A 288,358-nucleotide genomic window follows, 5' to 3' on the forward strand; every position below is an offset into this window, starting at 1 on the left:
CCCCAAACTGGGGAAGGAAGCAGTGGGTTGTTGGGACCAAGTGCTGAGGTCCAGGGGTGTTAGGGACAGTCCCACCAAGTATAAGGCATCTTGCCTGACATGTATTCCTGCAGTTTGGCCTGTATGTCATGTCTTGCTCAGCTGCGAGCAGCAGCTGCACTTACTCCTGTAGCTGCTAGAGCTTGCTGAGGAGCCTGATTCAAATCAGTCAGGCTGTGTTTCTACTTTCCCAATAGCCTGTGTGCATTCAGCCCTGTTTTTAGACTGACAACGAGTGCTAAAATAGAGGCCTGTGAAATACGCACAAAGTGACGGGAAACAGCGCAAAATGTGAGTTTATTTGCATTTTGCTACAAATGCAGAAATGGCCGTGTTTTGGTTTTGCTCAAAGAAAGGCCCCATTTCCACTAAAAATGAACCAGTTCCCCAGAGAAAATGGGCGCACACAAAATGAAATTGGCTTTGGAATTTGGTTGTATTTTTAAAAAAAAATTAAACTGCTGTTGGACCAATTGCTAAAATACTAGTGTTTTATTGAGATCAGTGAAATGCCATTACATAGTAAAAAGTCGCAACTTGCTTGAACAGTAAACGGATCTTTCTCCAGTCTAAGTGGACCAATGAACACAAGAGGGTTAAAAAGTCGACATGAACTGTGGAGAACTGCTTCTTGTCTAGTTTATATTTATTCACTACTTATAAAGTGATAAGAATCTCCTGGCTTCTGTTGCCTCTACTCTTCCCTTTAAATCCTCTTTAGTCAGTTTGCTGAATCACCGTGTCTGTTGGCTCTAAGTAAACGTGAGTGGCGATGATGACGATGATGATCGGGGTGGCACACCCTCCTGAGACTGGTTAGGGATATTAGACTAGGAAATATAGTGCAAACTAGTTTCCTCTCTTATTGGAGATCAATTCTCCGAGGGAGCTGCCAGCGTAACTGTTACTTTTAGCCATGACATCGCTCTGAACCCAACAACACTGCACCACGGGGAGTGCCCTGCTGCAGAACGGGAACCGGCTCAGCAGCAGTTGTGCTGTCACCTGTGCCTCCCTTTGCCCTGAGGTTTCTCTGCTTATTCAAGGCCATTCTGGAATTTGCTGCTGTTTTGTTGTTGTTGTTGTTGTGGGGTTTTGTTTTTGTTTTTATCTCCTTGCAGTAAAGTTCATGCAAGTGGTCTCTCATTGTTCACCTTGCCTTTTCATTCCTCCCCTCCCCTTCTTCACTTGACACCTGTTGCTGTCTTCAGTGGGTGAGATGCCCAGGGAATTCTGTCATCGGTTAGAGAAGGGGAGCAGAGCATGTATGTGAAAGAGGGACAGAAGAAGACGACTGCAAATCTCCCCCAGGCAGGCAGCCGTTGGGAGAGTTCTCTTGGTTTGGGTTGCTTTGTGGAGTGTTGCAGGTGCGATTTTTGGGGGCTGTTGTGAGTGCTGTGGGGGGTTTTGTGAGTCGCCATGCTGCAACAAATTTTGCGTGATATGTACATTGACCCTGAGCTCCTGGCAGAACTGAATGAAGAGCAGAAGCACATCCTGTTCTACAAAATGAGGGAAGAGCAGCTGAGGCGCTGGAGGGAAAGGGAGGACAAAGAACAAAGAGAGGAAGCTGCACTGAAAAGGACCATGAGACTCAAGCAAGGTAAACTTTTGTGGACGTGGGCTGAGACGGTCCTATGTGATATAGAGGAACAAGGTAGACTGTAAGGCACTCTATAAATGGAAGAGACCGCTTGGGGTAGTGTTGCCAAGTGGCTAGAACAGGGGAATGGGTGGAAACTTGGCTCCACCTCTCTGCCCTCCATTCACTGGCCAGAGAACCAGCCAGGGTGGGTAGTCCTATTGCTGCGACAGACCAGCAGTAATTTATTATTTGAAAAAGGCGGAACCAAGGGAGGAAATTTCCATTCATTTATTGCCCTGAAGCACAATGCCTCCCAGTGCTATTGCTGTGGCAGAGCAGTTTAAGCACTACCTGCTGCTCAGGGGGGTGCCGATGGTCATAACCTAGCCTTTAATCTGTCTGTCCAAAATTTTCAAAAGTGCGTAATGATGATTGGGTGTCTGGTTTCCAGAAACGGATGGGTGTTGAGAGAATTCATGTTTGTAACCTTAGATGGAAACTTCTGTAGGATTGCAGAATCCTGGACTTACCCCCAAAAGTTCTTGTGTGTCAAGACAAAGGATACAGTATTGTCATTTCTGTGCAAAGGTGTGATCGTGGGTTACATGTAACTTTTTCAATGTGCATGAACAGTGATCTTTGGCTGAGCTCAATCTTTTTCTCCACAACCCATCACCCCTTGCCAGTATGGAAGGTTTATCCATCATTGTAGGGATTCAGAAAATATGTTAAGGCTCACAATTAATTGGACAAAGCCAAAGCTCAGAATAAGTCTTTTCTTCAGTCACTAATTAGCCAGCTCTGTGCTTAACTATTGCAGAATTCCAAGATGAGCATATATGAGCTGCTTACGTTAAGACACAACTGAGGTACAAGTCTTGGTTCTGGGTACTAGACATAAGTGTAGGTTTCAGGGCTTACCCGAGCGCTTACTTTGTGCTTTAAGTAGCTTATGGCTTGTTCTTGCATGGTGCTGAGTATATCCCTATGGATGCTTTATACCTTTCAGGCTGGGTCTTTACCCTGATTGTATCCTTTACTCATAACTGATCCTGTAGACTCACTGGAACAATTGCAGGATCAGGCCCTCTAAAAATGACAAGATGTTAACGTACAAAGGTATTATTAAAGCAAAATCCAGTGGGGAGTGCAGATACACTAATATCCTATGGATTAGCAGCAAATGGGCTAAAATTGTCCCTACACTGTTATTAACATGAGGGCTTGGAGGATGCTATTTTACTTAATTTGCTATTTGCCTCCTGATCACGTTCTTAAACACACTGTAAAGGGGCTTCTCCTACAAAAGATCACCTCCATACTGCTTCTTTCATATAGCACACAAAGCTTGTTTACTTTGATTTGTAGCTGAGGAAAATATTATAAATGCAATTCAGACCCACAGACCAAAACAATATTATAGTGTCAAGATAATCTGCATTACACTCATTCTCTGAGGAAGACTGATGCAGGAAAATCTAACGGCAAAACTATTTATATGACAATTTGTCATGCTGACATCTAAATTTCCATATATAAATTATATATTAAACCTATTCAGCATTGTAGTGCAGGAGACTATTTTCTAGGTAACTAATTTTCTGATTTACAAAGAATAAGAAAAAAAGAGGGAGAAAAGCAAAAAAGGAACCTACAGATCATGTCTGTGCATGGATGTGCACATGCATATGCAGAGTAAAGCTACACAGTGACCCAGCTCCAGTTTACACTCCTTGTCCCAAATCACCAGCATAAGATATCTTGATGGTTTTCCAGAAAATGTTCTTTCACCTTTTGCTCAAGACTTATTCCACTGGGCAACCAGTTTTGCTGGTTCCTTGAGTATTGTAATAAATGTCAGGCATGTAGGAGTGCTGGACTTTCAAAAGGAAGGAAGGGGAATGGGACTGAATGGGAGGTAGGAGCCTAACTCCCTTAAATTCCTCTGAAAATGTGGGGGGTGTTTCATTTTTCTATTTTTGTCTCAGTCAGCTGACATAGGTAAGGGTGTAGTCCTTTAATATGCTAGTCCCTTTGTTAACTGTTCAAACTCACATGAATTGGGTTTATTTGATTTAGTTGGGGATTGGTACTGCTTTGAGCAGGGGGTTGGACTAGATGACCTCCTGAGGTCCCTTCCAGCCCTGATATTCTGTGATTCTGTTAGGAGGCAATGCAGACTAGAGTCTAGGGCTCTGGAGACCTGGGTTCTATTCCTGGCTTTGCTGCTGGTTGACCTTGGGCAGGTCGTTTTCTCTGAGCCTCACTTTCCCCATCTGTAAAATGGGGATAATGATACAGACATGCTTGGCGATTTTTGGATTAAAAAGTGCTAAGTAGTATTATTATGCAGATCTGTAATATAATGTCAATGGTCTCCCCTAGAAGCTGGCTTCTTGCAGTTCAACCAGAAATGATGGGCCTGATGCAGGAATTACTGGGTGGAATTCTATAGTCTGTGTTTATGCAGGAGCTCAGACTAGATGATCTAGTGGTCCTTTCTGGCCTTAAAATCTATGAGTGTATGACTCTTTCCCAACACACATTCTGGAACGTATTGAATTCTTTGGATCACATTGTGTAGCAATTTGAAGTCCTCTTCATGCTCTCAATGGAATGTAAAGGAGGATTCCTATACTTGGGACCTGCTCTATATAGTAGTATGGGGGATTTCTTCCTCTTCGATCAGCTTCTAGGAAACTTGGAAGCGCCACAACCACCTCCTTCAGTTCCCTGTCAGACTGAACAATTTGGGTTGCTTCATCTGCTTCCTTTGCCAAAAGTCTGATTCTCTATCCCAGGACACTGGTTTTATGCTAGTGTTAATCTCTTGAAGTCAGTGGAACTATACTGGTATAAAGCCAGTGTAACAGAGTTGAGAATCAGGCCCTAGCTTTTCTCGGATGCCATGTAGTTAGTTTGACACCTAGAAGAGCCGTGAGAAATGGGTCTTGAATTCCCTGGCCTTTTGGCCTGACATGAGTCAGGATTACAAAGGTTTACACTGCACACACATTAAAAGCACGTAGGGAGAAAATTAGAAAGGCCAAGGCACAAAACAAGATTAAACTAGCTAGGGACCTAAAGGGTAACAAGAAAACTTTTTAGATACAGTAGAAGCAAGAGGAAGACCAGTGACAAGGTTGGTCCATAGCTCAATAAGGAGGGAAAGACAATAACAGAAAATATAGAAATGGATGAAGTATTTTTGTTTCAGTTTTTAATTTGTTTTCACCAAAAAGGTTAGCAGTGACTGGGGGACTAACCCAGTGAACATCAGTGTAAATGGGTAGGATCTGAGGCAAAAATAGGGAAAGAACAAGTTAATAATTACTTAGGCAAGTTAGATATTTTCAAGTTGGCAGGGCCTGACCTAAATACAGCTTAGAATTCTTAAGGAGCTGGCTGAAGAGATCTGTGAGCCATTAGCGATTATCTTTGAGATCTCATAAAGCACAGGAGAGATCACAGAGGACTGGAAAAGGGCAAATATAGTACCTGCCTATAAAAAGGGGAATAAAGACAACCCAGGGAATTATAGACTAGTCAGTTTAATTTTGGTACCCAAAAAAGATAATGGAGCATATAATCAAACAATCAATTTGTAAGCAACTTTGAATTAGAATTCAAAATGATCTTGATCAACTGGAGAAATGGTCTGAAATAAATACCCTGGGAGGTTGAGGCATCTCCATTATTCAAAGTTTTTAAGAACAGTTAGTTGGACGAATTTCTGTCAGGGATGGTCTAGATAATACTTAGGTCTGCCTCAGTTTGGAGAACTGGACTAGATGATTTATCAAGATCCCTTCCAGGCCTACGTTTCTATGCTTTCTGTTAGTATTTTTAGCTATATTACCAATACAGAAGCTAATCCTGGCAGTTTTCTACAATTTGGATTGTTATTTAGGAACTCTGTTTCTTGATAACTGTCTAATGGTGGGGGAAGGGAGGGGAAGATGAAATATATAAACACAAGCTAGCCTTAGCTAGCAGCCTTACCTTTTTGGGCTGGAATGTTGTAAGAGATTGTAGAACAAACAAGTTTGGGCCTATTAGTCGGTGCCGGTACAGAAAGCAGTTCTCCAGGAGGTGCTCTTAGTGACTGTGAGCTTGTACCTTCTAAACTAAGCCAACCAGACACTTGGGAAATAATTCACTGTAATAATTCAGAGCCCTCCCCACCTAGTGTCCCTTCTCTGGCCATTGGAGATATTTGCTAATAGCAGTTGCAGATGGGCCATATGCTATTGTAGGCAACCTCTTCATACCATCCCCTCCATAAACTTATCAAGCGCAGTCTTAAAATAAGATAAGGTGGTGTTTTGTTTTTTGTTTTTTTGCCCCTACTACTCCTCTGGAAACCTGTTCCAGAGCTTCGCTCCCCTGTGGTTAGAAATCTTTATGTAATTTCAAGTCTAAACTTATTGAAGACCAGTTTATAGCCATTTGTTCTTTTGCCAACATTGGCCCTTAACTTAAATAACTCCCTCCCTCTCTGATGTTTATCGCTCTGATCCTGTAGTGGGGTGGCTGCCCCACTCCTGCAGGCAGGGATTAAAAGCGGCCAAGGTAGGCTGATTGGGGAAGTAGCCACAACTGGGGCAGGCGAGACACCAGCCAGGAGGAGGCGCTCCGTATGCTGGAGAGCTAATTCCCAAGACGACCAGCAGGAGGCACCACACCGGTGAGTCATCGCTTCGCTACACGTGGGGGAGAATGTGGGCATAGACAGTCACCCCTGATACAAGGGGCAGGGCAAGGAGTGTGGACTATTGCCCAGATCTGAGAGTTGAGAAGGAGAAGGCTGGAGAAAACGGAGGACTACTACTGGAGGGCCTGAGTGGCCCGGCTCCCCGAGCAGCAAAGGGGACTGCTTCAGCTGCTGCGGGGGAGGGCACATGGACCTCATCGGGGGCCAGGCATCTGGGTCTGGAGGCTGGTGCCAGGGCCTAAAAACTGTTTTGCCTGTGGGTGACCGGGACACTATAAGCAGGAGTGCTCCTACCAGAATGGATAAAAGAGGCTCCATTTGGGGAAATGGGGAGCGGCCAGAGTTCCCCCTGTGAAGTCAACATGGGGGCTCCAAACTTGTTGGGCCTGTGGGGAGCCTGGGAACAGGAAGAGGGAGTGCTCCTACAGGACTCACCAGGGCCCAGGCTAGTCCTGAGGTGGCCAAAGGAAGGCACTGGATGTGCTTCCTGTGCCGCATGGGGGGCCAGGTAAGATTGTCTTGCCCCCAGAGAAAGAGAGGGAGGCCGAAAGATCGGGCTGGGTCTGAAACTGCCCCAAAGGAGGGGGTCGTAAAGACCAAGGCCCCAGAAGGGAGAGGATCTGGGACAGAGGGGCCCCAGATCAAGAAGGGAATCCACGCGGGGGTGAGACAGGCCACAGTGGAGATCTAAACATCAAGGGAAACCCACATGGGAGCTGAGCAGGCTACAGTGGGCACCTAAACCCTTCAGGAGGGAAGCAGGCTGCTCCAGAGAAGAGAGAGCCTGCAGCAAGAGAGAGACCTCCTGCGGGCCCAGCTAAGAGGGAAGCTGGGGAGATAGAGACACCCCCCCGGTGAGCAGTCTTAAGGGGGAGGGTGTGTAATGGAGCAGCTGCCCCACTCCTGCAGGCAGGGGTTAAAAGCGGCCAAGCTAGGCTGATTGGGGAAGCAACCACAGCTGGGGCCATGCCCAGTAATGCCACAGCTGGCCCTATAAAAGGGCTGTGAGCCAGAAGCTGGGGGGAAATCTCATTCTAGCCTTAGAGGGAGAAGGGTTAGCCACCTGAGAGAAGGTACCTGAAGGGGTACAGTGCTGGGGAAGGGCAAAGGGAGCTGGGGAGCTCCAGCCTGGTAAACCCCTAGGCTGCAGGCCTTGTTAAGAGCCCAGAAGGTACAGGGGCTGCAGAGGGAAAGCCTGAGGATAGGCAAAGGCAGCAGGTCCTAATCCCTTGCCAATGATGAGTGGCCATTGCAGTCTGTCCCAGTGAGTGGGGGCTAGATGATGACTGGCAGTAGCCACTGAGGCAAGGTAGGGATAGAGGGTTGAGGGTTCCCCTGGGAGGGGGGACCCAGATTGTGGGTTACTGCTGGGGGCAGAACCCTGAGGTAAAGGGGCACCGGGGTCTGGGAGGGACACGGGGGCCAGTGACAGGTGAGACAGCAGCCAGGAGGAGGTGCTCCATATTCTGGAGAGCTAATTCCTGAGATAACCAGCAGGAGGTGCCACACTGGTGAGTCATTGCTTTGCTACAGACCTATTTTTCTAGAGAGCAATTGTATCCCCCTGCAGCCTTAGTTTGATTGGTTGAAACAAGTCAAGCTCTTTAAGTCTCTTCTCGTAAGGTAGGTTCTCTATTCCTCTGATCATCCTAGTAGCCCTTCTTGGCACCTATTCCAGTTTGAATTCATCTTTCTTAACCATGGGAGATCAGAATTGCATGAAGTAATTCCAAATAAGGTCTTACCAATGCCTTGAATAATGGTAATAATACTTCATTACCTGTACTGGAAATACCTCACCTGATGCATCCTAGGATTGCATTAGACTTTTTCATGGTTGCATCACTTTGGCAACTCATCATCCTCCTGTGATTGACCAATACACTGAGGTCTTTCTCCTCTTCTGTTTCCAACTGATATGTCCCCAGCTTATAGTAAACATTCTTGTGGTTAATCCTGAAGTTCATGACTTTTCACTATTAGATTTCATCCCATTGCTGTTGCTGTACTTCTCAAGGTTGTCCAAATTTTCTTGTATGATATCAAATCACCAACTAAGAAACCCAGGTTTTATGCAGTTCACTCAAAGCCTGAAAGAAACTGTATCCACATCTAGGAACCATGATTACAAAAGAGAAATACATTCATATATCAAGGAATAAGAAATGATTTATCTCTGAAAACATCCACAGGTGTAAGGAAAATGGCTGAGTTATAGCTTTTAAACAACAAACTATGTTGAATTTGTTAGAGAATCAGTGTGGCTTTTTCTTAAGGTTTTAGCGTGGTGTTGAATGCAGATTAGGCCATCTGATCTCCACTTTGTACAATGGACAAAGTCAACTGGATGTTCTGTTAAATTATGTTTTTAAAGGGGGTTACAATGCTCAGGCCGTCAAGCAAGCTGACTGAGTGGTTTAATAGTCTTATGTGCTTTCTAATGAATGTTCTAGGATTTTTTGTAGGGCTGGAGGAGATTATATTCTATTAGTAATCTCTAGTAGTTGTAACAGGACTACTCTAATACTCTGACTTCCCTATTAGCAGTTCTTGCTCAAGGAAGTAGCAAGACTGCAATATCAGGGCACATATTACAGTGCAGGATTGCGATGGTCTAACTGTGTGACTGAAGCTTGCACTATGCTAGTCACAACTGTGCATGACACAGGTCAGCAGTATTAGTCCTTTCCTTTCACGGGCACTACATTAATGAACTAGTTCACATTTATTTATATGTATAATTCGATATAATATGTATTTTATTAGGTGAGTGGATGGCATAGACTTCTAGTAAGATGTCTTCTAATAAGAATGTAGCCAATTTCTGAGAGGTTAATGTTCTGGATCCAATTTATTTACAAACTCTTCCTAGGGTGGTTCTTGCAGGAGCATATTTCCTTCCATTGCAATACACAAAGCGTACAGTGCCAGGTTTCCTTTTTGTTGAGTGCTAATAGCACTAAAGGAAGTCACCTTGAAACTTCAAGATCCCTTTGGGCTTTGCTCAGGTTGACTGACAGCTTTGCCATTTGCACAGAAACATATTTATTTGATTAGGCAGCAGTCCTTTAACCATCTTGTCTGAATTGGGACTAAGTGAAGGACCCTGCCACTTTCGATGTAGACTTGGTGCTGTCTGAATACCAGCAATGAGATTTCAAAAACTCTTGAATTCAGCAGCTGAAGCTTTTGGGAGAGGAGAGAATATTGGTTTGCTGCTACTTTATTCTGACATTTATTTGTTGTGAGCTACAATTCATGAGGTTCAGTCAAGAATGGTTTGTACAGCTGCATTACTATTCTCTTATCCTTAACTAGCATAGCTGAGAATAGATTAGCTGGGCTTATTACAGTATGGCTGGAAATAACTCCTTTATCTAAAGGCTATTAATGTTAGAAAGTCACTGGATGAAAGCACTTCATGGTAAACAAATCCCTAGTATTGCAAGCTGGTAGTTGGAGGATACAACATCATAACTGTGTGTGCAAGAAAGTGTCAGCTGTTCTCCCTTCTACTTCCCCATGGTTGCTATAGAACAGGGGTGGGCAAACTTTTTGGCCTAAGGGCCACATCGGGTTTCGGAAATTGTATGGAGGGCTGGTTAGGGGATGGGGTCATGGCCCGGTCCCCACCTCTTATCTGCACCCCCCCGCGCTCCCTGTCCCCCACTGCCCCATCCAACCCCTCCTCTCATTCCTGACTACCCCCTTGGGACCCCTCCCTCCATTCAACCCCCTGTTCTTGTCCTGACCCCATCCACACTCCTGCCCTCTAACCACCACCCTGGACTCCCCTGCCCTCTATCCAACCCCCTCCACCCCCCTCTCCATACCCCCTTACTGTGCTGCCTGATGCACCGGTGGCTGGGGGTGCTACAGCCACCACGCAGCACAGAGCACCAGGTCAGGCCAGGCTCTGCCGTGGCACAGCCCCAGGAGCTCGCAGCCCAGAGCATTGCGCCGGTGGCAGAGCAAGCTGAGGCTGCGGGGGAGGGGAACAGCAGGGGAGGGGCTGGGGGCTAGCCTCCAGGGCCAGGAGCTTAGGGGCTGGGCAGGAGAGTCCCGTGGGCCAGATGTGGCCCACGGGCCATAGTTTGCCCACCTCTGCTATAGAAAATACCTTGGACACTATATTATGCACTGAACTCTCATTTGTCTGTATGCACCTAACTCCCATTGACTTCCCCGGGGGCCAGGCGCCTAAACATCTTTGAGGATCCTAGCTGAAGAGCCTGTTTTGGGTTTTTTGTGTGTGTTTTTTCCGCTTAGTAAGGCTGCTTTATATACTTTGGCTGCCTTGGAAGTGTAAAGGGGCTTGAAAGTGTCATAGAATCATAGAATATCAGGGTTGGAAGGGACCCCAGAAGGTCATCTAAACCAACCCCCTGCTTGAAGCAGGACCAATTCCCAGTTAAATCATCCCAGCCAGGGCTTTGTCAAGCCTGACCTTAAAAACCTCTAAGGAAGGAGATTCTACCACCTCCCTAGGTAACGCATTCCAGTGTTTCACCACCCTCTTAGTGAAAAAGTTTTTCCTAATATCCAATCTAAACCTCCCGCACTGCAACTTGAGACCATTACTCCTCGTTCTGTCATCTGCTACCATTGAGAACAGTCTAGAGCCATCCTCTTTGGAACCCCCTTTCAGGTAGTTGAAAGCAGCTATCAAATCCCCCCTCATTCTTCTCTTCTGCAGGCTAAACAATCCCAGCTCCCTCAGCCTCTCCTCATAAGTCATGTGTTCCAGACCCCTAATCATTTTTGTTGCCCTTCGCTGGACTCTTTCCAATTTATCCACATCCTTCTTGTAGTGTGGGGCCCAAAACTGGACACAGTACTCCAGATGACGCCTCACCAATGTCGAATAGAGGGGAAAGATCACGTCCCTCGATCTGCTCGCTATGCCCCTACTTATACATCCCAAAATGCTATTGGCCTTCTTGGCAACAAGGGCACACTGCTGACTCATATCCAGCTTCTTGTCCACTGTCACCCCTAGGTCCTTTTCCGCAGAACTGCTGCCTAGCCATTCGGTCCCTAGTCTGTAGCTGTGCATTGGGTTCTTCCGTCCTAAGTGCAGGACCCTGCACTTATCCTTATTGAATCTCATCAGATTTCTTTTGGCCCAATCCTCCAATTTGTCTAGGTCCTTCTGTATCCTATCCCTGCCCTCCAGCGTATCTACCACTCCTCCCAGTTTAGTATCATCCGCAAATTTGCTGAGAGTGCAATCCACACCATCCTCCAGATCATTTATGAAGATATTGAACAAAACCGGCCCCAGGACCGACCCTTGGGGCACTCCACTTGATACCGGCTGCCAACTAGACATCATAAATGTAATGATCTAAGATCTGATCTACCCATAAGGCAACTGCTTTGAATTCAAGATCAGACCAGAGCCCCTTTAAAAATTTTTAGCAGCATTCAGAACCAAAATCAGCTGAGAACTATTTCAATTTCCAGTTGAGATTTCTCAATAGGAACTTGATCCAACACGCATTGAAGTCAATGGCAAGATTTCCTTTGGCTTCAATGGAAGTTGGATCAGCCCTTAGATTTCCATAATAAAGGGTTGAAATCTCATGAGGCTAGTTTGAGATTTTGCTGCAGTAAGATTTTAACCTGCACACTTATTCATCCTTAAATTCAAACCCTTGTCTGAACCTAACTCCTATCTTGAACTAAACCAAAATGTCTTAGCATGTATTTAATACATGCATGCCATAGATACTAACTTGTTGCAAAACACACAAGAAATAAAATTCAGCTATCTTCAGCAATGCCAAAAACAAAACCTGTTGAGGTCACACTTGCATTAGTAAGAAATAATCCCATTGGATTTCACAGTACTACTGAATTATTGGGTTGCTAATTGATGTTCAGTGATTGCTGGGTATTTGTCATGCATTTAACATAAGGCATTTCTAGAGCTGGAAGTTTAAATCTAGCCTTTAACCCCAAAAGGTTGGCTGCCATTCATGGGATAAATGTATCCTTGGATATTTACCAGCATGTGATATTATGAATTTTTGTACTTTGGAGACATTATCTCAATGCAGCTGTGGGTCGGAGGAATTAAACAGAGGCTTTTTAAACTATCTTTTTGCTTCTCTGATCCTGGGGTCACCAGGATCCATAATAGCCTCCACTAGAACCTAGATATGTGTCAGCTGGATCAGCCAAAATGCTGCGCTCCTTGGTCTCAACCCTTCCTTCCCAACATGTCCACAGCACAGAGTGGGAGTGACCTAGTGCCAACTATGTTACACTAATAAAAATGATACCAACAGGATCTTGTAAGAGGGACAAGGCAAATTGCCACATTTATTGTAAATACAACAAAATATTCCTATATGCAATTTCTATATAGATCCATTCACGCACAGGTTCTACATAAAGGTTGTTATAGTTACCAGCCTAGATGTTGCTCGTGCCCAGTCACTGGCCAGGACACAAGAGTGGAGCCGAGTTGTTGTCAGATGTGCATCCGATGCTCCTGGAGGGTGGTCGTAGAACTAGACTCAAAGAACACAGTCCCTGGATCCAATTTTTATGTCTCCGGTTCAATACGAGTCTATGGAAATTGTAAATTCAGCATGATGAAGCAACTGAGATGACCATCAATCAGCAGGTGGTACATCCATGACGGCTCCATGATGGCTAGGTGTTATCATCTTGTTCTTCCTTGATGCGTTTTTGGATGGATTCCAGTTGCCCTCCGGGGGTCATCCAGTTATCTCCACTTTGCATAGTCTTCAGCCCATCGATATCCAGGTTGAAATTCTTAGGATTAGGCTGGCACCATTTACTAACCAATTATTTCCCTGCTTCAGGCTCTCAATTCCATGCACTTATCATTCATTCTTTTACTTAACAACACAATCTCTGACTCTTGATTTATTTAACAAGTTTTATCCCACTATCTATTTTTCCCTCTTTGGATACCAAGATTTACATAGGCATGACCAGGGGCCCTCGTGGGGGAAGAGCATCAGGGTGTTTTAAATAACAGCATTGTTTCCTCAAAGTTCTTATCACTTTCCAGCACAGACTTTGTCCTGTACCGGCCTGAAATAATTAGCACTTTGGCCTTGCATTTGTTACAGAGTGAAATTCAACAGCATGGAACTGATGTTTATACCTTTTTACAATACCTATATACTCTTTTGTCTATCTTTATTTCTACTACATAATTATAATTCTATCATACTTTGAGGGCGACCCAACAACTATGCTGCTTTTATTCCACCAGAGGATTCTCCTACATCTGGGGAATCCTCAGTTGTCCCCTTCTCTGAAGCATCTGACACTGGCTGCTGTCAAACAGGATTTTGCACTAGATGAACCACGGTTATGTTTATGGAAATTGCTATGTACCTGTGTCTCTGTTTGCTGCAGTCTGTTGCTAGGACTAACTGGACACTGCAATGTGCAGGCAGGCTTTCTTATAAATGTGAACAGTCTGGCTATTAACCCTCTGGAAACAAGATGAGGCTGTAACTGTCTGTAAGCTCATGAATACTTGATGTGGAAAGAGAACAATACTGCAGCAAAGCACAGAATGGTATTTACCAAAGCAAATTCAATATTTCTCCCCAATCTCTCCTTTTCTTACATAAATGACAGACTATTTATGGCCTGAAAGGGACTGCATTTTGTTACACAGGGATTCTAGGGGTTGGGAGGTACAGAGAAGTTCTGTTTGTTAGTGTACATTATCTGGCATCAAATAGGATAGGTAAGATCTTTGATACCTTCTGATTGCTCCAAGTCACAAACTGCCTCCTTCTGTCATTCATTTTCCATAGGGTAACATCTGCTCACCTTCAAAGAAGGGTGGAACTGGCACCAGAAACTGCATTGGTTTGTTTTTTCTTTTAAGAAGATGAAAGTGAAGGATCAACTGGATAATACTTGACATGGATGAATTCAAAACATTCCACTTTGTACTTTCAAATATTCTTAAATGATTTGTACAGACAGTTCCAAGTATAGTGGATGGGCTTTCTAAAGCACAGGTGTTACAGGTGGACAATATGCCTGTGTAAATCCTGGATATAATCTCCCAGTAGAAAGTATGTGTATCTAATATGAAAGTGATATTACAATGAACCATAGCCAGAGGGCGAGTAAGATGTCTGAGTCATGTTGGAGACCAAATTAAAAATACTATGCACTTTTTTGTGTTTCCTTAAGGGAGTATATTTGTAGTGTGGAAAACATGAAAATGTATCATGTGAACAACCTTCCTCACCCCTTTTTTTGCCTTTTTGTGTGCATTCTATACCTATTTGACAGTAAAGGAGCAAACACTCCACCTCCTCTTATTTCATCCTGCAGGGATATACCACAGCATAATTATTTCCATGGTAACAGGCAGTAATTCCATAAATAAAGGATTGAGTTCACTGCATGATCAGGACACAGCAGAAAAATCTGAGCTATAAAGATCTGATGCTCAGAGGTGCTGAGACACAATAATTCCCATTGATGTATTAATACAATGCATTTAAATTCCCTCCTTTTTTAAAAAGGAAGCAAAACTGCAAACACTGAATGGGAGTTAGAATTTTTTCTCTCTCAAATTGATTTTTAAAAAAGCATGTGTTTGAAGCTGCGCCAAGCTTTGGAATGTAATCTTGGCAGAGATGGATTAATGGTCAGTGCAGGTGTGGAAGACAAATGGAATTTATCCCAGTGGCTCCATAACTTATTGCATGGCTGTTTTTTCACAAGAATATTGCAATCAGATAATTGAGCTGTGTATTTTAACAGAAGCAACCACTGAAATTCTTGTTGCAAAAGTGTTTCTATATCACCCGCAGTCACTCAGAACTGTCTGTCTAAAAGTGAATGTTGCTGACAATATTTTCTAGGTGTATTTCCCCCTTTAGAGTTTGCCAGCTCCTGAGATGCCGGACTGAGCCTACAAGAGCTGCAACAGTAATGGCTCGAGAGCCTCTGGAGAGCATTTCCCAGCCTGCTTAGAACCTGGGCTGGGACAGAATAGAGGGAAACTCCTTCCTATTGACTTTTGCAGGCTTCTGGTGAGGTGATTTATACAGATAGTTTGCTGGCCCAGTGATGAGTCAGAACTGTTAACACGCTTTCTCACTTGCACACAAACACCAGTGGGAGGGGACAGCCTGACCCATTTAGAAAGGGTCTTGGTTTAGTTTCACTTTTGCCTCTTCTGAGTTTGGGAGGCAAAAGCATAGGTGTACAGCCCAGGGAGTCTCTGCTTAGCTCACAATTTCCACAAAAGGAGACTTTTAGAACTGCTGTGGGGTCTAACACCTGGGTCAGGTAGCTCCAGCTCTGCAGGCACCAGTGGTCAGAAAACCAACCTGGTGCCAGCTACCTAAAGCCAGCCAATACCTCCACAGGACTCTAGACCAGGAGGCCAGGAAAGGACTCTGTCCCACCCATTGGTGAAAACTCTCTAAGGGAGTCTGTTATGGGTTTTTTTTCAAGCCAGTGAATGTTTGCAGTGTTGCTATACTCATCTCTAGACTCCTCCTCAGCAATCCATCTTCCTGGGAAAGTGCCAGGGAGCAAGCTGGGGACAGGGGTTTACTTATGAATATTGGGAGGTGGGGAATTTGTTGTTAGCTTTTTAGTTATGCTTCACCCTTTCCTTCTCTACTGGGGACAGGAAAAAGAAAAGGCTCTAAAGTCCCCCTTTGTATACTATTGTTTTTGGGTGTGACATTTCATTTGCTGGGGTTTGTATTGTATTCCATTTCTTGAATACTGGGTTATACTCCTTGGGGGAAAAATAGCTAATACCACTAATTTTAAGAAGGGACAGCACCCCTTGTATCCCAGGCACAAGGAAGAATCACCTTAGGTGGAGGCACCAGGCATCACAACCCAGGACCCAACACATGTGAGGAGCGGGGAGAAGCCACTCTGATTAGTAGGAGGAGGCTTGAGCCATGCTTTGGGAGAGGGAGCTACATAGGCTTGGTACAAAGAAAGATGATTGTGTATTGGGAGTGTGGGTGGATGTATGTGTCTTCTCATTTTCTTTAGTTGTTAAAGCTTAGGGGGAAATAGTTCGGCCAATTTTAAAAACAAGAACAGTAGAAAAAATATAAACTCTTCCTATTATAACAAAACGGTAGGGCCAACAAGTTCAGAGTTGGTAGAGGAAATCTCCCTACCATCTATGAATGTGCTGGTGAATTTATTTTTTAATTTGGCCAAATGATGACTTGTAAATTCAGTTTATGCTGTATTTTGACCTAGCTTTTTTCACTAAGTTAGGAAAGTGTACAGCTAAGGATGTCTCTAACTAAGCTTTTGACTGCTTAATGCTGGGAGTTGGACAACAGGGGATGGATCACTTGCTAGTTGCCCTGTTCTTTTCATTCCCTTTGACGTGTCTGGCATTGGCCACTGGGCTAGACTAACTGTTGGTCTGATGCCATATGGCCGTTATGTTATGTTAAGACCATGTTGCATGTGTCTGAGGGGAAAACTTAGTTGTGTCCTTCAAAGAGTACTGATATTTATTGGCCATAAAACAAAAAAAGGCAGCTCTGGAGTCACTAAGGTACATGGCACCTTCCAGTGGTAAATGGCCAAATTGGTTCACATTGAATTTAATTCAGTTGCATGTACAACTTCAATTCTGTCCCCTTGTGCACAAGTATTGTAATAAAGCCTTCAATTATAGATCACATTTTGTTGTCTGTCTTGAGATGCATGAGCTATTTTCCCCCCACCCCATGTTAGAAACACACTTATACGTAGAGGTGGGTGAATAATATTCACTGAATTCCTTGTTTCATATCCAAAAAACCAAAGTCTAATAATGTAGATCTGCTCAGGGCTAGTTATAAGCCCTAGTATGGCACAGGACTAAGAGAATGAAAAACAACCTGGCTAGCAAAAATACTTTCACTCTTGGACAGATTTGTGAAAATATAGGAACCCCATATTTACTTGATTAAAATAAGCAAGGAAACGAAAAGTAAGAATTCTTTACTCATTCTCTGTGTTCCACTTGCATCTTCCCAACCTTTGTGGACAAACCATGCCTATTCGGTTGTGTTTATAATGTTATTGGAAGTTGTCAGATGATGCTATGGCAGATGGTGTTGCTAGCTCTGTTAATCTGAATGTATAAGCAGTTAAGAAAAATGCTTATCAGCTGTGTTGCAGTTCTTTGTGGAAGCTGAGTATCTCTTTTTCTATCTGTCTTTCTGTCTCTTTCTTTCTCCAACTGGAATAAATACTTTGAGTTGTGGTCTATAGATTAAACCCACGCTATTAAACAAAACATTACACGGTGCCAATAGATTAGAGCACTTGAGGCTAAATCTATGCTACACCCCACCAATGGAGGCAGGTAGAATATGTGTAGCTACATGCCTAAGCACAGAGCAGGCTGCAGCCATGTTGTGGCATGTAGCTATATGTGTCAGTGACAGGCTCTGGCAGTGGGGAAAGGATTCAGTAGCAGGGAGCTGTCAGAGGCTTTTCCTGTAGCAGGAGCCTTTCCATGCTGTGGGGGAAGGACTCCAGCAGCAGGACACTACACTGTTACTTTTAGCAGTGTAGGTAGGGAGGCATACCTTGGGTAAGTAGAGAGCCATGTAGGTGTAACCCCCCCCCTTTCCTTCCTGGGTTACTTGGGAGCAGGCAACACTCACCTGTGTGCCTGGGCACCTGATGATGTTGACATTAAAGGGGATCCTGGGGATCCCAGTAGTGGTGATGGATAGGTGGGAATCCTGTCTACTCCTCTGATGCAGTCCCTTTACTCCCAAAGGAATTTAAAATTGGTAGTGCCTCCACCTAGCGGGCTCCTGTACCCACTCAATGGCATCTCCGGGGAACCTCCAGGAATAGACCTATTCTAATAATAATCTGTGGCATGGGATCTAACTCAAAAATACCAGTTATAAATAGTATACATCCAATATGCTTAAATTAAGTTAGTTAACACCTTTACTTAACAAGTTAAAGAAACAGGGTAGAGCAGACTAAGATTAAATGTCACTACTAATTTAATTCCACAGGGGCAGCTGAATAAAATCAATTAACAAATATAGTACACAGGAATAAATGAAACTCATCTAACTGGCATTTACACTGCCACCATTTACTCCAGCTCAGAGTGTACACTTCTCTGGATTTCAGAGTCCTAGATACTTGCTTGTGTGGGCATGCTTGAAGATGTGACACTGGAGAGAGCAATCTGTTGGTTTTGGGAGAGGCATAGTCCTTAGTTTGATTTTCATGAGCCGACTGCGAGTTAGTGCAGACGCAGCATTGTGTAATTCAACTTAATTGGCCTCCAGGTGATGGATGTCCCACAAAGCTCATCTGTGACCGCTCCAGAGACCATTCTCAACTCTGCTGCACTGCACCCAGGTACACAGGAAATAGCCCCTCCCTTGCTAAGCCCTGGGAAGTTTTGAATTCCCATTTTTCGTTTGATCAGCACTGGGAGCATGCCAGCTTGAGCACAGCTGATCATGGAGGCTACACACCCCTAACACACTCCAGCCTGGCCTGTGCAGGAAGTGGTGGATCTCATTGTTGTGTGGGGAGAAGAGTCTGTGCGGACAGAGTTCCGATCCAGCAGAAGAAACACTGACCTCTATGCAAAGATTGCTCGTGCAATGGGGGAGAAGGGCTACACGAGGGGGAGACAGCAGTGCCGTGTGAAAATAAAAACTTCACCAAACATACCAGAAGGCAACAGAGGCAAACAGTCATTCTGGTGCTGAACCCCACACATGCTGGTTCTACAACGAGCTACATGCAATTCTCAAGGGGTGAGCCTACCAGCACCCCCACAAGCAATGTGGACATCTCACAGGGGTGTGTGTGTCTAGAGACAACAAGGAGGATTATATGGAGGAGGATAATGGGAAAACTGGCAAGCAGTGGATCCATTCTCCCCAAGAGCCAGGAAATATTTTTAACCCTGGAGCCCTGTGGGTCGCAGAACATCATGGTGGCTGCCTGTGATGCCAGGGAAGGCACCTCTGGTGAGAATACAGTTAAAATGAAAGTCCAGTTAAACTTTAGCGGGCACACACATTCAGTGGTATTGCATGTTTACTGGGAAGAAAAAGCGAGGTGCTGTGGCTCTCTGCTTACAAGAGGCCACTCCAGCTATGCAGAGGTGGCCCCCAGAAAAGACTGTTTCGGTGGACTGGGATAGCCTGGGAATCCTCCATGGATATCACTAGGAAACTTTCATGGAGGTACTCTGCAATCCTTTGCAGAAGGTTCTGGGCAGGGCAGTCTTATTTCTTCCACCATGGTAGGACACTTTCCCACGCAACTCCTGAATTAATTCTGCTGGCAACATTGCAGTACACAGCATAGCAGCATAAGGACTAGGTCTATTCCCAGATGTTTGCAGCATCTCCTTTCTTTCCGCCTCTCTTACCCTCAGGAGACTGATATCACATAGGGCCGCCTAGGGGAAATGGGGGAATTTCTCATTTAAAAGTGTTCTTACATTGGGGGGGGGAGGGCATGTAGACCCTCCCAGCTCCCCACATTCCAGATTGCCAAACCACGCGGCCACTAATGTGCCTTTACTATGCTTGGCATGGGTCAGCAAGTAGTTTAAAGTGGCTGATAAGTAACTGGGGCCCCCCATGAGAGATTCTGCAATTTGGGAGTAAAAACATTCCCTCCTCCGCCCCCTTCGTAAACAGCTTCCCGTGGTGCTATGGGGAAGGGCCATTCTTCAACTAGTTACCTGTGCTCCCGACATGAGCCTGCCATAAACTTCATTAAAAGTGCAGTCACCCATGACCTGGAGGGGCCTACTCACCATGGAGCAGCAAAACAGCACAGTGAACGGTTATGGATTCTGATTGTTGTTGCACCTTGCTTGCACCTAATGTAATGTAATACCTTTCATAAGGTATTTTATGAAAATGGCCTTGCTCTGGAAATGTTTTATTCACGTACAATGGCTCCTTTATTTTTCCCCAACTGACAGCTGGAAATGTGTCCTTTGGTGGGTCATCAATACCTGAAAGCATCCTTTTGGTGATTAGGAGGAGAAGAGAGGACATGTTCACCGAGATAATGAATGCCTTCGGGACAACTGATGCAGAGCTGAGAGCGTGGAGGTTTTCACTGTCCGAGAAGTTTGACATGGACATGGAGAGCAGGAAAGCTTCCAATGAGCAAGAGCGTACGGTGCAGGATGAGATGCTTCAGATTATGAGGGACCAAGCAGACATGTTTGGGCAGCTGGTTGAACTGCAGGAACAGAAGCAGGAAGATAGACTCCCTCTGCAGAACCCGGTGGACAGCTAGCCGCACAGAATCCTCCCACAAATGTTCTATTAGGCATGGGCGAAAAGTCCCTTATCCCTTTCACTTAACGGGGATGGGTGTGGGGAGGGTACAAGCAACAGAAGGTGCCCATTCACAGACCTTTAATGGTCTGGAATGCAGTCTTATGTTACACAGTTGAAAATGTTTCTCCCGTTCCAACTTTACAGCCCCTTTTCCCTAAGGTTACCTTTTCTTTCCATTCTCCCTCCCTTAGATTTTGTTTTTTTAAAAAAAGTAAATGGATTTGAGAAATAAATCTTCTTTATTGAGTAGAAGCAGTGGTCTTCGGGGTGCGGGTTGGCTTTACAGGGATAGTGATACAAGCCAGGTGAAGGTTTGGGAAAGCACAATGCAGACAAGCAGTTCACATTACTGTGACTCATTACTGAAATGGGTTTTCAGAGCCTTGGGGATATGCAGTGCCCCTTGCTGTGCACTTCTTATTGCCCTGCTGTCTGGCTGCTCGAAAATGGCTGCCACACTATCTGTTTCAACTGCCCACCCCTGCAGAAAATATTCTCCCTTTTTTCCCCCACAGATATTATGGAACAGGCAGTTATAACCATGGGGATGTTCTCCTCACTAAGCCCCAACCTTGTTATTCAACTTCTCCAGCACTCTTTCAAATGACCAATGGCACATTCAATCACCATTCTGCTCTTGCTGAGCCTTTAGTTGAACCGTTCCTTATTGCTGTCCAGTTGGCCGGTGTATGGCTTCATGAACCATAGGAGCAAGGGGTAGGCTGGGTCCCCCAGGATAACTCTAGGCATCTCAACATTGTCAATATTAATTTTGTGGTCTTGAAAGAAAGTCCTGGATTGCACCTTTCTGAACAGACCCAAGTTCCTAAAGATGTGTGTGTCATGAACTTTTCCCAACCATCCTACATTTATGTTGGTGAATGACCCCTGTGATCCACCAGTGCTTGCAACACCATTGAAAAGTATCCCTTTTGGTTTATGTATGCTTTAGCAAGGTGGCCCGGTGCCAACATGGAGATATGCTTTCCATCTATCGCCCCATCACAATTAGGAAATCCCATCGCAGCAAAACCATCCACTATGTCCTGCACATTTCTCAGACTCACTACCCTTCATAGCAGAAGTCAATTAATGGCCCTGCACACTTGGAGCACAACCACTCCCACAGTTAATTTACCTACTCAAAATTGATTCCCCACTGACCGGTAATTGTCTGGTGTTGCATGCTTCCAAATAGTGATTGCCACTCACTTCTCCATTGTCACAGCAGCTCTCCTTTTTGTGTTGCTGAAGTGCGGGGGAGGGGAAAGCTCTGCACAAAATTCCTGGAAGGTGGCCTTCCACATTCTAAAGCCACTGCTCATCATCCCATACCTGGAAAATGACGTGGTCCCACCAGTCAGTGCTTATTTCACAGGACCAGAAGCAGTGCTCAACAGAGTGCAGCTGCTCTGTGACTGCCATCAGTAACTGTGAATTGTCTTTTTTTTAAATGGCTTGCAGCAGGGCTGCTTACAGGACATTGCTATGTTCTGTGTGGCAGACCCTACTTTGGCTCTGGAAATATTGCAGGAGAAGGTGCGAGGTGTTTGAGATGCTCACAGCAAGAGTGCACAGCTGAGCAGGCTCCATGCTTCTGGGGTTATGGTGTATGCACGGTGGTTTTAAGGCGTGAAAACCACAGGGGTTTGCCGTTGATGGGAGGGAGCACAGGGCATCATGGGATGCCAACAGAATGTTCCTATTCTCCCCTGAGACAATGTTTTGTTCCCACAAGGCACTGCACAAACTTCCCAAAATGCACTGCAGCAAGTTGCACTTTGGGATAGCTACCCACGATGCACTGCTTTGCATCAATGCAGGCACTGCTAGTAAGGATGCACTCAGACAATGAGCAGGGTGTGGCCATGCACAATTGACTTCATTAATTTGGGGGCTCGAGGTCAAATTAAAGTCAATTTAATTTTGTAGTGTACATAAATCCTCAGACTCTCTGCTGTGCCCCTTTCCTTGCAAGTACTTTCCCTAACAACAGTGTGTGTGTGTGTGTGTGGGGCGGGGGTTACTCACACTTCCTTCACCGTGGGCCCAGTCAGCTCTAGGCACAGCAATAGTATCTGCCCTGGTTCCAGTGAATCCCCCAACAGCCTCTGAGGCTTCCTAGCAGCAGCTTCTGGTATGGGCAGAGCTCCACACCAGCCATCTCACTCCTTTTCCCAAAATGGAGCCCACTGCCTCTCTCCTGCACTGCCTGGAAGAGCAGGTCTCTCACTCTTCCCCAAGGCCTCATGGGAGTTGTAGTCTCTAAGGCTAGATTGCCACACACAGGATCTTCCCAACTGGAACACTCCCAATTAAGTTCGGAGGCCCCTTTAGTAAAGGGTGCGTACACAGGGTATGTACTCTGGTGTACATACCCACACCCTTCAGGGGTGACTTTACTCGCCTAAGCCATGGGCCACCATCTTCATTGCTATCCATACCCATGCAAAGGGGGGCTATGCATGTATGTATGTAACCCTTCTGCCCGTCAGAGTTGGCAGCAACAAGGGCCGGGTTCAGTATCTAGGGCTTCCCTTCCAATAACACAATGCAAAACTGGCTCAAGCCCCCACCCAGTGACCTGGGACAAATATATACCACCCCCGCTGGGCGCCTCTAAGAGGCAATACTTGCCCGCTCACAAGCACAGAGTCCGAGTGTAGCAAAAGCCTTTTAATAACAGAGAGAAACAACGTGGCATTATGTAGAGGAACCACCACCAACAGGATTCATAACACAACCCATGAGCAAAAACCCACCCCAAGCAAATTGGAGCATGTCCTTTCCCTTTGGTTCTTGATTCCAGCAACACAAGAGTCACCCAAAGTCCCACAACCCAAAAGTCTCTGTCCCTGGTCAGTGCAGCATCAGAGTTCAAAAGTTTATCTGCAGAGTTTTACCTCCCAACCTGGGTGGAGATGAGGGGTTAAGGGGCACCTTACATGGTCTGAAGCCAATTGCCCCACCTCCCTGTGGGTCTCTGCTCTGCTCCACTCCACTCCACTCCACCAGCTGCTCTGCCCTGCCCTGCCAGCCATCCCATGAGCCACTCCAGCCAGCCCACAAACTACTCTACAATGTATCTTCAGGGCCCCCCCTACTTAACCCAACACTCAGTGATCTCAGCTTGTAGTAGAGAAGCCTCAGTGCTAGTAGACCATAGACCCAAAGTGAATTCAGCTTAGCAGCCCGTAACTAGACTTCTAATAGAATCAAAATTATCTCCGATATTTCACAGCAGAGAGAGAAGGCAGTGCAATCACTATGTAAGGCCCATACCACCAGGTACTAATACCTGTCCCCAGCCTCTCTTAATTCACTGAGTTTTGGAACCCCTGTCCCTTGTCTAGCGAGTGCTACTTTGTTGATGGCGAGTCCCTCCATCATAACAAAAGGCCAAATACAGTTCCACTGTCCTTGAGTCACATAATCAGGATAATAACAGTTTCTTCTTCTTGCCCAATAACAGAGAAACTGGGGATCCCACAGCAGCCAAAGTGACCATTTGGGCAGCTATGGGCTCATGCTAGGTGGGGAGGGTGTGCCTATGCAAATGAGATCGACCCCTGAAGTTCTTTTCCACAACTTGCTACAACTCACCCCCAGATGTCAGGGTGGAGCTCATCCTGACTCTGCTTACATCTATATACTGCCAAAAGAAGCATGTAGCCTGGGGTGTGAGTGGCAGCTCATGTAAATGTAACAGTGTTAGCTGTACTCCAGCTAGCTTGCTAAAAATAGAAGTAAGAATGGGTGTGACAGGGTGCTCAGCAGGAATGGCTGAGCCAGCCCTCTGTCACTCCAGCTTCAATTAAAGGAGGTAAATTGGGGCTGGTTGGGGGAACCTGTGCCTGATTGGCAAAGGAGAAACAGCTGCCAGCCTGATTAGCCTGGAGCTATATACAGGCCCAGAGGGACAACAGAAGGGAAGGGAGTGTGGCCCTCCTGGGTCCTGAGGCTAAGGAGTTCTCAAGGCTAGAATCCCCCAAGCTGTATGTGGTGAGAACGGCACGGCACTATACAAATAAACTGCACTGCTGACTGCTGAGCCAGAAGGTCTTGGAGTGGTTTTTGGAGCAGAGGCAGGACTAAAGAGGGGCTGCTATGCCCTATTACAATGGGCTTCAGTGCTGGCTGTTTAAGCCCACCTGACCTCCCTGGGTACATACATACTCATGCAGCCTATGCCACAGTGTACCTGTCATGGTTCTCAGGGCAACCTGGATTGTGAGTCAACTTGGTTTTCCCCTCCCCCTACCTCCTTGCTTGCAGCAAGAGGGATTCTTTCTTGTGGTAGCTGGGTATCAGCTCCTTGATACCACCAACCCTTCAGCTACTCAAGCACTCTTCTCCTCACTTTACCTTGCTATTTCACTATAGGCACACCCCAGTCTCCAAGTCCCTGACACTGGTGCAGCGTACTCCAATTTACCAGTTTTACCTTAAACCATTGGGCCTGTAAACTACACAACCCTTGTAAGTACTCAGTGTAACATAAGTAGGCTTATCTAAGGAAGAATAAAAATTTTACTAGAAATGAAAGTGGCAGAAATAAATGGCTATAATACTAAAATAAATGTGAATTTGGGACTACGCTTACCAATAGTTCTCTTCCCTAGCTAATAAAGTGGGTTTCCCTCCCCAAAGTTCAGTGTCTTGCAGAGCTGGTTGGTTTCACAAGAACCATTGGGGGCAGAGGGGCTTTCATGAACATTTGTGTCCTGGGTTTCCACTAGTGAATGGATCCAGACTGCTTCTCCCTTCTCTGTGTTATGCTGAAAACAACCTTTTGTTTCTATCTGTGGCCGAAGTGAAGCTCTGTCTGTTGTAATGTTCTCCTTTCAAATCCAAGAAGTATTGATTGTTTCATGGAGCATCTGATGGTTTTCCATGGATAGTTTTGGGAGGGAGCAAGGACTAGTCAACTGAGCCTTGCATTACCTCACTGTCTGATTAGGAAGAGTGATCATGCTCTCTTTCTTGAATGGGTCATCAACAAGGGCAGACCCCTTTCTGGTGATTAAATTCTACTCCAAGTCCATAAGGCTTCCTTTCAATATATTTGATGATATTTCTTAAATAATACATGTACATACATCTAGCAATGATTGAGTCTTGACAGGTTATGAGCTTTCTGGAGATCCCTCATGTGATATCCATTATGGATAAATACCCTGCAAGATATGGGTTTGGTGTAGTGAGTTTATCAGATCTGAGGTGAGAGCTGTTTACAAAGAACAGGGAACCTTTTGCCAATGGGTCTCTGTGCCACATCCTCACTTTCATTTTAGCAAGCTACAGTGCAGCTAGAGTGCGTACATCTACAGGAACTGTCTTTCACACCCCAGGCTTTGTTGCAGAGGTATCCTTGGAGAATCTTTATTGTCCTACCCAAGTACACTTCAGTTCATAGCTTGTGTAATGAATTTGGAGGGGTGGGTATATAAGGGATTGAGTCCAACCCACCACTCCCTGCATCTTTATTTCTATCCTAACACCCTATTCCATGTGTGTGCTGGGCAGGACTGCAACCAGTGAAACTCAGAATGGAATAGCATTTACCCTGCAGATTTTTGAAATCCAAGCAGAAACCTTTGAAGAAGATGTAAAAGTCATTAGTTCTGAACAGAGTGTGAAAGCTTGTGATTAAATCGTATGCAAAACGCAGATTGTGCTTCAAAGTATATCAGGTATCTAAATTCAGAAGGAACAAAAACAATCCCCCAGAAGCTACAGTATGTCTTGAAACTACAAAGGGAAATCAGGCTGATCAGCCCTATGCCAGAGAGCTGAATGCTGATACATTTCAAATGCCGAATAGGTTTCAGGAGAATTTAGCTTCCTCACAGTAACTGTAGCCGAGAGAGGGGGAAAAAGAAAACAAATACTTTATGCAGAGATGAGGGCCAAAGAGTGGTTTTATGAACACAAGGCTTCCCAATGTCAAAAGAGGGCGAGTTATTTTGCTGTTGTGGGACATCTGCAGCCATCCAGGGTAGGACTGGTGGGTGGAAGCCAAACCACAAAGAAATTAGACTTTATCAATGGAAACAGAGGGCTTTGTTTTAAAAGGTTATTAGGCAGAGTTTAAATATCATTTCATGTGTCTGGGATTCTAAATCAGTGGTGCGCTAAGAGTTTAAAACTATAATTTTAATTAGTCTGTTGTACTCCATGTAATATAATGGCAGCAGGATTACCCGCACACTCCTGCTTTCTTTGCTAGGCACAGCATGTGGCCTGTGGCTCCTGAGTAACAGCATAGCTGGGAGACTTGACACCAAAGCGGGCTCTAAATGGACTTTGGCTTAGGTCCCTCACAAAAACTGGAGATAGATAACAAATGGGAATTGTCAGGGATGCCATAATTGTTAAAACAATGATAAATGAGCCTGTATAAAGGAAGCTGATTCCAGCAATATTTCATCAACTCTGTTTTAAACTGCTTTTAATTAGCAGCACATATGCAAATGAATCCAGATTATAAACCAGAACTCCTATAAAAAGAAAACTATGCTTCTGCCCACCTGCCCTACTTACTAGAGACAGTGTAAGACTATTATTTTTCATATATTTCAGTGCATGCTAAATCTTATTTGCTGTGTGAATATTATAGCTGGCTTAAAATTTAAACCAGATATCTCTTTCATTGCAAATCAAGTTGCCCCCTCCCCAACCCTTTTCAAATGGTGCTTATGATTTTCTTTTAAGGAGACAGATAGGAAATATGGAAACTTCTATTACTACTCAGCCATAATATTATCCCTCATCTACCATAGGGATACCCAAAGAACAGTTTGAAGGCCAAGTGCAGCCTACAGTAATCTAAAAAGCACACAATGGCTGTCTGCTAGCTCTCACTGTGTGTGTGTAAAAAATAATTTTATTAGATTGGCAGCATTGTCATTAGAGATTGTTTTATGTTTTCCTTGCTGTGAACTCAAGCCAGAAACAAGTTCTGATAATCTATCACACAAGCTACTGTATAAGCACAAGCAAATACTATCATCCAAAATGACATGATTCTGTATGTCTGTGATGATCAGCGTGTGTGTGGGTGTGTATATTTCCATGCATATTATGTGTAGCCTTGTATCTCCTGGAAAGTTACCCTTTGGGGTTGTAAATTTTGGATGCTGGTGTGCTATGCCAAGAGCTGCTAAGAAAAAAATTCACCACCCTGTGAGCAGTTTAGATCTTGCAGAAGAGGGAGGGCTAAACTCCATGATACTCCTTCACAGATCTGCTGCAAGTAGAGAACTGTATATCAGTAGACATAATTTTGCTTTACAGCTTTTTTTGGGGTGCTATGATAAGCACGGTTGCCTGATAGAGGATTAACTTTGTTTAAATCATAGAGTTTAAATACCAGAGATGGAATATAGACCAATAAGTTATCCAGTCCTCTTCCCTTCTCATGTAGGTTTGTTTCTAATAGTACATTTGTTTCAAGTGTGCTGTCAAGTCTAATTTATATGCATTAAGCGATAGAGTTCCCCCACCTCCTCTTGTGGCAGATGAAGGGTGGGTTTACTTTGTGGTTAAGGTACTAGACTGGGACTCAGACTTTGAGTTGAATTCCTGATTCTGCCCCAGAATTCCTATATGAACAGTCATTCAATCTCTCTGTGCCTTAGATCCACAACTGTACTCCCCATTTCAATAATTCTCTATTGTGTCAATTTAGATTTTAAGCTCTTTTAGTTAGGGACTCTCTTTTTCTGGTTGAAAAATTTCAACTGAAAAATTCGCATTTGACAAAATGGGGTTTTGTTGAAAACAGTCCCCCCCCAGGAAAAGTGTCCTAATTGATGGGAAATCTCAAAACAAAATTAAAAAAATATAATTTAATTTTTTGAACTATAACCATACCTTACAGGCAACTGTTCTTGATTGCCAAAGCAGGCAAACTCAGCCTGTGCAGGTAAAGTAGTGAAGGAAATTTCACTTCTAGAATCCCTGTTCAGCTCTTAAGTAGTTACATGGCTCCTCTGTAGTATCTGAGCACCTCCTCACTGTCTCTAATGTAGTTTACCTCACAAGAGTGTTGTGAAGTTAGAAAGAACTTAATCTCTGACTCTGTTCCCCCTCTGTTAAATAGGGGTTAAAGTGACTTGGCCAGGGTCACACAGGAGAGGCTGTCGTAGAACAAAAAATTGAACCCAGTCCTAAGTCAGTGCCTCACCATTGGCTGAGCTTTCCTCTATTGGTCTTAGAATTGATCTTATTTTGGGGTCTAAACGACTAGAGCCTTCTCTTAACTTGACTTACAGGCTGCAAATACTTTGAGGCAAGAATTCCATCTTCACAGTGTCAGACTTTCTGAGTTACTTATTTCTTTTGCTGCTCACTCATCACATTGTCTTTTTGGATGCTGCTCTGTGAGAAACTACAAAGCTTTCTGATCAGATTGCACATCGAAACCCATCTCCAGCTTTATGAGGAGTATTACTGATGTTGGTTTGGGGGCAGATTTGCAGGGGAGGCATTTCTGCCTACAGTCTAAATTTTACCTCTAGAAGTGAAAAAGCTGTTTTGCTTGTTCTAAAGAAAAAAATAAACTAAAGGCATATGGTGTTCAAGCTGAATTGGCTTAAAATGGGACATGCTGTGAAGGGGCTGTCCAACTATTGCTGATGTATAAAATTGTCAAATTGGTAGATTATGCTATAGTCTTTCAGCCTGATAGATGGATGTGTGTATCATTATTAGTGCTGCACCAACTGATAAATTATACTGATCTGTTTGAGTGAGTTTAATATGTGGTGCCTGTGGGGCTCGAAGAGACCTACAGCTTTGAAAAAAGAGAGCAATTTCTGAAGACATCCTCTAGAGATGAAGATTTTGATTATATGGCTGTGTATTAATGGGGAAAAGTTGTGCCTATGAGAAATATATCAATAGGCCAGAGACGAAGGAAACCTAAAGTAACACAAAAAGAGTATGCACACTCCAAAGGGGTCTATTTTGTGCTCTGAACCTGCTAAATTCACAAACAAGCAGCAGGAGTCTCAGAACAGCAGTGAGATTTGACTTCTCCCAGCTACCATGCTAATTAGGTGCTAGGATACTAATCAGGATGATGCCTGTTTAACCCCATTAAAAATATTGTTGTACCTTTTATTTGCTCTCACAGATGTATGAGATTGATAGCACTGTTGAAAGCCAGGTATAATGCGCGCAGCCCACTGCTATTTATCATCGCAGTTCTGTCAGGAAAGCCGCCATCATGCTCTGCAACATGCTACAACAAATCTCGCAGTGATTTTTGTGATTATTTCTATTACATTAGCATCTAGAGGCACAAACTGAGCATTGTACAAAATGCTATCCCTGCCGCATAATACTTAGTCTAAGTAGAGCATGCAAAGTATGAGGGCTCAGTCCTACCTTTTAGCTCTCCTTTACTTTTTGGATTTAACTTTCTAGCACAGTTTCACCTATATTTGTTTCTGAACCTGAGCAAGTTGCTTAATAAGTGCTTTCCATGTTTGTTTTGGTGGCTGTTACAGGTAATGACAAACATGTGCAGTGGCTTCATGGGAGTGATGGTGAGATCTGGGTCTGGATTATGGGAGACTCCCCAGGTGACAAGCCATATGAACAGATTTCTGAGGAACTAATAGCAGAACGAGCCAGGCAGCAAGCACAGAAGGAAGCAGAAGAACTATGGTGAGGTTTTATGACTCTGAATTGATGGCCCATTTCACACACTGACACAACTATTGGAAAAACTGGAATAAAAAAATCCATATTTTAAAATTTATTTAGAATTCTTTAGTGAAAAATGCCCCTTTCAAACCAGTAGGAGTGATATTGAGATTAGGCTGGGTCTGATCGTGATCTAAACTATTTACCTGCTCAGTTAGGTTGTTTTTTAGTTTGCAATCTGCTTTTGGATGATAAATCAGAAATAGCTGCTGTAGTCAGGGATAAAAATTTCTGACTGAAGTTTGGCACATAAAGCCTATTGCTGAGTGGCTTATTTGCATGTTAGTATAATTGACTCAGGAAAGTGTCATTAACTGTATTTCTAATGGAGCCTATGACAGCTTTGGAATTGGTCAGAGGGTGTGCTGATGCCCAATGGCATTGAGAGATGAGGCCCTAGGTAGATCGCGCTCTGTGGTAATGCTCTGAACAGGGATTGGACAATGTGGTGTCATTTCATATTTATTCTTTTTATTAGATATTCTTAGTTAAAGTCAAAATATGCTGCTTCTGAATGTGGATGCTGTATATTTCACTTGGGATTCAGACATCAATCTGTGCTTGGCCTTTTACATTGTCACCAGTAATAAAGATTTTGCCACTGGAATTTAGCAGATAGCTTTGTTGATGTGTGAGGCAGAATGGATTTCAGATCACTGTCCCATTGCTGCTTTGGCTTTGCATTGCTGACAAGAAATATCTGGTTTTCATTAGAAAAGGAAATAGCTATGGTCTGATCCAAAGACATCCAATGAACAAATTTTTGATTTTTAGAAGGTGCTATTTTTAGTCACTTTCCAAGACTGAAAATGTCTGTCCCCTGGGTGTGTGCTTGGAATTAGGCTTATTGTACTTCACTTGTTAAATACATTTTAAATTCTTTTTTCCATGTATATTTTCCTAGACTCTTACATGAACCAGTTAGTATCACTGATAGTAATAAGAATCTAGGCTTGTTTACTCAATAATCATTTCTTCTCGCTTCCTAAAGAGCAGTCTCTAACTTTGTTTTGTTTTTTTTCAAATTCTTTTCTGAAGGAAGCAAAAAGAGGCTGAAATTACAAAGAAATTCCGGGATGCTATGGCTAAGGAGAAAGCCAAAATAGTGGCAGAAAAATGGAAAATAGAAACAGAAGATCGAAAAGCCAAACTGATGGAGGAAAAAATTCAGGAGGAATTAAAGGTTTGCATGCAATCATCTTTCGCCTTTATATTCATTTTTCCCCATGTAAATTCACAACTCCTATCATCTGTAAGCATTACAATCTTTTTCTACTGGAATGTATAAATAGCACCATTGTATTCATTAGAACAGCTGGGTGAATAACTTTAAACATGTTCCATTATCACATTCACAAATGTCACAACAGTGATTGCATAGGTTATTCAGCTAACAAATTTACGGAATTGGTTATAGATGCTGGATGAATTATAATAATAAATAATAATAGGAGGGGGAAAACATACTTGCATAACTTTTTTTGAAGATGTTAAAATTTGTTAAACATTCTGTTAATATTTGATAAGTAGTTGATGTATGTATGTAATCTCAAAATGCTTTCACTATTTTTTTCTTTAATATAATGAGGAGCTGATCCTGCTCCAATTAAATTAATGGGAAAATTGCAATTGATTCTCATGGGTGAAGGCCATTTGACTAATTTTAGTTGTAATTTTCTATAACATCTTCCATGTGGTCAGTTCTTAATGGTTGTTTAATTCTTAGGGCACATCTGCATTGCACCTATGCTACTACAATGCGATAGTGTAGACTCAGCAATGCAAGGGGGGTTTCTGTTCAAGTTAATACATCTCTCTGAGAGACTGTAGTTAGGTCAAGAGAGGAATTCTTCCATTGATGCAGCTGTGACTACACTGAGAATTAGCTTATCGTAACTACAGTGCTTTGGGCATGAAATTTTTCACAGCCCTGAGCAACAAAGCTAGGTTGATCTAATTTTTAAGCATACATGAGGTTTTAGTCTTTATCTCCTATTTTGTATTTATTTAATGTAGTTTTTTTTTCTTTGATCCCATTTCTCATGAAAAAGAGTTACATCCTCACTTATTCATAAGTAAACATGGTAGAGAAGGACTTGGTTGAAAATATACCTGGCTTTTGCCTGCAGATAAATTCACCCCATTCATTCATTTTGGAGATAGGCAAAAGTGTGTATAGTGGTGGTACAGGACTGGCAGGTAATATGGTCTGCTTGAGGATCCACAAGGTAACCCTTTGGATTTCAGGAGATCTGCATACAGCAGCTGCCTGACACATGGCTCTCATCTCCCCTTAGCATTGACACCTTACTTATGCTATTCCCCCTCCCTGGGACTGTCCACAAGTTCCATCTCCATTAGTGTGTAGAAACTATTGAGAGAGTTAATGCTCCTCACCATGCTACTCAATGTGGGTCCTAGGGCTGAAACATTCAGCTTTAACTCATGCAGTGATTTTTCTTATCAGTTATGATCCTTTACATCACATGTTCCACCAAGACTCCTCTATGAGATCACTAATTTTAGCTGGTTTCAGAGTAACAGCCGTGTTAGTCTGTATTCGCAAAAAGAAAAGGAGGACTTGTGGCACCTTAGAGACGAACCAATTTATTTGAGCATGAGCTTTCGTGAGCTACAGCTCACTTCATCGGATGCATACCATGGAAACTGCAGAAGACATTATATACACACAGAGACCATGAAACAATACCTCCTCCCACCCCACTGTCCTGCTGGTAGGTTTTCTCACCCTCCGCGCCCCTCCTCCCCCACAAACTCACTCTTCTGCTGGTAATAGCCCATCCAAAGTGACCACTCTCTTCACAATGTGTTTGATAATCAAGGTGGGCCATTTCCTGCATAAATCCAGGTTCTCTCACTCCCTCACCCCCCTCCAAAAAACACACACACAAACTCACTCTCCTGCTGGTAATAGCTTATCCAAAGTGACCACTCTCCCTACAATGTGCATGATAATCAAGGTGGGCCATTTCCGGCACAAATCCAGGTTTTCTCACCCCCCCACCCCCATACACACACAAACTCACTCTCCTGCTGGTAATAGCTTATCTAAAGTGATCAAGTTGGGCCATTTCCAGCACAAATCCATATTGTGGAATTTGGGGAAATTTGTGCTGGAAATGGCCCACCTTGATTATCATGCACATTGTAGGGAGAGTGGTCACTTTGGATAAGCTATTACCAGCAGGAGAGTGAGTTTGTGTGTGTGGTTTTGGGAGGGGGGTGAGGGAGTGAGAGAACCTGGATTTATGCAGGAAATGGCCCACCTTGATTATCAAACACATTGTGAAGAGAGTGGTCACTTTGGATGGGCTATTACCAGCAGGAGAGTGAGTTTGTGTGTGTGTGTGGGGGGGGGGGGCAGAGGGTGAGAAAACCTGGATTAGTGCTGGAAATGGCCCAACTTGATGATCACTTTAGATAAGCTATTACCAGCAGGACAGTGGGGTGGGAGGAGGTATTGTTTTATGATCTCTGTATGTATATAAAGTCTCCTGCAGTTTCCACGGTATGCATCCGATGAAGTGAGCTGTAGCTCACGAAAGCTCATGCTCAAATAAATTGATTAGTCTCTAAGGTGCCACAAGTACTCCTTTTAATTTTAGCTGGTCAGCTTGTGTAGTGTTGGGTGAGGGAGCTGCTAGTGGGTATGTGGAGCATGGCAGGAACATATCCTGTAGCCTGTCTTTTGCACAGGTCACTGATAATTTTGGTGTAATTAACTTGAATTTACACCTGCACTTAACTTGAAAGAGGAGAGAATTGGGCCCTTGGATCTTATGCCAATGTTTGATAATGAAACTAACTTTCAGGTGGCTTTATTAAAGCATGTACTGTAAGCGGAATAACTCTTTGCAGCTCCACCTCTGCATCTCAGAAAGCAAAGCCCTATTGAACTAAGACCCATACGGCCTTGCCCACATCACAAGTTGCCACTCAAACTACACTGGCAGCTTCTAGAATAGCATTGCACTTTGTTCAGATATAATGGAATGAAGCTCTTCAAACTTAGTGCTGCTCTTATATATCAGAGGGCCATTGCAAAGCAGGGTAACAAGTAGCCTCGTGACAGCTTCACTCGTCAGTCAACATAACTACATGTGTTTAGGGAAAATTAATTATTCTATTAGAAGCTTTTGGTACAAATTTAAAGTAATAGTGCCAGATTCTGCCCTCACTTAAATTGATGTAAATCTGAAGTCAGTGAAGCAATTGGCTCTTGCTCCCACAATTCTTCTGGGAGCTGGAGGGTATCCCACGGTCCGTAACACAAATTGTGCAGCATGCTGTGAGGCTGGAAGCACTGCAGGACTTACACTGGAGTAACTAGGGCCAGAACTTGCCCCTGTTGCCTTTGACATACAGTGGAAAAAGTGTTCTTGTTGTTTTTTTTTTTTTAACTGTCCCATAACTCAAAAACATCTGAAGGGATTTTGTTGAAAATTAAACAAAGCAAAATTACTTGAAACCAGAAGCCTACTTCAAAAGAAAATGTTCAGGCCCAAAGGTGAATACTTCAGTTTGTGAAGACATGAGGTTATGGATGAAAATGCTTTTGTAGTAGTTGCTTATTGTAGGTGCTACTAGCACCAACAATAAATTACAGCATGTTGCTCTATTAACTTGAGGCCCCAATCTTGCAGTCAGGTGTGCACCTTGCTAACAGTGGCAGGTGAATTAACTTCAGTGAGCTCTGCATTGGCACAGTGTACGGTCTGCATGGATCTGATTGCAGGATCGGTACCTTGTAATATAAAAAATCTTTGCTCCCTAGACGTTTATAAAGCATCTCATCAATCCCTAATCTGATTTTCTTTTAAGAGTAACATTTATGTCTAGTTTTGTAGGTTTGCTTATAAACAATAAAGACACTTAAAAGACTCTACAGCCTCACCAGATGGCAATCCTGGTCAGTTGTTAAGCTTTATGTTCTCTGGCATGTCCAGATCTTAACTTCCACTCCATTTATTCCTTTTGCAACCACCAAATTCAATATTTACAATAAGTCCATTCAGCAATAATAAAACTGAAAAATAGGAAAGAGGCATTTAGCATTAAAAAAATATTGCTTTACTTACCTCTAACTACAAGAAACAAATTAGAAAAAACCCAGGCTGCAATGAAAAAGGTGAATTGGTTAATAATCTATTCATGTTTGACTGTAATCAGTGAAATCCTGAAGAAATGTGCCTTTCATGAATGATTCAGGGGATGGAATGAGATGCAGATTGGTTAACAAGCCCACTTTAACAAGTTTAAAATATTTAACACCTCATTAATCATCCTTCTGTGATGATGACCAGACCATATTTAAAACAGTCTCTGAAAAGGGGAATAAAAACCCGAATGCCATTAAAGTTCCATCATTGTGAAGCATTTTGATTTGGGAAATTAAAGTTTGCGGTCCGTTTTGCTGATGTGTTTAATTTCAAACATCTTGCATCACAATTCCCCCTTTTCAGCTTTTATTCCTCTTGGCATATCATGGGACTCTAAAGTTGGCTGGACTAGATAAATCAGATTTTCACTTATCACAGTGAGTGATGATCCCTGTTTTCCTTTTGCCAATACTAATCTGGCCTTTCTTGGTGCTGCTTAAGCAGAGATGCATTTAATTTATGATGCCAGAGTCTAAGTGTTGACTTCTTTATTTCTGCAACTTAAGGACAGCTACTCTTTTATGCACCTTTTTGCAATGGACAAATAAGCGAGCCTATTACTGGCGTTAATCTTATGCTAATTCACACAGCTATGAGAGCATGGGCACTTTTTTATTTTTAAACTGTGATCAGTTGCTGCTGCTGTTTTTGTTCTTGAAGAAAGTTGAATAACAAGCACATTGGCCCAAATGAAAGATGTGATTTTCGGCCATCCAGGTGAGAGCAGAATTCTTCAGCTACACTTTAGAAATAACAGTGGTATGATTCTTTTAATGATGTCATCTGCTCCCCATTCCACAAGGAAATCTTAAATTGTCATGCAGATAGTTCATTACCATTGAGGTGCCTGCCAGGAAGAATATTCACACAGCTGACTGCAAAGCTAGACTGTTTTTTTTGTTATGAAATGTTCGCAAAATGAAGTGCATATTAACAAAAAATTTCAACGTTTTTTAAAAAGCATTTAAAAACAGGTAGGTGGTGGGACTTTAAAATTTACCGGATAAGTTTGACGCTGAAGAGCTAGGTATTCTGTGAGATCGTCATACTTGGATCGCTGCTGAACAACTCAGGGCTTGTCTGTATATAAGTCCATACAAGTCTGGGGCTGGGTGCTAAAAGTTCCCTAATGAGCTTTGATTTACTCCGCTTTGAAACAGGAGTAGATCAGAGCACACGAGGGACTTTCTAGTGTGTAGCAGCAGAGTCCGCATGGCCAGTTAGTCTGTGGCATGCTAGTACAAGGTAGACTTACACCTCAGGTCACTGCTCACTAGCTGTTTGTAAAGACAAGCCATAACTAGTGATTGAAACCAAAATTATTCAGGGAAGAAGAGAAAGTTAATTAAGGCTCCCATTCTGAGTAGAGATGCTTTCCTGGACAGCATTTAGGGCAAGGCATGTGCTTAAATCCCATTGAAGTCAATGAGATGTAAGCATGTGCCTAAGTTCTTTCCTGAATCAGGCCTGACACACTATGGGCATGATTTTGCAGATACTGACTACCAGCTGCAGAGTTTAGCAATGAGTAGTCTCATTGAACTGTATGTCACTATTCATGGTAGTCACTATGGGTGCAATACTGTAAGGCGTTAAACGCTCTCTGACCTGATCCAGTGAAGCACTTAAACTTACACTTACCTTGAAGCATGTGAGGGGGTCCCACTGATGTAATGTGGACTACTCACTTTTTTAAAGTTAAGCACATGCTTAGGGGCTTTGCTGGATCAGGCCAGAGTGCTCAGTGCCTGCAGCATTAAGCTCTATACCCAGTCATTATCATATGTAGGTGTGATGCTGGCAGACCAGGTGCTAGCTCATGCCAAGGCTCCAGGCCTCACTGAACACTTATAAAGGCACAGCTGGAAACCAGTCTTGTTTACCTGTGTGTTATCATCATCAAAATAGACATTAGATGTTAAGTTGATCAGTGTGTGTTTAGACTTTATAAAATGTTTGTAGGATGCTGCATGTATTGATCTTGCTTATAACCTCTGTAGCCAATGGTATAAAGTTATAGTGAGTGTTTGCATATGACAAGTAACTTGTAGGTGGGGCATGCAATCAAGCTTATCCATGTTGTAACTCTGTTGAACTCAGTGGGTTCACTAGGGATGAGTTTGGTGTGCTATCTCTTAATTTCAGTAATTTAGTAATACCTACCTAATAGTTCTGAGCACAAAGAGAGGAAAATCTTAGTGGCTTTTTTGTTCTTTAAGGAAGACAACTGCCTTTTTCATCCAACTGCCTTTTTAGCTGTGACAAAAGTTAGTGAGCTGTCTAATTTCTACTGGGCAATTGCACTGAAGGTATCCCTATCCTATATTTGTGAAAGTTTTTGATATTTGATTGTTAGAAAAGTAATATTTTCCTCATTTAGCCCAATAGTGGTTGTGCTAACTGGTTGTCTTTATTTAGGATATTTGCCAAGAAGTAGCATCTAGGTCTGATATTTTCCACAAGCAAGTAGATTTACAGGACACATCTGAGCCACTAATGAAAAGAATAACTTACATTTCATATAGCTTCTTACATGCTGAAGGCATCCCAGTACAAGGATAACTATCACCAGTGATATGTAGCCACTTCTTGGGTGAAACACAGCAGGCTAGATTTTCAGCTGCTGTAAATCTGATGATTTAAAGCTCATGATCTGGCCTTATAATATGGAACAGACTTCCTCAGAAGGTTGTAGAAGCCCCTTCACTGGAGGTTTTCAAAAGGAGGTTGGACAGCCGTCTATCTTGGATAGTTTATACACAACAAATCCTGCATTTTGGCCCTTGTGGTCCCTGCTAACCCTGTGATTCTAGCAACTGTAAACAGTTCATATGAACACTACCCCACCATTTAGAACATGAAGCAAACTACTGTCTCCAGTGAAACTTGTGGGGAATATAGGTAGGCAAAATATGATAACCCTGCTTCTTAGCTAAATCCCAATGCAAGTAAATTCCTAACAAAGGTGCCATAGGATCTTTCATAACCAAACATGGTCATAAGCTATAAAACTGAGATCCTCTTTAGGGTAGGGCAGAATCTCAGTGCACCAGAACACCATGCTGGAGCACCAACTTTGTTGACACAGAGACTGTCTGTCTGCACTAGAGAATTTATACCACGTGTAATTAAAACAGTAGGCCATGTGTAACTGGCACATCTGCATAAGCAATCCTGCTTAATTTGCTTTTATCCCCGCACACTGAAGAAGACGACATTTTGATTATGAGGCACGAGATAATCCCATAAGAGACCCCAATCAACAATTCAAAGTTGAATTCTTTAACCAGGTGCTAGATTGTGCAGTACAGTCAGTTGAAGAACGTTTTATGCAGCTCAAGGAACACAGCAGTATATTTGGGATGCTGTATGATATTCCAAAACTCCTCACTATACTTGAAGAAGACCTACACCAGCATTGCAGAGCACTAGAGACAGTGTTGATCCATGATGACATGCGCGATATTGATGCGAGTGATTTAGGTGATGACCTGAAAGCCCTTTCAAGATACATTTCAGCAGGATCAACTCCAAAGCCTGTTCTGGAATATAGGTGCACAAAGAAGATGACCACCCTCTTTCCAAATGCTTTTGTTGCTCTGTGCATACTTCTAACACTTCCTGTAACAGTTGCCAGTGGAGAACGCAGCTTCTCCAAGCTGAAGTTAATAAAAACACATCTACGCTCCACAACGACACAGGAGAGGCTGGTCGGCCTTGCAACCATCTCAATAGAGCATGAACTGGCCCAGACTGTGGACCTTCAGCAGGAAGCAATTAAAATCTTTGCAACCAAGAAGGTACAGAAAGCACCACTTTGATTATTCAAACAGCTAAAAATGTCTGTGTTTACTATGCAGACAAGAAAAGTTACATTTGCTGTTCAGGCATTTGAAAGTTAAGTGTTACTTAAAATTTTTGAATGAGATATTCAAGTTAGTCCCTGTCCCAAAGGACCAGTCACTTACCCCAGGTCAGTTGCACCTCATATCCCACACCGAAGACAAGGTTTGTAGGCAATCCTGTAATAAACTAACTACAAATTTATTAACTAAGAAAAAGAAACGAGTTCTTTACAAGGTTAAAACTGGTAAACATACCCACAAAAATGAGTTACAGTCTTAGGTTCCAAAATGTAATAAAAGCTGCTGTGCCTTTTAGAGCTAACCCAAACTAAGCAGATTGGGGATACCTTGCTTATGCTTAGAAATATTACCCTCTCCAAATCCCAAGCAGCATAGTGATAAGTGTCTTCTCAATGGGAATTGTTGTGGCTTTCATCCAGCATTCAAGCTGTGATGTGATGAGTTCTTGTGCATGTCCCCTCTTCGTGGGCATGAGGGAAGCAATCAACACTTAGGCTATGTCCACTTTATGTTATTAATGGAAAGATCCATGCTCCTGAGCGATGTAAACTATGTTTACCGAAGCACTAGTGTTGGCAGCAGCATAGCTACTGACTCTCATAGAGTCAGAAGATGTTAAGCAGATGGGAGAGCTCTCTCGTAGTCCCAGCCAGTTACATAACACTTTTTTTTTCTTTGGTGATTTTTAAAAAGCCAATTTTCCAAAGCTGGAAATAATTATGAGCATAATTCAGTGGGAGGAGACATAAGTTATACCAGTGTAATTTGTAGTGTAGACAGAGCCTTAAATACTATCTTATAACATGGGATACAGATATTATAAGTAAGATTAATACCTATGTGGGCTGGCCCACAACATTTTGGCACCTGAGGCGGGGAGCTCAAAGGACGCCCCCTTGCTTGGGCCAAAACTTCGAAAGGTCTCAATTCTGCCTTCTTCCTGTTCTACTCCTCTCATGGTACTGCTCTGCCATCTACCTCAATAAAGGAGAACTAACAATGTATCTCAGGAGAGCTCCTTCCTGCTTAGATAGAAAAGCTTCCTTGGCTTGCTTTCTTTTTCTGAATGCTTCCCCAGAGGGGTGTTTTCTTCTTTCACTCATGACTGCTGTTCTGGGCCAGCTAGAGTGGCTCTCAACACTCAGTTGAAGGGGACAAATAAGCAGGCTGGTAGCAGGGCCTGAGTGAGGGAAGATATCAGCTCTTAAGGGCCTAACTGGCTCCTACTACTTCAGTTGACTGCCTGTTCTCCTCAAGTGGGTTCAGGGAAGCAGCAGGAAACAGGAAGCTCCCTGAGAAGCTGGTGTTAATCAGTCCAGGCTCCTGGGGGTGCTAGAAAGGTACATAAAAGGCTTCTCCTCCTCTCTCTCCCTGCAGCTCCTGCTGCTTTCTGTTATTCCCTCTCAGCTTTTCTCCTGCCTGCCTGTTATTTCTCTTGTGCCCTCCTTCCTCCAGCACAGCACTCCACCATCTCTGTGCATCTAGAGCAGAGAGAATACATATGCACCAGCAGCGGACACAATTTTCTACACTCTGGGTCCTAGTGGCACCCCTCCCCCAGTCTGGCACCTGAGGCGGCCACCTCAGTTCTCCTCATGGTAAGGCCAGCTGTGCCTATGGTAAGCTTAATAGTGTCACCTATAGTATAGAACTTTCCTTTTTTAAGGGGTTCTAGGAGCAGTCTATTTCTTGTTCCTATATGTGGTATGTTTGGTGCTGTTATGTGCTTCATAGGCACATCATTATTAACATCCATTATTTCAGGGGGGAGGACTTCAGTTTTGGTTCATTATGAACAACAAGCCTTTAGAAATAAAGGGATAGATCCTCAGTTGGTATGGCTCCGTTGACAGTGTTGTCAGATGTTGCTAGATGTTTGTCTGTGTTCTCCCTGTGTGCTGCCCCAGCTCTGTGCAGAGAGTTGTCACAGCAGACCTTGAGCAAACTGCCCGATGACCACAAGATCCGTTAAGGTACGAAGGCACCCAGCCAGGTTTATTGTCAATGAGGCATGGTCCTAGTATCCCAAAGACTCTACAGGACCACTAATACCTGTATGCCCATTACAACGGACACAGCTCAGTGAATGGGGGGACTTTCTGTTCCCCCCTAGGTTAGCCAAGGACGCTCCCTCTGAGACTCCCTTTTATACATCAATGGAAATAAGTTACGTACTGCTCTTCGATGTTGTTATTTGACACCCTCTGACATAGCCAGTACCACCATCACCTTGTACATCTCTATCCATCACAATGTCATTCTGACCTTATTTTTAGGATGGGTCAGAGTGTTCCTGTTATCTTTAGGGAATGTGTTGGTATCAAGGTGTTGTGTTCTGATGCCACCCTTCTGGAATGTGTTTGCGAGAGTGCTCTGTGCCTAGCACCTCATAGGAAGTTGTGTTTCTGCAATATCAGCCCTGCTCTTGCCAGACTCTGTGAGCTTGCAAACAGGCAGAGCCTGACTTCTGCTCACTTTGCTTCTTCGCTTTACATCAGCAAAGCTTTATCACTACTTTAGTTCAGGCCTTACTCCTCACAACAGGCTTCTGATACAAGGTCTTATATTTCAGGCTCTCTTTCTACTACAGACAGCAATGGGGATGCCTTCACTTACACCACCTGAGAATCTGGCCCATTAAAAGTTTTCAGACCATCTGGAAAAGTACCTGAGTTGTTGCAGAAGGTAGAGACTTGTATCTGCTCCACTTTTCCATCCCCTGAAGATAATTGCTTTCAGTTAGTAAATTGCTTACTTTTTTCAATCACTTTGAAATGTCAATGGACATAAACACTTAGTCAGCCAGCTGACAGAGCTCTACCACTACACAAACCATGCCTGAGAAACCCAAGACACCTGGCCGTGTTTATTCACGCTTGACAAACTAATACTGTTGTTTCTCCATCCTTTCTAATAAGTCATTTTTCCTTAAGTATACCTTTTTAGTGTGCTCCATAGCTCAGAACAACCAAGCAGCCCTGCTCTCTACGACTTCTTCTGACCCTCACTGAGATCTTAAAGGTCACAAATGACACACTAATACTGCTTGCTTTGAAGAGTCTCCTTTTAAAAAAAAATAATAAAAATCAGTTCCTCAGATCTTAGTGGCGAAAATACTCCCCGACTCACAAACAATTTATAAGGTGGCAAAGGAAGTGAGTAACAAAAGTTGCTCTGGGGTAGGAAAACAATGTAATCCCTGGAAACAAGTTTCAGAGTAACAGCCGTGTTAGTCTGTATTCGCAAAAAGAAAAGGAGTACTTGTGGCACCTTAGAGACTAACCAATTTATTTGAGCATGAGCTTTCGTGAGCTACAGCTCACTTCATCGGATGCATACCGTGGAAACTGCAGGAGACTTTATATACATACAGAGATCATAAAACAATACCTCCTCCCACCCCACTGTCCTGCTGGTAATAGCTTATCTAAAGTGATCATCAAGTTGGGCCATTTCCAGCACAAATCCAGGTTTTCTCACCCTCCACCCCCCCACACACAAACTCACTCTCCTGCTGGTAATAGCCCATCCAAAGTGACAACAACTGGAAACAAGGTTGTTTTACATGTCCAAATGGAAGCCCCCTCCAGTCAGCTGCTACTCTTCTTATGGGTGGCAAGCCGTGCAATGACCTGTCGCTGTGAGACCAACACTTATGGAATGGCTGCAACAGCTGTTTTCCTGACTCTCTCCTGCCTGAAAGGAGAAAATATAGGACAGGCAGGCTTCTTAGAAACCAGATTAGATGTGTGAATAGCTCTTCTTTTTTTCAGGATATTACCGTAACAAAAATTGTATTTGTGGAATGGTGGATGAATGAATAAATAACACCTTGCACTTGTATAGCACCTTTCAACCAAGGATCAGATGTTTAAATTATGACAGAGGTGACAAAACTATGACTAAGACAACTTCAGCCCAGATCTTGCAGACATTTCTCTTACCTTTTATCCATGTGAATAGTACCACTGAGCATTGACTAGGCCTGCTCTCAGGTATAAAATTAAGCATGTTCATGTTTGTAGTATTGGACGCTTATCAAAACCCACACAGCAAATCAGTGCTAAACTCAGGAGCTGAAGCAGGAAGTCCAGTATCCCAATCCCACATTCCAACCAGGAATCACAGTTAAATTGATACACATTCAGAGTAAATCCATTTACTTAAATGGAGTTGCTATCAAATTTCACCAGTGTGACTAAGATCTGAATCTTGCTTTTCTGCATTTCTACATATTCCCTACTCTCAACACAATAAACTTTTCATGGCAGGGACCACCTCTACCTTTATGGTAGTACAGTGTGTAGCCCAATGGAGCTCTAAACCTGACTGAGGCCTCCAGCTGATACCATAATAGGATAATCTGAAGGACATTTCACATGTCGTATTGGGCTCTTTTAGTTTCTATAGCTAAGTCCATTTAAATAAATCATCTGATTTTTTTCTCCTTGTGGCAGTATAATATCATGCAATGCACTATATTTTACTGTTGGGTTGAAGTGGGGCCAAACATGCAGCACATAGTCACTAGGATTCCAGCACTATGTGGCTGAGCTGGGCTGGAGGGTGGCTTTGGTTTCTGACACTCCTGTGCAAAACAAATAACTTCACCTTTTTCCTTCATCTAATATAGTGTACTAAAAGTAGCAAAGGCTTAACATGTAATGAGCCCTGTGATCTAAAGCAATTTATTACTGCACCATTTGTGACTCAGTGGACAGTATCTGAATTTCCAAGGTTATTTTCAATAAAATGCTTTGAAGAAATTAATGGAGCAAATTAATACTAAAGCTCCATGGCACTACCAAAATACAAATAAATAATGAAAACGGTCCCCTTTTAGTGGTGCAAACTGGCCTACTCAAGATAGGTCTGAGATACAGAAGCGTAGCAGCTCTGTCTTCTCAAGATTGCTCAGCATGTGTTCTGACAAAATGTATGGCTCATTCTCTTAGGTAACCTCTCCCTTCCACTCACCTGATGAAACAATTTGCACGTAGCCCCATGAAGGGAACCTTGCAGTGTTTTCTGCCTTAGACATCTCCTTCAGGTTTTAGCACATGAAGGGACAATAGCAAACTGCAAACACTGAAATTTGCTGGCAGGAAAGGTATTTAAAAATAACTACTGAGAATAAGCCACAGGCATCAGAAGATGATCATAATGAGTAACAAATACCTAGCATGAGGGCAGTTAGCCCGACTTGATCTGGGATCCTGTTGGATTTCTCACACAAGCTATGGTAAGCCAAGTTGGGTTGGATGAGAGACTTCCAAGTTGCTAAACTAATATCTCAGCATGGGAACTCTGCATCTGCAATGGGGATGGGCGGAGTATGGACATGGAAGCTCTGAGTTTTAGAGAACTCCATCGCTCCGTTTATTATCCCAACTCTAACATCTTTCCATTCACTTGTATATATGTATAGTTTTTAATTAATAGGCTGTGGATTGTTCTGGTTATGTCATGTGTCCTGCTGTGATGAAAATTGTCTAGATATACAATTAATTGTTTTTATTTTCAGATTTATAAGCGATATCTTTCTACAAAGTTCAGAGTGTACGAACATATCCTAAAAACACACAATCTCATCCAAAAATCACTTCCCTTCTCCACTCCAAACAGAACAAAAACAGATCAGTAGAAAAGTTAGACTATTCCCCAAGTATTTCTCCTCATGTGCCATGTCAGAACATGTTGATCAGATGTAACAGATTATGTTCCATCTATTTAAATGGCTTCAGTGAGTTTTAGTGAGTTTAGCACTTGGGACAGGTAGTCGTACATTCATTTTAGGCTGTAATTTTTCAAAAGGACTCCATGTTGGCCTAGTTCTGCTCCCATTGAAATTAATTGTGAAAATCCCATCTAGAAGGAGCAGAGTTAGATCAACACAGAGCCCTTTTGAAAATTCCATCCGTAAGCCTTGAACAAGCACAGTCCATTAAAGGAAATTATGAAAAGCCTAATTTAAATGAAAAAATCCAATGTAAACACTTAGAAAGAAATCACTGGATTTTACTCACCCTGATATCCTATTACCCATGCACATTTGCTAGTATTAAAATTCTAGAATAACCCATATTTGGTATGGGTCCATTTTAGTGACGTAGGATGAACTGCTGAATGAGTTGTGACAAAGTGCTTGTTGAAATGTTTGTATTGCCCCCAAAGGAAATATCACTTGTTTCATTATAACACAAATTGCTGGGATGTCCCTTGTCCGCTTTTCCTATTGGAATGGACTCCTGTTGTATGAGTGAGCAATTGTATTGAAGTCTGTGGGATCAATTCTCTTCTGCATCAAAGCTTGCTCTGCACAATGGAGAGGGGAGTGCCATCAGGAAACCGGAGACTAGAAAATATGGTCTCTTTGACAGTCATGCCATACTGGTACTGTATTTTGTTCAGGATATGAAACCAAGAAAATAAGTGAAGGGATTATAGCAGGTTTAATGAATTCTGCTGATCCTACAATAGAACACATAACTTATCTTTGGGATTAAAGCTGTGTCACCAGTGGGGATGCACATGGTATGGAAACAATAGCACAGCTTGCAGATATACAACTTGTAGCGTGTCATTGGTAGAGGTGTCACATGACACAGCAAGCGTTCAGTATAAACATCAGAAGATCTAGCTATCGTAGCTGCTTCTGTGTTCCCCATTACTGTAGTATGAGGGCACTCACAATTTTTCATGTATTTATTCTCTCAATAACCCCTGGTAGGTAAGAAATGTTGTTATCCCCATTATATAGTTGGGGAAGTGAGTCACAAAGAGACTAAATGATTTGCCAAAGGTCACACAGGAAGTGTATGAAGGAAGAGGAAATTGAACTAATGACAGGACTATACTTACTCTCTAATGATTTTTTTTCCTTTTCCTTTTTTTTTAAGAAAAGAGAGGAAGAAGAGAGGCAAAGAGGTGAAGAACAGATACGACAGCAGGAGGAACTTAGAGCAAAAGAGTTGTACTTGAGCCTCAAGCAAGCTCAACAGCACAGCCAACATAATGAACATGAGGATGAGGAGTGGAAAGAACAGTGTGAGTAAACTTAATCGATGAATGAATATGAAATATGCACAAATCTTAGCTAAGCATGTGTAAAGTACCACTTGGAACCATAGAACCCACAAGAAACAGTAATGTGAGAGGGGAAGCTGCTCTTTAAACAACCACGGAAAGAAGCATTTCTTTCTAGACAGACTTGTCTTTTAAGAGGTAGATTCTACATCTAGCTTTCCAAAATGCCTCAAGTAAAAAAATGCATTAGTGATTTTTCTACCTTGCGCAGTACAAAATTGCACACAATTTTGCTGCAAGCAGCCAATTTGTCCTTACGTTGCAAATTTCAGTCACTTTGCCAATTTCATGTTTCTTTCTGCAAAAGGTTGCATCATCATTCATTTTCTGCAGTGGAAGCTACCTCCTGCAGATAGCACCATAGAAAACAATTTGAATTTTTTGTAATGTCTGATGGAAAAAAAATTCTGGCCATCTGTATTTGAACATCTTATACTAGAGGATTCAGCTTTGAATAGACAAAAGTTGTTGTTGTCTGGGTATTTATTCTAATATGGCTATTTTAAGAATTTCGTACCAGCTAGTAGGGCAAAACCCTGATGTCCTTACTCTGGCAAATTTCCATTGACTTCAAAGGATTGTTTTAAATACTAGAATAGATCTTTATGACGTTGCTATAATATCAACATTTTTCAGCTTGGTTCCTAGCCACACTGAAATCTTTTATAAATATCATCAGTGTGACTGACAAAAATTTAGAAACACAAGAGTAGCTTGTGTTCAGCTATAGCCATGTAGAGGACACAACCTATATGTGACTGTACGTACTGTATATAAGGTTCCCAGTAGTTTTGTATAAGGGCGGTCTTAACAGGTTACAGGGAATAAAATATGGTTAGCTGTCTCTATTATATAGTAATAACTCTGAGATATACTGTTCCCCTTTAAATGTGTGACCTTTCCGTTAATGAGAAGAATTACACATTTGTATTGAGGGAAGAATGTACTTTATACCCGCTCACCTACATTGATTTGATTACTCAACACAAAAAGAGGAAGAAATATTTAGAAGGTTTGAACTCAAACAGCGACATTGAGCTAATTGTGTATAATAAAGATTAATAAAGTAAGCACTGACAGTGACCTTTATCTGGGTCAAAGCTAAGTGTTGTCTGAGATAATTAAGTAACTCATGAAGTAGGGAAAGCAAAGCTACAGAGGTAGTATGCTGTAGTATTGCTAATTTATATATGTTAAGAGTAAAGGAAAACCAATAACAGTAAAAAATACCTCAAAATATGTGGTGCATTTTTTTGTTTTTTTGTTTGTAGTTTTATTCATTCACTGCAGGAGTTCTTGAAGACTGATTACCAAAGTCCTGTTTCCTGCCATTCATGAGAGACTAAGTTATTAGGTAGAAAATTAATTTTATATTTAAGATACACTGCTGGCATTATCCAATATGGTAGCTGGCTGCCATCTATTTTGACAGAATAAATACTCTATAGATTAAATTTTCAATAAAAAAAAATTCCCTGTTAAATTATTTAAATCCAGGATTCTGTTCATTTGAAAAGGTAAAAGATATCCTTTTGTACTCCAGGTCTCTAAGGGATTTGGTGAGGAGCAGGGGAGAGAGCATTTCACTTTTGAATGAACAGGACTATTTCAGTTTACACCAACTGACAGTCTAGGGTTGCCAACTTTCTAACTGCAGAAAAGCAAACACTCTTGCCCCGCCCCTTCTCCAAGGCCCCGCCCCCACTCCATCTCCCCTCCCTTCCTTGCTTGCTGTCCCCCACCCTCGCTCACTTGCTCATTTTCACTGGGCTGGGGCAGGGGGTTGGGGGTACAGGAGGGTGTGAGGGTTCCAGCTGGGGATGCAGGCTCTGGGGTGAGGCAAGGTATTAGGGGGTTTGGGTGCAGGAGGGGGCTCCAGGCTGGGACCCAGAGGTTCAGAGTGTGGGAGGGGGCTCAGGGCTGGGGCAGAGGGTTGGGTTGCGGGCTCTGGGAGGGAGTTTGGGTGCGGGAGGGGGTTCTGAGCTGGGGGAGGGGGTTGGGACACTGAAGGGGTCTTGGGGTGTGGGCTCCAGGCGACACTGACCTCAGGCAGCTCCCAGGAAGCGGAAAAATATCCCTCTGGCTCCTATGTGGAAGGGCAGCCTGGGGACTCTGCATGCCTCACCCCCGTCGGCAGGCACCACCACCCCTGCAGCTCTGATTGACTGTGGTTTCTGGCCAATGGGAGCTGTGGAGCCAGGGCTTGTGGTGGTGCCTGGGGCAGCATGCGGAGCCACCCTGGCCACCCCTCCAGCCATCTCTCCCCCTAGTAGTCAGCTGGATATGCCTGCCACTTCCCGGGAGCTGCACGGAGTCTGCCTGCCCTGCTGGTGCTGTGGCCAACCATACGTTTAGTGGCCTGGTCAATGGGGCTGAGTGGAGTCGCCAGGGTCCCTTTTCAACTGGGGGTTCTGTTCGAAAACCAGATGCTTGGCAACCCTATGACAGTCTGGCCTAGAGGTTGGTATTTCAGCAGCCCACTCAGATGGTGAATACAGAAACAGGGGAAATTTCTCAGACTAGTGTCAAAAGAAAAATATTGCATATAGAAATTGGCAACAAAACAAAATACTACAAATTTTACTGTGTTGAATTTGTTCTGTTTTTAAAATAATAAAATGAATGAATGCTGCAGTATAGGGACTATGGCAGGAGAAGAGGGAAAATTGAGGAACAGGGTAAAAAAGGAAGCAGGTTCCAGCCAGGGTTTCCAAAATGGTTCTGAACACAGGTTTTCCTAGTCTGCACTTAAATTGTGGCCAATCAACACTGCTTTGATTGCATCATTTTCTGATGCACATTGTCTGCAAGATCTTATTTTTGTAGCACAGGCAAGTCTTTAGAGGGAGTCTAAATTAGTGTAACTTGCACTGTCTTCTCTTATCCTGAAACTGTATGCTCACAAACTTGGATGCCCTCTAGTCCTCCATAGACTCTCTTCAACTTACTTAGCATCACAGCCACATGCTAATGAGTATCTTACACCCATACCTCTCACTTCACTTCTAAGTTTGTCCCACTGGGCTTGATTTACCTCACACACCAGTTTCATGCTGGTGTAAGTCCGTTAAAGTCAATGAGGTTGCTCCTTCTGTTGTTGATAGGAAAGTCAGGTCCACTGAGTCTAAACAGGTCTAAGTTAGTGTAACTCACATGGGGAGGGCTGGAAGAGGGGAGCGTAGCAAGAAAAGTAACTAACAGAAGCATTTAGAATGCATACGTGAAAGTAGGTCTAAGGAAATCTAAAGGAGTGTAATGCCACCATCCCTTCAAATTCAAAATTTGTTCCTGAATGCCTCTCTCCACTTTTGAGATGGTTCTTTCTGTTCAGGCTTTAGGCTCCCCATTGCAACATTGTGGCAAAAGTTTACAGTATTGTTAGGCTTGCAATAACTGTGTTTGGCCTCTGTCCTAAATACTAAATAAATAAATAAGCACATGCCTACGCAAAGGAGGCACTGTCAGATGCAGCATTAGCATCTTTGCCATTCTGCACCTGCTGTTGAAGCCGCATTACGCATTAGGAGCTAGGCCAGGTTCCATCCTGTCTTATCTTCTTGAAGTCAGCCCCCTGCACTCAGCAGCAGCAGGGGTCACAGCTGAAGAGGAGCAGCAGTGCTAGTGCATCTGTTGTGGAGGGCAAATGTAGCAATGATATTGATGACACCACTAATTTATTTAGTAGATGGAATTTAGAAAGGAATGAGGATTCATCTCTCATCATCACATTATTTCTCAGCTGTTTATTGCCAAAGCAATAGGCATAGACTAAGGGTTGCTAATTTTAGTTTCTGTTCACTTCAGTTCACTTGATTGTGCCAAATAACAATAAAAGCCCTTAGAACTTCTGTAATGTCACTTTGCTATAGTTAATTGAAATACATATTTTTAGTGCTTTTTAATAACTAAATATCTAGTGTGGAATATCTTGAGTAATTGCCACTGTAAAAAAATGACATTGTAAATGTCATTATACATTTAGATTTCACATGATGGACATATGATAGGAATGTCTTGGAGAGATAGTTGTGAGTTGATACACTTATACTCTTCTATACTTGTATTAGCAGAATAGTGTATTAATGGAATAATGTGAATAAGATTAGTGGAAAAGAGTGAACCAAGAAGTCCATATTTCAGTGTGCTTGTAATGGCTAATAATAGCATGAGACTGAGAAGAAGTGGAGTTAGTCTGGGAGATGAGTATCTATCTATACATGGCCTAACTTTTTTTCTAACCACGTTAAAATCCATGTAATAGATTCTCAAAGCATTCATGAGTAGTAGTATGTTCCAGTCTCTATAGTGATCTGTGCTTGTTGCAAAGTTGCAAACAAAGGGCTTGTAAAATACCACTGGAAAAATTGTTTAATACCTATAAGTGGGATTGAATACTACAAAAATATATTCGTGGAATAGATTATTTGATGGAAAACAGCAAAATTTACTGAGTACTATGTTAATCAAACACTGTTTGACCAGTTCCATTTATCTGAGAACTGAATCCATTTATTTAGAGAACACCATCGCTCCGTTTATTATCCCAACTCTAACATAGAATCATAGTATCATAGAATCATATGTGTGCCCTTGTTGCCAAGAAGGCCAATGGCATTTTGGGATGTATAAGTAGGGGCATAGCGAGCAGATTGAGGGACGTGATCGTCCCCCTCTATTCGGCATTGGTGAGGCCTCATCTGGAGTACTGTGTCCAGTTTTGGGCCCCACACTACAAGAAGGATGTGGATAAATTGGAAAGAGTCCAGCGAAGGTCAACAAAAATAATTAGGGGTCTGGAACACATGACTTATGAGGAGAGGCTGAGAGAACTGGGATTGTTTAGTCTGCAGAAGAGAAGAATGAGGGGGGATTTGATAGCTGCTTTCAACTACTTGAGAGGTGCTTCCAGAGAGGATGGTTCTAGACTATTCTCAGTGGTAGAAGAGGACAGGACAAGGAGTAATGGTCTCAAGTTGCAGTGGGGGAGGTTTAGGTTGGCTATTAGGAAAAACTTTTTCACTAGGAGGGTGGTGAAACACTGGAATGCGTTGCCTAGGGAGGTGGTAGAATCTCCTTCCTTAGAAGTTTTTAAGGTCAGGCTTGACAAAGCCCTGGCTGGGATGTTTTAGTTGGGGATTGGTCCTGCTTTGAGCAGGGGGTTGGACTAGATGACCTCCTGAGGTCCCTTCCAACCCTGATATTCTATGATTCTATGACTCTATGATCTCCAATGTGAACAGTATTATTAATGAGAGCGGAGTGACTACTGCAAAAAGTCTGTACATTTTTGTTTGAATTTTTAAAGGAATTTGTTTAGATTGTGTGAACACACCTTCTTTGTGTTTGCTTTCCATAAAAATTCAAGTGAACGCTTTTATTGGCAGGAATTTTTGCTAAAAGAATGATTTTTAAGCAAATAGGCTCCTATTCAGCAACGCATTTAAGCACATGCTTAATTTGAAGTATGTGCTTGAGGCTCGTTGATTTCAGTGGGCCTCAGAGTGTTTTGTTGAATAGCTTTACAGCTTTAACATAAGCAGATTGTTGACCAGGAGCCATACTGCAGAATATTTATGGGAAGTCAATTTCCAACAGGGGAACAGAAACATACCATGTGACTTATACGTGCACTCAAAATGTTGAATTTTGAATTTGAATATTAAATAGTCATTATGAACTACTCGTAAACAAGCTACAGACTAAGAATTATTAACGAGGGCACAGCTGAAGCAAAAGCTTTTAAAATTGGGATGCATATTCATGGCACATTTTTTGTAGAATTCACCCTGCTCCAGCTGTGAGTCATAGTGCTTCAAAAGCACAAAATAGACCATAAAAAATGGAGAGCTCCTAATCTTTTGCAAATGATGTGACTCATTCAGTCCCAGCACTACATGAATTAATCCACATCTGTATTAAAAGATCTAGAGTTAGAATCCTGTCAGAACTGCAAAGAGGGATTTTCCTGAGTCTACATGGAAATATAAAAGGCAGTACTCTACTTTCAGTAAAAAGATAACTTTGGCATGTTTAGAAAAGTGTAGGGACTGGTAAAGTGATCCAGAATAACTAAGGCCAAATCAAATCTCAGCCCAGATTCAGAAGCTCCGCTGTTCCAAGGTTCCAGGCTGGTTGGTCTCACTCTTACAAACTGTGTAGATTAGTTTCAGAGTAGCAGCCATGTTAGTCTGTATCTGCAAAACGAAAAGGAGGACTTGTGGCACCTTAGAGACTAACAAATTTTTTCGAGCATTAGCTTTTGTGAGCTACAGCTCACTGGGTTTTCCTGGACATGACCTTTTTTTTTTTTTTTGATCCTCTGCCCTCCGTTGGGTGGATTTTTCAAATAAGAGGAAATGTTGGGGATTTTTGTGGAGCAGATGATGCAGCTCAGAAAAAGCCGTCTCCACATTCCGATTGGTCCTTCCCCTGCATCCACAACTGCTGGCAAAGCCAACCCATCCGCTCTGGGGGGCACCGTGAGCAGGGAGGTAAGGTGGAAGGCGGGGTGAGCGGGGCAATGAGGCGAATGTGGAGGCGAGCAGCAGGTGGATGGGGGGAGGGGGCGAAGAGGAACCCCCCTACCAGAACGTTCCCCTCTCCCTAATCAGTGTGCCCCCCCCTCAGTACCTGCCACAGATTAGATGTTTTGGGGTGTCCGGAGATGCTGGGGGGAGGGGAGAGGAGGGAGGGCGGGCGAAGTGTGCTTGGGGGAGGGGGCGGGGAAGAGGTGGAGCAGGGGTGGGAAGGGGCGGGGTGGAGCCTTGGAAGAAGGGGAGGAGTAGGGGAGCATCCTGGGCAGAGCCAGGGGGAGTCCCCCACAGCAGATTAGAAACTCGGAGCCTATGTCCTGGTCACCACACCCCCCTAGGGGCGGCCCTGACTGCTGGATCTCACCCATCCTGGCGTGGCCCGCTGCAGGGCCTCAGAGCCTGACTAGGAGGGGTGACAGGGCCAAGTCCCAACTCCCCACCCTGCGATGGGGGAGAGGCCTTCAGGGAGGACTGACTGATGGGCTGGCACTGTGTCCCTGGCCTGCGCTAGCTGTCCTGCCACTGTGACAGGAAACATGATACTGCTCCCCACCTTGAGTGTGAGGCTGCAGGTACCCCCTCCAACTCCCTCCAAATACCCCCTCCAGATTCTCCCAACTGTACCCCCTCCAAATACACCTTCCCAGTACACACATTCCCTTCCAGCTACCCAACTCCTTCCCCACCATCCCTCAGCAGTGTCCTTTGTTTGGGAACTTGAAATATGGTAATCCTAGAGCAGATTCTTCTCACTGGTCCATCACACCTGAGTTGAAGGAGAATGTGCCCTCCCTTGCTTCTGGCAATACTATAACCTAATAGGAAGGATGAGGACAGGGTGGTGAACTTGGACTCAGACTCCTGAGGTTGGGGTTTAATTCCTGGCTCAGCCACAGGTTCGTGTGTGACCTTAGCAAATCTACACTGTTGCCTCAGTTCCCAATTTGTAAAATAGGGATAATATTTCCCTGCTTCACAGGGAAGATAGGATAACATCCATTAATAATGGAGAGGGGCTCAGGTACTATGTGATAAGGGTCTGTCACAGGCTGGCAGGCCCTGTAAGGCAAGCTATGCTCAGCCTTACCTTTAGCCAGACAGCTATCTTCCAGCTGTGTGTGATGGAGATGTAATTATAATGTCTGAAGCCAGCTGCAGCAGATCAGACGGAGGATTATTTAAACAGAGCTCAGGCTAGGAGGAGACCCAGAAGAGACAAACAAGGGGAGTTGTCTCTCTGGGAAGGGCCTGGGGAGGGAAGGCTGGAAGAGTCACAGAAGGAGCCAGCTGGCTATGGCATGGGGGCTGAGAGAAGGCCTGTAAGTAGCAGGAAGATCCCTAAGGGAAGCTGCCAGAGTTCCCAAGGAGGGGAGGCAGTAGGGAAAACCTGCTGGGAGAAAGCTGCATCCGAGAAGCTCTGTAGGGCTCAGGAGTAGGGGCTAAAAAGCAGAGGGCTTCATGCAGTCCAAGAGGGGTGGACTAATTTTTGGTTTAGATATTTATTTGGATGTACAGTTGGGCATTTTGTTACCTTGGAAGGGATCTGGGCTGCCTGTTTCTCAGCTGGAAGGCTGAATGGTGTATGAAGACAGATGGCCTGCGGGGGTACTGGAGGAGAAAAGCCCTGCACAAATTGCACCATAACACAATGGGGTGCACTGATGGTGTGTGTGCATCTTCACAGGACCAGGTGAATACTTAGAGAGAGGCCAACCTATGCTTGCGATTCATAGAGTGTAAGGCCAGAAGAGATCCTTTAGTCTGACCTTGGATGATTTTATGCCCAGTGGCAGTGAGGTGTTAAAAATACACAACCTGTAGCACAGAGTATCTTCAGGCAGTCAAACAGGAAAAATAATTCATTCATACAATGAATAATACCAGACGTCCAAGCTCCTTCTGCCTTCTTATTGACAGGATAGGAGATGGAAGGCTACAATGTGTTCTGAAAAATAACAAGTAGTGCAGAGATTGTAGCTGCTGCCTGTATAGGCACTCAGCATGACAATATCTGTGCTGGTCTTGACCCCAGCATCAGCATAAAGAGCTGGAGAAGAGACATAGTGAGGTAGGGCACTGAGAATAAGGATTTAGTTACCCAGCCTTGTGGCAAGGACAAGGAAACAAGAAGTATTAGAGATACAGGGCCAAATGCACCCTTATGCTTCCGTGAGTTGCATTCTGAGTGCACAGAAAGGCACAGCAAGATGAGGACCAACCGCATGACTTGCATGATCCTGCTGACTGCCTTGAGTGAGCTAGCTACGGAGAGGGGACCATGGATGGCCTCTCCCCACCCTTTCATTTCCCCTCACCGGCCCTGGGTATTCCAGGAATAAATTTAATGCCACTGACCTTGGATTGTTAACTCCTATGAGTTCCCACTCCCCCTCGGTGGATTCCCTAGAGGGAGGTCAGTGGAAGCTGGGGACAACATGACAGCACAGCTCCTGCAGCCATTATAAAAATATAGAGCCTCCGTCAGCTTTTTCAGGGATCTGTGGGTGTTGGGAGGCTTAAATCCTGTCTTACTCTGAGAAGTGAGACAGGGAAAACTGTGCTCTTTTCTTACTGACAGAATGTTCAGTAAGAGGCCCTGCAAGCCCGTATGTATTATTGTATGGTTTTTCTGTTACTTCTGTAAAGGAATCTGTAGTGAGGACAATTGTAAAACGCAAAAAGACACAATTCAGCCCAGGTATCACTATGTATATATGTGATAAAATATAAGAGGGAGGAAGGGTTGTTAGTCAGAGACCAAAGTTACTCTGGAAAAGACTTGTGAATGTTAATGTTACACCGTTCCTAAGAATGCCACTCTTCATACACAGGGCGACTCCCTACATGGTAAAAGTGTCACAATATCTTTATATTGAACAGGAAAATGTAGTTTAGGTTACTGGCCCCTACCAATACACAAGCATTAACCAAAGCACAGATTGTAGACACCTAACCATGTCTCTGTTGAAGTACTTGTCGATGGCTGAGTGAAATGGAGTATGTAGGTGCTTTTGCTTTTTTTTCTTGCCATTCTCCCCCTTCTTAGATATAGGCAGGCTATCCAGGGAAGTCCAATATATCTATACCAGTGAATCCTAGAGAACTCAAGATTCTTTACTGTATTCAGAACTCTGGTTCTGGCTGTGATACAGCTGTGACAAATGATGACTGTTCTCTAACATTATTTACTTACCATGCAGCATTGCACTTAAGACTTATCTTCATTGCTGCTGATGGCATTGTTACAAAGACAATGACCATATTTAGAGCAAACAGGGTTATGTGCCTCATATTCTTAAAGATAAAACATAAAATCTTTCCAGGTAATACCATTGACCCACTCAAATTACATATAAGAATCACTTCACCTGTAAGGTGAACAGTGAAAACTGTTTCTCTGTTTTCCACAGTATGCAGTAGTTCAGTACTCCACCCAGCTGAAAATTCAGGGTGAATTTTTAGGTAGACCCAACGTATTTACCCAAACTGTAATTCTACCAAGTGTATAGATAAAAACACCAAACTGAAACCGGATTCTTAGAAAAAGAATCCAATTATTAAATCCAATCTCTTTATTTGCTTCCACTCTAGCACACCCCTTAGCCTTTGATGTTACTAAAGCTCCAAAGTTTGTGGACATTTGTTAGTCCCTTGTTTGCTTATAGATTTTCTTGTAAGGTCTGCTCTTTCTTTTATTATATCCTGGCTCAACTGAGTGTTTCGATAATTCACATAAATCAATATATACTTATGCTTATTTCACCTCAAGAGTGAAAACCAGAAGCATACAAGCAGCCTCATGAAATGTGGCTGTCTAGCAGAATACCTGCATGCATGCATTGCCAGTCACAGGTATCACTGAGGAGGGAGAGAAGCAGTGTATGTGGTGCATACACAACTATGTACTACACATTCAGAGCCTTCCTTGCTTTTCAAAAATCTTGTATGCACTAAGAACTGCACAGTGAGTATTCATTTATCAACTCACTTTTTTTTTAGTGCCTCGAGCCCCATTTTGATGTTTTTTGAGACATAAATATCTTTAGGCAGGCAAATTATTCCAGTTCAAAACAAACCCTTAACATCCAGCGAAACAAATATTGAAGAATCAAGCTATTGCCTCCAGTAGCAATTATCAATCCTGCCATGAGTACCCTGGCTTAGAAGAGGGCTCTTGGAGTTAGAACAAATATATGTATACTGTGCATTGCAGTGGCAGAAAGGGTATTGCTCCTCTATTCTTTTGATGGGAGAACACTTTTTCTTAAGAGTAAGTGAACGATATATTGCGGACAATAGGACTAGCACCCACTGAAAAGTACTATGAGAGAAAGGAAAGGAGTACTTGTGGCACCTTAGAGACTAACAAATTTATTTGAGCATAAGCTTTCGTGGGCTACTTATGCTCAAATAAATTTGTTTGTCTCTAAGGTGCCACAAGTACTCCTTTCCTTTTTGCGAATACAGACTAACACGGCTGCTACTCTGAAACCTATGAGAGAAAGGTGTGATAAGAATAAAAATATTTAGATTTATAGTGGACACAGTTAATATCCTCTATTGTTAAGGTAACAAAAACATTTCCATTATACCCTTTTGTTTCTAGGCTCTCATAATTTTTGGAAACATTCTCATCTTGGGCAGGTAACTGATTTAACCTCACGCTAGTGATGGTGGTAATAGCTTCTGCTTTATGGGACTATTCCAGTAGTTGAATGGTGATGAAACAGCTGTGAAATTCTTAACTCTGACCTTTTTGAATACACAAATTCGAAATGAAGAGTGCCTAGGAGGCTCCACTCATGGATGTCTCACCTCTGGTGTCTCAGTCAAGGATAGCAGCCTCATCATTCCAGATTATGGATATGCCTATTTTATATGCTAGTGCGGCCCACCTTTTTTTTCAGTGAAAAATGCAGATTCAGCAACACTAAATCATTTTGTGAACTTGTCGGTTGTGCTGAGTTGTTCATTTTGAGGGAGACGATCAGAAAGAATCTAAACGTTTAGACATTTTCAAAATGAAACATTTCAGTTTTTTATCTGAGACAAACTTTTGTTTCAAAATGTCGATATTGTTTTAAAATTCACAACCTATTAAAATGGTAGACATTGAAGCCAAAAGTTTAGATTTTGCTGAAACGAAACACTTTATTCAACCTGGAAATGAATTTTTTTTTACTTCAAAATTGCCACTGAATTAAAAAAATCTGTTGTTCATTCTGCTCTGGTTACATGTCCCCTCTGTGACAATCCACAGAGAATAGGACTCTGTTAGGGTATGTCTATACTGCCTGCAAAGCCCAGGTCTGACTCCAGTTTGAGCACAACCTCTCTGTCTGTCCTCATGTAAATCAGTCTGACCCAGATCAATAAGCACTCAGAACCCAGGTCCTAGGGCCCTGCTCATGGGTGGTGGGTCAGAACCTGAGTCCCACTGAAACTGTGGTCCAAGCCCTGTCATTTTGCAGTGTGAGTGCAGATCAAGCTGCTAGACCCAGGTCAGAAGGTCTGCATAGTGCAATATGGATGCAATAGCATGGCTATGAGACCCGGGTCCAGCAATAGTAAATCAAGTTTTACAATGTTGGGTGGATGCTCAGGCGTAGGCTTGGAAATACCAAGTCCACAAGCCCACGTGCCACAGATCCGGGTGTACAATGCAGTGTAGACATACCCTTACAATCCCTACTTACAGAGCTTGGTTCTTGAGTTGTTGAGACTCACATTTTATACTGCTTTTCCAAAGCACAAGGTGCCCAATGTCCGTTCTGTCACTTTTAACCCATTTTCTATTTTTAAAAAGTGGGGTGGGGGAGTGAGACAGAGGAAAAACAGCCAAACAAAAACCCCACAATTGGAAGCATTCTTTATTCCAAATTTAGTTTTTATCACCAAGTGTGTTGAAAGTGACTGGCAGCTGGGACTCACACAGATGGTGAAAGGGCAGCGTAGCACTTGGGACTGGAGAAGTGATCAAAGTAGCCCAGGGAACTTATTTTTAAAAAAGAAAAATATTAATATACTCAAAACGGTAGGGAAAGGGTGTTCATAAACTTTAGCCTAGTGTTCTTGGTGATCCTTCTCCTAAGAACTGTTTTCCATAGTGGAAAGATACCCTGCATATATCCAAGAAATTATTTTTATATTCTTCTAAGGAATATTTTAATTTAAGGAGCCGTAATCTAAGAGCATTAGTTCTCACAGTATGCCGTTGAGCTCTGATCCAACAAAGCACTTAATCGTGTGTTTAACCAGGTGAATAATCCCATTGAATCCAGCTGGTCATATGCTGAAATTAAGCATGTGCTTCAGTGTTTTGCTTGAACAGGGCATTGGTGGCTGAAGTCATGAAGCCAAAGACTGAGTGTCTCATAATGCAGCCCAAGCAGGCATCAAATGCATGCCCTGTAATGGTTTATTGCTATTAACCTGTATTCTACCCATTCTCAAAAGAAGTGAGATTGGACCACTTGTGTCTCAGTGTCCAAGTCTGGCAAGCTTTCCCCAACTGTGGGTCCATACCTGATGCCTCAGAGGCATGCATCCCTATGACATGCTGTGACGAAGTGGGGTTTTATTCATCTTTTTATGTTTGTTGCATGTGAGTCTTACGGTCCTATATTAATACTGTGTGTACCTCCATTTCCCAGTGTACTGCACCAATATTTTGGTGGTGGGAATTGGGTCTGTGATTTTTTTGCTGAGGCACTTGGAGCAGGTGAGGTTGCCCAGCTGTCCGCACCTATGCAACCTGAGACCCAGGAGGGAGGCGCGACCAGGTGACACCTTTTGCCTGGGAAGCAGGACAAAGAGAAGGAGGAGGAGCAACGGGGTGGGGGGGTGTCGGAGGTCGGATCACTGTTAGCTTGGCAGTCTGCTTGTGGAGGGGACTGGAAGAGGGGGAGTCTAGGCTGTCTGGCCCAGGAGTCCCCAAGATGGACTTGGCTGAAAGTCACTGATTTCTGTGATAGCAAGCTCTGTTCTATGCTATGTTCCTGTCAACTAATAAACCCGTCTGTTTTACACGCTGGTTGAGAGTCACTACTGGCTGAGGTGTTGGGGTGCAGGGCCCTCTGGCTTCTCCAGTAGTCCCACCTGGGCAGACTTGCTGCGGGAAGCACATGGTGTGGAAGGGGATGCTGAATGCTCCGAGGTCAGACCCAGGAAGGTCAAAGTTGTGTAAGGTTATTGCTCTGGAGACAGTATGCTCAGAGAGATGAGGCATGCTACACCAGAGTCCTGACTGGCTTTGTATGGAGTAGTTCCAGAGAATTGGCCCGGTGATTCCGTGACACATGCCTAATATACTATGTAGTTTTGGAATTAAGAGCATTAATTCCTGCCCAGCCCTGGCGGTGGTGAATTTAAGACCTGAAATAAGAGTTTAGATTTCCTTTATCTTACACAACTGCAAAGGACATTAGCCAAACCATTATTCAATCCTTTGATGGCATTTTGTGTGTTGGAATCTGAATATTTTTAAAATCAGGTAATAGAGAGGAATGAATGTAGATAATTGTTCTATAAAGAAAAGGGTAAAGAGCCATATATATATGTCTAAAACACAAATGACTCTTTCTTCCCCACCCAGTGCGCCGCTCAAAGGTTGCAGATGAGGAAAGGAGCCACAAAGCACGCAGGGCCCGGGATGAATATCGACGACAATCCTTACGAGCCATCCAGAAAGGAAAAGTGGCTGGCTTGAGTAACCTGTTCAAGGGGACCAGCCTGAATAATGAACCAGTGATAAAGCTGAATAGCAACAATCCTAGCCCACTAATGACGCTCACTACACCAGCCAGGTTCGTTCTTATTGTAGGTGGCTCAAAAAATTGATCCTCCATTCATGTGCTTTCCACCTCCATTTTAATAAGTGCTTCTTTTATTTTATTTTTTATTTTATTTTGTTTTATTTGAGATTCTCTACAGTGTTGCTCTTGACCCTGAATAGAAAGGGGATGTTTTAAAAAGATCAATATGCACTGAGTGCATAATGTCAATTAAATGGTGTTTGTTTTTAAAAGGACCTTGTAGCATCTACAAAAAGATGGGTCTTTAAAAAGTCAATGATTTGATAGGAATGCAAGGCTGGGATAGAGAATCAAACAAATTCTCAAGCAAACCTTAGTCCTGCAGCCTAGAAATAACTGCTGCTCAAGAGCTCTTTGACACATTTTACAGAGGTGACAACTCCTAATTTCAGTAGTTTTGAGTTTTCTTATGGCAAAATTAAGGGTCTTCTGAGTTTTTTACCTATTGATCCTTCATCTTTCTCTTTCGTAAACCCCGTGGATTCCAGAAGTGAAAAACAATCCAACACTGCATCCCATCTGCTCTGAAATTTATCAATTGCTCCTTGTGGGTTTATATGTTGCCATCTGACATTATTAATTAGGCTTGGTAAGATGAACAAGATAACAAGAACTGGGCAAGGTGGTAAAGTAAAAAAAATGCACATTCAGGGAAGAAAGAGTAATTCAACTTTTATTTTCCTTTTTACTGCCAAGTCTTGCAATTACCAGTCAATGTGCTTATGATGTCTGGCAGCTCAGCAGCACCAAAAGGACTTCAGTCCCTTCCTGCTTGGGGTTTATGTTCTGTTTTGACAAGCAATCTCTTTGTCTTGTTTATGTGAGATATGGAAACCCACTGCAGATGGGTTGTTGAAATTTCCAGTTTGAGGAATCAAAATTGTTCTGTCTGAAATGTGGTGGGATTGCTACACTTGCAATCAAGCCTCTTGTCAAAACAATCTTCTCATTATTTTTATTTTCTCAAACCACTTACATCAAAGTGTCTTCTCTGAAATAAAGTAATAAACACACTAATAAAGATAGTAAATTTTGAAAACTAGTGGCTATAGAATCATAGAATATCAGGGTTGGAAGGGACCTCAGGAGGTCATCTAGTCCAACCCCCTGCTCAGAGCAGGACCAATCCCCAATTAAATCATCCCAGCCAAGGCTTTGTCAAGCCTGACCTCAAAAACTTCTAAGGAAGGAGATTCTACCATCTCCCTAGGCAACGCATTCCAGTGTTTCACCACCCTCCTAGTGAAAAAGTTTTTCCTAATATCCAACCTAAACCTCCCCCACTGCAACTTGAGACCATTACTCCTTGTCCTGTCCTCATCTATCACTGAGAATAGTCTAGAACTATCCTCTCTGGAACCACATCTCAGGTAGTTGAAAGCAGCTATCAAATCCCCACTCATTCTTCTCTTCTGCAGACTAAACAATCCCGGTTCCCCCAGCCTCTCCTCATAAGTCATGTGTTCCAGACCCCTAATCATTTTTGTTGCCCTTCGCTGGACTCTCTCCAATTTATCCACATCCTTCTTGTAGTGTGGGGCCCAAAACTGGACACAGTACTCCAGATGAGGTCTCACCAATGTAGAATAGAGGGGGATGATCACGTCCCTCGATCTGCTCGCTAAGCCCCTACTTATACATCCCAAAATGCCATTGGCCTTCTTGGCAACAAGGGCCCACTGCTGACTCATATCCAGCATCTCGTCCACTGTCACCCCTAGGTCCTTTTCCGCAGAATTGCTGCCTAGCCATTCGGTCCCTAGTCTGTAGCTGTGCATTGGGTTCTTCCGTCCTAAGTGCAGGACCCTGCACTTATCCTTATTGAACCTCATCAGATTTCTTTTGGCCCAATCCTCCAATTTGTCAGGTCCCTCTGTATCCTATCCCTGCCCTCCAGCGTATCTACCACTCCTCCCAGTTTAGTATCATCCGCAAATTTGCTGAGAGTGCAATCCACACCATCCTCCAGATCATTTATGAAGATATTGAACAAAACCGACCCCTGGGGCACTCCACTTGACACCGGCTGCCAACTAGACATGGAGCCATTGATCACTACCCGTTGAGCCTGACAATCTAGCCAACTTTCTACCCACCTTATAGTGCATTCATCCAGCCCATACTTCTTTAACTTGCTGACAAGAATACTGTGGGAGACCGTGTCAAAAGCTTTGCTAAAGTCAAGAAACAATACATGCACTGCTTTCTCTTCATCCACAGAACCAGTAATCTCATCATAGAAGGCGATTAGATTAGTCAGGCATGACCTTCCCTTGGTGAATCCATGCTGACTGTTCCTGATCACTTTCCTCTCATGTAAGTGCTTCAGGATTGATTCTTTGAGGACCTGCTCCATGATTTTTCCAGGGACTGAGGTGAAGCTGACTGGCCTGTAGTTCCCAGGATCCTCCTTCTTCCCTTTTTTAAAGATTGGCACTACATTAGCCTTTTTCCAGTCATCCGGGACTTCCCCCGTTCGCCACGAGTTTTCAAAGATAATGGCTCTGAAATCACAGCCGCCAATTCCTTTAGCACTCTTGGATGCAACTCGTCCGGCCCCATGGACTTGTGCACGTCCAGCTTTTCTAAATAGTCCCTAACCACCTCTTTCTTCACAGAGGGCTGGCCATCTATTCCCCATGTTGTGATGCCCAGCGCAGCAGTCTGGGAGCTGACCTTGTTAGTGAAGACAGAGGCTGTCATAAATATAAAGGGAAGGGTAAACCCCTTTGAAATCCCTCCTGGCCAGGGGAAAGCTCCTCTCACCTGTAAAGGGTTAAGAAGCTAAAGGTAACCTCGCTGGCACCTGACCAAAATGACCAATGAGGAGACAAGATACTTTCAAAAGCTGGGAGGAGGGAGAAAAACAAAGGGTCTGTGTCTGTCTGTATGCTGGTTTCTGCCAGGGATAGACCAGGAATGGAGCCTTACAACTTTTAGTAAGTAATCTAGCTAGGTACGTGTTAGATTATGATTTCTTTAAATGGCTGAGAAAAGAATTGTGCTGAATAGAATAACTATTTCTGTCTGTGTATCTTTTTTGTAACTTAAGGTTTTGCCTAGAGGGGTTCTCTATGTTTTTGAATCTAATTACCCTGTAAGATATCTACCATCCTGATTTTACAGGGGGGATTTCTTTATTTCTATTTACTTCTATTTTTTATTAAAAGTCTTCTTGTAAAACACTGAATGCTTTTTCATTGTTCTCAGATCCAAGGGTTTGGGTCTGTGGTCACCTATGCAAATTGGTGAGGCTTTTTATCCAACATTTCCCAGGAAAGGGGGTGTGCAAGTGTTGGGAGGATTGTTCATTGTTCTTAAGATCCAAGGGTCTGGGTCTGTAGTCACCTACGCAAATTGGTGAGGCTTTTTACCAAACCTTGTCCAGGAAGTGGGGGTGCAAGGTTTTGGGAAGTATTTTGGGGGGAAGGACGCGTCCAAACAGCTCTTCCCCAGTAACCAGTATTAGTTTGGTGGTGGTAGCGGCCAGTCCAAGGATAACGGGTGTAATATTTTGTACCTTGGGGAAGTTTTGACCTAAGCTGGTAAAGATAAGCTTAGGAGGTTTTTCATGCAGGTCCCCACATCTGTACCCTAGAGTTCAGAGTGGGGGAGAAACCTTGACAGAGGCAAAAAAAGCATTGAGTACATTAGCTTTTTCCACATCCTCTGTCACTAGGTTGCCTCCCTCATTCATTAAGGGGCCCACACTTTCCTTTATAATTCAGCCTGAAGTTCTCAGCTTTCTAAATGGAATTATTTACTACAGAACTGGGTGTTTTTTGGTGTGAATTACTTACAAGTAGGGCTGAGAAGACCTGAAATAAGTTTGTATCCTTATCCAGCCCTTGTCCAACGGTGTTTATCCATCTCCAAGTCGCATCTATGTTTAAAAATCGGTATTGTTTGTTTTTCGTATCTTTTAAGGTATCTTTTTGTCATTGTGTATGACTAGATTGTGACTCAGACTATATACCTGCTGAAGGGAATCAGGGGAGTAAGAACTCTCCTTAAACCCTTGTACAGGCTACCCTGATCTTGGATCTGCATGCTTAGGAATAACAGCTACTTTGTACGTGTGTACTCCCCATATGGGGGGCAGGTGGGTGAGCAGAGAGAGAGAAGGGGCAGAGTCAAAGTATTGCTCCTCCAGTGAGGTGGCCAGTTCAGCTAAGCAGGCATGTGGTGTGTTGTAATCTGCTGCTGGTGTGGGACATCAGTAGATTACTGCTTTTTGGAGCAGGAGAAAGGGGGTTAGCACAGTATCTCTAGAGGGGTGAGTGTGAGTCACAGTGCTTCCAGAGGTTAATCCTGGGCTGGTGCAAATTTGTGCACTGCCTCTTCAGTTCAGGGCTACCTAAAGTCACAGTGAAATGATGTTATTTCTCTCTGTGATCTCTATTTCTTTCGCCTTCTATGTTCTTTGAAAAGCTTGTCTCGGTTTTTATTTCCTCCCCTCGTCCTTCTTTCCTGTCTATTTTTCCCTGCTGATTTTCTCTGTGTGTTGAAGCATTTTGTTCCTTTTACTAATCATCGTTTGTCTCTATCTGTGTGGTTGTTTTTTTTTCCTTCTGCCCCTACCATGCTTACTTTGTCTACTGTAGTTGTGTAGAAATCGACTGGGAGAAATTTCATGATTTGGCCCTAGGCAGAAAATTGCTATAAAACCAGCCCTTTTAATTCATGCTCAAACAGTTCCCAAAAGGCTGTTTGGAGTCCTGTTTATCTTCTGCTCTTAAACAGAATCAGAGAGAAGTGAGCTCTGGACTTTTGGGTCCAGGAGTGGGTAAACTGTCTAGGCGACCCATACAAAATCTTTAAAAGCAGCAATATCTGGGGAATTAACACGCTGCCTTCATGTGTAGTTGCTTTCTTCTCTGTATGGATAGCACTGTAATCTCTCTGTTATCATAATGTCAGAGCATCTTTTCCATGTATTTAATTTGAATACTCTGGTATTGGTTTGCATATATTTCTGTGTTTGCATTGTTTTTATTTTACTTTTTTTCTGCCTACAAAAATAGGTATTTGGGAATAATTTTTGGTTGCTTATTGTGTTCTTTCAGCAAAGATTTATCTAATTGTGCAAGTTGCATGCTCTTAAAATAAACCAGATGTTATAAAAGATAGTTCCTTTGATCTCTGCCTTCACGAGTTCAGAGGCCATTTTCAGAGGGTGGGAAAGAGGAATCCAGAAGGGGGAAGTTTTGGGGCCCTGAGAAGAAAGCATGCATAAATGGGCAGCAGTATATTTCATCTACTGGAGTTCCCTTCCCCTTCCTCACTGGGTTCCATCTTTTGGTTCAAGTGGGTCAGGCTCAGTTGAGTGTGGAAGAGCTCTTGACCCTCTGTGGGCTCTGCAACATCCACATCCCCCTCCTAAACAAGCTGACTTTCATGTTGCAGTTGTGTGGTCCCTTCCTCCAGATGTTGCGAGGTGTCCATTGTCATTTGTGGGGCGGTGATGGGGTCACCACTCAGTATGGCATCTAGCTCCACATAGTAGTGGCAGCCCTTGAGGATAGCACCAGATTTTTTGTCCCCTGCTTTGTCTTTGGGTAGGACTGATGCAGTTCTTCTCTCATTGCCAGACAGTGCTAATTGTCCCTGTTGTACCTCTGGCCTTCGCAATATCCAAATAAACGTCTTTATTTCTGCTGCAGTTCCACATCTGGGCTTGTACAGCCCCTCTACTCTCACAGGCTGATGAAATCCAGGAATTCTTTCCTGGACAGGAAGCAGCATGAGGTTTACCTGAGCTTTTTTTAGCTATAGCTTTACCTGGAATAATACCTGAATTCTAGTATACCAAAGGTAGGCTAGTAGGATGAGAGGAATTTCCAAACATATTGGGGATTTTAAGAGGTGGGGAAGCTTCCCCTAGGCAGCAGAGTTCAAAAATTTGAGAAAAGCAGTCACTGCTGTGGGACCAGGGGCCTTGCAGTTCTTTTGCCGGAGGACAATTTGTACCGGTACAGGTAATGCAGCATCCACACAGGCATTATACTGACGAAATGGTGCTGGTACAGGATTTATGCCATTTGGGGAGGTGGTTTAGCTTGAATGGGTTTTGCTGGCAGGACTCAAAACTGAGAATGGATGTGTGCAAGGATGTGCCAACAGAAGGGAAAACTGGTAAAACCTTGTAGCGTAGACCAAGCCTTAGAGCATATCCGATTGATATTCTGACTTAGGTCTCTGTCTTGCCACTTGAACTGAGACTCCTTGGGGTCAGCTTTAGGTGTTCTGCCATTTACGCTAAAGGCCTAATTCTGCTGCTGTTGAAATCAGCAGCCAAAGGTTGCCTGCAAATATGGATCATTAAATTATAGCTCCATTGTAGGTAGAGCACAAGGTGCGAGAGCTAGAAAAATGCAGTGAGCTAAACAGAAACGGAGGACTTACAAGATGCATAAGTAGGGACATAAGACCTGTGGAGCAGTAGTAGAAGTAGGGGGAAGGAAAGGCACCTCAGAGTGACATTGCAGAGAAATGTTTTCTCTCCATGTTTTCCTGTGGTCAAGGCATGCCAGTCACAATGGCTGAATCTGGCTTAACTTGCAGGGGATTCACACAAAAGGTAAAAAGTAAGGTTTTCTGCCTGCAAATAATAATCTCTTGTCTATGAAAAATTAAAAGAAATCGGAGTGAATAATAGAGTAGGTTGAACATTTTCCATTAAATCTTATTGACAGAAAATGGGTATTGGACAAAACTGACGTTTTAGTGATGGAATTTCTTTTGTCGAAAATGTTTGGATTTTTATGAGAAAACAAATCCGCACCTTCCCTACCCAAAAGAAATCTGGTTATTCAATGAAATCCAAAAAAATTGATAAGTGGGGGAAAAACAGTTGTTTTTGTTAAAATTTTTTTTTTTTTGCTGTGCGAAGGAAAATATTCCCAGTGAACTCTAGTGATTAGCCTCTGTTTCCCCTACTCTATGATCATGGTGCGAGTTATTTTTTGTACTACAGCTGCATGACGTATATCTCCCGTTGTTTGTATTTTAAATGTAGGAAAGCTTGGGAGCGTCCTTCTAGACCCAATTCCAGAGAAATCCTCATTCATTGGTTCAAGGAGGAGCAGCTTCCACGACGTGCTGGGTTTGAGAGGAACACCTGTGCTGTTGCGCCCTGGTTTCATGGTAATTGAGTTATCTTTATTCTTTCATATAATTGAGCCTGAAGGACGTTCTGGGTTGAAGTGGTGGGTTACAAAATATCTTTTTTTTTTTTTAAAGAAACACAATAGGCACTCTCAATCACATCGCTAGTCGGGAATAATCTTGTTCACCTTCCTTACAGAGGTTGGTATAAAATGCGTTTCTGACTGACAAGTAATGTCTATCCATTATCTTTATCATAGAGAGACTATTCTTCCCCATTTTCTTTTCCTCTGTTTTGTAGTCCAATTTGTGACACTTACCAGTTGTCCTCCTATTTCTCAGCATTATCAGAGCCTGAACTGCTTAAATGGAGATCTTGAATAACATTTGGGACAGATGTATGTGTAACACTGACAGACCTCGGTCGTTGGCTGGCAGGATCGAACCTGGGACCTCTGGAGTTTAGTACATGAGCCTCTACAGCATGAGTGAAAAGCCAATTTGCTGTTAGCTAAGGCTGTAGAGCAAACTCATTAATCTCTCTCTCTCTCTTTCTCTCTCTCTAAGTCGTCTCAGTGCCACTAGATGGGACAGAACACCACACCCCAAAGGTGTATGGGTTAAACGTGCACACATGCAAATCTCATTTTCATCTTGCATTACAGACACAGTTTATACTTGCTGTAATTATACAGGTGGGAACCAAACATTCTGGCTATTAGTATAAAGCATAGCTGACACAAAAACTTCTATTTATGAGCTTGAATGTATTTTAGATCCAAGTCATAATACTCTTTTCCTCTGAATGTTAGGAATTAGAGCATTATAGTAGGTGTGGTGGGCCTGACCTTTGTTTGACCCCAATTGTCGTTTCTTATTATGGGGTTGTGTTTTTAGAGAATCCCTCACTTTCCTTGAGAGCTCTTTGACAGGTGAGCCTCCCTCACTCCCTGCTTATCAAGGCATAAATAAGTTAAATGTACATATGGAGAATCATATCTCAACTAATCATCTGTTACAAGCAAAAAATGAAGAAATACAATTATTGTCAGCTCTTGTCTGTCTCCAGGTTGTGGTTCCAAATCTTTCTCACTATACATAAGTTCTTACTTAAATATTTTAGAACACATCAGCTAGCTGCTATTTTCAATGGCTTGGTGCTTCAAACAAAAAGAAAGAAGTGGCTAGCTCGTAAATATTATACATTTCCATTTTTTATGAGCAGTAATGCAGATGAAAGATGGGCCTGTAGATACAGATATTTGACATGGGATCTCTCTAAGAGTTAGTTAATGCAATAATTGTATGTTTTGTAGTTTTCAGTATATGGGGAAGGGCCTCCTGGGTGACTAAGCATGCCTCTCAGTTGTGCCAAGGTTTTAGATTGATGTGGTAAATTTGCTCCAGTTTCCAGCAGCCTGGCTGCCACACCTTATAATTCACCTCCCCCACCACTTCGATCACTTCTTAGGAGTCTCTGCCGCTGGGCCAAAAGTTTACTCTCTGCTGTGGGCACGAGTGCCATCACCCAGTCTCCAGGCTGGAACCGTCAAACCTTTGCTTGGTGGTTGTAATGGGTCTCCTGTGCTTTCTCCAAGTGTTCCCATACAATGGGCGTAACTCTGGCTATACGATCTCTTATCTGCAGTACATACTCGACTGTGTTCCTTCTGGGATTTGGCTCCTCTTCCTGTCTTCTCTGGCTATATCCAATATGCCCTGGGGGTGGCGCCCGTATAGTAGTTTGAATGGAGAGAAGCCCATGGAGGCTTGTGGGACCGCCCGGATGGCAAACATGAGGTAAGGCAGAGGGTATCCCAATCTTTCTCATCCCAGTTTACCACTTTCCTGCTCTTGGCCATTGGTTTGAGGGTGGTATACAGAAGTCCGTAGGGCTTGTACGTGGAGCAAAGAACAGAGATCTTTCATCAGCTTGATCAGTCAATATCTCCTTGAGTAGCCCAACCTCGGCAAAGATCTGCACTAACTCCTTAGCTATTGTCTTGGAAGCCGTGTTGCATAGGGGGACGGCTTCCGGGTACTGGGTTGCATAGTCCAGGACAACTAGTACATGTTGGTGGCCCATGCTGTCTTCTCTAGGGGCCCTACCAGATCTATGGCTATTTGTTCAAAAATTATCTCTATTATTGGAAGAGGTATCAAAGGGGCCTTCAAGTGTGGGCAAGGGCTATGCAGCTGACACTCCAGACAGGAGGTGCAGTACCGCTGGACATCTTTGTGTACTCCTGGCTAGAAGAACCTCCGCAGGATCCATGCCTGGGTTTTCTCTACCCCTAGGTGTCCTCCAAAAAGGTGACTGTGGGCAAGGCTCAATATGGATTTTTGGTGCTTTCGTGGCACCAGAAGTTGCTGTATCTCTTGCTCCTGCATTTGCACAACCCAGTACAGGAGATCTTTCTTCACTATAAAGTAAGGTCTCAGGCCGTAGACCTTCCCATCCACAGGTATCCTGTCTATCTCAGCCACCTTTCTCCTGGTGTTGTTATATCTGGGGTCCTCTGCTTGGTCCCATCCGAAAGTTTCTCCTCCAGGACTAACCTGCCTGAGCTTCCAGGGGCCGGCTTCTTCTTCTTCCAGCGGCTCACCGCTGTCACAGCTGGGGCTAGCCTCTGGCTCACCTTCCACAGTCAAAGTTTCTCTGTCTGCTGTCCATGTCTATCTGCCTACTAGGGAGGTCCTCTGGCCCTGGGTCAGGATCTGGGTTCCCAAGGCCTTCCTCTCTTTTGGTCTTCCGGGTCTTTCTGGGAGCAGGGAACAGATCCTGAGAAATCTCAGAAAACATCGGGGGTTGACATTCCCACGGTGACAAGTCATTGCCCTCACTGTCCCCTCCTGCCTCCAGCCTTTCCAGGAGAAGTAAATTATCAAACCCTGGATAGTCCCTCCCAATGACTATGGGATATGGGAGTTTAGGAACTATGCCTACTGTCACCTCAATGGGGTTCCCCTGAATCTCTATCTCTACTGAGATGGTGGGGTAATAGCTTATGGCCCCATATACGCATGTCACTGCTACTTGTTTGGCCTGTAGCAGCTGGCTACTTTTTACCAGCTTACCCGATATGAGGGTGATAGCACTCCCAGAGTCCACAAGTGCTGTAGTCTCCACCCCGTTTATTCTCACCGGCCTGGTGTAGTTATGCGGGGCTACTGCGACCCCTGCGAGGTGGATAAGGGAGCATGGAACCTCCCAATCCCCCAAGTTACATTGCATAGGCTTCTCAGTGCTGGGACACTGTGCTGCTATGTGTCTCCACTCCCCACATGCATAACGTCTATAATTGCTTCCAGTCACTCCCCTATCACGTGGGTTAGGGGGTTTAGTCTCAGGGTTCCCCCCCTCAGGCCATTCCCTTCCTTCTGGGTTCCTAGCTGGTTTTCAGCCGCCCTCTTCGACCACCTAGGGCTCCCCGGGGGTTTGGCCACCCAATCTTCCAGGGTTGGGGTGAGGTGCTTGCTTCACAAGGGGCCTTCCGTGGGAAATCGGTCAGTTCTCTCACAGTCATCCGTCTTTCTATCAGCGTGATCATTTCGTGACAGGTGGATGGATCGTTCTGGCCTACCCATTTGCGGAGATCTGGCGGCAGTTCCTGCATGTGATGGTCCATGACCAAAGTCTCCAAAATCTCCTCCGGACTGCATACCTCGGGCCGTAACCACTTCTGCACAAGGTGTATGAGGTCAAATAGCTGGGATCTCAGAGGTTTGTTCTCCTGGTATTTCCACTCATGAAACCTCTGGGTCCATATTGCTGCCATCATCCCTGATCGGGCTAGGATCTCTGTCTTCAGCTGGGGATAGTCAGCAGCATCCTCGGCAGGTAGATCAAAGTAGGCCTTCTGGGCACCTTTGCACAAAAAGGGTGTGAGAATGCTGGTCCACTGCTCCTGGGGCCACACCTCACGCTGAGCAGTCCTCTCTAATGAGAGGATATATGCCTCTATGTCATCTTCTGTTGTCATCTTTGTCAGACAACCAGTGGCCCTCAGGGTTCATGTCCTGTTGGACCGCCGGGCCTGGGTGGTGAAGATCTTCAGCTGGTCCACTACCTCTCACAGGAGGGCTTGATCTTGGGTTGCCTGGCTCACCAAAAATTGGTTGGTTTCCTGCAGTAGCTGCATAGGCTTCTGTTGCGCCATCGCCTGAACCTGGGAGGCCTCCTGTTGGGGCACCGTGGCTTGCACCAGAGCTCTCACCACCTCCTCCACTGTGGTACAAAACAAAAACCCCAAACCACAGTGCACTCCTTTTTTTAAACCTCTTTTTCTTCTGCCACACTGTGAACAATGTTTCAGAGTGGTAGCCGTGTTAGTCTGTATCAGCAAAAATAATGAGGATACTTGTGGCACCCTAGAGACTAACAAATTTATTTGAGCATACGCTTTCGTGGGCTAAAACCCACTTCATCAGAAGCATGCAGTGGAAAATACAGTAGGAAGATATATATATACACAGAGAACATTAAAAAATGGGTGTTGCCATACACGCTATAACGAGAGTGATCAATTAAGGTAAGCTATTATCAGCAGGAGAAAAAAACTTTTGTATTGATAATCAGGATGGCCCATTTCTAGCAGTTGACAAGAAGGTGAGAGTAACAGTGGGGTGGGGATGGGGGGGGCAGAATAAGCAAGGGGAAATAGTTTTACTTTGTGTAATGACCCATCCACTCCCAGTCTTTATTCAAGCCTAATTTAATGGTGTCCAGTTTGCAAATTAATTCCAATTCAGCAATCTCTCATTGGAGTCTGTTTTTGAAGTTTTTTTGTTGTAATATTTTGACTTTTAGGTCTGTAATCAAGTGACCAGGGAGATTGAAGTGTTCTTTGACTGGTTTTTGAATGTTATAATTCTTGATGTCTGATTTGTGTCCATTTATTCTTTTGAGTAGAGACTATCTGGTTTGGCCAATGTACATGGAAGAGGGGCATTGCTGGCACATGATGGCATATATCACGTTGGTAGATGTGCAGGTGAATGAGCCTCTGATAGTGTGGCTGATGTGATTAGGTCCTATGGTGGTGTCTCCTGAATAGATGTGTGGACAGAGTTGGCAGTGGGCTTTGTTGCAAGGATAGGTTCCTGAGTTAGTGTTTTTGTTGTGTGGTGTGTGGTTGCTGGTGAGTATTTGCTTCAGGTTGGGGGGCTGTCTGTAAGCAAGGACTGGCCTGTCTCCCAAGATCTGTGAGAGTGAGGGATCGTCCTTCAGGATAGGTTGTAGATCCTTGATGATGCGCTGGAGAGGTTTTAGTTTGGGGCTGAAGGTGACGGCTAGTGGCGTTCTGTTACTTTCTTTGTTGGGCCTGTCCTGTAGTAGGTGACTTCTGGGTACTCTTCTGGCTCTGTCAATCCATTTTTTCACTTCAACAAGTGGGTACTGTAGTTGTAAGAACTCTTGATAAAGATCTTGTAGGTGTTTGTCTCTGTCTGAGGGGTTGGAACAAATGTGGTTGTATCACAGAGCTTGGCTGTAGACAATGGATCATGTGGTGTGGTCTGGATGAAAGCTGGAGCATGTAGGTAAGTATAGCTGTCAGTTGGGTGATATAGGGTGGTGGTTATGTGACCATCACTTATTAGCACTGCAGTGTCCAGGAAGTGGATCTCTTTTGTGTGGACTGGTCCAGAATGAGGTTGATGGTGGGATGGAAATTGTTGAAATCATGGTGGAATTCCTCAAGGGCTTCTTTTCCATGGGTCCAGATGATGAAGATGTCACAATGTAGTGCAAGTAGAGTAGAGGCATTAGGGGACGAGAGCTGAGGAAGCGTTGTCCTAAGTCAGCCATAAAAATGTTGGCATACTGTGGGGCCACGCGGGTACCCATAGCAATGCCACTGACTTGAAAGTATACATTGTCCCCAAATGTGAAATAGTTATGGGTGAGGACAAAGTCACAAAGTTCAGCCACCAGGTTTGCCGTGACATTATCGGGGATACTGTTCCTGATGGCTTGTACTGTGAACAATGGATTTCACCGCTAACACCAGTTGTGACAAAGCTCTGACCTTGTCTCAGTGGGTCCCACGCTTCCAGGTGGATTACACTAGCCTCAGAGTTTCACTGTAACCCTCCACATAGCCCTGATCTCTCTAGAGGCAAGGGTCACAGACTACTGAACCATTTTCATCATAAGCCAGCAAGGGAGGTAGGAAGAAGCAACCCTTCCTCGCACAGTTTCTGTTGTCTCACAGACCCTGTGATTTATCAGAGAGAGTGGGGGAGAAAGGGGGAGCCTGGGCCCACCCTCTACTGTGGGCTCCAGCTCAGGGACCCTAATAGTAGCAGCTGTTGGTAGCTGACTTTCTGAAACAGGCTGAGTACGATTCCCTGGGCCACTTTCCCACAGCAGCTCCCCACTTCCTCAACTTCGACATCACCCTTACCTCAGGGCCTCCTTCCTTGAGCCTGATAGGATTTGTGCTACCCAGTTTCTCCAGCAGGACGGCTTCCTCCTACAGCTCCTGACCCATGACTAACTGGGAGACTTTTAACTAGTTCCAGCCAGCTCTTGATTGGCTTCATCAACCTAGCTGTCTCCACTGCTTTCTAGAAGGATCTTAATTTGCCCCAGGTGTGTTGATTAACCTGGAGCAACTGCCAGTTGATTACCATGGTAACAGGGTTTTGTTTAGCCTGGAGCTAACATACCTGTTTCTCACTACTTTCGTGTAGCCATCTGGCCTTGCTCCATCACTATATACTAATACTTTGCCCTTCGTCTGCAGTGTTGTCTTGTTCTTTCCTTCCTTCTGTTTAAACTCCCCTTAGGCATGCAGCTCTTTTCCTATGAAAATTGGCTTGTCACTTGTTATTTCTGGGAAAGTTCAGTTGTGGCAAACTCTCAGACCCTACATTTTGGCTCATGCATAGTTTGACTCCTGAATATAGAAGATTTTCTCAAATCATTCAAGTGTCATGTAGGAAACAAGAACCAGACTCTAAAATGATCCCATCCTTAGTTAAGATCTGGAAGTCCTCGATGGGTAATTCAGATCTACCTACATTAGGCCAATGGACAAGCTCACAAGTGTAGAAAGGACATGTCCTAGTCATTACTATTATCAACACCATTTTTGTCTTATATCTATTACATGCCATTAGTGAAGGAGCTGAGTTTAAGAAGCTGTCCAGTCAATAGGTGTTTGAAAGGGAATCTTCTTTAGGTCCTGAGAGTCGGTGAAGAGACAACGTAGCCCAAAAGTATGGTGTTCCCTCTGATTTCAGATCAAGAATTCCTTCTCATGGCTTTCTTCTCCCATGTTGTTTGTGGGAAGAAACGCTGACAGATGTAAGTAGACAGGATGGTTCTGCAGACTGAACTACTTCAGTATGGGATGTCTAACATTTTTGAGTGTTTGTGTCTTGTTTTTAGAATAACCCTGCCACAGGGATAGGATGCAACAGCAAGATTTCTTGTAGCTTCTATTGAAATGAGCATTTTCTCAGGGTCACAAGTATTTTAGCTGTTTGATTTGATCAAGACCTTATGCAGCAATAAATACAGTATGCTTGTTTGTTCACAAAACACAATTTCTGGTTCTCTAGCGGGGGTTAGGGGGACTTAATAGGTAACAGAACATGTTAGGATGAGATGAAGTAAACCCTAGTGGGGATATGGCATTTTTTAACGTGAATTATCTATTTTCCTATCTGTTACTTCATCTGCTTTTTTCCTGTTTGATTTGCTCTTTTGAGAATACAGAGGGATGGATCCTCAACTTGTTTACATAGAAATGGAGTTAAGGAGCATGTGATGAAAAAAGGGAGATAGGGCCCTATCCAAAGCCTATTGAAATCAATAGGCATCTTTCCCAGGGACTTGTTGGATCAGGTCTCTGTGAATGGGACACACCCTACTGGGGGGATGGTTGTTCAGTGTCATAATCTGGTTCCAAGTGGACCTATCTATGTCCCAAAAATCATTATTGCAATTAGTACTAAATGGCACCCTTGTTGGCAATCTTAGAGCACAGACCACGGATTGAATCAGTCTGGAGACTTAATCACTCTCTTGTCCCTCTGGGGGCTCCCTCTTGAACAGCTTGAAGTGTATTGTCATGGATTGATGGGGAAGAATGCACTGCTGTTGCCTTATATTGTCCCTTTTCCATAGATAAACAGGGCACTTCAGGACTGACAATCCAGCACTTTTCATCATTGTTGAATCCAGAACATAGGAATGAATATACATCTCACCATGGTAGGGCATGGTGAATAACCCCCCCAGATATTATAAAGGGACTGCTGTACACAGAAATGGGACATGTCAGTCTGGGAAAATGTATCTGACTAGTCTTTGGTGGAGGTATTGACAGGGCAATTCCTGGGGACCACTAATTTTTTCTATTGAACCCTTGAAGTGGTAATCCCCAAGCATGAGAATATTATGTTGAGTATCTTTAAAAGAGACACTATGCCCCTGCAAGGTTATGTATTTGTGGATTCACTATATAATGATAGTGATGTGATTCCAGCTCTGTATTCACTGGGAGATGGCCTACAGTTTTAGCATCACCGTATCAATCCCAGTCATCTAACTCAAATATGAGGTACCAGCTCATACAGACAGTATTTTTCAAGGACAGCACAGTGTGCGGTGAATATGTGCTAAATCGTGAGTGCTATCAGTAGCTGATGATGGGTGTTTCAAGCCTGGTTAGTTTCCAGTAACATATGACAAGAAAACCTGACAACTTGATCAACTCTGATTCAGTTCTCAACTTCTCACTCTGGAAACCAGAGGTGTTTTTGATTGGCTCTCAGAAAAGAGAACTTCTGGCAGTATGTCACTCTACTTAGCTCTCAATAATTGTTTTAGTTGACCAGTCCTTTGGAAGGCTTTAAGATAGTTTTTCTAGTGCTGTTACAGTTGAGAAGTGTCAGCATAGAGAAGTTCTTGGCAAACAGAAGAAATGTTTTAGACCCATGGTCCCTCTTATAGGAGAGCAGAGTTTCAAAGTGAGGTAACAGGAGCTGTGGCATGCAGCAGGGAGAGAGGAAGCACAAAAGAGCAGCTGAGCTATTGCTCTGAAATGAGAGAGTGAGGTAACTGAATAATTAATGTGAATAGGCTAATTGCTAATGTGAAAACAGGCTTCCCTGTCCCTTCACAACAGCTAATCTTCCTTGTTTTCTGTTTCACTGAGACCCAAAGAAGTAGATGGTGGTTAGAAAGAGATTACTGAACAGATATTGGATGCTAAAAATAAGTGATTATACAAATGTAACCACAGATTTAGAGAGATGTTTCCGTGGCGGGGTGTGTTCAAAGTTTAGGAGACAAACAGGTTAGGTGCACTAAGTATGAACTGCCTTAGTATAGGAAGGTTTTTTTTTGTTTGTTTTGTTTTAAACTAATCCGTGTCATTCCAAGGTTTAGGTGGCATCAGACTATTATTTTCCCTTGGTAATGGTATGCTCCTGCACTGGATCCCTTCCCCCCCCCCTTTTTTTTTACATTAAGCAAAACTAAAAGAAAAAAGAACAAAAGTAATTTGAATCTGACTATATGTTCTGCTGTCATGTTTGGAGATAATATGTGTGCAAACTAATCAGTACATTACAACAGGGTCATTTATTTAGAGTAAATCAAATATATGGACTTCATTCATTCATTTTTGAGAAAGTAAAAAAGATAAAAAGCAAGGACAGAGCTCTAACACATACTCCAGGAGAAGAAAACTTTTCTTGGTAGAAGTTTTTTCCAACCATTGGACATGTAGTATTACAGGGGGTGCCATTTTTAGACTAAAACAAACCAAAACAAAAATAGTTGCTTCTAAACAACTAGAATACCTGCTCTTGATATGCACATACACATCTATTACATCCTTATCACACTAATCATCTACTAATTCTTTATAAGCTATTTACAAAGGGACTCAATATAAAATGTAACTGAACAATCAGTATTTAACCCCAAAATAGTTATACTTCTTTGCATATTTCCCATTTAAAGCACAGCAAATATTATAGTAAAATCAAAGCCCAGAGACTGTAGTCAGCTTTCTTGCAGGTGGTCTTCTGACTGGCCCCTTCCCCTTATTCTGCAAAGCATTGTGATGACAGCCCTATTGATCCAGCTGCCAAGCAAAAGCTGTGCAGCTATCAGTCTCACTGCTCCTGTGGAATGATGGCTTTCGAATCTTGCTAAGCCAAAATTACTCTCTCAAATAGGCACTCAGTAGGATCTGTGCCTACCAGCACTCTTGATTGACTTATGCTAGTGCTACAGTGTCCCATTGTCACTTTCACGAGTGCTTAAAGTCAAACCTCGGTCTAGGACTCGGTAAACAAAAATAAGTCTATCAGTATGTTTTAAGCAAGTAGACAAGCAATAATTTTAATTACAAACTTCATAGTCTAGCCAAGTGCTTTAGAAGAAAAATTAGTAGCTCATATTCCTTAGATATGTTCTAAGGTAGTTACCAAAAACCACATCATCAAAGTGTTTTTAAAAATCTATTTGGAATTTCTATTAGTTTGAACAGAGGGGAAAAAATCCATGTACAATATGACAAATTTATTTATATTTTATACTATGCATATAAAGTCTGATCCAAAGCCAGCGAAAACAATGGAAAGGACTTTAGATCAGGCTAGTATTGTACACGGTAAATGTGTGCACCCATATTTTAAGTGTATAGTGCAGACAAAGTAATAATATAAATTACATTTTGACCAAAGCAAACAAACATTTTTCACCTGTGGAAATATATGGAAAACAAAAATCATAATATGTTTTCTTCCTAGTTAACTATTATGAGTCCCCTTATAAAATTAGGATTCTGGGGTCCATGTTAACTGTGGCATTTATCTGTCTCCTTACACTCAGCGAGCTCTCCAGACAGTGATTTACAGTGACAATCATCACTGAAAGAAAAGGAGGACTTGTGGCACCTTAGAGACTAACAGATTTATTTGAGCATAAGCTTTCATGCATCCGATGAAGTGAGCTTCAGCTCACGAAAGCTTATGCTCAAATAAATTTGTTAATCTCTAAGGTACCACAAGTCCTCCTGTTCTTTTTGCGGATACAGACTAACACGGCTGCTACTCTGAGACCAGTCATCGCTGAGTATGCAGAAGGGATGGTATCCTGGCAGTTTGTTGATGATCTTTCAGATGTGATGTTCAATGTAAATTATTAGCCTAGGCGGTTTTTGAAGTCCACCATGGACATGTCTGTGTAATTGTAAAGTCTGTCATCTTTCAGGAAACATTCATTTCTTTATAAAGCGTATATTTTGGGGGGGAGGGTGTATTTTTTCTTTGAAGATCCTTACTGTTAAATGGCTTACCTTTTAGATTCTTTAAAACAATCTCTTGTATCATAACTCCCTCCCGCAAAGCACAGTTAGGATATTTCATTTCTAACGTTTGGAAATACGTGCATCAGCCATTGCCAAGCCATCACTTTTTGACAAGCTAGGATGTGGCTCGAATAAAATCTTTGCCTTTAATGGCTGACACATGGCGTTTTCTTCCCACTTAATCACAAGTAGTTGTGATGGGTGCAGTGCAAGTTGTGCTAGCCATCCAGCGGTCACTGTGCTGTGTGTCTTATTCAACAGATTCCCTCTGCTTTCATGTGCCAGTTTAACTATAAATTGTGGGCTGGATCTTCTGCTGCAACCTAGCCACTCTGGCTGTGTCCGCACTGTGATAAAAACCCCACAGCACCAAGTCTCAGTGCCTGGGTCAGCTCACTCAAGCTCATGGGGCTATAAAATTGTAATGTAGATGTTCAGGCTTGGCTGGAGCCCAAGGGTCCCAGAGCCCAGGCTCAAGCCTGAGCCCATATGTCTACACGGCAATTTTATAGCCCTGCACCCAAGCCCCATGAGCCCAAGCCGGCTGATTCTGGCTCTCAGACTCAATGTCACAGGTTTTTTATCGCATTATAGACATACTCTTTGGGCTGCCTGAAAGCAGCCAGTTCTCCCTGATAAGCATAGGATGGCTGCTATGATGTGGGGGCCTAGGAGAATGGCAGGGCCAGGGGGCAGGTATAACTTACTGTTGCCCCCCGGTGATGGACCTCCCCTTATTATCCAACTGGTATAGATTAAAGTAAGCCCCCAAGCTGCTCTGATTTTAGCCAGCTCTGGTGTAGCAAGGATTACAGAATCAGAAAGCTACCACTGGTTACTTGGGGCTTCCCCCTAGCTGCTGAGCCCAGCTCCGATTGGATGCAGCTGAGAATTTGGACCTATATTTCATTATTTTCAAGTAAATTGTAACTTTCTTTTAAAACAACTTAGGTACAATTCAGTACAAATCAAGATAAACTCAAAGCAATAAGGACACAAAATGGATAACATCAGCCTCTCTAGTCAATTAGTGACTTGTCAATGACTGTAATAAAATATTTTGCCTACTACCATGCTATCCAATTGACCTTTAGACATTTCAGTGCCCAACACTGGACCAGCAATATTACCGTTTAGATCATTGCACTAGTGAATTTATCTCTCTCAAGCATTTCCTTTGTTTTGACTGGCAAATCAATACTGAGGTGAAGACAAAGCAATTCTAAATAATACACTGGGGGATGGGAAGAGAAGAGAAAACAAAAGACGCTGAACATACTGTATAGTTCAGTTAGTAAAACTGCAAAACCTTTCCTGTATGGCATTGCCTTTTGATAAATCCATCCCGTATGATTTGTACAAAATGGTACTTCACAGAAGTTTCTGACATATCTGTATGCTAGTCACTAATTACAGGTTATGTCTTAGAAGTTTATTTCTGATTTCATGTATAAGCAGACCTTGATTCATATCCCTTATGGGCCCTCAAATAGAGCAAAACCATACTTCTCTGTTTCCCAGTGGAGAAGTGAGGCTTAGTGTTTGTGAAGTGCTTTCGGATTCTCATATAGAACTTAAAATTATTATTATTATTGCCTTTATGGTAAGAACTTTTATTAGTTACAGGAATATATAAAGTATTGTTTCTGCTACAGAGTTTATTATGAAGAATTTGGGGCCTGAAAGGTTTTTTAAATTCCGAACTTTATCAATGGCATCTCCTAATCTGTCCCAATGCTACATAATTTTGGCAGGACCAAAAGGTGTGTCTCACATTACCTTTTTCTCTTTTGCATCTCTAGCAAGGGTCAATTTAATTCCAATCAAATGTTCTTAGATATGCTGTTATCCCGTAAATTACACCCTCATTTCCCCCTTATGGAGCCTGTCAGAGGTAGGGTGGGTCCCTGACCCCTTCAGAAGGCCAGCTACCCTCTGACAGGGCCTTTTTATGAATGAAGGTTGTATTGATATGTGATGAGGTGGTATCAATATCTTCCCAGTGATCTTGGGTCAGTAAATAAGGATGTGGCACCATCAAGCTTCAATGCAGTGTCACAGTGTCAAGAAATAGACATTACAACACAGAATCATAATGCTTTTCTGTCCCAAGGGATGGATATTGGAAGGTGCAATGCTACTGCTCCCACAGCCTTGACTGAGTGGGTTGTTTTTAATTCCTGATTTTATTGAATGGTTCCTGGAGATGCTCCGTGACAAAGGCAGGAGCTCCTTATAAAATGTATTGTATAAGTAGAACCAGTTTGTTTTTTCTTGGTTTTTTTTTTTATAGTTAAGATCTGCATCAGTTAGCTCCATGTACAATTAACTGATGATTAAAATTTCTTTTTATTGTTCATTTTGCTGCTTGTTTTCTGGCTTGACAAAATCTGCCAGTGGCTTCCTATTATATAGATTAGTGTGATTATTTTTTTCCTCATTTAATGAGTCTGGCGGGGAAGAGGTGTCTCATAAGTATTTAAAGCTATATTGGTGGGGGGGATTGTACTAACGATTAATATTGGAACATCTTAGCTGTTCATTTCTATGTTAGATCCAGATCACATGACAAGTCTCTCAAAGTTATCCTTTCCATTTGAAGGCTGTTTAATCTCCTGTGTGAGTTGGTGGTCTCTATCCAGTTTTATAAGCCAAGGGCCTGATTCTCCATTGCCCTGCACATGCCTTGTGCAAAGTGCATATAATACACAGTTAGAATGGCAGTGTGTTACACCCATTTTGCACTGGGATAAATGACTACACAAGGCACAGAGCAATAGAGAATCAGCCCCTGACCGTCAACATCACAACAGCTACCTCTACCAAAGTTCATACCACTGATTGCAATCTCAGCACAGAGATTGAGGATTTCCTTGGAAATTAAACCACATGTTCATTTCTAGAAGTGATTCCTTCATATCAGAGCTGAGGCATAATGGTGGTGGGATAAGGTTTAGCATGGGGTAAGCTTGCATTGTTGGTGCCTGTTGTGTACCTCCCAGTTTGACAGGGCACATTATTTATATAAGGGTCTGAGTTTGTATTGCCAGTGTTTGCAGCCATCCAAATAGATGAATTACTTACCTAACTACCTGTGTGCTCACACAAGTATCCAAAAATGTAGTGATTAATATTTTACAGGTCAATATTGAACCAATACATCATATGTTTCTGCATATTCCATTTTTATTACATCAAAATGATTTAAAGGCAGGCTTGGCCACTTTTACTCACGCTTGAATAGTGTCTTACTCCTCGAGTAGCCTCAATAAATTCAGTGTGACTGAGTGACAAAATCTGACACTTAAATTAAACAATTGTATCATGGACATTTTTAGACATCAGTATTTTATTTTTAAACCAGTGAACTTTAATAAGGATTACGTCATTTGTAAAGTATTTGTCAAGCCTTGTCAGCATTTTTAGAGCTCGTATAATATATTGCTTTATTTGAATGGTACAGTTTCTCTTCATAGCCAGAATTTTTGTTTGACTTATGTTTCTTGTCAAGCTGAAGCACCTGTTGTTTTGCAAGTATTTCTTTTGGGACTGACTTTCAAAGGCAGGCTTGATGTTTAGATGTATGTATGTAGATCACTAAAGGGAAAAATGGCAAGCTGATAAAAATAAGTTTGTGCCAAAACTGACAGAAATCTCTTCAGGAAGGTTGAGGCATAAGAATATCTGGAAATAAAATGGCAGACATTCCACTGTACGGCTTAATTAATTTGAACAAGGCTGCAGACATCTGAACACAAAATGTAATGAGGCTGCATCACAAATGAGATATTATCTTTACTGGCATATATAATAACACAGGGTGCACAACAGGGCATGGATGTTTTAGATTAGTAGCTGTTTTCTCACTTAACAAAGAGCTGTGAAATGAAGCACAACATTGGTGGCTTGTTTTACATATTGCTCTAAATATGTCAGCAAACGAATCTCTCTGTTGTGTAGCATTCACCTTCCTTAATTACTTTTGGTTAGGCTAGCCCCTAAATTTCATGCTCAGCTCTGTATGGTTTAATGTTTCCAACCTTTGCTTATCTCCTCCTCCACTGCTACCCTGGGTGCTTGACCTCACTTACTTGGAGCACGAATTGCAGTGAAACAACTCCCATGTATAGTGAGTATAAGCATGTTTCTGCCCCAGCAGAATATACTGTAGAGGGTGCCAGGCTTCTTTCCAGAGATGTTCTTACTTTCGTGAAGTATTTCTGACTTGTACTTACTATACATACAAACTGTCCTCACACTTTAAATACCTGTTTGCTTCAACACTTCAGAAAGCTTTAAATATAAAGAGAGCCTTTCAAAAGTACTTACCTTCTGCCTCTGAGATCCTTAATTATATATATGGGTATGCAAACATTTTTACAATAGATTTTTCTGTTTTGACATTATTATTTTTTACTTATTGTAAAAGGTTAAGTGAGCCCAATTTTTCAGTCGGTTTTATACTTATGTAACACCATTGATTTAAGTGGAATCAAGTCACTGGGACTTGCATTAAGCGAAGGCAGAACACTGATGGATACTTCTTGATTTGTTAGTTACATATGGCATCTAATCAGAGAACAGAATTGATATCAAGTGACTTATCTAACAAACTAAAAACAATCCAAGTTTAAAAGTGTGAATAGTTTCACAAATAGTTCACTGTGATATGTATATAAAATATTGTGAAGAAATTCATGAATAATTTTGCATAATGAATGCATTCAAAAACTTCAGTCTGCTCACACATATTCCACAGACAGAAAAAAAAGTTAAATTCAATTAATTATGTTTTATGAATTGTTTGCTCATCCCCCCTCTTTCTGAGGAAAACAGTGGCCTCCAGTGACTGTGGCACTGTGAGATGTGTCTTAAGTTATCCTGTGCTGGCAGTACTGTGATTTAGCACATCTTTGTGACAGTGGTATGTTAATAGCCATGGAAAGAGGCAAGATAGTTTCTTTTGTGGTGTTATTGCTTTAGGAAGCATAGGCATACTGGCTGTGATTCACGGCAAAGTGCTTGCAGAAGTGAGCTATTACAAACAATATTTTAGCAAAAGGTGTATACAGTTAATTCAGTGAAATTAGACAACCTTATGTGGAATTAGTTGTACAAAATTCCCCTTTCTATTGACTGTGGAAAAATATCTGAGAAGTCCACTAAAAATTATTATTACAACTACAGTAGCACCCATAATGCTCCAGTAGTTTTAAACACCCGCACAGGCAGCCAGATTGCATTCTGTGGAGCAGCACTAACACCAAAACTTAAGGATATGTGGGTACATACTTCATAAGTGCCAAAGGAGCCAAAATCCCACTTCCAATAGCTCAGAAGCATCATTGACAGTAAGTGGGACAGGAGTTCCTAAGTCATTTTTTAAAAGAGACCTTTGGCTCTTAAATCACTTAGGCACTTTTGATTTTTTCCCCCCTTAAAATGACCAGTTCATTGCACAATGAGGCAAGCCATAGAGGTGTGCAGTAAGATGTTCTCACTCCCTGTGGCAGCAGGAATTGGCATGGGGAGTGGGATCCAGCCAGTAGCGGTATAGAGCAAGTGTTAGGACCCAGCAAGCAGACAGTCAGCAGCCTGGTAGTGGTCACGGCCTGGCCCTGGGGAAAGAGGGGGCAGGGCTGCGGGGAGAAGGAGGCTCAGGAGCTGGGCCAAGCTGGGGAGGGCATGGGGGCAGCAGAGGACTGGGAATGTGGGAACAGGGGCTGGAGGGCAGGAGATGGGAGGAGGGTGCAGGGGCACTGGGCCGGTGGAATAGTGTTAATGGTGGGTCCCCCGTGATACTTCCTGGGGGTACCAGGGCTGGGAGGCACCTAGTTACCATCTGCCCTTAGCGTGAGAAAACCTTGTCTGTGCCTGCTGTGGGTCAGCTCCCCAAACAAGGAATTTTGCCTCAGGAAACACATTCCCCTCTAGTTCTACACAGATTTGTCAGGTTAGCGATAGGCATACAGCAACCTGTGAGCTGTCTGAGTGTCTCCTTGGAGTGCCCAGCCCCTGGTCCACCGGACACTTGCAGTATTCACTGTTTCCCAAGAAATGGTAGGCCGCTGCTTACCAGTTACACCTCAGCTCATTGCTCTGCTTAACTCACAGAACTTAAATTTGTGTATAGTTACATCAACTATGTGTTTAGTTAGAGCATAGAGATTCAAATTGTAGCAAGAAGAAGAACTGGAAAGAAAAGGTTACATATAAAATCAATGCACACATTCTAGATACTAGACTTAAATTAACAAGATACTTTCATGTCTAACCAAGTATTGCTCACCCAAAATCTTTGCAGATTTTTACAACCAGGTTGGCTGTGATCCCTTCTAAGAGGCAATGTGTGAGGGGAAGAGGCATGCAGGGTCACATGGCCCCCCAGATTTCTGCCCGGGTGGGAGTCAGGCTGAGTGTGGATGTGGGGGATGTGCATGGAAAAGGCACCAGCACCCTCCTGCTCCTTCTGAGCCCTGCTAGGAGGCACCCAGAGCAGGGAAGAGAGACTGGGCTAGCAGCACAGCTCTGCCAGAGGGCAGAGCCGGGGGTTGACACCCCTGGGCACATTGGAAAGTTGGTGCCTGTGTCTGTACATACATTTTGCAATAATTATGACGACTGGTCGACTATTGGCTCTCAGTAGAGACCTGACATACCACCCTTTGGTGAACTATTGTGCAGATATCTGACCCAGGGGATGTGAGTAATTCAAAATTACTGTTGGTTTCAAAATTTGCTGAGTAATCTAAACTAAAACTTTACAGGAGAAGGTCAGTTTTGACTAATCTCCCAATTCAAAAAGTGTTTGAGCAACACCAGATTTTAAAATGGTCAAAAACTCACATTTTGCCATTTTGAAATGTTTGAAAAGTTTCATTTAGTAATTTTAGTTAATTTATACTAAATGAGGATTAAAATATAAAAATGTCAAAACGGAAACTATGAACATTATTAAAACTACTGAAATTACTGAAACAAAATGTTTCAATTGACCCAATCCAAAAAATTAATCTGTCATGTACAGACTGTTCACCATGCTATGCTCTTACAGAATTTGTATTTGACTGAGCAATAACTGTTTGTCTACTTTATCTAATGTAAATGTATGAAGAGCTGAAACAGTTTGTCTGAACTCCCTCAGACTTTGAACATTGTGTTCTATGGCTCCAATCTTGCAAATCACTTAAGCAGATGCTTAATTTTAAATCAACAGGACTTCACATGCTTAAAGTTAAGCATGTGCTTACCTTTGTTGGGTCAAGGCCCTATGTGAATGATATGCCCAGCAGGTGAAGGAGAAAATGTATCCCTCTGACTAAGGGACTGTGGTGAGTGGCTGTAGAACAGTCTCTCTCCATAATCCTTCAGCATCTATCTCAGCCTAGGAATTGGTCTAGCAGTCATGGCTCCTTGTGCTATTTGTTGTCAGGTCCACTGGAACCCCATTTCTGCAGATTCAGTGGTCTCAACACCAACTTTCAGAGCTCTGTACATTGTTGGCTTTGGGCTCAGAGGAGTTACCCTTTGCCAAGCATTAGGAGATGCAGTGCTAAGGGGGTCATAGAGAGGGCCACATACAGATTAAGTCTAACCAATTCTGAACCCTACCACACCTTTTTATACAAAACCAGAGAGGGGAAAAAAGATTTTTGAAACTGGTTCAGTGAAAACTCAGCCTGCCAAGAGATTTCTCACAGAACTTGCCATGCCTAACATATGCAGGAGGACTGAAAAGAATTTATGGTGGCTGGAGTTATGAGAAAGTAAACAGTTCCCAGGAGGGGTTTTGCTTTCTCATTCTTGCCTTTCACAGAGAGATCAGATTTCTCCTATTTTGCCTCAATTTAGACTTCATTTACATACTGACAGCTTTTCTCTCTAGTTTCCAAAATAGCAAAATTAGGAGGACTTAAATGCAAGATAATAAGTTGAGAAATTCAAATGAGAGAGAGAATTTCTCTTCCCTTTTCCTCAGATGACTGCAAAACCCACAGTAAAGGACACAAATGATTTAGTTTGGAGAATGGACTGAGGATAATGACCATTAAACTTAAAAGGAAATGGGCAAGGTTTGGCCACTCAACTCTTTCTTGAAAGACCATTTTCAGACAGAAAGGAGTGTCCAAAAATCAGTGTGCAAGAACTGGTATATTTCTTTCCGATTAGTGGACCAGGATCGATCCTTAGAAAAGCTTCCTGATTCTTCAAATATTTGTACTTGTCCTCTGGTGCATTCCTATCCATCTCAGGTCGCAAAATAGCGGACATACATGTGGGGTGTCATTTAGCATCTGGTTTGCAGATGTGCTGAACATCCCAAACTCCTGTTGAAGGCACTGGGAAGTATGGGTACTCAGCCCTTCTGAAGATTGGACCCTTATGCATTGATACATTTTCAACCTTTTATATATAAAATTTTATTATGTAAACATCAGAAATGTCACAAAACTTGGAGACAAATTAATATTTTTGCACCCCATTGTCGTTCCTTACTCCCAGCAATGACTTAAAAGTGTTGGAGGCCCATGTTTTTTTCCTGTCAGAAGCAGCTCCTGTCCTGTTTCCATGTTAAGGAGGAGGTACTATGACTGCTTCTAAAGCTGCATTAGAGAGACACTATAAGTTTCCCAAGGAGGAGAGCAGAAGAAACAAATTCAGGCTTGTCCCAACAGATGTCTACTGAAAATAATACGAAGACATCAACACAGGAAGGTAGCTGTGGAAGGAGCAAATTGCTGGACTTTGCTGTTGAAGAGACGATGAAAGATGACTTTACCCATGTTGGTTGGTGGTCAGGGGTCTGGGCTGGCATAAAGTGAACTCTCTGACTGAGTATCGGAGCACAGTGATTACTAATTGTTGTTATTCTGATACTCATTTTGCTTCTCCTTACCTCGTAACTACAATTGGGTGTCATTTTTAGCAGCTACATTTTAATGAAGCCCATGGAGGAAAAAGATTAAGGACTAGATCCTCAGTTAGTGTAGCACAGTTGATTTCAGTTGGGTTATGCCTGTTCACACCACCTGAGGATCTGGATCTAATGCTTTATTCATAGTTGCATTCTTTATCCCTTATGCATATTTCAGTGCCACAGGAGACACAGTAAGGATTTACTATCTAGTTTATGTACTGTTAGATATGCAGTTATTCCATATAGTTGAATATCTTGTCCACACATAATACAAACACAAATTCACTCTTTATCTAGACATTGAGAACTGGTCATATCCTGAAAAAAATAGTGTTTGCAGACTGTTTATTGGATTATGGAACAGCTGTTTTCTCAAAGCATATTTGTTCCTTTTTTTTTAATGCTGTTTGTAGCCATAGCTGTGAATGTGTTTCTATCTGCATACATTTTTGCAAATTGTGGTTATTCATACAGATGCCCATATTTGCATGGGATCAAGAATATTCATACATAAACAAGAGTATTCACTGTTCATTATTTTTTTACTCCCATTTATAAAGTTTCAGTCATCCCAGAGGGCAGAAAAAACAAACTAACCATGTATCCTAGATAGCCAATCACACACCTCAAATAGCAAACATACAGTTTGCAAACATCTCATAAGCTGGAATCTGTGTTCATAAACTATTCAGTGAATATTTACTAATTTACTAAATTACTTATTTACTTATTTATTTACAAATTGGGATTGGTTCTTGAATGATCCACAGACCTAAAAAAGGCCAAAGTTCATTGGATACATTATTTTCTGTGAATCATTTGACCAGACCAATATTCAACCATGCATTCCTGTGTGTTAGCATTGGTAATGTCTCATATCTGATTGTAAATAAAAGGAATGGGCATGCAATAGTAAATCTGGGTGATTTCTGAAAGCTTTGAGAAACTACTGAAAATGGGAAGGCTAACATTTCCTTTAATAATTACTTTAAAGAACTAGTTTTGAGAAGCTGTTGAGATAAGAAGAGAAAAGACACAAAAATGAATGAGAAATAGCAAAGACATAATGAAGGAATTTCAGACCAAAGAGGTCTATCGCCAGTGGAAGACTTGAGAAATATGTATGTGGGATAAATCGAGAGACATAAAAAGCAAAAGATCTTGTCTGTGCCTCCTGTATTTCACTTTTAGGCAATGAGTAATAAAGTAGAAATAGTTTGAGATCTTTCCTTCTATCCTGGTGTAATGCTGTCTGAAAGCCGAACTGAGGGGGGAGGTAGTGGGGCAATCTACAGTATACTTTGAGAAGACCGTAACAGACAAATGTATAGCTCCATTATACCAGCAGTGTGTTCAGATAAGTAATGCAAGTGCCTTTATGAGCTGACTGCTTGTTAGTGAATATAGTCTAAATATTTTGACAGTGAATATAAAGAGGTTTACAGTATTTGGTAGTCGAGGTAAAGAATGAACTTTGAAGAGACAGTTAAGAGGTATGTTTCCAGTAGCATGCCTAGGGAATTAACTATGTGCCATGCTAGCAATGTGGGGCATAGCACACCTAATTCTCATTAAACCTGATAGAAAATATATTATTTAGCTGCAGTAGTCATTTAGGCTGGGATTTCCAAATATCTCTAAGGGGGTTAGGTGCCCAATGAATTTTAATGGGATTTGGACAATTTTTAAAGAATTTCAGTCTTTGGGAATTCAGAATAAAAAGTCTTTTCAGAGCCTGATTCTCTCTCACAATAAGGTCCCTTCACACTGCCCGAATGGTCTAAAGGGACCTTAGTGTAAATAAGAATCAGGATTGTACTATTTGTATACCATTTGCTTATCTTGGGTGAAATTTTCCCCTCTAGAAAGGCTCATTACAGGGTCTATGCACCATGTAAGCTCCCCAGTGCTGTGCCACCTTGGTCTGGAGGGATACTCACCATTAGACATACACTGTTCCTCTTGGGCTTAGTTCTCCATACAGTGATGTACAGAGCCAGGCTGCGGTGCAGAGTGAGGACTGCCAGGGGGCTGATAATGAAACCCTGATTCTGTGCTGTCCAGCCAAGGTTTATGTTAAAATTTCAGGTGAACAGTTTACAGGGTGGCAGCTTTATCTTCCTTCAGCCCGGAATGGGGCACAAATGAAGCTTTGCCCCACCATCCCTGCTCCCCTTCTTCCCTTGATGCTGATCTCTAGCAGACAAGACAGCAGCAGTGGGTAATGGAGCTGGAGCAGGAGGGAGTTCTCAAGGGGGCTGTCTGGCCGGCATAAGTCCACTTTGCAGTACTAATGCTGCCCAAAATGAACTCTGTAAACTGAAGAATTGTTGTTAATGAGCGTTGTGTATACAGACAAGAGTGGCAGAATACGAAAGGGTCATTGTTCTATTCCCTTAGGTGTACACCAGTGATACCTATGTCCAAACTTGTTTCTCTTATTGCTATTTTGTACAACTGGGAGTTTTGATTTTGTTGCCATTTCCATTTCAGTAACTCCCTTTGTCAGCTTGTTACCAACTATAAGTTCCTTCTTTGTTCCAGCAATGGGAGAGTCTCTGGCATTGCTACTTATTATTGACTCAGGGCCAGATTTTTGAAAGCACCCAGGACTAGGCTTTCAAGGGCTCAGCAGTCTCAACCTGAGGGGACCAGATTTTCAAAAAGAACAGGAGTACTTGTGGCACCTTAGAGACTAACAAACTTATTTGAGCATAAGCTTTCGTGAGCTACAGCTCACTTCATCCGATGAAGTGAGCTGTAGCTCACGAAAGCTTATGCTCAAATAAATGTGTTAGTCTCTAAGGTGCCACAAGTACTCCTGTTCTTTTTGCGGATACAGACGAACACGGCTGCTACCCTGAAACCAGATTTTCAAAGGAACTCAGCTGCCCGTAGCTTCCATTTTTACACTTATGGCCAGATTTTGAAAAGAGCTCAGCATGCTGGGTACTAAGCATTTTTGAAAATCTTTCCACTTATTTTGGTGCCTAAATAGGCATGCAGAGATCGGTGAAAAATCTAGTCCTATGCGAGTTCAGCCTGCATTACCTACTGATGGTTAACTGCTGCAGCAGTTTTGTTTCCATTACCACCTGTATTTCATTTACTTTTGCTTTGCTTTTCATTCTGTATTGCTTCCACTTTGCAATGGCAGAGGCAGAGCTATTGTTATCTACCAGCCATGACTATTTATACGCTGTGATATTGATCTCTTCTTTCACTATTTGTTCTTTCACCTATTCAAGAAAAATAGTGCACAGTAAAAAAAAAAAGTTTTAAAATAAAAATATTGCCGTTATAATAGAGTGGCAGACTTTAAGGCTGGGATCCTACAAATGCTTCCTAGACAGTTCTGCTCAGAAAGGACACACAGTTCCTATCAGCTAACCAAGGGCCTACTTAGTGACATAGTCTCCTGATATGTGAAATTGAGGAGCACTGCACCTTCTGGTGTGGCCTCAATGTCTCATATTGTGGAAGCTTTTCCTCATAGGAACATAGAATGGCAGTTGGTATGATTCTCACACTAGAAAGAGCAGTCATCCAGCAACCTTCACTTCCCTCTCCCTTCATATTTCTTACGTTTCTGGCTGGGGGAGCTGGCTACTAACCACCTTCCCTACAAATATTTGTTATGCAGGAGATTAATGCTCATGCCAACTCTTGGGCAATTTCAGTATTTGTTTCACCATTCCCTTCTGCCTTGCTGTGAGACCTACAAATTGTGAGCATTACTTGCAAATGCTGGCTCAGCAGCTTTAGGTTTATCCTATACTGCTTTTTTACTCCAAAATGTGCACTCTCCTTCATTCTGGGTTCAAAAATATCCATTGGGATTTCCCAACTCCTACTATTCATTGTACTAACCAGGTATTGATTTTTTTTCCCATTCCATTCCATGGTTTTGAACTCCTCCAGCACATCTGTCTGCTCTTGCATTTTCTGTATGACATTGCATGCAGTATTGCACTTCAGTCATTCTAACTAGCGAGAAAGGGAACTTCATCCAGCCTGACCTCTCCTCTTGGGAGGTATGGAGCTCCTTGAACACCTAAGGCTCAAACCTGGGAGACATGGATCACATAATTCCAACATAGGTTGCAGGTAACCTGGGGAGAGGGAATATTTGTGCCATTTTTGTGAAGACCTTTTAGTTTAATCCAAAGAGGAAACAATGTGTGGTGCTTACATGTTGACAGTGCCTCAGAACAGAAAGAAGGGAGTTTAAGCAGATAAAGGTTTTATTGGGTTATTTTTTAATCTTTACACTTTGTGGTGTGATGACTACATTCTTCCATTGCTGCATTTTAACCTGGTGGTAGAATTTAGTGCTTTAACTTTGATACAATCACAGTTTGCTTTACGATTTTGTATTCCCTTTTAACGCTCACTGCAGACTCAAGTACTGGATCGTATTTCCCTTTTACTGTTGCATATTAAAATACACTGGTGATTTTTATGATATTCCCATGTATTAGGGTTATATTTTTTTTTGGCATTTGATTACTCTATCATTTTTAGCTTCATGAAAGGGAGAGGGCTATTAGTCTGTTGCTCTGAATATTAATATAGGGCGCTTTCCCCCTTTATCTTTGCTTTTTGTGTTGTGTTGCTTCCTGGAGGGGAAGCCTCTCCAACCCTCACATTAATTAAAGAAAAACTGCAGCAATTTTTTATAATGCTTTAGATAAAAACATGAATACTTGCTAAATAAAGTTCTTACAAATGCATCTGCACCAGTCCGCAGTGGCTTCAATTGAATTATTTGCTTTGGGTAGGCCAAAGTGTGTGTAGCTTGGAAAATAGATTTTCAGAACTTTTAAAAAAAATATTTGTCAGAGTATCACTACCTCTTGAACATCAAATGGTTTCCCAATGGAAGTTGCCGTCTTACTGATGCTTCCCACCAGTCAGATGGTGTAGTGTGGGCCTCAGAATGTGCAGCTTCCATTTGAATACATGGGAAAGCGGTACTTTCCCAATGAGAGTAAGGTAAGTTCTGTGTCTATCGCTGTGTGTTTGTACAGTGCCTAGCACAATGGACCCCTGCAGGCACTTCTGTGGTAAACATGATTCATAACTAAGGTTGCCAACTTTCTATTTGCAGAAAACTGAACACCCCCACCCCACCCCTTCCCTGAGGCCAAGCTCTGCCCCTTCTCTGAGGTGCTGCCCCCACTGACTTCATCACCCCTCCCTCCATCGCTCACTCTCCCCCCACCTTCGCTCCCTCTTATTTACACTGGGCTGGGACAGGGGATGACAAGGTGGGTGGAGGGCTCCATCTGGGAGTGCGGGCTCTGGGGGGGGGGGGGGGGCTATAGATGAACGGTTTGGGGTGCAGGAAGGGACTTCGGGCTGGGAGTTGGCACCGAGGGGTTTGGAGTGTGGGAGGAGGCTTTAGGCTGGGGTTGGGAGTTGGGGTGTGGGAGGAGTATGGGCTCTGGGCTGGGAGTGTGGGCTCCAGAGTGGGGCCAGAAATGAGTGGTTCAGAGTGCAAGAGGGGGTTCCAGGCTAGGGAAGGGGGTTGGGGTGTGGGAGGAGGTATGGAATCTGGGATAGGGGTGCAGGCTCTGGGGTGGGGCCAGAAATGAAGAGTTCAGGGTGCAGGAGGGGGCTCCGGGCTGGGGCAAGGGGTTGGGATGTGAGAGGGGGTGCGGGCTCTGGGAGGGAGTTTCGGATGCAGAAGGGGGCTCGGGCTGGGATAGAGGATGAGACATGCGGGCTTACCTCAGGCAGCTCCCAGAAGTGGCAAAATCTCCCTCTGGCTCCTAGGTGGAGGCGCAGTCAGGTGCCTCTGCACATCGCCCCTGCCTGCCTGCACCACCCTGGCTGCTCCCATTGGCCAAGGTTCCTGGATAATGGGAGCTGTGGCGCTGGCTCTCAGGGCAGGGGCAGCGCACGGATCCCCCATGGCCGTTCCTCAACCTAGGAGCCAGAGGGACATGCCAGCCGCTTCCTGGAAGCCGCGCGGAGCCAGGCAGGTACCCTGCCTGCCCTGCTGCAGGCAGCCAACTGGACTCTTAACGGCCCGGTCAGCAGTGCTGACCAGAGCTGCCAGGGTCCATTTTCAACCGGGTGTTCCCATTGAAAACCAGACGCCTGGCAACCCTGTTCAAAACAATAATTTAGTTTTTTTAACAACACTGAAAGTTCCAGTTTTCTCACAAATTCAAAGAAGAGCTGCACTTTTGAGTCCTTTTTGAATCAGTTTCTTGGTATGTGATTTATACTTTGAAATTAGGCCTTGATTCAGCAAAGCACTTGACCACATGTTCCATTTTAACTGCATGCAGATATCAGTAAGAACTAAACAATGTGCTTAGTTTAGCCTGGCTAAATTGGGGCCTAGATTCAGATAAAGTACGTTTTATATTGAATGTAATGAAAGAAAAGTCAAGGGGAGTTGGCTACCCAAAAAATTCCTAACTGTCAGAGTGGTTAAGCACTGGAATAAATTACCTAGGGAGGTTGTAGAATCTCCATCACTGGGGATTTTAAAGATCAGGTTGGACAAACACCTGTCAGGGATGGTTCAGATAATACTTAGTCCTGCCTTGAGTGCAGGGGACTGAACTAGATGACCTCTCAAGGTCCCTTCCAGTTCTATGATTCTATGAAAAGTCTATTTTCTATTCATTATCTGTGAGTTCAACAAATCAATTGTGCAAGTAATAGAAAACTTTTCATAATGGCCATGAAAGCACTTCCAGCATGAATATTCTAAATAATATTTATTCATGCTAGTATTCATGATACTTTTACTTGCAGCAAATACAGCTTTGTGGATAAGCTAATGAAAAAGGAGCGGCAAACATCAGCAAAGTAAATAAGTTTTATTCTGAGGAATGCACCTGAATACTTTTTGGCTGTGTTCAGCCTGATCTCACACAAGTCTGTCTAATATTTTGTTGTAAATTACACCGTTGAAAAGCAAAATAATTCTGGTTAACTCCCTGCAATAGTGTGCCTCTAATTCCAGTCAAATTCTTGCTATACATTTTTTTAAAAAATTACAATAACAATACAATAAGAGGTTTACAAATACACGACAGCCAACATGTTCATAAGTCTCACTCTGTCTTTCATGTGTTGCCATTATGCCTCTGTTGTGGTTCATATGGTGTATTAGATGCACTGTGCACACTATTTGCACAGCAATGTAGTCAAGATACAAATTGATGATAAAGTCATAGAGTTAAAGATAGAACAGTTGTTTTAGACCATCCAGTCTTGCTTTACTGCTTTATCCTCTTGTTTTACTGCTTAAATTTCTTGGCTTTTCTAGTTTAAATTCATATCTTTTCTAATATTATATTAAATGTCTTTATGTAGTACATCTGCTCTATTTTAAACAATTATGCAAAAAAGGAAGGAAACCCTCCAGCATGCAATTGGAATCCTACTCCATAGTATTTCATATAATTCCTCTCATTACTATCGAGTGGGAGCCATTAGAAACTCAGTGGCTGTGTCAAGATTTTGAGCTGTACCCACTAAATTTGTAATGGGCCCTTCTGTTGTTACAGGATTCCAGTGTACTCTAAATATTACAATTCTCTTCTTTTCAAATAACAGGCAACATTCAAAATGACAAAATTACAATGAAAATCTTTAAGATACTTCTATCTTCTGTAAATTACTGGAAGTATCACACCAACATAGACCACTGCATTTAAAAAGTCAGTCCTTAATCAGTAATGGATCAGATGATTATGTATCACTTGCTTTTCTACCATTAGAGATAACTAGAGTTTTCAAACCAAATTTTCAGCCTACATCTATAGACAGTTGCACAGAAATATTTAACGCTTCTGTGCACTCAGGTGCTAGAATGTTTAAAGTGTCCATGCAGATATTTGTACCTATAAATTATGGGTGCCTGTATGTCTGTGTAAAATCAAGCCATTTGTCCATATTGCACTTCATAGGGTTTTTACATATTCAAGAAGTATTAGATAAAATCATGCAGTCCTTTCTCTTTAGTAGGACTCCTGATGGAGTGAGGACTGAAGATCATGGCCAATAGTTCTGATGCAGCCTGAACCACATCAGACAGCAGCATATGTATTCACTGACACTTATTAACTGACATAGCAGGTGGCAGATGTATGGAGGTGATTAAGTGAGTTTGCTCTAGATTCAGTTTGGTAAGGAGCTGATATCCCTGTATACCATTATGTGTTGCATTGCCTGAAGAGTTAAAATGAATGAACTAGTCCTGAGTTTAATAGTAATGTTGTTATTTTAAATGATCTCATTGGAAAAAGCTGATCTTATTTGAAATTATTACTGATTTTGATACTAGAGGCTACATCCTCCCCTGGTATAAAATCAGCATAGCTTTGCAGTAGCTTGCTGTTAATGGAGCTGTGCTGTTGAGGGTCTGGTCCTATTTTTTTTAAAGAGATTAACAGGAATTAGAGAGAAAGAGAGAAAGAAAATAACTTTCAAAGCATCAGAGGTTTCTTTTCCAGATAATATTTCTAATTAATATTGTAATAAACACAAATAAAAGCATTGGTGAGTCTACACCTCTTACCAGAGCCTTGGGAAACCAAAGTTTCTTGACTTTAGTTGCAATCATTTTAATGTTCATGCAGGGTTTTCACAGATGTTGTTTATTTCTCAACAGCCATCTCAAGAGCAAGTGGTGCCACTCTTTTTTTTGTTGCCATGAGAATAGTATAACATTTTGAAAGGGTGGAGGGAAATTTTCATTGCTTTAATTACCACCCGCTGAACAACTGAACTGTAGAAAAATAAAATAAAATTGGGGAGAGGGAAAAAAGGAGATGATGTTCCCAGGAGCCATTAACAGTATCAGGAGAGAGAAAGTGAAGAATGCAGCTGGCTGATCATTTATTACACCATCTTTAGGAAAAAAGAGAATTAAAACAAAAACAACTTGGCCATGAGCAATGTAGCATTTCTAACCTGCCAGCCAGCTCTGATGCCTGAGAAGAAAAGCAAGCTCTGGCAAAGAAGATAGTGTTGTGTGAAAGCCTGCAGTGTTTTAACTGTGGGAGTTGGGAGCAGGTGAACAGATTATTTTGAATTAAATGAACTGAGATTAAACATGTTTGGTGGTGTATGCCTGATTGTGATGGTCATTCAGACCCTGAAATATCCTCAGCTCAGTGTTCTCCAAATTATGTATGTCCTTCTCTTCTTTTATTCCCCTGCTGCAAAGCTATTGGATTGCACACTTCCTGTTACTCCCAAGAAGGGCCCCAGGACAGTTCTGTCACTATAAGAAGAAAGAGTGTAATCACAACCTCCCCTGCCACACACTTGTGTCATCAGCAGGATTTAAACCTGGGAATTGTAGCATCTCAGCACAGACCTTGACCACTTGAATTAATGGAGTAACTCCTTTATGTGGTAGCAGAAGTAGGCTTTTGTCCATCAGTAGGCCAGCCCTTGGAAGGAGATGCAACATATGCACTATGAGATTGTTGTAAGAGTACCTTACCTGTGTATTTTCTAGTAGAGGTAAGTGTTGTTTATAAGAGAACCAGGCTCTAATCACTATTAAATCTTTTGTTTCTATATTCAAATTAGGGCAATATGACTGAGGATTGGATCTTTGCCTCAACAAGTAGTTTGACTTCAGAACTAGTTTCTGTGTCATTCTTGGCACATAGCATCTTATATTAGGATTTAATGATGTAGTTTCACATAATATATGTCACATGGATCCATAGTGGCACTATTCTTCCTTTGAACTGTTCAACGAGAGTAATTTTTAACAATTCAGATCTGAACACTTCTCTTTTCCTCCCTAACAACATTCTTTTGATTTTGTGAAATGGACTAATTGACTTGTTAGGCTGATCATTTGCATGTCATTTCTAAACAGATGCATTTGTCTGCCTGGTTTGCATGTTTAGTGATAAGAGAATACAGTGCTTTCCAGAAAGGAGGCTACTGTTCCCATATTGTAGTCCTCATTTAGCCAAGCACTTAAACATGTGCTTACTATTATGACGTACTAGAGTAAAGTCTACTAGGCCCACTTAGAATGGGGCCCCATTGGGTTAAGCAAAGTACCAACACAAGAAGAGATTGTCCCTGCCCCCAAAGAGCATGCCATCTAAATAGGCAAAAGGTGAAGGAAAAAAAGAGGTGAAATGACTTGTCTAAGGTCACACAGCAGGTTGGTGGGAGAGCTGGGAATAGATCCCAGGTTTTCTGAGTCTTAGTCATAAGAACATAAAAATGGCCATACTGGGTCAGACCAATGGTCTATCTTGCCCCATATCCTGTCTTCTAACAGTGGTCAATGCCAGATGCTTCAGAGGGAATGAACAGAACAGGGCAATTACCAAGTGATCCATCCCCTGTCATCTAGTCCCAGTATCTGGCAGTCAGAGCATTAGGGACATCCCTAATGCATCCCTGACCATCTTGGCCAATAGCCCTCGATAGACCTATGCTCCGTGAATTTATCTAATTCCTTTTTGAACCCAGTTATACTTTTGACCTTCACAACATCCCCTGGCAATGAGTTTCACAGGTTGACTGTGTGTTGTGTGAAGAAGTACTCCCTTTTATTTGTTTTAAACCTGCTGCATATTAATTTAATTGGGTGACCTCTGGTTCTTGTGTCATGCAAAGGCATAAATAACACTTACTTTCTTCACACCATTCATGATTTTTTAGACCTTTATCATGTCCCCCTGCTTAGTCGTCTCTTTGCCAAGCTGAACAATCTCAGTCTTTTTAATATTTTCTCATATAGCAACTGGTCCATACCCTTCTCTGTACATTTTCCAATTCTAATATATCTTTTTGAGATGGAGCAACCAGAACTGCACGCAGTATTTAAGGTGTGGGCATACCATGGATTTATATAGTATCATTTTGATATTTTCTGTCTTATCTATGCCTTCCTAATGGTTCCTAACATTCTGTTAGTGTTTTTGACTGTCACAGCACTTTGAGTGGATGTTTTCAGAGAACTATCCACAATGACACCAAAATCTTTTGAGTGATAACAGCTAATTTAGACCTCACCATTTTGTATGTAGAGTTTGGATTGTGTTTTCCAATGTGCATTACTTTGCATTTATCAGTATTGAATTTCATCTACCATTTTGTTGCCCAGTCACCCAGTTTAGTGAGATCTCTTTGTAACTCTTCATAGGCTGCTTTGGACTTAACTGTCTTGTAGTTTTGTATCATCTGCAAACTTTGACACCTCACTATTTACCCCTTTTTTCCAGATCATTTTTGAATATGTTGAACAGCACTGGTGCCCATACAGATCCTTGGGGGATGCTGCTATTCACCTCTCTTCACTGTGAAAACTGACCATTTATTCCTACCCTTCGTTTCCTGTCTTTTAACCAATTACTGATCCATGAGAGGAGGCCCTCTTATCACATGACAGCTTACTTTGCTTAAGAGCCTATGGTGATGGACCTTGTCAAAGGTTTTCTGAAAGTCCAAGTACACTATATCCATTGGATTACCCTTGTCTACATGTTTGTGGACCCCCCTCAAAGAATTTTAAATGATTGGTGAGGCATGATTTCCCTTTACACAAGCTATAGTGACTCTTCCCAAACAAATTTTACTCACCGATGTGCCTGATAATTCTATTCTTTACTATAGTTTCAACCAGTTTGCCTAGTACTGAAGTTAGGCTTACTGGCCTGTATTTACCAGGGTTGCCTCTGGAGCCTTTTTAAAAAATCACTGTTACATTAATTATCCTCCAGTCATTTGGTACAGAGGCTGATTTAAGAAATAGGTTACTTAGCACAGTTAGTAGTTCTGCAATTTCACATCTGAGTTCCTGCAGAACTCTTGGGTGAATACCGTCTGATCCCAGTGACTTATTACTGTTCGGTTTATCAATTTGTTTCAAAACCTTCTCTAATGACACCTCAGTCTGAGACAGTTCCTCATATTTGTCACCAAAAAAGAGTGGCTCAGGTTTGGGAATCTTCCCTCACATCCTCTGCAGTGAAGCTGGATGCAAAGAATTTATTTAGCTTCTCTGCAACAGCCTTATCTTCCTTGAGTGCTCCTTTAGCACCTCAGTCATCCAGTAATTGTTTGGCAGACTTCCTGCTTTCTGACATACTTACATTTTTTTTTTGCTGTTAGTTTTTGTGTCTCTTGCTAGTTGTTCTTCACATTCTGTTTTGGCCTGCCTAATTATACCTTTACACTTAACTTGCCAGAGTTTATGCTCCTTTCTATTTTCCTCAGTAGGATTTGTTGTCCAATTTTTAAAGGATGCCTTTTTGCCTCTAACCGCTTCTTTTAGTTCAGGGTCCTACATGCACTGCCTCTCCTTAAGTGCCGAATCTGGGCCTGTGTATATAGGGAATCTACCATGAGACACTTCTGCTTTGATTTCAGAAGGTATACTCTCACCTACCATAAATTGAAATTTGTTCCTCAGATCACAGTTATTAATACACTAAAGTATAACAAATTTACACAAGAAGTGTGGATTTGAACCATTGGATGCCATTGAGTGCTCGAAGTGTTTGTGGGATTCTGTAAAAGAAATGCAGAATCTTTTATCCCCATTAAACTGTAAGCTTGGGACTATACCCATTCGAATGCATTGTATGACATGGCTGCCTAATCATCATAGTGATTTCCAACTTGTGTAGACATACTTGAGCTAGCTTTCATCATACCAGCTGTGAGAGTTCGGTCTTGAACCTGCGCCCATAGCGCCCCAGGCAGTGCTCGGACTGTGGCCACCACCTAGTAGCTCCCTGTAACCCGTGGAGAAGAGAACTAGAAGAGCTCTAGCTCACCTAATGCTCCTACAAAGCTCCTTACTGGGGGAGATGTCTGGCCCTACCGACTGTCTTGGATGTACTACTTAAGCCCAGAAAGAGTCAAAGGAAGTCATCTGAGCATGTAGGTGGATTCCTGCTTGGCTGTCACTTAGTCCCCTGAATCCTGTGCTTTGTCTTCCTGCCTTCCAGCTCGTTCCTACCCTCCTTATCCCAGATCCTCCTCCACTCCAGGTTCCTGCTTTCCTGCCCTGCTCCAGATCCCTGCTCCTCCACCTTATCCCTGACTCAAACTTGGCCCCTGGCTTGACTCCTGACTTGGGATTCAACTCTTGGCTGGAATCCTGACTCAGGATTTGACCACTAGACTTAACTGCCTACACCTTGGTCCTTACAATAGTGTGCCAAAAGAAGTGGTGTAGCCAACGTAGCTCAAGCAGAGGCGAGTTGCAGAATGGGTTAGCTCTGCCAAGTAAAAACTTGGCTGAATCCTGTGGGCATGTATTCGGCATGGCTGGCCTGTGCTGCTACTCTCTGTTCTACCCCAAGTACATTGTAGGTTGATGAAAATTAGCACAAGTATGTCTCCATGATTTGGCATCATGCCCATAGCTCATAATGTAGCCATAGCTATAGACTATAATTTGATAGACTTATCATATGTTGATTAGAGCAAGTTTAGAATACTATTTGCAAAGAAGTGAGTTGCACTATCTACGAACATTAATTTACTACTTTTGTCATATGCTTATCCAGAATTGATTTAAAAAAAACAAGAGAAGTTAGTAGAGATGGGCTGGAGCTGTTGTTAAAATCTGATCCTGTTTTCTAGAAGACAAAACCAGACATATGTACACAAAAAGGGGGAAGAAAAGAACAGCAAAGATTTAAAAAAATGCAGGTTCTGTCTCTGGTGTTGACTCTTACTTGCAATCTCACTGCTGGAAAACACACAGGCATGGCACTTGGTCTTATTAGCCACTCTGAGACCTGGCAAATTCATGCCACCATCGGGCAGTTTAGGGCATTTCATTGAGTTGCTCTCTCTGATCCCAGGATCAAGCAGTGTTGCAAAATATGCAATCTTGAACTGCTAAGACAGACTTGTAAGACAGAAGGAAAAAGAAGAGAGATAGGAAAGAGAAGAAATAAGTCAGGGAAGGAAAAGGATGCCTGGGGTGAAGTATGGGGATGAAGTCTCACATCCCAGGTGGCATTTGGGATCTAGCCAAAGCTGGTGGAAGTGGCAATGCCATTTGGCTGCCTCTCTCTGGTCAGAAAATCTTTCAAGATTAGAATGAGGAAGGTCTAGAGTCCCAGGAGATGGTAGGGCTGGAAGTCGTGAAGGTGAAGCTCGCTTTTTCCCCTCCTCTCACTTTTCAGTCAGCCAGCATCACACTCCATTAGATTTTCCCAAAAGAGTCTCTCTTTGAGGTACCTCAAAGGGAGTGATGGGGGGCATAGCCCATCCTCTTATTATTTTGTGCACCAATTAGGCCTGATTACCAACACATCAATTTTGGTTCACTAATTTCTGATCCCACACTTCTCTTGTTTACCAGGCATATTCTTAACACAATCCTTGAGTTTTGGTTGGACTAACTCAGTCTTTCTGTCTCCTTTTTGCACCTTTTCTCATCAACATTTATTATAGGTTATTATGACAGTTTATGAGCCTTCATTCAACTTTTCATAGTTGAGCTCACAATTAGAGTAAATTTGTAGGCCCAGTTATTACGACAGGGCATAGCCCAGTTATGTGGATGTTTCTGACTGTACCTTTCATTGGGTATTTTAGGGTTCTATATTACTCTCTGTCTACATTCAGAACTCTCAACAATGTCAATTTTGGGTCCCTGATTGAGATAACATATGACTCTTGTCCTCTAAAGAAAGTTAAGGTCTTTCTAAACTAAAAGAAACAAAATATTTCCAGAACTTCCTCGTTTGGGGTGAGATTTTCAAAGCTACCAGGGAGATTTGGACACTTTTTATTTTCCATTAACTTTAATCTGATCCCCCAAATGGTTTTGAAAATCCAAGCTTTGATCTTTCTTGAATCTGCTAAGTAAGTTAGTGGTCATTAGCTAGCAAAGAAACTTCTCCTAGCTGTGAGCCAGTTGCTCAATAAGGGAGGGGGAGAAGACAAAGATATAACCTCATTCCTCTCCATATTGGCCTTTGGAATGAGCCACCACATAAAGTTGAGCAGTCTGCATAATGCTACTGAATGGTGCAGCGTGTAACTCTCATGCATACCAAGCAGCCCCAGGGAGATTGCATCTCCGGGGACACAATCTTTCTCCCTGTCTCCTGAAGGGCATTGCAACCCTTCAGGAGTCTGGAAGTGGTGTTTTGTACAGTCAGAGATTCCAAGACAAGAAGGGGCCATTGTGATAATCCAGTCTGACCTCCTATATAACACAGGCCATAGAACTTCCCCCAAATAATTTCTAAAGCAGATTTTTTAGAAGAACCTCCCATCTTGATTTAAAAATGGTCAGTGGTGGACAATCCACTATGACCCTGGGTAAATTGTTCCAATGGTTAATTACTCTCACTGTTAAAAATTTACACCTTATTTCCAGTCTGAATTTGTCTAGCTTCAACTTCCAGCCACTGGATCACATTATACCTTTCTCTGCTAGATTGAAGATTGCCTTAATTATTAACTGCAAAACATTTTGAGATGATCAGATCAGAGGTACTATATTACCTGACGAAAAGTATAATTATAATGGCCAATAGCCCCTGAGTACCCATGATACAGAAACTGCAACCCCTGGACATTCTGGTGCTCTATCTATTCTGATATTGCCTTTCTTTCAGTGGCTTAGAATGTAGATACTGAATCCGGAGACTAAATGACCTTTTCTATTTAATTCATTTCTCTAGGGGTTGTATTTGTGCACATCTTTAGGAGAACTGTGAGGACAGTGGGGATGTGGTAAAACAGGTGGAAATAATGATTAATAATCACATAAGTAACAAATTAAGCATGCAGAATTCCATCAAAGACAGGTAATAATTACTGAGTCCCCTGAGCTGTAACCTCCTAGCACAATCACATTCCACTGTAAGTGCTTGAACACTTGAGAGGCCTTGCCCGTTTCAGCTTCATCTCCCCCTTTAATGCACATCTATTTCATTTTAATTACTATGTTCTTCAGGGCCCATTATGTGATGACTGTGGCCTCTTTCTTCTTGGCAGGTATTATTAGCCGCCAGGAGGCAGAAGAGCTGCTAATGAACAAGTCTGAAGGAGCATTCCTGGTGCGGGTCAGTGAGAAAATCTGGGGCTACGCCTTGTCTTATCGCCAACAGAGTGGGTTCAAACACTTTTTGGTGGATGCTTCGGGGGATTTCTACAGTTTCTTGGGCGTGGATCCCAACCGGCATGCGACACTCACGGATCTTATTGATTTTCACAAGGTATCACTTCTTGTGGAAAGATCAATCACTGAACTCAGCAGATTAATAAATTAAAGAGGAACCATGTAATTTGAAACCAACCTAGAAAGTAGAAATAACCATAGTGAAAAGCTAAACGAGTGTACATTGGCTCTAGTCAGAATGTACAAATTAAACTTCATACACCTGGAGTTTTGTTTCTCTGCTGAAGTGAACCAGTGGATTTTTTTTTCCAGTTTCAAAATCTTCAGTATCCATTTGTGTCCCATTCTAACCAGCTTTGTATGCACTGCCTGCTTTGAAGGACCAAAAGATGCATTAATAGGGACTGGCAGAGCTAACACTTTCTAAACTTCTTTGGTCTGCAAAATTTGGTTGGAAATATTACAAGAAAAGGGCTTTTAATTTAGTTAAGTTTACCATGAGCCTTTGACAACTCTACATGGCCAGGAACTGGCTCTTCTGGAAGTTGTGCTTCCTACGGGCCAGTCTGTGACTAAAAAGCAGCACAGTTTTTGATGGGAAAGGTTATTTTTACTTTCTCATGTGTCTCTGTCCATCAATTTTTCTTCTGTTTTTCTCTTTATCCTCACCCATATTGTTCCCTTCTTCTATAGAATTTCCTTCACTTTTCCTTCTCTCCTGTTTTGTCTCATCTTTGTTTCACTCTCATTCCAGTGGACTTTTTCTCCTCTGACTATTTCCATATCCCATTTCTCCCCAGACAACATGTAAGGAGCTTTCCTTTTCTTCCCCTAATTTCCCCTCTTCTCTGCTCCCAATTTCCCTTCCCACTTCTCTCTTTCTTGAGGTGCCATGAACTTCAGTTTGTAGCACCTCTGCAGGCTTGCTCCACACATACGCACACTCTATTCCTTCCCCCAGTGAACCTCTTGTTATTACTTATTATACTGAGCAACAGAGGGGAAATTCTTCTCTGTGACACTGGGGTAAATCTGCAATAATTTACTAGATTTACATCAGTTTAATGGAGATGAGAAGTTGGGCCTACACATGAGGGCACCGCAAAACATGACAGTTCCTGCTTGAAGGAATTTACACTGCAAGTAAGAAACAGACCATGGAGTCAGAGCAGAGTGTAATATTCTACATAAATAGCTTGGGACAGATTCCTGGCCTCTCTCAAGAAATGGCACAAGAAGAGGTCTTAAAACTGCCTTAATGCAGCAGCTGAGAATTTAAGTAGCATAGGAGAAATGTGAGCCTGCCTCACACCTTCTTTGTCCACTCCAAAGAGGGGTGGGGCCAGAGTGCAATGTGCTCCAGTGATCCTGGCTAGAGGAACAACTCCTCGAGACCATTATCCCCTGGCACAAGGTAGAGCAGCCATAGATGGTTCTAACTTCAGTTCGGGGGGAGGGGACGGGGCGGTAGAAAGGTGGCATAGTGCTGCCTATGCTGTGGATCTAGCCCGTTATACGTACAACACAAACCCCACATGATAAGCAGAAGGAAAGCTGAGCCTAGACACCTCTATTTTATTTTATATATTTGAAGAAGCCTTCATGCTGGCTGTCTTTTTCAAAGTCAATGCGTCTCTTTGTACTGTCTCCTGCAGAAACAAGCAGCACCTAGATCGGTATATTGGAGAGGGACTCTCAGGAGACTCCTGGCCAGGGATAGAAGAGTGCATCTACAGTTGCACAGCTGGCACTAAAACAAGGAACTCAGTCCCTCAGGCAGGAGTTCTGGCAGCCGTGATGTCTCCTCCTCTTTTTGGGGGCAATCAAGTCTGACAAAAGTTCCTGTATTTCCCTTATTTTCTCCTTGCCCATCATAGGCAATAACCACACAAGACAGCCCATCCGTCAGCAAAGAGAACAAGGGCACCTGTCAGAAGCAAAATGTCTATTAAGGCCAGACATTAAGGAAAAAATATTCCTGGGGGGCGTCCCCGATGATAAAATTGACAGGTGTGGTTATGACAGGCTGATTAGAGAAGCTGCTCTTCCTCTAAAGTGACCACCCAGTTCTCTTTTAATTGCCTGGCTTAGTGGACATATGTAAAACTGGTCAGTTTGCTCCTGAGTGTCAGTTCCTGTCTTCCATATCATCGTCTCTGAAACTTTTCTGTCTGCCCTTACCTCTGAAGTGCACTCTCAATTCCTCCACAGCCTTTTAATGGCCAGCGACACAATGCCAGAGGATGTGAAAGCAACACAATGAAAATTACCATAATCTCTTCCAGATCCTGCCCCAGTTCTGTTTTAGATGAAACTCCTTCAGGAAGGTTCCTGGTCTTTTGTCATGGTTAAGATGAACTGTAGGTGGATTCATTTATCTTCAGAGCCCAAAGTTTACTGTGATCCCAAAGACCACAGCAAAAGCTGTAAGAATTCAGAGCCAGCCACCAGCACTAAAGGGGCTAGGAAATGACAGTAGTACAGAGCTTGACCCTCTTTCCTCTTCTTTGCCTCATTCTGGTCTTTATTTGGAGACACTGGTTAATGTGGATGTTGGGAGATTGTCAGGTCAGGTAACTACTACCCAACTTTACAGCCACAAAAGATCACGTGGCACCAGTCAGTCTAATGTTTATATGAGTTTTTACAACCAGTAGGGTTTATTTTTGCATAGAAATATAGTGTTGAAAGCAGCAAACATTATAATTAAGTTGAGAGTGGCTTTCCCTACTAAACCCCTGTCTCTGCTTGCCCATAACTTTCCCACAATGTTTCCATTTGGATAGGAAATTTCCATACTTGTTTTCAACCCAACATAGTGATTGGGTATGGACCAAGACTGGGATTTTCAATGGGGCCTAAAGCAGTTAGGCACTCAAATTCCCATTGAGTTTAATTGAGAATTGGGCACCTTTGAAAATCCCAGCCCAATAACTTGGATCTAAATTTGGATTCAGCTGCATTCCTAACTTTGGGATGTTCTGATCTATGGTTTTGCCCCATATCTAATCCCTAAATCATTTTAATAGACTAATTAAATTGTTTCAGTCATTTTTAATGAGTAACAAAACGGAATTCCCTTGATTTATGCAACTCTTATTTTCCCACTCAATTTTTACTGTATTCTAAAGTGCCAGTTTATATAATGAATAACAGTCTCTACGCTAACAATGGAAAATGGTTTAGTTTTTTATTCCATTCTTTTTATATTGGCATACAGTTATCAGAGGGTGGCACAGATTATGCGGAGCACTAAGAAGGATGTGGAACTAGCATGATCCTTTCCCCTGACTGTGTGGAATAGGGAATATCAGTCCCTGTATAAAGGAGAGGTAAAGAAATAGCTGGTTTTTGTATGGGCAGCTCCACACCTTGAAGAGAGAGGAGGAGCTGCTGGTATCCCAGTGTACGTTTTATCAGGTGCACATTTGTGTGTCGACTTAGAATTGCAGATAATCATTTTTTAAGATGTGTAGTTGGACAACAGCAGCCAGTTTCTCATCTCACCAAAGTGGTCCTTACTTGAATTGGGTGGGGATCTTCTTTTTTGCCGTGGTTTTGTTTCTCGAGGGGACAGGAGAAGGCTGAAGTACTTTTGAATGATACTGTAAATGTCCTTTTATCTTTTCAGGAAGAAATTATCACATCCTCAGGTGGAGAGTTACTACTGGAACCATGTGGACAGAGGAAGAACCCACCTGACTACAGTTCTTTATTTGAATGACTGTTTTCAGTCTTTAGGACTAGAATGAAAATCCTATGGATAGTTAAAATAGTATGTTAGTTATCAAATCTTCAGTCATTAGCTGTTTGAACAGCAAACTACCACCACTAAAAGGTCCTAGAAGCAACCGTTTGATACCTGATTTGTGGTAATTATTTATGTCACCAAGAGTTTAAAGATGGGAGAATACTGACTGACTACAGGTGAAGACAATCCCCAGTGGTCCTTCTAAGAGATGTGGTCAACTGGTATTGACACTCAAGGTTATTTTAATTTTTCAACTAATGTCCAGGGTTGAAAATGCTAACTGACATGACTTTAAGAAGGAAGGTGAACTACTCTATGCATTCATAAGACATTGTATGAAATACTAATATGTTGAATTAGGTTCTTTCCTCTGACATCGAGTTTGCTAGTTTCCAATGACAATCTCATCAGTCAGTCTTGCAGTTTTGCAAATGGACTTTAAAAACGTGTGTAATTTGTGATATCTTATTGTTTACTTTCAAATTCAGGCCTATAAAGTGAAGTTTCCCTCAGAGCAGACAGTCCCCACAAGACCCTGTGCACTATTAAAGACTTTATGGGTCCAGTGGCAATGGAAAGCCTTTCACCTATTTTATAGAAGATGGTCAATTATTCGGCACCATGTAGCTAATCACTGTTTCCAACAGGGAAAAAAAAACACCTACAAGATTTAAAACTTTCACAAATCATTTTATGTTGGGAATGTAATTTTGAAACTTGAAGTAATGAATGAATTAAGGATGGGGAAATCACTCTGGATAAAATATGAAGTGACCTGAATCTTCACCCAAAACTTTAGCCAATCCCTGACATTTCTCTACTTTCAATGATGCCCAAGCCACATCTTGCAGTTTCCTGGCTTCGCTTTTTTATAGTTCCAGACACTCCCTTACCAGTTCTGCTAGCCGAGGAGTTAGATAGATCCATGTATAAGGCATGAAGTATTTATTAGATATCATGCCTGTTCACTTTTACATATGAGGCAGAGAGCTTTAAAGCATTTGTTACAGCAACATACTAAATATCAGAACACATATAAAGGAACAGGTATACCGAAGTGAGTAACTTAGGGTAGCTGCTTAGACTTAGTAGATTGATAAGTTGGAGATCATTCCATTAGACAAGTTATGAAGTATAAAGAAGAAGAGTTTTAAAGAACTCTCACTGGCCTCCTGGTTTGCTTTCAGGTCCCTTTGCAAGGAGCTGGCAGTTGGACTCAGTTGGGGTATACAGATGTTTCCCCTTTCAGTTCCTCAGATCCTATTCCTCCCTTCCCCGGGATGGCATCATTTCAGAATTGTCTGGCCATGCTGAAGGTTTGTTTACAACATACAGCATAATGTATTTGATATGAGTCATTCTCAGTGGAGGGACGTAATTGAAATGGCCTTGTGACTCCTTAAGTGAGTAGTTTCTCCATCCTTTTCAGATACTTAGGGCCCATTTTGAATAATGAGGGACTTTGCCCGCAGCTACATCTCACATCTCATTTCCTTTGCCTGTTCCTTGAAATTCTTCCCTCTTAACTCCAACCTTTGTACCTCTCTCTCACTTTCAGCTTTGTGCCTAAATTCATGATATTCTCATGCTTGGAACAGCCTCACAATTCATATGTGCCACTCTCCCACATCCCCTTAGAACCTTTTTCTTATTGTTGAATCCCTTCCTCCTGAGAGGGTGACTCCATTTGTTTGTGCCCTTGAATGGGTATCCTGTGTATTGTATCTTTCAGAATTAGACTGTAAGCTGATCTTCAGGGGAAGGGACCTTGTCTTTACATGTTTGTTAAGCACCACCAACACTTATGGTGTTACACAAATAATAAATGCTCTTCATAATGACAGCAGCTTTCCTCATTATTGCCTCTTCCCATCCTTGTTGAAATCAGAAAATTCAGACATGTCTTGCAATATCATATAGGATATTTTCCATTTGTTAACTTTAGCTTTTTGTGAGATTAAATCTATCTGTGTTTGTGATTTATGAGGAAGAATTTCAGTAAGCTTTCCACAGAGGGAAATTTAGTTGGACAGTTTCTATGTGATTTGCATTGGTCACATTGGCTCAGGTTTCTGTATTACCTCAAAAGGTTGTCTAAGAAGTTAGGGTTCAGTCTAAATTATAATCAGGGCTCACTGAGTGTATTGTTCACTTTCTGGATCAGCCATTCTCATCATAGGGTACTCTGATGTGAATGCAACTAAGATTTCTTCACCAAATATGTTTGGAAAATTAGGATAGTCTTTTAAGCGGCTGATATCTTGGGAAGCAGTGTGACCTAGCAGTTTGAATGGGTGACTGGGAGTCAAGAGGTCTGGGTTGTCTTCAGAACTTGGCCATTGGCTCAACAGTGGAACTCTTGCAAGTCACTGAGTCTTTGTGCTTCAATTTACCATCCTGGAAAAAGGGGATAATAATACAGACTCCTCCACTTTTGTAAACTGTTTTCAGATCCTCAGATAAAATGTTATTATGTATGCTGAAAGTAGGACACATTGTTTTCCAATTCTTTTCAGGTTTACCTCCCTGTAGTATTCAGCATCTACAATTATGAGAATATTTGTGTACATAAAGTTGAAGCTGCCTTGTTCTGTATAAAGAATTCATATTCATAAGATGTTGGCAATAACAAAATTATTCTTTTCTAAATTATACATTTCCCAGGAACTGTCTACATTTTTGGATATAGGACAAGAAAACTTGAAAGTTTGGATCTTTAGCCTACCTGTCCTGTCCTAATTAATATGTATGAGAAAACCAAACAGTTTTCAATTCATGATATATTTCCTACTTTTTTGGGTCTGCATTCCATGCATGTCTCATATTTTAGGTTTTACCTGGCTTTAAAATAAATTCCTTGTAAGTTCTCCTGCAAATGAAATTACTAGCTGGAAAACCGCAATTTCATCTTGAGAGTTTTATTATGTTAATAAATGTCAGGATTCTCAAATAAAGGAATTGCTTTTTTTCCACAGCCCCACAGAAGAAATGAAAAACATCCAGCCAACTCATAGAGAACTGCAGAGTAAAACTTGACAATATATAACCAAAAGTATTGGAAATAAAATACAGTGCAACTTAACTGAAGATAAATTTCAAAGAAAACAAAAGGACATCATAGTAGACAGAAATTAAAAAGAACAGAAGCTTTCCTAGGTAAAGATGTGCAGCTGCTGCTAATACACTGGAGGGTAGTGGGGGAAATACAAGAGTAGAGACATTTTCTGAGCTAACAAATGCTTGTTGCTGCCTTCCAGAAAACAAATGGACTATGAAAAGGTAACTAGTGAGTGGGAGGTACAGAATGGGGGAAAGTAATTTAGAAAAGGGAGAATTAAAACAATGAGACAATGTGTTTATCCCATTGTTTTTTTTTTAATTACTATATTTTTGAAGTCCTTGGAGGAAACTCAGAAGATTGCTGTCTTCCCCAAATCACAATGCTTAAAATGCAAGTGGAGCCTGAGCCACAACATTCAGAACTGCATTTCAAACTCCCGAAGTCCAGGGACGTTGGCTTAGCCCAACAGAGATTCCAAGCTGCACAAAGTCCAATGCCAACTCTATCCACATATTTATTCAAGTGACACCATCATAGGACCTAATCACATTAGCCATGCCATCAGGGGCCCGTTCACCTGCACATCTACAAATGTGATATATGCCATAATGTGCCAGCAATGCCCCTCTGCCATGTATATTGGCCAAACTGGACAGTCTCTACGCAAAAGAATAAATGGACACAAATCTGACATCAGGAATCATAACATTCAAAAACCGGTAGGAGAACACTTCAATCTCTCTGGCCACTCAGTAAAAGATTTAAGGGTGGCAATTTTGCAACAGAAAAGCTTCAAAAACAGACTCCAATGAGAAACTGCTCAGCTTGAATTAATATGCACACTAGATACCATTAACTTGGGTTTGAATAGAGAGTGGGAGTGGCTGGGTCATTACACATATTGAATCTATTTCCCTAAGTTAAGTGTCCTCACACCTTCTTGTCAACTGTCTAAATAGGCCATCTTGATTATCACTACAAAAGTTTTTTTTTTCTCCTGCTGATAATAGCTCATCTTAACTAATTAGCCTCTCATAGTTTGTATGGTAACTTCCAATTTATCTACATGTGTGTATATATATAAATATATATATACATATCTTACTATATGTTCCATTCTATGCATCCGATGAAGTGGGCTGTAGCCCACGAAAGCTTATGCTCTAATAAATTTGTTAGTCTCTAAGGTGCCACAAGTACTCCTGTTCTTTTTGCGGATACAGACTAACATGGCTGCTACTCTGAAACCAGATTCTTGCCAGGATCTGCATTCAGATTCCAAGCCCCGCCTTGCTTCCTCTACATTCAGTGTTGTTTGGTTCTGTCCATTTCTCTACAGTCTTTTGAGGTGGTGATGGTTTCAATTTCCTGTTTGTCCAGGTTTATGATATTATAGCAGTGACCTGCAAATCTTAGTTGTGATTTATTTTTTCTGGGGTAGCTAGTGTTGAGTCAAGGGAGCTGCATGTTGCGGAATTCCATTATAAGGCTTCCTGTTAATATGGCCTCTGGAATTGAATGCAAGACGTATTATGGTAAGTCCACTTTGAGAGGGACACAAAGTTCAGTAATAAGGAAAACATTTTCATTCTTCAATGAATCTGACTTTCCTTTATATCCCTATCATAGCAATAAAAATGCACTATATAGGTTCACAAGTATTTATGCATATTCTTTAGAAAGAATCTCCAATGCATTCATTACCTTTGCTTTCTGGAATGCCTGTTACATCTGGAATTTTTGATTTTTGTCTCAATACTAAGGCTGTGTACAGATTTTGCCAGCTTAATGGAATTGGCTTTTGTATGGGAAAGCAAAAACACCCCAAACAAACCTACTGCAGGGATAAGATTTTGAAACCCACCTAAGGTATTTGGATGCTCACTTCCAGTGTATCATCTCTGCTTTAGGTATTACAATGGAATTAATATACAGTTTAAGAGTATTTAAAAATTATTGAATCTTTGCATCAAAGAAGCACCTCAAAACCCCATTTAGTATCAGGGCAGCATCGTACTGAACAAACACTGAGTAAAAGACTATCCCTGCCTCAGAGAGATGTCTATTTAAAGATTTTTGGTAAAACAGATGGACTATATATGGTGTTCATATTTACTGAATCTGGGCTGGACCCAGAGTCCATTGAGACCATGTGAGACTCTGCATTAATTTCAACAGACTTTGTTGAGCTCCATGAACCAGAACCTCCACAGGTGTGAATCATGATAGCTCCATTGACTATACTGAAGCTATCCAGATTTATACTAGCTAAGGATCCACCCCCTTGAGTATGCACAATCCCCCTTGTCTTTCAGAAGACACGGATACACAATTTGCTTTAAACACACACAAGGCTATTTATATTGTTATCTTATAGTGGTGCCTGTGTGCACCACAGTGGTTTGAATTCTAACTCATAAATTCTTGTCTTCCAGTGTTTATAAAGCCACAGCACAAATTTGCTCTAGGGTGAAAAGTGTTATCTCTCATCCTGGGAGCAATTTTCTTTCTCTTTTATATAAGATATAGATATATATAAAATTAATCTGCATCATTTACAAGCTGTAGCCTATTTTTTCACAGGTTTCTGAAGATTTATGTTTTGTTTTTGTTATGTCTCTTCTTTAAGATTCCCACAGGCTCATGTTAGTGAACTGAAGTACTAACGTGCCCCTGGCTGTGCTGTCAATTGCAGGAGGTATTTCCATTTGAGCAGTGGCTTGTATTTCCTGGACTGATCCTTGTTCCTTGGGTATATTTTAGATTTCTTGATGATAATGATGCATAATTGATTTCTGTAGCTAATTTATTGCAGTGCAAGTACTCTGAAACCGCCTCTACCAATATTTGTTTAGTGCTAGTGATTACCCCTGCAGTGTGTGTATTTACCTTTTGGTGTGTGCCAATGCAAATTTTCTGCTAGGCTGGAACTAGTTGCTGGTGGTGTTTTGCTCTCTTGGAATTTCTTCCAGTAGTTTTAAGTTAAGGTTACATCCTTGAATTATAGGTTTAGTTATTATATATTAAATATGGATTACAAGCAATTTTTCTATGGTGGAAAAACAGCTTCATAAGAAATGGCTCTGTTGTACTCGTTTGGCTCAGATTGTGTTCCCTTGATCTGTGCAAATGGTGGAAGCTCTCCATTTGCAGATCTCTTGTCCTTACTGAATGCAAGGGTCTTAGGTGCCTCTGTGGCAGCATTTACCCCTACTGTTCCCAGACTTCACAGATCTGCATGTGAGAAAGGAACATTCAGTGGCATTGAGGGCAGAGGGGGAGGGTGAACGGACACATCTGGTCCTGTGGAGTTGCCCATCCAGGGAGCAAAGTGTTTGGGGCTGAGCACTAACATACTCGCTGCATTGTTCATTATACCAGTAGCAGGCAGTGGGTGCATTGGCAGGGCTGGCCTTACCATGAGGTGAACTGAGGTGGCCGCCTCAGGTGCCAGACTGTGAGGGGGCACCACTAGGACCCAGAGTGTAGAAAATTGTGTCTGCTGCTGGTGCATATGTATTCTCTCTGCTCTAGATGCACAGAGATGGTGGAGTGCTGTGCTGGAGGAAGGATGGCACAAGAGACATAACAGGCAGGCAGGATAAAAGCTGAGAGGGAATAACAGAAAGCAGCAGGAGCTGCAGGGAGAGAGAGGAGGAGGAGCCTCTTATTTACCTCTCTAGTGCCCCCAGGAGCCTGGACGATTAACACCAGCTTTTCAGGGAGCTTCCTGTTTCCTGCTGCTTCCCTGAACCCACCTGAGGAGAACAGGCAGTCAACTGAAGTAGTAGGAGCCAGTTAGGCCCTTAAGACACTGATATCTTCCCTCACTCAGGCCCTGCTACCAGCCTGCTTATTTGTCCCCTTCAATTGAGTGTTGAGAGCCACTCTAGCTGGCCCAGAACAGCAGTCATGAGTGAAAGAAGAAAACAACCTTCTGGGGCAGCATTAAGAAAAGAAAGCAAGCAAAGGAAGCTTTTCTATCTAAGCAGGAAGGAGCTCTCCTGAGATACAGACACAAATGTTCACAGTGAGTCTTCCGGCCCGAGTGTGGATGTGAGTGGTGAGGAGATGCCTGATCTTCCAGTTAGTCAGAGTGCAGGTGACCAGGCAGCTACTGCAGCATCCATATCTTCATCTCAAATGGATGTACCCATGCACATTCCTGAAGAAAAGTGTAGATCAGAGAAGAGTGTGGTGGAGGAACAAGAAAGAGCTGCTGCTGAGTTTAGTTTCTTAAGTCTAGATGATCCGGGGTTGTGGACCCACTTGAGCAGGAGCCTGAGGGACTTCCTTGTACTGCATAGGACACAGCAAGTGAAAAGCTTCATGTTCTCCAAAGACAATGAAAATAGACATTTCAATCCAACACATTACTGGTGTGAAATCCCCAATGCTGACAAAGTGGCGAGGCCATGGCTTATGTACTCAAAACCCCAGAATTCTGCATACTGTTTTTGTTGCAAACTCTTCCAGCCACATTGGGTTCTACAGGAACAAAGGACTGGAAAAATCTGGCTAGAAACCTGGCATGCCATGAGAAGGCAGCAAATCACCAGAGAGCATTCCATAGGTGGAAAGAGCTCAAGATGAGACTAAGGTTGAAGGCCACCATAAATGATCAGCATTAAGAGAAGATTGCATTAGAGTCTCTTTATTGGCAAAATGTTCTGACAAGGCTCATTGCCATTGTGAGAATGCTTGCTACCCAAAACCTAGCACTGCGTGGCACTTCAGATCAGCTGTATGTGCCAAACAATGGAAACATCCTTAAAATTGTGGAGCTGATGGCTGAGTTTGATGCTGTACTCCAGGAGCATCTAAGAAGAGTCACCACCCAAGAAATGTAAACACACCACTACCTTGAAAAAAACATTCAAAATGAGATCATACAGTTACTGGCAACAAAAGTCAAACAGAAGATTGTGGCAGATTTGAAGTCAGGAAGATATTACTCTGTTATTCTGGATTGCATACCTGACATCAGCCATATGGAACGAATGACTTTAATGGTGCGTTTTGTAACAACAGAGCCTAGTGAAAATGTCCCTGCAATGGTGACTGTCAGAGAACATTCTGTAGAATTTATTGACATTGATGATACTACAGGAGTTGGCATGACAAATGTGCTTCTTAAAAAGCTGGAAGATACAGGAATTGTGATAGCTGACATGAGAGGTCAGGGCTATGATAATGGTGCCAACATGAGAGAAAAGAACAGAGGAGTGCAGACATGGATCCAAGAGTTAAACTCTCGAGCTTTTTTTGTCCCATGCAGTTCTCATTCATTGAACTTGGTGGTCAGTGATGCAGCATCAGCTTCTAGTGAGGCTGCTGAATTTTTTTTAATGTAATTCGAAGCATCTATGTATTTTTCTCTGCATCGACTTATCGATGCAAATTTTGAAGCAACATCTGGGAACATTCTCTCTGACAATGAAACCACTGAGTGCCACATGATGGGAAAGTTGAGTGGAGGCGATAAAGCCTATAAAACACCAAAATGGGAAGATAGATGATGCCATAGTTGCCATTATGGAGGATAATGCTATGACAGGAACTGTTCATGGGAGAACAGTGGCAGAGGGAAATGGAATCACCAGAAACATACATAACTTCAAATTTCTGTGTGGCTTAGTGTTGTGGCATGACATACTGTTTGAAATAAATGTTGTAAGCAAGAGACTCCAAGGTGTTGACCTTGATATATCTGGAGCAATGGAACAACTGGACAAAGCAAAGTCATACCTACAGTCTTATCGGTCAGATGAGGGATTTTAAAATGTTCTGAAGAGTGCACAGAAATTGGCGAGGAACTTCACACTGAAGCTATTTTCCCACCCATTCAAGAATACAAGAGTCACCAGAGAAGATGACATTTTGATTACGAGGCACAGGATAATCCCATAAGAGACCCCAAACAACAATTCAAAGTTGAATTCTTTAACCAGGTGCTAGATCGTGCAATACAGTCAGCTGAAGAATGTTTCATGAAGCTCAAGGAACACAGCAGTATACTTGGGATGCTGTATGATATTCCAAAACTTCTCACAATACTTGAAGAAGACCTACACCAGCAATGAAGGGCACTAGAGACAGTGTTGATCCATGATGACATGCGCGATATTGATGCGAGTGATTTAGGTGATGACCTGAAAGCCCTTTCAAGATACATTTCAGCAGGATCAACTCCAAAGACTGTTCTGGAATATATATGCACAAAGAAGATGACCACCCTCTTTCCAAATGCTTTTGTTGTTCTGTGCATACTTCTAACACTTCCTGTAACAGTTGCCAGTGGAGAACGCAGCTTCTTTAAGCTGAAGTTAATAAAAGCACATCTACACTCCACAACGATACAGGAGAGGCTGGTCGGCCTTGCAACCATCTCAGTAGAGCATGAGCTGGCCCAGACTGTTGACCTTCAGCAGGAAGCAGTTCAAATCTTTTCAACCAAGAAGGCACGGAAAGCACCACTTTGATTATTCAAACAGATAAAAATGCCAGTGTTTACTATGCAGACAAGAAAAGTTACATTTGCTGTTCAGGCGTTTGAAAGTTAAGTGCTACTTAAAATGCCTTGTTCAAAAATTTTAAGTTGTTAGTTCTCCTTTATTGGGGTAGGTAGCAGAGCAGTACCACGGGAAGAGTAGAACAGGAAAAAGGCAGAATTGAGACCTTTTAAAGTTTTGGCCCAAGCGAGGGGCATCAGTCATTTGAGCTCCCCACCTCAGGTGCCAAAATGGTGTGGCCCGACCCTGTGCATTGGGATGACTAAGTGTGAGCAGGACATGAGTAGTCCTGTGGAGATGACTGGGGAGCCTCAGGAATGGCACAAAAGTGGCCTTCTACAAAGAATACCTCAGGAGTAGCCACACTTATCAGCATGAAGGATTTGGTCCTGAGTAGTATATGGACATATATTTTGAATACTCAAGTGCCACATGTAAGAATTTAGAAGCATATTTTCATACACCCTGAGGGTAGTATGTTTTCTGGAAAATGCATGGAGGTACTTTTTAAATCTCCATTTTTCTGATCCCAGCAATGGTGCACGTGCTGTTTCCTTATTCTAGTTGTATGAAGACTTTGCTTCAGTGCATTTTCGGTAACTCTAGCCAGCTGGTATTTTGGAAACCCAGTATGCTTGCATTTTTAAGAAAAATTGCCTTATTGATTAATTCTTCCACCAGTGTTTCCTCTGTTACAAACCCATCTGAAAAAGGTTTTCTTTAAACAACTTTCACATTTAAAAAAAGAGAGATAATTAAGATTGTAAAAGTTATTTGGGTCAGAAAACTTATCATGTGTAAAGAGTCATGCACACCAGAAGCACGATATAAATAAAAGAAGTGATCCTTGGTGACCACACGAACCATGATTCAAACTTGCAACAGAGCTCTTATATATATATATATATATATATATATAAAAGACATGAGTGTAGTCTGCTCTTTCAGCAGGTGTACCAATGAGGCTTGCAAGGAAAATTCCTGAACTTCTTTTGGAAGTCATATAAAAGCCCAAGCTTAATAAAGAACTCTAAAGCTAAACCAAATTAATTAAAAGCTGTATCTCCTGGACACCCATTGATGATACTGTGAACACAAAACACCCCCATTGCCCTTAGAGTGTGTTTGCATGCTTCACTGGGACTGCAAGCCATTGTTTCTTATTGGCTCTTGCATATCACAAGCCACTGTAAATTCTCATGCTGGGTACTCAGATCACTGAGGCCATCAATACTGTATGAGCTGGAAAAGGTGGTGTTGTATCTACTAATGTACTTTCACCGTACATAAATATTCCTTTCTCCCAGGGATTCCCTGAAATGATAAAAGTATCTAACTGGGCTGACTGGACAAATAAAGTGTTTGATTTGTAGATGACACTCCCAGCCTTCTAAAGATTCAATAGTTACAAACTCAAGCACATTATGTACTGTACTGCAGTGGAGATTTGCCTGGTCATGACTGTGTGGAACTGCCTCACAAACTGCTAGTTGATAGCTACCCATGTGAGTGAACCACTACGTGGGTACCTGCCAATTTGTTTCCTCTTTTAGGGACTGATCCCGAGATGCCTTGAGCTCCCAAAGCTCCCGCTGAAATCTAAATTAATCCTTAGTTTACAAGTCTAGGAAATCTATATAAGCAATGCTCCATTTCTACCCTGTACCAGTGTGATTAACAGATCACTTTTCCATTCTTCAAGAAGAAGAGAGAGAGAGAGAGAGAGAGCTAGTAAAAATATCTTCCATAAACATTTTTTTTCAAATGGAAAATGCCCTGTATTTAAAAAATTTAAAGTTTTGCTGAAAAATTGTTCCATTTGAGATCTTCCATTTTTTAAATTAAAAATGATTTCCACCACAGATTTTAGAAATAGAAAACTGAAAAATATTAACTGAAAAACGAATTTGTTTTTGCAGGAAACTAAAAACAATTTTTTAAAAAAAAAATTCCCACAAAAACAATTGCTGCTTTTTGATCAGCTCTAAAAGAAACTATTTGTTAAAGTGTACCACCCTTTTCTCTAAACTCTCAAGACAGTTCAGATGTTCAATCATTTTAACATTCTGAATATAATTATTTCATTTGGTATACGCTCTCTCCCTTAACACTAGTTTGCTGTTTCAGGGAAAAGGTAGATACCTGGTGGGATAATTATTCAAAATGTCAAAACCTATAAATATCTGGATTGGTAACTGAAATAAAATAAAGAAAATTTAAATAATCCCCTAGATAGTGTTTTCAGCAAAAATCAAACTATAAAGATGGGCAAATTCTGGAAAAAAAAATTCAGTGAATATTCATTACAATTTTGTTATGAATTTGCTTTGAGTGTCTGTGTTTGATTTCCATAAATATTCTAGTAAACAGGTTTTGTGGCAGAAGTGTTCACAGAAACAACTAAGTTAAAACAGGTTTCAGAGTAGTAGCCGTGTTAGTCTGTATCCGCAAAAAGAAAAGGAGTACTTGTGGCACCATAGAGACTAACAAAACTGAATGCATCCAATGAAGTGAACCGTAGCTCACGAAAGCTTACGCTCAGATACATTTGTTAGTCTCTAAGGTGCCACAAGTCCTCCTTTTCTTTTTAAGTTAAAACAAGTGTTGCAAAATATACAGGGAGATTAAGGCCTCAATTTCAATTTCCCTGCAAAATAATTGATTTCAATAGGATTGGTCTCATGAGGAACGGTAAGCAGGGGCATAAGCAGTTGCAGGATCAGGGTCTAAATTTCAAACTTGTAATCATGATGAAAACCTGATTCTGAGCTAAGATTGTCCAGTCAGGGAACAGAGACATACCACGTAACCAAGGTATTTAGTTACAGTTCAATTTTCCAATACTAAATAGAAAATATTTGCAATAAACTGTTGCAAATGAGACCTCTGACCTATAATTATAAGCCAAAAATATTTCAAGAATTCTATATACAAATAAATTTTAAAAATATTGTCTTGCTAGGAGACTATTCACAGATATCAAGGCAACATTTGGGACATCACTGCAGCCACTTTACTCCCTTTGGTGAGTAGTTACACATGTAGACTTATTGAAGGCAATGGAACTAATTTTGGGAATAAGGATTTTACAGTCTGGGCCTTGAATTTTCACTCAGTTCTCCTGAACTCTACATACAGTTCTAAAGTTTCTCCTGAACTTTAAATACAGTTCTAAAGTGTTACCCATTTGGTCTCTGAAGTTGTTCAAAATCCAATGGACTAAAAACATTCTCTCTGCCAAGGAGACAGTCAAGGTGAGCTGGAAAGGCTTGGTTGCACTTTCTTTGGGCCACAGTCTGCAGATAAATGAAGATATCTATCTCTCCTTCCCTTGCCCCCAGACCTATTCACAATAATCAAGGAGAAACCTGACTGCTAGCTAATATTGTGTTTGTTAATGTAATACTGTCAACTACCAATGGTTCTAAAATTCCTTTCAAGTTACACCTTAATCCTTTTGCTGTAATTGATGATCAGTTGTATATCCCTTTGTAAAGCTTTTTTTTTTTTTTTTATCAATGTCTTTGGTGGTTCATTTTATATCAGAAGCAAATCAGTGCCATTTTAATGGAACAGAGTGCTTAACTTCAAACTGAATTAATGTTGCTTTATCTATTTCAATATCAAGTGAAGTTTTCAAAGTCAAGAGTAATAGTCTTCAGATTTTTTGCCTTTAGAACCATCCCATTTGTCTCCACACAATGGTAGCATTGTTGTGATCAGCTGTAGTAAAATTACCTGTGTTAATGAAATTGGTTTAAACAGTGGCATTGTCTTTTCCAGTACAATATAAAGAAATGGGAGTTGAGGCTGATAGCTGGATGAATGGTTCAATAGAATACAAATATCCACATAGAAAGTCTCTTTCTTTCTCTCTCTCTCCCCCGCCCCCCCTTCTCAGTGGGAAGTCTATGGATGGAATAAGAGCTGCCAGAAAAGCCCTCGTTAACAGGGGCAGCAAGTTATATGGGCCTGTGGTGCCCATGCTCCAGCAATATTGAGGGCCGGGTCTTTCACCCATCCCTGCCTGCCACCCCCGCATGCCAGCCCCGAGCATCCCTGCCTGCGCCCTGGGCAGCTGGCGGCTGTCCCCTGCACCTCCGCGCTGCATTCCGCTCTGCCAGCTCCCAGCATCAACTGCCACCACAAGGTCCTAGCGCCCCCCAACCACTAGTGCCAGGGCAGGCTGAGCCAGGCTGACCCTGACCATGCCCTTATGCCTCAGACGGACAGACCCTTCCTTTTCCGGCAGGAACCTCCACCAGCACAGGGGGCCCCCCGCCCGCTGTCACCGCTCCTGCCTGATGCTGGGAAACGGGCAGCCCCATCCTCGACCTCCAGTGAGGCTACAGTGAGGGGCAGCAGCAAGGGAGGAGGCACACACGTGATGGTACCCCCTGCCCCACACCCACCACAGGGGAGGCGAGGGAGCTTCGTGGACCTCAGAGGCACCGTAGGATCATGTGCAGTGACCATGGTGCGAGGTGAGTGTGCTGCTGTGGAGGAGAGGGGTCCCCTCCCCCGGAGCTCGTTGCTGCTGGTGGGGAGAGGGATGGGGGGGGAGTCCGCCTTTCTGGCCCCACCTTGTCTGCACCCCAAACTCCTCATCCCCATCCCTGTCCCGCCACAGAGCCCTCACCCCCACACCCCAACCCTCTGCTCTAGCCCTGAGCCCCTCCCACCCCCAAAGTGTCTGATAATTGAAATCCTAAAATGATTAATACTGCAGGTCACATTGTAGGAAATAGCTATACATGACTAAATACCATTCAATAGTCATTAGATCTAGTCTATAATGAAAGACCGGGGTGGGGGCGGGGCAGCGGGACTTGGACCCGTTCTGGGCACCACCAAAAATTATACAAACCTGCTGCCCCTGCTTGTTAAGAGCACTTAACCATATATCTTAACCATGTTTTGTGGGGAAAAACATAACTCGAATATATTTTATCTGCTTGTACTCTTTCTTCAGCATTAAATGAAGATACAGAGCCTGAGGGCCCTGAGGTACTGCAGCCTGATTGAAGACAACCCTCCCATTAATTTGAATGGTAGTTTTGTCTGCAATAAGGCCAACGTTTTATCCGACAGCCCTAACTGAATCAGGGCCCTACTACCTGCAAACCCCTCATTAGCTTCCATTGACTTCCATGGGATTTAAGCATGTGCTTAATTTTAGACACCGGCTTAGACACTTAGGTGAATAAGGATAGACTTGAGCACATGCTAAAATTTAAAAATACACTGTACGTAGTAGTTAATAAAAATATTAACAAATCACAATACCTCATCTAGCATACAGAAACTTACGTGCATGGCATTGCTGGCATGAGAAAGACCCAGAGAACTCTCCACACACTAATATTCTATCTGGGAGTATAACTAATGTGGTCAACAGTGAGATTTAAAGTGAAAACACTCCCATTAAAGACAGTAGCAAATCTTCCATTGATTTCAACATGAGCAAAATGTAGGTGTCATGTATTTCTTTCAGATAGCCCCAGATAGAATTATATTTTATCATTTCAGGACCACGCTGACCCAAGACATACAGCCTTTGAAATTTGCATACTATATTCCAATCACTTTCTAATTTATGACAGGAGAACAGAATGGGAGAGAGGTTGACATGCTGCTGCTGACCTCTCCAGCATTTGCTTTGATTCATTAGCCCAGCCTTGAAGAAACATTCAGGGGTCTAATAAAACCTGTTCATAATCTTGTTCTGAAAGAAAGGTAAGAAAAGAGACCGACACATATCTCTAATATTTTACTATAACGTTTCCCATTTCTCTTGAGAGAGAAACTGATGTTTAATTCTCCTTCCCCATCTTTCATTATAGACTAGATTTAATGGCTATTGAACGGTATTTAGCCATGTATAGATATTTCCTACAATGTGACCTGCAGTATTAATCATTTTAGGATTTCAATAGGCACGATAGTCTTGTAATGACTTTCTTAGGTAGATAACAATGGGCCCAATTTTCATGTAGGCAGTGGCTCAGGAGTAGGAAATCTCCATAAGGTTTTCCTAGTGTAGTTTTATATCTGATCTTTGCATAGGAGGAGGGCAGAGGTTGTTGGCTTCCCCCATGGAAGAGGCTGTAAGGCCAGTCCTCCGGCACTGTGCATTCCCTAGGAATTATGAGAGACCAGGTTCTGCACTGGCTTTATGTCCTCAGTAGCCCCCAGTGCCTCTGACCTCTTCAAATAGTGGGATTGCCAATGTGGAATGGGAAGCAAATACAACCATTAAGCATATCTTAACATTTGTAAGGAGTCCATCTGGCTGCAGAGGATCAGCTGCCATTTTGAGAGGCAGATGTGATGCAACATTTTACAGAGGAGGCTCACACTGTGATCTCACATGGAGATTTTACTTCTTTCTTCTTTTTGCTTTCCCTTAATCAGAAATAAAACTTTCAAACTACGGGGGAAAATCTACAGAAGAAACCACTGAGGACAGAACATGACACATGTCTGTTCCCCCTTCATGGGTTTACCTGTCCCATAAGAATTTTCAAGATATCAAAATTTTTCTCATCCTGAGTCAGGACTGCGGGAATGAGTGCCTAAATCCTGATTTTGACTCTTATTTTTACTTTCAATCTAAATAACTATAAATTATTTTAAGCTGAAAAGTGAAACTTTGTATTGAAAAAGTCATTCTTTGTATTTTTTTTTAATTGTTAGATTTGTTGAAACCAATCCTTCCCTGCAAATAGTTTTGGGTTTGATGAATAAGTATTTTCCAAAGGAGTGGGGGGGAATTCACGGAAAAATTCCTGACCAGCTTAAATAATTGGGACCTGTACGGCTGACAGCAATAGTAATTACTGGGATTCCTGGTTATTTCTGCAACAGATCTACTGATAATGATAATTTTACTGGTTTCTGAGTAGCCGCCGTGTTAGTCTGTATTCGCAAAAAGAAAAGGAGTACTTGTGGCACCTTAGCTACTAACCAATGTATTTGAGTATACAGCTCACTTCATCGGATGCATTACTGTTAAACATAGCAGTCAAGCTTGACATTCAGTTATTTTAATAGGCTGTTGAATGGTGAATAATAGCACAGCCAGTGGGAAGGAAGGTCACGATATCCCACAGCTCCCACCAGTTGTCACGGAGTGTGGGGGAGTTCGGGCCCTGCACCCTTCTTCCTGGGATTCACCGTGACTCTCAGCCAGCCAGTAAAATGGAAGGTTTATTGGACAATAGGAACACAGTTTAAAACAGAGCTTGTGGGTACAACCAGGACCCCTCAGTTAAGTCCTTCTGGGGGGCAGGGAACTTAGACTCCAGCTCTGGGGTTCCCTGCGTTCCACCACCCAGCACAAAACTGAAACCAAAAACCCCCCAGCAGGCTCTCTCCTGCAGCCTTTGTCCAGTTTCCTGGGAAGAGGTGTTACCTCCCCCCTTCCCTTCCTGGCTCAGTTTACAGGCTCTCAGGTATCTCATCCCCAATGAAACTCCCCTGCCACATTCCCAGGTCAACACTCCCCCTCCCTGCTGCATCACATCTCTCCCCCCTTCGAGACTGAACTGAGCGGGGTCACTCTGACCAGTGACCTGGGGAAGTTCAGGGCCCCCTCTCCGGGACAACGCATCCACTATCATGTTGGCACTTCCCTTCACATGGACCACATCCATGTCATAATCCTGCAGGAGTAGGCTCCACCTCAGGAGTTTGGCGTTGGCTCCTTTCATCTGGTGTAGCCAGGTCAGGGGAGAGTGGTCGGTGTACACGGTGAAGTGTCACCCAAAGAGATATGGCTCTAGTTTCTTAAGGGCCCGCACTATGGCCAGGCATTCCTTCTCAATGGCCGCGTAGTTCTGCTCCCGGTGTAGCAACTTCCTGCTCAGGTCCACGATGGGGTGTCTCTCCCCCTTTTCATCCTCCTGCATTAACACCGCCCCCAGTCCCAGTCTGAGGCGCCGGTGAACACCATAAAGGGCTTGTCAAAGTCTGGGTTTGCCAGAACTGGGCCACTGACCAGAGCCTCCTTCAGCACCTGGAAAGCCTCCTGGCACTGCTCGGTCCAGACCACCTTGTCTGGCTTCCCCTTCTTGTATAGCTCAGTGATGGGGGCGGCTATGGTGCTAAAGCGGGGCACAAACCTTCAATAGTATCCTGCCAACCCAATAAAGGCTTGGACCTGCTTTCTGGTGTGGGGAGCGGGCCAGTCTCTGATCACCTCCACCTTAGCTGGTTCCGGCTTTAGGCGGCCACTCCCCACCCGATGGCCCAGGCAAGATACTTCAGCCATCCCCACCTTGCACTTCTCAGCTTTTATGGTCAGCCCAGCCTCCTGGAGTCAGTCCAGCACTTGTCTAACCTGGGACACATGGTCCTCCCAGGTCTGGCTAAAGACACAGATGTCATCAATATACGCCATGGCAAAACTCTCCATCCCCCTCAGTAGCTGATCCACCAGGCGCTGGAAGGTGGCTGGTGCTCCCTTGAGGCCGAAAGGCAGGGTCAGGAACTCATAGAGCCCCAGAGGGGTGATAAAGGCCGATTTCAGCTGGGCATCTGCATCCAGCAGCACTTGCCAGTATCCCTTTGTAAGATCCATGGTGGTAAGGTATCGAGCTCCTCTCAATTTGTCTAGGAGCTCATCAGGTCTGGGCATAGGGTAGGCATCAGATACAGTGATGGCATTGAGTTTCCGATAGTCCACACAGAACCGGATCGACCTGTCCTTTTTGGCGACCAGCACCACCAGCGAGGCCCAAGGGCTGGCAGATGGCTAGATCACCCCCAAAGCCAGCATGTCCCTGACCTCTCTTTCCAGGTCCTGAGCAGTTTTCCCTGTGACTCGGAACGGGGAGCATCTTATCGGCGGGTGCGATCCTGTCTGCACCCGGTGGACAGTCAGATTAATGCGTCCAGGCTGGTTGGAAAACAGCTGTCGGTATGGATGCAGCACCCCTCTCATCTCAGCTTGCTGGGCAGGGGTTAGCTGATCCAAGAGGGGAATTGTTTCCGGGGGGGAACCAGCTCTGGTCCCAGGGAATAGATATACTAAAGGGTCATTTCCCTGCTCCTCCCAATGTCCACACACGGCCAACACCATATTCCCCCTGGCATAATATGGCTTCATCATATTCACATGGTACACCCGGCGGTGGTGCGCCTGGTTCGACAGCTTCACCACATAGTTTATCTCATTTAGCTGCTTGACAACCTTGAAAGGGCCTTCCCAGGTGGCCTGTAGTTTGTTCTTTCTCACGGGGATGAGAACCATCACCTGATCCCCAGTGGCATAGGCACGGGCCCGCGCTGTGCGGTCAGACCAGACCTTCTGCTTCTTCTGGGCTCTAGCCAGATTCTCCCTGGCCAGGCACATGAGTTCAGCAAGTCTCTCTTGGAAGATCAGGACATACTCCACCACTGACTCTCCATCGGGAGTTGCCTTTCCCTCCCGTTCGTCTCTCATCAGGTCCAGGGGGCCCCTTACCCTCCTTCCATATAACAGTTCGAAAGGCGAAAATCCAGTAGACTCCTGGGGTACCTCCCTGTACGCGAACAGCAGGTGAGGTAAGTACTTATCCCAGTCCTGTGGGTGCTGGTTCATAAAGGTTTTCAGCATCATCTTTAGCGTCCCATTGAACCTCTCCACCAGCCCATTGGATTGGGGGTGATAAACTGAGGCCCAGTTGTGCCGGAACCCACATTTCTCCCAAAAGCACTGGAGCAAGGCCGACATGAAGTTGGATCCTTGGTCTGTCAAGACTTCCTTGGGGAACCCCACTCAGCTGAAAATGGTCAGGAGCACATCTGCCACGGTGTCTGCTTCAATGGAAGCTAAGGGCACTGTCTCGGGGTAGCGGGTGGCGAAATCTACCACCACCAGAATGTATTTCTTCCCTGACCGGGTCGTCTTGCTGAGAGGTCCCACTATGTCCATGGCCACCTTCTGGAAAGGTTCCTCTATGATGGGCAAAGGTTTCAAAGCCACTTTCTCCTTGTCCCGGGCCTTCCCCACCCTCCGACAGGGGTTGCAGGATCAGCAATACTGCAGGACAGTGGTAAAGACCTCAGGCCAGTAAAAGTTCTGTAGCAACCTCTGCCTGGTGCGCCGGATTCCCTGGTGCCCTGAGAGGGGGATGTCATGGGCCAGGTACCGTAGCTTGTGGCGATACTTCTGGGGGACCACCATCTGCCTCCTGATCCCCCAAGACACTACTTCCCCTGGGGGAGCCCATTCTCGGTACAGGAACCCCTGTCCAGCAAGCTGAGATCAGGGCTGCATCCGTACTGACAGCTGTTTTCCAACCAGCCTGGACTCACTAATCTGACTGTCCACTGGGTGCAGACAGGATTGCACCCACCGATAAGATGCTCCTCCTTCCGAGTCACAGGGAAAACTGCTCAGGACCTGGAAAGAGAGGTCAAACCAACTAGCAGGCCTGCCCTTCCCCCCTCCCCCCGCTACATAAAAGTTGGTATGGCTACTTCTACCTTTTCATGTTCTCTGTATGTGTGTATCTCTCTCTCTCTCTCTTCTTGCTATATGTTCCATTCTATGCATCTGATGAAGTGGGCTGTAGCCCATGAAAGGTTATACTCTAATAAATTTGTTAGTCTCTAAGGTGCCACAAGTACTCCTGTTCTTTTTGCGCCTACAGACTAACACGGCTGCTACTCTGAAACCTGTCATAAAAGTTTCTGCTTCTCCCAGGGGCTGTGGGACTGTTCATCTGTCAATAAAGTTTTTGTTGTGCTCAAAACACTTTACTGAGACTCTAGCATCATTGCATAGGCAACAGAGAATGCTGGAACTTGAAATGTATGAGTATAGGTAAAGGTTCTGCTTAAAGTGGCCCCAAAGTGCAATTTCAGAAAGGCCAATGGGGGAAACTTGTCTGTCTTCTCCTTTCTACAGTATTAAACTACTTAATATGTATATGTAAAAGCTATGGAGCCTTTCCTTTGAACTATTTCATGGTGCCAGATGATTTGCTAGATGTTTAATTTTGGTCCAGGAGAGTCCCTTGGATATGAATCCTATTGCTGGCTTTAAAAAAAGAAAAAGAAAACCTCATATGACTGCTGCTGCTTATAATGTCTTATAGAAGCATTAGTACTATGAATTCTGTAACAGCTCTGCTGGTATAACTGAAAAACTATGCCTGAACTTCTGGGAAGTATATAAGAAAAAATGATGCAGTCCAATTCTAGTTACAGCATGCAAGGGAAATGATCAGTCATTATTGACAGGAAGAAAATGAATAAATATTGTTACAGATAACACATCTATATCCTTCAACTCAATGAATTTATATTAGCATCTGAATGATGACTTTTCTCAGGAAGACCAGCAGAGCAGTTCTATTAGTTTTCTTGATGGATATCATTCTTTTCAGAGTCAATGAACTTCTGACGTAAAACGACTGTTCTTACTTATTCCTTAGGGGTATACACTTTCTCTCACATTGGGTTATGTTAAAAATTCAAACTGGTGTGCCTAAAGTTAGGCTCCTAAATCCATATTTAGGCACCTAATGAAAGTGGCCTGATTTCTACATATCCCATAGAAATTAACTCGAACTGAAGGTGCTTGGCACTTTAAAAAAAAAAAAACAACCCCTTTCATTTAGGTGCCTAAATGCAGCTGTTGGAGCCTAACTGTAGGCACACAGGTTTGAAAATTCAGTCAATGACATTAAAAGATGTTTTTAGTTTGGTACAAAATGGTTTAAATGTGTTTGTCATGTTAAAGCTAGGGGAAAAGTGACCAGATAAAGAAGTTAGTTATAAAAAGGAGGTAAGAAGAAACCTGGCCAGATGACCAGTAAATGGAGGTTCAGTTCAGTTTGTCAACCCAGAACCCTTCTGACGTTTGAAGATTATTGGTTAGCCACTCGCCCAGCTTCCCATTTTATGTCATTTCAGTTCCTGGTTCTCACTAAATCCTGAACTGGAAGTACGGAAATACTGTAATAAAAGGCCTGGATCCAAAGATAATTAAAGTCAATGGAAAGACCCCTGTTAATTTCACTGGGTTTTGGATTGTGCCCTAACGACTTTTCTCATGCTATTTCTAATACAACAGGAAATGTGAAGTACTAGAAGTCTCAGAAGAAACCGTTTTTTATAAGATCTCCAGAGTAATTTTGCTAGACCCAAGAGCATTTAGTTTTTGAGTAAGCTTCAGATAAATATTTGAACTGTTGTGTTCATATCTGAACTCTGCAACTTTCTGAGAGTGACCAGTCACTATTACAAATGTCATCCATATTTTTTAATCTGCCCTGGCAGAAGTGCTGCTTTTGATGCTAAATCCTTTACTAACTCTTAAGAATATATCAAAATGTCATGTTGTGCAGTACACCTACTTTTTTATCCTGGGATTGTAGCTTAACAGAATGAATGCTCTACAGAGGTAGATCATTTCACATCACATAACTGCTTTCCCAAATACCAGTGGTAAATAGCAAATCCCGCATTATCAGTAAAGTGGCACTGATGTATAGTCAAAAGTTACTTATGATGCTTTCAAATCCATATCATCACCGGCCTTTTTATTCTGGTGCATCCCCTCGGAACCAACCAAAACACAATCGAATACAAAAGGGATCTTTGGATTGAATGGCTGGCAAACTTATGTAAAGATTTTGGGAACCCTGACTGTACAATGGGGTTTGATTTTAATTGTGTTTAAATGAAACATTTTGAAGCTGTTTTCCTCCCTTATCTTCGAAGGAAACATTATAAAACCTTTTGGAATATGCTGAAACACCATCCATTTTATGAAAAAGAGGTCCATTAATGTTTATGGCATTGTTCTCTTCCTTTGAATACTAAAGGACAGTCAAGAGTTATCGCTTGAATGTCACTGAATTAATCTTGCTGAGGGTTTGGATCATATCACTGACTTGTGTTAAGTTACCTCATTCATTCAGCCTGTTCCTTTAAAGATATTCATCTTGTGTGAATTAAAAGCAACAGAACTCTACAGTTACAATTTCCAAGACAGTAACTCTATACTCCCATAGCCCGATAGTGTTTCCCTTGAAGCCAATGGTGAAATTCCCATTGACTTCATGGGTAGTGGAATTAGATCACAGATGAGTGGCACAGCAGAGAGGTAAGTAAGTGGAGCAAATATAATGAATGTGCTGTGCCTCCAGAAAGAACACAGTCATAAGGGTCAAGACAAGCGTGAATTTATGATGGTGCCGAACAGACAGTGAGAGAAGCTGATATCCCTCATTTATTCCCAGGAAGGTAAAGCAACTGCAGCACCACTGAAAGATGTTCCATATGTTGCCACCCACACACATCTTCCCTGATCAGTAGGGCTCACTTTAAGGGCAGAGAAGACAGTTAAGGCGCTATGCTCTGGGCCTCTTTGTTGAGGCTGCCAGTAAAAGACGGGTATTAGGATTAACTATGAAGTGGATAGCTGTGTGCTACGAATCACATTAAGACTGCCAGCACATTTTACATTAGCTCCTGAGATCCCTCAGACTGAGTGGAGCTACATTTGACCTAGTGACCTAGAAGGACAAGTCTGAGTCACCAGATGCCAGTTGCTAGCCAGCCATTCGTGTGTGAAGTGTCAGGAGAGCCTTTTAAAAAAATACCATTCATAAGAAATAATATAATAATCTGGCGCTGTCATGAATTTCTCCAGTCCCTCTTGCCCACAAAACATAGTCGTATGAAATCACTTGCTCCACCTTTAGATACATCTGGGAGAGAAACATGCCTTTTATTTCAGTAACATACAATACCTAGGACTAAATGAGAAATATTTTGAAATCAAATACTTCTGAATAAAAGCCTGGCTGAATCTGGCTTCCAAATCAGAAATTGTGCTGTGATGGGGTATTTCTCCCACACAGGCTCTGAAAGGGTTAATGTGTGCCTGCAAGTCCAATCAATCCAGCTGGTTACACTTGGCCCAATTAAAGATGAGTCCCTGTGTGTGGTTAGTATAAAGAAAGAAAGTCTGAAGCAGAAAGAGTCTGGGATTACAGAGTAGGGAGACTAGATAGGTGAAGTAGGAAGCCTAGGAGGAGCGTAAACCTTGGGATTCTTGTTAGAGAAGGCTGGTAAGTAGTCAGGAGAGACATAGAGCAGCTGCTGGGCTGGAATAAGCTCTGGTAATATACCCTGAAAGAAAGGCAGGGATTGGACTTCTTGGAAGAAAGTCCTGGGAGGCATTCAACCACGGAATAGAACAGGGAAAATTTAAGAGGAATGAAAAGTCCAGCCTGAGGAGAGTGGAAGTTGAGTTTATGTTTGTACTTTTTAGTGTGTTGTTTTGTGACAGATTCCAGTGGCGGGCCTGTGAGTCCTGGACCTGAGAGAAGGGTGAACCTGGAGAGGTGATGGGGCAAAGGCCACAAAAAGAAGCCATGATAGGAAGAAGTCCAGGGAGGGAGCAGCAAGGAGTCTGACAGAGCAGGCTTTGGCTGTCAGTTATAGGGTTCTTGGGCTGGAACCCAGAGTAGTGGGAGGGCCTGGGTTCCCTACAAGCCACTGGCATGGTGACATGAAGCCCCTGAGAAGGGAATAGGGATGACAGAGCCCCGAGAGAAGGATGTAAAGACAATGAATCCCAAAATTAGGACTGAAGACCTTTTGTGAGGACACTTGGCCTTCTATGTGTTGGGCTTTGTTACCCCAAAAGGGGTGGCCAGAGGGCCAAGTAAGTTACAGGAAGAGTGACCACGTTAGAACTGGAGTGGCTGTCAGATGGGGAAAGCCTCCTATGCCACATCTAACCATAAAGTGGCACACCAGCTGTGAGTCCACTCTTTCTCACAGGGGGAGACAAAGACAATAAGTAGTTTAAATAAAGTAAACTGTCCTGACAATTTTCCAATCCTTTGAACTAATCCCCAAACACATTTTGTTTCCCCCTGAGGTTCATTAACATTTGGTTAACTTTTAAAAATGTATTCTTGTTCATTGTTGATCCTCTGCAATTTTCTGGTTTCAGCTGAAATATCCCACAAAAGACTAAATGTTGCTATCATTATTATGCCCTAAATGCCAATAGTGTGCTGTATGAGATGCAAAGACAAGGTTCCTCTCCTGAAGGCTGTGCATTCTTAGGGTCAGATGTTACCTTTAGTTGGGTTGTGTCGTACTCCAAAAATAGTCCCACTGCAATCAGTGGATTAGCATGAGAGTAAGGGTGGCAGAATCTGGCCCTAAACTTGTAATAGCAAAGAACTGACAACCTCTCACATCTTGAGGTGGTTCTGTCATTTCCCAGTTTGGGCTTGCTATCAGGGCTGTGCTGGTGTTCAAACACAAGTCCAAGTAAAATAAATGTACTTTTGCTCCCAATATATACTTCGTTCATGGGATGTTACCTGAAAGGCCATGGGCTCTGATATTTCGTGCAGGATCCATGCAGGGACCCGTGGCTGCACTAGCCCAGATGCGTAGCCTACATTCCATCAAAGATCTTTAAAACAGGAGGCAGTGCCCCTAGTCCATTTAACACCCCGAAGCCACAGCAGAGGACAAAGGGACCCCTGAAAAGTGCTCGTGACTTGCTCTTTTCAAGAAAGTTTTTAAACATGTGCTTCAGTCCACCCCTATTTCAGACCACATATCCCTAAAGTTAAGCATATGCTTAAGTGCTGTCCTGAACAGGAATGTTTTCCTGAATTGGACCCTGAATGAATGTATAGTCAGAGAAGAGGTTACAGAGTGCCCATCTCAAATTTTGACCACGAGCCACCACATCTCCTACCACCAGTTATGATTATGCAGTAAGTTAACCTGTGTGAGCCTGAATGAAAAGGAATCCTCAACAATTTCACTTATTAGGTGAAAAAATTGAAAATATATATATTTGTAGTCACTTGTGTGTGGCCAACTTGTCTTGTGGCATCAGAATCTTCCCAAATTCTAGGGAGTATTTTTCGTTTTGTTTTGTTTTTTTTTGCATAGGGGCTGGGTTCTATATGTTTCTGAATGGAGCTCAAAGGCTATTTGGGTTCTGGATACCATGATAATTGGGATGACCTTTTCATTTTCTAAGACAGATGACAGAGAGATCCCTAAATTGCCTCTGCTTTCCAACATACTGTCCCAGCTACCATCCTTCCAGCTGGGAAGCATTTGATGAGATTCCCTTTGGACCCTCCTAATCATCTTGCATGGCACTGTCACTAGTTACCGAATTGTGCTTACATCCTACCAAGACCTTATTGCTACAAGGCCTTGGAGACACTTGAACTGATCATCACATCCTCGAGAGGTAGAGCTAATGGTTCTGGTCCCAGTCTGGCCCATGGGAGACCTGGGTCCAGTTCCCGCTCTGCCTCATATTTCCTGTGCGACTCTGGCCAAGTCACTTAATCTCTCTGTGCCTCCATTCCCCATTTGTAAAATAGGATAATAGCACTTCCCTACCTCAGAGGTGTTGTGAGGATCTTAGATACTCTGGCGATCTGGGCCTCTAAGTTCCTTAATTTGATAGAACCCAAGCACCCTAGCTTCCTCAAACTTTTGAGGTTTAATGACCCCGGTGAAAGCTTACAATTTTTGGTCACATTAAGAAATTGTGACTGCCTTTTGTGTCATGCCACAGTGCCTCATAATGGACTCAGTTTGTAATTTCAGCAAGGTGGCTGTCATTCTAAAACATGTACAAGGATTTTCAAATGTTTTCAGATTCAAAACTCTCTTCATTCCAAAAACAAGAAGCCAATATTTGTTGGAAAGTAGCTTATTTCCCATGGGAAATGGCTTTTCCCCTCAAATAGCAATTGAAGATTAGCTACATTTAAGTGAGAATGGGTCCATTTTCAGGTTCATGAAAAAAAGAAAAAATGGAGTCCTTTTTGCATTTGGATACAAATCTCATGCTGCTTTAATGTTCATGATCCAACTTGCAGAATGAATTTCTGGCCCTATTAAAGTCAATGGCAAAATTCCCAGTGACTTCAATGAGGCCTGGATTTCACCTGCAGTCTCTGTTCAAAGTCAAACTTGCGGCTCCAAAAACTGTTTTCTAATACTACTTCCATCTTTCTACCCCGTATTCCCGCTCCCCCCGCACCAGGCTGCCACTCACAGTCCAGTACTGAGCAGAGTGCTAAGCAGGTGGACAGTTTATGGATTTGCTTGGCTTCACTGCTTCTATAACTGTCATCACATCAATAGGGCTAGGCGGAGGTTAGTCAAAACCTGAAGCCTTTGATAGCAGTATTAGGCATTCTTTGGCACTTAGATTTTTACCATTGTCGGCCGAAGCAGCTAAGACTGACTTGAGTAAATAATGCCCACCCAACTCTAAAGAGCAAGCTGTAGGTGGCTTCCTACTGCAGGGTATAGAAGGAATAACATGTTGTGGAACTTCTGTCCATATCCTTGGTCTTCCCTCCTCCCCAACACACAGATATTATGCTTTGGATGGGGGGAGGAATTCATCCCTGTTCAGAAGGCCAGCAGCAGCCGTATGCACCATTTAAGCCCTATTTTGAAACTCTTAGGGAGTGGACTGTGTCAAAACTTGGTTCTGAGGAACATGGGAGACTTGAATTCCCCTTCATACTCTTTCCAGGCCATGCACCTCCTCTGCAGCACAAGCCCGGGAGAAGGATAGACGTTCATCCCAGCTAATCATTTGGTTTTGTGCTAGAATCAAAGACTTACAGCTGAGACATATACAGAGTGAAGAACCTATTCCACCACCATTGAACGCATTCCAGCAAAGCAACGATGCATTAGCACTGTAACAATTTAAGATTATACAGTTAGGGTATGTCTATACTGCAGTTAAACACCTAGGGATGGCCTGTATCAACTGACTCTGGCTTGGGCTCCAGGGCTGTTAAATTGCAGTTCAGACATTCAGGCTTGAGCTGGAGTCTGGGTTCCAGCCCGAACCTGAATGTGTACACCACAGATTTTCAGCCCTGAAGCCTGAGTCAGCTGCCACAGGTCAGCCACAGCTATTCAAGTGCAGTGTAGCCATAACATTTGGTGTTTAAGGATAAGTCCTGATTTTTTTGCCTGACTGAGGAGAGATGCCTTTTAGTGTTTTGGGATGATTTAGTTGAGGGATTAAAAAGATATACACTATAAAGCTTGTGATAGGATGTACATATAAACCCTTCTCTGTGGGGGAGTGATAAATGAAAGCGGGGGGATAGCTCCCTTTTATGGACACCCAGCCAGCCAGTAGCTATAAAATCCGTCTTAGTAGCTGTTCTCTAATTGCTCTACCTGTAAAGGGTTAAAAAGTCTCACTGCTATGCATAGGTAAAAGGAAGTGAGTGGGCACCTGGCCAAAAGAGCCAATGGGAAGGCTCGAACTTTTTAAAATTAAAACAAGATCCCCTTTTGTCTGACTGTTGTTCTCCTGGGGAGAGGTGGACAGGGCAGAGCTATGCTGTAAGAAGCTTGGGCCAGGTATGAAAAAATCATCAGTATCATACCTAGAAACTTCTCGTTTAAAACCCCAGATATGTAAGTAGATCAGGAAATGTCTAGGAAGATGCGATTAGATTTATCCCTTTTATTTCGTTATGGCTTGTGGATTCCTCTGTACTAACCCCAGGTGCTTTTGTTTTGCTTGTAACCTTCAAGCTGTACCTCAAGAAAGCTATTCTTGGTGCTTAATTCTTGTAGTTGCTCTTTTAAAATCTAGCAATAGCGTGAGTTCCCAGATGTATTTTCTTTCTTACATTTTATTAATAAAATTTACCTTTTTTAAAGAACAGAATTTGTGTCTTAAGAGGTTTGTGCACATGTTGTTTAATTAGCTGGTGGCAACAGCTGATTTCCTTTTTCTTTTTTTCTCAGCTCTTCCCTGGAGCGGGGTGTGAAAAGGCTTGAGGGTACCCCACAGGAAGGCATTCTCAAGTGTGCCTTTCTGGGCTCTCAAAGGGGTTCTGCACTTGGGTAGTGGCAGCATCTACCAATCCAAGGTCAGAGAAAAGCTGTAACCATGGGAGTTTAAGACAAGCCTGGAGTGGCAAGTATTAATTTTTAGAATCCTTGCGGGCCTGCACCTTCTGCACTCGAAGTGCCAGAGTGGAGAATTAACCTTGACAGGGGGTAAGTAGAGGCTCATGAGAACTGAAATATAAAGAGGAGGCAATGGAAGGCAAAGGGGAGAGTTCCTGAAGAGGAAGAGCGGGGCTTTACCATCTTCCTTTCAAGCCTACTCCATTCCAGTTTGAGGAGCATTGTTACCAGCCCTTGAGATTTTATTCTAACTCAATAGATGGTGTTTCTCTGAAAGCTGCAGCTCCTACAGCCAGGTGATTAGGAATACAAACTCAGCTTTCATTTAAGAAAATTCTATCCTTCATGGTTGTAGAGAAAAGTTAGAAGGCGTGATCTAAGTGCACCCATAAAACTTAAAAGGCAGAAGGCAAATAAAAAGAACCCATTTTTTAAAACTCACTCTTTAGCCAATTGCATGCTTTTTGGGAGCCTCACTTGCTGAACACATGGGGTTGGCAGGACTACAGTCAGGAAGCTCCAAATCCAGACCAGTAAAAAAGGAGGGATTGGGATAGTGATCATGCTGATCAGAATCATCTCATTGTTAAAGTGTCCACCCCTTGTCCAAAACACATTACCACTTCTTTATGACAGGTTTCAGAGTAACAGCCGTGTTAGTCTGTATTCGCAAAAAGAGAAGGAGTACTTGTGGCACCTTAGAGACTAACCAATTTATTTGAGCATGAGCTTTCGTGAGCTACAGCTCACTTCTGTAGCTCACGAAAGCTCATGCTCAAATAAATTGGTTAGTCTCTAAGGTGCCACAAGTACTCCTTTTCTTTTTACCACTTCTTTATGTATATGGTACATAAATTTAGGGCAAGACTGATAATAAACTGCAATTCTCTCTTATTCTGTTTCTTATAGGCTCCAATTCAACAAAGCATTTAAGCACATGTTTAAGTCCATCCCTATTCAGCAAAGCACATGCATAAAATTAAGCAGGGTTTAAGCGTGTGTTTTAAGAGCTTCCAGAACAGGGTCTGCTGCATCAGGGCATTCTGCTCACACTTGTCCTGCACATTAGCTAGCTGTCACAGACCATAAAACAGTTTGTACAAACCAGATTGAAAGTTCACATTTTCCCAATTATCCTTGGTGTAATAAGACATTGTTCAGTGATCTTAGAACCCAGAATTCCTTGCAGCTGGTTCAACTTTATAAACTGTAATTTCAGCACCCATCTTTCCTTCCTATAGAAGGAGAAGGAACACCACACCAAAATGCTGCACCATCTTGCCAAGATATACTATGTATAACTCTCCATAAATAGTTAATGAATACTTTTTGACATACAGAGTAAAGCAGGTTGCATTTTCAGTTCATCTGGACACTCACTATTTGACCTTCCTCAGGGCTTGGCAAATACATATTAAGTAAAATGTATTTCCTTTCAGCATATGCTGAAACTTGAGCAGGCAAAGAATCCTTCTTAACGAATTGTGTCACCGTTGAAGTCTTGGTGACCTGGTTCTAAGGCATAATGAACAGATCTTCCAAAGAAGCACTCAGATGCTAATCTGAGAACTAGGAATTCCTCACTTTAGAAAGGAAATTATTTTTATTGAATGAAAATTACACACTCTAACCCATGCAGTAGTTTCTTCCAGTCTGTTTTAGAAACCTCTTGACAGAAGCCTGAGTATTGAAATGCCAATAATTTTGCTCTATCATCTAGTTTCTAATAAGTAGACAAGTAGGCAGTTAGTCAGCTTGAAACATGACATTTTAATAATTTCCAGCTGTCTTGGTTTGGACGTAGTATGCCTCTTAGAATTGAAGCCAGGCAGCAGAACAGAATGGAGTTGTTTGAGAGCCATTTATGGATTAGGATAACCACATACATTTTAAGGAAACAAAGGACAGCTAAATAAAAACAAAAGAAGCCATCTTCTTCTTAAGAAATCTCACCCTCCAATGCTTATTTGTGGTCATATACTTGTACCTCACTGTATGATCTTATGTACAAGCCACTGCCTATAAACATATTCTGACCCTATACAGAACTAAGTGGAGTTAAGGTGGCTGGGTTAGCCAGTTAACTCCACAGGCTGCACCTGGAGCAGGAGCCGGGGTGTAGGAGATTGATTAGGAACAGACTCACCTGTGCAGAAACAAGCAGGGCCTATAAAACTAAGTTGCAGGTTAGAGAGTGGTTAGTTGCTGGGAAAGGCCAGGAATTTCCTCAGGGAGTGGTAGGAATGCCTGGGGGCTGCTGGGAAAGGCTATAGGAAGATAGGTGGTAATCATCCTCTGAGAAGAGGGAGAAGGGTTCTTGGAGCTGATTCACTTGAGAGAGACAGTCTAGGGAAGGAGTAGAGAGAGGAAGCCCAGAACTGCTGAGTGGAGGTCTCTGGACTGGAACCCAGAATAGAGGGCAAGCCTGAGTTCCCCTACCAGCTTTGTGGCATAGAAATGAGGCAATCACTGGGCAGACTGCTGATGGACTGTACCCTGGAAGGGGGAAGGCTGAGTGACCTAGCTGGAAGGTTAAGTCATGAAGGCGCTGCTGTGGGCCCTGAAGACAGGGGAGTTGCAGACCTGTGAGAGACCGAACAATGGCGTGCAAACCGTGATCAGGGGTCTGCCTTGAGAACTACTCCCTAGGGTGAGCAGCAGGAGGAGGTGCCAGACCAGTGGTGAGTGGAACATCCCATGACAGGCTGAATTCCTGTTTGAGATGCCTCTTGCAGTCCTTTTATTATTAAGGGAAGCTGTATTTTAGAGGTTTGGTAAATAGTTTTTTTTTCTCTTCTCTCCTAAAATTACTTTAACTGACTCATCTTCAGTCCAAAGAGACTATTGTAATTATTTTAATTGAGCAAACAATTGCCCCTTTGGAAACTATGTAGGAACGTTCTGTAGTGCCATGTAGAATTCAAGTATGGCTCTTGGAAACCTACTAACACTTGAAATACTGAGTCACAAATATAATTTACTGATCCAGAGATCTGCCCATTCCCACCATCTGCCCACTTGAAGCTATGCCAGCAACATACGAAATTTACCCTGAGAATTTGCTAAAAACAGGGCTTCTTGTGGCTTTTTTTTTTTTTTTTTTAACTTGTAGCCCTTGCTGAGCCAGAGGTCTCTAACTGAGAAAGATTGTGCTCATTAAGTCTCAATCAAGGGAATAACTGGAGGGTTGATTAACCATGCAGCACAGAGGAGGAAGAAAGCTCCTCTGACCTGCATTATGATGGAGAAGACTCCTCAGATGCTCAAGGGAGGGTAAGAGTGTGGGTGTGGATGCATGTCTGTTGGTCTTAGTCATTTACTTCAGGAAACAGCGTGATTTGCTAAGCAAAGCAAAATCCCCAGAGTATTTTTTTCATGAAACATTGCAATGTTGCTAAGGCTAATTTATAGAGAGAATGGCTTGAGGAGCACTGCTTTATTAATCACATTTACTAATTAAGAAAATTGTGCTGTTTTTTTTTTTAAAAATATCATTGGAGACAAATTATACAGCATGGGCATTTCTATGGAAATTCAACAATAAAAACTGTTTTTGACGTATAATGTAGGTAATTAAATGGGAAGGAATCCAGAATCAGTCTTGGATTCCATCGGCTTCAAAAACCTAACAGCAACTTGCATTGTAGCCTAGTTTTTTATGTAAATTTAAATTTGAGCTGCAATGATCATAATGTCTTTTAGAAGATCCATCTGGAAACATTGCACTGCTTCTTTCACATAGCAAATTAGAAGAGCTGTTGAGGAACAGCCCAGCTCTTAACTTCAAGAGTGGTATCTGTGGAAAATTGATCAACTATTCCTATCATTCATACTGCATAGCACCATGAATGGACACCGTGCTAGGCTGTTGATGCTGACAGTGTAACAGCTCCCTGTCTCGGAGCACTCTCGGTGTAAAGGCCCAAGTGATAACAATCCAGTACAAGACAAAATAAAAGGGCACAGAATAGATTATGACCACTGTAACTTGAATGCTTCATGGAATAGGAGTCTAAATGAAATTTTAGAAAACTTTTTATAAGGTGCAAGAAGTTGGCTTTTCTGGATCAGAAGGCAGCAAACTGTGATCACTAATACAATTTGTAGAGGTATTTTTCATTGCACAATCATGTTTCTTGAAACATAAGTGTCACTGGCCCACGTATGTGTGTAAACACCTATACAGATCTAGCCAAAAGAGTTTATCTTTTGGCCTCTGTGAAAGGGGATCTAGACCACAGAACAACACTACTACTCTTGGAGAATAACTCTTCATTTTTAATATAGGAAAGGGAATATTATTACAGATTGTGAAACTTACCTGACAGTTGACTGTTGAAATCATATCTGCCTGCATCTAATTAAATTTACATGACTTTATGGGATTTCTTTTCTTCATAATCTTTCCTTCACTCATGTCAGAAAATGAAGAGGGTGCTGCTTGGAAGGTAACTATGCACAAGACCATATTTTCTTCTTGAGATTAAAGGGCAGTACAGCTAGTGTATACAATGCTGTTCATTATTCTAGCAGCGCACTCTCAGCCCTGGTACGTGTCCACTCAGCTTTTAATCACCTTTATCTTTTGTTCTATCTAAACACAAAGCAATGCATTTTGGTTATGCTTTGAATTAAAATACAGAGGCCTGATTCTCCACTGCCTTGTGTAGTCATGTACCCCTGTGTAAAGAGGGGATAAAAATGTTACTAGGCTCATTGTCCAATCAGTTCCTTCATCTGCCCCCAGTACACATGCATGGCACCTCCCCACCCCCAAACAAACATGTGCACAGTGGGTAAAATCCTGCCCCCACCAACTTGGTCACAGAGGAATCCAGATGTAGCAGGATTATGGTGTTTAAGCTGCACAGGGAAATAGGATTTTGGGGACCCATCTAGTTATTCAGCAGAGAATCATTACGTGGTGGCTCCTTCAAGTCTTCACTCAGTGAGGTTAAGGAGACAGCATAGCAAGGGTGGACTGGATGAAAAGCAGGGAGAGGCCAGTGGATCTTCTGCTATGTGAGTCCACCAGCCATTACCTTGCATGGAATGGGGGCACAGCTGCAGCTCAGTGTGGTGCAGTAGCAGCTATGGAGTGGTTCCTGAGCCACTGAGCTGAAGAGGAGAAAGGAAACCACCTCTCTGCTCCCTGTCTCAGTAAATCCCCCTAGCAGCTACACAGGACCACTTGGGCTTCAGGCAAGGGTGAAAATGTATCCCACTGTGAAGGGAACCAAGGTGACCTACAGGGTAAGGACTGACCCTTTTAATAAAAGTATTAGTCTTTTAACTTTGTAGAAGTCCTTGGCTACAGGGGTGAAAGCAGCAGAGTGGAGACCTGGAAGGACCTGTAAAGTTAGTAAGTAATCTGTAAGTACTCTAGCTAGAAAATGCGTTCGATCTTCTTTTGTTTAATGGCTGGTAAAATAAGCTGTGCTGGATGAAATGTATATTCCTAGTTTTGTGTCTTTTTGTAACTTAAGGTTTTGCCTAGAGGGATTCTCTGTTTTGAATCAGATTACCCTGTAAGGTATTTACCACCCTGATTTTACAGAGGTGATTCTTCTACCTTTCTTTAATTCAAATTCTTCTTTTAAGAACCTGATTGATTTTTCATTGTTCTTAAGATCCAAGGGTTTGGGTCTGTGTTCATCTGTACAAATTGGTGAGGATTCTTATCAAGCCTTCCCCAGGAAAGGGGGTGTGTAGGGCTTGGGGGGGGGGTATTTTGCGGGAAGATGTCTCCAAGTGGTCTCTTTCCCTGTTCTTTGTTTAAAATGCTTGGTGGTTGCAGCATATGGTTCAAGGACAAGGCAAAATTTGTACCTTGGGGAGGTTTTTAACCTAAGCTGGTAAGAATAAGCTTAGGGGGTCTTTCATGCAGGTCCCCACATCTGTACCCTAGAGTTCAGAGTGGGGAAGGAACCTTGACAATGCTGTTTTCAGTTGCTTAAAACTTTGCCAAGTTTTAACTGTTTGGGCTGAAATTTTCTATGCTGAATATCTGCTTGAGGTGAAATTATTTTTGGAGAGAAATCCTGTGAGATTGTAGATAAAAAGGACTGACTATTCTTCTAATAACCATCAATTAGCTCTTCTAAGAGATTATTCTCAGTAACGAGCCATTTCTGAGGACCATTTGTTGTAGAATGTGATGTCCTGTTAAGTAGTACCGATAGCACAAGGCATATCATACCTGTGATCTGCATCAGCTTCCAAATAGTGCAGTTTAAGTAGCTGGCTTTGACTTCTAAAGCCCTAAATGATTTTAGTGGTGAAAACTTTAGACCTTACGATCCTCCTATATTGCTGTGGCTGTTTTGGTGAAGGGAGCTGCTTACTCTCATAAACTTGTGGCTGGAATGGGAGGATACTTGAAGGCCTGTGTGTGTTTAGTGAGAGGGCCTGACAGATCACAGATTTGTTGACAGCAGAGTAATGCTGAAAGTACTGTCTTTTTCCTGTTCTTCCCTGGTGAAGAATAAGGGGGATTAATTGGCTAGGGTAGGTTACAAATTGAAGGGTAGCATTTTATTTTGATGTGGTTTTTGGGTGATTGTCTATCATGATCATAATAGCTCCTAGAATTTCTCACAGGCAATTTTTATTAATCTAGGTAAGTAGGAGGATCATTCTCAGAGTTGTAGCTAAGCTGATTAACAATTTGTTCTTCAGATGGACACTGTTAGAAAGTATTTACTATTCAATCACAAAATATTATTAACTTGACCTTTGCTGATTGCCTTCTATAGTGCATAATACATGCATCTAGCTTCATTTTTAGTTCATACGAATGCCAGATTCGTTAGGAATATAGGCCTGATTTTCCTCTGTTACACCAGTGGAACGATGGTCAGGATGCTAGCCTGTGACTCAGGAGGCAGAGCAGAAAATTCATACTTCCTTTGTGACCTAGTGAGAGACTATGGGAGTTGCACTGTGCCTCAGTTCCCAATCTGTAAGACAGCATAATGTCACTTTTTCTACCTCGCAGGTTAAGGGTAAATATATTACAGTGTGAGGTGCTTAAATCTATGACCCTTATTACTGGAATAAGTACTTTACTGTAAATCAGAAATAACAATTAGTCAATTGAATTACACCAATATATAGCCTGTATAAGTGAGAGGAGCATCCCAATACCCATACAACAATTGCCTTCTATCTAGGAAAGGTCCATATGTTGATTTAAAAGAAGAGAAAACTAAAAGCTTCAATTGGTTTCTTAGGTTTGCTAAGAAGACTTTTTTTTTATGGATGTCTTACTTAGATATTTGTTCTAAATATTGCATGAGACTGTTTCCTTGTCCCTTAGGAATATGATAGACTGATCTTTTAGTGGCTGGGTGTAATGGCAGGGATAATTCAATTGCTCAGAGATAGACTTTCTGAGTGACTTGAAGCTGAGCACAGAACTGTGGGAACTTGTACTGTGTGTAACCCATATGGCCAGAGTGTGGAACAGTCACCCCCTCTCATGGCTGGACTAGGTAAAGCGTTCTACGAGTCTGCTACTGCCTTCAAGTTAGGTAGATTGATCAAACAGTAGAGGCATGTGCTTTCACATGTGGCAATCCTGGACTCAATCCTTGCAGACAACCCCTGTATGTGTGTACACCTCTCCACCAGTCACCTGACTTCTCCATTGCCCCAAACATGCAGAGAGAGCTGCTGCTGTGCACCGAGCTATGGTTATGGACTTTCCCTTTACATATTCTCCTCATTTGCCACTGTAGAGTTATATCTTCCTGGATTTTGCACAGGAATCTCTACAGATGTAGTGTCAGTTTTACCAGTATGATCTTAATGCAAAGCAGCCAGAAGCTGGAGCATTTAAGTAAATCTGGCCTGAAAGATTTATGGTGTAATCAATAAACATCTATAATTAGATGACCTTAAAAGACATCCTAGATAACAATGAGATTCTAGGTGGAGCTATAGTATTGGTGGAGGAATGCACCTCCCTGTGCATAGCTGTTTTCAAGGAAAACAATCTTCAGTGAAACTGCTGGTGTCAATTTGTTTCAGTAGTTTGACATGACCATCATATTTCCAGTCCATGTTTGGGGAAAGCTGATAGTCAAAATCTTCCTCCAGGACCTGCCAGATTTCTTGGCAGCCCTGACAGTGAGCTAGTAACGCACTGATCAAGGCCCTGTTCTCACTGAGCAGAGTACTAAGGAAAGAAATGACAGTGCTTTGAAATTCTGTACTGGCATTTCCATGCCCCCCCACCCCATTCAAATACATAGTCCTGATCAATGGATTAATTTCATTCTGGGCTGAAAAGTTGGACAATAATCAGGAGCAGTTTAATACTTCTGACTTTGATCCACTTTTATAATGGAGAATCCACTTCCTAATGGGGGAACCCCATGAAAGAGCCAGGCCCTCCAGAATAACACTCAGACACATGTCTTATAATGAAAATAAGACCCTTCAGCCCATTAAGTAGTGCTGACTAGTGTACATCTTTCACTTGACTCTATTACCTAGCCAGGGGCTGCATTAACATTTGTGTTGCCAAGTGCCCCTGAATATGAGGGGAAAGGACCGGCCAGATGCTGCCCATGTAGAGTACCAGGCTTGGCACTTGGAAGTGTAGACCGTAAAGGAATCTTAGTACTTCCAAGGCACAAACCACCCTGGGTGCACTATGTGGGAAAGCAGCATATATGCACCTTGCTATTTGACACTGGGTGCCCTCAACTCCGATTAATTTCAAGGTTCTGCTTGTAATGCAGCTGTGAATGGGTTAGTCAAAGCTCACTGCTGCACTGTCCGTCGGGTCTTTTTTTCCTTAATTCAGACCCATCAAGCTGTTAATCACAAGCCTGAAGGGGAAGGAAGGTATCACACCAAATTCACTGTCATGTTTAATTGCAATTAGATTACTTCATTTTTTGGAATTGATGAGCCTCAGCTATTAGAATACACAAATACGTACACTTTACCAAAAATTACTATTTGTATGAAGTTATGTCACTGCTGGGAAGTCTAGCTAACTCGCCAGACCATTTCTATTTCATTTTCTTAAACAAAGAGCAATTTACTATCAAACACAAATAGAATGTGATTGTAGAAGCCAATTCCAACTAGAAGAGTCTGAGTATAAAGTGGAAAGTGCTGTTTCTACTATGGGCTGTAACCGGATAGCTGTACTCTTATTGAAGCTGGTGCTCCAAAAATGAATGAATGAATAAAGAAAATCATGGGCCACAGGTCCAGATCCACAATGGTATTTAGGTGCCTAACTCTCATCGAAATCAATAGGATTTAGGCACCAAGTACCCTTTGAGGATCTGGGCCACAGTGTATTGACTTTTTTTAAAGCTGAGTTCTCCATTGGCTTCAGCTGGGAATTCTGCTTAAACATTTCTGGTATCCATGTCTGGAAAACTACTCTAGGATTTAATGTTGAAACTAAAAGGGCTCAATAGAAACTTTAAAAAGTGCTATAGAATTTACACTCAAACCTTGTATAATCTTCCTATAGCTGTTTTGATCTATTCTACAGAACTCCATAGCAGGCACATAACTTTCCATTAAATTCTACATGTTCCAAAAAAGCCTCTAGAATAGCTACCCCTGCATGAAAAATTCCTATAGAATTTAATATAAGGTTAATTCAACTCCATTTTTGTAGTGTTTGGAACAAAAATAAACAAGCCTCCAAAAGTAGTAGCTTTAATGGAAATGGCATTACAACAGGGAACAAAGATGGAATATTGCCGCGACAAATGGCTTACTACTCCAGGGACAGTGCTCTTAAGAATGAGACCAAAGCATCCAACTCCCAACAATTTGACAACAAGCTAGGTTTAAGGGTGGATGCCAGTGTTGCCAGTACTACGATATGCATGTCCGCGCAGCCTTCCATGGTGTGTGTATGAGCAAGCACGATAGACACATGTGCAAATTGCAAACACGCATGCATAGCCAGTCATGCGTCTCTCTCAATTTTCCTGTTATGAGAATGAGCATGTTTCCTGAGAATCAAACTGAAACTGGGATCTTGTTCATAAAATTAACTGGGTAGGAGTGGGGGAAATGTAATACTGTCCTCCAGGTTAGTGTTCAAAACAGAAAGGGTGTGTGTGTGTGTGTGATGTTCCCACTACTGGATTAATATAAAAAGTGGCAGTTCTGTTCTTTAGCATACCGTAGTTTCACAGATTGTTTCTTACACCTTGCTGAGTATTGTTTCAGTTTGAACCAAATGAGTAATCATTCGGAATGATGCCTATCGACTAATAACACTCAACAGCTCTTTGGTTAATTTTGTGATTAGTGAATTGGGAAATTGTGGAGATATATCATGAAAAATATTTAAAATGAGTATATTATGCTGTGCTCAGCTGATGCAAAAGAGCTGGGAAGAAAGCATCTATTTCTCAAAGGAGACCTTAAGGAGTTTAACCTATTTTTCTTGTATAAAGTGTAATTTTTGAAAGTTAAACACTGACCTAGCCTTGCTGCTTCCTTCCTAGTACTGTGCAGGTATCTGGAGTAGGGCCAGCTGGATACATGTACCACATGTGGAGGTACACAGAACCACAGACTTCTGGGGTCCCATGTTCTTGGAGCACATGCTCAGTAGCAGCTGTTGTGAAGACTTCTCCATTCCAGGGATACCATCCTTAAAAGTGTGAAAGCTTCTTCCCTATTTGCTTTAAAGTTTCAGCTCCATTGTAAGCTGCCCTTCCATCTGGTCCGGTCACTGATGCTTGGAAGGTCAGGATCCTTAGCTGGCTTTCTGGGGTCCCTGCACATCTGATTTCCCACACACAAGTCCTTTTTCTATATGTATAGTGTTTCCTGCAAACTCTCCACAACTTGCTCTTGCCAACAGGAATCTCTTTTGGCACCTGACAAAATGAGGTCACCAGTGTTGAAGGCAGATTAGGAAACACCTTGCTCATTGATTAAGTTAATAATTTGTGTTTTATACTTTAGTGACATACTTTACAGGCATGCCAGAGAAGCAATCTGGAGGGTTAGTTGGGCATTGCAGTTTTTTTTCCAATGCAACAAAACCAGTGTCCTCTTAGCAATGCAGAAATGAACTGGCAAGCAGTTAGCAAGTCTCGGTTACTGATTAAGAGAAAATCTGCACAATATTTGACTGCTCAACACTTACTAAAAACCAAACAAGTACATTGAGATACACATGCTCAGTGTGGGGCAAACAAAATAAAATTAGAACTGCTTTAGAACATGAATCTGTATATACCCTCTCCTCCCTGACAAACGCTAAGCACAATGGCTTGAAGGGAGAAATCCATCTTTAGCAACCTTGAGACTTGGTAGCTTTTTGTCAGCTATATATGTGCAAAGAATAATTTGGCTCATAACATGTTCCCTTTTACTTTGCATTGATTAACTTTATATGCAGTGGAAGCTTGTAGATTTAATTTACAATCCCTCCTCATTGAAAAGTCTGGGACTGTGACAGCCATCTTCTGAATAAATGGTATTGGCAATTAATACAACAAGATGTAGTGCACCCTTGCTACGTAAAGCCAAAGCAATTGAACTACAGAGGGGATGGGTGGTGGTATTTCCAGCTCCTGGGCAGGCTGTAGGACAACTAGTACATTTCACAAGCTGACAAAGTGGCTACTACTGTTGTTCTCTCTTCTGCCCCCTCACCACCACTATGTTTAGGTGGTGCTGACACCCCTTGCTTTGTCTTCCACGCTACAAGTTAATTTTACCTATCCAGCACAATGTTGAAATATTAATTTTAATCCATTTTCATTAAAATCACTTGTAATAGCACTCATGGGTCAGGCCTATATACTTTATTAGGGATGGAATCAACAGGGTTCTACAGAAATTTTCTTAATGTATAGAGTGACATTCTAACCCCACTGAAGTCAATGAAGTTTTGCCATTCAGAAAACTTACTAATTTTTTTGACCATCCTCTGAAATTCTCTCCAATTCCCAGGATTATTCAAACTGCCTATTGAAAGGAAGCCATTCTCTAGTAAATTCAATAGGACTCTTCTATAAGGGAGTCCTATTTAAACAGATTTCTCATTACCAGAAGAAAATGAAGGTTCTTGCTATCTCCAAACTCTATTTGCTCCTCTCTCTACTTGGACTGAGCTTTGCTGATTAATGGAGATTTAGTGTGTACATGCTCCTCAGCCTGAGAGAATAACCCCTTAAATCTGATAAAGAATTTTCCTCTTATAAAGAGTGTCAGAATGTATCCGAATAGCATATACTGTAGGTCTGGCTTGGGACAAAAAGTAGAAGGAAAGTCTTGATTTGCTGTTTTCAGGGCCTCTGCTAGTTTTGGTTTGACCTTTTTCTTCAAATTCCTTCCTTCCTGCAATTGTTAGTATGAGTGTCAAAGGAATGCTCCTTGACTGCTAAATTGCTGTCTGATCAGGAGCAGCGCTCAATGACGCTCCAAAGGTAACATGATGCAGTCCCAATGGTAAGAAAGTAGTGGTAGGTACATATTTAGCGGGTTTGGAGGTTTGATTCAGAATTGGATTAGCACCAAAAATTTGAATTGTATGGAGGTGAGAGCAGGGACGATGGGCCAGATTTATCTCTGGTGCAATTCCATTGAATTCGGCTCGATTTAAACTCCTGTTTGTATAGCGCCAAGAACAATTAATATAATTATTGGCCAATATTTCTAAAGCTTCTTGCCAAAGTTTAGGTGCCAACCTTGAGACATTTTGAGTCTAATTTTCAGGAGTGCATAGCAATCTTATGATTTCTAATCCCAGTTCTAATATTGATTCCTCTGCTATATCAGTTATGCTTTATGCCTTGATTCCCTACCTGAAAAGTGGGAAAAGTACTAATACTTACTGAGCACCCAATAGAGTGGTGTAAGGATTAATTACTTGATGATATTTTTCAAGTGTTTTGAACACAACCTGCATCCCCTATGTATAGTCACGCTTTGATCTTTCTGGATGATAGAGCATTTGTCTGGATTCATATTGTCAAGGCAATTATACTGTATGTGTTTGCTTTCTCCCTCTCTGTTTCCTTGAAACCTAATGTTAAAGGAGTTAAATGCAGAAATGTCCATGACTTTGCTCATCAAATAACTCGCATTTCACAAAAATGCACAGCTAAAATTCCTTGGAGAGGAACACTTTATTCCTTGTGCCAGCATCCTGAGGCAAAAAGGTGATCTTGGAAAACTGCATGAGGCTCTCCCCACAATGTCATTTGACCTATCAGTAGTGAAGCCTTTCCAATAGACAAGAAGACTTAGAGCATTGACTCTGCCATTATTTTGCCAGTTGACAAGGTCTTAAATCTAAATAAAGTTTAGCTCTAATCACATTCACATTATACACTGTACAATTACAGGCAGCCTTTAACTTTATGATGAGCGGCACTTACGTTTCTGAATTGACACCCTGATTCAACTTATGACAATTAGTTTCAACTTTATGATGCTCAGTCCTGCAAGGAAGTGGATTACAGTTCCAAGTTATGACATTTTGACTTATGACGCAATTTTCAGGAACCAATTGTGTCTTAAGTCTGAGGACTGCCTGTATAATAAAGATATTAAAAAAAAAACAAAACTGGTGGTGGGAGAATTCCTTTCCTTCACAATCTGCTCATGATCACTCTGTTTTCATAATATTTTGGATGATTGATCTTTTTCTTTCTGCTTCTGAGTACCCTGGCTGTAATCTCTGTGATACTTACAAGCTGGAAACCAACCAACTAGGGAATCCCAATTAGGTTATAAAAGCCACTCTTTCTTGGAATGCATCCCAGCCCACAACTCTACTTTTATAAGGAAAGTCAAGCTAGTTTTGGCAAAATTGACACACAGCTTTAGCTTATTTTTATTTTTTAAATTTGAAAATGTTCAGATGACCTGTACATGGACAACCCCCCCCTCAAATTCTGTATTAGAACCTCCGAGCACACTGGGAGGGAACCCAGCTCCCTTCAGTAAGCAATTGGCAGGAGGCATAAGTCAAATTCACCAACCTGGCTGCAGCCATCTCTAGTGTGGAATATGATAGTTATTCTGGCTTAATAGTTAAGAAAACTGCTTATTATTCTGCATCGAGATTAGTGGTGACATGTTTAACTGGTCTCATCTGTGTGCAATTCACATTCAGTTGTACACACATTTGCACATGCAGGGTTAAATTTGAGCATCACATGAAGAATTACAAACCACCATCCTCTGCACTGGAAATTAATAGGGCAATTAGGGGTAGGCAGAAGGTAAATACTACTCAGTGAAATTTTGTATAGAGGAGAACATCTTTAGTGTCTGGTATTTCAGTTGATGTGTCAGAAAAGATACTTGTTTTCAATATATCATCACAGTTCTGTGTATGCGTGAGAGATGGAAAAGACTGAGACAGAATACAAGTCCCTGCATGTTTGTTCTTCATTAGAAGAATGTGCTTGCAACAGCAGGGACCAACTGCATTTTTAAAAAGTCTTCTGTAAATATCTCCACAATAAAATTCAGAATATCTGCAAAAGCACCCTCTGACATGCGTAATATTCCCATATACGTCCTGAGTTTATGATCAGAGATGTACTACTGCAGAAATCTGGCAAGTAGAAGATTGTATTGGAACATCCCAATCTAATAATCACTGAATACCAATGTATACCTTCAAATCAGCGGCACTGCTATGGGTACCCGCATGGCCCCACAGTATGCCAACATTTTTATGGCTGACTTAGAACAACACTTCCTCTGCTCTCATCCCCTAATGCCCCTACTCAACGTGTGCTACACTGCTGACATCTTCATTATCTGGACCCATGAAAAAGAAGCCCTTGAGGAATTCCACCATGATTTCAACAATTTCCATCCCACCATCAACCTCAGCCTGGACCAGTCCACACGAGATCCACTTCCTGGACACTATGGTGCTAATAAGCGATGGTCACATAAACACTTCCCTATACCAGAAACCTACTGACTGCTATTCCTACCTACATGCCTCCAGCTTTCATCCAGACCACACCACACGATCCATTGTCTACAGACAAGCTCTACGATACAACCACATTTGCTCCAACCCCTCAGACAGAGACAAACACCTACATCTCTATCGAGCATTCTTACAACTACAATACCCACCTGCTGAAGTGAAGAAACAGATTGACAGAGCCAGAAGAGTACCCAGAAGTCTCCTACTACAGGACCGAGAAAGTAACAGAACGCCACTAGCCATCACCTTCAGCCCCCAACTAAAACCTTGCCAACGCATCATCAAGGATCTACAACCTATCCTGAAGGATGACCCATCACTCTCACAGAACTTGGGAGACAGGCCAGTCCTTGCTTACAGACAGCCCCCCAACCTGAAGCAAATGCTCACCAGCAACCACACACCAGAACCACTAACCCAGGAACCTATCCTTGTCAATGGGCTTTGTTGCAACTGTGCCCACATATCTATTCAGGGGGCACCATCATAGGGCCTACTCACATCAGCCACAATATCAGAGGCTCGTTCACCTGCACATCTACCAATGTGATATGTGCCAGCAATGCCCCTCTGCCATGTACATTGGTCAAACTGGACAGTCTCTACGTAAAAATAAATGGACACAAATTAGACATCAGGACTTATAACATTCAAAAACCAGTTGGAGAACTGTCCAGTCTCTCTGGTCACTCGATTACAGACCTAAAAGTGGCAATACTTCAACAAAAAAAAACTTCAAAACCAGACTCCAACGAGAGACTGCTGAATTGGAATTAATTTTCAAACTGGATACAATTAACTTAGGCTTGAATAGAGACTGGGAGTAGATGGGTCATTACACAAAGTAAAGCTATTTTCCCCATGTTTATCCCCCTCCCCCACTGTTCCTCAGCCATTCTTGTCAACTGCTGGAAATGGCCCACCTTGATTATCACTACAAAAGGTCCCCCTCCCTCCCCAGTTCTCCTGCTAGTAATAGCACACACTGTAACCAGAGTGAACTTAAGGTGAATGGTAACACCCATTGTTTCATGTTCTCTATGTATGTAAATTTCCCCACTGTATTTTCCACTGAATGCATCTGATGAAGTGAGCTATAGTTCACGAAAGCTTGTGCTCAAATAAATGTTAGTCTCTAAGGTGCCACAAGTCCTCCTTTTCTTTTTGTGAATACCATCAGTTAGCACACTAGATTCCACAGGACCTGCTAGCACTGTGATTCATTCTTCATTATACAAAGATTGATTACTTTAGCTTTGTTTCAGAAAAAAAATACGGTTATTAGAGCAGGTTGCTTAAATCCACCCTACTGTCTATGAATGTGTCACATAGAAGAAATGCTGCCACCACAATGGCTATTTCCATGTATCACAATGTTTTTTGTGGGTGCAGATGTGTGGGGGAGAGCTGACTTTTTTTCATGTGGTGTTGACACACCTAGAAGAATAGTGGGCAGATATTAAAAATGTAAATTTAAAATACCATGAGGGAAAATTTCCTTTCTGGTGACGTGATTTCAGGATGTAGCATCATACGACTTGACAAAAGATCAAGACATCAGAGGTATCAATAGCAGATTTCATTTTCCCAGTGAGAATGTGGATTGTACTGGGAAATCTAACTAATACAGAGTAGAATGGATCAGAGCAATTACTATAGTGACTGATCTTGTCATTGGGCAGTTTTAAACCTTGGTGGACATCTTGTCTTGGACTAAACTAATCTCGGGTGTAACGGAATTAGACAAGGGTTGAATTTAGCACTGGTAGCCTGGGCTTCAGTTGGATCAGGAATTCACTCCTTCTCTTTACTCATCTGAAAATAAAAGACTACATGGAGGCAATTTGAGTTATGAGCTCAGTAGAGGGGTAACTGGATGACATTCTATGGTTTGTGGTGTACAGGAGATGAGCCTGGATGATATAATGGTCCCTTTTGGACTTGAAATCTCTAAATCTATTGCTCTCCACCAGCTGCACCTCCAATAAGAATGAGTCTGGATGTTACAGAATGCTGTGGGTTGCATTTGCCCTTGGGCATCTCTTCAGGTTATCCTGAATTAAATTATTAAATAGAGAGGCTTATTCAGAAGGGTATTTATTTGTTCCTCTCTGGCACACATGGTGAAAACTGATAATCCGAGGTTGTATAAAGCCCTGCCCTTCCTTTCTGGGGTTAGGATTTTCAAAGCAGCACAGAACATTTTGGCCACAGACCTTTTTCTTATTTTAAATGAAGATGTTTGGCTAATTCCCTGTACTGATTTGAGAGTCTCTGCCACAGGGAGAAAGGTCTGTGGGGAGGAAAGCAATGACCATATAGTGGATCCCTGAACTAGCTTGCTGCCCTAGGGGAGCACACATTAAGGAACAGGATGCAACCCTGCTAATATACCGCAAAGGGTGTGGGGCTGGTCATACCCTATAAGCAACACATGATGCCTCCTGGTGGTGATGTGCAAGGATTGATAGCTGGGCCCTTCCTCATTCTCAGAGTGCTGGGATGGGAAGGCATTCTTCCCTGGTCCTGTGTAGCTATGAAGGTGGATAAAGCTCCTGTAGTCTTTCCTCTACATTGCCCCCAGTGCACCCACCCAACTCAAGAAAGGATTTAGCTCGGCATTTCCCCCCCCCCCCCCACCATCTGACCTTGCATTTAAAAATTGTCCTGAAGATTAGAAAGGAGGTTTGTTACCCAGTTTGGAAGCTGAATGGAGTTTTGAGGGATGAGCTTTTCTGATATTAAAACAGAAACATTGGCCTAGTGAGAGAGCTTTTATTCAGCACAGACCACAGTCTTTTCAATTTTCTGAGCTTGACAGAGGAAACTCTGGCCTTTGTGTCTGCTTCCCTTCCCCTATCTGCCTTTGTGCATAATGCAGTCTCCCTCAGCTTGGAACTTGGATGCATTAGCTGTGGTGAAGGAAAAGAGACTATTCCTGGAGCCACTGGCATGTACTAATAGAAGATGACAGAAGCCTGAATAAACTAAGAGGAGCCCATATTAACAATAAATAAATAATGGTGTATAGATCACTTGAATCCTCCATTGTAATCTGAGGAAGAAGCAGATGGACAACGCACAGCCTTCTAAATCCAAAAGAACCTTGTTCCCCCTCGGTCCCCAATAATAACTTCTAGACAACTCAGTCACATTCATTTCTAGTCTGTGTTCTTCCTCTTGCATTTATGCAAAGGTAAAAACTGACCACAGGAAGACAATATTCTTACTGCAGTATATTATGCAAAGCCGGAGTAGGAGCAGAGCTACAACAGCGAACAATGCAGACTCTGTAAAATGAGACACACTGTCTGGATGAATGGCTGTCTGACTTTGTTGCACTCAGTGGCTTGTCTTTTAACTCAGCAGGTGGCACCATTGAGCCAATCATCCAGGCAGAGCTGTTTTACCACAAGGGATGCCCTTTTTTCTTAATATCACAATGATGCATTCTACACATTTCTCAAGCTTGAGTCATTACTGCAGGCTGCGGTACCACTTTAAGAATTGAGGGCAAAAGAAACATTAAAAGGGAGCAAGGTTACTTTCATCACTGGGTCTGAAAGTCTTTCTTTTTGTTACGAGGACAGAGCTTTCTGTTTCCTAGTGAAATCTATTTTGCTTGTATTTCCTATGATTCCTGCTGTTTCCTATTTAAAGGCTATTTCATTTGTGCAGGCAGAGCACATAATGGCATGATGAATAGGCTTTATTGGCATGGGTTTGGGATGGGTGTAATGTACAAAGCTCACCCCATCATGCATGCTGTATACATGACCCATTTAATGGGAGGGAGGGAAATTTTACAAATGTTGGCCCTGATTCCACAAATTCTTACATGACCCAGTAGTCTATTGCCTTAAATGGCACTACTGAGGGTTACAAAAATACTTGTGTGGAAGAGCCTGTAGGGCCTTACTGAGCTTTTTTTTTTTTTTTTTTTTTTTCCACAACCTTGAGCCTGTTGAGCTAGTTGCCAGTGGTTTCGAGCTCTGGTTTCTAACCCAGTTGGGTTACAAGATATCTGGTCTTCTGTTTGTCGCTGGTTCAGAATTGAGCATTGCCTGCCCTGATCCCAGGTCAATGTAATTTGGAGGGTAGAAAGAAATATTTGGAAAAAGCAAAGTCACCCTTTCGAAATTGCTTTTGGTCTGGAATGTTAGCAGCCTTAGTCAAGGTGCATCAGTCTTTCATATATTCCCCCTAGTGTATGCATAGCACTCCACATCCATTTTATTTGGAAGTCCCACAAAGCAGTTAAGGGTGCCCTATGTGCTAGGTTTTCTGTTCCAGGATTCACCTAGGCTGATTGGTATGCAGACTATTTTCCTTATGTAATCCCGTTACCTGTGTTTGTGGTAGCTTGCAAAGTAGCCAGGTCTGAGCTATACTAGTATGTAAAACAATGTTTGACAGCAAAATATACACAAATCTCTGCAGCATTTCATGCACTCTCTAAAAACTAATAACCTGGAGCAAAAGTAAGCTGTACATTAAGGGCTTGACTGTGGCTGAATCTACGTAGGTGAGGAAGAGAAGATGCACTACATGTGTCTGTTATCCTCATTCATCTTTCTTGCTAAATGATTTGGCAGTGCTGTATTATCAATGAATTACTGAGGGCTGGATGCTGATTATTCTTAAACAGAAAGAGGTCTACCCTCTCTGCAAGAAACTGTCTTGATGCTGGACTGCCTGACAGTTACAGCCATGTCTCACATTTCTTCCTTTTAGGAAAGATGACAGAGCTGTTTTTTTGCTGTTCACTTTCACATGCCTATAGACCTCAGTAGTATCCTGGGTACATTCCAGTCTGCTTGAGAGCTGAGACTGCTCTCTATTTAGACCTAAAAGGAAGCAGTCAGGTGGTGATAGACAACTGAATTTCACTACCTAGGGAATTTAAAACATGGCAGCTCACTCCCACAATATTCAATACACACACAACCTCTAGAGAAGATCACTTCCGAACATGGCATAGATTAACATTAGTACTTTCATAATACACATCTGCATATTTCCTGCCCTATGGAGTTCAGTCTCTACTATGGATAATTGCTTACATAGCATTGCCATCTGGATGCATCAGAGCTACCCTGTTCTCAGCCCCATAACATGAGCCTTGCTGTTGGGTAGAGGTAATGCAGAGTGCTCAGGGTAGGCTAGGTGCCTTCCAGAACATGTAGGTAGACACATGTTCCTCGCCCTGATAAGCTTACAATCTAATGATCGGACACAAGCGAGTGCTGCAAACAGTAGGTGGCAGTATGAATACATAAATCTCGAGGTGTGAAGGACCGGACTTCACTGGTAGAAGTCTTCCACGTGTGAAGGCCTTTTCTTATGACTCTAGAGGTCATCAGTATGAGAAGACCTCTTCTTTGTCATAGGGAGTTAGATTAAAGATCTTGTCATCCTCTTGACCATGTGTATCTCTAGAAAGGCCAGTATAATGGATGTTGTGTGACAATGTGTCCAGTTGTACAGTTTGTACATTCTACACCTTTTCTTATCCCATGATGACCTTGCAACAGTGAGACCTCTTCCTCACAACCTGGGCCCCTAGATTTATTGCAATTCCCTTTCAGTAGGGCTTCCAGCAGGGCAGCTCTACTACTTTCAACCTGTTCAGAGATCAGCAGCACCTTTGCTCACTGGTTTGAGTAATCCCGAGCATAGTGCACCCATTATACGTCCTTTACATTGGTTGCCGGTAAACTAACTGATTGATTACAACAAATAAAGATGAGTTATATGTTGCATATTTTCTGAAATTTTCCCCTTGTTCCTTTGAATATCAGCTTGCCCCTACAACAGTAATGTTTTAGGAAGTGTTATGTTGCAAAGCACCTAAGTAATTCATGTGTGCACATGCGCCTGCATCAGAAATAATAGTATTACAGATTGGCATGATTTTTATTAGCAAGGATCAATAAGCATGTGCCATTAGTCACGTTGAGCCCTGACAAGACCATTTTGACCAAAGGCCTTTTTTGAGCAGGTGAAAACTAATAATGACACATAGCAACAGTTTGACATTTACAGGCTGCAATTTCCAATTCCCTTTGAAAAAATCTCAGCAGACCTCGTCAAAGCACTTTACACTCATTAGCTATGTCACAGCTCCTGCAAGTAAAAAATTTACCCCTATTTTATGCATGGAGAAGCTGAGATGGAAATAAGCCCAACTCTGCTCTGTTTTGCTAGTGTAAACTTGGAGTAACTCCATTTAAAGTCAATAGTCTATATCAGGAGGCTTCAACTGGGCCACAGTAGTCCTGGACCCTGTCTTGGGAGTGGGCCATGAGGTTGGTGCTTCTGTTGAAGCTGCTGCTGTAGGTACGTGAAGGACTGAGAAGGAAGCACTACAGACTAACATGAGACCAGTAGAGACAGAGGCTGCATGATGGATGGAAGAGTGATTTGCTAGGGCTGGACGCTTCTTCTCTTCAGCATGCATATAGCCCCCATCTTAAGGGAATGTGTTCCTAGCAGATATCCCACTCCTAGGCTTTTGGGGGAGGGAAGAGAAGTGAAAAATCCCTTTTGTCTGTCCTGTGGCTCCTTACTTCCAAATTACCTGGGCTTTCAGAAGGTGTATGAACGTTCATGCAAGTGACCTGGGTTGGCAAGTCTTTTGCCTTTCTCTAAGATAGAATGTGTTGAGGAAGGGGACTCCGTGTTGGAGTTGAGTGGGGTGTACGTGGCCACAAGAGTGGAAGGGAAAAGAACAAGGTCAGGAGAAAGCATGAGCTCATTCATTGTAGGGGCACACTGCCTTTCTGTAGGCCCTGTGAATCTTGGCTGTGGTAATGTACACTGGTATAAATGGGAACAGAATCTCTCTCATGGAGAGAGAAGTGACTTGTACAAGGTCACACAGCAAGGCAGTATTGTTACCCAGGGTTCATTCAACCCAAAGCTCTTGATAACTTTTACTCTGTGTGAGGTGGAGTCAGGAAATAAATCAGGGGAGACACAGCCGTCCGACCGATAGATGGCTGGCACAAACAGGACAACGCAAGAGTGCTTTCACTTAAAGCTAAACTTTACTTAGTCTCAAGCACTTATACACACGTCCGCAAGAAGTTAGTAAAACACCCCCCAACCCTTGATAATGACCAAAGCAGCCCGTCTGCTGCTGGGAAACACAAGATGCAGCCAGAGAGGGAGAGAATCCAGTCCTGAAGAGCCCCCCTACCTCAAAATTTTCCCCCTTATTTATACATTAGTAATAGAATGACATGTCCCTTAAAGAAAACTTGTTAAGCAAGCAGTTCCAATGGGCAAGCATGAGGCTCCTTCTGATTATTGATTCACCAGGTGTGGGTTTTTCCAGAGTTTCCAGCCTTGAGGCCCCAATAGACATTCCTGGGGCAAATCCTGCTCTTCTAAGATGCATGTGTCAGCAACTTCAACACAATTCTTATCAGGAAGGACGTGGGGGGTCAAGCTGCCCTTTCTATGGCAACCAACCCCCCCCCCCCCCGCCTTGGTTAAGCTAAGCCTGCTGACTTGGCTGCTTTTAGCAATAAGCCATAGTGGTTTCAGGCACTTTACTAGTTTGCCAAAGTCTCCCTATACAGTATGAGCCCTGGGGTAGAATATCAGAGGTCCAGGTTCCCACTCCAGTGCTAGACCACCAGATCACTATTTATAAGGCCTACAGTATGGTGGGCCCCTAATGTCCTGGTGAGCTTATAGTCTTATGACCGCCATGACACAGCAAATGATCTGTGAAGAATACACTCCTCTGCCCACCACCAAGATGAGACAGCTGGTAATGACACTCAGATAAAGTCAGCTTACAAGTGCTGGAACACATACCTATAAGGTCTTGGGATACTCCTGTTACACGTGTCAGGTAGTCACAGGGGTGCAGAAGCTGTGAAGACCTCACTGGACCACAGCCTCCTACCGCCCCCAACCCACAGGTACAGAAACGGCTGCTACTACCACCAATGTGGCTGAGTCCCAGTGGGTGGCCCTGCCCCTTGGGAAAAGCTTTTCCAAGCCCAGGGTGGCTGGGAAAAGAGGCCTGTCTTGTATGCCCTTAAAACACTTTCTCCTTACTCTTAAACCTGAGCTGCAGAGGGAGAAAATTAGGGTTTTGTTCCTTTTTTGAAGTACAAAATGTCCCTTCTTTATGTGTATGTTGCTTGCTTTTTACCCTGAAAATACCAGAGATATCAAATCCAATCTTCCCTGCTTTATAAATGAGCTGAATATTTTGTGACTTTTTTTTTTTTACGACAAAACACCTCTTCAAATATTGAAGTCTGAGTGCCGCCATTACAGGCTATTTTCCATTCTAACTTCCTTATAAGGGCAACAAGTCCAATCAATAAACAGCAAGTTCAAGTGTGTGTGTGTGTTTTTGGCTGTACCCCAGAGAAGAATGCTCTCCACTCTACCTAGCAGCTGCAAAACTGTCTCACTGCAAAACAGGTCAGGTGATGTGATGCGGGAGGTGGGGGACACACAGACCATGCCTTCGAAAACCTGGCCCTCCATATCCGCCTCAGAAGGGCTGGAGCTGTGGCAGTTTGTGGAATTAGAATTAGCAGTAGCCGTGTCAGCATTAACACAGTCCAGGGGCAAGTTCCAGGAAGTTTTTTATTTTTAAAATACTCTTGCCAAAAGAGAAAATAAAGCAAAGTATGTTTCAACTGACTGGTGAGCTACGGTCATTTTTAGCTGTTACCACAGTAACGCAAGAGCACTGGGCACTCCCCATTCACTGCTTACTAGTAGTTAACTGCTGAGGACTAGATAGGCATTTAAAATATCATCACCCAGCTAATGAGCTCCAATGAAGGCATGGATTGTTAGAACTCTGACACCACTATGCAGCACCTAGGTCAATAGCTATGGAATAGGGGTCAATTCAGTGGCCTTTATCTAGCAGATAATTACCTGCAGGGGTGATGAATCTCTGGGACCAGAGGGGCCCTTTTGTGGCAGATAAAGGAACACTGAGGCTTTATTGCTGCTATAAATGTCAGGGAAAAAAAAAACAGAACAAGAAATTCCTACAAGAAGAAGGCTGATGGTGGTTTTTCTCCCTTGCCGCTCCACAATTTTCAGAGTAATGTAACATAAGACTGTTTATGACAAGAAATGCTGCTGATGCCTCTTAAATAAAGAACCAAAGTCAAGGGGAGCTAATAGAAATACCACTCATCCCTGTTGTCTTCCCTCTTTTGACTGAAATTAATTTGGGATTGGCACCTTGCAGTCAAGCCCCGTTAAGGGTTAACATGCAATGTATCACAATGTGGTCCATGCTGCTCCCTTACCCCATGGAGGAAGTAACTAGCACTGCCCCTTTTCCTGGTGCATCTCTGTTCATCTCCACTGTGGCTCAGCTGTTGTCCTGCTCTGCCCAATCCCTGCTTCTGCCCGCCCACTCCTCACTTGTCTTTGTAGCAGCCCAGTGATGGCTTTTCTTTCTGCCTCCTGCAGTGTCTGTGGATATCCCATGCAAGGGAGGGAGGAACTCCTTACCGCAAGCTTACAACCAAGCCCTATGTTAGCATTTTCTACCTCTGAGATGAGGTCTGCTCACCAACTCATCACCAAGCTAGCTTTCAGAAGGCAGGACTCCTGTGAGTTTCTAAAGGTGCCGAAATTTGAGCATAGTCCTGCAGGTCCTGAGCGCTCTCAACTCCCATCCACCTCAATGTGTGTTTGAAGACCCTCCAAAGCTTGCAGGATGAAATACTAAGGCTGATTCAGTGAAGCACTTGAGCATGTGCTTATCTATAAGCACATCTGTAGTCCCCTTGATTTCAATGGGACCAATCACCTGCTTAAAGTTAAGAACATATGTAAGTGCTTTGCTGAACTGGGCGCTATATGCATAAATCTAACACCTCCCTCCTTCTCTCTTCCTTTTTAACATTCCATTAATGCTGTCATGAAATGGATATACAGTAGAGAACAATCCGGCCCTGGTAGGGGTATAGACTAAAATAGCCATAATAGTTTGATCCTGCAAACACATACACACATGCTTTAGACATGCGACTAATCCCATAGATTTCAGTATTATTACTCACAAGTAAAGTTGGGCACATTGGCCATTGTTTGCAGGAACAGAGCTGAAAACGTGTCTGGGGCTGGGCTATGAGTGGAAATATTTTCCATTATCTTCTCATCTGAAAGCAAATGTCAGTCCTTCCATGTTTGTCCTGTCAGGGTTCACCCCCTACATACTTGAGTGCTTGATCTTTACTAGTGCAAATCAATGCAAAATTTTCACTTGAATATTCTCTGAAAGCAGATCTTGAATATTGATTGCAAAAATCACAATTACCACTATTTTTTAGTTGTGTAAGCTAAATTGGCATTTTCCCCTGATTAGTTACATAAGTTGTCCAATCAGTATGGTGTGAATGGTGAATATTAAAACTGAATATAGTCTTAACATTTCTGGGGGTCTGTCTTCAGAGACACTGCTTTCCATGAAAGGATCTAGGGGTTTATACTGGATAAGCAACTCAGCATGAGCTCCCAGTGCAATGCTCTGGCAACAAAGGTGTTATCCTTGACTGTATAAACCTGGGAGTTGTGAGTAGCAGTGGGGAGGTGATTTTACCATGTACAATTCTGGTGTCAACTTTCCTAAAAAAGGATGTTGTAAAATTGTAGAGAGTGCGGAAAAGAGCCACACAATGATTCAAGAGCTAGAGAAAATGCCTCTACAGTGAGAAACAGACCCCAATCTGTTTAGTTTCTTAGAAACAAGATTGAGAGGTGCCTTGATTAGATTTTTTTTTCTTCTGGGGCAGTGGCAGGGGGTGGGGGATGCTGGGTACTAAAGGGGCTCTTTAATCTAGTGGAGAAAAACATCAAAAGAACCAGTGGCTGGAAACTGAAGCCAGAAAATTAATTTTTAAATTAAACAAAAACAAATAAAAATTAATAGTGAGCCTGATTTACCACTTGAATGAACTACCAAAATAAGTGGTGGATTTCCCATCTCTTGATGTCTTCAGAACAAGACTGGATGCCTTTTGTGGAAGAGATGTTTTAGCCAAATAAGTTATTGAGGCCCAATACAGGGGTAACTGAGTAAAATGTAATGGCCTGTAATATACAGGAGGGCCAACTAGATGATCTAATGGTCTCTGTTAGTATTAAATTCTGTGAATTGAAAATATGTAACAAATTATGCATCTGCACTTAAATACCATGCTATTTTAGCATCGGTTCCAATTTCATGTTAGATGGTTGAAGTCACATGTCCTGCATCTCTAAATACCACGTAAAGGCTTATAGTAATCACCAAGAAGTATCAAGTGAGTTTTATGACTCTCTAATTGCTTGAATAGGCTATTGCTTTATAGTATGCTCCAAATTCACCTGAAGACACCAATCTTCTTACTTAGGTAAAATTTCACCCTGAATTGTGTGTGTTCAATGCTCTTAATGTTTGGTGCTTCCTGGTATTCATTCCCCACATCCCCAAAGTGTGTTGTATCATCCAGGACAAAGCTGTAATAATTTACAGAATAGTTGAGTTTCTGGTAATTCCCTTCCTATTCTTCCTAAGAATTCTAGACCTGCATGCAAGGTGAAAGCTTAACTACAGTGCTTTGCTTCAGAGATGCTTATGAGCAGTGGAGCGTGCCAGACTATATTGGAATTTGGAACAGTGCTGTTGATGGCTTTCTCTGATGCTCATGCTATTCAAACAGTAAATTTACTATCTAATCACAAGTTGCCATGTCAGTCTAAACAGAGTTATGTGGAGCTTCAAGCAATGCATAAAATAATCTAAGAAGACTGACAGCCAGTAAAATTACTCTGTGTTTGCTTTTTCATTATGGAAGCAGCCTTTGATCCTGCAGAATTAGAGTCCTTGCCTCCTGTGAGGCTTTCTGGAGGTGTGCAGTTCCACAATATAAACTGCAATCAGAAAACTGCATAGCTTCAAATTTCCAGGAATAAATGGTTAAATTGGACATGGTTGGATCATTCCCTCATTCTCTATATTGGAGTTGGACACGGTGATCGCTCCCTCATTCTCCACTCCCTTTCACCTTGTGTAGTCGCTTACTCCTTTGTAAAATGTCTGTGGTTCATCATTCAACCAGATTTCTCCATGCACTTACACCAATGGCAACATTTTGCACAGGTGACAATAGTCACACAGTATTCAAGGCAGTGGAGAATCAGTCCCCTAATGCTATTGAAAGATAGTGTTGACCCCTCAATTCAGTGTAGTGTGCACTCTCCCATACACATAAAATAAACCCAACAAAGACAAGGAATGCCCAAGCCATCTGCAGAAGAAGCTATGCACAACTGCGGCTCTATACTAGAGGACATTCTTGGTACATCTTGGGTGAGCACCGTTGCTTTTGGAGCATGGTCACCCAACCTTAATATTATTGAAGTGCAATTTTTCTATGAGAATTCTTTGATTTAAAAAAAAAGTATGGTCAACACAGAGTAATCAGCTGAGAATGTAGAGTTTAAGTTTTCTCCCATCTACTATTTGTAGACCCCATTTGTTGTCATGTCTATAATTTGACTCAAGCTCATCAAGATAAAGAATGTGCCCACCTATGTGTTCTGTGAGAAGCCTACTGTACTGTGGCTACTGTGAATAAGAGTGGCATGACAGCACCACTAAAGTTACTTTTCTGTCGCAACATGTGTTTAAAAGTTTATATTTCTAAGTCTTCTAAACTCTACTTGCTTAGAGTTCTTTGAAACTTGGTAAGTCTCAGGAGGGTGCATGATAAGGCTAATGATTGGGGTAGAAGCACCTGTGTGTACCAAAATCCTTCTTTTTATTGAGTACAACGCACACATCTAAAATAGCAATAGTCTAGCACACCCCAAAATATAGTTACCCAAGTCTGAGATGGTGTCAAGTGGCAGCAGCAGGTTTCAGGTGGCCAGCCTTCCTCCTAGCTGCTGGAGAGGTTCAGTGTCCTTTTGCAAGTAGAAAATACTAACTTCTCCAAAGTACACTCTCATCTTTTTATAAGTACCTCAAAACAAAGCACAACCCAAAGTAACTTCTAATAGGCTGAGTGTGAGTTGGGTTATAGGAGGGGAAGTAATGGCAATAGAAGACTTCAGGGAGAGGAGTTCCCTGCTTGTAGTGGGGAGGGGCCAGGTTAGAGGGGGATCACATTGAAGGGGTCAGGGGCATGGCTGAGGAGGTGTGTCCAAGCAGGTCTTGTGGGATGAAGCTGATGTGAGAGGGGGAGAATAGCAGCTGGCTGAGTATGCTAATTGCAGGGCATAAGTATAATTGCCTAACTCCTAATAACATGCCTTCTCCTATTTGTGGGGATTTTTTGTTTGTTTTTAACCTAGGAAATTCAATGGCAAGAAACTATACTAATGCAGAGTTTGGGTTGCTTGGTGGCTCATCATCCCTTCTCAGAATGTTGAGCTGAGCAAAACTCAGACTTCTGAAAACCAGGAAATACAGAGTCAAGGTTGCCAGTAGAAACTTAACTCTGTGCTCTTTCAGTAATGCTCTAATTTGCACACAGACCTCTTACTCTGCCAGCCCCACAGTTGAAATGTGCAAGGTCTTCACCTCTCTGATAACCCATTCACTCTCATCCACAGGATTCCATCGAATGCTATTGAAGGACAAAAAGGAAAGGAGATGTGTTATCCACTCTACTTTCTCTTTGTTTCTCTAGAGCTGGCAGTAGCCAGTGGGAATTACCTGGATACGCTCCAGTTGCAGTCAGTGTGTTAGGTCTACTGACACCAGTGGAGGCAGTAGTTGGGCCTGCTTGATAAAAGTGTGTCTGTGATATGAGGACCTGCATGGATTACTTTGAAGTGTGTGGCAGAGCTGTGGTTATGACATGAGATTTACATTTGAGGAGTTCTCCAATGTGTGTGAGCAAAGGGAAGAGCAGCATGTGTACCTTCAGTGTCCAGTGTGCATCATTTCAGTGCAGAATTGTGCATGTGATACAATCAGCAAAGCACAGAAGTCTTACTACAGAGGGTATTGTCAGGAGCGAGCTGGGATATGAGAACATCTATTAAGCATTTATTATCTGCATATACTTTAGGTGAAGTAAGAGTGGTTAGTGTTAGGTACTGTACTGAATGGTGGAGGCAATACGTAGCTCTGCTGGGTGGAGGTGTGTCGGCAAGATCTGTGGATTACTTTGAGTCGTGTGGCAGAGATTGTGATAGTAGTGTGAAGAGATTTGTTTTCTAGCCTCTTGTGTGAGGAAAGGGAAGAAGTGCACATGTAACTTCTGGATCAAGTAAGCCTCCACAACTCTGCATAGAAATGATGCAGTATTGGTAGCAGGGCATAGGGCATACAATAAAAAAGATAGTCATTAGGTGAGGTGGAATATGAAAGAATTCTAATCTTTATTGATTGAAAGTGTAGTTGAGATCGCATCCTGAGTAAGCATAAAGGAATGGTAAAGGAAGTGGTTCTTAAATTGTACATGTGTGGTATTCTCTCTGGGGAGCTAGCTAAGTGTGTGGGGTTACTCCAGGATCTGGAACCTCCTGAATCTTACAGTGCCCAGGGCTTATGTGAGTCTGGGCATATTGAGGCATTGCCTGAAGATGGCAGAGGGAGGGTGGTGTGAGCAACACTTTAAAACCATGGCACATCTAGTGAACTGTTGCCCTCCAAGATCCTTCTAATAAGGTATTACCCTGTTCATTCCATGTCTCCGAAACTCAGAAAGCAGACGACAAACATGGACATCGACCCTAATGTTGCTGTTCAAGTTAACATATGAAAGTGCCATTCACAATTGCCCCTTTACACCAGTGCAAAGTAGGTGTAAAAGCCTACAATATCAGAAAAGTAGGGGGTTTGCACTCATTTTTTTACATTGATGTAAATGAAGATTCAGGGCAAGGGACAATTAGGCTCTTAGCCTTGATCCTTTCCATGATCCAATGATGGGGCATGCTAGGGAAACTTGCATTCCCACTGTCTTTCCTGTACCTGTGCTATGATCAAGTAGGGCTTCAATTTCTAGGACTTCTAATCTGGCACTTCTCAGCAGCACCACATTCACTTTTTTAAACCCTAGGAAGCACTGATCTGAATGAACAAAGAGGGAGACAATGAAATGGATTTGACAAAGAACACAGGCTGACGCAATTTTGGGGCTAACAACCTTTAGAGTGTCCCTTTTAAGAATATTGGATAGTGAATGGATGGGTTTCTTAAGAACACATTCAGTTTGTAACACAGTGACAATTTAATTTCTTTTGGGGGGTGGGGGGAATCCAGGTTGTATAAAAAATGTATGGACTGACGTTTGCTTACAAGACTAATATGTGTATGACCAAAAAAGGCAGCAATAGCAAAAATAAACAATATTAGAAATCTGTTTTTTTTCTGAGAGCTGTCTTAAAAATCTGCCCAAAACGTGGCAGTTTGCGAGTAATCTGCAAAAAATCCTTTGCCCAAAAATTTACCAGGGAAAAAGACAAATGCATTCAGTGCCTGCATATAGCCACTGTGTTGGTGATGGTTGAATACAGCCACAAGAATATTAAATTTCATTATTTGACAGCAAAACTAATCTGTCAGGTAAAGTAGGGGACTTCCTCACGCTAGTAGCTAATATGCAGTCTGACAATACTGCGTCTACTATTCAGGCTGACCACGGTTCAGTTCTATAGAAATAACCCAGCTTACGTGTAAGTAACATGATAGGCCTAAGGTTTTAAATCCACAAAGCTAGGAAAATTTAGAACCCAGGTTGGAAATTGAAGGCAGTGATCCAACTTCAACTAACTTATCCCATTGATGGCAAAAACCAAAACGTGTGTGTGGTTGTTTTTAGGTTTTGTTCTTGACTCTGAGCTACCTAGCTTTTCTGAATTTAAATCAAGACTGAGATCAGTGACTTTTTTATAGTTTAATTTCTATCATTAAAACTTTTTTAAAAATTAAAAACCCAAAGAACAGAACAAATGGTCCATTTTATGACATGGGAGAATTGACGTAGTTGACTATCCGCTCATTTGGATCCATTATCTTCTAATGTGGGGCAAATATGTAATTATGGACATCTAACAGTGCACGTTATTTACTCAGTGTGTGTGACTTTTATAACAGAATTAGACTATTCAAACTAGGTGTTGTTCACTAGATAGTGGAGGATGGCTTTGAAAGGGTCATTGTTATACTCTGAGTAATTAACAGGTTTTTCAGAATGTACATTTTAAACTCCTAGATCTGTTCCAGGGGAACCATAAAGGATATATGCTGTCAGGTGAAAGACTACTCAGAATTTTTGCTTTGTGGGTCATTGACCCTGTAGATGCCGTGAGATTTTTCTATTACTTCTCTGAATTGTCTCATTAGGATGAATTAGAACAAAAGCGAGGGCTGTTTCCATTACTGGAATATGTAGCAAAGGTTTACAGGGTGTCTGAATTATACCTTACTTGCTATAACCTCTACATGGCAATAAACCAGATCACTCCTTGTGCTCAAATGAAGCAACACTACACTTCACATTAACAAACAGACCTGAACAGTAATTCAAAATGAGGTGAGAATTCAGGTCCATGTGCAGATTCTGAGCAGTTCAAAACACTGGGAGTGTCTCAGGTTGGGATGTTCAGATCCTTATAGAGATGGATGCTTTTCTTCAATGAGCTCTGGGTGGATAGACTTGTGCATCCCTACTGATTTTGAGTGATACATTCATAGGGATGGAAGTAGGAAGCTCATACGGATGTGGAAGCTCATCCAAGAAAGTAGCATCACGGATATTGAGAGTATGTCTATGCTGCAACAAAACGCCTTTGGCAGCTGACTAGGACTAAGGCTGTGGGGCTATAAAATTGCAGTGTAGATGTTTGGACTTGGACTGAAGCTCTGGGACCCTCCCGCATCATGGGCAGCCTGAACGTGAAGTGGATCAGAATCCTGGGACGCAGCCAGTTTGCAGCTGACACACATGGTTGGATGGGGCTTACGTATCTTTTCTTGCCAACCAGAAGGTCAATATTTGGCCTTAAAATAGAATATAATATTTAGAATGTGTAAAGCATCTCTCAGCCACGGTCCTCAAAGAATTTGTATTAGGAATACTGCAGGAGTTTTTGCACATTCACTGAATGATTCTGTAGACTATAAGGATAAGTCAACTACCTTGAGTATGTATGGGAAGCCCAGCTTGTCAAACAGCTCTCATTTGATTTATCACTGCTGCCAGTTTTATGGGTAATTCAATATTGTAGAAGCAAAGAAACCATGCAGTTTTTCCTACTCTGAAACAAGTGACATTATTAAAGGCTGGCTTCTACTTGCTAGCTGCTGTTTTGGTTATTTTCCTGCTCTCTGTTAGCTTCAGATAGATTAGCCCAGCATGATTCCTTTCCCATCCTGCAATTGTTTAAGGGTCAAATAACTCTAATCACAGAAAATTAAAATTAAAATGTCTCAGTCTAGTGCAACGGATGGAAAAGTCCTGCCCTCTGCCATTTACAACTGAGCTAAGTGGCCAAAACTCGTATGTGTGACAAATTAACCACTTGCTAGCTCCTTCTCTTTGCTTTGTAATACAGTATGGAAATGGTGCTATTGTCAAATTTCAGTGCCTCTTCCCAAACACTCTTGCCTTATTTATAGTGCACAGAATACATTTTAAGGGTTCAATTCCACTCTCACTGAAGCCAGCAGAAGAACGCTGCTCAAGCAAGATGAGGCCCTACGTGGGGTGCTGGCCCATGTTTAATTATTTGTCGATCAATTGTGCGGACCTGAGGTTGAAGAGGATTCTAAAGGGAGCGGGAAAGAATCCACTGATCATCCTTCATGTGGGAACAAATGATACCGGTAGATTCTCGCTGTGCAGTTCTGGTCTCCCATCTTCAAGAAGTATGAATTTAAACTGGAACAGGTACAGAGAAGGGCTACTACGATGATCCGAGGAATGGAAAACCTGTCTTATGAAAGGAGACACAAGGAGCTTGGCTTGTTTAGCCTAACCAAAAGAAGGCTGAGGGGAGATATGATTGCTCTCTATAAATATATCAGAGGGATAAATACCAGGGAGGGAGAGGAATTATTTAAGCTCAGTACCAATGTGGTCACAAGAACAAATGGATATAAACTGGCCATAAGGAAGTTTAGACTTGAAATTAGATGAAGTTTTCTAACCATCAGAGGAGTGAAGTTCTGGAACAGCCTTCCAAGGGAAGTAGTGGGGGCAAAAGACCTATCTGGCTTCAAGACAAAGCTTGATAAATTTATGGAGGAGATGATATGATGGATAGCCTAATTTTGGCAATTAATTGATCTTCGACTACTAGTGGTAGATATGCCCAATGGCGTTAGATGGGGTGGGATCTGAGTCACTACAGAGAATTCTTTCCTGGGTATCTGGCTGGTGAATTGTGCCCACATGCTCACGGTTCAGCTGATTGCCATATTTGGGGTCGGGAAGGAATTTTCCTCCAGGGCAGACTGGAAGAGGCCCTGGGGGTTTTTCGCCTTCCTCTGCAGAGTGGGGCCTGGGTCTCTTGCTGGAAGATTCTCTGCACCTTGAAGTCTTTAAACCATGATTTGAGGACTTCAGTAGCTCAGACATAGGTGAGAGGTTTATTGCAGGAGTGGGTGGGTGAGATTCTGTGGCCTGCATTGTGCAGGAGGTCAGACTAGATGATCATAATGATCCCTTCTGATCTTAATATCTATGAGTCTGAGTCCACAATCTTGCACCCTTATCCAGACTGAGTAGTAATATATTCTGCAAGTCGAGCCATTAAAATAAATGGAGTGAAGTACTACTCAAACTGAGTGAGGCTAACAGAACCTGGCTCCAAAGTTTCAAGCAACTCCAATACTATGATGGGTGGTAGCCCACTCCTTGTGTGAAACCAATGATAAGACTCCAGTGTTTACTAATCAGCTTCTACCCTAGACTTCAAAGCATACAGCATAACTCTGGGCTTTCAATACTTTGGCTGTCTATCAGAATTAACAGTGAGTTTTACTGACATGTTGATCAACTCTTCTCTTGCAAAAACTTTGGAGTGCCTGTTCAGTATTTCTTGAAGGTTTTAAGGTGTTTTTCCTGATCACCTTTATCTCTGTCCAAGTTCTGCCAAATAATGGGGGATGTTTTCCTTTAATTATACATTAGGGAAAATGACTGATCAACTAGTTGGACATTTCACCGGTAGTATCACTTTGGGAACTAAGTTTTTTTTTCTGTAAATCTTCAAAACCAGGACAACTTGTGACACAGTCTGGTGACAGGTAGATGCAGAAATTAGTGAGATAGTAGCTCTAGTATGAAGCTCCATTCTTGTAGGAACTCCCTAGATTAAGGGTATGAGCCAGAAGCCGTCTCTAACTTCAGCTTCCGATAACCCGTTCAGTGCTAGGTCTTGGTCAGTGTCACTAGAGCTCTTGTCTTTTTCCATGTTACAAATTCCCAACTTCCATCCTTTCTTGAGTTCGCTCTTCATAGGTGTTGTCTTGGATGGAGAGTTACTCTGTGGTGCTGGTCATTGAATTGTATGATAGGCACGGTGATGTGATCCTTCTTCTGGCACTTCCTGCAAGTGACCTGGCATGCCCAGCAATCCTTCTCAGTCTGCATAGTTTGTGCACTACGGCCACATGGAAATTCTTTGTTTTCATGGTCCTCTGTCTCCCTGATTCAGGAGGCAAACTTCTCAGGTGACACTAAATTCCAGAGAACCCTTCCCTGTGGTTTCCCGGCAATAGCTACCTCAATAGCCTTTTTGAATGTAAGTGCTCATGCAGCCAACTTCTCTTGGACCTGGTCATTGTGTAATCCAGAGACAAATTGGTCATGCCGGGCATCACTTGGCATTTGTCCAAACTGACAATGTTCTGACAACTTCCTTAGAAGAGCAACAAACTGTGCTACTGACTCTCCACATTTCTGATGTCACTGATGGAACTGAAATTGTTCTGCTATCATCAATGGGGTAGGAGAAAAATGTTCCCAGGTTGCTGCAGTAATTGCAGCATATATGGCAGCTCCTAGTACAGATGGAGACAATAGGTCACACAGCAGTCCATGTGTCTTCAGACCCATCGCTGTTAGTAAGGTTGAAACTTGTTGTCCAATTGAAAAGGAATTGCAGGGTATTAATTACTCAAAACATTTGAAGTACACCACCCGTGATTTGTGGTTTTCATCAAATTCACCAATATTGCCCACAAAAGTTGCCATTTCACTTCTCTCCTATTGAACTTTGCGGCTCCCTGGATGTTTTATCTTCTACTGAGAAACATTTTGTTTTAAACTGTTCACGGTCTGCATTTGATCTTCCTCGGTTGCCTGCAGCCTGACACAGCAGTTTGAGGAATCCCTCCTCCTTCGTTTTGCTTTTAATTGTCCTACTTTCCCCTCTCTCGCTGGCTGGCTCCAGCTGTGCCTGAGGCAAACACGTAGCAGTCTGCCACCTTGTGCTGCTAGGCAAATACTTTCAGTGTTTGCTTCATGAATCTTCTGTAATACTTCTGGCCTGGGTTTGTCTGTACGGCCTATTTCTATGTCCCCCCCGCCATAGTACTGGGGCTAATATCACTGTGGGGCGAAGGGGCAGTGAAAATACATTTTGACGACACAATTTTTTTCTTTTAACCTGTTTTTTGTTTTCAGGAAACAAAATAGTTGGGGGAAACCTTGTAAAAACTTGTAATTTTTGTAAAAGCTGCAAATACATCATTGTTTCTCACTCTTTTTTAGAAATTACCTCACAGATGTGGTGTGTGGGGGGTTTTTTTAGTTTGTTTGTTTGTTTTTTAACATTGTTAATCAGCTCTCTTTCTCACTCCTCTTCTTCTCAGGCCCTGGGTCTGGGTTGCCATCTTGGTCCCTGAAACTGAAACTTCTTGATAGATCTATGTATCTGTACAGAGCCTCATTACTTTCAAGAGGCAGGGATCTGCCAACATGAAACACATTGCAGGATTGGGTCCTTAATTTGGGATATAATTACTTCTCTGGGATTCTTTTATCTACGTTTTCTTATTTGTCCGCTCTCCCCCCCCACCCAAGTCTAGCTATTCAGATTTCACAGTCCCTTATCTGTGATTCTGATGGGTTGTGGATTTTATTCTTGTGCACAGCCATTTTGCAGTCGGTGGTTTACTTTAGAATGAAAGATGAGATGTTAATTTGAAGTCACTGGTGTAGCTACTCACAATAGGCAACTTAATCTATCTAGTTACTTATGCATTTTTCTCCTAAACAATCTGCAGTGTGGCTGGTTTATTTTTATTATCCGTTTACAAGTGAAGGTTAGGCATCTTACTCAGTAATAGGAGAGATCTGGTGGGTTTACAGGCTGCTTTTCTTCACAGTACATTGGAGAGTTTTTACCTCTGTGAACGGATGTGAAGTGTTTGCTGAGGTACACCTGGGTGACTCTGGTAGTGGAGCATGCTGTTTGATTTGATGCTGAGGAGAGGTGTAGCACTGTCTGAGGGAAGATTAAAAAAAGCAGCTGATATGACAGGCTGTATTTGAGTATGGCTGGATGGATAGGAGAAGAGTGGGGGGGGAAGCACTGGACCAATTGAAGGGAAGAATTGGATTAAACTCTGAATTGCTGTAAATCTGCTCAGCTACTGACTATCTCACTTAATGCAAAATCATGATCTTTGGCTTTTGTGGTTAGGTTAGGATCACTGAGTAGACAGTATATTAGCCCTATTAGGGGAGAGTGCTTCATTTTCCTCAATAACAGGTGTAAGAGAACCAGTTTGGATACAAAAAATACCCTACTCCTATTCAGTCTTTGCTCAGAATGAATGGAACCTATTCAAAGAGTTGGAAATATTCAGATCAGACTGAGGCACTTCCAGATTCGGGTCACCTGGAAACTGGAGCATAGGTCACTTTGGCATTTTTAATCTCCCTTTTTAGTGGGTATTTTCTCCCCCCACCCCCAACACTATGCTTTTAAAGGTCTAGCACTGTAGCAGTGGGACTGGAGGTTCAAGAAGTATAAAATCAAATAGCCACAATGCTCAAATTCAAACATTTCTGATGGGAACATATAAAAATAGATTAGAACCTCAGTTTCTTACAAATTACCCTAAATTCAGTGCTAACAAGGCAGTCACATTTTTGTGAGTCCATAATTCATTAATTCTTAGGTGTGCTTTTGTATCTGACATTATTTAGGCACATCGTTCAGTAGCTGAACTAGTGATGCTGTGTGCTGACAAGCATAATGTGGGAGATGCTAAGATAAGCAACGGTTGAAAAATAAGGGTAAACATAGATTCAACACAAGTCCAAAGTACTGGGCTAAGATCTGGATTGTGTTAAGAGACTGACAAAAGGCTATCTCCAGTTCCATCAAGAGGAATTGAAGCTGGACAGGAAATGGGAGAAAAGAAGGCTAATGTGTCAGTCTCTCATTTACATCTTTTAATTAAAAATAATTATTTAAAAACCATTATTAAAATTTAATTCAACTAGATAAAATCCTACCTTTACATGATGGAATGTATTCTTAATCATTCACTTTTCCTTCCTGCTATTCTTGCATATGATATAGTCAGAAAGGGCAGTTTGCATTTTTTCCATTCCACGGACCACATGGAAACACTTTTCATATCTCAGAACTATTATTATTGTCTCAAAGATGTCAAGGGTGAAAACCCATTATTAAGTCAAGTGATCCCACTGCTGCCCCTGTTGGGATGAATAGGCAAAACAACAAAGCATTAGTATTAGGTTTTGTAAAATTACAGGGAGCGGGGGTTGGGGGAAAAGCGGGTTGCCAATATGCTCCTAAAAATGTCTAAGTATAAAGAACTGGAAAAAGGTACCATGAATCTTCTGCTAGATCTAAATTTGGCTTACCTTACTAGTTAGATGCTTAAGGGTGACCAAAGTGAAAAGGATTTGACACTGTGTGTATCAGTTAAGACGACAATCATGTTGAGTTCCAAACATCTGTTTGGCCATTGACTGAGCCTTTGTCATGTGTAAAAGAGTGAAACTGGCTTATGAATGGGTGGAACAGGTTAATTGTCCATTAGTCTCCCCTGTTCAATAATCTTGTTCTTTTACCTTATGACATTTCATAAGATTGAAGTTTGCTACATTTGCTACCCTACTGTTCTGGTAGATTTAATAGCATCTTTATAAACAAAGTAAAACATACTCTGTTCCTTTCAGAGAAAGAGATATCATTTAAGAAGACAGTTAAGAGGATGTTAACATAGGGCAATGACCTTTGGACCAGTCCAAAGACTGAAACTTTATATAGGAACTGCTGTCCTCCCCTCTAATAGGATGTGCATAAATGGCAATGATGCTGTAAGAAGCACAGCAGTTCATGCACGAATTCAAAGTTAAAGATATAAAATGATGGTGAAAATAAACCATTAGTCAGTTGTACCTCAAAAATGTTGCCATTCACTACAGATTCCTCCTTGCCTTTATGATCTTGCTTATGTTTATGTGAATCTAAATCAGAAACCTAAAGAAAAAGCCTAACAGTGTTTTGTGATGCTAAATGCAGAGATTGCATTTTGCCAGTTAGTACATTAAGCAATTTCTCATACTTTTCCATCCTTACAGATTATTAAGCCATAATATATATTGATGTTGCAGGCTTCTTTACAGCACAGACCCATTCAAAGAATTGCCAGACTGACTGTCTGATCTACGTACTTCTTATAGACTTTGTCTACATTGCTAGGGACAAGTATCTCTTTTCCTTTTCTCTCTCCTTTTTAAAAAGAGAAGAGGTGGACTTGTGGCACCTTAGAGACTAACAAATTTATTTGAGCATAAGCTTTCATGAGCTACAGCTCACTTCTTTGGAATAGCTCACGAAAGCTTATGCTCAAATACATTTGTTAGTCTCTAAGATGCCACAAATCCTCCTTTTCTTTTTGCGGATACAGACTAACACGGCTGCTACTCTGAAATCTCTCCTTTTTGTTTGTTTTGTTTTGTTTTGTTTTGTTTATCGTTTTGTGAAAATATACTGGGTCCTCAATGACTACTAGTGAAATGTCAATATTGACTAGATTTTTTTTTAATTTGATGTACCTATTGAAGATTAATATTATATCTTCCATTAGCTCATGACCCAGGAAGAGGCAAATATATTATGCTTGCCTGAAATTACATTTGACTGACAAAATGAACAAGGATTATTGCTATATTACCTATGAAATACCAAAGTCTATATATTCTCTCTCGAATCTGACACCTACATACCAATTTCCTGATTCAGAAACATTGTCATCTGGTTTTTGTTTTAGTGACTGCTTCTGAGTATTCTTTCCTTTTTGTTGTGTAGTTCCAGTTTGTACGTGAAATAATCAGGAAGAATGGAGATATCACATCCAGGGAACCCCTTAACTATGGAATGTCAGAGAAAGGGGTTATAATATCCCAGTAGGACCAAGGAATTAGTCTTACTATGATTATCTAAAGAGTGTTACACTGTTACTATTTCTCATTTCTTTTTATTGTCTCTTCTTGTTATGAGACAGTATTGGATTCTCATCGTGCTATTTCACGTCCGTTTTCCAGTCTGTGCACTCCATAATAATGTCATCCAAATTGTAATGCCCTATATCTGTCCTGCAAAAGATTGTATAAAACTCTGGTGCTACTTGTGACATTTTCAATAGTCTGTAATTTGATTGGTCAATTCCATTTTCTCCCTCTTTACTGCACAAATTAATGATCATGTAATTAAACAGGTTGTGTGGCCAGTCAATCAAATTACTTATGTATATTTTTAAAAAGCCTGCAACTGATCAGATTCATTGTTGTGCAAATTGAAATGTATAGAATGAAAAGCATAGGTTGAATAAAAGCAGCTAATAACAAAGCCTTGAGGGAACCAGATAAAACTTCATTCATCCTTTTTTCTATTGTCAAGTTTCCAAATACCTCTCCAACAACTCTCTTCAATGTCAAGTGCATTCTTTACTTTCCAGTGGCTGCCATAATTTACAGATTATGGAAACTGTGCCCAGGAATGCAATCTTTGTATATAGCACTACAGGTTCAGAATAGTCTTTGAAATAGGTCTTAAAAATAGAACTCTGGATTTGCATGAATGAGAGTGCTACATTCTTATTGGATCACTTTTATTTATTTGCAGTTTAGCAGGACAAACATTTTGTCTATTGCAGAAGATCTATAAAATCAGTCTGCAGCTTAGACTCTCCATCCTCATATAATCAAATGGATTGTAAGGATCCAGCTTCAATTTCATTTTATGCTGATAAATATTTTGAAATACACATTCACATGTGCATAATTTTTTAGGGTGGCATTTTCAAAAATGATCAGTGTTACCTTACTTCTATACCTACTGGCATCCATAAGAGTCTTATCTTTGATTTAAATGGGAACAGAGTTAGGCCAAAGCTAGGTGCTTTTGAAAAACCTACTCTTCATATTTTTGAATAGGTAAATTACAAAATAAGCCAGACCGCTGCCTCATCTTAAGTATGCTTAAGGCACCGACCACTTTGGTATCTAACTGGAGAGCAAAATTTAGGAAGAAATCTGATAACCCAAAGAAGTATCTACCTCTCTTCTTTTACTAGGTTCTCTGGTGGACATGCACACACACACACAAAGCAGGAACACTGGGTATAAGAAAGAGGAAAACTATGGGCCCCATTCCTGAAGAAAGGCTTGAACAAAAAAGGATGTTTGTTGCAGTTTGAACTGAACACGATCATGCTAGGAATCAGCATTATGTCCTCTGCTAAAGCATTCCATAAGCAGGGTCCTTTACTGAGAGTGCTCTGAGAGGCAGAGCGTAGACAAGTGCTTGTACAAGTCTAACCTGTAATACATCTCATGCCATCCATATTCATGACACAAAACTATGCACCCTACAATAATGTTCAGTAGGAACCAGAGTGAAAACTCGAAGCTCACTTTCCTTGGGGACGTCACTGAGTCAGGATTTTTAACCCAGGTTCTCAAGAGGGGAAAGGCTAACAAATTCCTTACTGATCCACCTCCTTTGAAATTAGGGTGACCAGACAGCAAATGTGAAAAATCGGGAAGGGGTGGGGGTAATAGGAGCCTATATAAGAAAAAGACCCAAAACTCAGGACTGTCCCTATAAAATCGGGACATCTGGTCACCCTATCTGAAATATTTAATGGGAACAAGACTGTTTGTAAATCTGTTAAATGTTTGGAGAAGATGTTTTTCCATGTAAATAAAGCCTATATTCTTTCCACGATCGTGCTGGGCATTATACTCCTGATGCCTTACTCAGGTGACAAAGATTGTAATATCAGACTGAAAATGTCACAAATCAAATCTTGTCTCCTGTTGTGCCTTATAGTAAGGATTCAATATGGAACAGGCCAGACTTCTTATGATTACTTTGGTTAAGGTGGGGCTGTTTCTCTGTTCTGTATGTGGCTTCCTAATCTGCATGTAACTTTTTTAGCTTGAATTCACACTCACAGAAGCTAGATCACACAATGAAGACTTTGTTCTTGAATAAAATGCTTATTCAGCATACTTTATTCAGCAAAAGAGTGAGTGGCAACTGTCAAATTGCATTTCACTTTCACAAAAGACCCCCTCCTCATCAATGTTCCCTCTAATTTTTGACAGGGTGTGTGCGCAAAAAATTTCTTCTGTGCAAACTATTGTGCTTCTGTGCAAATTTTTGTGTGCGCGGTGTTTCGCCATGTGCATGGAGTTTAGGATCTGTGCGCACGTGCAGCTTAGAGGGAACAGTGCTCCTCATCCCTCTCCACGTTTCCCTCCAATATCAAAATAGCTCAGGAAAACTCTGCAGGCAGGAAATAAGTTTGTAACTTCAGTTTGCATTTATTTAATATTTTACCAGCTGTGCTGTTATGCCATTGATAACATTTCATCTTAGAATCCTGTTTTCAAATCACGCAAATTGAATTTCAAACAGTCTTTTTTATAAAACCTGTCGATATCAGATTAAGGCTGGCAGCTGTTAGCTAACGAGATTATTTCTATCAGTAGCAGAATAACTAAACTGTCACCTGTGTTATTTTGATATTGGAAACACTGTTAGCTTGATTCCTTTCCCTGGCTGCCCACTCTCGTTTCCTAGAATCTGCAATGTTTGGACAGAATAACTATAGATAACACTGCTTTAAAGAACGTTGATTTATAATGTGGTCACTTTTTCAGATATTAGTTTCATTGTTTTGAACTAACATAATACGGTATATGTTCAGCATGTCCCTTGCAGTCTAGTCATCAGGTCATAAAATTAACAGATCTTTATCCAGAATAAAGAACTATTGTGGCATAAACTAAATGCAAAGAAAAGACAAGATGTCTGATGCTGACTGGTATCTCTGAAAGGTTATACAAATCATAGAATCATAGAATATCAGGGTTGGAAGGGACCCCTGAAGGTCATCTAGTCCAACCCCCTGCTCGAAGCAGGACCAATTCCCAGTTAAATCATCCCAGCCAGGGCTTTGTCAAGCCTGACCTTAAAAACCTCTAAGGAAGGAGATTCTACCACCTCCCTAGGTAACGCATTCCAGTGTTTCACCACCCTCTTAGTGAAAAAGTTTTTCCTAATATCCAATCTAAACCTCCCCCACTGCAACTTGAGACTATTACTCCTCGTTCTGTCATCTGCTACCATTGAGAACAGTCTAGAGCCATCCTCTTTGGAACCCCCTTTCAGGTAGTTGAAAGCAGCTATCAAATCCCCCCTCATTCTTCTCTTCTGCAGGCTAAACAATCCCAGCTCCCTCAGCCTCTCCTCATAAGTCAAATGTTTACATTATCAATATATCAAGAAAATAGAATTGTTTTCCTGGTATTTGCAAGTGAAAACTTTTTCCCCTTTAATGTCCACTTGAAGAAAACCTAGCTCAGTCATTCAGCTGTAATAATTCTGGTTGCAAAATCTGTCTGACTCAAATCCTGCCACTACCCTACCCACACACTTAGGAAAGAATTTACAAAACACCAGTTACAGCACTACACAGGTGTCAAGGGTACAGAAAAACACTTCATCTTCTCAAGCACAAAACGACGGACAACTAACTTACACAATCACACTTGTCTTTACTGTTACCTTTATCTTTTGCAGATGAAAGCCTTCAGGAACAATATGTTCAAGGGATATCTACTCATCCCTGTGTAACAATTCAGGGATGACTAGCAATTCAGACCAGCTGTAAGCCTACTGTGAGCTCCTGGAACCAGGATCTTGGACCAAAATGCGTCTCTTGGTCTTAATATGGCAGTGCAGAATGAAATACCTTTTCTGCTTCACAGGCTAAAGACCGAATCTAGCAGTCTAGTCTCACTCCTGGAGATTCTTAATCCTAATCTTTCCTCTTCAGTATAAACTTGCAAACTTTACCAAAGTTGCCCCATCACATAAATATGATCCAATTTTCTAATTAAATCTATTAGCTTAATTATGTTCCTTTCAATGCATCTGGTATAGCCCTTCCTCTGGAATGGATTACGAGATTTGTATTTGAGACATCTGAGGAAATACTGCAAAAAGATTTCCTCTTTGGCAATTTCTAAATCCATTTCATTCTGCTAATATTAATGACTGTTTAAATCAGTTTTCCATCACTATTTAATCCATTTGGATTTAAACCACAATAAAATCTCTCACATATAGCTATAAGCACTCCAGAATTAACTGAGATAAGTCAAATACTAAAGGCACCAAGCAGTATACAGTATCATGTACCCAAACAAATTAACCTAGCCAGCCAAGAAATCAAACCTGCAGAAGAAATCTCTTTCCATTCTTCCAGTTATGCATACCCTCACTTTTCCTCCCAAACCCTATCAAACAGGTGGCATTAATGCCAACAACTCCATGTTCTCAAGCATATTCATGAAGAGAGAATCTCTTCTCCAACCACACATACATTTGCATTGAACTTAGGTGGCCTATCATGAACCTGGTAAATGGAATCACCAGAGAGATTCAAGGGAATGTGAGAGGTTCACTACACACAAGCAATTCAAAGAATGAAATTTGTTTGCAAAATCATTTGCTGAATTCTTTGAAATGGGGAACAAGACTCTACTTCAACAAATGGCTTAAGTATGTGCTTAACATTAAGTTTATGCACAAGGCCCACTGAAGCTAATGGGACTCAAGCACATGGTTAAATACTTTGCTGAATTGGGGCCCAAATTACTAAAATTCACAAGCTGTTCCCAAATGGGGATTAGGGGGGAAGGGTTCAATTTGCTGATTTTAATTGTTCATTATGAATTTCTTGGGCAGCTCTGTTTTAGTTATTTATCACTGTAGTGCCTAGGAACGCTAGTCATGGATCAGATCCCCACTGTTAGGTGCTGCACAAACACAGAACAAAGGGATAGTCTCTTATAGTTTGTGGAAGCTAGGGCACACAAGAACGAAGTGACTTAGCTAACAGTAGGTGGGCTTTGAGGAAAGCAGCAGACAGATTGTTTAAAAAAAATCACAGATTTGCAAAGCTCATGATGAACAGGAATTTAATATTCTGTTATGTCCCCAACTACTATGATGTAGTTTTAAAGAAGGGAAAAACGTTTTTCAGGTGACAATTCCACCACTGTAGATAATACCAAATTTAATGCAAGTTTTTGCTGGCAAAAACTGTCCAGTTTTTGTTTTGGGGGTGGGGGTTTTTTTGTAGACATTTTTACAACTTTGTCATTTATGCAGAGATAAAATAACTTTAAAGCTGCTTTTTTGTGTGTTTTTCCAGCCAAACCTACATTTGATCTTAAACAGTTTTAAAAAACCCTAATGAAAACAGTATATTTTTGGACAGTTTCCCCATCAGTGAGGCTGTTTTCACAATGCTCATGAAATGTATCATTTAATTTGTTCCATGCTGCAAAATCTTTGTAGCTGCTGAATTTTGCCTTCAACCCTAATTAACAAAATTTGATTTTAATTAAAATAAGAATGGAGAGCTAACTTTATGCTCTTGCCTCCCTGATGCAAAATGCCAACTTTATCCTAATTTCAAATCACACATTTTAAATAAAATCTCTTCTTTCCTACTCCTCCACAGCTGCCAAATCTTGCCTGATATCCAGTTTTAAGCCATGCTATGCTGTAGTATGCACACAGGCAACATATATTAAAAAAATACACACACATAATATAAAATGAGATGAGATTTTTCAAGAAAACCTATGGAGTATGGATGCCAAGTTTCCTTCAAAATGAATGGAAGTGGGCATCTAGATCTTCTAGGTATCTTTGAAAATCTCTCCTATAATAATGATATGGAAGTGTCACTAGTTAATACTATTGTTCATACACTGTGTTCAAGTTTTTTTAGTGTTGAGCAAGTGTTCAGTCTTGGAAAACACACGGTGGTGGAAATAAAGGTTCTGTGTAAAGAAAGTGGTCCTTACAGCAGGAGATGAGAGCATCAGGAGTGTTTGATCTCTGCCTTCATCTTCTGTTTAGAGTCAATTCTTGGGACATAATTGCTCCTTAGGAACCAGACATTGGTTTGGGGCTGAGATTCCTAAACGAACAGATTGGCCTGCATGATGTCTGACCACATCTGTTTCAGGACTAGTTACATGCATAAATAGTATAAATTACACTTAAAATATACCCAGATTCTGCATCAATAACTTTTCCTCCACTGGGAAACTGACCTGCAAGGCTTCAGCTATCTGACACTGCACATCAAGGAGTGATGCTGGTGTTGGAATGGGACATTGATGTCAGCAAAGGGGCAATAATATTTTTGTGAAGTAGGGTTAAATAGAAATGTCAACCTCTCCCAGTTCATTTAAAAGCTGATTTCTTCTGCTAAGTAAGCATTTTCGTTTTCAACCCTGTTTCCGCGCTGAAGAGGCTAGGGCCAATTGGAGTGTTTGGTATCATCAGAAAGAGATGATTTCCAAGGACAAACAGCTGTGTGCAGCTCAGAACCTCAAAGGGGCTTTTCCGAAACAATCTGGAATGAGTGTGAAGTTCATTGCAGCTGTAGGTTTTTTAACATGCCAGCCTGAGAATGTAATGTAATAGCCTTTCATGAACACTCCCCTTTGCATAATACATTCCTCAAGGTTTTAAATGTTGGTTCGTCCCCCAGAGAATGTTTCAGGAAAGCATTTTAAATAATAGATTTATTTGGCCGAGACTTTCAAAATTAGGAGCCTAAAAATTTGTCCCTCACATATATTTAGAGACCTAAATACAGGGCCTGATTTTTCAAGAGGATGGAGAACCTAGCAGCTCCCACTGGCTTCAGCTGTTCCCCTTCTCTTAGCCTAGTCTGCCCTTTGAGCTCGCGGGTCAGGAACCACCCTTCTTGGATGACTTGGCAGGCACCTAGCACATTCTAAGCAGAAGGACGAGATTTGAGGAATGCCTAACCCTATGTTTGTTTATGGCATTATGTATCTTAAACACCAACTTAGGGTGAGGTTTTCTAAAGGGCTCAGCTCCCAGCATAACTCATTGGGAACAATGAGGGCTGCTGGACACTGGCAGTTTGAAAATCTGGTCATCTCATTTATGTGCCTAAATAAGAGCGGTTAAATGGTGAGCTTTTAAAAACTTGGCCCCTGTTTCTTAGACACTATTGCATCCTTAAAAAAAGAAAAGGAGGACTTTGTGGCACCTTAGAGACTTTCAACTATAGCAAAATAAGCAATAAAATAATATACCTGTAGTTATCCAGTTACAACTGAAGGAGCCAAAATACTTAGAAAAAATGAAAAGCCCCTTTTCTTCTATGCTTTATGCAGAATCCCCACAAAGACAAGGGCCCTGTTGCAGAATATAGGCCCAGGCAAAATGGTTCTATCACACTGCAAAACACCCCTCTAACCAACAGGAAGGTGATTTGTTGCTGTATGATCAACATAAATAACCAGAGCATTGATTTCTCCCCCTCCCACATATTACTGAGGTAGAGAAGCACCAAATAAAACATAAATTTTAATCTAATTAAAAAGAACACAGCACAGCCATCATTATATCAGTATCCCCAGAAAGTCAAGAACTAAGTCTGTCATAAGTGGTGGTTTACTCCCACCAGGTATAGATGCCAATCGAACAGTAAGAGTAATTCACCCTATACCTTAAAATGAACTCCACTGTGGTGTGAAATAATACACCTAATCAGGGTCAGCCTGGGGAAAGATGTCTAGGAACTTCACAGTAGAGAGTGATGAGAAATAAAACAAAGACAATTGGCTAATAAAGTTGTTGTTTTCCAAACCCACAAAAATAGACTATTAATATTTTAGGGTACGCTTTGAACACTGTGTGTGTGGAGGGGTGGGGTGGGAGAACGATACATTTGGAAGGTTATGTAAGTACACACAAAGCATCATTTTAAAAATGTACCTCCTTTATACTGTAATAGTGCAGTTTCCCCTCATTATCTTAAAAATCAAAACTTTGAATGCACCCAGATGTCTAATTCAGAGCAGCACCTGCTCCCCTAATGCTTCCTGTCACTGGCATTACCCACCAAAAGAATGCTTTGGGTATGTCTGCCCTTTGGAGCTGGGAGGTGATTCCCAGCTCAAGCAGAAGTACTCATGCCAGCCATGAAAACAGTGGTTTAGCTACAGTAGCATAGGCAGTGGTGAGTGGCAGGATGGGCTTCCTGCCCAGAGTACAAACCCGTCCAAATCACATGGCTAGCCTGAGCCCCCGCCCCCAGCTCCAACTGTAGACGTACCCGAACCTACTTTGCAATTCTGTTTCCCCAGCATCTGAAACCACACCATCTGCAACCTAGTAATGGTGGAGGGGTAAAACTACTGCTAATAAAGTAGCAAGAGTCAAAAATAACTGGTCATGCCTACCCTTTTAAAAATGCTTGTTGTGTGTAAAGGAGCAGCTGAACACAAATGTTGTTAATCTACATAAAAATAGAAAGAAATGGGGCTGGGGACATGAGTCACAATTTGGTCTCTGTTCTGCTCCTTATTTAGTCAGGATTACAAGGTGTTGGAGGTGGGGTTGGAAAGGACATGAAAACAATTATTTTCTGCCCTATCTTGGGGGACATGTCTCTGAATATCTCATGTTTGGAATGTGATTAATGACTGGTCTGGAGAAAATAATATTGATCTTGAAGATTTCTCTTTGCTCCTCATAAGGCCATTTTTATTGGGTATGTTTCCTCAAATCCAAATGATGGGGTATTACACTGGTTCTGAGGATGTGGGCTGGAGACTCGTGGTGGTCAGCTGCACTCTTTCTTGTGGGACAAAAAGGAACTCAGTCATTGCACAGGCCTGTTTCCTTCTCCTTGTTTCCATCCACTAAATGGCATTACAAGACATACAACATTGTATGACTTACCTAATGCAGCTTTTCCATGTGAGCCGTTGCTATGGGCATTACAGCATTGTGCATGAAAATGAAAGTAGTCCTGTGATTTCTAAATGGAAGAAATGGAAATGTTTGAGAACCCCTGGATTATTATAAAGTTGCTTCTAGCCACATCATCATGAGCACTTTGTAGAGAAATACTCCTGCAAGGCAAACTAAGTGGCTACACATAACTTGGTTTAGCTGAACCACCTTGTTCTGTAAATTCCAAAGCATTCAAGGAGTATGCCTATTGTCTGTTCCCTCATGAATAAAGTTTTGCTTTGTGAAAAGTCTTGTGGGGCATATATAATATGGATATTTGGGGGAGTGAATGGAGAATTATTCTGTGTCAAGTAGAGAGGTTGCAGATAATCAAAAAGTGGTTAGTATATAAAGAGAGTGTCATTGAAAGTGTTAATGGTGATTTTAAAAAAATATTGACTCAAAACCAAGACTGTTTTTAATTAGTTTGGGTCTTAATTATATTTATATTCCCCTTAAATTCTTTGTTTTAACATTTTTCTTTTTCCTGTCTTTTCTCTTTTATATTCCACTGTTGTGAAATATCATAAAATAATAAATTAATTATATTCAAAGTGTTGTAATGTTGCTGTATTTCACTCTAACTGTAGAATCCTGCAGCAGCCTGGCAGATGCAACACTTGCTGCTCTGGGTGTCCGTAAACCTCTGACTGTCAAAAGCTAGGACTGGATAACAGAGGATGGATCACTCAATATTTGCCCTGCTCTGCTCATTCCCTCTGAAATATCTGGTATTGGTCACTGTTGTAAGTCAGGATACGGGTCTAGATGGACAATTGGTCTGACCCATTGTATGGCCATTCTTATATTCACTGAAGTCAGAGTCTTTAAATTGATTTCCATGGAAGCCCATCTTCAGCAGAAGCTGCTTGACTCAGAGCTGTTATGTGGCTCATAGATTACATTTATGAGTGATGCATCTGTCTGTTTCATAGCTACAAGTGCAGCTATTGTATCAGCAGAAGTTAAGAGGTTGTTCCTTTGTTTTTCAATAATTCTCTTCTTAAATAATTGAGCAAGTGGTGTGATTAAATTTATATGAACTTCTATGCATTTGTGTGTGTTTATATATAATGAAATGTAGTAATCTACACTGGGAGACATTCAAATATCCTAGGTTCTGGATGACTTCAACTTTTTTTAGGTTGCATTAGCACCCTCCATGTCTTTACATTAATATTGAAAAGGCATAACAGCAAAAGCTCTGAGACTTCAGTGCTTGTTATAGTTTTAGATGCCTGCTGGTCACGTGACACCAGACCTGCATGTATACATATATATGTCTTGGATTTTATAACAGCATGCTTCCTTTAGCACATAAATAGAATATGTCAGGAACATATCTTATCAGATTATATTATGCTTTCTGTAGGTTTGCATTTTGGTGTTGACAAATAGCACAGCAGATAGTGTGTTAGCATAAATGAAGTGAAGGTGGATTTAATGGCACTTAAGGGATGGTATTAAAAGTTTTGTGTTTGTGAGAGAAAAAAAACATGTTTGCTCACATGATCCCTGATTAGATAAGGTTGACACTTTAGTGACAGCCACTTTAAGTTCTGGTATGGAATAATATCAACCAACATTTTTCCAGCCACTGGGGCCAAATGTGGTACTGGCATCAGCAGGCACAACTCCATGGGCATCCGTATTGAAACCACAAATCCAGAAGCCTGAGGAATATCAGACCTGGTCCATCTCTAGCTGTAGATAAAGTGTGAAAATATGTTCCTTTAAAATATGAGAAAAATCAAACTGTCTTATGCAGAGATAATATTAAGATAGTCTGGTTATTTCATCCCTTGTCCTCAATTTGGCACAGGATATCAAGCTCAAGTGTTAAGATGAGCATTTTGATAATGAAAAGGTAGAGTAGACCAACTTATTACAGAAAAGATGAGGCAACTGGGATACTGTACTATGGCAACATGTTCCCCCAGGGTGAAATCCTGTTCCTACTGAAGGCATTGGGAGTTTTGCCATTGATTTCAATAGGGCCAAGGTTTCACCTCAAGTGTCACAACGTCACTGTCTTGGGGAATATGAATAAGGATGCATCAATATGATGAGGTTAACTTGTCCTGCAGAGACATTTTGTCATCCTTACTTTTGTGTGTGAGAGTGAGAGAGAGAGAATTGTTCTGAGCTGCAAGAAAAAGCAAGCTATAGAAATGAAGTGAAAAGGTGTAATTCTCACGAATGCTAAGAGTAATCAGTTTTGTCAGAGCGCTGATGGGGCTAATTTTGTGTTAGGTAAGATGGGATGGAAAGTAGTAATAAGGTAAATCATTCCCTCCTTGTGTCTAATTTAAGATGTAAAGAAAAGCATTTATCCTGGATCTAATACAATACAGCTTTAAGACAAGGGGATTGGCTGACTCAGAGGACTGGTAATGAGAAATAGAACTTTGTCTTTAGGTCACCAGCTGGAAACCATCCCAGATGGCACTAAGCAAGTATTGTTACTGTCTGATGTCTCTTTGCTGACCTACATGCACATTTTTTGGTCATCTCAACCCCGTTCCCAGAGGACAAGGTGTCCCCATCACAAGGATCACCTCCACTATTGGTACTGTCGCTCTTCTTGGCAGTGTAAGTAAAGGCCAAAATCTGAATGGTCATGGGTACTGAACTACATTCTCACTGCTTGGGATGACACTAAGTCAGCAGGGAAGGCACATTAGCAGTACAGCATGAGAAATCTTGTACTGCCAATGTACATGGCATACTCATACAGGAAGGAAATAGAGGGCTAGAGTCCCTAGAGCTATTTGTCACAGAATTCAGCTATGGTCCATACAAACCAAGTGAGGATTATTTAGGCATAAAGCAGTATGTGCTTAGTATTATAACAGTGAGAGAGAGGTGTTGATAATGAGGAAATATATCTGAATTCCAGTAGATGCAAAGGTAGGTCACAAACCAGAATAACGACAGTGAGAAAATCTTGCACCTGATTTAAAAGGAACCGACAGCGTCAGCACTCCAAAATATGTAAATGCCTTTGCTCTGAGCATTTATAGTGCTTTTGTAGTAAACAGATTTGAAAGCTAAAGTAGGTAGAGTGCTAAAAATGTAGTGTAAGTGCCATGAATATATAATTATTTGGTGGTTTGAGTTATTGTGCACATAGCATAGGACTGGGATTCTATGGCTGATTCACTGTTAGACTTCCTATGTGACCTGGGGCAAGTCTCCTAACCTTTCTGTGTCCTAGTTTTCCCATCTGTAACATGTGAATACTTTCCTATGTCATAGGGGTATTGAAAGGTTCAACTAGTAAATGTTTGTAAAGCACTAAATTCACATAGCTTGCCTTTCTACCACAAAGCACTCACAACAAAAGTTAGGTAAAAAGTTCAAGACACTTTACAGAGAAATTGCTTGTGACTCCATAGTTAAGACTGAGTTCCATTTGACACTTAGTGGGGATTCAAATTCTTTGGTGTTCCCAGACAAGACTATCATAAAATGGAATTAAGGTTGAAAGTACATATTAGTAACTTAAAGATAACAAAACATTATAGGCTGTTGTAATTGCCCCAAATCAAGCATTATAAACCCATAGAATTCAGAGTTAAGGTTACACTTAAAAATGACCTGAACATGCTAAATTAAGAAATGCACAGAAAAGGCACTCAAACAGCCTTAACTCTGCCCTGTAGTCATACAATGCAATACTCATCCAATTATGATTAAGGCAAGTTAGTGTTCATGGTCCCAGATGAGATGAAACTGATTTTTAAAGACACCTATTTTATCTCCTCATGGTGTCCCCACAGGGCAGAGTTAAGATTGTTTTGTTTGTTTGCATAGGGTGGTTTGTGACTTCAGTGGGCTAAACAGAGCATAGGCCAAGTTCTACATGTTCTGCTCATGTGAGGAGTCTCACTAGGCCTAAAGCTTCTCCCACTAGCATCAGTTTAATACTGTTATCGCACCATTGACTTTAATGGAGTAACTCTTGATTTACACGGATTTAAGTCAGGAGTAGCAAGCTCCTTGACTTCAATGAAACTGTTGATTAAGGCAGATGGGATATGAACCAAAATAACTCTTTTTTTGTACCCACTGTATGTACCCCTAATAGTAATACTTGTGTGCCTCCTTACCCAAGCAAAACGTGCATTTTCTACATCCAGATTTTTGCCTGAGAAAGGAAGATCGTCCTACAGGGTTGAGTCCTCCAGGATGTGCTAGTGCAATAATAGGGATGCTATTGCAGAATGATTGGTTGGACAAATAATAGAATGATCATTTTAAAGGAATCCAACAACGTTTAGCTCTAAGATAGAGTTGTGGGTTCTGGGTGTTGATCTTCTCAACAAATTCACTTATTGAATGGCTTTTTGAAACCTGCATCATCCAAGGAAATACCATCTGAGCATGGAAGCTCTGAGGAACCCAATGCAGCTGTTTAATAAAATCAAGGAGGAGTTTGGAGAGTTGAGGGTCTTCAGCAAGCAGAAGTTAAAGATGTTGGAAGTGGGTGGAAGGCTTTTTGTCTCTGTGCCCCGAAAAGGAAACGCATTCAGCACAGCCAGTTTTTATTGCATATTTAAGTTATAAAATAGGTTGCTAAAATAGATTATCTTTTCACATTAGGCAATATTGTCTTAGAAACATTTGTATGTGGATGGAGAAAGAAAAGATTTTTAATAGCTGAGCATGTACAGTTACAATGAGATTGAGGTCCAGTACAAATTACCAAGTCACATAATGTGCTCCAGGTAGGGGACAGAATTGGGCAAAACTCAGCACATTTGGTTAATATACTTTGAAAAATGATGTGAAAATGGTTTTACAAATGCAATCCAAATTAAAATTATCAATACATCAAATGTTTGGAGGGAAATCTCATCCCTCCTCTCGCAGTTGCTCCCAGGGTGTGGGTACATCCTCAAACTCATCAGAACTAGTGTATTTCCTGTTGGGGGGGGGGCAGAGAGTACGAATGGAGAGAGCCTGTAGATTCCTCCTTTGCCCCAAGGAGCTGTATTTTGCAGTGCTCCATTTGGACAGTAACTGGTGTGCAATGATTATGAAGGCTACCACCACCCTGTGTCAGCTGTTGAATGACTGCATTTGATCTATAGGGTGCCATTTTACTCCTCCCTTCAACAACCTCTGAACAAATCTTAACATAACACAGTGGCCATACTGGGTCAGGCCAAAGGTCCATCCAACCCAGTACCCTGTCTACTGACAGTGGCCAATGCCAGGTGCCCCAAAGGGTGTGAACCTAACAGGTAATGATCAAGTGATCTCTCTCCTGCCATCCATCTCCACCCTCTGACAAACAGAGGCTAGGGACACCATTCCTTACCCGTCCTGGCTAATAGCCATTAATGGACTTAACCTCCATGAATTTATCTAGTTCTCTTTTAAACTCTGTTATAGTCCTACCCTTCACAACCTCATCAGGCAAGGAGTTCCACAGGTTAACTGTGTGCTGAGGTGAAGAACGTCCTTTTATTTGTTTTAAACTTGCTATCCATTAATTTCATTTGGTGGCCCCTATTTTTATATTATGGGAACAAGTAAATAACTATTCCTTATTCACTTTCTCCACACCACTCATGATTTTATTGACCCTTATCATAGCCCCCCTTAGTCTCCACTTTTCCAAGCTGAAAAGTCCTAGCCTTAGAATCATAGAATATCAGGGTTGGAAGGGACCTCAGGAGGTCATCTAGTCCAACCCCCTGCTCAAAAGCAGGACCCATCCCCAATTAAATCATCCCAGCCAGGGCTTTGTCAAGCCTGACCTTAAAAATTTCTAAGGAAGGAGATTCTACCACCTCCCTAGGCAACGCATTCCAGTGTTTCACCACCCGCCGAGGGAAAAAGTTTTTCCTAATATCCAACCTAAACCTCCCCCACTGCAACTTGAGACCATTACTCCTTGTCCTGTCCTCTTCTATCGCTGAGAATAGTCTAGAACCATCCTCTCTGGAACCACCTCTCAGGTAGTTGAAAGCAGCTATCAAATCCCCCCTCATTCTTCTCTTCTGCAGACTAAACAATCCCAGTTACCTCAGCCTCTCCTCATAAGTCATGTGTTCCAGACCCCTAATCATTTTTGTTGCCCTTCTCTGGACACTCTCCAATTTATCCACATCCTTCTTGTAGTGTGGGGCCCAAAACTGGACACAGTACTCCAGATGAGGCCTCACCAATGTCGAATAGAGGGGGATGATCACGTCCCTCAATCTGCTCGCTATGCCCCTACTTATACATCCGAAAATGCCATTGGCCTTCTTGGCAACAAGGGCACACTGCTGGCTCATATCCAGCTTCTCGTCCACTGTCACCCCTAGGTCCTTTTCCGCAGAACTGCTGCCCAGCCTTCGGTCCCTAGTCTGTAGCTGTGCATTGGGTTCTTTCGTCCTAAGTGCAGGACCCTGCACTTATCCTTGTTGAACCTCATCAGATTTCTTTTGGCCCAGTCCTCCAATTTGTCTACGTCCCTCTGTATCCTATCCCTGCCCTCCAGCGTATCTACTACTCCTCCCAGTTTAGTATCATCCGCAAATTTGCTGAGAGTGCAATCTACACCATCCTCCAGATCATTTATGAAGATATTGAACAAAACCGGCCCCAGGACTGACCCCTGGGGCTCTCCACTTGCCACTGGCTGCCAACTAGACATGGAGCCGTTGATCACTACCCGTTGAGCCCGACAATCTAGCCAACTTTCTACCCACCTTATAGTGCATTCATCCAGCCCATACTTCCTTAAGTTGCTGACAAGAATACTGTGGGAGACCGTGTCAAAAGCTTTGCTAAAGTCAAGATACAATACATCCACTGCTTTCCCTTCATCCACAGAACCAGTAATCTCATCATAGAAGGCGATGAGATTAGTCAGGCATGACCTTCCCTTGGTGAATTCATGCTGACTGTTCCTGATCACTTTCCTTTCATGTAAGTGCTTCAGGATTGATAATTTGAGGACCTGCTCCATGATTTTTCCGGGGACTGAAGTGAGGTTAACTGGCCTGTAGTTCCCAGGATCCTCCTTCTTCCCTTTTTTAAAGATTGGCACTACATTAGCCTTTTTCCAGTCATGCAGGACTTCCCCCGTTCGCCACGAGTTTTCAAAGATAATGGCCAATGGCTCTGCAATCACAGCCGCCAGTTCCTTTAGCACTCTCGGATGCAACACATCCGGCCCCATGGACTTGGGCACGTCCAGTTTTTCTAAATAGTCCCTAACCACCTCTTTCTCCACAGAGGGCTGGCCATCTATTCCCCATGTTGTGATGCCCAGCACAGCAGTCTGGGAGCTGACCTTGTTCGTGAAGACAGAGGCAAAAAAAGCATTGAGTACATTAGCTTTTTCCACATCCTCCGTCACGAGGTTGCCTCCCTCATTCATTAAAGGACCCACACTTTCCTTGGCTTTCTTCTTGTTGCCAACATACCTGAAGAAACCCTTCTTGTTACTCTTAACATCTCTCGCTAGCTGCAGCTCCAGATGCGATTTGGCCCTCCTAATTTCATTCCTACATGCCCGAGCAATATTTTTATACTCTTCCCTGGTCCTATGTCCAACCTTCCACTTCTTGAAGCTTCTTTTTTGTGCTTAAGATCTGCTAGGATTTCACCGTTAAGCCAAGCTGGTCGCCTGCCATACTTACTATTCTTTCGACACATCGGGATGGTTTGTCCCTGTAACCTCAATAGGGATTCCTTGAAATACAGCCAGCTCTCCTGGACTCCTTTCCCCTTCATGTTAGTCCCCCAGGGGATCCTACCCATCCGTTCCCTGAGGGAGTTGAAGTCTGCTTTCCTGAAGTCCAGGGTCCGTATTCTGCTGCTTACCTTTCTTCCCTGTGTCAGGATCCTGAACTCAACCAACTCATGGTCACTGCCTCCCAGATTCCCATCCACTTTTGCTTCCCCTACTAATTCTTCCTGGTTTGTGAGCAGCAGGTCAAGAAAAGCTCCCCCCCAGTTGGCTCCTCTAGCACTTGCACCTGGAAATTGTCCCCTACGCTTTCCAAAAACTTCCTGGATTGTCTATGCACCGCTGTACTGCTCTCCCAGCAGATATCAGGAAAATTAAAGTCACCCATGAGAACCAGGGCATGCCTTTTTAATCTCTCCTCATATGGGACCCATTCCAAACCCCTAATCATTTTAGTTGCCCTTTTCTGAACCTTTTCTAATGCCAGTATATCTTTTTTGAGATGAAGTGACCACATATGTACACAGTATTCAAGGTGTGGGCATACCATGGATTTATATAAGGGCAATAAGATATTCTCTGTCTTATTCTCTCTCCCTTTTTAAATGATTCCTAACATCCCATTTGCTTTTTTGACTGCCTCTGCATACTGCTTGGACGTCTTCAGAGAACTATCCACAATTAGTTGTGGTTAAAGTAGCCCCCATCATATTGTATGTATAATTGGGGTTATTTTTTCCAATGTGCATTACTTTACATTTATCCACATTAAATTTCATTTGCCATTTTGTTGCCCAATCACTGTCGTAAATTGCTCATGTGCCTAAGGCCTGGTCTACACTACCGGGGGGAGGGATCTATCTAAGTTATGCAACTTCACCTACATGAATAACATATAGCTGAAGTTGACATACTAAGATCTACTTACCGCGGTGGCTTCATCGACGCTCTCCCGTCGATTCCCCTTGTGCTTCTCATTGAGGTGGAATACCAGAGTCAACGCTAAAGCAGTCGGTGGACGATTTATCGTGTCTATACTAGACACAATAAATCGACCCCCACTGGATTGATCACTGCCAGTTGATCCAGCCGATAGTGTAGACAAGCCCTAAGTGTTGGCAGAAAGAGGCCGAATAACATTAATTTGACTGTCAAATCAGAACAGAATTTCTACTGGTTTTTTTTGTTTTAATTAAAGTTCCATTCCCCATTGTGCTGGCCCTGTACAAATGCATAATAATAGATACCACCTGCCACAAAGAGCTTACAATCTAAATAGACAAGACAGATCCAGGGTGCAAACAATGGAAACAAAACTCCACTATATTTGATTGAGGGGTTTTTTGTGGGGGGGACAGGAAGGAAGATAAAAAATTTTTAAATCGGTTTTAGTTTCTGTTTATGTATTTATTTATTTATTTATTAATTATTTCAGGGGGTGGGGGGCATGCACGTGCACATGTGTAGAAAAGGATTAGTCTAAAGGAAACGCAGAAAGGAAGACATGACACTAAGGAGAGGGACAGATGGAGAGGACCACAGAGGGCGCAGGTGGAGTGAGATTGAACCAAAGAGACTCTAAAGAAGGGGGTGAGAGCTAATGACCAGCCCAGTACAGTGGAAACCATTTTAAAAATTGTTCTTTCTAGGGAGAGGAAAAGTGGAATCATTTGAGTGAGGTGAACACTCATGTCACTTGTTCCTTGAACTCACAGTCATACTGAAGCCCCTCAACACTAGCATGAACATTGCACTGACAACTTTAAATTCAATATTTCCTGACTTCTGAGTTTTTTCACTTTGCAACCTTAATGCTCCTGAAATGTAGCACTTTGTCTTCGCTTCACTTTTCATCTTAACAAGCAAACTAAACAGAATAACTTTCTTGTCTGTTTTGTTTGTTTTCTGATTTGGCAATCTAAAGACACGCAAACTAATGGTGCCATTTGTAGACCCAGTAGACTTTTAAAAAACTCTTTAGGAAAACTAAACACATTTATTTCTATACTGAAGGCCAAGAAGTCTGATGATTTTTATGCTTGTACTTTTACATCTAATTATATATTTTTCGTGCATCTAGCTACTTTATTGACTTCAGAAAGCCATGTTATTAAATGAAGTCTTAATGTGTTCTAATACTGTCAAGTGCTATGATAGCACACAAGACTATGGTGATAACTTCCTTTTTATATGACACCCATGAAATCTACTTATAGCCCTCTGGCCCTTACCCATAATCCCTATGACAAGTAGTAAAAGAATAAAATTGCATGGAAGACATGATTATGGTGTCTCTGCACAAAGAAGCCAGCATTTGCAATGCATAATACATCAGTGTCCAAGATAGGTTTTTCTCCGAAATTTAGATTGCTTGGCCAATAAGAGATGGAAATAATTGTTGTAACTGTGTAGTTTTTACAGCGAACACTATAGACCAGTTCATTGGCCATAATCCAGTCTTTGTGCCTATTCAGTGGTGCAAAGTTATAGAAAATTGGTTTAAACAATGAGATGAGGATTTCCTTTGTATAGGGAAAACTCCAGGGGGTATAATTCCACCATAGCCAGATCTCTGCCCTCTTTCCCTGGCCTTAGGGAGGGGCTGTGTTGTAGGCAGGAAGGGCTGTCAAGCAGGAGGTGGCGAGAGCACAGTATATTCTAGGTGATCTTGGATTGGCAGAGTGCCATTTTTCTAGGGGGTTTTTGCTTCTGGGATAGGTTAGAACAGCCTTGAGGCTGATCTAAAATACAATTCCCAGTATTGGTAGAGCACAAAGATTGCAAAAATCCAACTTTACACTTTTTTTTTTAATGTCCTGTGCTGAGTATATTTTGGTGGGCCAGATCCCCAGGTCCATTATGTCTGTGCCACAGCTGTACTCTAGTTTTTTATTGGTTCCCCCCCCCACCAGTTAGTAAGAATTGGTTTGTCTGGTTAAGATACTTGTATTAATCAACTGGCTTCAGAAATGGGGTGTATTAAATTTTTTTGTGTTCTCTACATTGAGAGCATCAAAGTATTATGTGAAGCCACAACTTCATTTTGTTAGAAATAATCTCTTCCAGGTGCATGAGATGAATATTACTGAATATTCTAATCAGTAGCGCTGATTAGAAAAACTTTGATGGAACTGCATTCTCTTGCAATATACAGTTGTGATTAAATTTGAAACATTGCACAAAATGGGGTTGATTTCACCAGAATTCTGTTTTGGAAAAAACAGAGAAAAAGTTTTGATAATATTCCATTTTGACATTTTAGAAACAAAATGTTTAAACTTTTTCATTTTGAAATGACTTTTCATTTAAATGAATTTGTGTAATACAATATTTAAGATGTCAAAATTGAAACAAAACGTTTCAGTTGACTTGAAACAATTTTTAAAAAAACTTTCCTTCCCAGAGAAATGTCACATTTGGGTTTTGCTCCATTTCAGAAAAAGCCAGTTTTCAAAATCCTGAAATCCTTTTGTGAGATGGAAATTCCATCCTTTTACAGTTCTAACAGCATCTTATGCCCTGGAGTATGCTAGATAATGTTATGAGAACCAATGCATAATCTGTGTATTGGAGATATATTCATTTGTCACAATCGGTCCCAGCAATCTCTGAAACCAAATGATTCTGTTGCTCTATTTTGCTGAAACATCTCTCTTTTATCAGTAAGCCATCATCATCATTTTTATATAAGCAGTGTTAACTCTCTGTGGTTCATATTTCTCAACAGAAGAAATCTTCCGGGAATTTCATGGCCTTATTGTAAATAGTACAGTTTGATAAACTAAATAGAAGGGGGAAGGGCTCTCAATCTGTTTTTTCTAGCCAGTAAAATATAAGGCCAACCTGAAGATGAGCTCAGGTGAGAGCCATGTGCTCAAAACAATATGATAGGTGATTGGATTAGCACGTCAGGCATGGACTGTTTTGCATAGCTGATCTCCTCTACTGTCCTCTTTCCTAAATCTTCTGGGTTATGAAGGCAGACTCTGTCTGGCAGTGTGTATTTAAAAGCAGCAGCTCACAGCTTGGCATTGAGCCCTGACTTCAGTTAGAACTGTGATACTGTTGCCACTAGAACAAATGACTTTGAAGCTGCTCAGATAAAATAGCTACTTAGAGAGATTAAGAGATTCTGTGTAGTGTCTTTTGAAAGATGGAATTTAAAGGGCAAGAAGCTTTCTTTTCTAATCCCTAAAATTGAAAGGAGCTAATATTTTGTATTGCTATTAATTTGAAATACAATCTACATTTTAGTGTTTAGAAGCTTTCCTTTCTGTGACTGAGTCAAGAGTCAGTTACCATTTCCCTATGCAACAGTATTCAAGGGGTATAAAAAACTATCCCCCGGTTTACAGGAATCAATACACTCTTACTTTTCAGAAAGGTTTGAAGTTAAAAGCTTTGATTTAAATCCAAGAAATCTCATTTGAATCAGAACAGGGATATGATGTCATTTTGAGATAGATAGTGATAATGAGTGGTTCATGATCACAGAGAATGTAGTAATATAAATAATCCAGGGACTAATCAGAGGTCAAGGACTCAAGTTCTTCTGTATCCATTGTAAATCTTTTGTAAACTGTTGCTGGAAAGTTTTTCTTGCCTTAAAAGTCTTGTTTCTAAAGGCTGATACTGCATTTGAGAGATCTAGCTCAAATCTCACTTCTTGGGGACTAGATGGCACTGGATGATGATGATTATATTATAGTTGCATCTAAAGGCCTCAAGACAGATCAAGGTCTCATTGTGCTCAACCCTGTACATGTAAATACTAAGAGACAGTCTGTGTCTCCGAAAGCATGCAGTCTAAACAGATAAAACACACAGACAGAGGATTATCATCCTGATTGTTATGAATGGGGAACTGAAGGACAGAGATATTAAAATGACTTGCCCAAAGGCACACAGTAAGTCTGTGACAAAGCTACATATTGAACTCAGATCTCATGAGTCCCATTTCAGTGCCTTAGCCACAGACCATTCTCCCTCCCAAATGTTCTGGGATATGTGCCTTTTGTCCTTAAAATGCCATATCAAATCCAGTTCAGGTCAGAAGTGGCAGAAAATCATTACTTGAGCTGGTTGGAAAAACTTTGACAAAACTATTTTCCATCAGAGAATTGTGTACCATCAAAATCTAAATGCTTTGAAAAATCATGTTGATTTCACCAACATTTTGTTTTGGAGGGAAAAACAAAAAAAAAAAAAAAGTTCCAAGAAGGCCAAAATGTCCTATTTTGCCATTGCTGAATATCCCCTTACTGTCTTATTTTGACATTTTAGGGAATGCAAGTTTTCAATTTTTAATGGTGAAATTATTTTTGTTTTTTTTAAATTTGTATTAATTACTTATAATGTCAAAATAAAAATGAGACATTTTGCTCTATCCGAAATAGATTTTTGGAACTTTCTTTCAAAGAGAATTTCAAAAATGTTCAGGTTTTATTCTAATTGAAATGAAACCAAATTTCAAAATCTCACAAATCCTTCATGAAATTCATTTTCTGTCCTCCACAGAGCTCCTGTCATTAATTCCAGGTAAGCCATCAAACAATCTTCAGATTTGTAATTTGTGCTTTCAGAACAATTCATAGTGGACCAGCATCCACAGCACAGTGAAAACAGTAACTGGAAGCTTTGTTGAGAATTTTATTAGCTAAGGACAGACATGGCTCCTTATAAGTGGTCCCTCCAGTCAGAATAGGTCAGAGGAATAGTGGCTTGCTGCATGCACTGACACTGTCTCTTGTTTTATAGCATGTTCTGGTTCTGTCCGGCCCCTTTCACCAGCAGTAAATTACTTAAAAACAACAAGGAGAAAAAGAAATTCCTTCCCTTTGAAGAGCTTTTGCAAAAACATGTCGATTTTTTTCTGGTCCTCTTACTTGATTTTTGTTATTTTTCTGAATCTGCAGAGGTCATGGTGAGATTGTTGTGTTGAGATGGAACTGATGGATTTGGAATGAATGAGCTACGAGGTTATAAAAGTTAGTCTGGAACTTTATTCTGTACTCAGATGACCACAAAAATCTAGAATTTGTCTTGAAAATTCTTTTCAAATTTTTTTCAGTCTATTATAAAATATTAAAAGCTGTGCAAATTATTATAGGCTAGAAATACAGTAAAATGCTTACTTGAAAAGGAAGAAAACACAGTGAGACTTTGCACTGAACACTATTTAAACAAGCTGAAGGGAGGTAGATGAGGGAAATCTTAGATTAAAAAAAAAAAGAGTGGCTTGTTGAGGGCATTAGTAGTCTACACAATGAGCGAAATTCACTCTTATTGAGAGGGCTTATCACAAGGCCTGTGCTCCACTTAAATTCTCAAAACAGAGCTTAAGTGCTAGCTTCTGAGGTCAGTGATGCATTTCACCCTAAATGAACATCTACCCACTCACTGAATTGGAAATTAATTTGTATTATGATCTTGATTTTAAAACAAATATTTTACCATGGATCAGTCAATTCATCATGTCTCACAGTATTTGATGATGTCCTCCAAGTCCCATGTTGTTGAGTCATGTGATTATGTGAGACTCGCAGCTTTCATTAAAAAAAAAAAGTTTCTAGCCCCCATGGTTGCGAAGAAATGCTTGCAGCTATGAACTCTGAACGTTAAAACCTTCAAAAGACACATCTCCAAGTTCTTTTAATTTATTATTTAAAAAGAAACCCTCATGATTTTAATGTAATTTTATTATTTTTGAGGACCTGACTCATGATTTTTAAATACTTGGGGCTGCCGATGCTGTCTCGCTGCAAAAAAAATTCAATTTTCAGAGGGTCACACATTGAACACCTTACTCAGCAAACTCCCACATGTGTCAATGGTAAGGACTGAGTTAAATCTGAGGACCTAATAAGATCTGTGCAGACAGGCCTCTGTGCTTTACCAGAACCCCACTGAAGCCCATGGGGTTCTGCAAAGGTGCAAGGTCTCACTGAGCAGAACTCACTGCAGGATCTTAAGTTCCACATGGCTTTAGTTGCCTAGTTAATGGGAACTAAATGTCAAAGTCTCAGCCTTAGCCTGGTATAATAAAAAAATGACACTGTCAAGGTTCCTCCCCCACTCTGAACCCTAGGGTGCAGATGTGGGGACCTGCATGAAAAACCTCCTAAGCTTATCTTTACCAGCTTAGGTCAAAACTTCCCCAAGGTAACAAATATTACCCCCGTTATCCTTGGAATGGCCGCTACCACCACCAAACTAATACTGGTTACTGGGGAAGAGCTGTTTGGACGCGTCCTTCCCCCCAAAATACTTCCCAAAACCTTGCACCCCACTTCCTGGACAAGGTTTGGTAAAAAGCCTCACCAATTTGCCTAGGTGACTACAGACCCAGACCCTTGGATCTTAAGAACAATGAACAATCCTCCCAACACTTGCACTCCCCCTTTCCTGGGAAATGTTGGATAAAAAGCCTCACCAATTTGCATAGGTGACCACAGACCCAAACCCTTGGATCTGAGAACAATGAAAAAGCATTCAGTGTTTTACAAGAAGACTTTTAATAAAAAATAGAAGTAAATAGAAATAAAGAAATCCCCCCTGTAAAATCAGGATGGTATATATCTTACAGGGTAATTAGATTCAAAAACATAGAGAACCCCTCTAGGCAAAACCTTAAGTTACAAAAAAGATACACAGACAGAAATAGTTATTCTATTCAGCACAATTCTTTTCTCAGCCATTTAAAGAAATCATAATCTAACACATACCTAGCTAGATTACTTACTAAAAGTTCTAAGACTCCATTCCTGTTCTGTCCCCGGCCAAGACGACTACAGACAGACACACAAACCCTTTGTTTCTCTCCCTCCTCCCAGCTTTTGAAAGTATCTTGTCTCCTCATTGGTCATTTTGGTCAGGTGCCAGCGAGGTTACCTTTAGCTTCTTAACCCTTTACAGGTGAGAGGAGCTTTCCCCTGGCCAGGAGGGATTTCAAAGGGGTTTACCCTTCCCTTTATATTTATGACACGCCCCCCAAATCTCAGCTAGGGTGAAACACTGGCTGGGATTTCTTCCTGGAGCTCTAGGAAAACAGAGTTAATAAGACACATGCATCTCTAAATATACTACCAAGTACATAAAGACTAACAATATTTTCCACATCTCAAGGACGATTTTAACCAGTTGATTCTGGGAAACTTTCACGGGAGAGTGCATCAGCCACTTTGTTAGAAGCTCCTGAGATGTGTTGGATGTCGAAATCAAAATCTTGGAGAGCTAAACTCCACCGAAGAAGTTTTCTGTTAGTTTCTTTGACGGTGTGAAGCCACTTTAGTGCAGCATGGTCGGTTTGCAGGTGGAAACGCCGTCCCCAAACATATGGGCGTAGCTTTTCCAGAGCGTAGACAATGGCATAACATTCTTTTTCAGTGACTGACCAGTTGCTTTCCCTCTCAGACAGTTTTTTGCTGAGAAACACTACAGGGTGGAATTCTTGATCAGGTCCTTTCTGCATTAAAACTGCTCCCACACCACGCTCGGATGCATCTGTGGTTACTAGGAACGGTTTGTCAAAGTCTGGGGCCCTTAGTACAGGGTCAGACATGAGTGTCGCTTTAAGCTTGTTAAAGGCCTTCTGACACTTTCCGGTCCACTGAACAGCATTTGGCTGTTTCTTTTTGGTTAGGTCTGTCAGTGGGGCAGCGATTTGGCTGTAGTGCGGTACAAATCGTCTGTAATAACCGGCCAAGCCTAAGAAGGATTGAACCTGTTTCTTTGACTTTGGGACAGGCCACTTTTGGATAGCATCCACTTTGGCCTGTAGGGGGCTGATAGTTCCTTGACCCACCTGGTGTCCAAGGTAAGTCACTCTGTTTAGGCCTATTTGACACTTCTTAGCCTTAACAGTTAGTCCTGCCTCCCTTATGCGCTCAAGGACTTTTTGTAGATGTTCCAGGTGGTCTGCCCAGGAATCCGAAAATATGGCCACATCGTCAAGGTAGGCGACTGCATATTCTCCTAATCCCGCTAGGAGACCATCTACAAGTCTTTGGAAAGTGGCGGGTGCATTTCGCAGCCCGAAAGGGAGTACATTAAATTCATACAGCCCGAGATGTGTGATGAAGGCTGACCTTTCCTTGGCAGATTCATCTAGCGGTACCTGCCAGTACCCCTTGGTTAAGTCCAAGGTAGAGATGAACTGGGCCCGTCCCAGTTTCTCTAATAGTTCATCAGTGCGTGGCATTGGATAATTGTCTGGGCGAGTTACAGCATTTAGCTTACGGTAGTCCATGCAAAAACGTATTTCCCCATCTGGTTTGGGAACTAGAACCACTGGAGATGCCCATGCACTTTCAGAGGGGCGGATTACACCCATCTGTAACATATCCTGGATCTCCCGTTCTATAGCAGTTTTAGCTTGAGGAGACACCCGGTAAGGTTGGACCCTAATTGGGTGAGCATTACCTGTGTCAATGGAGTGGTATGCCCGTTCAGTCAGTCCTGGGGTGGCTGAGAACGTTGGCGCGTAGCTAGTGCACAGCTCCTGGATCTGCTGTCGCTGCATACGCCCAAGGGTCATGGAGAGGTTCACCTCTTCCACACCACCAGCACATTTCCCTTCGTAGTAGACACCTTCAGGCCACTCAGCGTCGTCTCCTCCCTGGGCTGTAAACTGACAAACCTTTAATTCTCTGGAATAAAAGGGCTTTAGAGAATTAATATGATACACCTTAGGCTTTCGGTTGGAGGTGGGGAATGCTATGAGATAATTAACAGCTCCCAGGCGCTCCTGGACCATGAATGGCCCTTCCCACGATGCTTCCATTTTATGGGCCTGGAGCGCCTTTAAGACCATGACCTGGTCTCCTACTTTGAAGGAACGCTCTCTGGCATGTTTATCATACCAGGCTTTTTGCTCTTTTTGAGCATCCTGTAAGTTTTCTCTAGCAAGGGCTAAAGAGGTTCGGAGGGTGTTTTGTAGGTTGGTTACAAAGTCCAGAATGTTAGTTCCTGGAGAAGGTGTAAATCCCTCCCATTGCTGCTTCACCAACTGCAATGGCCCCTTAACCTCACGGCCATATACAAGTTCAAATGGGGAAAACCCTAAACTGGGATGTGGTACAGCTCTGTAGGCAAAGAGCAACTGCTGCAATACTAGGTCCCAATCATTGGAGTGCTCATTTACGAATTTACGTATCATGGCCCCCAAAGTTCCATTAAACTTCTCCACCATGCCATTTGTTTGATGATGGTAAGGAGTGGCAACCAAGTGATTTACCCCATGAGCTTCCCAAAGGTTTTTCATAGTTCCTGCCAGGAAATTAGTCCCTGCATCTGTGAGGATGTCGGAGGGCCAACCTACCCTGGCAAAAATGTCTGCTAGTGCCTGGCACACACTTTTAGCCCTGGTGTTGCTTAGAGCTACTGCTTCCGGCCATCGGGTGGCAAAATCCATGAAAGTCAGTATGTACTGCTTTCCTCTGGGTGTCTTTTTCGGAAAAGGACCCAGAATATCCACAGCTACTCGCTGAAATGGAACTTCAATGATGGGGAGTGGCTGGAGAGGAGCTTTGACCTGGTCTTGGGGTTTTCCCACTCTTTGGCACACCTCACAAGACTGGACATAGGTAGAAACATCCTTGCCCATTCCCTCCCAGTGGAATGACCCCCCCAAACGGTCTTTGGTCCTGTTCACCCCAGCATGGCCACTAGGGTGATCATGGGCTAAGCTCAAGAGCTTGGCCCGGTATTTAGTTGGAACTACCAACTGTCTCTGAGGATGCCAGTCTTCCTGGTGTCCCCCAGAAAGAGTTTCCTTGTATAAAAGTCCTCTTTCTACAACAAACCTGGATCGATTAGAAGAGCTGAGAGGCGGTGGGTTGCTCCGTGCCGCCGTCCAAGCTCTCTGGAGGCTTTCATCTGCTTCCTGTTCGGTCTGGAACTGTTCCCTTGATGCTGGAGACATCAGTTCCTCATTGGATTGGGGACATAGGCTTGGTCCCTCTGGAAGCGATATAGGGGATGGAGCTGTTTCTGTTGACTGTGAACCGCTCTCCGCTGGTGCACTATGTTGGGATTCAGGCTCCGGCTGAGCCTCTTGTGTAGGGTTATCGGCTGCTGCCAGTTCAGGTTCGGTGGGGCCCTCTGGTGTTGAGGTTGCAAGTACTGGATTCAGTGCTGGCACGGGGTCTGGTGTTGGTTGTTTGGCTGGTTCCGGTTCTGGGACTGGTTCCGTCTGGGTCTCTGGGACTGGATCCACTACTGCTGTTGCAGACATTGGCCTGGGGTCCAGGTCCATCACCTCTGACTGGGTCCTGATAGAAGTTTCCGGAACAGAGCTAGGCCTCACGGCTTGTTTAGCCTGGTTGCGGGTGACCATTCCCACCCTCTTGGCCTGCTTCACATGATTGGCCAAGTCTTCCCCCAACAGCATGGGGATGGGATAATCATCATAGACTGCAAAAGTCCACATTCCTGACCAGCCCTTGTACTGGACAGGCAACTTGGCTGTAGGCAAATTGAAAGAGTTGGACTTGAAGGGTTGAATCGTCACTTGGATCTCTGGGTTGATTAAATTGGGGTCCACTAAGGAAGCATGGATAGCTGACACTTGTGCTCCGGTGTCCCTCCACGCGGTGACCTTCTTCCCGCCCACACTCACAGTTTCCCTCCGCTCCAAGGGTATCTGGGAGGTATCTGGGCCTGTGGACCTCTGGTGTAATTCCGGTGCAATGAACTGTAATCTGTTGGGGTTCTTGGGGCAGTTGGCCTTTACATGCCCCAGCTCATTACACTTAAAACATCGTCCAGCTGACGGGTCACTGGGGCGAGGAGGGTTGCTGGAGAACGGGGTGGTGGGACGATAAGGGGTCTGGAGGGTTCTTTGGGAGGTAGGTGGGGCTTTGGGCGGCCCCCGGTAATAGGGTGTGGTCTGGGGTGGTCCCTTCTGGTCTCCGCTCCAACTGCGACCAGTTTTCTTCTTCTCTGCCACCTCCACCCATCTGGCTCCAATCTCTCCTGCCTCAATTACAGTTTTGGGTTTCCCATCTAGGATGTATCTTTCTATTTCCTCAGGAACACCCTCTAAGAATTGTTCCATTTGCATTAGGAAGGGCAAATTTACTGGAGATTCAACACTTGCTCCTGATATCCAGGCATCCCAATGTTTTACAATGTGGTAGGCATGTCGGGTAAATGACATGTCTGGTTTCCACCTTAGGGCTCTGAACCTCCGACGAGACTGCTCGGGTGTTATCCCCATTCTGACTCTCGCCTTGGATTTAAACAGTTCATACTTGTTCATGTGTTCTTTAGGCATTTCAGCTGCCACCTCAGCTAAGGGTCCACTGAGCTGCGGCCTCAGCTCTACCATGTATTGGTCAGTAGAGATGTTGTACCCAAGGCAGGCCCTTTCGAAGTTTTCTAAGAAGGCCTCAGTATCATCACCTGCCTTGTAGGTGGGGAACTTTCTGGGATGGGAAGTGGTACCTGGAGAAGGATTGCTAGGGTTTGTTGGTATATTCTGCTGGGCCTTTATCCTCTCCATCTCCTCCACATGCTTCCTTGCCTCCATTTCCCTCTTGTGGGCAGCCTCCTGTACCTCCTTCTCCAGCCGCATGAGTTCTATCTGTCTTTCATGTTCCCTTTGTTTTTCCTCAGCCTGCAATTTGGCTAATTCCAGCTGTAGTCGAGCTGAGGATTTGGCCATTCTAACCTCTCTGTTTTTAACTAACTTTACACCCGAGGTTTAGAAATAAACAAACAAAACTTGGCTGTAAAATTTTGCTGTGCTGGAATAGAATACCTATTCTCTGATAGTGATTGTCAGCCTACAGAAAAAGACAATTCCCTTGTCTCTGCTCTGGGCCCAAATTAAAGCAAAAAACCTCCAACTACTTGGAAAACTGCTTACCCAGCCCAAAGAAAAAAAAAATTTCTTTTCAAACCTGTACTCCTTGTAAAACAAAAAAAAATCAAAATCCTAAAAAAACCCTGCCACTTTTGTCTCCAGGCAAATGGGTAGAGCACACACCCCCTATTTACTTTTAGGAAGAAAAGAAAAAAAAACCTCTGGGTTGGAAGACTGTGAATTTCCCTGCAGGAGTTAAGTACCCTGCCTCTAGGCAAAGAAAACCTGCAATTTACAAGATAATCCCCTTTTGTCTCTGCTTGGCCACAAAGCAGAGAGAAACCAAGCTGCTTTCAGTTTCAAAGCTGCCTTCTGGACTTCCTAAAAATTCCTTTTTAAAATCTGTATTTCTAGTTCAAAAAATCTCAACTGGATCTCAAAATGATTTCAGGTTAATCCCACCACTGTGCCACCATGTCAAGGTTCCTCCCCCACTCTGAACCCTAGGGTGCAGATGTGGGGACCTGCATGAAAAACCTCCTAAGCTTATCTTTACCAGCTTAGGTCAAAACTTCCCCAAGGTAACAAATATTACCCCCGTTATCCTTGGAATGGCCGCTACCACCACCAAACTAATACTGGTTACTGGGGAAGAGCTGTTTGGACGCGTCCTTCCCCCCAAAATACTTCCCAAAACCTTGCACCCCACTTCCTGGACAAGGTTTGGTAAAAAGCCTCACCAATTTGCCTAGGTGACTACAGACCCAGACCCTTGGATCTTAAGAACAATGAACAATCCTCCCAACACTTGCACTCCCCCTTTCCTGGGAAATGTTGGATAAAAAGCCTCACCAATTTGCATAGGTGACCACAGACCCAAACCCTTGGATCTGAGAACAATGAAAAAGCATTCAGTGTTTTACAAGAAGACTTTTAATAAAAAATAGAAGTAAATAGAAATAAAGAAATCCCCCCTGTAAAATCAGGATGGTATATATCTTACAGGGTAATTAGATTCAAAAACATAGAGAACCCCTCTAGGCAAAACCTTAAGTTACAAAAAAGATACACAGACAGAAATAGTTATTCTATTCAGCACAATTCTTTTCTCAGCCATTTAAAGAAATCATAATCTAACACATACCTAGCTAGATTACTTACTAAAAGTTCTAAGACTCCATTCCTGTTCTGTCCCCGGCCAAGACGACTACAGACAGACACACAAACCCTTTGTTTCTCTCCCTCCTCCCAGCTTTTGAAAGTATCTTGTCTCCTCATTGGTCATTTTGGTCAGGTGCCAGCGAGGTTACCTTTAGCTTCTTAACCCTTTACAGGTGAGAGGAGCTTTCCCCTGGCCAGGAGGGATTTCAAAGGGGTTTACCCTTCCCTTTATATTTATGACAGACACTATTCTGATGAATGGGAATTCCCAGAAGGTATTCCTGTTTTTAATTTCTGTACATTTAATTTTTGCAAAGAGGAGGTAAATGAAATTCTAAATGTCTTATATGCGAGTTGTTTCCAAATCTTTCCTGCTGAAGCACATGTGGAGTTCCATTGTTCATGATTGACCCTCCATTTTAAAGTCATGGCAAGATCTTGCCACTAGAGGATGCTAGAGTGCATACAATCTTTTCACCTTTCCTTGTTTTGCTTGATCTTAGTTCATGTCTTTGAGCTGTTGCACTTACTGAAAATACATTGCCAGATTAAAAAAAATGGAAATTTCAAAATAAACATTCAAATGGGAATAATAATAAAAAGGGATTAAAACCAAGATGCAAAGTGTTTGAAGTATAAAAGAATGAAGCTGTTAGCTACATTAATTCCCAAGGAATATGCTATTACTTTGCAAATCATAATTACAGCCATGCACTGTTAAATGTACAAACTTGTTTCACACAGTCATGCCTTTAACGGCTTTATTCCTCTTGCATGTATTTATTTAACACAGCTGTTCGTTTTATTATGTATGATACAGAAATAATGTATCCTTTTATAGGGTGTGTGGTTTTTGGGGTTTTTTTAGTTCCTTCAACAGGTATTCATGAAAATTCTTGTTAGAACTGAGTATATTTGCATTTCAGTGCACTCTGTTTAACTGGCTTCTGTGAGTAAGGGCTTTGTTCAGATTGTGTGTGTGGCCCTGTGTTTGTTTGGGGCATTTTTTTTGCACTTCTTGAGATATTTCTATGAGCAACCAATGGCTGCAGATGCATTATTTTATTAGTTCCAATGAGGCAGACAGAGCCACCCCAGAGACACAAAAGTGATATTTTTATAGCAGTACTTTTCGATATAGTATAACATTGTCTGATTCAATGTAACTTAAAAGCTTTCCTTTCTACAGGGGTGTGGACTCATTTATTATTATTATTATTTATTTCATATTTTATAATACAGTAGTTCCTACACACCATGCTCAGCACTGGAGGTCCATTGTGTTAGGTGCTGTGGAAAGAAACTTTCTGTAAATCTCTGTTGAATATATTCTGAAAGGACAGTTGTTTTGATGCTTCTTTCTGGAAATGCATCACATTTGCTCACATATGGTATGACCCCGTGGCTACCTTCACTGCTTGGCCCACCGCTTAAATATGCATGGAGTCCTCCCACAAGTTAGTTTGACTCATGCCCATGATCTCAACCATGTCACTTGTTCCAAATTAGAGAGAGGATTTACATTAAAACTGTAAATATAGCAATAGATACTAGATAAATGAATACAACTGCAATAAATCTTAAGTGAAGAGATAAAGAAAAAGGCAATTATAAAATGCTTATTTCTAGCTAGTATCAGAGGGGCATCCGACGAAGTGGGCATTCACCCAAGAAAGCGTACGCTCCAATATGTCTGTTAGTCTATAAGGTGCCACAGGACTCTTCCACTTTTATTTCTAGCTAGATTATTCATCAGACAAGGAATGGTTAGAAAACAGAATTTCAGATTCAATACATTAGGCAGGCCAGGCCAAGTCATGAACGTTGACTATTCTTTTGGGTTTACTTTACAATATTTACTAATCCCAGCAAGAGAGAGAAGGAATTATATGAAGAACCAAAATTGTTCAAGACAATTGGCAAAGAGGCAAGAAATGACACTACCTTTGTAATCTTTTTGGAATTTGAGTGTTAAAGTAGTGATGAAAGCATAAATAGACTTTAGTATATAAATTATGGAAAGAGGAGATTTGTTTTCCACAAGAATTTGCTATTAATGGGAGAGTCAATGATCACAATTCTATTCTGAGGCACAAGTAGAGAATGACAGGTTTCAGAGTAGCAGCTCTGTTAGTCTGTATCCTCAAAAAGAAAACGAGGACTTGTGGCACCTTAGAGAATGGTCATGGAAAAGGGCCAATAGTGAAACTCAAATGATTATCTGAGTGACTGAGAAGGGAATTATGATCCAAGATATTACAGTGTCCAGCTATCTATACAGAAAATCTAACATCAGAATGCTCAATGAGAGAGAGAAATAATGCAATTTAGAACTGGAAATGTTGGGCCTAGTCCATGGTGCTGAGCACTCTCTACTCCCATTGACTTCATTAGAGATTCAGTACTTTGCAGAATTAGAATCTTTGGCAGCAAGTTTTGGAAACTTAATGGTAGACACAAAGTAATAGTACTTGTACTGGGAGAAGTTGCTGAAGTGGTTTAACTTTTATCACTATGGAATGTCTCCTTGACTATCAGCTAGGATTTCCATAGGGCTGGAGTGAAAGTCATGGAGGTGGAAGTCAGCATGGCATCTCTCATCCTGACTATGGGCTGGGGAGCTGAATATCTGCCTGGATAGAATATCCACCTGGATAGAACCTGGCTATTCTGACCTTATGCAAGTGGAGTCAATTTCTTCCAGAAAGATTAGTGATGATATTGTATGCTGCAGTGCCTAAAATTCAGTGTTCTCAGGGGGTAGAGCATCCTGCTCATAGATGTGCTTACATCGGAAGAGATCTTAAAAAAGCAATTAAAGCTGGAAGGTCTATGAAAGTCAGTGTGAATGGGCTCGTCCATCTCCCAAGTGCCCCTTCATGGCCTAAGGTAACTCTGCTGGTGCTCTGCTTTAATTGACTTTCTTCAGCTCAGGGATCTCTCCATCAAACTCCTAAAACAAACTCTTCTCTGGTTAAGCCAAGCCCCTTCTTAGGCAGAATTTATTAAAATAACAAAGTCATTCCCACATAGAATCATAGAATATCAGGGTTGGAAGGGACCTCAGGAGGTCATCTAGTCCAACCCCCTGCTCAGAGCAGGACCAATCCCCAATTAAATCATCCCAGCCAGGGCTTTGTCAAGCCTGACCTTAAAAACTTCTAAGGAAGGAGATTCTACCACCTCCCTAGGTAACGCATTCCAGTGTTTCACCACCCGCCGAGGGAAAAAGTTTTTCCTAATATCCAACCTAAACCTCCCCCACTGCAACTTGAGACCATTACTCCTTGTCCTGTCATCTTCTACCACTGAGAATAGTCTAGAACCATCCTCTTTGGAATCACCTCTCAGGTAGTTGACAGCAGCTATCAAATCCCCCCTCACTCTTCTCTTCCGCAGACTAAACAATCCCAATTCCCTCAGCCTCTCCTCATAAGTCATGTGTTCCAGACCCCTAATCATTTTTGTTGCCCTTCGCTGGACTCTCTCCAATTTATCCACATCCTTCTTGTAGTGTGGGGCCCAAAACTGGACACAGTACTCCAGATGAGGCCTCACCAATGTCGAATAGAGGGGAACGATCACGTCCCTCGATCTGCTGGCTATGCCCCTACTTATACATCCCAAAATGCCATTGGCCTTCTTGGCAGCAAGGGCACACTGTTGACTCATATCCAGCTTCTCGTCCGCTGTCACCCCTAGGTCCTTTTTCGCAGAACTGCTGCCTAGCCATTCGGTCCCTAGTCTGTAGCGGTGCATGGGATTCTTCCGTCCTAAGTGCAGGACCCTGCATTTATCCTTGTTGAACCTCATCAGATTTCTTTTGGCCCAGTCCTCCAATTTGTCTAGGTCCCTCTGTATCCTATCCCTACCTGCCACCGTATCTACCACTCCTCCTAGTTTAGTATCATCGCAAATTTGCTAAGAGTGCAATCCACACCATCCTCCAGATCATTTATGAAGATATTGAACAAAACCGGCCCCAGGACCAACCCTTGGGGCACCTCCACTTGATACCGGCTGCCAGCTAGACATGGAGCCATTGATCACTACCCGTTGAGCACAACAATCTAGCCAACTTTCTACCCACCTTATAGTGCATTCATCCAGCCCATACTTCTTTAACTTGCTGGCAAGAATACTGTGGGAGACCATGTCAAAAGCTTTGCTAAAGTCAAGAAACAATACATCCACTGCTTTCCTTTCATCCACAGAACCAGTAATCTCATCATAGAAGGCGATGAGATTAGTCAGGCATGACCTTCCCTTGGTGAATCCATGCTGACCTTTCCTGATCACTTTCCTCTCGTCTAAGTGCTTCAGGATAGATTCCTTGGGGACCTGCTCCATGATTTTTCCGGGGACTGAGGTGAGGCTGACTGGCCTGTAGTTCCCAGGATCCTCCTTCTTCCCTTTTTTAAAGATTGGCACTACATTAGCCTTTTTCCAGTCATGCGGGACTTCCCCCGTTCTCCATGAGTGTTCAAAGATAATGGCCAATGGCTCTGCAATCACAGCCGCCAATTCCTTTAGCACTCTCGGATGCAACACATCCGGCCCCAGGGACTTGTGCACGTCCAGCTTTTCTAAATAGGCCCTAACCACCTCTTTCTCCACAGAGGGCTGGCCACCTACTCCCCATGCTGTGTTGCCCAGCGCAGCAGTCTGGGAGCTGACCAAGACAGAGGAAAAAAAAGCATTGAGTACATTAGCTTTTTCCACATCCTCTGTCACTAGGTTGCCTCCCTCATTCAGTAAGGGGCCCACACTTTCCTTGGCTTTCTTCTTGTTGCCAACATACCTGAAGAAACCCTTCTTGTTACTCTTAACATCTCTTGCTAGCTGCAGCTCCAGGTGTGATTTGGCCCTCCTGATTTCATTCCTACATACCCGAGCAATATTTTTATACTCTTCCCTGGTCATATGTCCAATCTTCCACTTTTTGTAAGCTTCTTTTTTATGTTTAAGATCCGCAAGGATTTCACCATTAAGCCAAGCTGGTCGCCTGCCATATTTACTATTCTTTCGACACATCGGGATGGTTTGTCCCTGTAACCTCAATAGGGATTCCTTGAAATACAGCCAGCTCTCCTGGACTCCTTTCCCCCTCATGTTATTCCCCCAGGGGATCCTACCCATCAGTTCCCTGAGGGAGTCGAAGTCTGCTTTCCTGAAGTCCAGGGTCCGTATTCTGCTGCTTACCTTTCTTCCCTGTGTCAGGATCCTGAACTCAACCAACTCATGGTCACTGCCTCCCAGATTCCTATCCACTTTTGCTTCCCCTACTAATTCTTCCCGGTTTGTGAGCAGCAGGTCAAGAAAAGCTCCCCCCCAGTTGGCTCCTCCAGCACTTGCACCAGGAAATTGTCCCCTACATTTTCCAAAAACTTCCTAGATTGTCTGTGCACCGCTGTAGTGCTCTCCCAGCAGATATCAGGATGATTAAAGTCGCCCGTGAGAACCAGGGCGTGCGATCTAGTAGCTTCTGCGAGTTGCCGGAAGAAAGCCTCATCCACCTCATCCCCCTGGTCTGGTGGTCTATAGCAGACTCCCACCACGACATCACTCTTGTTGCTCACACTTCTAAACTTAATCCAGAGACACTCAGGTTTTTCTGCAGTTTCGTACCGGAGCTCTGAGCAGTCATACTGCTCCCTTACATACAGTGCTACTCCCCCACCTTTTCTGCCCTGTCTGTCCTTCCTGAACAGTTTATAACCATCCATGACAGTATTCCAGTCATGTGAGTTATCCCACCAAGTCTCTGTTATTCCAATCACGTCATAATTCCTTGACATCACCAGGACCTCCAGTTCTCCCTGCTTTTTTCCAAGGCTTTGTGCATTTGTATATAGGCACTTGAGATAACCTGCTGATCGCCCCTCATTCTCAGTATGAGGTAGGAGCCCTAGTTCCTGCCTGTGCCTCCTCCCGGTATCCCGCTTGCCCACTTACCTCAGGGCTTTGGTCTCCTTCCCCCGGTGGACCTAGTTTAAAGCCCTCCTCAGTAGGTTAGCCAGCCTGCTCACAAAGATGCTCTTCCCTCTCTTCGTTAGGTGGAGCCCGTCTCTGCCCAGTACTCCTCCTTCATGAAACACCATCCCATGGTCAAAGAATCCAAACATAAATTTCTCCAATTCCCATCCAGTCCATGCTTCCAGTATGTCCTACTGGGGGCCTCTCAAGCCTTCTCTGCCTGGAAGCTTTTCCCTATAGACTCAGGGTCCCCTGCTGCAGCCCTGCCTACTCACTCCCAGCACACTCCCCAATGTCTCTCTCCCTTTTAGGATTATTACCCTTCGCTGTTGTATCTGAGCTCCTTTTGTGTAAAATCAATAGCAATAGTGAAGTTCCTTGTGGACTTAGAGTCTTTGGCACTTCTCCCTTTTGAGGGTAATAACTCTTTGATTTTGTGTTTGTTTGGTTTTTTTTGGGTTTTTTTTTTTTTTTTTAGATACTATTAATTCACTTTTTTAAAGGGTTGGGGTTTATTTCATAGAAAGGATTCCAGGAGTGTGAGTGTCATTCTGATGATGGTGGAAAGGCCTTTTTGAGGAAGAAGGTTTTGTGGAATCTCCTAGGCGTGATCAGACTGTGGACTCCTCTGGGTTATAGCATACAGTAATAATCCTGAGTGTTTTGATTAGTACTAAGCAGGATCCAACTCCTATTGATTCCAGAGGGAATTAGATCAGGTCCTAAATCTTTTACCACAAAAACTGGTTAAAAACTTCCTATAAATGCAGAGCAAGTAAAGGGAAATATAAAAACATATATAATTAAAATAAGATAAAGAACACAGACTATACTGTCATTAAGAAAAAAAAAACACAGAAAATGATGTACCTGTGTTGAGCATGGTATAATCAAGGGACAGGATGAGAAATGGTCATCAAAGAGCCTAAAACTGTGGTAGAGGAAAGCAATCTTGGGGGATTTTGTGAGGACAGTGCAAATAGATGACACAGAGTCAGATGAGGTGAATAAGGCCTTTAACTGTGAATGGATTTCTTCTCCAAAAACTGTTTTCATGGACATACAAGTTTTATGCATCCTATAGTGCAGGGCATGTCAGACTATACATATCGGTAAAACGTTATCAACCTGCATTAGTTCTATGAGTGACTTTATTTGTAATTATCACAGTTTTAGGAAATGAGTAAGAGTGCTAATACCTCATTCAAACTCTTGCTTTTAAAGAAAAAAAGTTATTTTTCCTTAAAATAGTTTGCATTTCCTGCTTTTGAAAATCCCTTTTCCATAATACTGTGCAATGCATTTTAAAAAGAGCTAGAAGACTTGTGTGGATTTAATGAAATATTTATTTTACTACAGCATCATTTAAATCATGCACTGTAGATCATCTATTATACTAGTGCTCCCTTTCTTTCCTGACTCTTCCCTAATTGTTCTTGCTGTCTCCTCTTCCAATCCTTAAATTCCCTGGAAGCTTCCACTTCCTTCCCTACTTGGGACATGCTCTGTGACAGATTTGGCAACGTCCTGAAATATCCTTGAAATACCATATTGTGTTATTGTGGAGAGGGAGGATTGTAGGGTTGTATCTAACCTCTCTAAGGGGGAGATGTGACAGATATTATAAACCAAAGCAGAATCTTTGGGGTCCATTGTTTAACTGATGGTTTATGACTGTGTTCCACTGCATGTGGGAGGGCACCTCCAGGAACAAAACAGTGGGTGGTGATGATGGTAAATCAGCCACGACCTCCTAGGAAGGCTCATATATACTACTTCAAACTAAATTCTCCAGAGATCAGAAGAGAAAGAAAGAACTGTTAAGATAAATAGCTTGAGTTTAAACTGTCTCAGGGCCGCCTTTCTGATTCAGCAAACAGACAGGTTTTTCTGTCCAAGGCAGACCTCAATTCTTGCAGAAGGGTTGGAAGAACTTGACCTGCTAGGGCCCCATCAGACTGAGGGTGAACAAGCTTTTAGCATATGTGTAGGTTCTTTTGTTGTTTCAATATGTTTTCTCTGTAACGTTTTTACCTTAAGAATATATGTGCTTACTTAGGAAGAGCTTTGTGGTATCTTAAATTTGTGGGCAACACAATGGTCATAGCTTTTGGAGGGAAAGCTGATGCTGGCCTTTTAGGTAATCTGATTTACCGGGGCTATCATAGTGTAGGCAGGGAAATGTGCAGCCTTTAAAAGCCTGCTCAAGTGGAAGAGAGATGCAGGTCTTTGCCCAAGAAAGATGATGGCTGGGAACTTTTATGTGGGTGTACTTCAGGGACAATGAAGGGGGAATAAAGGTGCAGTTACCGTGAATTTGTGACACTCTTCTAAAGAAATAAAAAGACTCCAATTACTTCCTTGCTTGATATTTTTACCTTTCTTCTTCACCCTAAGTGTACTTGTTTTTTCCAGACTCTGTCCCCACTTCCATTGTTATCTATCACTAGTGGAACAGGGTAGCACACTCTTGAGGCATAATCTCTCACAAGGCTGACTGGTGTAATGGAAGGTGAGCTGTCTACATCACCCATTACAATGGTGCCAATAGCTGCTTGCCACTGAAAGGGATGACAGGCCCTTGGCGTGACATCTTCCCTACCCCCTTTCAGGAGACTTTGTCATCAGGAAAGCAAGGACCAAGCAGTCGTTGCTTACAGGTGCTGCTGTTGTGATTAGCTCTTGTGAAGAAAGGGGAAGTATTTTGGGGAACTTTGTGGCCATCACTTGCGAAATAGGCAAATGCCTTGATACAGCATCAGTGACTGATTGGTGAGTCCACTAAATGGACAGGAGTATTTCATTTAATGCATCATTTGTTAACTGCGGCAATGATTCCACAAAATCGGAAGGCTTTAAAAAATATTTTAAGAGGAAGATAAACATTTTTTTGAGACAGACAAAAATAATCAGAGCAATATTTATGCTTTCAGATTGATTGATTTTTTTAAATTTATTTATAGCCTGGTAATTAAAAGAAATGGCTTCCATTTAAAATATGAAATATTGCAGGCTATAGCCAAGGATGTGGAATAATACTTGCTAGGTTTTTTTTAAATCCCCAGGTACAGTGTCTTACAGTCAATATTCCAACTCAAAACCAACTTGTTAACGTACCGTATCTAGATAGTACCATTTGTTCATAAAGCATTCTTATGTAAAATCCTGGCCCATTGTCAATGGGTGTTTTGACATTGATTTCAATAGGGCCTTAATGCTTGGTTTGCATGTAACACTTAATGTGCAGATTGTTCTTCTAGCTGCATAAATTTGCATTGATGCAAGCAGCTGTGATTGCTTCACAACAGTTGTGATGTCCCACAGCATCAATAATCCATGGATTAAAACTCCCGTAATTTATTGTTTGCAGTGTTGTAGCCATGCTGGTCCTATTATATTAGAGAGACAAGGTAGGTGAGGTAATATCTTTTATTGGATCAACTTCTGATGGTGAAAGGGACAAGCTTTTGAGCTTACGCAGCGCTCTGAAGAGGACAGAAGTTGTTCCAATAAAAGATATTTCCTCACCCACCTTGTCTCTCTTATAATTCATTGACATTGTGTCAATAATGGGCAGATTAGCACCCATAAGCAGGCTGGTTGTGTGCATTATCATGTCCGTTATCTGTAGACTGAGCTCCGGGGGACAGTCACAGCTCAACAGCTATATCACTGGAAGAAGCATTATGAGCACACTGAAGCAGGACTTTCCAGAGGACTGGTTCTTGAGGACTGGAACTAGAATGACTAGGCTGGGACTATATTTGGGGTGGTGGTGGTGGTGAGATGTACTGCCACAGTGGATGGTGGAGAAGGGATTATACTGCAATAAGCAGTCATTCTTGCATCCAAACGTATTCCACATTGCACATTTGGATGGTGTGGCCTGCTCCTCTCCAGTGTGCCCAACGTGCTGTGCAATGAGAGCAGGGAGAAGGTATGGCCCTACCTCTCTTCATTGGCTTTGGTGTCTACTTATCCTCCCAGAGATGCAAGAAAAAAGCAATCCTCCTTAGCTCAATGGGATGGGCTGGTGGGGTGTCTTCTAGTTTATGGACCAGGGTCCTAGCCCAGGATATGGCTCTGTCGTTAACCCAGTATTGTGCTTGCTTGTAGTAATGGATTAACTGCAGAAAATTCTGCAAAGTATGAAGATAAGTGTCAAGCTGTTTTCTGCAATGTGCCGTGACCTTCCAGCAGAGATGGCCCCAGGGTATGCTGTACTCTTTTAAAGGGAGATAGCTGTGCTGTGCTCCCCCTGCACTCTTGGTAGCATGGTAGGCCTCAGTTATAATGCCTCCAGGTGTACCCTCCTTCCATGCCTGCCAACGGCTGTGGTTTGAAGCTGCAGTGTAGCTCCAGATAGTTTGCAGCAACCAGAGTAGTTGATCTAATCTCCCTTATCTAGCATTAGAATTGAATGGGGGGAAAGAGCTATTTAACTATGAAAGGTTCCCCTTTAAATTGAGATACAATTTCAGAGAAGATGAAGAATGACTGTGGGTTTTTTGAAAAATGGCTTCTGCTTCCAATTATTGTCAACCATTTATCTTTTATAAGTATTTGAATGTATTAAAAGAAAATACAACTGAATACCTTTCAGAGATTCATTATAAGCAGCAATCCCTTTTTAACTTTTGACTGTTAACACTGTGGAAATTTGTCTCTGATGTAGGCCTTTAAAACTATAAAGGTTAATAAAATATTGTTGTCAAAGCTGTATTGTTTTCCATGATGAAATCACTGGAAACTGAAAACTGAGTTCTCCAACCAGGGGAAAAAAGGGGAGCGGGGGGAGAATTACATCTAGATGAAATGTAATTCAAACCTTAGAGAAATATTGAAACAGTGCACAGTTGAGCTGCCCTACTCCATTTATTGATTTTATTAAGCAAAATAGTTAACCAGGAAATTCCTATTGAACATCTCATTTTTAAGGGTGTCCTGAGGCAGGAAAAAGCAATCACTCTGCTCAGCATCCCAAGACCCAAATCACTGTAGCAATGTGGAGTAAAGATCTGGAATGAGAGAGAAGCATTTTTCAGGATTTGTGATTTACAGATTTATCAGATCTACCTTCATAGCATTAGTCTTATAAAGTGTATTCTCAGACCAAAAATAACCTCCCCCACCCCAAATGTCTGAAAGCCAGAAAATTGAAAACTAAATGTGTAATTTTAAAAGCCCAACCATTAGAAAATATGAAAATACTAACTCAGGTTACCCAAATACCTTAATTCTGCCCTAATGTCCTGCCATTACATGTACCCTCCATGCAAGTTATATAACATGTCTGAGATAAGTATTACACTGACACGTTAAACTTTACATGCCTTATTGGTATAAACAGGAACCTAGTGGTTAAATAATATGTACTGTGGTATTTTGCCTGGAGCTGCTATACGTTACATGATGCCTTACATAATTTACATATCAATGTTAATCTATATTTACCAGAAGAGTACACTGGATTTAAAATATCCATTCCTAGGGAGCCTACCCATAGTTCAAAAGAGTTGTGAAACATCCAAAGCCTGGTATGAGGAAAGTATATTATGGATGGGAGTTGGACAGGTCTTTGTTCATATATGAAATGTAATAATAATAATACCCTGACTTTATACACCTTACCTCTGAGGCTCTTCAGTGTTACAAACATGAGTTAATTTAAGCTCTCAATCCAAAAGGTAATGTCTTAGGTGACTGTTATTACAATGCCTATTTCACCAATGCAGAAGCTGAGGCACAGAGAGGATTCAGTGATGGACCTATGACCATGCAAGATGTCTGTGAGAGACTCAACACTATTAACTATATAGAGAATCTGTTTATAGAGTCTGTGATAACCAAAGTGTCTAGATTCTTCTCCTGTGGCAGCTGAAGCCCATATGCCCCTTTCTGTGAGGCAAGCACTTAGTGTTGCTGACTTGTAAGTGGAATGAGAGGTGGAGGCTGGTCTCTGATAGAGCAGGCAGCTGTTTTTAGGAAGTGGGTGGAACATATGTTTGTGTGTTGAGTGCAATGCATTGTAGTGGGGTTACACGTCTCGTATCAATGATGAAGATGTATGGAGATAAAGGCTGAGCCTGGTTTCATGTTTGTGAGGTGCAGGGGGATCGGGGAGAGTGAAGGTTGTCTGAGACAGGGTACCTTAACTCGAGAATACTATCCTTTCAACAGGAATTTTTGTGTGTGCGTGTAACTTTAACGTTGCACTTCCTTGATTTCACTTGTTTGTGTTTTATTAAACTTATCACCTAAAGAGGATATTTTTCTAAGGCATCTGAGGAATTTAGGAGCATGAGTCCGATTGAAAGTCAACGGGATTTATCCTTCTAATTCCTCTAGAGGGATGTCTAGGTTATTCAGACATACTTACAATCTTAAGACCTTCTTAACAAAGCTTTTTATCCCCCTGGAGATTTCCTTTGTTTTGGGTCTTCGTGTTTTAGAGCATGGTTTAGTGACATGTCTGTGTACATTTATTGACTTGGAAGCTTTGGTTCAGAGCTTGGAAACTTCATGCTGTGTTGTTGGAAGGTGGCAAAGTTAGGGAGAGGCCAAAATGGAACGCTTGAAATGGAAAGACGGGTTGAGTATATCTTGAAAGTTGTCTCTTCATAGTGAAAGGTGAAGCTAATACATATCTCCATAACTTCCGATGACCATGTTTCTGCACTGAGTTACACTGCAACCACATAGGATCACAGCACGAGTCTGAAGTCTAACTCTGTGAGGCTGCATGGGATATAAGCCAGTGCAGAATTTGAACCATTACTTGGGCTTTCTATATGTCTGAATTAATATATGCTTCATATAAACAAGAGCTGGTGCAAATGTTGATCAAATGCATAAAGCTGCCCATATTTATTTCATCTTCTATATAGACAGGTGGTACTTCAATAAGTTGTGGGGTTTTTTGTTTGTTTTTGTTTTTTTTTATGATAGCTCAAGCCCAGAATACTGTGGTTTAACTGACGAAAAGATGTTAGCAAACATTATCTTTAGCGTACAGAAAAGCAGCTTGGTATTTTGATACGTTCATTGAAACCACTGACCAATTACATGCCCTTTAACCAAGAGTATTGAATTCTATTCTTCCACTGGATTCGTAGTCATTCTTTTCTAATTTCTTGGGTTTTCCCATTTTCTTTTTTCTTTCTATTCATTCATTTTGTGTACCATTCTCACTGTTTTCTCCTCAATCGCTGCCTTTTAATAATAATAATTAATAATTAGTATTAATGAAAACATCATCAATATCCATACAAACTGGATGAGAATGAAATTAACCTGTTTATAACAGGAACATGTTATCTTTCAGTAATGGTGAAAATGAAGGTTCGGTAATTAAGACTTCCACTATAGAACAGAGAGGATGGTTAATTGAAATCATCATCAGTATAGGATAATATTTGGTGACTATATTTCCCTAGAGTGAAGGAGGCTGATGTTAAGCAGGCAGAAAATCTGAAGCTGATTATGGAACTACTAATACTGCAGTTTGTTTTGCAAGTTTTAATTAAAAGATTTAATGTGACAGTTAAACTACAAATCATATTCAGTGATGCTCCACAGTTGACATTTGTTTTCCCATTTTAACTCCATTTTAAAAAGGTAGATACCACTGAGAATTTTTTGCTCTGTAAAAATAAACAAATGATAATTGTAGTAAATTTGGTCTTTTCAATACTGTATAGCAATTAGGAAAAAAACAGGGTTCCTGCTGAGAGCTTATTAGAAGAAGTTTTTTTTTTTTTTTTTGGATCAGATGAGTATAAACATTCTGTAATGTTGGTAAAATGGCTAGTTTAGCATAAAATGACAACTTTAAACAGCTTTTTGGCCCCCTCCCCCATTCTATGTGACATCCTTGTCCTTCTGCATCTTTAACCCTACACATCTTTGTACTGAGAGGGATCAGCAGCTCCTGAAGAGAGAGGCAAAAAGTGCTGGCAGGTGCCTCTGTACAAGGAAACAGAGTGAGTGTATTAGCATTCATAGATTTTTAAGGCCAGGAGGGACAATTAAGAGCATCTAACCTCCTATGTAACACATGCCCTTGAACTTCACATAGGAAATCCTTCATCATTCTACAAATATTGTAGATCTGGGGACAGTTATGGTGTAAGGCTGAAGTATATAGCCCTAAACCATTCCCCTTTGCAGTTCCTGGAATGGGGCATGCCAGAGGGTGAATGAGGGAGAGTGAATGCTGAGCAGGCCAGATGCACCCTAGATAAGGATGGAGAAAGTTAGATCAACACCTGGGGTTGTTCTAAATTTTTTATGCGAAAGACCATTCCCATGCTCAGAGGAGCCCAGACTGCGGTAGACAAAGGTAGCATAATAAAGTTACATTCCCCACCCCACGACAGCCCCACACACCTTCTGTGCTGTTTGTCTTAGGAGACACAAAACAGACTTCTCAGGCTTCTGCTCTTTAGCTTAACTACTCAAAGGGTTCTTGTCACATACCTATTCTTATTATTTATTAGTAGTCCAGCACAAGCAATGTAATCAGCACTGTTAAAGACACAGAGAGAGATATGGCCCCTGCCATGAACAATGTACAAACTTAATAGACTACACAAAGAACTAGAGGAAGGTTCTTTCTCAAACCTGTTCAGTATTGCAGCGTGATTTGCTCGCTGAAAAGCTACAGTGATGTTATTTCAAAGGGTACAGTTGTACAATACTTTAACTGTGTTTGATTTAACTATAATAAATATTTTGGTCTAAATTTTTGAAAGTGAGAAGCGATTTTGGGTATGCAGCTTGAGGTACTTTGAAGGACCTGATTTTCAGAAAGCGCTAAACACCCACCTGATAGAAATCCAGGTGTTTCATGTTGGGCACTCAGAAACCGAGGTACCTTTCTATGTTACTTGAGATGTTTATAACTAGCATTCGCATGGTCCAATGGTTAGAGCAGGAGGCTGGAAATCAGGAGCCCTGGGCTGTATTCCTGTATCTTCTACTGATTTGCTGGATAACTTGAGGGACGGGGGGTGCTTTGTGCTCGATTTCCCCATATTTAAAAAAGGGAAATGAAATTTCCCCATCTTTTTATGGTATAATGCTCATTTCTGATGCTATATAAATAGCAATATAAAAAGCTGTTTCAGGTCCTCTGATAAAAGGTGCTGCATATGTGCTAAGTATAGTAGTGAGCTGAGTAGTAACATTTAGTTGCAGAGTTTTTAAAATGAAATCAAAGACTTGTTAAACTGGTCCCAATTTGGACAGAGGCTATAGAGAATACAGCTAAAATTCACCTTAACATTTGTTTGGCCCAACAGCACTAAAATGTTATAAGTGCTACGGGATCACGTTTTCAGCTCTGCGTCAATTAGACAAGTGGTTGGAGAAATCCTCTGTCATTAACTTTGATTAGCTTGACTGTTGTAAATGAAGTGGTTATAGATTATGGATCATTTACTCCCAGGGCAATCAACAGGGAAAGTTCAGCGAAAATGGGCAGCCTTTTTCTTATTTCTGTGGCCACCAGTGTATCCCTAAATGACACAAGCTCTTATTATGAAACAATATTTTGGGAGAGCTCTTAAGTTAATTAGTAATCTTGGCTTCCCTCCTGAGTGGGTTGGGATGAGTTTTTCATCAACTCTGCTCACAGAGGTACCACAGTGATGTATTTGGGCTATTGTTTTATTGTCTGCTTTTGTGTACTCTGTTTTCTGTAGAACTGTTATTCGTTATAGTATTTGGGGAAATATGAAAAATACAAGGAACAATTTTCCCTTTGTTGCTGGATTTTCAATATTTTCCTGAGTTCTTATGAAGTATGTGTGTGTGAGTGAGAGTAAAATATGCATCTTGGTAGACCTGCGATGGTGGTTCTGTGTTTACTTTTAACGTTGTCTACAATAATATTTCAAACTTACCCTCTTTTGCAGAAACTACCTAGCTGCTTAGTACCAGCATAATTGGTAACTGATTTTATACCTTTCACTCTCCCCTGTTTTGCTTAAATCTTGTATATAAGGTAAATATGGTCCTGTTCTTGGGTGAGTGCTCTCAGCTCCAATTCACCTTTAGGGGAGTTAAAGGGCGATCGGTATCATCAAGGACTGGACTCTAACAAACTAAAAAGAATAAGGTCTGGAAAGTAGAGGAAAGTTGGTCTTATGGCTAAAGCACTGTCTTGGGACTTAAGATGTCTGGGTTCAGTTCTGAGCTGTGTCACAGACTGCCTGTTCCGACCTTGGAAAAGTTGGTTAGACCTCAGTCCAGCAAAGCACTCAAGATTAGGCTTAACTTGCCTGGATCTAGGCCTTACTCAGTTTGTACCTTGGTTCCCCACCTGTAATATGGGAATAATATTATTTCCCTACCTCACAGGAGTGGTGATAAATTGTGTAATGTTTATGGGGTTGATTTACTACCTTTGTAGTTAGAAATTATAAGAAAAGCAAACATGGAGAACTCATGTCAGAATGTACAAGAAGTTGAAATCAGAAGAAATTGTTCAAGGTCATATGAATATAAAGGTCAGCATCTTGTGGGGCCTCTAACCTGTCAAGTAATTTTTTGACACAGCAGGTTGACATTGATAGCATTGCTGAATGGGTTTTTTGCCTGAGAGTTCATAAAAGATAATGGTGGGGAACAGATGTCAGAAACACATGGATTTCATAGGGAAGGAAGAAATACTGAAAGAAATTATTACACAAGAACAGGTGATTCTAATTTAGAATGTCTGCAGATTGACACAGTTCTAGGAGAAGATGAAAACAGAAGTCAGAAGAAAGTGACAAAGCAACATGGAAAAACTGCGGTAGCTCTTACTGTATAGTGCTTGTTTGATCTCTATTCTTTGTGTATGATTTACTGTGTATATATACATATGTAACAGGCTAAACCCCACTTGTCTTCTGTGAATAATCCCATTGATTTAAATGTTGTATGACCCCATAATATTTAAATTAATGGGCCCAATTCTCAGTTTTGCACCAGTGGAAAGGGAAGGTAAAATGCTACTATTATGATATTCATTGGTATAAATGGCTACTCAGAGGGGAGTGCAATGGAGAATTAGCCCCGATGCATGAGTAAACTGTTTTAATTATAATTTAGCCTAGGGTCTAACTCTGTGTTCAAATGCTTTCAGAATTAAATAGTGATGAATTAGAGCAGATTGAAAGAGTGAAATTAAGAAGTGTGGCCAAGAAGAATAACACAAAGAGAGTCTGTCTGGAGGACTGATATGAATGAAGTATGAAAACCATTTAAATTCTTTTGTTTTTATTTCTTTCTGTGAGTTCCTGCAGCAGGTGTGCAGGTGCACACATACTATCTCTCTTTCCCCGTTTGATTCAGAAAACCAGGAAAAAAATCAAGTAGGCAAATTCCTAAAGACTCCTGTACAAAAAAGTAGAGTTGGTGGTTGCTGGCAGAAGCAGATTACCCAACCCTTCTAGGGAGCACAGTTAATTCAGGTTAGCAAATGGGATTTTTAGGCACAGGAAACTATGCAAGAACAGAAACCGCAGGAGATGGGATCCAGAAAGGGAAGCTCAGTTAAGTGCTGGCTAATGAGCCTAGTATCATTTCGGGTTAAGATCTATGTGCTTTTAATCTATATGGTCATCTGTGTGTATATGTGCATACTTTTGCTTTTTAGTTCCAGCTCCTTTTCCTGTGGCTATATCTAAAACACCTCTTTTACCTTGAGTAGTCTGAAGAAGCCTCCTGGTTCACTGAACCCCCATGCCCATCACTTCCCCAGGTATACTTTCAGGGAATGGATCACTTGGTGATTACCTATTCTGTTCATTCCCTCTGGGGCACCTGGCACTGGCCACTGTCGGAAGACAGGATACTGGGCTAGATGGACCTTTGGTCTGACCCAGTAGGGCCATTCTTATGTTCTTATACTTGCCATTACTGCAAGAAAAAATATTACTTCCCTAGAGGGAGCATTTTAGTAATAGATAACTAGCACTGGTTATGAAAGGCATGATGAAGAGCAAAAAATAAATTCTGGCAGTGTGCCATTACAAGAAAAGTTACCACCATGATGTATAAGATCATGCAATGTGGCATACAGAACATGTGCCTGATCTACACCCATAGGCACATTGTTTATCTTCACTTTCCATTTTTCCTTTTTAGTTTCACTCATCTACAGACTCTGTCCATTCACTACTGACCCAGATTTAAATTTTGCATGGATAACAACCTTGAGCAGTAGAAATGTTTCCATGATTCTCCTTAAAATTCTAAATGTAAAAGTTGTTTTTAACTCTAAAACACTGTCCTGTGGTGCCTGAAATCCAAACATTGAAGCACTAGGAACCTGGAAGTGAAAGTCTCTATAAACAAAAATGAAGCTGATTTAATTGATTTTTCATTTTTTAACAAAAAATAAAACACAGCATATCAGAAAAAACTGTGGAAAGTAAATCTACTTACAAGCAAATAATGTTGAGAATATACTAGTTTTAAATTGACAGGATTTATGTAGGTGATTCGCATTACTCAGTTGAGTAATCCGACTGACCCCAGAAGGTGTTTGCTAGATCAGGTCTTTAATGGGAACATGGTCATCAATTAGTGCATGTCATGATGTTATCACAGTCCTCCTTAAACAGGGGGTGCTTATTAAAGAGAACAATTACAAGATATAAAAAAGTTTCTATTCATCTTAAGTTCCAAATTTGTTTCCCATGTTTATCAATGACTATATTCTGTTTGGAACGCTATACAACACACAGAGACGTTGGCAGGCTGAATATTATGCTGCAAGTAAAGATATAATTATAGGGCAGATAACTGAAAAGCAGAATTCCCTGCAGGACAGGACTCATGCTCAGAAAGCCAGCAGGGAATCAAGGACATGTGCATTACAACAGATATACATGTACACAAACTCCTACCTGATTTGCAGAAAGCCTAGAAAACACTACGTTTCACATTCTTAAAATAACATCACAGAGTACTCCTTTTAGCTTCTTCCATTAGTTTTCAACCCTCAAAGTCTCAGACGTGTGACAGTGACCTTTAAAATGGTGGCAAGACAAGGAATCAACATAAGGGACAAACGCTAGCAAGCATCTTTTAATAATCTGAGATGAGTTGCTTTCACTTGCATCAAGATTTCTAAAGCAGTCTCATGAGTCAGCTTTTTTTAATCTCAAAACTGTGGCATAGAAGTGGGAAGTTTGTGTGAGATCAGGGTCTAAAGTGAGAGATGCCTCCTAGTTAAGGGCAGTTCTCTTCTGTATGCTATATAAAGTAGCAGCCTTCCATCATGTTAAATTCAAGCTCAGTTTATTCTTTGTTTAGTATGTCCTGGTTTGTACATGAGTGGTAAAAAAATTTCATTACTGATTGTTTGAGGGTTTCTTCTGAAATCTTGTTTGTTTGATTTCTGATGGTATGGTCTTGCCACCCTTACTTCTGTGCTGCAGCTGGCGGGGTGCTGGCTTCAGAGCTAGGCTCCTGGCCAACAGCCACCACTCTCCAGCTGCCCAGCTCTGAAGGCAGCACCATCGCCGTGCAAAAGTAAGGGTGGCAGTACTGCATCCACCTCCCCACCCCCCACAATAACCTTGCGACCCACCTGCAACTCCCTTTTGGGTCAGGACCCCCAATTTGAGAAACGCTGGTCTCCCCCATGAAATCTGTATAGTACAGGATAAAAGAATAAGTGTGAATTTAAACTAGCAGCTGAGCTTTGCTTTGAATTCGGGGGGCTGCTTGATACGGGGGTGGAGATTCAAATGAACAGCTAAATTTAAGGACCAAGAAAACCCTGGTGAACCTACCCTGTGCCTCACACAGACTAATCACTGGTTAGGAAACTCATATTCTGCAGTCAAATTCATGGTTCCTCCTCAACTCATGAGCATGTGTATAGAATAAGTATTGGATGGGTTCCCAAGGACAGATTCAAGGTGGGGCCTCCTTAGTTAGTTCAGTGTTGGCCTCTTTGGTTCCCCTCTCCCCTCAATGCAAAATATCTCTCTAACCCAGACCACACTCCTTACAACTCCTACCTAAGATCTTGGCAGCTCTTCCCTTCTCCTTATACCCCTCCAGTCTTGGGTGGCTCAGGCCCTCTCCTCAGATGCTCCACAGCTCCCTGGTAACTGCCCTTCTCCTCAGCACCACTGTCTAGCTGCCTCTGCCCACACATGGTGATGATTGGTAAAGACTGCTTCCATCATCATCAGCTGCTCCCCAGTAGGTAACTGCATTCCTCCATGTATTGCTCCACCAAAGGAAGTGGAGGACAGTTGATAGGTGAGTAGCTTTAAGAAAGCTGACAGGTACTTTATGTTCTCCCAGGCAGCAAGAGCTTCTTACAGACAAGGCACCGACTTGGCATCTTTTCCTCCCCAGAGCTTGTTCTTTTCTCCTCTCCTCCAAATCCCACTCTGCTTCTTTCCTGTGGGCTAATCACAAAGAGGGGAAGAGTCATGTCTGGAGCCTGACTTTTTCTATGTATGGTGGCAATTCCTCCTAGGGTCTTCTGGACGCATGGGTCCCCAAGCACCACTGGAGCTGCTGAGGTGAAATTTGACCCCCATCCATAGATGGAAAAGGAAATTTACTCCCTCAGCAACTGCTTGCCAGCCAGAGCACTCAAAGCTTTCTCACATTGCTGGTATCAACCCATTCCACTTCTGGAAGTTAAATTACATCTAGAATGGGCAGTCTAGCACTGTAAATGCTGATTTCATACCATTTCCATAATGATCAGTGGAAAGAAGTGGGGACACAGTTAAAATTGTTGCATTTCCCATTAATGTTCTCCAAACCTTATACATTTGCTCTGGAGAGTCAGACACAATAAATATAAGGTGCTGTAAAACTGGCCCGGTTAAGGGGCAGACAGCCAAAGTCAGCCTTTTCAATTCCATATATTGCTAGTAGGACATACAGACCCCTAATATGGGGAAAAATCATATTGTATTAAGCAAACATTGCTGACACAATGAGTCCTTCCCACTTAGGAACTTTTAAATTGAAAGCTAGAATAGCACAATGTCTTTTTTCAGCGTAAATATCAGGAGTCCTAGCCTCTATACTGACACCACCAGAAAGGATGCTAAGGGTGTGTGTGTAATTTTTTTTTACTGATAATAGAGAGCTCTCTATTATGGACTGAGAGCAGCAATCTATTTCAGATAAGTCAAGCAGACATCAGAGGTTATGAGTTTCAGGCTTGTTATGGCAAAGGTGACAACAAATCTATATAGATGAGTGTCAAATCCCATTATTATAGTGTCCTAGCTTCTTACACCCTTTAATGTGTTTATTCTCCCCATACCACTGGGAGGTTGGGGAGTACTATTATCTTCATTTTGCAGATTGGATAAGGTACTTAGTCTCTATGTGCCATGGTTCCCCAGGTCAGAGAGGAGGTATGTGGCAGAGCAGGGAGTTGAATGTAGGTCTTCTGAGTTCCACATTGCTTCCTAACCCTTGGTTCATCTTTCCTCTTTTGGATCTGCAGAAGGAAATGCTTGCTATGAATTACGGATATTGTATATAAGTTCTTAAGATGAAACTCTCCAGTGGAACGGTTAAACAGAGAGCTTTGCCTAAGGGGCCCCATAAGGACTGGCTACAGTAATGGCACCTGGATTGTCATTAACAAGCTTGTTTGGGTTTTGGATGGAGACGGGCTGGCTCCAGTGCAGACTGATTATAGCTGTACCTATCTGAAGAGATCATTTGTGTTTCAAAGAAGCTGGACAAAAAGGAGGTTTATGTCCAGGCGCACCTGAACTAGCTGAGAGCCATGTGGCTTTGGGCCTAGGGGTTTCCTAAGCGAGAGTGCAGGGGGTGCACTGGTACACACTATGTTGTGAGTGCAGCACACCCACCAAAGGCTGGGAGTTGCTTTTATTGAGTAGGGCTAGACAAAATATCTTAGCTGGGGTTTCAGCATGTGGAATTTCTGCCGTTTTTCCCACCTCTGTTCAAGATAGACCAGACTGGTAGACATTTTATTAATAAGTACAATCTAAGAGAAAATCAGTGTGGCCTAATTCTCTTCTAGTGGGAAACAGACTTATATCAAGGCACTGGAAACAGCTACTGCTTGAGTGAAGAAGCAACAATACCAACTAGGGCAGAGTTGAACTAGACCCCAAGGTGGAAGGCTTTGGATTCCATTGGAAATCCTGAAGCCACAGGAGAATTTATACCCTGGAGAGAACTCCAGTTTGCAGTGCTGTGAGTGGTACTGTCATAAATATAAAGAGAATATACTTTTCTGAATACAGTGCTATAAAATCCCTTCTGGCCAGAGGCAAAGTCCTTTTACCTGTAAAGGGTCAAGAAGCTCACATAACCTGGCTGGCACCTGACCCAAAATGACCAATAAGGGGACAAGATACTTTCAAATCCGGAGGGGGGGGGAAGTCTTTTGTCTGTCTGTGTGATACCTTTGCTGGGAACAGATCAAGAATGCAACTCCTGTAAAGTTAGTAAGTAATCTAGCTAGAAAATGCATTAGGTTTTCTTTGTTTTGGCTTGTGAAATTCGCTGTGCTGGAGGAAATGTGTATTTTTGTGTCTTTTTGTAATTTAAGGTTTTGCCTAGAGAGATTCTCTGTTTTGAATATGGCTGCCTGTAAGATTATCTTCCATTCTGATCTTAGAGTTGTTCTCTTATCTTTTTTTGTTCTTCTAATAAAGTTCTGTTTTTCAAGAATCTGATTGGGTTTTTTGGGTTTTAAAAATCCAAGTCTGGTCTGTGCTCATCTTGTTTATTCTCAAGCCTTCCCAGTAAAGTGACTGTAAGGGCTTGGGGAGCTATTTTGGGGAAATAGGAACGCCAAGTTGTCCTTTCCCTGTTCTTTGTCTAAATCACTTGGTGGTGGCAGCATACTGTTCAAAGACAAGGCGGAGTTTGTGCCTTGGGAAAGTTTTTAACCTAAGCTGGTAAAAATAAGCTTGGGGGTCTTTTTTGCAAGTCCCCACATCTGTACCTTAGAGTTCAGAGAGGGGAAGGAACCCTGACAGGTACCTTTTAGGGTCAAGTTCTACAACCCTTATTCATGTTGATAGCACCTGACTCCAGAAATAGTCACACTGATTTCATTAAGGCATTTAGTGAGCATTATGTTACTTCCCTTCCTCCACTTTCTGTATCTGTTGTTGTTGAATTTATGACCTGATTCTCCTCTCACTTACACTAGTGTGAATCCGGACTAATCCCCTTCAAGTTAATGGAGTTACAAGCACTGGTTCTCAACTTTTCTGTATAGTGACCCCACAGAAGAGTTTTGGGAGCCTCCATCCCATATAACCCAAAAGAAAGGAAGGTGGTCACAAATCCTGTGGAACGGTTTGTAATGCCTAGGTTGAGAATTACATCTTTGAGGCCTTTAATATCTTTTGGCATGGTAGTGGACTGCTGCACCTACACACAACAAATGAAGAATCAGTCCTTGGACTATAAACTCTGTGTTACAGGGACCATGTTTTTCATTTACTGTATGTCCATTAAGCACCCCCAGACATTTGTGGTGCAATGGATATAATTAATGCAATAACCATACAAATTCTAGTATGTCTATATTTGCTGTACTGTTGCATTAATTATTTCTTGTTGCACCATACATTTTACTGTGAACTATGGAGAAAGAAAGTTTAAAAAACAGTGAGATAGTGACTGAATTACAGACTAAAACATTGTAACAGGTTTATATTAATACTATCTAATTACAGTGGCCCTTGCTAGAACTTTGAAAGTTTCAGAAGAACCTAATCTTCTATAAATCATTCTTACAAATGTAATATTTTTAAAAAATTGGTGTTACATTTCTATTTACCAAGGCTGGAGTTACTACTTCCCATAGAGGTGCTGTACAGATCAGCAGGATTATAATACAGGATCAAACACTATGCATTTTAAATTTTAAATTAAATGTCTTGACATAGGCTTTGAATTGTGCTTGCTCTCCAAGTTCCCCTAAACTATGCAAATGAATGGCCATACCTACCTATTAAAGATGCAGCTGTCTAACCAGTGCCTGCTACGCCATGGAGATGAGAGGCTACTGGCTGGTTGGAAGGGCCTTTGGCACTCTCTCTACTCCTGCAGCAGCCATTGCTGCTCCTGGAGGCCAGGGAGAAGAGTTCACCTCCAGGCCACCCATGCATAAAGCAAAAGAGAGTGTATGGGGTCCGAACAAAAGGCAAAGGGAGGGAAAGTGAGTGGTGGAGATAAAGTAAGAACAAATGTGGAGTGCAGAATGAATGAGGACAAAGAGTGAGTCTGTGAACAGGGAATGAATGAGTCAGAGGGGAAGTGGAATGAGGCAGAAGATGTCATAACAGGAGGATGGAATGAGAGGGGGAAAAGTCTCTGCACTCACAGGTTTTAAACTTCAGCTTAGTCATTGCACACAGAAAAAAAAATTAGAAGCAACATTGCCTGCCATATAAATCTGGGGAAATTTAATATTCTGTTGTATATTTTATGTTACCCTGAAAACAGGGTCTGACTCTTTTTACACAGTGCTTTCAACCATTTCTTTTTTTTAAAGTCTAAAACAATCAAAGGGTAATGTGATTTTATGCAAACCACTTGCTTGTCGCCTTCCGTTAGACAAAATGCTTCTGATGGAATTGGGGAAAACTTTTCAACCTAATGCAAGTCAGTGTTTTCATAAATATTGGAACAGGGATAGAATATAAAAACAAACTTAACACTAAATCCGGACTAACTCTTGGTGTCTGGATTGTTCAGTGGCAGCTTTTGGCAAATATTCAATAATTGGGGTTTGAAATGTGAAGTGTGTTGGTTGGTTTTAATTAGATATGTAAAGCACACAATATTTTCTTTCCTGGATGGATAAGCATGGCTCTTTGAATCAGGTTTCTGGCATTAATAGTCATGCTTACATGGTCAACATTCACTTTCCATTAAAGCTGGTTGGAGAATGGTGAAAATTTGTCATTCCAACCTCTTTCCCCCCCCCCCCCCAAGAAAAATTACTGTGGAGAAAAAGCATTTAAAAGGTTAGCCAGTTTTTTCTATGAATATTTACTCTCACTTAAAATGTGCTGTTCCCTCCAGTGTTTCTGCCCAACAGATTTGTTCACCAGAACATTCATGGAGAAAGAACAGAAAAGGGGTAGGAACCCATTCAAAGCAAAATTTTTAGAGTGAATGTGTATGGACAGTTGAAGGGTGGGGGAATATTGCCCACATCTGCCCATTAATAGACTTAATTTCAGCAAATGTTTTTGCTAATGGGGGGAAAATGAAAGCGTCCTAGATTTCTGGTGCCATAAGACTGATCACTGTTGTCTACTGTTGTCATGTAGGAACATGGTTAAATAAAGTCAATTATTATTGGACTATGATATTGAAGTACCCCTGGTACATGGGTCAAGGAAATACAGGGATTTCAGTACTCAAAACAGGAAACTTGAAAGTTAAGATTCCCATAGTAACATTGATTTTGGGGAAAACTGAAAATTTTGTATAATGTACATTTAATGCAGGAAGATCAGCTCTCACATTTCTTAACTGAGTTATGAAACTTGGGTGTTTGAATTCTCATTCTTATTAAAAGGCTGCATCATCACTTCTGTGCAGTTTAGTTAACTATTACTAATAGTTTAAAATGATTATTCGAATTGCTGAAATCCAGAAAGTGGGTTAGTATTCTGGACTGCCCCGAAAAAGTGCTTCAAAAACTCCAATTTTTAATGTGGCACATGTCAGAGTTGAATTGTTCTAGCACAGAGCTGCTAGTCACTAGTACATTTTCTGGAGATCGCTATTTTTTCTCCAGAATCTCAGCTTTTAGTTAAAAGTCTGTAGTCTTTATGGTTGCAGACAAAACTCTCAAAATGAAAACCAATCCAGGGATGTGTGCCTGAGTCTGCAGACAGCCTGAAACAATTGCTCGGAATGCTGTGAACTGCCCCTATGTATAGTACATCTCCGTGGAGTTTCAACGCTGTGGTGACAACGTAAGCATCAGCATTGTTTACTATTTCAAAGCTGATCAAAGCACACACCAAGAAAAGGGATAATTTTATTCTTAAGTCCTGAACATTCAACTGTGTGCACAGGACTGGTTTGATTGTCGGTGAAGTATCATCACTTTTTTTTTTTTTTACAGTCTGATCACTCAAAGTAACAGATCTATTTGGGCAATACTTCTGCTTGGCTTGCTTCTGTATTATAAGAGCAAACTCTCATTCTCATCTTCGCCATTTCTTTGTGTGTTCTATATAAAAAAGAAGGAAATCTACACTGCCTTTCCCCCTGGCCAGGAGATAAGATGATTCCCTAAGATTATAACATTTTAGAGTTCTTTTCTCATAGCTCTTGGAACTACTATGCAAGTCACCTATGATTTTAATCCATATTTTTATTCATAATTCACCTGTTGGTTACCAAGTGCACTACTTTGTGTCATCAGAACAAAGTAAATGTTATTGTTATAGTCTGTAACCCCCTTTCAAGAATAAAATAACTTGAGTAAGCATAAATAAGTGGTAATGGCCTCTTGGGACGTACTGAGTTATATTCTGAGTGGAATGCTCTAATGTAATTCCTGTGCACTGTACTCAGTGGTTACACAAGTCCGTCTCAATGCATGTGTTTATGTATATTTTATGCGGCACAACTTAGGGACATAATATTAAGAAGTATGTTGAAATAGAATTAAGCAGCTTAAGGGAAATCCTTGCCCTTTAGATCATTTATGGGGGTCACTGACTTTTCACCCAGAAGCATTTCAGATTCTTCGGTAAAGTGCTTTTTTGTTCTTTTTCTATTTCACTGATGTTTAAGGGAAACATGAGGGAAAAAATGACTATCTTCAGTTATGGTGTCCAAATTCTGCTCCACATTTAACAGAGTTCCCATGGGACCATGGGAGAATGATAGGGTCTAATGCACGAGTGATTGCAGGGTTGTATGGGGGAAAATTAGGTTAAGAAAAGGTGGGGAAAGAAGGTAAATCTAGAATCATAGAATATCAGGGTTCGAAGAGACCACAGGAGGTCATCTAAACCAACCCCCTGCTCAAAGCAGGACCAATCCCCAACTAAATCATACCAGCTAGGGCTTTGTTAAGCCTGACCTTAAAAACCTCTAAGGAAGGAGATTACACCACCTCCCCATTCCAGTGCTTCACCACCCTCCTAGTGAAAAAGTTTTTCCTAATAGCCAACCTAAACCTCCCCCACTGCAACTTGAGACCATTCCTCCTTGTTCTGTCATGTGCTACCACTGAGAACAGTCTAGATCCATCCTCTTTGGAACCCCCTTTCAGGTAGTTGAAAGCAGCTATCAAATCCCCCCTCACTCTTCTCTTCTGCAGACTAAACAATCCCAGTTCCCTCAGCCTCTCCTCATAAGTTATGTGTTCCAGTCCCCTAATCATTTTTGTTGCCCTCCGCTGGATGCTTTCCAATTTTTCCACATCCTTCTTGTAGTGTGGGGCCCAAAACTGGACACAGTACTCCACATGAGGCCTCACCAATGCTGAATAGAGGGGAATGATCATGTCCCTCGATCTGCTGGCAATGCTCCTACTTATACAGACCAAAATACTGTTAGCCTTCTTGGCAACAAGGGCACACTGTTGACCTATATCCAGCGTCTCGTCCACTGTCACCCCTAGGTCCTTTTCTGCAGAGCTGCTGCCTAGCCACTCGGTCCCTAGTCTGTAGCAGTGCATGGGATTCTTCTGTCCTAAGTGCAGGACTCTGCACGTGTCCTTGTTGAACTTCATTAGATTTCTTTTGGCCCAATCCTCTAATTTGTCTAGGTCCCTCTATGTCCTATCCCTATCCTCCAGTGTATCTACCATTCCTCCCATGAAAGGTGCAGGCAACTTTACTAGTGAGTCTCGAAAGGGCAAATAATTGACCCAATCAATGATGGTTTTAAAGATTAAAATTAATCATTACCTTAGTATCTGAACATCTTGCAAACTTTACAGAATTTATCCCCAAAATAGTTCTGTAAAGAAAATATTATCCCCGTTGTACAGATGGGGAGCCAAGGCACAGAGATGAAGGAAGTTAGGTGCCATTTGAAGAAGGCACTGAGTGGCATTTTCCAAGGTTCCTATCTGCATCTTTAAGGTGTCGGAATACCATTTTTTTAAAGGTCCTAAATTACCAATATCCCACAGGAAGTCTGTGACAGACATGAAATTGAACTTAGATGTCTTGAGTCCTAGTCCTTAACCACTAATTTGTACTTGTCGTAAAAATGTTTACTATCATAGATACCATGGGCCAGATCCTAAACTGGTGTACATTGACATGCTCCACTGGAGAGACAAGGTGGGTGAAGTAATATCTTTTATTGGGCCAACTTCTCTTGGTGAAAGACAAGCTTTTGAGCCTACACAGAGCTCTTCAAGTCAGCTCTGTGTGCTCTATTAGAGTAGTCTAGGTATACTTGGTCATGCCTATGTACAGAGGGTGGGGAGCGAGAGGAGGAAGATGGACTGATCAGTGGTTCTCAGCCTTTCCAGATGACTGTACCCCTTTTTAAGAGTCTTCTTTGAAGACTGAAAATTGTGAACAAACAGCATCGCTTGCCCCATAACCTCAGCTGTACAGAACGCAACGCCATCCACAGCCTCAGAAACAACTTTGACGTTATAATCAAAGGGGCTGACAAAGGAGGTGCTGTAGTCTTCATGAACAGGTTGGATTATGAATAGGAGGCTGCCAGGCAACTCTCCAACACCACATTCTACAGGCCACTATCCTCCGATCCCACTGAGGAGTACCAAAAGAAACAACACCATCTGCTCAAGAAATGCCCTGCTACATCACGGGAACAAATCTACATGGACATACCCCTAGATCTCTGACCGGGGTATTCCATCTGCTACCCAAGAGCCATAAACTTGGAAATTCTGGATGCCCCATCAGCTCAGGAATTGGCACTCTGACAGCGGGATTATCTGGCTATTTGGACTCTCTCCTCAGACCCTACGCTACCAGCACTCCTAGCTATCTTCAAGACACCACCGACTTCCTGAGGAAACTACAATGCATTGGCGATCTTCCTGAAAACACCATCCTGGCCACCATGGATGTAGAAGCTCTTTACACCAATATTCCATGCAAGGATGGACTATAAGCTGTCAGGAACAGTATCCCTGATGAGGCCACAGCACACGTGGTGGCTCAGCTTTGTGACTTTGTCCTCACCCACCCCCACTTCAGATTTGGGGACAACTTATACCTTCAAGTCAATGACACTGCTATGGCCCACATGGCCCCACAGTATGGCAACTTTTTTATGGCTGACTTAGAACAACGCTTCCTCAGCTCTTGTCCCCTAGCGCCCCTTCTCTACTTACACTACATTGATGACATCTTCATCATATGGACCCATGGGAAGGAGGCCCTTGAAGAATTCCACCTGGATTTCAACAATTTTCACCCCACCATCAACCTCAGCCTGGACTAGTCCACACAAGAGATCCACTTCCTGGACACTACAGTGCAAATAAGTGATGGTCACATAAACGGCACCCTATACCAGAAACTTACTGACCACTATACTTACCTACAGCCTCCAGCTTCCATCCAGGACACATCACGTGATCCATTGTCTACAGCCAAGCCCTAAGATGTAACCACATTTGCTCTAATCCCTCAGACAGAGACAAACACCTACAAGATCTCCCTCAAGCATTCTTACAACTACAGTACCCACCTGGGGAAGTGAGGAAGCAGATTGACAGAGTGAGACAGGTACCTAGAGGTTATCTACTACAGGACAGGCCCAACAAGGAAAATAACAGAACATCACTGGCCTCATGTACAGCCCCCAGCTAAAACCTCTACAGCGCATCATCAATCATCTACAACCTATCCTGGAAAATGATCCCCCACTCATAGGCCTTGGGAGGCAGGCCAATCCTTGCTTACAGACAGCCCCCCAACCTGAAGCAAATACTCACCAGCAGCTACACACCACACCACAGAAACACAACCCAGGAACCAATCTCTGTAACAAACCCCATTGTCTTCTTTGTCCCCATATCTACTCTAGCGACACTATCATAGGACCCAACCACACCAACCACACCATCAGAGGCTCATTCACCTGCAAATCTACTAATGTGATTTATGCCGTCATGTGCCAGCAATGCCCCTCTGCCATTTACATTGGCCAGACCGGACAGTCTCTACGTAAAAGGATAAATGGACACAAATCAGACATCAGGAATGATAAACATACAAAAGCCGTAGGAGAACACTTCAGTCTCCCTGGACATTCAATAACAGATTTAAAAGTAGCCATTCTTCAACCAAAAAACCTTCAAAAACAGACTTGAAAGAGAAACCACAGAGCTACAATTCATTTGCAAACTTAACACCATCAGTTTGGGCTTGAATAGGGACTGGGAGTGGCTGGCTCACTACAAAAGCAATTTTCCCTCTCTTGGTATTGACACCTCCTCATCAATTATTGGGAGTGGACCACAACCACCTGACTGAATTGGACTTCAACGTTGGTTCTCCATTTGTAAGGTAACTCCCTTCTCTTCATGTGCCAATATATATTTGTCTGTATCTATAATTTTCACTCCATGTATCTGAAGTGGGTTTTTACCCATGAAAGCTTATGCCCAGATAAATCTGTTAGCCTTTATGGTGCCACCGGACTCCTCGTTGTTCTTTGTCTTGTGTACCCCAAGTTACACCTCACTTAAAAACTACTTGCATATAAAATCAGACATAAAACACAAAAGTGTCACAGCACACTATTACTAAAAAATTGCTTACTTTCTCATTTTTACCATAGAGTTATAAAATAAATAGATTGGAATATAAATATTGTATTTAAATTTTCGTGTATAGTATAAAAAGTATAAACAAGTCATTGTCTGTATGCAATTTTAGTTTGTACTGACTTTGATAGTACTTTTTATGTAGCCTGTTGTAAAACTAAGCAAATAGCTAGATGAGTTGGTGTACATACTGGAAAACCTCTGCGTATCCCCAGGGGAATGCGTACCCCTGGTTGAGAACAACTGGACTAGATAACCTCTTGATGTCCCTTCCAACCCTATGATTCTATGAAGTCAGTGGAGCTATGTCGATTTACAGCTTCTGAGGAACTGTCCCCAAAAGTTAGACAGAGACACACTCACTGATCTATGTTGGGAGTAGGTTGTATTTATTCTGGTTACTACCTACTATCCTAATCACTGACATTCTTAGTTGGTTCTATTCTGTGTGATTCAACACCCTTTGAAGCCTGAGATGCAGAAGGCACTAGGGTCAACTTGCACTTTCATGAATGCCTTATTTTCCTTTCTACTCCTCCAGAACTGAGCACCCCTTATAGAAGGCTTCTGGGTATGTTGCCCTTGAATGGCAGGTCTTGCTGATGAGAGATGCCCATTTTACCTTCCTTTTGTCAGGGACTGGGATTGGGTGGTCATGCCTAGTGGTTGGAGAAGGAGTAGGTAGTCAAATCAAAGCCGAGGGACAGAGCTAGAGTCAGAGGCCAGAGCCAAGGGTCAGAGAAAGTCAGAGCCCAGTTTCCTGGAGTGAGGCAAGGCAGAGGCTATTACAGCCATGGGTGAAAGCTTTGCGCAGCCACTGACCTACAATTGTTGCTGGGCTTGAGACTGCCTGCTGACTCTTCCAACCAGTTAGATGGTGTAGCCACTCAGGCAACCAATCATAGGCCAGCTGTGCTTTTTAGGTTGCCTAGAGACCGGCTCTGCTGCAGGCTCCAATTCCTGATGCCCTTGCGAAGAGCATTGCCTTTCTTGAGCTCAGAGACCAAATGTGAAATCTGAGCTCATATTTCCTTCGATGATAAAACTCAGCACTATATTGGTAACAATTAAAAGTCCAGCATTTACCAACTGTTACCATCCCTGTCGTGTCTAAGAAACGAAACCACTTATTTCCTTGTTCTAAATATAGGGACCTGAGGAATCTGTCATCGTAATATCATAAATGTTGGTAAATTGTTGGAAATTTCAGTGAAGTAGGATTTCTAATGAGTTTTAGGCACTTCATGTTTCAGAATGGGTTGGAAATTTCAATGAGAACAGCCTTTATCCCAAATGCGGTCACTTCCATTCTCAGCCAAGTGTAGAATTGCGGTAACATACACATTCTTGTTTGCCTGTTTTCTGCACACAATTACTATGTTAGAACTGTAGATAGCATCGACTACTTAGCCATGTAGGGCTCAATTCACACTGAAATACACCAGCTGAGGCTCTGCTGAAGTAATTTGAGCTGAAGTAATTTGAGCTACATTGTTTCATTCAGCTTGCCACTTTACTCTTGGGATCAGTCCATAATTGTCCCTTCCACCTAAAATTAATTAGTTTTATTTCTTTATATTTATACTACAAAAAGGAGCCAATCCTAAATTGTGGGGGGGGGCCCTTGGCGAACTCTTAAAAATACCTGTCTTATAATAAAATTAAATAGAATCCAGCAGTTGCCTACAGATAGCACTACTCTGGCAGTAACATAATTGAAAATAATGTAACAACCCCCACTAACTAAATGTGCAGGAGAGTCTCCTTTACTGAAATCTCCACTTCAACTCCTTGTGGATCAAGGTAAGAAATGGACCATGTAGCATGTCCTGAAAGTTAATGAACTCTGGCTTCTACAGATTGGAGTTCAGATTCTGCAAAGATTTATGGTCCCGCTGAAGTCAATGGGATTACTCCACTGTGTAAAGTAAAGCATTTAGGCCCAGATCTTTAAAGGTATTTAGGTTCCTAACATCCATTAAAATCAATATAGGAACCAAATTTGAGACTCTGGGCCTTAGGGGCAGATTTTTAAAGTATTTAGGCACCTAATGATGCAAATAGGTACCCAGTTGGGTTTTTGAAACACCTAGATGCCAAACTCCGGTTGATTTCAGTGGAATTCAGGCACCTAGGGCTTAGATCCTCAGTTATTTAGGCATCCAACTTCCATAGAAGCCAGTATTTTAAAAGGGAATAAGGCATCGACCCCTGCCAGCATAGATTGCTTCTATAATTTAGATCATTTAGACTATTAAAAAAAAATCTTTGCACCAATCCCTAATTACTCAGGAAATGTTGTCCAATTAACTTCCAACCTGACTCAAGTGCTTTCTGAGCTCAGCCCTACATTGTGTGACTCATTCCTCCCCAGAGGCAGCTCAAGGAGGCAAGGAAACACTTGCTCGCTCTCACAGGGAGCTTGCATGCTTCTCCATACCTTAGTGGTGTACTGCCCACTCTGGACTGAGCTTTATAGGGCAGCCCAGAGAGTTGTGGTTGCTTGAGCTGAGGCCTGAACCTGCAGCCTCAAGCTCTCTCTTCTCTGTCCCTCCACTGGCTCTAGCACCAGCGAAAGGATGGATTCATTCCAAAGTGATTCCAGACCGAAAGTAAACTAACTGGGGGAAAAATGGAGCAAATATATATTTCCTCAAAAGCATCATATTTGCATGAGCTGCTGTAAATAAATCTAAATATATGTTTTTTATAGATGTTTAGATTACCCGGGGTGGGGGGAGGAGGGGGGAAGCGGGAACCTTCTCCCCATAATTAACCTAGTCTAGTCTAAAGGCTTAATTGACACAGAATATTTATGCTGCTATTACTGTTTGTGATACCAGATATTTTCATGGGATCTTGAGATGCATAATATGTGCTGCAAAGCAAACAGCTGGAAGAGTCACATTAGAGAATTACTAAGTAACCATACGCTTTGGGGACCTTTACTGGCAATCTTAGCAGAAAGGGTGGATTTATCCTCTCATTTCTAACGGGGTCTCTCCCAGATGAGGATTGAAGCCTGCTGGGTGAAACAGTATGTGTGAAACCTTGCAGTGCTGCTGATTTTCTATTGAGTTTTTCTTGCTGAACTTGACAAACCCTGATCCTGAGTCGAATTGGGGAGCTTTGCAATGTTCTGCTGGTGCAAAGAGACCCTGAAGTAATCATAGATGGACATGAGAGAATCATCCTAGTGTACAGGATCCTCCATCACCATAAAGTCAATGTATTGTTTTTTATGCAACTAACCCTTCCTGTAGGTGGCATGGGAGTATTCCTGGCAACGCAGTAAACCCCAGGCAGCAACTGGCAACTGGTGTAATTTAGAATAATCCTCAGGAGGTTATACCAGGAGACCAGCCCTGTTCATTGCCAGCAAAGAATTTGGTGATCTTAAAGACACCTTTGCACACGCTTCCAGACCCCTGTTGTTCCGTGTTCTCCTCAGCCACAATTAAGAACTGGGGCTTTAGACTCTACTCTCCAGTGCTATCAGCTTGGCATTTTGCACCAGCATATATACATGCCCGCAAGACTGTCATTATCCCTATTATAAATTTCAGGGTGCAAACACTGGGAAAACCATTTGACTGTTGTATTGCCAGGTAGATACGTTGCCATTTCCAACAGCATTTCCCAGGCCAGGGCACACAGTACTTAAAAACAACACCCCCAATCCCATATTTTTCTCCAACTGCCCCTCACACCCACAGTTCTCTTTTCACTAGGGTTTTTGTTTGGTTGAGTTAGCTTTGATTTGTTGGTTTTTTTTTTTTTTTTGGTTTGTTTTTTGTTTTTTTGATTATTGGAAAATCAATCTGTGAAATGTTTTGTGTGTACACCCATTCTCCACTCCCAGAAGGCAAGTAAGTATGACAGTAGAGGAATTCTGCTTGCATTTTGAAGAGTAATGGCTTTGAGGGATTCTGCAGTTCAGAGGCAGCTTGAGTCATATGCTACAGAGGTTGCAAAAATAAGCGTTCTCTTACTATGGAAATTGGAAGAAGGAGAGAAAAAATTACTGACTAACGAATAAACTACTCGTGCTGATGGATGGGGCCAGCTGCTTTTGTTGATGGAACTCTGCATTCTGCCAGCTGAGTGGCATTTCTTAAAAGGTGAGATGAGTCTCTCCTGGGGAGGTACTGGCCTTTTCTAGGGGATAGACACCCACATTCAATGAAAAAAGGAGAAAAATATTCTTTCTTATGTCTTTTAACTCAGCAGATAAGAGGAACAGGCTGCTATATATACTTTAGTGACTAGATAGTTTTGCTTTTGTTAAGCCCCCAGTGGAGATTATCAATAAAAATCATTTATATGACACAATACATTTAAATGGTGCTTTGCAAACATAGATTAAGATATCTTTCCTGACCCAAAGGATTCACCGGCAGAGAGACTGGACAAGCAAATGAAAGGCAAGGCAGAAGGCGGTGGGTCAAGTAAAGCATGTTGCAAACATGAGAAGAGGGCAGGAAGGACTGGTTGAAGGAGCAGGCTTTGAAGAGGGATTTGAAGGAGGGGTGAGTTGGCATTAGGATGACTTGAAAAAAGGAGGTGGTTCCTGACATAGAAGGCAACCTGATACAAGGTGCAAAGACCAGAGTGGGAGATGAAGCGAAAAGTAAGGCCAAATGGGTATGTAGAGCAGTGGTCTCCAAAATGGGGTATGCGAGATGATCCCATGGGGCGCCTAGCGGCAGGAGCGCCACCGGACGGCACTCTGCTGTTTTTTTTTCTTTGGCGGCAGCTCTGCATGTCCACGGCTGGTGTTCCCCTCCAGCGGCGCGTCTACGGCTGGTCTTCCGGTCTTCTTCCGTTGGTGGCACGCGAGCCAAAAAGTTTGGAGACCACTGAGGTAGAGCATGGAAAACACGAACAGAAAGCACATATGAGACCAGAGAGGTATATTGGGCAATACTTTGGGAGGAGGGCAAACTTGCATTTTCTGAGTTAAGAGAAAGGAGGGATATCATGATGGAAGTCAGGGAAGAGAAGGATGAATGTGGTAAATGAATTAGCCTCTGACTGCCTGAACGCTGGGAGTGGACGATGGGATGGATCACTCTGTGATTGCCTGTTCTGTTCATTCCCTCTGAAGTACCTGGCGTTGGCCACTGTCAGAAGACAGGATACTGGGCTAGATGGATCATTGGTCTGACCCAGTCTGGCCATTCTGATGTTCTTATGGCATTTGGCCAGACAGGAAGAGGGAGATATGAGAGGCCAGAAATGAGGTTACAGAAAGCAAGGTGAAAGTATGATCCATGGAAATGACCCCACATGAAAATAGACTCTCTTGCATTTATGTATCATCTTTTCATCTTGAGGGTCTTCACAGACTTAAACTGATATACAGATTACGCCCAGAGCACACAAGGTTTGAGCATTGGCCTGCTAAACCCAGGGTTGTGAGTTCAATCCTTGAGGGTGCCATTTAGGGATCTGGGGCAAAAATTGGGGATTGGTCCTGCTTTGAGCAGGGGGTTGGACTAGATGACCTCCTGAGGTCCCTTCCAACCCTGATATTCTATGAACTATAATACAGCCACCTCTCTGGAGGAAACACAGCAGCTTTTAAACTCTGTTTATACCAAACTCCTTCCTATATCACTGTTTGTCATTCCACCGTGAGTTGTGTCTAAAATTAATATATAAGCTCTTTGGGTCAGGGATCTTGTCTAAAGCATTTAACATATTTTGGTGCTGTAGAAATAAATAATAAAAATGCTGGAATTTTGCACACCACAGAATTTAAAGGAATTTCATGTAAAATCAACACTAATTATGAGAGGAGAAAAGACTCTATCTGACATAGTAAAACTTAGTGAGCGTTGGACAAAATTAGTATGCTAATAAAACAAAATTACTCTGGTTTTAGACCCCTGGTGAATTATTAGAATATTTCTGTAGCGTTTGGAGTGTTACTAAGGCTGTATCCATTATGGGTGGGGGGAGACCTTGCTAATGAATCAACAGAGATCTTTAGTAGAGGTACAATTAAAATAGCTCTATTTAAGCAAATTTCCTTTCAAGGTAATTGCTACATGGATACACTTTTGCAAACCTCTCATATGCTTTTAAAAGTTCACTTGCTATTGAAGCACTTATTGCTTGTTCTTCAGCCCTAACTACACATACATAAACTTATGTGAGTCTGGCACTCTTCTATGCCACACCACAGTGAAGGGAAAACCTCTTTAATTAATGGAGCATTCCTATTTAAATAATTTGTTTTTCTTATACTTTGTTTAGCGTTCTGTGTAAATCATTTTATATATGCCCTAACAAAATGGAACCAAACTGTACATAATCAATCCCTGTCCACTTAATATACAGAAACTTTAGTGGGAGCAATCTCAGTTTACAAATCTTGAAGGCAAGCCAGATCATCAGAACCTGAAATATAAAAAGGAAGAGAGATCTCCTCGAAATAAGCTTCTAGGAAAAATTTTCACAAGAGCCTAAATGACTTAGGTAGCTAACACTCATTGAAAATCAATGGGACACAGGATCCTAGGGGTAACATTTTTCAAAAGCACCTAAATAATTTCAGTGTCTTAGTCCTATTAAAAAGCAATAGGAATGATCTTTTCATCCCAAGCCCATTGACTTTCAATGCGACTTAGATGCCTAAGTTACTTTTGAGCCTGGAATGTAGGCACCTTTGAAAATTTTAGCCTCCATGTATCGGACTAATGGGCCTGATGGTGCTCTGACTTAATACCAGTGTAAATCAAGTGTAATAACACCGAAGTCAATGGGTCACACTAGCATAAAACCACTGTAAAGGAGAGGAGAATCAGCTCTTCGGGACCAAATTCCCGTTTTGCCCTGCACCTTGTGTTATCACTTATACTAGTGATTTATACCCTGTTTGCAGTGGTGTAAACAATTACACACAACAATGGACAATCAGGCCTTAAGACTTTAAAACATGTGAAATGTACCATAGGGCCCTTTTGAATTAAACTCAAGTTGTAAGTGCATTTTAAGGACATACTTTGGGAGTTTTAATTGGTTCTAAGCAGCAATCTGGCTGGAGAAGGTATAATCAATATAGCTTATAGGAGTCTGTTTATGTATTTTCCATTATATTAGCATTACACCTTAGTTTATTAATGCTCTGTCTCCCGAAGTCATCTGGGACACAACAGTTTGGGCCTGATTCTCAGCTGGTGTAAATCAGCACAACTCCATTAAAGTGAATCATTAAGAAATCTTCAAGGATGGGGAAAATTTGACATTGTCAGGAAGAAGTTGCATAGCCAAAAAAATAAACTTTATGGCAGATAACACTCATGGGCCAAAGGATTTCATCCAATGCCTTGTGACCTGAATTTAGAAAATGACAGGGATTACAAAGTTTAGGAAAGTCTTTCCCAACATTCAAATCCCAAGTATGTCAGAATTTTATAGGGTAGGTACTAGAGTTAATTTTCAAATTGATGCAGGATAAAATCAGGAGACAATGCAGCGAGTTCAGAAGAGGTTGAAAGGCCCCATTCCCACAAGTGGGCGATTTCTTTTTTGCCGCTGCATTTTGGACCTATTGCAGTATCTGTAAACATGACGCTGGCAAAGCTGCAAACAAAGAATTACAGTAATCCAATCTGGATGTAACAAAAGCCTGTCTGCATGTAACAAACATTTTCCAAATCCTCCAGAGTCAAGCAACATTTAATCCTTGCTATTTTTGTAAGATGATAAAAAGCTGTTTTGAAAGGCTAGTTCAATGGCTTAGTGGGTACTAGTGCTTGGAAAGCATTTTTTAAAAAAAATCATGGCACGTAACAGAGAATGAAACACTTATTCTGGACAGAGGCAATGATAACTTGAGGCACTGCACAGCTTTATTACTTTGCTGGTTATCTGTTCATCCCTGCATGTCTTTTTAGGTCCTAGTGAATAGTGCAGTCTTTCAGGAAAAAGGATTTGAAGATTTAGTGATTCAGCACTATGGTTCTATGATTTGATGAAGCTTTTCTTTGTTGGTTGATCCGTGTAGGGCTTCAGGGCTGAAGCTGTTTGCATCCAGTGATTTGGCAGAAGAGGCACACAGTGGGATCAGCTCATGCTGTTTCTGTGCTCATTGATGAACAATGCAGACCTGCCTCGTCCTGATTATTCACCGTGGAGAGAATGACCTCCAGCTGCATGGGAGTTAACTTAACATCCCTCTGGATTCTGTCCCTTAGTTTGATTAGGCAATCATGGCCAAAGGTTTCGTTAGTGGAGTCAGAAATAGCATAGTCTTGAGATGGGTGTGGCAGGGAGCTGCAGATCCAGCCTGCATGGAAAAGGCTAGGAAGAAAGTGAATAGGAAAGTCACCAGGGTATTCCTAGCGACAGGAGGTTCTGTGATGCAGCATAGGGACATATGTTACAATCAGCCTGAATTTTTCAGGCATGATGACATACATTTGTCAGACGGAGGCACTGACATATGGCTACAGAACGTGGGGGAATGGAATGGGCAGGAGTCATGATACCAGATGGCAGGGGGGAGGGAGAGGGGGAACCAAGCTAGTTGCTGGCAGCCCTGTGGTTCCCAGAGGTAAAAAAATACCTGGAATGTTGGTGACGGGCCTTGGTCTCATTGACGGGGATGAGACCTTGTAGCCCTGCATGAGGACCTTAGCCCATCTTCTGTCCCCCTGGTGAACACCCTGGTAGGATGCTGGAACTCAGAGACTGCTGAATCCTAGGGTGTAGGCTGGGTTATATTGCAGGTTTCTTGTAATCTCTGTAAATGGGAACCAATTAAAAGCCTGATATAGAAGAGTATGGGTGATGGGCGGGTACCACCCCACTCTTTTATTAAATTTCAATACAGGTTGTGGCCTGATGCTTAAAAGCCATCCATGTGGCAGTCCTCACTTCACTGCTGTGTCTGCATTAAGCCCCACTGACTTGGGCTGCCTGCCAAAGCAGTTTACAGGATTGGGACTTTAGATACTATTGTAGTAGATGCAGTAGAGTCATGGAGGTGACTTTCCAACATCAGGCGTAATGAAGAGCTTTGCAAAAGATTCAAGACTCAGAAATGGAATCGCTAACCCTTTGCTTAGTAACTTTGTTAGCATCAGGTTTTTCTCAGTTTTATTCAGGTTCATCTTTTTTTTTAAGTTTACCAGCCCAGATTCCTTAGAAAGCAATTTTGCAAATTCATAGCAGCCTGATATAGTTACCTTTTCAATTTGTTTCTATATTGCCATGGTTTACAGCTAGGAAAACCCAGATGTAAGCCATAAGACATGAATTCAAAGGGCAGCATACACTCCACAGAGCCAAAAATAAAGAGTAAAGCTTAGAGCCTTGTGGCATATCCCCAGTTTAATGAAATGTGTGTTCTGTGAAGATCTCCAAAATTTAAAATCCCTAAAATCCGATTTAAACCAGGCTAACACCTTGTTTGTAAGATTTAGGTTTGTTAGCATCAAAATTATTAATCACATCCTCATAGCCAATAGTGATGAAGGCTGCTGTTACAACTCAGATTAGGGGTTGGGGAATCTATCTCAACTTGTCAGAAAAGGCAATTTCAATGTGATGGGCTTGAGGATCCCTGGAGTCGCTGATGTACAATGCTGACCATTCATCCTGCTTTTTAGAACCTGGGTTATACATACAGAAATCATAAGACTCACTTAAAAACAAGAACTTCATTTTCCATTCTGTTCAACCTTCAGAAGTTAAAGGCGCTGCATGGAATGTAATTCAGCACAGGAACTGGCTTCTAGTATTCAGAGAGCCTGATTCAAAGCCCATCAAATTAGGATGCCATTGACTTCTGGGGCTTGGTTTTAGGCTAGAGCTTGTCAAAAAAATATTTTTTTTAATGAAAGCTTTCAACAAAAATTGTGTGTGTGTGGGGGGGGGGGATCAACCAACCAGTAACAGCAATGAAAACAAACACAAACCATTTTTGTCAAATTTCCAAGGAAATTTTCACGCAAAACTCAAACAGAACATTTTCAACCAAAAACTTGAAAATCAAAACATCTTGGCTACAAAACTAAATTTGTGTAGAAAGCAGACATTTTTGTACAAAATTTCAGTTACTCAAAAGCTGAATTTTCCAACAAAAAGCAATTTTGCTGGATTTTTTTTTATAAGCCCTACTTCAGACCATAGTCTTCTGAGAAGGAGGCCATTTTTTATCTCACTCTTAAATGTATCTGGAACACCTATCTCTAAATTCTCCTCACTTTTTCCTCAATTTTAAGGCAATTTACACTTTCCTCTGAAGCAAGTGAAACTAGCTATTGTAGGATACTGGTCTAGGTGGATTATTGGTCTAATCTGCTAGCACTATAGGTCTAGTCCCCTAATAGCTTTCTTTGACAGGATAACAAGTCTTGTGGATAGGGAGGAAGCAGTAGACGTGGTATATCTTGACTATTGTAAGGTTTTTGATATTGTCTCGTGTGACCTTCTCATAAACTAGGGAAATACAACCTAGATGGAGCTAATATCAGGTGGGTGCATAACTGGTTGGAAAACTGTTCCCAGAGAGTAGTTATCAGTGGTTCATAGTCATGTCACAGGACACATCGACTGGGGACCCGCAGGGATCGTTTCTGGGTCCGGTTGCGTTCAATATCTTAATCAGTGATTTAGATAATGGCATAGAGAGTACATTTATAAAGTTCATGGACAATACCAAGCTGGGAGGGGTTGCAAGTTCTGTGGAGGATAGGATTAAAATTCAAAATGATCTGCACAAAGTGGAGAAATGGCCTGAACAAAATAGGATGAAATTAAATAAAGGACAAATGTAAAGTACTCCACTTAGGGAGGAACAATCAGTAGAACACATACAAAATGGGAAATGACTGCCTAGGAAGGAGTACTGCAGAAAGGGATCTGGGGGTCATAGAGGATCACATGCTAAATATGAGTAAACAGTGTAATAAAATCTCATTCTGGGATGTATTAGTAGGAGTGTTATAAGCAAGACACAAGAAGTAATTCTTCTGCTCTATTCCTCACTGATTAGGCCTGAAATGGAGTATTCTGTGCTGTTCTGGGTGCCACAATTTCAGGAAAGATGTGGAGAAATTGGAGAAAGTCCAGAGAAGAGCAGCAAAAATGATTAAAGGTCTAGAAAATATGGCCTATGAGGAAAGATTGGAAAAAAACTGGGTTTGTTTCATCTGGAGAAGAGAAGACTGAGAGGGGACATAACAGTTTTCACGTACATAAAAAGGTTTTACAAGGAGGAGGGAGAAAAATTGTTCTCCTTAACCTCTGAGGATAGGACAAGAAGCAATGGACTGAAATTGCAGCAAGGGCAGTTTGTTGGACATTTGGAAAAACCTCCTAACTGTCAGGGTAGTTTAGCACTGGAATAAATTGTCTAAGGAGGCTGTGTAATCTCCATCACTGGAGATTTTTAAGAGCAGGTTAGACAAACATCTGTCAAGGATGGTCTAGATAATACTTAGTCCTGCCATGAGTGCAGGGGACTGGACTAAATGAGAGTCCTATGATTTTATGAGGACAGAAGTTCTGAAACTCAAGTGGATGAATGCAAACAGAAGGCATAATATCTGAAGCTTCATCATCATTAACTAATGGGACACTTCAGCAATCCAACTTCACACCAAGAGAACCATTATATCTCCATATAGGGAAACTCTGCAATGCATTGTTTAAATGGGTGTGGGTTAATGAAAACCTAATTGTAGAAAATGAGAAAAAACATTCAGAGTCTTCACTGTAAGAAATGAATTAGAAATAGCCAGCCAGAAGAGACTATAAAGAAAACAATCAATAGTATTAAAAACAGAATATTAATATTCTGTTAATATCAGAAAGAGCCTTCTGATGAGGTGATAATTCTATTTCCAAATTTAAAACTGATAGTAAAATTTGAGTTTCTCTATTTAGCTTCCAATCTTTGACTGAATAAATTTAGTTTAGAAGGTTCACCAATGACCCATAGAGGTCTATCTAGGTGGTGGTAGAATTACAACGCTGAAGTGTGAGGGTATCAATAATACAAGAAAGAGAACGATTAGAGCAATTAGCCATGGCACAGAAAAATGACCCTGCAGTCACTTAGAATTCATTAATACAGCAAAGGAATGATTGGGTTCCCATAGCCTAGTTCTGTGCTACTTTATAGCAAAGGAAATCTTCACAGGACTTGAAGAGTGATATCCAAGAGAATCTTTGTGTAAGCAGAGAGACGGACAAAAAATAAAAATAAAAAAAAGCAGCAAACAGGATGTAAGTGAAAAGTGTGTGCAAAATGTAGTCACATTGGTTTGTAAAGGAATAGATTAAGCAATATTATGTATAGATTCTGAATTAAAAGAATCATGATCCAATATTATAACCAAGATGGAAACACTGAAACCAAACAGAATTCAGAAGCTTTGAGAGACTTTGATATTTTTTTTCAGCAAAACCAGGAAAAGAATCCCATAATGAACTGAGATAGTGCCAAGTCAAAGCCATGGATTTGGCAACTCCTAAAGTTTGCAATTGTATGGAATCTGAATCTAGATCCCAGTTTTGCAGCTGGTGCCTATATATATAACAGCCCAAATCAAATCTTTGTATCCAACCAACCTTGAACTTCTGGGGATTGGAAGTCTAGAGGGGGAGCCAAATGTGACTCAGATCATTTGCTAATGATAGAAGCCCTGAGCAAAGTTAGGCTGGGGCAGTTCTTCTATGAAAGGGAAAGAAGAAAGAGGCTGGAAACCCACACTGTTTATCTGCATCTCCCATGCAGCCCAAAGCATGCCCCATGGGAGATCTCCAAGCCTCAGTGTACCTGATGGTATTGGAGGTGGATCACTGCTGGGGAAGGAGCCAAGCATCCATGACTGCATGGACATTCCCATTGTGGATGACAGATGCGTGGGCTGGGTCGGTGGTGGGGGAAAGGGTAATTCAAAACATTTCCTTTCTGCTCAGCCCCTTGGGAAATCCTCAGTGTACGGCCTGACCGGGTCTAGATGACATGGTGGTAATGCTAGTGTCCTGTGTAAGCTAGTGTCCCCACCACCACCCAACACAATGGAGGGATAATTTAAAGGAAAGGCTGGTGTACTCAAAGCTTGACTGAATGATTCCAGGGTACCTCAAGTGGCTAGACAGGCAAGCACAAGCTCCTGGGAGGCATGTTTAGAGTCTGCACACACAACTGCTTTTGGAGCAGGCTTGAGGCCAATATTTAAAAAAAAAAAGTCAGAAACTGGTCCATTTAGTTTACCTCACATACTAAGCCCCCTGAATCACATCCAGCAAGAATATGGTGAGTATTTTATTCAAAAAGCAATGATAAATAATTGTATTTTATAATGGGAAGAGAAATTTATGTAAATATACTTACTCTATTATGTGAACAACTGGAGTGAAAGCAAGAAGTATAAAAACTAAGTTAACAGGTTATGCTCAGGAGCTGAGAAGTGGAGTGCTCATCTACAACCAATAGCAGCTGATGTGCTTGTACTAGACAGCTACTACTGCCGAGTTTGCAGGCTGCCACTTCACTATATATATGTGTTTGTGGGACAGTGGTTCCGCACAATTCATAGACTTAATAACCACACCCATTTCTACCTTCCATGCAATGTGTGTGTCATAGAGTCATAGAATATCAGGGTTGGAAGGGACCTCAGGAGGTCATCTAGTCCAACCCCTTGCTCAAAGCAGGACCAATCCCCAATTTTTGCCCCAGATTCCTAAATGGCCCCCTCAGGGATTGAACTCACAACGCTGGATTTAGCAGACCAATGCTCAAACCACTGAACTATCCCTCTCCCCCCTAAACTGTGACGTAAGTGTGTTTCTATTTGGCCCATCCCTGCCTTCTCCAGTTGCAGAAATCTATTGCCTCTTTAATTTCAGACAAGGAGAATGCATGTGGGGGCCTGGCTTTGGCCCATATTTAATAATATAATTAAAAATGAATGCCTAGGATGATGAGACAAAAAAGATTTGATTTCAGTGAGGCTACTTGTGCTTAAAGTTATACACATAGTTAAGTGCTTTGCTGAACTGAAGCCTAAAACCATTATATTGTTTCTTCAGATCATGCTATTAAGATCAAACTCAGCAGCCATCACTCAGGCACAGTTTTCTCTCATGTCATTTGTTCCTTAAATTTCAGATCCATTTCAAAACCTTCTTTTAAAATTTGGTTTACTTTTCACTCTTTGTTTTTGCCCCCTCTTTTCCTTCTGATGACCTTACCATCTGTTCTTTCTGGCTCACTTTCTCTGCTTTATATTTTTCCCCCTACTCAGTTCTTCAGTGTTGCCAGTTCTAGCAATTTTATCCCAAGTCTCTTGATATTTGGTGTTTTTTTTTCTTAAAACCCAAGTTCCCAGAACATTGGGATTACTAGGGAACCTCCTCTTCCATTACAAAAGGTAAGTTGTAAGCCTTTGTGGTTGCCGAAGAGGGCTTGATGTTTGAATCTTAAAGGCTCAAAACCAAGAAGGCACATAAAAAGAACCCAACATTTATAATTTTTTAAATCTTTTTTTTGTCTGACTCATATTTGAATGCTTGGGGTTAAGTGACACTGTCTCTTTCAGATTTATATTCACTGACAGGATGGCTCTTATCGAGCAAGAAAGTTTCTCTCACTTGCAGCATCAGCTATCATATGGTATTTGGGTATGTTACCTGAGGTTTTGCTGAACCCAAAGCTCTTGGCAACTTTATTCTTTGTTAGCCAGTGGTAGGAAGTAAATCAATGGGGACACAGCCCGTCCGGCTGATAGTTCACGCAAGCAGGGAAGCAAAAGTGTTTTCACTCAAAGCTTCTACTTTTAGTCTCCAGCACTTACATATGTCCTCAACAGGTTACTAAACACCCCCAAATTAACTCGAGATTAATATTTACCCAGGTCTTGTGGAGGACTCGAGTGTAGATGTCCAGTGGCTAGGCTTTCATCTGCAGGGGAACTTGAGAAGTGTTCGAGTGTGGCCTCTTCATCTGTGTGCACAGAATGTTCATACTGTTATTTTTTGTGCAAAATTCTGCCTGCTTGTGCTAACATTTCTGTGCAGAAGTCCCCCACACAAAAAAATTGTATGAATGATTTTGTATATACCCACCATTTTCTGAACTGTAGGGGGAAATATTGAAAATGCCTGAACACAAACAATATCACTTCAAGTGGGATAATAATTTTTCCCAAAATGCACAAAATTAGGTAGTAGGTTAGCGGAAAGACTTACACATATGAATCATATTCAGCCATGTAAACAATTTAATTGATAAAAATAACCCATTCAAAAACAGAATTCCAAGATTTAGAACAAATTTTAAAATCATACTTTGACTGCTTTCAAATGTGAGTTAAATTCTGTCATCCTGTAAAGTATCAGACTGTTGAGAGGGCTGTAGATTGATTGTAAATTATTTATTATATATAAAAACTTAAAAAATTGCCAAGTAACTTACTGTCCTTAAATTAGTTGGAGTGATTAGAATATCTTTTTTTATCACTTGAGTTTCCTTTAGTGATCAAATCACATTTCTATGTATCTGATTGGCATGTATAAGAAGAAGTATCACAAGAAACCAGTGAGGTCATAAACAGCCATCTGTTCAAGATTGGCTCAGGGAAGCACCACAATAAATGCTAATTGATTGTTGAAAAAATATGCTTATCCCAGCTAATAGAATTCACAATCTGCAATATTGTGCTCAAATTCAATTAAAACTAACCAATGTAGCTCAAATTTTGAATACCATAAACTCACATCGAAATGTTAGTGAATGATCTACACACAGAGAATGCGGTGCAGAGATTATTCAGCAAATAACTTTGAATTACAAAATAGGTGCAAAATGTAAACCATTTACTGGCAAATTGCGAACAGAAAATGAGGTTAAATTTGTCAAATAATTTGTCATGAATTATTCACCAAGTACTAAGGATAGAGGCTTATAAAAAATAAGAATGGATCAATAAATGTCATAGTGAAGGTTAGGTGCATGCTCTTATTTATCCTTTCTCATAAGACATGAATGAAGTGAATTATTGATGTAAAAAGCAACAATTTAAAACAAAAGCAAATACTTTTTTATAGTAAAAGCATAACGAGCTTGTGTAACCCAACATAAGATAATGCTGAGGAAAAGTTTAGTACATTTTTAAAAAAATAGTTATATGAAGAAGTTAATCTTTCACAATTACACTAGCTATTATACAAATTATTAGACATTTCAAGTCTTGTGTTTCAGGACGTCAGTGTATCATTAGCTGCCAGACAGGGCTGGCCTTACCATGAGGCAAACTGAGGCGGTCACCTCAGGTGCCAGACTGTGGGTGTGGGGGGAGGAGCCACTAGGACCCAGAGTGTAGAAAATTGTCTGCTGTTGGTGCTTATGTATTTTCTTTGCTCTAGATGCACAGAGATGGTGGAGTGCTGTGCTGGAGGAAGGATGGCACAAGAGACATAACAGGCAGGCAGGAGAAAAGGTGAGAGGGAATAACAGAAAGCAGCAGGAGATGCAGGGGGAGAGAGAGAGGAGGAGCCTTTTATATACCTCTCTAGCACCCCCAGGAGCCTGGACTAACACCAGCTTCTCAGGGAGCTTCCTGTTTCCTGCTGCTTCCCTGAACCCACTTGAGGAAAGCAGGCAGTCAGCTGAAGTAGTAGGAGCCAGTTAGGCCCTTAAGACGCCGATATCTTCCTTCACTCAGGCCCTGCTACCAGCCTGCTTATTTGTCCCCTTCAATTCAGTGTTGAGAGCCACTCTAGCTGGCACAGAACAGCAATCATGAGTGAAAGAAGAAAACGCCCTTCTGGGGCAGCATTCAGAAGAAAAAAGCAAAGGAAGCTTTTCTATCTAAGCAGGAAGGAGCTCTCCTGAGATACATAGACACAACTCTCAGAGTAGCACCCATGTTAGTCCGTATCCACAAAAAGAAAAGGAGTACTCGTGGCACATTAGAGACTAACAAATTTATTTGAGCATAAGCTTTCGTGAGCTACAGCTCACTTCATCGGAGCTGTAGCTCATGAAAGCTTATGCTCAAATAAATTTGTTAGTCTCTAAAGTGCCACAAGTACTCCTTTTCTTTTTATAGACACAAATGTTCGTGGTGAGCCTTCCGGCCCCAGTGTGGATGAGAGTGGTGAGGAGATGCCTGATCTTCCAGTTAGTCAGAGTGCAGGTGACCTGGCAGCTACTGCAGCATCCATATCTCCATCTCAAATGGATGTAACCATGCACATTCCTGAAAAAAGTGTAGATCAGAGAAGAGTGTGGTGGAAGCACAAGAAACAGCTGCTGCTGAGTTTAGTTCCTTAAGTGTAGATGATCCAGGACTGTGGACCCACTTGAGCAGTAGCCTGAGGGACTTCTTTGTACTGCATGGGCCACAGCAAGTGAAAAGCTTCATGTTCCCCAAAGACAATGAAAATAGAAGTTTCCAACCAACACATTACTGGTGTGAAATCCCTAATGGTGACAAAGTGGAGAGGTCATTGCTTATGTACTCAAAAACCAAGAATGCTGCACACTGTTTTTGTTGCAAACTCTTCCAGGCTGATGTTTCAGCCACATCGGGTTCTACAGGAACAAAGGACTGGAAAAATCTGGTTAGAAATCTGCTGATGGCTGAGTTTGATGCTGTACTCCAGGAGCATCTAAGAAGAGTCAAGAAACTTCCTGAAAAAGCACAAGATCAAATCTGCACAGACACACCCCTGGATCCCCGATCTGGGATATTCTATCTACTACCTAAGATCCATAAACCTGGAAATCCTGGGCGCCCCATCTCAGGCATTGGCACCCTGACAGCAGGATTGTCTGGCTATGTAGACTCCCTCCTCAGGCCCTACGCTACCAGCACTCCCAGCTACCTTCGAGACACCACTGACTTCCTGAGGAAACTACAATCCATCGGTGATCTTCCTGATAACACCATCCTGGCCACTATGGATACAGAAGCCCTCTACACCAACATTCCACACAAAGGTGGACTACAAGCCGTCAAGAACACTATCCCCAATAATGTCACGGCTAACCTGGTGGCTGAACTTTGTGACTTTGTCCTTACCCATAACTATTTTACATTTGGGGACAATGTATACCTTCAGATCAGTGGCACTGCTATGGGTACCCGCATGGCCCCACAGTATGCCAATATTTTTATGGCTGATTTAGAACAACACTTCCTCAGCTCTTGTCCCCATTGTCCCTACTCTACTTGCGCTATATTGATGACATCTTCATCATCTGGACCCATGGAAAAGAAGCCCTTGAGGAATTCCACCATGATTTCAACAATTTCCATCCCGCCATCAACCTCAGCCTGCTCCAGTCCACACAAGAAATCCACTTCCTGGACACTACAGTGCTAATAAACAATGGTCACATAAACACCACCCTATACCAGAAACCTACTGACCATTATTCCTACCTATATGCCTCTAGCTTTCACCCTGACCACACCACACGATCCATCGTCTACAGCCAAGCTCTGCGATACAACCGCATTTGCTCCAACCCCTCAGACAGAGACAAACACCTACAAGATCTCTATCAAGCATTCTTACAACTACAATACCCACCTGCGGAAGTGAAGAAACAGATTGATAGAGCCAGAAGAGTTCCCAGAAGTCACCTACTACAGGACAGGCCTAACAAAGAAAATAACAGAACGCCACTAGCCGTCACCTTCAGCCCCCAACTAAAACCCCTCCAACGCATTATTAAGGATCTACAACCTATCCTGAAGGATGACCCAACACTCTCACAAATCTTGGGAGACAGACCAGTCCTTAACTACAGACAGCCCCCCAACCTGAAGCAAATACTCACCAACAACCACATACCACACAACAGAACCACTAACCCAGGAACCTATCCTTGCAACAAAGCCCGTTGCGAACTGTGCCCACATATCTATTCAGGGGACACCATCACAGGGCCTAATAACATCAGCCACACTATCAAAGGCTCGTTCACCTGCACATCCACCAATGTGATATATGCCATCATGTGCCAGGAATGCCCCTCTGCCATGTACATTGGTCAAACTGGACAGTCTCTACGTAAAAGAATAAATGGACACAAATCAGATGTCAAGAATTGTAACATTCATAAACCAGTCGGAGAACACTTCAATCTCTCTGGTCACGCAATTACAGACATGAAGGTCGCTATCTTAAAACAAAAAAACTTCAAATCCAGACTCCAGCGAGAAACTGCTGAATTGGAATTCATTTGCAAATTGGATACTATTAATTTAGGCTTAAATAGAGACTGGGAGTGGCTAAGTCATTATGCAAGGTAACCTATTTCCCCTTGTTTTTTCCTACCCCCCCCCCAGACGTTCTGGTTAAACTTGGATTTATGCTGGAAATGGCCCACCTTGATTATCATACACATTGTAAGGAGACTGGTCAGTTTGGATGAGCTACTACCAGCAGGAGAGTGAGTTTGTGTGTGTGGGAGGGGGTGGGGGTGGGGGGGGGGTGAGAAAATCTGGATTTGTGCTGGAAATGGCCCACCTTGATTATCATGCACATTGTAGGGAGAGTGGTCACTTTGGATGAACTATTACCAGCAGGAGAGTGAGTTTGTGTGTGTATGGGGGTGGGGGGTGAGAAAACCTAGATTTGTGCTGGAAATGGCCCACCTTGATTATCATGCACATTGTAGGGAGAGTGGTCACTTTGGATGAACTATTACCAGCAGGAGAGTGAGTTTGTGTGTGTATGGGGGTGGGGGGTGAGAAAACCTGGATTTGTGCTGGAAATGGCCCACCTTGATTATCATGCACATTGTAAAGAGAGTGGTCTCTTTGGATAAGCTATTACCAGCAGGAGAGTGAGTTTGTGTGTGTGGCTTTTGGAAAAAAAAAAAGGGGTGGGGGGTGAGAAAACCTGGATTTGTGCTGGAAATGGCCCACCTTGATTATCATACACATTGTAAAGAGAGTGGTCACTTTAGATAAGCTATTACCAGCAGGAGAGTGGGGTGGGAGGAGGTATTGTTTCATGGTCTCTGTGTAAATAATGTCTTCTGCAGTTTCCACAGTATGCAGCCGATGAAGTGAGGTGTAGCTCACGAAAGCTTATGCTCAAATAAATTGGTTAGTCTCTAAGGTGCCACAAGTACTCCTTTTCTTTTTGCGAATACAGACTAACACGGCTGTTACTCTGACACCCAAGAAATGTACACACACCACTACGTTGGAAAAAGAAGAGGAGTACTTGTGGCACCTTAGAGACTAACCAATTTATATGAGCATAATTGGTAAACCATTCAAAATGAGATCACACAGCTACTGGCAACAAAAGTCAAACAGAAGATTGTGGCAGATCTGAAGTCAGCAAGATATTACTCTGTTATTCTGGACTTCACACCTGACATTAGCCATACGGAACAAATGACTTTAATGGTGCTTTTTGTAACAATGACAGAGACTAGTGAAAATGTCCCTGCAATGGTGCCTGTCAGAGAGCATTTTCTAGAATTTATTGACATTAATGATACTACAGGAGCTGATATGACAAATGTGCTTCTTAAAAAGCTTGAAGATATGGAAATTGCAATAGCTGACATGAGAGGTCAGGGCTACGATAATGGTGCCAATGTGTGAGAAAAGAACAGAGGAGTGCAGACACGGATCCGAGAGTTAAACCCTTGAGCTTTTTTTGTCCCATGCAGTTCTCATTCATTGAACTTGGTGATCAGTGATGCAGCATCAGCTTCTAGTGAGGCTGCTGAATTTTTTAATGTAATTCAGAGCACCTATGTAATTTTCTCTGCATCAACTCATCGATGGCAAATTTTGAAGCAACATCTGGGAACATCCTCTCTGACACTGAAACCACTGAGTGGCACACTACGGGAAAGTTGAGTGGAGGCAATAAAGCCTATAAAACACCAAATTGGGAAGATAGATGATGCCATAGTTACCATTATAGAGGATAATGCTATGACAGGAACTGTTCTTGGGAGAACAGTGGTAGAGGGGAATGGAATCACCAGAAACATACATAACTTCAAATTTCTGTGTGGCTTAGTGTTGTGGCATGACATACTGTTTGAAATAAATGTTGTAAGCAAGAGACTCCAAGGTGTTGACCTTGATATATCTGGAGCAATGGAACAACTGAACAAAGCAAAGTCATACCTACAGTCTTACCAGTCAGATGAGGGATTTCAAAATGTTATGAAGAGTGCCCAGAAGTTGGCAGAGGAACTTCACAGTGAAGCTATTTTCCACCCATTCAAGAATACAAGTCACCGAAGAAGAAGAAGAAATTTTGATTACGAGGCATGGGATAATCCCATAAGAGACACCAAACAACAATTCAAAGATGAATTCTTTAACCATGTGCTAGATTGTGCAATACAGTCAGCTGAAGAATGTTTCATGCAGCTCAGGGAACACAGCAGTATATTTGGGATGTTGTATGATATTCCAAAACTCCTCACTATACCTGAAGAAGACCTACACCAGCAATGCAGGGCACTAGAGACAATGTTGACAAATGATGACATGCGCGATATTGATGCGAGTGATTTAGGTGATGACCTGAAAGCCTTTTCAAGATGCATTTCAGCAGGATCAACTCCAAAGGCTGTTCCGGAATATATGTGCATAAATAAGTTGGCCACCCTCTTTCCAAATGCTTTTGTTGCTCTGAGCATACTTCTAACACTTCCTGTAACAGTCCTTCTTCAAGCTGAAGTTGATAAAAACACATCTACGCTCCACAACGACACAGGAGAGGCTGGTCGGCCTTGCAACCATCTCAGTAGAGCATGAGCTGGCCCAGACTGTGGATCTTCAGCAGGAAGCAGTTCAAATCTTTTCAACCAAGAAGGCACAGAAAGCACCACTTTGATTGTTCAAACAGATAAAAATGCCAGTGTTTACTATGCAGAGAAGAAAAGTTACATTTGCTGTTCAGGTGTTTGAAAGTTAAGTGTTACTTAAAAATTTTGAGCAAGGCATTTTAAGTTGTTAGTTCTCCTTTATTGGGGTAGGTAGCAGAGCAGTACCATGAGAGGAGTAGAACGGGAAGAAGGCAGACGTATTGGTATTGTATTAATTTTCCATTTTAAGGTAATTTACATCTTCCTCTGAGGCAAGTGAAACTAGCTACTGTAGGATACAGGATGCTGGATAGGTGAATTATTGGTCTAATCTGTTATGGAAATTCTTGTGGTTCTGTCATGGTGCTTCACTCCTTCTCTGGGGGATCACCTCTAGAACTGGCAAGGTAATTTAGTCCTCATGTCCCTTTAAATCCTTAGCCTGATTTAACTCTTCTCAAAGAGGTCATAAATGACACACTTGATGGCAATTTCAGCAAAGTCAGTGAAAAGTCTCCCTCTGATTTGAATGGGAGAGGGACCTGGTCCTATGTGAATATTATAAGGGTTGTTTTCCTGATATGGGCAAGTGTCCACCAGGAGCTGGCCTGAAACCAGAAAACTCATTTCACTAGGGCACCAAACAGATATCAATCATAGTGGTAACACCCTTCAGTCATTACCAACCTGAGCTAGATTTGAAAGAATAACCTGAAGATACGTAGTAGAAGGTCTCTTTACCTGAACCTTTCACCCGCCTGCTTGAACAGGCTGGCAATTCAAACTGTAGCATGATCTTCAAAAGTCTGTCACATGGGGCCCGATCCTGATTTGACTTCAACATGCAATGGTTGCTGGGTCAGATCCACTCCCTTATTTTAAAGATTAACTGGAAGAGAGTGACAGCAAGGGGAATGGTTGGTCTGAAGCAGAGCTTTTTCTGCCAGCTCTGACAGGAAGACAGATTTGAATCAGTGATTTTGTCTAACCGTCTCAGTTTGAAACCTTAAAGATAAAGGAAATTGGGACATGCTGGGGAAAGAGTTCTTCCTTTTTATTTTTAATCTCATTCCAGAATATATTGACCATTGATGAGACAGACTATAAGAAGGAATCATGGTCAGGGAGCCCAATTTGCTGCTCTCCCTACTTGCCTCTGATTGTTTTGTAGTGGTGGGGGACAGGGCAGTTGAGGGAACTCAAAGTATATCAGAGAACCAGTAAAGCTGCCAAATTCTTGCTATCATGGCAAGAGGCTTCTACTGCTACCAGGGAACGGCTCTTCTGAAGCTACTTTCTTTGGTCCTCCCTCTCTGCCTGTTACCCCTCCAGCCAAACTTCTGTAGCACTGAGCAATAGGAGCAGCATAGGTAAGGCCTGGACAAAGAGGTAATGAACAGTACAAATGTACAGTACAAGCATAAGAGGGCAATCACATCAAGGGTTAGGAAAAGCACAGAGCCATCAGGGGTTGCAGGAGGTAGGGTAACTTTAATGGACGGTGAGTATAAAGAGGGACCCTTTGTCTGGGGGGAGGCACTTAAAACTGTAGGGTGACTCTGCATTGTGCATGGGGATTGGTGGGGAGGCCATCTGCATATCATGTTCACAGCATACGAAGTACCAGCAGTTAAATTAAAAAAAACCCATAAAATACTCTTTCTGGAAGACTGCAATGTAACAGTACTTTATTTCTTAAAATCCAGATGCCTAAAACAGGCAGGCTGAACTCAGCTCTCCTTACTCAAGGCTGTCGGTCAGCAGACTGACTCTAATCGCATGCTTCCCTATAGAACCCTTAGCCTGCAAGCAGGTCCTGTTAACCCATTAGAAAATTTAAGTGATAGCTTCCAATTTTAACACAGTTTTGGATACACAAAATTGTGGTAGCCTTGACAGAAACTGAAATAAGTGTGCAGTAGTCAGGCTTTTCCCTATCAGAGATGCAGCATTATGAATACATTTTAAACACTTTGAGAATGTTTAATCACTGAAGCATGGAATAAATTCAGAACACACATTTGATAATTTTAAACAATAATGTCTTCCCTGTCCCACCAAATTAAACAAATAAAACTCAAGCCAATTAAAAGTGTATGCAGTGCTAACTGGTACGCTGTGCTAATGCGCTTATTACTTGTGATGGTGTTAGAAGGGGCCAATTAACCTTCACAGTTGCACCTGATGGGAGGCCGAAGGATTCATAAATACAAATTGCTGATGAAGACCAGATTGGGGGATTGATTAATTATAAGGAGAGGAAGTTTGTAGCAGGAGAAGGCTGCAGGGTAAGAGTATTTAGTTACTTTCTGATAGTAGAAAGGAGGTGAGGATCCGGGCTCTGAGAGATGGGTTAACCCCAGATGATTTGTGAAGAAAGAGAGCCTGAGAAGGCAGGGTAGGAAGAAGCTGAGGGGAATCACAGCAAGGAAGGGGACTGGGTAAACCTTGGCTGCTGGTTACAGGATCCCTGGGCTGGAAGCCTATGTAGAGGGAGGGCCTGGGTTTCCTTACTAGCCACTGGGAAGTGGACCAGGACTGTTGGAGGTACTATCTCGCCAGCTGGTCTGGTGAGACCTGAAGGGGGGACATTATAGTAATTGAGCTTGAGGGCTGAGATGGGAAGAGAGACCAGTGAAGTGAGCGAGCATTGGCAAGGGGTGCCGTATGGGAAGAAATCTGCTATGCTATGCTATGCCAGGCAGAGGTGCTCTTGCGGTGAGTGAACCCTGTTTTATTCTACTCTTTGTTCTGTTCTGAACGTAGTTAGCCATCTAGCTTTGTATGTGTGCAAAGGTGCTGTTTACGGTCCCTTTACGAGTTAGAGAGGTGGATGGGAGCGGAGGTGTGCTTAAATGTTGCTAAGAAGTGGGTTCTGCCTATAGTACCAATACTGTGTTGCTAGCTTTTCAGAATAGGTCACACTGCTGGATAACCAAGTTCAGATTGTGAATTTTGGTGACTTACAAATGAAATGAGTGTGGTAGCCTCAGCCAAACCTCTGTAAGAAATGTCTCCATATAATTTATGGATGAGCACTGCACATACTTAGGATGGCTGGCCCATCCTGCAATTCTTACTGCTGTGGCTACACTCAATTTTTAGTATGCTAGCTAGAGTAAGTACGTCTCCTCAAGCTGGGAATCACTCCCCTAGCTCAAAATGTAGATGTAGCCAAACATAGTGGTAGACAGTACCTGCCCTGAAGACCTCATAATATAAATAGACAAAACAGATGAAGGATGGGGAAAAGCCATATAAGGTATAATCAGAGTAATGGGCAGCAAACAACATGTTAGTGCCACAATTTTGAAAATATTTTTGATGGGTGGGTTTTGGGTTTATTTAGGAGGGAATTAGCTAAAGGAGAAAAGAAAGTAAGGGCAAGAGACCACTGAACAGAGGAATAAGGAGGATGAACAGAGAGTAAGGGGATGCAAAAGGGACAGAATGAAGGAGAGGTAAAATGAGGCTGTGGTGAGGAGACTGGGAGGGAGGGGACTGGAGTCAGCACATAGAGACCACTCAGAATGAAATCTGTAGAAAGCAGATGGATGATATCATGAATGTCCAACATTTCCTGCTAAAAATGCTTCTGTATCTGCTCCTGCTGGCTTCAGTCCTTGGTTGGCTGCTGCTCCCTGCAGTTTCTTTCCCCAAAACCACATGGGGAGGGTTGGGTGGGTTGTGTCCTGTAAGGTTCAAAAGGGGGGTGTCATGCCTATACAGTTTTAAGTGCAGAGTGAGGATAGGTGGCCGTGGCTGGACCCCAGCATTCCCCCTCCCCACCCTGTGAGTGCTGCAGTACCTATTGTAAAACAGCCACACATTTTGTATATCAGGACAATTCATGGTTCCTGTTCAGGAGAAGCCCAGGAGCCATATTGTCTACTGGCCTAAGTGGTCACAACATGACCCTGAGTGGGGATATTGTAGGCGAAGACTCGGGTGCATTGGTAGAGATATTAAGGTGCGTAAAGGAAGCTTGCACTGCGCTTGGCTTCTTTATGTTTATCTCAAGACAATACTAATAATCCTGCTTTTTCATAAGGGCAGACTAATAACAAATACCACTTTGTCTCTTTTCAACTTTGATTTAATCTTCCTGCCACCTGTTGATTGTGGATTGTCACCTCATTATGACCTATATAACTGAAAGATAGCACCATAAAACTTTATCATTGATTTCATTAACAGCTTATTTTAATAAAACAGATTTTTATTGGTCTCCTTGGGGTTACTCATTCCACCTGCTTTTTAGATCTTGTATTCTTTATATTTGTTTTGTATTTAAAAAGATCACTAACTAGAGGGTTGCCTACTTTATTGCTTACGTAAGCTGAGCTCGCAGGTGGTGGAAGGAGCAGGAATGCAATTTCTATCCTTGAACCTATCACAGTTTTACAGGATACTGCCACTTTAAAAAAAAAAAGTATGCTGCTCCTCTTCTTCTCTGTGCTGTCTATCCGTGTTATATTGCCAACAACTTCCCCTTGAAGGAGAGAGAGTCCTCTGCTTGCTACCCCAAACGGGCACACTTTCGATGAACTAAAATAGTTTTGACTTGGCAAAAATAAATGAGCATGCCTGAGTCAGGCATATTGTGGAGGGAGCCTCAGTGCAAATCTTCAGCTTCATTTCTGCTCAGCTACAGAGCCTCAGTTGTCCCCGATATTCCAGTCTTGAACTCCTGCACCCCCTTCCCAATTCTGGCAAAGGACCTCGTTCCTGACCTGCAGTTTCATTTACGAACACACTTCAATCAATGAGATTGAACTATGCAAATGAAGTGGAGTGAGTGAGTGAGTGATGGCTGGCTGGCTGGCTGAGTTACCTCTGATGGCAACTGTCAGCAAAATCAATGGGGTTGTTGCAGTGATGCCTAGAATGTTCACTGAAATTTTGGAATTGATCAGATGATGTCTTCAAAGTTATTGTATTACAGAGAAACAGTTGAGTGTTAGGCCTCATTTTGTTCATTCAAAAAATTTAAACACACGATATTTCAGACTTTGTTCAAAGTAAACAAAACACAGAGGCTTTCAAGGCATGGATGCCTCGTTCCAGCAAACTCATCACTACATAGTGAGCACAGTCTCATCTACAGGACTTGAAATGCCACCATAGGCATCCCATGAGTGACTCTCACGTTCTCAGTGCTGCTGAACAGACTGCAAGGACTTCTCATTGCCAAATATAGTACCGGTGTTTTTAATAGAAGATCTATGAAAAGATGCACAAGAAGAACAAATATAAAGGTTCGAGCTGGTCAGGAATGACTTTCGTCCAAAGAAAATTTCAAAAAGTTCCAAATATTTTCATATTTGTTGACATTTTCTTCAAAAAAGCAATTTTTTGCCCTTTTTTAAAAAAAAAAAAAATTTAGCTAACTGTAGTCAGGAGACCTGGATTCTATTCCATATTGTGCCACTGACTGACTTTGGGACCTTAGAAAAATCACTTCATCTCTTGATGCCTCAACTTTCCTATCTGTAAAATGCTGAAGATATAAAACATTTTCTTTGAGGTCTATAGATTAAAAGATCCATACAAAAATTAAATATTGTCTATCTTTGCCATGTCAACAACCAGCTAGGCTCATGCAACTCAAAACCAAGCGAATCATTGGCTTGCCAAATTATGAACAATGCAAGCATCCAACTCCAGAAGTCCTAACACCAACTCTGTCACATGTAAAATACAAGAACTACAGTAATCCTGACAGGCACTGAAGAGGACTCCCTCAGTCTTTAATATCTCCTAAAATAATTCATTAGCAAGCAGTTTTTCCTCGCAGTCACAGGATTCAGTTGATGGATAGGTGTATATTTTGATTTTAGAGACTGTATGCTTTTCAGGGCACAGACCTATCATTTTATTTGTCTGTAATTCACCAGGACATATGACTTTGTATGAATAATTAATACAGATAGTTAATATTCTCCCTGCAGAGAATAAAATCCAAAGAGTTCTTTCTTTCTCCCCTCCCACTCCAGCCCCATTTGTTGTGATATAATTAACAGAACTCATTTTGGCACGTGTCCTTAGCTTTGTATTGTAAATTATGGTAACTCAGGATTCCTGGGATGTTGTGCCTGCAAAAGCCCTTAAACACAGAATAGGCTGTGGTGTGAAATTTTAGTGGCAGTTTTAAGCATCAGGCCAACTGAGTTTAATGTGTGTTGAAAGTAGGACTGCTTGAGAATTTTCAGTGCTAAGGATTTATGAATTTTTAACTAAGATAGCATGCAATATATGATGCTCTGCAAATAAAAAGTGTAGGTTTCTTTCTCTTTTTCAGTTTTCCTTTGTAGATATGCAATATTATAATCTCTGAGGGCAGACTCTGAAGCCATAACAAAGCAAGGGGGTCCCTTTAGGCTTAATTATGCCCATATTCTTGTTTTAGCTGCTTTTCAATTCCCTTAGTTTTCTGGTCACTTCACTTAGCAACAATTCTGCTTTCATATATTGAGAATTGGCATACAGATGACAATGAGGGACCATGACTGTCAAACCTGTTTTGTTTCTGTTGTTACATCTTTGTTTAACATGTTGCCAAGAGGTACACAATGTAGGAGTTACACTGAAAGAGCATTAAAAGCAAAATGTTACTGCTTTTCAAACAGCTTATTACTTTGATGTGTCATAGGGTTTGTTTTATAATCATAACTCTATTCAGAGCAGCTTTATATATCATCCCTATACCTCTGCAGTTAATTTTAATATATTAGAGTAATATGTCTTTCAATCTTTTGTTGGATTGGAATTAATCTTTAAAATGGTCTTTCGATTATGCTCAAATTCAGGTTGCTAAAGTTCTAGAGGACTCCCAGTATTACTCATGACAATATTGATATATAAGTATCCTAACATTTCATTTCAGGTGCTACTAAATAATAACAGCTAAATAGTTTCTTTATGCCTCTTATACTGTTCCAATGTGAACAGCATGCAGATTTTTCTTATTCTAGCTCTTGTATTTATTTTAATATCCCTGTACTGCATACTCCCAAGCCTGTGGCATCCTGAAAATATCTTCAGGATACAATCCACTCGACCTACCACTGCCTTTCCCGTCTGACACAATTGTGTCAGAATTTTATGTTCGCGCAATGGTGACATATGTTTGCTGAAATTCCTTCACATTCTTTCACACCCAAGCAGGCGGGAGGATGGTGAGGAGGAGAATGACACTTTGTGAGACATTTTTGACTCTTCTCAATAAGCTATATCAGCAATCCAAATAGGCCAGCAAAATCTGTGCATTGGATCTGATATAAGAGTTATGATATACAGGAAGCTGAACATTATGGAGATAATTATGTTCATCATTCATTCCTATGGAAGGCAAGGTGCAAAAACTGCTTTCCTGCTGTTGAGCATTTTATGGGGTGTCCACTTTGTCTCCATTTGGGGGAAAATGCTTCATTAAATGATTACACTGTGCTAAGCTAACATGAACCTTAATCTTTATAAATTTACTGTGAAAAAGGAGACATCTTTTACACAACTATGGAAGATATCCTTTTTCCACTTCGAAAAGACATGTTTCTAGTGAACCATTCCATTCAGATGGCATAAAAAACCCTGGAATTAAATTACTTTAAATTAAACCCAAGCCAAGGTATGTGAATGCCAATGGGAGAATTAGTTGCATTATTTATTTATCATTAGAAACAGAGTGGTTTAAAGCAGACCTAATATACCTGGATTTCAATGAGGCATTTGATACAGTTCCTCATGGAAAATTATTAGTTAAATTGGAGAAGATGGGGATTAATATGAGAATTGAAAGGTGGATAAGGAACTGATTAAAGGGGAGACTACAATGGGTCACACTGAAATGTGAACTGTCAGACTGGAGGGAGGTTACTGATGGAGTTCCTCCAGGATCAGTCTTGGAACCAATCTTATTTAAAATTTTTATTAGTGACCTTGGCACAAAAAGTGGGAGAGCGCTAATAAAATTTGCAGATGACACAAAGTCAGTACAGAGGAGGACTGGGATATCATACAAGAAGATCTGGATGGCCTTGAAAACTGGAGTAATAAAATGGGATGCCATTTAATACTGCAGAGGGCAAGGTCATGCACAACAACAGTTCTTTTTGCTATAAGCTGGGAATTTATCAGTTGGAAGGAACCAAAGAGGAGAAAGACCTGGGTGTATTTGTTAATCATAGGATGATTATGAACCACCAATGTGATGCAACCATGAAAAAGTCTAATGCAATCCTAGGATGCATCAGGTAGGTATTTCCAGTAGAGACAGGGAAGTGTTAGTACCATTATACAAGGCACTGGTGAGACCTCATCTGGAATACTGTGTGCTATTCTGGACTCCCATGTTTAAGAAAAGTGAATTCAAACTGGAAAAGGTGCAGAGAAGGTCTAGAAGGATGATCAAAGGAATGAAAAATCTACCTTATGAGAGAACATTCATAGAGCTTGGCTTGTGTAGCCTAAGCAAATGAAGGCTGAGGGGAGATATGATTGTTCTCTATAAATACGTCAGGGATAAATACCAGGGAGAGAGAGGAGTTATTTAAGCACCAATGTTGACACAAGAAGAAATGGATACAAACTGGCCATCAACAAGTTTTAGGCTTGAAATTAGATGAAGGTTTCTAACCATCAGAAGACTGAAGTTCTGGAACAGCTTTCCAAGGGGAAGCAGTGAGGGCAAAAAACCTAACTGGTTTCAAGACTGAGCTTTATGCATTTTTGGAGGTGATTGTATGATGACACTGCCTATAATGGTACATCTGCAATTGCTAGTAGCAAGTGTCCCATCTCTGGCCATTGGGGATACTAGATGGAGAGGGCTCTGTTAGTTGCATGGGAAAGAATTCTCTAGTATCTTGCTGGTGGATCTTGCTGATATGCTCAGGGTCAAACTGATCACAGTGATTGGGATCAGGAAGAAATTTCCCGCCAGGTCAAATTGGCAGAGATCCTGGGGTTTTTCCATCTTTCTTTGCAGCATGAAGCATTGGTCACTTGCAGGATTAAACTAGAGTAAATGGTGGATTCTCTGTAACTTGAAGTCTTTAAATCATGATTTAAGGACTTCAGTAACTCGGTCAAAAGTTATGGGCCCATCACAGGAATGGATGGGCAAGACTTTGTGGCCTACAGGGTGCAGGAGATCAGACTAGGTAATCACAATGGTCCTTTCTGCATTTTAAGTTTGAATCTATGAGCTCTGAAATGTTGAAGGACTGAAGACAAAATGACTCGGATTAGGAAATGAACAATGACCTGAATAATTCCAGTAGGATCTATGCACAATAAGGGCTTGAATTCCAATGGTGTTGTGTACAGCTGGTCAGGATTTTTTTTTGGGGGGGGGGGCGGCGGAAGGGGGTAACATGAAAACATCAACAAGTATTTATTTCCCCCCCATTTATATAGAAAATAACAATACCCCCATTTTCTCTTTATTTTTTTTTGATAAAATAGAATGAAATTTTTAACCAAAATGGGATTAAAAAAGTAAATCCCAAGTTATAAAAAATACCAACCATTTTCCATACAAATACCCCTCCCCTCAGCTAGACAGAAAATATTCAGCCAGCTGTAGTGCTGAGCTTCCACAGGGTCCATTGACTTAACCAGAGTTCTCAGTGCTCAGCACCCTGGAAATCGGGCTCTAGGCACAATAAGCGTGTGAAGCTCTCCTGGCCTCTGCAGAAGGGCAGAAACTTTGGGACACTAACATCTTATCTTGTTTCTTGTGGCACCCCCTCTGAAAGGGCTTCACATGGAAGAGAGTATGTAGTAGCTTAGAACTGGAGACTGACTGTAGCTTCCAATGCTTTTGCTGGCAGATGCAATCAGATTTTCACACAGGAAAACAAGAGTTAACAGAGCTCGTTCTCTGGTCGCTGCTGCAGAGAGAGGAAATCTCTGTGTGGGTCTGCCTTTATGAGAGTAAATTTCCCAATGGATCTTCAGTTTACATAAGGTTACAAGGACTCATTCCTTCCATGGCCTTGTTGTTCGCAGGAAACTCCGGTTCCTCTAGTGGAATTACTTGCACCTCTGCCTCTTTCCTGCAGGCTTTTCCAGGGGAAAGAGTGATCTGTCTCTTGATACACTAACTCAAGGTTCATTCAGTTTAGTCCCACAGGTCATTTTCTGACTTGGGCCATGTCTACACTATGGGAGTGGGGGGGAATAGAGCGACAGAAGGGATTTTTCTGTTACGGTAGGTAATCCACCTCCCCAGAAAGTGCTAGTTAGATGGATGAAAAAATTCTTCAGTTGACCTAGCTGTGTGTACAAAAGGTGTGTGTTAGTTTGGCTTAACTACAGCATTCAGGGGTGTGTGTTTTTCACGCCTTTGAGAGCCATAGCGATATAGACCTAACTATTAAGTGTGGATCAGTCCTTGATCCTTATTCTTAACTGTACAACTGTGGAAATGGCAAGTAGGATCACTCAATGCGTGGCAAATGTTTACCAATGAGGTATGCAACTGAAACTCTCAGCGAGAGACTGAGTCCTTGTGAAAATTCACAATGGCCATTACAGCTTCTGGATAAAACAGCTTTAACTCTATTTGGCCTTGTCCCTAACTGCCAGTGCCACAGGCTGGCTGACTCTTTAAGGCTGGTTCCGCTTCACCTATGACTCAGCATCTATTCTCCAGCTTATCTTGACTGGGTATCTTAATTGTAATTATTGGACACAACTGGGAAAGGGTCAGAAAAGCCTACAGTAAGCTCCCATTGGGAAGGAGGAAACCCAAGAAAAGAGAGTTTGGAGTTCTCTTGCTTCAAGAAGGATCTGAGAACAGTCAAGTAGAAGGAGAAGTGGTAAAAATCATGATGGGGGGGGGAGTGGCAGGTAGCTCCTGTGGTGGGCTTTGAATTGAAATAGGTGTAAGACTCCAAGGAATGGAAGAATTGAGGAACGGAGTGTAACACCGATGGATCCTGGTTGTCGGTGTGCGGGATCGAATCTGGGACCTCTGGAGCTTAGTGCATGAGCCTCTACTGCATGAGCTGAAAGCCAATTGACTGTTAGCTAGGGCTGTAGAGCGGACTTATTTAACTCTCTCTCTAAGTGGTCTCAGTGCCACTAGATGGGACAGAACACTATGCCCAGGAGGTATGCGGGTTACAGGAGCACAGGGGAAACTTAAGAAGGATGGAAGTTTTCAGTTTATGTTTTGATCTGGGATTTATTGGGTGATTATAGGGGAGAGCCTTGTAAGCCCCAGCCATGAAGGAAGGGTGAGCCATGAGAAGTTGTGGAGCCTGGGAAGATAGAGATCATGAAGTCCTGAGGCGAGGGATGTAAAGAGCACTGGACCCAGAGTTGGGATGAGGACCTGACACAAGGTCATTGAACTATTTGTCGGTGAGGCTTCCTGTTACCCCGGAAGTGGGGCTAAGTGAGCTGGCTGGAGGGTTGAGTCACAAGAAGCAGCAGATCCCTGCAGGGCCAGAGCAGCTGCCAGCAAGGAGCACCTGAGGAGAAGAGCCTATATGCCATGTCCAGCCACAAGATGGTGTGCTGGCTGATGAGTCACGCCTCTGTCAGCCAGCTCAACAAGCTTTTAAAAATGCTTTAGTTTGGAACAATTTTAAAACCACTTGAGGCTGCACAAAAGCAGCTGTAAAAATGGGGAGATCTTGTGATTAGATTAAGAGGCTGGGAGCCATGAGCACTGAATTCTATTCCTGCTCTTCCATTCAGTGTGAATCATGACCAAGCTCTTAGCTTGCCTGTGACTCAGTTTTCCCCTTTTTTAAAGCCTGGTCTACACTCAAATTGTACTAAGTCTGAATGTGGCTATGAACAATTGTGTTAAATAAGCTGTTGCTGAATACAGTGTAGCTATCGGGATAGACAAAGACAAATCATTTAGCATTATGACAGCTCACCATGATGAAACCCTTAGCTGATGTGATGTGGAGGCTGATTCTTCTTGGTTGTCCTTTGTAATATAGACCAGACTTACATGTCATCTGAGGAACTTGAATCATAGAGGTATAACTTACTACTGTTGATGGGCTCAAGCTGCGAACTTTGAATCTAGATTAGAACTTTCTAAGATAATAAATATTAATTATAGAGGAGGATGGAAAAGTTAAATAATTTTCCTATGAGAGAGCAAAGACACACACTTTAGATTTGTGCTGAGCCAGACACAATGTAACCAAGTACAGCTTCACCACATCACAGATGTACACCATATCAGCAGGAGGTGAAACACATGGAATGGGTCTGAGAATGGCGAATACATTCATGTCAAGGTGCATTAGTGTGTCTGCAGCATCATGTTTCTTTTACTAGAAGTTTTAGAGATATTAAGCAAGTATGTATAAGGGAGACATTATGAGGTGGCTGCTTGCATCAAGGGAAGCATGCATCACGAGTAAAAGTGGTGAGCAGGGAAGGTTTATAAATAGATTGGAAGCTGTTTTAAAGGTCAATAAACCTCTTTCTCTTATTGAATGAGTGGTTTCATTGGGATGCCAAATGCAAAACCCTCATGTTTGTGGTTGATCAGTGGGTTGCAGACATGTGTAAGGAGTAATTGTTGGTACGGCATATACTTAATATATCAACTGGACTATTAAAACAGAGGGCATTTTATGTTTTCTGAAAGACAATAAAAGGCATTCAGTCTGCTTGTAAGAATGCAGGTTATTTACAGCAAACAGCTTTGCGAAATTGCAGTCTTGCATTTCAACTACCCTTTAAAATGCTGAGTTTTTTTGCATGTGCAATGTTAACTTTAGTCTGTTTAATGAGGACAAGATGAAAACTTTCCATTTTTAAAGCAAATCATGGGTCTTCAGGTCCATAATAATTCAGACACCAAAAACTATTATTGCTGAGAACCAACTGCAAAATTATCAATCTATCATATCACCTCTAACCTTAGAGCATTGAAAAATTAAGTGAATATCCAAGGATATAATGCATCTTATGGTAGTCAGATAATAAAAATAACATTTTTCATGAAGTATAAAGTACATATTTATACAACCTTAACTCTTACCCAGAGATTATTCCCCTCTCCCCCATTATAATTTCTCAGCTTGATTTTTGGTATCTAAATATTTTCATGGATACAGATAAAAATAATTCTGTTTTCTTGCATAATTTCTGTTTCTTGACAATGTTGTATCTGTAATCTAACTGGAAACTATATATTTAATTGTAATACAGGAATGCCTAGGGGCCCCAGTCAAGGATCCATTATGCTATGAATTGCGCAAATGAGCGAGCAAGTACTGTCTTTCATTAAGGTGTTCACAATCTAGATTTATGGCAAGATCCAGTAGATGAGAGACAGCTACAAGGAAGAGAAAGCACAAATAAGAGCATGGTTTTGTATTATAAGGAACAGACTCATCTCATTGCTTACCTGCCTATTGTAATTGCTCTGTAGGCATTGTGGCAGAGGTGAGTGACAAACTGCTAAGTGCTAAACATATGTGGACTTGCATGTGAAGCTGATCAATGTGTGTCATTAATCTGTTTCTTTTCCAGAAGGGGTTTGTGTTGAGAGTATTTGTCAGACTAGTGTTTGATATATGTTATGTAAGATTGGTTGGGTCACCAAACTATTAAATCGAAGGAGTGAATGGTGCTGGTATGTGGATCCTTGCTTTTCTTACTGCACATTTGGCAAGATGCCATGCACGTGTTCCCTAAGTAGCAGAGTTAGCTAGGCCTACCTTCACAGCACAGTCCACCTTCACTCATAATGTTGTGTTCAGGTTACATAACAGATAGTTGTAGTCTTGGGACTCACAATCCTCTTCTCTTGGTTCTACAACAAACACCTAACCATCTGTCTAGCTAGCTAACCATGCCAGAGTGCCTTCCAGTAAAATCAGTGCATATCTCTGTGCCTTAGTAATTCCCTCTGAAAAAAATATGACTAAAGCATTGCAGTCACAGTATTTTTTTTCATCCGTAAATCTCAAAACACTGTACAGAGACAAATAGCCCAATTTTATATCTGGTTTACATACAGAAGTCTTGTTTGAGGCACTGTGGGCTGATGAGTTAGATATGGTTCCACTGCCTCAGATCAGGGTTCTCTTCCTGTCTAGAACTTGAAGTCACTGAGACTAACCACCTGCTTGTCTTTAAGCACATGTGTAAATGCTGAGAGGGATAAGGTCAGAATGCTCAGCATCCTTCAGAATTCAGCCCTTCATGACCACAGTTAGTCAAGACCTCTGTTTTGCATGATCCAAAGAATAGTACAGCAGTACTATGCCCCTAACAATAACCCAAAATCCTTATATATATTAGAACTGCAGAAGTCTAAATTTAGCTAGACTAAAACCTCTGCTAGAAAAAATGCAGTTCACATAGCCTTGATATAGTAAAATGGGATGGAATCATTCCCTGTGCATCTAAAAAGAGGCAATTTGAATTCCATACTTTGACCCTACAAGGAGTTATTCTAAAAGTATATTTTCTTATTTCCTTTCTTCTTCTCTTACTTTCGGATTGTAGAGTCCCCGTATAATGCATTAGGAATTTTACATCTTTTTAGCACTGAGCCTGTAGTTTGACAGCATCAGGGGTATTAAAAACAAATCTAAAAAGAACCAGATCTTCAAGATAAGAATCAGTTTAAATAGAAACAAACCTTTTCTTCAGTCCTACAAAATTTGCTCTGAGTGAGAAACATTTAAAATAGGGTTTTGATATTGAAAGCATTTGAATTAGACTCCACATAGAGAAGCCAATATGGAAGAACATGTTTGGTGGTGCTGGAGATGAAAGTATAGAATGACTTTTCACAGAGAAAATTCTGACCTCCTATCTAAAGCAGAAGGCAAATAGAGAAACCTTCGGAGTGAAAATATAATGCAGCCATCCACTAATAATGGTACGTGTTTATGCAGGTCTCTTTGAAGTATGTGAATCATGAACAAATCTACTAAAATCCAGGCTGTTTGCTTTTAGAACTAAGCTACTAATTGGGTTTTGTTTTTTAAGGATGGAAATGTACTTCGCAGCTATTTCCTCCCTTAGCTAACAGGTGTACTAAGCATGGCTCAGTCGATTTAGGAAGTGTGTGTTTGTATGCATACACGATCTGGGGTAGATTTGATCCTGTACTAGTTTTCTGCTCAGCATGGGAATGGAGGGGTGGGTGTCGGAAGGATGGATACAGCTCTCTGCGTCTCAGATGCCAAGCCAGCCTTGGGGATAGGTAGTGTTCTTCCTGGTCAGCAGTAAGCTCTGCCAGTGGCCTAAAGATCTTTAATGGACCCTAAACCAGTAACGGGTTGCAGTGATGAAGCTGAGCTAACAACACGCCCTCTCCTAACATGCCCCATACAATGGGGAGCAGTGGACAGAAGCACAGGGCCTGGGTGTGGCACAGATAAGCCAGCAGGTAGCTTCCCTCCCACAAAGGAATGTTCTGGACTTTTATGGTTGGAATATAGCCCCCTTTGAGCCACAAGGGTGGTGCAAAAGGGTATGAACCCAGTTTGAAGATCGGGCCCACAGGACTGAGTCAGCTCAGTTACATCAGTGCAATCTGGAGTAAATCCATTGGCTTTAGTGTGTTTATTCCACTGGACACAACTGAAGTTGTACTGCAGATTTTGTGCTGAACATAATCTATAGAATAATCCAGGAAGATGCAAATATATATCCCTGCCCGGTAAACTAAATTTTGTTGCATTGCTTTGAGTGACTAGAAGCTGTGAAAATAACCAGTCAGCTCAGTGCTGGAAGCAGTCCAGCAGGTACTGTAGGTATGTAGTGAAGGGTTTAAAAGGCAGGCATATTTTGTAAGCAACAATATTGTAGAGAAAATTCTGTGTACCTATTGCAGGGTATTTCTCTCATTTTTTATTTATTACTAAGGACATTTTACCCAGGAAAAAAGAGAGTTCCTTTTGATGTTACTTGATTTCTACTTGAAAAATATCTCAAGAATAAACATGAGATTACCCAATGTCAGTATCACAAACTGGAGGGTTATGACTGAGAAATGGGCACTAATAATCAATAAAGTATGAAAATGGGATCTTGGTTGTTTTTTTCTTCATACAAATACCTTTAGTAACAGAGGAGGTGGGAGGAGCTGTATAGAAAATATATGGTGTAATGCCAATGTAGAATCATTCTATTTTAATGAAGAACAGCAGCAGGAGAGTGAATTTGTGTGGGGGGGTGGAGGGTGAGAAAACCTGGATTTGTGCTGGAAATGGCCCAACTTGATGATCACTTTAGATAAGCTATTACCAGCAGGACAATGGGGTGGGAGGAGGTATTGTTTCATATTCTCTGTGTGTATATAAAGTCTGCTGCAGTTTCCACGGTATGCATCCGATGAAGTGAGCAGTAGCTCACGAAAGCTCATGCTCAAATAAATTGGTTAGTCTCTAAGGTGCCACAAGTCCTCCTTTTCTTTTTGCGAATACAGACTAACACGGCTGTTACTCTGAAAGCTGTTCTTATAGTTGTTCAATCTCTTCCTTTTCCCACCAATTGACTCTGGTAGGCCTTCTCCCTAGGAATATAGAAATAACAGACGATAAAGCCTATTAGGTCATTTAACCCACCACCCTACTAGTGCAAGATTGCTCCTAGCAGTATATTTTACGTGTTCTATCCTATACAGTTTTGAATTATAATTATGGACTGAAATGTGACTGTGTAAACATGCTACTTTTTCACTTTACATGCCCAAGTTCACTTATAGCTGCATAGGTCCTTTCCCAAAGAGATGATCTTTGGGCTGGCCTTATTGAGCCTCAAAATGCTCAGGCCATTGCGGGAGATGGCATGATCTGCTCCCCCAGGAGCATATAAATATAGGAGAGGTGTTTGTATAATAAGATGCCTTTCTCCTTTACCATCACTTGTAGATCCTGGCCTCCCACTCATCATGCACAATCCCAGGGAGTCTATTAGGGGCTGCATGTTCTTGCTGAGCTGCCTGCATGATTGGGAGAGAAAGGGGACTCGGAACACCAAAATATATGCTTTTGGTTCCTGTGAATGATGGGGGCAGGAAGAATGAAAAATGTGATGCCCTATGGTGCTTCTTTGCCTCCTTAATCCTGATTACCGGGGGGGGGGAGGGACTTCCTCCAGCCTGACACCCTGCTTTCCCAGAAGACAGCAACTCCATTTTGGAGTGATCAGTTGGTTTCTTTGATTTGGGATTATGGGAGCATCTGAGCCTCCTTTTTGTCTCTAGGTCGTACTCAGATGAGGGGACTAAAGGAGGAACTTCCCCTCCACCAGTGGCAGTGGGATGGGGGGAAGGGGAGACTATCACCCCTGCAACTGAAATAAAATGGGGAATGCATCCCTACATAAACTTGTGCGCATGTGGGGAACTACATGGGGTATAGATGAGAGCAGCCACCACAGTGACTGGGATGGGCCATGGGTCAGGCAGGAACCCCTGAGGACCCACCCCCTCCCCGCCTGGAGCATGCTTCCCCTTTTCAAGTGGAATCTCTATACCTCCCCTCACTTCCACTTCTATTCCCCCATTCACAGGGTGTTTTGGCCCCCTGTCCTGCATATTTCTGTCATTGCTCATACAGCTAGATACAGCAGTAGTGGGCATAGCTTGGACTTTGCCTGCAAGGGAGAGAACCCATCACTCACCTATCTTGCCAAGCTCCACCTCCCGAGGTACTTTCATTATCACAGAGTCTGAGCACCTCCCAATCCTTAATGTATGTATCCTCACAACACTTCTGAGATCAGAAAGAGCTATTATCTCTGTGTTGGAGATGGGGAACTGAAACACAGAGAGGCTTAAACTTGCTCAAGGTCTCAAAGGAAGTCTGTGATAAAGCAGAGACTTGAACCCTACTCTCAAGTGCCTGCTAGTGCCTTTAACCATTTGACAGGTTTCAGAGTAACAGCCGTGTTAGTCTGTATTCGCAAAAAGAAAAGGAGTACTTGTGGCACCTTAGAGACTAACCAATTTATTAGAGCATAAGCTTTCGTGAGCTACAGCTCACTTCCTCAGATGCTTACCATTTGCTTATCCTTCCATTCATCATGCTAGTGTCTACCAGTGCTCCCCAGAGCCAGGTAACCATACACCAGGTAGTGCTATTGGACGTACCAACTGTGCTTCTATCTGATGAGCAAGGGGGAGTTAGGTTTGTATCCTGCTCTGATTTCTGCAAGTACTACCAGAAGGCAAGAACTTCCTTGAGTTCCCTCTCCCAGCTTATTTACATCACATGATGGGCCAGAATTTTACTGTCAGCTGTGGATGGACATTTTTCATGTCAGCATAACAGTTTTGAGAACTCCTTGAAAATGAGCCTACAAGCTTGAATATTTCATCCTCTAGTTGCACCAGTTTCCTCCTGGCTAACAACTTGACTCACAGATTTTGTGAGTTTGACCAAGAAAACTACCTTCAGAGTTCATTGCAATCAGTCCACCAATGCTTCATTTCCCTACTCTAGTATACAGACAAACGATCTGAAGGATTACAGAGCAAATCCAACCCTGACTTACGCCCCTGGCAATTCTAATGGCTTCTGTCAAGGTTCCTCCCCCACTCTGAACTCTAGGGTACAGATGTGGGGACCTGCATGAAAAACCTCCTAAGCTTATCTTTACCAGCTTAGGTCAAAACTTCCCAAGGTACAAAATATTCCACCCGTTGTCCTTGGACTGGCCGCTACCACCACCAAACTAATACTGGTTACTGGGGAAGAGCTGTTTGGACGCGTCCTTCCCCCCAAAATACTTCCCAAAACCTTGCACCCCACTTCCTGGACAAGGTTTGGTAAAAAGCCTCACCAATTTGCCTAGGTGACTACAGACCCAGACCCTTGGATCTTAAGAACAATGAACAATCCTCCCAACACTTGCACCCCCCCTTTCCTGGAAAATGTTGGATAAAAAGCCTCACCAATTTGCATAGGTAACCACAGACCCAAACCCTTGGATCTGAGAACAATGAAAAAGCATTCAGTTTCTTACAAGAAGACTTTTAATAAAAATAGAAGTAAATAGAAATAAAGAAATCCCCCCTGTAAAATCAGGATGGTAGATATCTTACAGGGTAATTAGATTCAAAAACATAGAGAACCCCTCTAGGCAAAACCTTAAGTTACAAAAAAGATGCACAGACAGAAATAGTTATTCTATTCAGCACAATTCTTTTCTCAGCCATTTAAAGAAATCATAATCTAACACATACCTAGCTAGATTACTTACTAAAAGTTCTAAGACTCCATTCCTGGTCTATCCCCGGCCAAGACGACTACAGACAGACAGACAGACCCTTTGTTTCTCTCCCTCCTCCCAGCTTTTGAAAGTATCTTGTCTCCTCATTGGTCATTTTGGTCAGGTGCCAGCGAGGTTACCTTTAGCTTCTTAACCCTTTACAGGTGAGAGGAGCTTTCCCCTGGCCAGGAGGGATTTCAAAGGGGTTTACCCTTCCCTTTATATTTATGACAGCTTCATTGCCATTATCAGCCAGAACTTGGTCTGCTAAGTGTTGCAGCTAAATATGTACAGTTTTTCCTGAATTCAAAGTATTAAGTGCTACAATAGGAACAACCACTAGAGGGCAATCACAATTCTGTGCAAATACATTTCCATTTTTATTTTATTTTTAAACAACTTGAATCCATAATGGTGATTAATAGGCACTGTCAAAATACATTATAGGGAATGGGAAAGAGGGGGAAGAGTTATAAACATAACTATTTTTTAAAATAGCATATGGATTTGGGCAACTGAATATTATTTCACAAAGTGAAGACACACACAGTGCAAAGTTTTTTTTGATAAGCACCAAATGAGGCCACTTACTTAAATGAAATCACACAGGGAATGAGAATAGAGCATTCTGATGAAATCAAATCAAATCAAATCAAAACAAGATACATGGTTGCCTGTGAATCATTGAATTCAATCAAAAAGAAAAGGAGGACTTGTGGCACCTTAGAGACTAACACATTTTATGCTCAAATAAATTGGTTAGTCTCTAAGGTGCCCCAAGTACTCCTTTTCTTTTTGCGGATACAGACTAACACGGCTGCTACTCTGAAACCTGAATTCTATCAAGGACAGGAAGATAATGTCCTGAAGCATCGCAAGGAAGGCTGTCTTTGTGTTTCTAACCTGATCAAAAGAAGGAAATAATAGAAATGTTGCAAGACGGACTCCTCCCATTAAATGACAAGTCCAGTTATTCACCAAGATCTTTGGTTTGCTTCAGAAAATTGATGATTTTAGAGCTTTTGAGGTTTTTCCATTGCTATTCTATACTACTTAGTGAGATCACATCAAATGGGGATGGGACGGGGGGAGAACACCCAAACTTGGATGCTGTATAGAGGGGAAAAGACTTATCTAGTCATTCTCCTTTTAATTTGCCTCTAACACCTGTTCACTTCAGGGTGAGATCATTTCATACTAGCAAGGGTCTATTCCAAAGCATGCAGGGATCTATTGTCATTGTAAATTCCATCCTCCTTGTGCATCAGTATCACAAATTTAGAGTCCTCTTCTCCTTCTCTCCCTGCACTGATGCTGTTGTTAAATCCTGCTGAGCTTTATTCCACAGCAGCTTCTCAGCCAGTGGGTCGTGACCCATCGGTAATTAGAAGTGGTTGTGAGACACTGAAAATTTTATTAAATCTATTTAAAAGAAAACAACATTTCCACAATACCTTTGAATACTTCTTGAAGTGCCAGAATTACCTTCAAGTTTATGAAGTTATCTGTAGTATTTGTAGTTGTGCAACCTAGCTCCACCTCTTTCATGTCCATGCAGGTAACACTGCCACTATATCACCCCCTTAATTCCCCCCCACATCCCTACCCTTCAAGGTCAAGTATTCTGTGAACCTCTCACAATACACAAATTACAGGCTTATTGTTATCATTGATACATACATACATTCTCTAGTAAATGCAAGAAAGAAGGTCATGAAATTTTTTGACTTTTCTGTGAGGGACTACCAATCTGAAATGGCTGAGAAACGCTGCTGTGTGGCATCAGCACAGTCTCATAGACTTTGTCAGAAGGGACCATCATGTGCATCTAGTCTGACCTCCTACACATTGCAGGCTACAGAACCTCACTCACCCACTTCTGTAATAGACCCCTAACATCTGGCTGAGTTGCTGAAGTCCTCAAATAATGATTTAAAGGCTTCAAGTTACAGAGAATCCACCATTTACACTGGTTTAAACCTGCAAGTGACTCATGCCCCATGCTGCAAAGAAAAGTGAAAACCTCCCAGGGTCCCTGCCAGTCTGACATGAGGGAAAATTCCTTCCTGTCCCCAGATATGGTGATTAGTTAGACCCTGAGCATGCGGGCAAGACCAAGCAGCCAGATACCGGGGAAAGAATTCTCGGTGGTAACTTGGAGCTCTCCCCCTCTAATGTCCCATCATGAGCCATTGGAGATATTTGTTACTAGACCTGTTTCTCTCTGCTCTCATTGCTCAAACTCCCATTCAAGCTCTGATCACTGCAAACTCCTTCTCTTTGTCCTTCCAGCTATAGCCTTGCCCCTCCACTTCCTTCAATCCATCCAAGTCAGGAGGAGCTGGCTTTTTATTGTGCACTCTCCCCTTTCACTTTATTTTCCTTGCAAACATCTTGTAAGCAATAAAAATGTTACAAGTTGTACTAAAGCTGATCTTTCCATGACCCCTTTCTCAGTAAGAATACCTTGTTTGCAACAGATAGGACATTGCAGTCAGTGGGCTGCTAAACCACTTCTAAAGGATACAGGGAGGTGACATAGTAAGTAGACAAGAGCTTAGGTGTAGTAGCTGTGCAAAGAAGATAATGTTGAACAAGTAAAACATTTTGAAAGGGTGAACTGCACAACTAAGCCCTCTGGCAAAAGGCATTTCAGATCCCTTTAAATTATGAAGCAGCTGGCTTCCTTTGGTCATGTGGAAAACATTCATCTTTGATGACAGCGTTTGAGACATTAACTGGTATCTCCAAGTATACTGTGCCGTTCACACATTGGTCAAAAGCCTATTCTAGCAACACACAGTTTTCTGAACAAGCTGTGGCGTCATCTTCCCCCTCAATCCTTTGAATTTTTCCAACTTCCCACTTCTATTTCACTTGCATAAAAGGAGCAAGCTAGAGAAGGGGTAGAATTTGACACAGTCTTGGCTTAGCAGCTAAGCCAGGGGAATTTGGATGATGTTTTAATTTGTCACAGAATTATGCATTCAGATAGCATTCATTGTCACGGGACTAGCTCTAATGAATTCATTTGATATTCATGTGAATGTCAATATCTACCCATCAGTACAAGTTTAATTGTAATTCGGGTGCACTTCTTAAGAACATTTCAAGAATTACATTAAATATTGCAAGTAGCCATCTCTTGAATTTAATTAGCAAATTTACTTTATTTACAAAAAGAAAAGGAGTACTTGTGGCACCTTAGAAGCTAACCAATTTATTTGAGCATAAGCTTTCGTGAGCTACAGCTCACTTCATCGGATGCATACTGTGGAAAGTATAGAAGATCTTTTTATACACACAAAGCATGAACAAATGGGTGTTTACCACTACAGAAGGTTTTCTCTCCCCCTACCCCACTCTCCTGCTGGTAATAGCTTATCTAAAGTGATCACTCTCCTTACAATGTGTATTATAATCAAGGTGGGCCATTTCCAGCACAAATCCAGGGTTTAACAAGAACGTCTGAGGAGGGGGCGGGTAGGAAAAAACAAGGGGAAATAGGTTACCTTGCATAATGACTTAGCCACTCCCAGTCTCTATTCAAGCCTAAGTTAATTGTATCCAATTTGCAAATGAGAGTGATCACTTTAGATAAGCTATTACCAGCAGGAGAGTGGGGTGGCGGGAGAGAAAACCTTTTGTAGTGGTAAACACCCATTTTTTCATGCTTTGTGTGTGTAAAAAGATCTTCTATACTTTCCACAGTATGCATCCGATGAAGAGAGCTGTAGCTCACGAAAGCTTATGCTCAAATAAATTGGTTAGTCTCTAAGGTGCCACAAGTACTCCTTTTCTTTTTGCGAATACAGACTAACATGGCTGTTACTCTGAAACTTTATTTACAGATTCTCATCTGGGGTAAGTCTTTACAGCTCCATTGCAAATTTATACCAGCTGAAGATCTAGCCTATTCCCTGTAATTAGAACTGGATTAATTATTTGGGGGTGGAGGGGGTAAAGATTAATTTGAATAAAACTTATGAGTTTCTTCAAATGAGTTAATCTCTGCTAGATTTTATTTGAAAACATCACCATATTTTTGTTGACAATGATAGAGGGAAGGGAAAATGTTGCAAATACTTGTGCAAATACATAGTCACATGTGAACACACACATGTAAGCATGAGTATTTGTTGTACTGGAAGTGTTTGCACCGCCATCTTGAAAGCTCTGTGCTGGGGAGTTATCCAGTTAGGAAGCAGAAAAATACCATGTGGCATAAGTGACTAATTGCACCAGAATAACAATGAGGAGTCCAGTGGCACCTTAAAGACTAACAGATTTATTTGGGCATAACCTTCCATGGGTAAAAAGTCCCCAGCTATCTTGTGAAATACAAAAAGTGGAGGCCCCACTCCACAGCACAGCTGCAGAACTATATGCCCTGAAACCCTGGCAAGCGGAAGATGGGCAAACAAGAGACATTGGCCTCTTTCTCCCTCCTACCCCAGAGATCTGTCTGGGTAGAGTTAGCAGGAAATCCTACCCCTACTTCTTGCTGACAGTTCTCCCCTGACTAGAAGAAGAGGCCACCATTTGAGAAGGGACTGTATGGGTTGCAGGACAGGACGTATACTGCCACTGCTGGGTGTCTGTAAACCCAGTGCGAGCCTGAGCTCAGGTCTGGAGGAACAAGTCTGGTAGCAGTCTGAGTGCGTAGTCCATATGAGCTTGCATGGCTTTTAAGATTCTGTCATTGCCCAAAGAGAAGAAAGCATCTTAATCCAGGACTAGGGGACCAAGGCTGGAGGGGCTGTTGAGACCATTTGTAAGCGATGGAAGTGGAGTTCCATTTAGGTGCCTGGAATTGATCTTGTGCTCCCACTGAATGTCTGTTCTTCAACTATCCACAACAGTAAAGGCATTGGGACACATTGTGTGTTGGAATCACCTACCAGAGAGCAGAGCCCTCAGCACTGGATCTTCTGAAGTGATAGTCATGCAGATGGCTTGAGAGCCATCCATTGGTAAAACCTGTTTGAATAAGTCATTCATTAAATACATTCTCAACAGCAACATCTGTGTAAAAAAAACCCCATTGTCTGTCGGCAGATAATATGCAAGCAGAAGAATAAAATAACATCACACATTAATTGATCAGTTGCCTTGAACTTCCTATAGTCTCCTATTTCTAAAGTACTGAACTGTCCTGTCCAGTGGCATTCGGTTAATATTCACACCCATACTAACTTTACATTTCATATTGAAAGGTAGATTCCGCATATCATCTATGTCTAATCATACCAGTGTAATGCATCTCTAAATGTCCTCCAGTAAAGATGGAGGGCCTCATCTTCAGTTTGGTGTAAATGAGAAGACTTCCATTCACATCAGTAGAGCTACATCAATATACATCAACTGGGGATTTGGCTCTAAATCTTACTTTAAGCCTCGTGAATCAATATGCCACCCTGGAAAGGCCAGCAAAATACTTCTCAGCTCTCATAATTTTATTTAAAAAGGTGACTGGGACAAAATTAATAATTAATAACAATAAAATGTAACAGTCCTTTATGTGTGTAGTAGAGTGCTAGAATTTCATGGCAATTTATTTCTTTTTAATTACTTCCTTTCACCTTCAATAGCCATTTAATTCTGCCATGTCAATTTCTGATTAAAATTCCCTGAGGAATATAAGGAGTACTCTATTAACATGGTGAACCAGGATGATTCCTAAGTAGCTTGGAATTAAATGACAATTGCATTGGCAGAAATTGCACCTTACTCTTGAACGCATAGCGCCCCTGGTCTTCACTGATTGTTTACCTCCTGATTAGCTTGCCCCTCACTAAGTCAGACTTTTCACTGTTGACAATACATTTGCCTTTATAAAAGCACACGCCCTTGACTAATGAACTTTAAATTCTGGAGAGTTTTCAGGAACTTTTCTCCAGGGGTCAATTAGTCATTCACATGTCACACAGATGATTGTGTTGTGAAACCTCAGTGTCCAAAGAGGAATTTCCTAGCAATGGAATCTTTATGGGAGCTAAGTTAAACTAACATTTTCAAAATAAGCATTTTAAGATATATTCTCATTTGCATGTGCTGGGAATTATTGTGTGTTCAATATTTCTCATTAGTGCTTCCCCTGCTACCTTGCTTTCCACTGCTATTGAGATCAACAAAGCTTATACGGTATTATACATGCCTACCCTCCTGATTCAGTTTTCTCTTTCCCACTTATTGCAAATACAATAGTTGCAGTCTGGGAGATGCATCAAAATGTTCTTTAAAACACAGTTGTCAAATTGATTGAATGGTCCCGATGATACCACATGGGATGTTGCATGCTGGGATCTTGATTCAGCCTCATGCATATGTTACATTCCCACCCCAGTGTGATGTTTAAAACAGGAATGTTTTATTGAAACTCTTGAGAGAATCCAACAACAGAGTTCACAGGCCCTGCTGCCAAAATGTTTGCTAAAATTCCTCTCTCCCAGTGAGACCATATCCTGGTTCATCAAAGCAATGCCGTAAGGGATGTATCAGGAAACTAGGGATAAATGCCCAAGTTCAATATTAAAATAATTGCTGGCAAATAACAGTGTGTATATAAACAAGGGAAGCAAATATCACTCCTGAAAATACCGTGCATACCCCAACTTAATTAGATATTGTTGGTAATGTACTGCATAATGTACCCTAGCTAAGAGAGCACGTATCCAGGTGACTGCAGGTGACCACCGGAGGACAATTAAAATTTTCTTATGCATAAATTGCACTTCAGTGTTGCAGATATTGTCAGAACAGAATATTTAAGACCCTATGCCATGTTTGCCGAGATTACTTAGTCAAAACAAGCTTTTTTTCCCTGCTATTTCAGATGCACCTGATTAACTTTACTCATGAAAATTCAGCTGTATTATTTCTGTTTCATGTAGTGTGCTTTAGAATTAATATTATAGTAATCATTCTAGAATGAAAAGTTGTTTTCCATTTTCCAGCTGTAAGTGGGGGTGATGCTTAGAGAAACAGAACTCTTACCGCCCTTTTCATGCTATACTTTGGTTGACCTCTGTAAAGATGCCTAGTGTAGAACCTACTCTGATTTAAACACTACGTAAATACAGGCTGATCAAAGAATTTGCCATCTTTTAAATCACAATTTCCCTTTAGTACAGAAGAAATGGACAAAATGAATTAGGGATATGGAGTTTCTTGTGCTTAGTCATCCATCTATTCTGAATTCTCACCAGAATTGGTAGAAGTGTCCATCAGTTTTTTCATTGTGAATATCATAAATTGCAAATTTAGGGCTAGATTTTGATTTAGATTGTAAGCCCACACAGCGGAGTAAGGGCACGTAAGAATCCCCTTTACACTGCAGCATGGGCTACCCGCTCTCCTCCAGGCAGGTGGACTTGGGGACAGAGAATGGTAGAACCATGTTTCCCTGCAACAGTGCACCAGCCAGCATGTATTATCTAGCACAGGGTAAGTGCTGTAATTTGCTGTTGGTATATGGCAGGCTAGCAGCAAGTTATCACTCCCTCTCCAAAGTCAGGGTGAAGCAGGGATGGAATTATAACTTAGAAGGGTCTGCTCCTAGGGTGGTACAGTTGATGTAAACAGTACAATTAAGGCTTTAGCCATCTTTCCAAAATATATGTTCTAGTTCAACCATAAACTTTTGGGCTAGTTACAAGAATCATTGAGTGAAGTTGTATGACCTGTTAAATTGGAGATAGATTACTTGATGATAGTGGTCCCTTGTGTTCTAACAGTCCTTTTGAATCTTCTACTTGAAAACCCCTTGGTGAATTGACTGATCTCTGTGAATATATTTGTTTGTGGTATTTTTAATTTGCATCAAGGAAACTATCATAAATGAACTCAAATTGACTATTATCTTGTTTTGACATCTCCTTCCAAATTCTGCCCCTTCAAGTTCAGTGGTGGTGTAACCCATGCCTGCTTGGTGTGGTACTCTGTTCCCCTCTAGTGGCACCTAGCTAGAGATCGATGAGTCTGCTACAGCTTTAGCCAACAGCTTCATTCAGGAGAGAACCTGCACTGTTGTAATGACTGATGCACCATACACACTCTCACTATGTACACAAGATCCAATCCCACCTAGAGTTCACTTAGGGAGAGGTGCTTCACACTGCCCCCAAAACAGGCCTAGGTGTAAAGCACACAATCTCTAATGGTGGAGGGGCATGAATATGAGTTAAAAAATTAATATCTCTTCAGTTTCAGGGCCATCCAGAATACAAATGTATATGTTGCGGGAACTCACCCTTTGGTAAATGTAATGAAATATCTGCTAAATTGTCTCCTTTGTTTGGATACTTCCAGAACATTTGCCTCTTCTTCCCCTCTAGCCCCCCGGTCCCCCCCCCCCCATCATCTCCAGTTTGTATAATCATGTTTGGGTGCAGAATAATTGTGATGATAATTGAGTGCTTTTAGGGGCTTTCTATAAAACTTGGTCCAGGAGCAGCAAATTCAGTTCAGTCTAGTGCGCCAATAAATATTTCTGAATGGCCTTCCTTTTGTTTTATCTTGTAGATTAATAAAATAAAATAAGAGGGTTAAAGAGAAAATGAAATAAGATAAAATGTGAATTACAAAAACTTCACAGATTTTGGGGGAAAGGATGCATATAAAGATAGGCAGTGGAAGACATATAAGGAAGTTTTTTGTTCTGAATTTCACAGAATCACTTTCACAATGGGCAAAATGTTAGCTTTCACCTTTGTGTGCACCTGAAAACCAAGAGAGAAACTCTGTGTGTACATATTTTTGCTCCCTGAACCTGGATCCCCCTTGTTATGGGAGTGGCATATAAAAGTGCTATATAAAACGTATATAAAGGCACTACTTGAATCGCATGATCATCTTCAAATAATTGCAGCTGAGTTGCAGACAAGTCATGAAAAATTGCAGAAAAGTAATAATGGGCCTTTATTCATAGCAGTAAATTGGAAAAGCCAGAGCAGACCCATTTGTTTAACAAAAATTTGCTGGAATAATCTAAACACTCAAGTATTATGTTATGCCACCTAATTTTTCTGATGACCAGACATTTTGTTGAAGCTATATTACAATTATTTTTTTTTAAAAGTGACCGGTACAAGTATAAAATTCAGAAGACTAAAAGTCTTAACACAACTGCTGTAGAGTACAGTCAAATCAGCCTTTTATATTTTACAGGTGTTGAATCTCTGTGCCCCACTACAGTGGCATCCTTCATTCTCTGTCTTTGCTTTGTAAAGATTTGTCCATACCGAGGTACTGCACACTTGGCATCAATGGAATTAAGCGAGATGGAAAGTGATCGCTTTGCTATTTCTGCTAACTCTAGAAAATACTGTAGAACTGCAGGTGAATCCCCAAACTCTCCAAGATCATTTAATTCACATTCACTTGCAAAAAAATTGTATGGGGCAAGGTGGGTGGGTGGGTGGCAAACCTCAAAATGTATGCAAAATTGTGGACTGTGTACAGTAAGCTAATGAAAATCAAAATTGTGGTGGAAGCCTAATATTGCAGGACCGCAATTTCACAAATGAAATAGGACCCTAATGTGTGTGTGTGTGTGTTTATATATATGTATATGCACAAAACGTTAACAGAGTGCCATACATTGAACCAGAGAGAAGTGTGATTCGGGAAGCCTTGAAAGTGAACATTAAATGCTGAAGCATTATAGACTTCACAACTTGAAGTGCACGGCTTCAGGAGGACGTTATCTTGGGAGAGATGCTGCATTACTGGGACAATGTACATTCCCTGGTGATGTTGTATTTTTGTTGCTATGCCATTGGGAAATTAATTCAAAAATTAGTCACTTCAAATAGCAGTGGATATTATACTTTGTCTAGTCTTTAGTGAATGTTTCTTAATTTTCTCTATATTCCATTCCACAAAGGCACCAGTATAATTCAAAGACAGTCTAAGTCCATGATAATTGCTAGAGAAATGGCTTCTTTAATTTGT

The 288,358-nt window shown here is 41.9% G+C and overlaps 1 protein-coding gene across 1 annotated transcript; it reads left to right on the plus strand.

Annotated features, from left to right (window-relative positions):
* Nucleotides 1–1,458: 1,458 nt before the first annotated feature.
* On the plus strand, nt 1,459–108,280 carry SH2D4B (SH2 domain containing 4B; the record flags this gene model as incomplete). The annotated part of the gene is made up of 8 exons (XM_084634506.1): nt 1,459–1,642; nt 30,202–30,361; nt 31,439–31,583; nt 46,346–46,493; nt 60,660–60,870; nt 67,898–68,025; nt 104,221–104,441; nt 107,976–108,280. 8 exons carry the CDS (start codon nt 1,459–1,461, stop codon nt 108,066–108,068), a joined length of 1,290 nt encoding a protein of 429 aa, XP_084490632.1. The 3' UTR covers nt 108,069–108,280.
* Nucleotides 108,281–288,358: the final 180,078 nt, after the last annotated feature.

Source organism: Lepidochelys olivacea (assembly GCF_965140295.1).
Source record: "Lepidochelys olivacea isolate rLepOli2 genome assembly, chromosome: 7".
Taxonomy (NCBI): Eukaryota; Metazoa; Chordata; order Testudines; family Cheloniidae; genus Lepidochelys; species Lepidochelys olivacea.